Source organism: Pongo pygmaeus, chromosome 1 (assembly GCF_028885625.2).
Source record: "Pongo pygmaeus isolate AG05252 chromosome 1, NHGRI_mPonPyg2-v2.0_pri, whole genome shotgun sequence".
In the NCBI taxonomy this organism is placed as follows: domain Eukaryota; kingdom Metazoa; phylum Chordata; class Mammalia; order Primates; family Hominidae; genus Pongo; species Pongo pygmaeus.
The window spans coordinates 62,728,514-63,014,006 of NC_072373.2; the positions used below are offsets into that span (position 1 = coordinate 62,728,514).

Below are 285,493 nucleotides of genomic sequence, written 5' to 3' on the forward strand. Positions count from 1 at the left end.
CCCCAGCTGAACGCTCATGATGATAAATTCAAATGTTACATTTAGACATTCTAGGTTCAGAAATTTTCCCGAAAATATCTACCTGCTTAGAAAATTCCCATTAGCACTTTCTCCTCTCTGGGTCACTATGAAACCTTCCTCTTTCCTTTTTACCTTTTTCTTTTTTTCTTTCTTTTTTTTTTTTTTTTTTTGAGACAGAGTCTCGCTCTGTCACCCAGGCTGGAGTGCAATGGCGTGATCTCAGCTCATGGCAACCTCCACTTCCCGGGTTCAAGCGATTCTCTTGCCTCAGCCTCCCGAGTAGCTGGGACTACAGGTGCGTGCCACCATGCCCAGCTAATTTTTTGTATTTTTAGTAGAGACGGGGTTTCACCGTGTTAGCCAGGATGGTCTCGATCTCCTGACTTCGTGATCCACCCACCTCAGCCTCCCAAAGTGCTGGGATTACAGCTGTGAGCCATGAAAACTTCCTCTTTTCTTGTTGCTCTACTCTCTGCCTCAAGGTTCCCCGAAAAATGAACTAATTTGTATTTTAACATAGATGAGAATTACAATCTATTATAATTTTGAATAAATAAAAGATTACAGGCAGTAGAAAAAATGCAGTTTCGGTATTAACTTAATTTTTCTCTCTAAGAGGAGAATAAGAATGGGATAGGAGCCTACAGGGACACATTATTGCCTCTGCTTGTCTTCTGAGGGTTGTGGGTGAACTAAGAGTATGAAGCTACTAAAGGCTAAAATCCAGGAAGAAATAACCTTTTGTTAGGAGAAAAATCTTTACTTTGGCAGAGCAAATTTAGTCCTTAAATGATCTTGGTCAAATAAAGGACTAAATTTATTTGGGTAAAGAGATATGAAAGGTGTTCTACTTTGTAAAGCCGAATGGTAGGTATATGTATTCATTTTATTATTCATATATGTATATGTGTATATCTATTATATTTTGTTTTATTAAGAAATTTATTTAAAAGTAAGCCAAGTCAGTTTTCCCAAACATAAATAAATATCAGAGCAAAAAAAATTTTAATAAATCCTACATAGTTCTATTTTTAAACTGTAAACATTTAAACTGTAAACATATTGTTGGACAATAGAAAGAAAAATGGCTGCAGAAGGTAATATGGTCAGTGGGACTCTTATTTTTTCATGTTGAATGAAGCAGCTCAGGGAATGCTTCATGTGCTAGTGCACTCTGGCTTGCGTTAAGGAGTAAAAAAGGACTTGGGTTATAGTGCAGACTCAAGAAATGGTAACCTTGAGAAGGTATTTATCTAAAAATTTTGAAGCAAGATTATAATTTTTTTGATGGGTGGGAATATCCGACTTCTTGTTTTATAGGAAAAGAAATGAAGATGAATTGATTAAGGAACTTGACCAGTAACATTGATGTTCTGATTGCAAGGCCTAGGGTAGAACCCAGGTTCTAGCTTTCAATGGTCTATCCACTAAATAGTTGTGACTAGAAGCACCTGCCCTGTCTAGGGGTAAAATGTTAGTGAAATTAAGAGCGCCTAAAGGATGATCATTTTCTAGCCTAAAGTAAAGAGAGTTTTTACTTCCTGCCTAAGATTGGATTGTAATGTAGATCTACTTGTTTCTTTTTTATTTTTTTCCTTTTCTATTTTAAGAATCTAATCATTATTAACACCTGTTTGTTTCAGTGCTGCAGCGTTAGTCACGTTTTTCTGGTGAACAGTGACATCTGGTGGACACCTAAAAAAAAAACCCTGCCTTTGCTTATACAGTCATCAAAAATTCCAGGAGCACAGGAACCTTCAAGAAGCATCCCGCAGGGAGCACAGGTTAAACTTTAGAGAGACTTGATTCCTACCACGGTATGGGGGATCAGGAAAACAGAAAGAAGCCACCGAATAAGCTTCAGTAATGATCAAGAGAGCTTCCAAATGGCTAGAAGCCACCTAAGTAATTTTGTTACAGATTTGAAGCTATTTCCCTCCTAGCTCACTATTTTCAAAGATGGTATGTTTACTTTATGGAATAAATGAAAATTATATGTTCTACTTTTCCTTTACTTTTACTACAATTGAGACATACACACAGAGAAGGGACAAGACACACACACACACACACACACACACTCACAAACACATAAACACATACAGCCAGCACTTCACATTGGTAGGTTCTACATCTGTGGAATCAATCAACCTCGAATTGAAAATATTCCAAAAGAATATTGCTTCCCTACTTAACACATACGCACTTTTTCTTGTCATTATTCCCTAAACAATACAGTGTAACAATTATTTACATAGTATGTACATTGTATTAGGTATTATAAGCAAACTAGAGATGATTTAAAGTACACCAGAGGGTGTGCAGAGGTTACACGCAGTTACTCTGGCATTTTGTATCAGGAACATGAGCATCCATAGATTTTGATATTCCCAGGAGGCCTTGAAACCAATATATAATATGTAAACATATATAACACATATATAAATATGTATATATTATATATAACACATATATAAATATGTATATATTATATATAACACATATAAATATGTATATATTATATATAACACATATATAAATATGTATATATTATATATAACACATATAAATATGTATATATTATATATAACACATATAAATATGTATATATTATATATAACACATATAAATATGTATATATTATATATAACACATATATAAATATGTATATATTATATATAACATATAATATTTTAAAACATCCTATGGTTCTGCTTCTCTGGAGACTGCTAGTGCATAAATTTCCAAAGATTAGAAACAACTCAAGGTAAAGTATATTAAAGAACATATATATGTTAGGGGAAGGAGATTAACTGATAATAAAATTCAGTTACTCCTGGTGGAATGGAAGCACTGAGTAGAAAGACTTATGAAAAATTACTTTTGTGTACCTTTCAGTTTGTATGATTAGGTGCATACCTGCTACACTGGTGAGGAAGAAAAATAACAGGGTAAATACGTTTTTATGTTGAGATGAGTGAATCCAGGGCAGAACAGTCAAATCCATACTAATTTTGCTCTTCATAGCCATGGCTTGTCAAACTCATCAGCAGCATTGTTTTCAGAAAATGTCTTTGTCATTTATCATTAAAGAAAGTATATAATGCAAAACTGATATATAAATTTCTAATACTTGAACCAAAAACTGTACCCTTAAATGCATGTCAGAGTGACTACAATATATATTTTTTTCAATTTTTAAAAATTTTATTGTGCTAAGAACACTTAATAGGAAATCTAAAGTATTGCTGACCATAGGCACAGTGCTGAACAGCAGATCTCTACAACTTACCTATCTTATTTAACTGAAACTTTATGCTCATTAATTAGCACTTGATTTATCTGCCCAGCCTCTGGCAACCACTAATCCACTTTTTGATGCCATGATTTTGACTTTTTTAGATATCTCATAGAAGTGGAATCATGTAGCATCTGTTATTCTGTGACTGGCTTACTTCATACAGCATAGTGTTCTTAAGGGTCATCCATGTTTTCTTATTACAAAATTTTCTTCTTTGTTAAAAACTGAATAATATGCCTTTGTATTTATATACATTTTCTTCATCCACTTAACTTTCCATAGACATGTAGGTTGTTTCTACTTCTTGACTACTGTGAATAGTGCTGCAGTGAACATGGAAGTGCTAATATCACTGCAAGACACTGATTTCCATTCTTTTAAATAAATACCCCAAATTGAGATTACTGGATCATATTTTGAATTTTTTTAGGAAACTCCATCCTGCTTTTCATAGCAGCTGCACCATCTTGCATTCCCACCTATAGTGTACAAGGTTTCCAAATTCTCCACATCCTCACTTGTCTTTTTTATATATATAATTGGTAACCTAACAGATGTGAGATGATATCTCTTTGTGGCTTTGATTTGAATTTCCCTCATTATATTAGTGCGGTTGAACATCCTTTCATATACCTGCTGGCTACCTGTATGCCTTCTTTGGAGAAATGTCTATTTAAACCTTTAGTCCATTATTTTAATCTAGTTATTAGGTGGCTTTTTTATTTTGTTTTGTTTTGTATTTTTGCTGTTGAGTTGTAAGAGTTTTCTTATATATTTTGGGAATTAACCCCTTCTCAGTTATATGATTTGCAAATACTTTCTCCCATTCTGTAGGTTGCCTTTTCACTCTGTTAGTTGTCTCCTTTGCTGTACAAAATATTTCCAGTTTGACGTAGGCTTATTTTCCTCTCAAAATACATACCTTTAGAGTGTCTTGTTACAGATATAACCATATATATAAAGCAGTAATATGTTCATATATAGGAGGTCTGATCATTTATTGAGAGAGGTAAACTAGTTATAAGGAGTAGATTTTTAGTTCGAGGTGAAAATCTCCATTTGAGAAGTTGGTTCATTTTTTTTTTCCAATGGCTGTCAACTCATATAAGTACAAATAATATTTTAACAGAAATTCGTAATTCCTCTTCTGTGCTTTATTTTTAAATTGTGTGTTATAAAATCTTCTTGCCATCTTTTAGTTTGATTTGTTGTTATTGTTTTTCTAATTAATTAATTTTTGATGCAACTCGACTTTTTTTGCAAACTAAAATGTTTTAAATTTATATTAAAATATCCTTTCACTGATAATTCAAAGACACTCACCCTATAGCTATGCTTAATTTATATATGGGTCTTGCATTTCAGAGAAGAGCATTTATTAGCTTTTAAAACAAAAAATACCTACACCAGCAAGTATAGCCCATGAGAGATACATTGTCATTTTGATATAAGGCACTTGTTTACTGCATCTATCTGGGAATAAACCAAATGAATACATTTGGCCTGTGGAATGTTTCAGCGGTGTTACCTGAAAAAAACAAGTCAATAACAATACTCGAGCTATTGTAACAAAAGTCACAAAATGCACTAAGCGTGGTTTAAAAAGATCTCAGGGATCTCTCTGCCAGGTATGACATAATACATCTTAATACTTCAGAGAGACTGATTAAATCCTTTTGAAATAATTTACTAGAGAAAACACTGGTCATTTTTCTTTTTAATCTACTGAGAAAAATGACAAGATATTATATCATCTCTTGGGTTGAATAATAGTAAAGTTTTGAAAAAACATTTTCATATGCTTTATACTTTATGCCCATCCATCCTGATATCCAGAAGTGTGTCCCCCGAATAATAGAAAGAGTACGACCTCAACTGAAAAGAAACCAAAACTATCTATATCTATAAAAATGCTAATTTAGTTTAGACATCTATGTGACATAAGTACCTGATTAATACTCAGTGCAGCGGATCCTAGATTTCTTGTAAGTTTTAATGGTTATACTGTTTTGGGTTTTCAAAAAGCTGTGTGAGAGTTACTTTAGTTATCTTTGTGTTTATTATTTCTTGAGGCCTAGAGGATATCAAATCTATTGTTGGATCTGACACAGATCCCCAGGTGAGCAAATCCCCATCCCAGCCTGTTGCAGGGCAAAACAGATATCAAAAATCTCTCCCCACTCAGAGTTTCCTGGAAGTTACATCCTAGTGCTAGAGTCTGATGTGTGGACACCCTCCTCCCAACAATGCAAATTGTCTTCCCTTGATACCCAAAGCAAACGCAATGATCAAATCACTCTGTCTCAAATATAACCTGTGTTCTCCTATACTTTAACAGAAAGAGTGCATTTGAGAAGATACCATACCAACATAGTGAGTATCTAATAAGTGTCTGCACCCCAGTCATGTCTACTATGTCCTGTATTATTTTTCTCTCATTGGTTAAGTGCAGCCATATGAACACTCTGGGTTTGTTTTGTTGTTGTTGTTGTTGTTATTTTCCATCATCCTTGAATAAAGGCGAAGAGGAACTTGCCTAGGCCAAATCTCCGTGACCCTTTCCTGAATTTTTAATGGCAACTATTTTAGCTACACAAATATTCAGCAAAAGCCTTTAAAAATCACTACTATTTAAGACTTACTCAAATTATTTTCCAAGGATTACCTTCATCAAGAGAATAGATAACAAAGTGAAGAAAGACAAGCTTTCACTTCAAAGGAATTCATTAGGTAGCTGAAATCTTCACAGGCAAGCACAAAAAGGTAGTCTTCATCGTCACCCTTAAGAGGGGGATGGGGAGACTGTAACCATCCCAGTCTTTTTGTTCAATGACATAGCTGAGCCATTGAAGAAGAAAGAATTGGTTTAAAGGAAGTAGCATTTAGAAAGTTTCATACCTGTCTTCAAGTCTCGTTTCCATTATCCTGCTGTTACCATAACATGTTCTCTGCCCCAGGGCTTCGTGCTAAGACAAGCTTGTAGGGCTAATGGATTGGGAAGTATTCTCACTCATCTTTAACATCAGACAGAAGAGGACTCAGAAGTGTGAACGGGCAAAGGGCAAAATTCTGGCCAGCTGCTTCCCTATATCTAGACCCCGGAACTGATCCTACATTGAGAAGGAGAGTACTGAGTTGAGCATATGACTGGATTACTGAGAGGGGATGAGGGAGGAGAGCATCTCTCCAACTGATAATTGAGTTCAGCTTGTGTGATACTTGTTCAGGCATTGGTTTGAAATAAATACAATACCAGCAGACCAAATTAGCAAAGCTAAACTTCAGGAACATCAAGATGCTCACACTGAATGAACTTGCTGCAGTTTTCTAGTTGTGCTTATAAACTTGGAAATAGATCAGTGTGGCCAGTGCATTTTGACATGCTTTTATCAATGAAAATAGCTATTGTTTTTAGGAACAAAACTGTGACTTTGGGATACACACTGAAATCAGAAATTAAACAAATTAATTAGTTTCATGGTGAACACTTCAAAAAGTGAGAAGTATACAAAGAAATTGAAATAGAGATCTGTCCTTCAGAATATTAAAATTATTAAGGAAATGAGCAAGATATTTCAAAATAGGTAAATCGAATAATTTCACAACACTTCTGTGAGGCTGGGGTGAGGATACAGCTTGGGCAACAGGTGTGATTAAAAATGCAATGATACAGGAAGGAATGAACCCTTCCTAATATTGTGGAAGACATTGTAATGGTTCATATTAGGTATCAACTTGATTGGATTAAAGAATGCCTAGGTGGCTGTTAAAGCATTGTTTCTGGGTGTGTCTGTGAGGGCATTACCAGAGGAGATTGACATTTGAGTCAGTGAACTGGGAGAGGAAGACCCACCCTCAATGTGAGTGGGCACCATCCAATCGGCTGCCTCACGGCTAGACCAAAGCAGGCAGAAGAAGGCAGGATACTTTTACTTGCTGAGACTTCTTTCCTTGCTGACTGTTTATTTCTGCTCCTCCTGCTCTTGGACATCAGACTCTAGGTTCTTTGGTCTTAGACTCTGAGACCTGCAGCAGTGGCTTCCCGGGGGCTTTTGGGCCTTCAGCCACAGACTGCAGGCTGCACTCTCGGCTTCCCTGGTTTTCAGGCATTCGGACTTGCACTGAGGGAACACCAGCTTCTCTCTTTCCCCAGCTTGCAGATGGCCTATCATTTAGGGGACTTCACCTTGTAAACCTGTGAGCCAATTCTCCCTACTAAACTCCTATATATCTCTCTCCTTCTCTCTCCTATTGGTTCTGTCCCTCTGGAGAACTCTAATACAGACATTTGCAGGAAATATTCAAATTGGAAATAATCCCTTTTCCACCAAAAGGCATAAATATCCACAATTTTTTTACCTGACTCACATATCTATAACATATAAGACAGAACAATGGAAAAGAATAAGCCTTGTTTAATATTTTTCTTGTCAACCAAGACACATGTGTATCAGGTTACTCGGTGGAAAGTTAGGTCCCAGATTTTACTTTACTCCTCACTTCATTTATTCATTTTTCTAATCGTCAATTGATTTATTTATGTTAAACCTCAGTGCCATCATTTAAAATTTGCTCCCTGCTTTGGGCCTTCAGAATTGAATTTTTTGTTTTACTTTAGGGGAAAAATCTCTTTGGTGTAGAAAGGACGTTTAGAGTAGCTCTTTGTAATTAAGCTTTTGTCCTTTGTGGTGGTTTGGGGAGGGAAAATTTTGTCTTGATAGTGACCTCTGCTACCTTAGAGGATTCCTGAGGCAGATGGGGACTTGCGCTAACTTGTCCCCATAAGCTGGTTATGGCTGTGAAACCAGACTTGGGCTTAGTGCAGAGGAACCAGGCCCAGCACACAGGGCTACTTAGGGTCAGTGTTTGCAGGCGATGGTTTTGCTGGCACAGCTGAGTTCTCCTGCCATGAGGAAGCCACAGGAAGACTGATTCTTGGACCAGTGCAAGCAAACTGTGTGGGATCCTGGCAATTTGCAGTAGGAGGCCCTGTAGTATTAAATACTATATTAATTCATTAGAGTTAAAAAATTACTATAATTTTAACAATAAAGGAAATAAAGTCTTGTTCTGTACTCCAAGCTGAGAAAAGAGAACATACTGGTGATATGTTAGCATATATCAGAGTTAATTGCAAAACAATTTGGAACATGAAACAATAGCAGTAATTATTATATACGTAATGTTTGGCTAAAGGATGCCTGCCTTCTAAATACTTTGCACATGTATATATATACACATTTATACACAGATATACATACATATATGTATACTCCTATAAACACACACACATATATATGTTTAGTCCTCATGACAATACTATCAATATGAAAATCAAAATGGAATGGTGCAGAAGGGAATGTAAGATCTGTGTCTTTTGGCCATTTGTCTTTCTCATGGGACCCTAGTACCTGTCCCATGTGCTGTGGATGAAAAGGTCAAAAGGGAGTCCAGGAAATAAAGGATAGATGCAAGACCAGAAACTCATTGCCTTGAAACAGATTAAGCATATTTCCTCCTGTGACTGGCTCAGTGGCATCACCTTTAATTAGGAAGAACAAGATTCTGCTCAGGTGAAAAAAGTTAGCCCTATTATTTATGCTTTCTTTTCTCCCTCAGCTGTATAATTTAAGTTTGCAGATTTATTCAAAGTTTAGCCTTTGTCATAACCAGAGTTTTGTTTAACTAAGGAGGATAAATAATCAGATGTTGACAGAAATGAGCAATGCTCCCTTCAAAAATCTAATCTTTCTGGCCTTTGTTAAAGAACCATCAGAGGAAATTGATGACCATAAAGATTTATATTTATTAATCTAAGGGAATTTTTTTCTAGTTCTGGAATGATAATAGCTATTTGAGTTATGGTTGAATAATGGAGACTATTGAATCAGAGAGTCCCCTTACGGTTAACACGTATTAATCATTTGTATAATTAAAAATATATTTCTCAACTCAGTCTATTTTTCATATTTAAAGAATATTCATCAGACTAAAACTTTTCGGACACCCAATATGGAAAAGTTACTTTTAGAGAATGATTGAGAAAAGGAAAAGTCCAATCAACCAAACACCATCACATACCTCATATATGGATAGAAATATGTTTTATATACATGATTTTTAGTCTAACAATATTAAACATGATAAACTTATTTGTACACTTATGATGATTTTGTTTCTATTTACATAAACTGTATGTGCTCATTGAAAAATGCAAATGCAAAATCTGTTAAAGTAAAAATAGCCCTGCACCTCACCTCCAAAAGATAACTAAGTTTAATATCTTAGTGACTATCTTTCAGATATTTCCTCAGGCTTACACTCAGAAACAGATCTCGCTCACACAAACACCCACGAAGTTTACATACTATTATGATATTGTGGAAACAATCAAAGATCTCCCAAATGAGAACAAACAGAGGCTATTTATTCAGTTTGCTATAGCAAGCAACTCAGCCACTGTCACTTGCGTTTGGCAGAGACTCAAAGGGAAGGAGAGGAGTGGGAAAGCTTTGTAGTGGAAAAAAAGTTTTAGATATGCTCTGATTGAAGCTTTTTGGCATGGGGAAGCTGGAAGAGGGCTAACTAGAAGCTGGGCATATTATGTGATTAGTTAGTGAAACATATTTGACTTTCTCTGGATGGTTCAAAGCTAGGAGCACAGACAAAGATGTGTATAGAGTCAGAGAGAGAGACAGAGAGAAAAGAAGAAGAAGAAGAAGAAGAGGAGGGAGGAGGAGGAAGAAGAAGAAGAAGAGGAAGAAGAGGAAGAGGAAGAGGAAGGAGAAGGAGAAGAAGAAGAAGAAGAGGAAGAGGAAGAGGAAGAAGAAGAAGAGAAGACAGGACAAAACCCTCATTGTTTCAAATTATTTGCTGCAGAGATTGTAGTCTGTCTTCCCAGGCGGGTGGCTCATAGGTAGTGGGTCAGAATTCTATTGTCATATATGGGCTGGCCATTGTCCATTTATATGTTCAGGCTCTCATTATCCATAACTTGGATATAACTTGTATTTTTTCCTTGGATAATAGTTTCAATTAATATTCACTATAACATTATTTTTAATGGCTAAATATTTCATTTTATAGATGTGCTATACTCTCAAACTGTGTTATACATATGCTATAATACTTATCCCATTTCTAATGTCATTTGGGACATTTCAAATTGTCTGAATTTTAGCAATGATAAAATGAACTTCCTTAGAGACATTTATTTTTACACGCATCCACTTATATTTTAAAGTACATTTCTAGAGTAGAACTGCATGGCTTAATACATTTACACATATTGAAAGTAACTACAGAATGCTAAATTGTTCTTCACTTGAAACACTTAACTTCCTAAGTGAATGGAAGCATCATATTACCAATATAGTCATTTTTAAAAATTGCTAATCCTACAAATAGCAAACTTTTATTTACTTATGTTGGTGAATATCTTCTTGTGTACTTATTGACCATTTGTATTTTTTCTTTTCTCATTTGCCAGCTCATGTCTTTTGCTCATATTTTTCCTGGTATAATCCATTTTCCTTTTGATTTATGAGTCCTTTATTTTTGATGCTGCAAAATTCTCCAACTTATCATTTAATTTTTAAATAATGTTGTGCTTTATTTTTGCTATGTGAGGTGCTTCCTTTTAATGGTATTTGCAAAGTGACTAAGATGTTATTGCTATTTAAGTGTTGTGGCCAGATGGCGCTGTTTGTCTTTAGAGATCATGAGTATCACCAGATCCAAAAAGCTGACCTATACATTTTCGGTGTGATTAGAAAATAAGCTCTTATTTAAAAAGAAAATAAAAGACAAAAAAAGAAAACTTTCCAAATTACTCCATAAAAGCTAACAAAATATTTTTTATTTTATTTTAATAATAAGTATTCTAATATTCTGGCAATGGTCTATTACCTACCCACACAGGTTATATCCACTTCTCTACACTCAACTTCTGGAATTTTTTCAGTTTAACTGATAATCTTTAGCTTATTAAGTATATAAACCAGGTGGACACAAAGTCCTCAGGCTTTTCTTTTTCCACTCTTGCCCACAGGAACTTAGTTAGCTATTTGACTACTCCAAGGATAGGCAGTTGAACAGACCTCCTGTTAATGATCTCTGAGTGACCAGAACCAGCATTTCCTCCTCCCACGGAGAGGTTTCCAGCAGAACTTCTGAGTATTCTTTTTTTTTTCCCACAGTAGATCCACTCCAAAATTTCTTCAGTCTAGTGACTACTTTCTTCAAGTGTCTCAGCAGTTCTTCATATTGGCCATAAATTAGAATTATCTATGAAATCTATAACAATTTTTCTGATTTCCTCATTCCATTACCAGAAATTCTGATTTAATTGGTCTAAGTTGGGATCCCAGCATAAGTATTTTTTAAAAAGCTCTCCAGGTGATTTGAATGTGCCTCCAGAGTTAAGAATCATATGCTAATTCATTTTCCCTTACCTCTTATCAATAGGCCCTCTCTCTAGCGCGCACTCTCTCTCTCTCTCTATATATATATATGGTATCTTCTGTAATAGACATGTCAATTATAAAATTATTTTGGTATGAGTTAACTTGCTAAGTCTACTTTTAAAAATAGTTTATCTTTTAAGTAATTTTAAATATAAAATGAGACTAACATAATGAATAACCAAGCAGTCTTTCTTCAATATTCAAATCAAATCATTGGACCTGATTAACACAACACTCACAATCTCATAGATTCAGAAATATGCGTAGCTATTATATTTAAAAGGGATCCTAGAGATCATCTAATTATACTTTGTAATTTATATAAAATGAATATATTGTATATAATATTTTCATTTTTATAAAATGAATACATATAAATAAAATAGGAAAACTGAGATCCAGAAAAAAATAAGTGATTATAACAATGCTATTCAGCCATTAAGTGTTGGATTTAGTCTAAAATATCAATATGTACTTATATTAGTTTCAAATGCAGCATAGGAAATTACTCTGAAACTTAGCAACTAAAACGCACAATATGAATGTATAATCTCACACAGTTTATTCGGGTCATGAATTCAAGGATAGCATAGCTGGTTATTTCTGGCTCACTGCATTTCATGGGGTCCCAATCAAAATGCCGATCAGGGTTGCCAGCAACTGAAGGCTTGACTGAGACTGGAGGATCTGATTCCAAGATGGCCCCCTCATGCGGCTACTGTTGGGAGGTGTCAATTTCTAACCACAAGGACATTTCATAGGGCTGCTTGAATATCCTCGTGATTTGGCAGCTTACTTACTCCTATTACCTATTTTATGAAATAGCTTTGGAAGCCACACTCCATATTATTTACAATACCTTATTAGTAAAGACACAAGACATCTCTTATTATACAAGACATCTCTCTCCATGTAGGAGGGAAGTACACAAGTATATGAATATCAAACAGTAAGAATCCATCAGGAATGATCTTAAAACTACCTACCAAGTACCCATCTTGGCACTTCATCCCTCCATCATGGCTCATAAGTAAATCATAAATCATAGGTCTTTGGCAGTCTTTTAAAACTCAGTTCTATCTAAGTTTTTACCACAAATAACATGACGGTTTGTATCATCTAGTAACAAGTTGATAAAATAGAGCTTTAAACAATGTTTTAATAATTTGTGATGTTTTAATAAAATCTGTATTGATCAGCCAGGCGCAGTGGCTCCTGCCTGTAATCCTAGCACTAGGGAGGCCGAGGCAGGTGGATCACAAGGTCAGGAATTTGAGACTAGCCTGACCAACATGGTGAAACCCCATCTCTACTAAAAAAATACAAAAATTAGGTGGGTGTGGTGGCGAGCACCTGTAATTCCAGCTACTCAGGAAGCTGAGGCAGAGAATTGCTTAAACCTGGAGACGGAGGTTGCAGTAAGCTGAGATTGTGCCACTGCACTCCAGCCTGGCAGCTCGGGCAACAGAGCAAGACTCCGTCTCAAAAAAAAAAAAAAAAATCTGCATTGATCGTATTTGACATTTTGGCAATTACCTTTAAAAGGCATACTTTTTCTTCAGCAATCTGAGAAATTTTATCTTTCCATTTTTAAAGCATTTAGAAAATGTTAATCTCTTCTGATGAGCTATGTAATGTTTTCTATGCAAAATAAGTACTTTTTTCTTAAGGACCATGATATATGATCAGCGGCTTACCTGCATCCTAGTGAGAGGTGACAGCGTGCTGGCAGTACTCACAGCCCTCGTTCGCTCTCTGCGCCTCCTCTGCCTGGGCTCCCACTTCCGGCGGCACTTAAGGAGCCCTTCAGCCCACCGCTGCCCTGTGGGAGCCCCTTTCCGGGCTGGCCAAGGCCGGAGCCCTCTCCCTCAGCTTGCAGGGAGGTGTGGATGGAGGGAGAGGTGCGAGCGGGAACCCCAGCTGCGTGCAGCACTTGCGGGCCAGCTGGAGTTCCCGGGGGGCGTGGGCTTGGCGGGCCCCGCACTCGGAGCAGCCGGCCGGCGCAGCTGGCCCTGCCGGCCCGGGGCAATGAGGGACTTAGCACCCGGGCCAGCGGCTGCGGAGGTTGTACTGGGTCCCCCAGCAGTGCCAGCCCACCGAGGCTGCGCTCTATTTCTCGCCGGGCCTTAGCTGCCTTCCCGCGAGGCAGGCCTCGGGACTGCAGCCCGCCATGCCTGAGCCTTCCCCCGCCTCCGTGGGTTCCTGTGCAGCCCCAGCCTCCCCTACGAGCGCCGCCCCCTGCTCCACGGAGCCCAGTCCCATCAACCACCCAAGGGCTGAGGAGTGCGAGCCCACGGCGCGGGACTGGCAGGCAACTCCACCTGCAGCCCGGGTGCGAGATCCACTGGGTGAAGCCAGCTGGGCTCCTGAGTCTGGTGGGGACGTGGAGAATCTTTATGTCTAGCTCAGGGATTGTAAATACACCAATCAGCACTCTGTATCTAGCTCAAGGTTTGTAAACACACCAATCAGCACCCTGTGTCTAGCTCAGTGTTTGTGAGTGCACCAACCCACACTCTGCATCTAGCTGCTCTGGTGGGGCCTTGGAGAACCTTTGTGTGGATACTCTGTATCTAACTGATCTGATGAGGACATGGAGAACCTTTATGTTTAGCTCAGGGATTGTAAACGCACCAATCAGTGCCCTGTCAAAACAGACCACTCGGCTCTACCAATCAGCAGGAGGTGGGTGGGGCCAGATAAGAGAATAAAAGCAGGCTGCTCGAGCCAGCAGCGGCAACCCGCTGGGGTCACCTTTTACACTGTGGCAGCTTTGTTCTTTTGCTCTTTGCAATAAATCTTGCTACTGCTCACTCTTTGGGTCCATGCTGCTTTTATGAGCTGTAACACTCACCGCGAAAGTCTGCAGCTTCACTCCTGAGCCACCAGGACCACGAGCCTACCGGGAGGAACCAACAACTCCAGAAGCACCGCCTTAAGAGCTGTAACACTCATCACGAAGGTCTGCAGCTTCACTCCTGAGCCAGCGAGACCAGGAACCCACCAGAAGGAAGAAACTCCGAACACATCTGAACATCTGAATATCAGAAGGAACAACCTACAGACGCCGCCACCTTAAGAGCTGTAACACTCACCATGAGGGTCCACGGCTTCATTCTTGAGGTCAGTGAGACCAAGAACCCACCAATTCCGGACACACTAGGGATCAATTAGTTTTCATAGTTGAGATTGTCATGAACTTCAAAAATGGAGCAAGATATGTATTACCAATGTTTTTTTCTTTAATGTTGAAAATAATGTAAATAATTTTAAAGGGCTAGAAAAACAATATTCAGTGGTAAAATAAGTTAATTTTTACTTTTCAAAAAAATGGTATTTAAAATCAGTCCTTAAATAATGTATAAGTTTAAGAAAGGTGAAATTTATAATTATTGATATAATGATTTATTTCTCTTATCATTAAAAATACTATTCTTGAAAAAAATTCAGGAATTACACTATATAATTACTATATAAATGTTATTGCTTATATAATTATTAATACTCTATTGAAACAGGACATTAACAGTGCTCTTGCAATTTTAAGGTGTATTAAACTACTCAAGTAAGTAGCTAATAGTAATAAACAGCTATGTTATTACTAAAAGTAAGTCAGAAATAAGGAATATCCACTCCTTGAGCCAAAATATACCCTCTAATGAATTTAATATAAATTTTTAGGCAAATTCTAGGGGATGATATTTTCATATGATGTTAAAATGAAATATAGCTTTAAATGACTTTACCGGGAAAATCCTAAAAGACTCCAGGGTAGATAAGATGTTATAAGAAAGAGAGGCGCAGCTGTGTATCTGTGATATGTGTTTCAATGTATTTGGATTTCTAAGTCTCTGTCAACCTTAGTATGTCTCTCTTTATGGAATACTTAATTGCCTACTTCATTTCAAAAAGTGTCTAAAGTACTAAAGTAGGTGAGTCCTTCCGAATTCATGTGTATGGTTGTGTGCATGTGTGTTTGGAGGAGTATCTGTCCATCTGTATGTGGATGGACAGATGGACAAATACTCCTTTAATGGATATGCCTCTATTCTTCTTTGTCTAAATTTCTCTGTGCTTGTGTCTTTCTGAGTTAAACAATTTTTTATTCAACAACTTATACTTCATCTCATTGTAAAAAGTGTTTAAGGTAGCTGTTTACCCTGTATACACAATTGGTATTTTCTGTGGGTCTCTACCTCTGCACTCTGCCTTTTTTTTTTTCCCTGCCTCATTCCAGGATACCAATCACCCTGCATTTAACCATCAGTTCTTTTCTTTTTTAATTCTCTTCAGTAAACACTTTGCCTCATTATTCATCATAGAGGAACTTCTGTATAGTCTTATCATCACTTCTGCCATCTGTTTCCAAAAACTAGACTATCCTTTTATTGACTGCAGGTTACTTTAGCACCCTCACTGAGTCTCAAATATGTTACAATTAAGCTTTGCAGAAGTATGCTTTTTAAACTTCACATCACAGCCTCTGTCCCCAAGCTATTTGAAGATCTATTGCTGAAGTTGCATAATAAGTCTATTCCTAAAGCAAACCTGTCAAAGGTGGTGGTGGTTTATGAGTCATGCCCTTGCACACTGCTATTTAGTAAGTATGGGAAAAAATAGGCAGTCCTCACAAGTGCTGGCCAGCTTTCTTTTGCTTTACTTCCAAAGCTGAAACCTGCAGTTAGTGCTAACTGAAATGGTAATTGAATATAGGAACTTAGGATTATCTCTAAGGTCTTATTCAATCCTGAGATCCAAGTATCCTATAAATATTGAAATGTGAACCAAATTTTCTGATAATATATATATTTTTAAATAATTTAGAGAAGATGGTCAGATTGCTAAAAAAAAATCTCTTCCACGTGCTATAGAAAGATTTCCGAAAATAAGATGTAAAGAAAGAATAGCTAATATTTTTAAAGACATCCTGGGCTTCAGTCACCTACTTATACTGAATTACCTTTGTTTATGGGTAGCGTTATTTGGCAGATTAAAGATGGCAGTAGACATTTTCACATTTGTTTTATGGAGAAGGTGGTTCTAAATATCTTCTCCTTTAATCTGACTTGGCTTTAGTGATTAGCTTAATCAGCAGAATGCAGTGAGAGTGAGAAAAAATGAGATCTCTAAGGCTAAAATATAAAGTATTTGCATTTTTTCCTAGTTTTTCTGGAACACTGTCTCTGAGAGCCTTGATCAACCACGTAAGGAGGTAGATTGGCCTCAGACCTGAAGATGCCATGCGAAGGAGCGCTAGAAAACCATCCCAGCTGAGCCCTTTTTTCCAGCCTCCCTACCAAGGTACCAGACATGCAAATTAAGCCATACTGTGCCTTCCAGTCTAGCCCATCTGCCAGTTAAATACTCTGTGAATTGATGCACATAGTACAAAATATGTAACTATGATACTAACCCCACTAGATACACCTAATGTAACATAACTTTTTCAACACCAAGTTCTATAAAAGACTTTCTTGCTTCCACTGGGATATTTGAGAGCTACATTTAACCTACCAATCTCTCTACTGCTGTATCTCTTTATGATCAGTCATTGTTGCTTTGGCCCTATGTATTAATTGGGTTCCTTTTACTCACCAAAAAAATCTGTATTTCAGAAGCAATTTCTAAAAAAAATGTACTGAGTTTCATAGAGAGTAGACAATAAATATTTGTTTATTGATTGAAGCTTTAACCCAAAGATCTCTTTCAGTAAATCCTCCTTTCCCTGTGTCTGTGTTTCAGACGCAGAACAACAGAATAAAAGGATTGTTGTGATAATTGAGAGCAGAAGGGTTCTGTTATGTTTTAGTACCAGAGTTCACTCTGCTATGGAAACATTAGACAATTTCAGTAAAGTAATTTCCTAGATGTTAATTTACAAACACAGTGCTTAATTTTTTAAAATAACTAGCAACAGGACAAAAATAGCTGGAACCTACAGCCATGTCAGAGCACATTCTCTAAGATGAATCTCCTTACATCTAATATACACTATAGGAAAATACATGCATTTCTCCAGGAATGTATATATTTTGTTATGGAAAAAAATCCCTTCTCCCTCAGGGGATCAGATTCCCAGTACACAGGAATAGACTCCTTCAAGGGTACCATTCATATTTCTTATTCCATGGAGTTGTGCTCCAGATGGGACAATCACATAAATATTTAATGGTGCCCTTTGAATTGTGCAAACAACAAGTACTTTCTCTGCCAGATTCTTTCTCATTTGTTCCACTCCATCCTACCCTCTTCTATTTACTCCTTCTCATAACCTTTTTTTAAAAAATTATACTTTAAGTTCTAGGGTACATGTGCACAATGTGCAGGTTTGTTACATATGTGTACACGTACCATGTTGGTTTGCTGCACCCATGAACTCATCATTTACATTAAGTATTTCTCCTAATGCTATGCCTCCCCCATCCCCCTTCTCATAACCTTTTAATATAAGCTAGTAGCTCTCAACCTGTGTTCAGATAAATAACTTCCACTCTCTACTTGCAGGTGCCTGCCGTTTTAGAGTAGATTGGGTAGATTTTCTTATCAGCAGCACTGATAGGAAAAACTGGGTAACTATTTTGAGAATTGTACTTTTCAGTGTAAAACATTCCAGCTAGCATTTACCTAGTGCAAGGTAAGGGTGAGGAATTCTGGAGTTGCTTGCTTGGAGAATAACTTGAGCAGATCATGACTTCCTTTTATCCTGTCTGAAGCTTTTCCCCAACAGGAAATATTTACTCAATAGATTAAACATGTGAAGACATTTTATTTAGAGCAACAGATATAATAAAACCAACACAATTCAACTACTTTTATTGGCTGTTTTTCCTTCTCAGATTTGGGGTAAGCAAGAAAGATAAGTAATCAGGGAGCCTACTTATTATTCAAATAATGAATTATGAAATCTGTCTAGCCACTGCTGAAGTTCAGGTCACAATGAACCTAAATCCCAGTTGTATGATGCCAAAATGAAATGCTAGAAGCAACTAGATCTGTTTCAAAACTGGGAACATCCACTAACAGCAACTAGTTGACTGTTGGAGGTCTCAAAGTTATAGGACTCTGAACCCTACTTGTAAGAGTATGAGAAAATAAATAGAAGAAAGGCAACATCACACACACATGCAAACACACACACACGTGTACACACACAGAGCTAGTTCTAAGGTGGATATTATCTCATCTTCCTTTTATAACTTCCCTTTTGTGATGCTACATTACAACCAATATCAGAATTATTCATTTCTAGGTTTCTCTACGTCTGGAGAGTGGGGTTTTACATTTTCCTGTGGGGAAATATTTTAATGCTGTCAAGATAATTAAGGAGAGGCAGAATTAGTTTGGGAAAGAAAGATAAAGAAAACAAAACAGCTAATTTTTCTTTGTAGATTGATTGAAGGTCTTCAGGACTATACGTTTGAATGTGACATATGTCAGAGGTTAATATTGATTTAGCTCTGGCTAAAATTATTTTGATTTTTCCCTTTGTTGCTAGACAAAGGGCCTGTTATGGACTGAATTGTGTTCCCTATAAAATGCATATATTGAAGTTATAATCCTTATTACTACAGAATGGAGTTGTATTTGAATGTAGGGCTTTTAAAGAGTAATTACGTTATAATGAGATTATTAGGGTGAACCCTAATTCGATTTGATCGGTGTCCTGATAAGAAGAAATTAGGATACAAGAGAGCCATCTTCAATGCACTTGTGCACAGGGGAAAGGCCATGTGAGGAAACAGCTAGAAGACTTGGCTTGCCATCTGCAAGCCAGGAAGAGAGGTCTCAGGGGAAAACAACCCTGCTAACACCTCAATCTTGAACTTCCATCCTCCAAAACTGTGAGAAAGTAAATTTCTATTGTTTAACCTACCCTGTCTGTGGTATTTTGTTATGACAGCCCCAGCACAGGATTAGGAAAGTGAGTACTCTTTCCAAAGTTTAGGTCTAGTATGAAAATAAAAAGATGATAAATAATACAACAGAAGTTTTACATTTTGAGTCCTAGTCAACCACTTCCAGGAAAGGGACCAATTTTCTGATTGAGAGGACACTCTCTTCCTCTGGACATTACAACCAGGTCATGATGATAATTCATGAATTCAACATTGTTCTTTCCTTTGAATTCAAATATTCTGTTTCCTCCCCTGGAAGGATCATTTAAGTATATAGTCTCTCCCTTTATTGGAATTTACTTAAGACAGTTTATACCCCAAGCCCAACCTCACAGCAGAAGCTTTCTCCAAGGGTACAGATTCTTGAGCAGTTCTCATTCAACTTCCTACCCTAGATCCTAATAAAAATCTTAGGACAGCTTTTCAAACTCAACTGGCAGGTTTCAGGTAACAAGGTTAATTATGTAAAAAAGATGCTAAAGGTTACACTTGATTTCTGGAATACTTAATAGTCAGTCTCTCTGGAAATATAATTGAAACTTGGCTTTGTAGAGAATCTCTCTACTACAGCAAATTTTGAAAGTTTTATGAGGTTTAGATGAACCCTGAAAGACTTGTATTTTCATAATTCCATATCCCTTAGCTATTATTTTTTATTAAGTTTGTAAAAATCAATGTTCATAATGTGTACTCCATTACTGTTTTCCCTGTGACAATTTGTGCGTATTTTTCTTTGATGACTAAATCAAAAAAGAAAATACCACTTTACAACTGTTTAACTTGCCAGTTTATTCTTAGAAACCTCAAATGCATGGGCTGCTGTTATCAATTTCCTCCAGTTAAATCGATCTCCTTCTGCCAACCTCCACTAAAAATGAGCATGTAATCGTGAAACCTGTATCTGTTGAGGGGACAAAAACACTGAAATGCCTGTCCCTGGGATTATGAGCTGTTTTGGTTTTCCATTTTTAGCAGAACAAATGGTAAAGTTTGAATAATCTCAAACTCATCTCAGAGATAGGTTTTAAATTGGGTCAATATTAATTTATCTATTTGTCAGTAAAGTACATGATGAATTTAAGTTTATACAAGCTTTGATATGAAAGCCCAATGTAAAAGTAAGATATGGTGCTTATTTCCCTCATAATAACACATCAAATGCAATATTAGCTTGAAGTTTATTCCTATCTCTTGAGAATTTTACTCTTGTAATTGAATATCTTCTAATCTAAACAATACTTCTGGATATTAAATTCAGGATTAAGAGACAGGAAGAGTAGAAGGGAAAAGGGAGAACTGTACTTCAGTTGCTACCAACAAAGAGTGAATCAGGCAGGAAACTTGCAAACAATAAAAACTGGTCATCTCTATCCCACAATTGATACAGTTTGCTTTAATATTTATTTCTCTCAATCATGGAATCCCATGCTTAACATTAAGCTTAGTTTAATCAATGTATTCAGTAAACTAAAGAGAGATTTGAAAAGTCCGGTTGGTACTTTGAGCCCTTATAAGGAATGATTGTGTAGAATGGGTCACCTGTGGAATGTCATCTGGCCTGAAAGGTACCTTGAAGGCTTTAGTTACTGCTTATCTGGCAGTGTCTACAGTTTCCTTTTAGAGAATTATTACTCTAGGCATCTGCTCAGTATGAAGGAGGCCCTTGTTAAAATCACATGTTAACCACTATTGGTCATTATAGCTTCACTATCTGTTAGTTATGGAATTTTGTAGGTGGACACAGAAGGTAAGAGAAAGCTAAAGTTGTTACAAAGCCTCAAAAGCATGGGGAGACACGACGTATAGCAATCATGCGGACAGCTTAAGAGAGCAGGGTGCCTGCTGTAATGGTATCAGAGCAGAAAGAGACACAATAAAAGAAGAAATAAGAAGACACAAGTCAGTATTTGCCGAAAGTAGGCACCTATACTAAAGTTGACAGTGAAGTAATTACTCTGCTCTTTATGACATCACCTACAAATCTGCCTTTCCTGTATTACTCAATCCATTATTGTCCCATTTCCTGAATTCAGTGGTGAACTTGGCAAATGTGAGGTTTCCACAGCTTTCTTCACAAGAACATCCCATTTTTTAGGAGCTTTTAATGTCATGTAGTTATTCCTAATAAAATGGCCAGGCTATAAGCATTACTTCACTTCTCATTATTGAATTCTTTTCTACTCTATTAAATACCTTCTCTCCTGCCTCAATATTTATAGCTACAAATAATTGTAGATTGTTATGCTCTCCCAACTAGCCTAAAGTAACTGCTCAGCTCTGATCTAACAACGTTTTTCAATGGTTGAGTGTAAATTGTCTTCTTTGTCCATTAATTTTGAATGGGTTTAGAAAACTATGAACTCACGTATGACATAAAAATGAAGGAAATAGCCTGAAATACCTAATTGGCCACACATCTGTCTTTCAGTTTTAGTCTCTCTCAACTTCTGGTAAAACAGAGATTCTAGTTTTTTCAAACAATGAATTAAGACTTTGTTTCCACCACTCAACTCATTAAAGACTTGCAGGTATTGATATAACAGTAAAGTGGCCCCTCTTTGAAATGTTATATATTTTGTCTTCCCAAGGATCACACAGAACTCTACTTGCCAACAGGGCAGCTGCAGTGTCAAAGTGACACCATCCCACTTACCTTGGTCACAGCTGGGGTTCTCATAGAAACTGTCAAAGTAACAAGTCATCAAGATAGTTGTAGAAGCTTCCTGCTGCTACCATGTGTCCTTCTGCTCTGGTTTCTCAGCACAATGAAAATGTCAGCAATTCACATTACACCTGAAATAATAAACTTTAAATCATTCTTCTCTTATTTTTTATCAATATGACAAAGAGCTGATACTGTAATATAAAAATGCTAGATTAAGTCTATCTGAAAGATAAAAATGGCTACCCCTTAAAATCTATTGGCTGTTATAATTATATGTGATTCATTAAGTCTTTCAAAGGAGCGCTGCCCTCACAGATTTGCACTGGAACTGAAACAGCGGGGAGAGCAGCGAACAGTGGCAACCAATGGCTATGGTCATGCCACTGCAGGTTGCAAGAAAATGGCTGTGCCACTCAAATGTTAGTTTTAGCTTTCATCTCCTGTTTTATTAAAGGACCTTAAATCTGCATCAATTGAGCTAATAGCCTCCAAGTTCATGACCACTTTGCCTAGAAACAGCAGCGTAACTATAGCAGTCTCCCGTTATACATGGGAAATATGTTTCAAGACCCCCAGTGGATACCTGAATTGGTGGATAGTACTGAACTCTACATATACTATGTTTTCTTCTATACATACATACTTATGATAAAGTTTAATTTATAAATTAGGCACAGCAAGAGATTAACAATAACTAATACTAAAATAAAACAATTATAACAATTTGCCAGCATCACTACTGTTATGTTGTAGAACCTTTATGAAGTAAAATAACAGTAACTTGAACACATGCACTGCCATACCACAACAGTAGATCTGATAACTGAGACAGCTCTAGGGCTACTAAGTGACTAATAGGTAGGTAACATACACAGCATGGATATGGTGGACAAAGGGATGATTCATGTCCCAGGTGGGAGGGAGGGAGAGAGTTTGAGATTTCATTACACTACTCAAATTGGCATGTAATTTACAATTTATGAATTGTTCGTTTCCAAAATTTTCCATTTATTTTTTCTTGGACCACAGTTGACAGCAGGTAACTGAAACTATGAAATGGGAACTGCAAATAAGGGGGGACTCCTGTAATACCATTTAATTAAGTTGACTAAAATGGACAGTAGAAATTATTGCATCTAATCCTTTCAATTTATGAAATTAAGAAATTGGATCTAAGGAATAATTCGCTGAGATTGAATTACGAATTAATCACGGAGATCACGATAAAAGGACTACAGTTTATTTCCCCCCATAACCCAAACTTGATATTGTTTCTTAACTAAGTCATATTCTTTCACACAAAAATAGCTTTCCAGTATAGCACCGTAGAACCGTATAGCTTCTGTTTGTTGGGAGTTTTCTTCTTCTTTTTGTTTTGTTTTATAGTAGAGCCAAAAAAATACAGAAACATATTCTCAAAATACCTCTGTGGGCTCAACAAAAATAAGGTGAAGATGAGTTATTAAGAAAAACACTCATGTCTCTCAAATATATGTCTGAGGTTTAGGAGTTTGGCAGATTTTGTGGGTGTGGATGAAGAGATTAGATGGGTAGCACTTTGGCTTCTTCCAATTGCTGGAAATTCTCGTACATCTAAACAATACAGCACAAATAAAGAAAGTTGCAGGTATCATAATTTGGAAAATTGCTAAATGTATCATCATTTGCAAAACTGTTGAAGTAGATCTTATGATAATTAACCACATTTGCTTTTCCTACAGCTTATATATAAAAGAAGGAGCAATTAAAATCCCTCTCTGCTATGAAATTTAGGTTCAAGTGAATTGTGCATGAAATTAGCTTTTTAATACTTACGTGGAAAATTGAGCTCTCAACCTAGAACCAGGGAGAAAATGAGTTATTTCTTTTATCGTTGTTTTCTTTTTTGTATATAATTACTCTTTAATTGTAAACATTTCCGACTTAAAGAATAAGCAAAAGGCCAATTCAATAAAATATTCAAAGGTCAAAAATGTCCACTCTCCAAATATTTCATTTATTCTGTGATTGATTTCAAACTTTAGAGATTGTTAAAACTTCCCCTTAGAACATGTACACATTACCATTGAAAACCAATACATTTTCTTCAAGGGCTTACATTAGCAAAACAAAACAAAACAAAATGAAACAAAAAAACATTTTGAAGCTTAAGAAAAACAATATGAACTGGATCTGAAATCCAAACAACTAAAACAAATTTAACATTTTAAAAGCAGAAAAGTCCTTGTCACACTACAATTAACTAGTAAAATTGCTTCTTTTAGATGCTATCCAGTTGAAGAAGGATGAGGTTTTAAAAGAGCATGCATCAGGCATAAAACAATATAGTGAATGCTGATTGTTTTGTGTTATTCCCAACTGAATGGGTCTTTTTAAATGTATGTTTAAAGTCACCTTAACCTGTTACATAATTTCCTTGGTCTTCTTCTTACTTGTAAGCAACCAGTGGAAATCCCTGTTTTTCTGAGATTCCCATAATCTGATGTTAGAGGCAGAATTTTCTTGGCAATGGCAGGCACTTCCTATATCCTCCATGGGACTTTTGGTGGGGTCATGAAAAGTTAAACTTTGGCTTCCTGCAGTGAACTATAGCTCTAAGTATTTCATCTCATGATTTCCAAAATCTTAAAATACTCTCTTTAACCAGTATGTGTTTGACCATTTTTAATTTAAAAACTTCATACTAGCAGTATGTATGATTTACACATAACCATTACAGTATTGGAGTATTCTGGGTTTGACTATTTATCTCTACCAGTGAGTTTTATACTTTACATGTATTTATGACACTAATTATTATCCTTTTTTTTCTACCTGAAGAATTACCTTAAGCATTTCGTTTAAGACAGGTCTAGTGATAATAAATTACCTCAGCTTTTACTTGTCTCTGAAAGATTTTATTTCTCCTTCATTTCTGAAGGACAGATTTGCTGAATATAGTATTCCTGACTGACATTTTTTCCTCTCAGCACTTTGTTTTTTGTTGTTTTGAGACGGAGTTTCACTCTTGTTGCCCAGGCTGGAGTGCACTGGTGCAGTCTCGCCTCACTGTAACCTCTGCCTCCTGGGTTCAAGTGATTCTCCTGCTTCAGCCTCCCGAGTAGCTGGGACTACAGGCATGTGCCACCACGCCTGGCTACACTCTGAATATATTATCGGATTTTCTCCTGGTCTGCAAGAGTTCTGCTGAAAAGTCCACTGAGAATCTAATGGGAACTCCTTTATATGTTACTTGAAGACTTTCCCTTACTGTTTTTAAGTTTTCTCTTTGTCTTTGACTTTTGACAGTTTGATTATAATGTGCCTTTGAGAGGAACTCTGGTTGAATTTATTTGGAAATCTTTCAGTTTCATGCATCTGGATTCATTTCTCTCCCAAAACTTGGGAAATTTTCAGCAATCATTTTGTTAAATAAACTTTTTGTCCCTTTCTTTGTCTCCTCTTCTTCATGAAAGCACATAATGTGAACACTTTTGTTTCCTTAGTGGTGTCCCATAAGTCTCATAGGCTATCTTTACTCGTTTCCATTCTCTTTTTTTTTTTTCTGTCCTCTGAGTAGTTTCAAAAGACCTATCTTCAAGTTCACAGATTCTTTATTCTTTTTGATTTAGCCTACTAGTGAAGTTCTCAACTGTATTTTTTATTTCATTGATTGAATTTTTCATTTCATTGGTTGAATTTTTCACTTTCAAAATTTTTGTTTGATTCTTTTTGACGCCATCTATGTCTTTGTTAAATTTCTCATTCAGGTCATGATTTTTTTTATTCCGTGAATTATCTATTAATATTTGTATTCTCTTATATTTTGCTGAGTATACTTAAGGTCATTATTTTGAATTCCTTTTCAGGCAATTCATAAATTTTCACTTCTTTGAGACAAGTTACTAGAGAATTATTATCTTTCTTTGGTGATGTCATGTTTCCTTGCTTTTATATATTTCTTGTGTACATGTGGTGATGTCTTCCATCTTGTGTTTTGGTCACTTCTTTACAGAGTGGCCTTCATAGGACATGACTTGCACCTGCAGATGGGATTGAGGTGCCAGTTGGTTGAGGTGTGGTGGTTATGGTTTTGTGTGGGTGCAGTGGTGTAGTCTCCATGCACTTTCCTCATTTTAGTCAACATTAGTAACGAATGCAGGTACCTCAGTGGTCTAGGCAGCAGAGGTTTGTGGCAGTGACATTGACTGTGTAGTTTATTAGAGAAAGTGCTGTTCTTGACTCTAACAGTGGGGAGGCTTAGCTGAAGAGATCTATTTTGGTGTTGGGTCTGACATGGCTCTGAGGCAGCCAGAGAGACACTAAGAAGATCCAGGATATAGGTGCTTGAAACAGCTGTGGATCTGGGTTCCTGGGCTCAAGATCTTACAAAACTACTGTAGCACTTGGGAGTTGAGGTACAGGTTCAAGGTATGGGTGGATGAAGTTCTCCTGATAAGTTGAGGTCTATTGCTCCAAGGCAAACCCTGGCAGCTCAGACCCAGGAGACTAGAATATAGCTGTGGCTGTTACCCTGGGGGGAACAGGGCACAGCACTGGCATAGCTCTGGGAGGAAAATGTGGTGCTCCAGAGGTTCAGGCCATGGTGAGCAAGGCAAAGCTGCAATTCAGGACTCAGAACTGACAGAGCATGAGATACCACATAGTGGTCATTGTGGACTCTAGGATAACAGGGTCTAACAGTAGCCCAGGCACCATAAGGCCAGTGCAGCAGCAGCAAGGAGCCAGGAATGGCAAGATGCCACTGAAAGGTAGAGAGCAACACAGTGATGACTTTAATCTTCAGAGAGGCAGAGTGCATCAGCAGCTTAAACTATGAGAGACAGTCCAGTTTTAGGTATGTGGGGTACTGTGGCTGTTTGGCCAGGAGGATGGGGTGAAATAACTCAGCCAAGGCTCTGATTTCCTGGGATGTGAGATGCTGCATATGTTTGGCCCTAGAAAGTGAAGTTATAGAGGTTAGCAGTCTTCGGATCCCTAAGGGTGGGCCACTATGTTAGCTGTGATGCTGGGTGGTGCAACTGCCTCAGTGTGCCAGAATATTATAACCCCTGGGGTCTGCAGTGCTGCTTCACTTGAGGCACCAGGGCCAGGGGCAAATGTTTTGGTGTCCCAGATGCTTGAGATCCCCAGGGCCAGAGCACTACCTCAGCTGTGTCAGCAAGCGTGTGGCTACTCCAGTGTGCAGGAGGCCTGAGGTCCCTGGGAAGGTGGGGCTGAGTGTTTTCTTTGGGGTCAGAGGCATCACTGCTCTGGTAGTTCAAGGCTCCAGGTCCCTGAGGGGGTGAATCACCACTTCAGCTGAGCCCTCAGGGGAGGATGCACCAGTGACTGTGGTAGCTTGACCCTGAAAGGTAGGGTGTAATAGCAGCTGTGCTTGGGGATGGGACATTACTGGATGGGTGTGAGTGCAGTGGCAGCCAAGCCTCAGAGAATGAGGGATGCAATGACTCACCCCATAGCAGTACACACTCTAGCAGTAGCTCTTATTTTGATATAGTACAGAGAATTAACAGCATGGTCCATGGTGGAGGGGACACAGCATCGGTTCCTTATCTGAAGGTATCTTCATGTATGGAGTATGGGGAGCTCCCTCTTCTGGGCTTCAAGCCTTTGAGAACTGTGGGAATCTCCAGAAGCTGGGACTGCAGGTGTCCACAATGGCGATGGAGGATGCTGGAGTCCTCTTGCTCATCTTTTCCCCACAGGGAGAAGTTCCTCCTGATTATAATCTGATCCCAAGTGGGTGGATGGGATGGTGGAGGTGAGATGTTTCCTTCCCTTCTCTGTGTGGCCTTCCTGAGTTCCTATGCTGTATGTGATTTCTGGTACTTCTTTGCTGTGCTCTGGTGCTACCTTTTAGTAATTTTTGTTGAAATGTAGTTGTTTATTCACTGCTTTGGTTTTTTGTGGGGGGAAGAGTGTTAGGAACTTTAGTCATTTTGCTGATGTCACCTTTAAATAGTCCCTTCTTGAAACTTTTTTCAATTAACTCAGTTGTTTTGCTATCTGTCCTGCCGTGCTAACCTACACAAAATGTGAACTTTATCTCTCCTATAATTTTCAGGCAAGGTACCTTTGTTGACTTTTAAGCAGTTAAAATATATGTTGACTACATCAGTTAACTCACAAGGAAAATTTTCTTTTGCACAGCTTAGTTCATTTGTAAACATAGGACCTACAGTGCGTATATGCATTTTTCTGGAAGGAAGGACCACAGCTTCCATCAGAGCTTCAAAAGGATTCACAATCTAAATATAGTTAGAATTGACTTTCCCTAATATTGTATTTATCTTCCTAGAGTCTTACTTTTGACATGTCAATAACTGATATCTGGTGGAAAAAATATTGTAAGTAATGAAAGTATCATGACTCTTTCCCAGGAGATACTGATTTTATTTTGGAGACATCAAAGAGGCTTTGACTTTTATATGTTTTTGAGCATAATGGTTATAAAAACATAAATATTTAAGTAGTACTTATTTTATAAGAATAAATATTATCACTAAGTAAAATTTAATTTAAGCAAAATTTCAATAGATTTTATTATATCAATATTCACATGTATTTCCAAATAGTATGAGGCATATTTTCAAGTATTTTATTTTTTGTTAATAAAATATGTCTCATTTTCCAAAAGTTGATATGCCTGTAGCTTTAGAAAGATGAAGAAATTTTAATTGGACTACAATGCTTTTATGTTTAAATGACAGGTTTTTAAGTTATCACTTCATCATTTTCAATTATTTTTAAACCTACAAAAAAGATTTCAGTAGTTACATTTGAGTGTTTATAAATCATTGGCAGATTGTAACAAGTCAAAAGAAAACTACTGAAGTTATTCTCCAGAATAATTAAAGGAGCACCTTACTATTAAAAAAAGCATGAAACAAAATTCAAAACTAATGCACTAAGTCTCACAAATATACTGTTTTTAATAATTGAACAGGAAAACTGATATTCAAGATTTTCCAAATTGACTTTAGTAAAAGCTATAGAAAAGCCATTATTTCCTTTTGCAGAACTGATTTTATTTACTTCCTGTCATGCTGTACCTAATATCTGCCATAATTGTTGAAGGCAGGCAATTTACACTGAGTGATGGAGCAACTTAAATATTAGAATATAGGCCGATTCTCTCCACTTAAAGTTACAAAGCTAAGATCAAAATAGAGAAGTGAATGTTTCTAGATATGTGAGAATGAATCATTAGCTATATACAGTATCTTCATTATATTTTTTAAATTACATGTAAAAATATTTTACAATTTTAGCTGATACATCCATTATCTTTTTCAGGCTGCATTAATGCACCAGCCATGTTGCCATGGCTTTCTTGTCTTTTTTAACATAGAAATAATATTTAATTTTTATTTACTTATTTATTTTTGTTGAAGTTGACATTATATTTATTTTTTTTTATTTATCTTTCATTTTTATTTTAGGTTCAGGGGTACATGAACAAGTCGATTATATAGGTAAATTGCATGTCTTAGGGGTTTGGTGTTCAAATTATCTCATCAACCAGTAACAAGTATGGTTTATCTTAGATATTTTTTCAATCCTCAACCTCCTCCCACCCTTCACCCTCAAGCAGGCCTTAGTGTCTGTTGCTCCCTTCTTTGTGTCCATGTGTACTCAATGTATAGCTCCCACTTATAAGTGAGAACATACAGTATTTGGTTTTCTGTTCCTGCATTAGTTCACTTAGGATAATGACCTCCTGCTCCATCCATGTTGCTGCAAAGGACACGAACTCATTTTTTTCTATGACTGCAGAGTATTCCACAGTGTGTATGTACCACATTTTCTTTATCCAGTCTACTGTGGATGGGCATTTAGGTTTATCTCATGTTTTTGCTATTGTGAATAGTGCTGCAATGAACATACACGTGTGTCTTTGTGGTAGAATGATTTATATTCATTTAGGTATATACCCAGTAAAGCGATTGCTTGGTCTAATGGTAGTTCTGTTTTTTTTTCTCTTTCTTTTTTTTATTATACCTTAAGTTCTGGGGTACATGTGCAGAACGTGCCGTAGTGTTACATAGGTATACACGTGCCATGGTGATTTGCCGCACCCATCAACCCATCACCTACATTAGATATTTCTCCTAATGCTATCCCTTCCCTAGACCTCCACCCCCCGACAGGCCCTGTGTTCCCCTCCCTGTGTCCATGTGTCCTAATTGCTGAACTCCCACTTATGAATGAGAACATGTGGTGTTTGGTTTTCTGTTCTTGTGTTAGTTTGCTGAGAATGATGGTTTCCAGCTTCATCCATGTCCCTGCAAAGGACATGAACTCATCCTTTTTTATGCCTGCATAGTATTCTATGGTGTATATGTGCCACATTTTCTTTACCCAGTCTATCATTGATGGACATTTGGTTTAGTTCCAAGTCTTTGCTATTGTTAATAGTGCCACAATAAACATATGTGTGCATGTCTTTATAGTAGAATGATATATAATCCTTTGGGTATATACCCTGTAATGGCATTGCTGGGTCAAATGGTATTTCTAGTTCTAGATCCTTGAAAGATCACCACACTGTCTTCCACAATGGTTGAACTAATTTACACTCCCACCAACAGTGTAAAAGCATTCCTATTTATCCACATCCTCTCCAGTATCTGTTGTTTCCTGACTTTTTGATGATCACCAGTCTAACTGGTGTGAGATGGTATCTCATTGTTGTTTTGATTTGCATTTCTCTAATGACCAGTGATGATGAGGATTTTTTCATATGTTTGTTGGATGCATAAATGTCTTCTTTTGAGAAGTGTCTGTTCATATACTTTGCCCCTTTTTGATGGGGTTGTTTTTTTCTTGTAAATTTGTTTAAGTTCTTTGTAGATTCTGGATATTAGCCCTTTGTCAGATGAGTAGATTGCAAAAATTTTCTCCCATTGTGTAGGTTGCCTGTTCACTCTGATGATAGCTTCTTTTGTGGTGCAGAAGCTCTTTAGTTTAATTAGATCCCATTTGTCAATTTTGGCTTTTGTTGCCTTTGCTTTTGGTGTTTTAGACATGGAGTCTTTGCCCATGCCTATGTCCTGAATGGTATTGCCTAGGATTTCTTCTAGGATTTTTATGGTCTTAGGTCTTATGTTTAAGTCTTTAATCCATCTTGAGTTGATTTTTGTATAAGGTGTAAGGAAGGGGTCTAGGGTAGTTCTATCTTAAGTTCTTTGAGGAATCACCAAACTGCTTTCCACAATGGTTGATCTAATTCATATTACCACCAGCAGTGTATAAGCTTTCCTCTGTTGATTAGTGATGCTGAGCATTTTTTCATATGCTTGCTGGCCACTTGTATGTCTTCTTTTGAAAAGTGTCTATTCATGGCCTTTGCCCATTTTTTAATGGGGATTTTTTTGCTTGTATATTTAAGTTCCTTATAGATTCTGGATACTAGACTATTGTCAGATGCACAGTTTGCAAATATTTTCTCCCATTCTGTAGATTGTCTGTTTACTCTGCTGATAGCTTCTTTTGTGGTGCAGAAGTTCTTTAGCTTATTTAGGTCCCATTTGTCAATTTTTAGTTTTGTTGCAATTGTTTTTGGTGTCTTTGTCATAGAATCTTTGCCAGGGCCTGTGTCCAGTATGGTATTTCCAATGTTATCTCCCAGGGTTTTTATAGTTTTAGGTTACATATTTAAATCCTTAATCCTCTTGATTTAATTTTTTATATAGTGAAAGGAAGAGGTCTAGACTCAATCATCTGCATATGGCTAACCAATTATCCCAGCACCACTTATTGAATAGGGAGTCCTTTTCCTATCACTTGTTTTTGTCAGTTTCATCAAAAATCAAATGGTTGTAGGTGTATGGCTTTATTTCTAAGCTTCTTATTTTGTTCCATTGAGCTGTGTGAGACTGTATGACTTTTTTTTTTTTCCAGTAACGTGCTGTTTTGGTTACTGTAGCTGTGTAGTATACTTTGAAGTAAGGTAATGTGATGCCTCCGGTTTTGTTCTTTTTGCTTAGGATTGCCTTGGGTATTTTGGCTCTTTTTTGATTCCATGTGCATTTTAAGACTTTTTGTTCTAATACTTTCAAAAATTACATTGGCAGTTTGATAGGAATAACATTCAATCTGTAAATTGCTTTGGGCAGTGTGGCCATTTTAATAATATTGATTCTTCTTATCAATGAGCATGAACAGTTTTTCATTTGTTTTTGTTATCTCTCATTTCTTTGAGCAGTTTAATAAGGCTTGTTGTAGAGATCTTTTACCACCCTGGTGAGCTGTATTCCTAGGTATCTTATTGTTTGTGGCTATTATAAATGGGATTGCATTCTTGATTTGGTTCTCAGCTTGGACATTGTTAGTGTATAGACATGGTAATGATTTTTATACTTTTATTTTGTATCTTTAAATAGCTGAAGTTCTTTATCAAATCTAGGAGCTTTTCGGCAGAGACTATGGGGTTTTCTAGGTATAGAATCATATCACTGGGAAACAGATATAGTTTGACTTGCTATCTTCATATTTTGATGCCTTTTATTTCTTTGTCCTAATTGCTCTGGCTAGGACTTCAAGTACTCTTTTGAATAGGAGTGGTGAGAGTGGGCATCCTTGTCTTATTCTAGTTATCAAGTATAATGCTTCCAGATTTTATTCGTTATGATGTTGTCTGTGGGTTTGTCATATATGGCTCTTAGTATTTTGAGGTATGTTCCTTCTGTGCCTAATTTTTTGATGACTTTGAACATGAGGGGTGTTGAATTTTATTGAAAGCCTTTTCTGCATTTATTAAGATAACCATGTGGTTTTCGTCTTTAGATCTGTTTATGTGGTGAATCACACTTACTGATTTGCACCTGTTGAACCTACTTTGCATCCCAGGGATAAAGCCTACTTGATTGTAGTGGATAAGCTTTTCGATGTGCTGCTGGATTTGGTTTACATGTATTTTGTTGAGGGATTTTGCATTGATGTTCATCAAGGATATTGACCCAAAATTTTAGTATTTCTGTGTCTCTGCTAGATTTTGGTATCTGCTAGATTTTGGTATCAGGATGATACTGGCCTCATAGAATGAGGTAGGGAGGGATCCCTTCACCTCAATTTTTTGGAATAGTTTCAGTTGGACTAGTATCAGCTCTTCTTTATAATCTGGTAGAATTTGGCCATAAATTCATCTGGTCCTTGGGTTTTTCTCATTGGTAAGCTTTTTGTTACTGATTCAGTTTTGGAAACCATTACTGTTTTATGCAGGGATTCAGTTTCTTCCTAGTTTAGTCTTGGGAGGTTGTATTTCTAGGAATTTTCCCATTTGTTCTAGGTTTTCCAGTTTATGTGGCTGGAGATGTTTGTAGTAATTTCTGAGAGTTTTTTGTTTTTAGATAGGGGTCAGTGGTAATGTCCTATTTGTCATTTCTGAATGTGTTTATTTGGAACTTTTCTCTTTTTTCTTTATAAGTCTATCTAGTGGTCTAACAATCTTATTTATTTTTTCAAATAACAAATTCCTGGATTAATTGATCTTTTATCTGGTTTTTCATATCTCTGTTTCCTTCAGTTAAGCTCTGATTTTGGTTATTTCTTGTCTTCTGCTAGATTTGGAGTAGGCTTGCTCTTGTTTTTCTAGTTCTTACAGGTTTAAAGTTAGGTTGTTAATTTGAGATCTTCCTAACTTTTTGATGTGGCCATTTTGTACTATAAACTTTCCTCTTAACACTGATTTAACTGTGTCTCATAAATTCTGGTATATTGTATATTTGTTCTCATTCATTTCAAATAATGTCTTCATTTCTGCCTTAATTTCATTGTTTACCCAAAAGCCATTCAGGAGAAGGTTATTTAATTTCCATGAAATGGTATGGTTTTAAGTTATTTTCTTAGTATTGATTCTATTTTTATTGTGCTGTGATCTGAGAGTGTGGTTGGTATGATTTCAGTTCTTCTGAATTTGTTGAGAATTGTTTTATGGTCCATTGTGTGGTTGATTTTAAAGTATGTGCCATGTGTAGATGAGATGAATCTGTTGTTTTGAGGTGGAAAATTCTGAAGATATCCATTAGGTCCACTTGGTCAAGTGTCAAGTTAAGGTCCTGATTATCTTTGTTAGTTTTCTCTGCCTTTATAATCTTTCTAATACTGTCATTGGGGTGTTAAAGTCCCCCACTATTATTGTGTGGTTATCTAAATCCCTTTGTAGGTCTCTAAGAACTTGCTTTATGAATCTGGGTGCTCCTGTGTTGGATATGTATATATTTTGGATAGTTCAGTCTTGTTGAATTTAATCTTTTCCCATTATGTAATGACCTTCTTTGTATTTTTAATTGTTGCTGGTTTAAAGTCTGTTTTGTCTGAAATTAGAATGACAACCCTTGCTTTTTTTCTGTTCTCTATTTGTTTGATAGATTTTTCTTCATCCCTTTATTTTGAACCTATGGGTGTCATTGAATGCAAGATGGGTCTCTTGAAGACAGCATACTGTTGAGTCTTGCTTCTTTATACAACTTGCCTTTTAAATGGGGCATTGGGCCCATTTATGTTCAAGGTTAATATTGATGTGTTTGAATTTGATCCTGTCATCATGTTTCAGATGTCTATTATGCAGACTTGATTGTGCATTTGCTTTATAATGTCAATGGTCCGTGTACTTAAGTGTGTTTTTGTGGTAGCTGGTAGCGGTCTTTCCTTTCCATATTTAGCACTTCTTATAGGACTCCCAGATCTTGTAAGGCAGATCTGGTGGTACAGCCACCTGGGCATCACCAAGCAGAGGAGATGGAGCAGTGGAGGCAGTGGCTTTCTTGTGCCTCCCAAGATTCTATCAAGATCCAATTCCAGTACTGCTTATTCCCTGAATTGTTCCTATAGATCTCCAGTCTAGTTATTCCATCTGACCATCCGTTAAATCCATAGCCTTTGCTGTCCATACCATTCATGTGTTAACCTTGTCAAATATTTATCCTGTAATAAAATCATCACTCATGGTGATGGTGAATACATAACGAAGTAAAGATGTTAAAATAGAAAGTCTATTAGCCTAGACACTTCATTATAGAATCAGTCCCTCATTTAATAACCATATGACTTGGGCAAGTCACTGGATTTTTTTGAATCTCAATTTGCTAATTCATCAGGGAAGAGGATCACACTGAACTTCTTACCTTAGGATATTTGGAGTTGAAATGAGGCAATGAAAAAAAGGTTTAAGATTATAAAGTGCTATGTTATTTAAAGACATTTTAATCTAATGTGGGGGTAATGATAGCACATATTTAACATATGTTTTACATTAAATTTTTTATATTAATTGTCTTATGTAATCATTAGAAACCCATGAAGTAAAGATCATTATTATCTCTATTTTATAGATAAAGATTCTGAAGTATTTAGAAGTTAAACAATATACTCATGATCACACCATTAGGAAATGAGAGAACCAGGCTATGAACATACGCAGGTTGGCTCCTGAAGCCATTATATTTGGGTGAATTCTGCTATATTACTTTCCATAAAGCTAAATTAAAAAGGTCTCTTGAGGAGGCAATATCACTGGCATAACACAAGAAAATCATCCCCTTTATACTCATCATTAAAAATTATGTATTCTGGAGTGGCCTGATGAAACCCGAACAGCACTTTCAAATGATTTCCCTGGAGAGGAAACACTCCATGTAATTCTTATCTTTTCTAACTACTCCTCCCTAATAATATTTGCTATTATGATAATTGACGATTGCTCCCAGTATATAAATGCCTCATCATTTTCTTTTGATGTTATCAGGGAAATTTCATTGCAAACCTTGTAAACTGGAATCTTGTACTTCGCCACCATGGCATCATCTGCATAACAGTTTGTTTCCTTTACCCTCAAGCTTAAAACCAATTTTGTTACATTCCATAGATTCTCCTTTGTTTTTTTCCCACACCTGTCTCCCTAGGAATTAATTTAATTAGACTGTCATGTAAATCAACAAGGGAACAACATGTGTAGTTGTCATTCTAATTGGGAGCATGAATTCTTCTTAAGAGAATTATGAAAAACATAAATTTTAAGAATTTATTCCATTTGTACATATAAATATCAAATACAAATATAAGAAAAATGAAAGAAGATAGGTTCAAAATGGACTTACCCTTTACTAAATGTGTGTCATCTCTTTATTCTATGCAGATTTTTAGGATTTCTTAGTATTATCAGCATTTGAGATTTTCATAAATACTAAACATTTTTAAGGTAGACTTCTGAGCAGAGTATCACTGACAGGGTGTCTAATAGATTAAGAACTCTTTAATAAGAGTTAACATTGGACTGAAAGATGACTAAGTGTTAGATATATGCATAAAGTATGCTATGAAGGTAGTCATCATTGTTATCACTATTGTACATTGAGAAGAATGGAGCTTAGAGAAGATAAACATATCCATTAGTAGAGCTGGGATTTCGGCCCAGGCTTAAGTCCATCAACAGGATCTTTAATTCTAATCACCATGCTTCCCAAAGAAAGACTACATTACCCAACTAGATACATCATCAAGCCATTTTTTATTGTCATCTAGCTCAGCAACTCTTTTCCTGCATGAATGTCATTCCAAATCAGGAATATATCCATATTTGTTGAAGATTTATCATGGATCTAGTAGTACCCCTTTACAACACAGGAAAAAGATAACAAACTGTTATAGCTCATTCAAAATATATAAAGTTGCAAATTATATTTAGAATAATTAGGAATCATAGAACCAAAGACTATGCTGCCTTATCCTATTTCTCATTCTCAAGATCTCACTTTAAATAGAATTACCTCTTTTCAAGGAAACATAATCTCTATGAAAATTAAATTTTATCCTTAATTCTGTCTATGCAGGGAATCACATTTATTGATTTGCAGATGTAGAACCAGCCTTACATACATGGAATAAAACCCGCTCAATCATGGTCTACTATCTTTTGGTTGTGCCGCTGGATTCAGTTTGCAAAAATTCTATTAAGGATTTTTGCTTTTTTTGTTTTATTTATTTATTTATTTTAATTTTTATTTTAGGTTTGGGAGTACATGTGAAAGTTTGTTACATATGTAAACACGTGTCATGGGGGTTTGTTCTGTATATTATTACATCACCCAGGTATTAAGCTCAATACCCAACAGTTACCTTTTCTGCTCTTCTCCTTCTTCCCACTATCCCACTTCAAGTAGACCCTGGTGTCTGTCATTTCTTTCTTTGTGTTCGTAAGTTCTTATCATTTATCTCCCACTTATAAGTGAGAACATGCAGTATTTGGTTTTCTGTTCCTATGTTAGTATCAACGTTCATCAGGGACATTAATCTGTAGTTTTCTTTTTTGGTTGTGTCCTTGTCTGGTTCTTGTATCAGGGTGACACTGGCTTTGTAGAATGAGTTAGGGAGAATGTTCTCATCCTTGATTTTTTGGAACAGTTTCATGATGATTGGTACCAGTTCCTTGCACGTTTAGTAGAATTTGGCTGTGAATCCATCTGGTCCTGGGTTTTGTTGTTTTTTTTGGGAGACTATTTGTTACTGATACAGTCTCACTGCCCATTATTGGTCTATTCCGGACTTCTATTTCTTCCTGGTCTAACTTTAGGAGGTTGCATATTTTCAGGAATTTCTCAGTATCAGTCATGCTCTGCTGCAATTGCCTGTTAAAGGCAGTATTGTCATTTTCCTTCTAAACCAGGAATAGTAAGCACTGTTTGTGAGAAGTCAGATCTACTTTGTGCTGTTCCTCTGCCAATATTGAGTTGCTTATCTCTGTTAACATATGCAGCTTCTCTTTGAGCCTGGATCTAGACCTGTAAAATGTAATTAACTGTACATAAATTATCTTTTAAGAAGAGAATCAAAGATCAGATTTGTCTACAAAGTTAGGTAGAAAAATAAGTATAAGCCAGGTATGGTGGCACATACCTCTAGTCCTAGCTACTTGGGAGGCTATGATGAGAGGATCACCTGGGCCTAGGAGTTCGATGCTGCAGTGAGCTATGATCGTGCCATGCACTCCAGTCTGGGTGACAGAGTGAGACTTTGTCTCTAAAAAAGTATTATTACTACTATTATTATATAACAATTTAGAAATATAAAGAAAGTTCCATCTTAAAACCAGATGTTCAGAGCCCTAGCAGCTTTCTTATTGATGATCTGCCATTCCCACCCTGTCTTTGCCAAGAAATGAACCAAGCTTCATTTAGAAAACATCAGGTCTCGCTTACTTTTATTGTAATCACTTTTGAGCATTTTTCCTATTTTCTGTAATTTTCTATTTGCTTTTGCTAAAAGTGAAATGATTTTCTTACAACTTAAAATGTAAGCTTTAGACCACAGGGAAGAAATATAAAAGAAAATATTAAACTGTATGAAAGCAGGGATATTTTTTGCTTTTTATTTGCTGATGTATTTGTAACAATTAGAGAAATATCTGCCACATGGTAGCACAAAGACATTGCTGAATAAGCTGAACAAGTGTAATGCAATTCAGTGCTAATTTCCAAAGAAATTAAAGTATATGTATATATTGTACCACATGCTAGATATAGTGCTGGATGATTTATGTATACTACTTCATGAAAGTAGCACAAAAATGTTAAGGGGAAACTACCTTTAAGAAAAAATATGCATTATCCTATGCTATATAACTTTTAGAATCACTTTTTGATAGCTGAAATCATAAATAATTGTGATAGTTTCCACTTGTGAGAATTCCAAACAAGATAATTTTTCTAATCTCTATAATAAACATGAAAACAAGGCACCATTCTCATTTTAGAGATGAAGACACCAAGACACAGAGAATAAGAGCTTAGGGCCAATGACGATTATATCTCAATCATTCATTCCCTGGCATCACTCACATTCTCTGATGCCTCAGTCCCTGGGTCACTTCTTCCACCTGCCATCCTGAGATCTTCATTTATCTCTCTTTAAGTGCACATGGGGCCTTGAAATATTGAATATTTTTTAATGAAGAAATGGCTTTTATCTGATATGTGGGAACACAAAGACAACTAAGATTGTGATCTCTGGCATTCTAGTGGAATAAAAAGATTACTAACGAGTGTTCAGGACTTCTCCAAATATTAGGAAGTTTACCAAATACCTTATTTCATATGCAATATCACTCCTGTGAAAACATCTTAACCAGCTTTTCTCCGTATTTATTTCACTAGAGAGCCTCTTTTAAGAGTTGCTACCATTTAGGTAAGTATACTAATTTCAGTTCTCTGGTGGATGATACTATCCACTTCAGGTAGATACCAATGTCTAGGGCACACATTTGTAGTGATTTTCTAATACAAAACATTTCTTTCTCATAAAATATGTCACTGCATGATGAAACTGGAGGGAGCCATGCCACTTCTCTGATACTTTGTTACCATAGATCTAAACTTCATTGTATATCTTTAAGACGCCTCTTTTAGATAAGATTCTTTAAAAATAAGACAATGAAAAATAAACTCTTGAATTTAACACCACAGGAAATAATTGTCTGATTAGGACCAGACTATAATATCTGTAAAATATATGTCTTTATAAACACTTGTCTCATTAATAAATTTCCTACTTAAAATTTGAATTACATATATAAAACTAAGATATTCTTGCTGAAAAATAATTTCCTAATGAGCAGCAAAGTCATACAATCTATTTAGCAGAGTTATTATAGTTATTACTAATAAAATCGGCCTCCATTTGAATGTGGAGAACCTGCATTGGTTCCAATACCAATTATACATTATCCTTAAATTACATATTGAAACTTGGTGGATTTATGCCAAGATGTAATCAGAAGGAATCATGAGGTGAGCAATTTTCAGAGCTCAATTTAAATCAACATCTTTTTAACTGCATCTTCCAAGATTATAATTACATTTAACAATTGGTTTGATTGAGGGAGAAAAAAATCATACTGCTTCATTGACCACCATTTTACATACTTGTTTGAATGGAATTGCATGTGATATAATTTGTAATAAGGCCAATTATGAGAAGGGCAGGAACACCAGTATTTTTTAAATTCTGGTAGAATGTTTTAAAATTTTAATATAAAAAGTTAAAGGGCCCTGTTTCTAGAACTCAGTGTCACAGAATAGATATATTTTTCCCTATTTATCACAGCAATTGGTGCGTTAGTTGACCAGATAGAGAATGGGATGTTGAGTAGAACAAAGGGTTGAATTTTGGAATCTGTTCCTTACAATCTCAGTTAAATGAGGCAAGGCGTTTGGCTAATAATGCTTTTTTACATCTAAAACGAGAATTATAAGCTTGCTTTACATGATTTTCAGGAAAAGTAAACTATATATATGTTTATATACACCATATATATTTATATGTGCCACATGTATGTTTACATATACCATATATTTACTTATGCTATATATACACCAGTATACACATACCATATATGCATACCATATAGATATCATATATGTATGTGTGTACATGTTTGTATGTGTATATGTGTGTGTATCTCCTATGTTAGGAGAAAGTTCTCCATGAGTGTGTCACACTTTTACACATCTTGTGACAGCTTTTATTCCAGACTATCTTTCCAAGTACATTTGTAGAGCAAAGAGCCTTGAAAAATAGAGGTAATATTTCCCTCTGAGACAGAGGGCATATTTCTTTCCTTCTGAGCATAATAAAGATATAGTCTTCCTTTGAGGCAAAGGTTAGGTGGGTTTGCTGTTAGCTCCCTTATAATATTGTGGATCTCCTAAGCTTGATGCTACTCAGTGCGACACAAACTGACGGTGTGTATGTCATCCATCTGGGCATGTTCAACATTACCTTCTCCATGGGATTGCAGGGCAAGGAACATCATGTGAACACGATGTTTATGTTGCTTGCTGTGCCGTGAGTAATAAGTTCCTTTTTCTCTGACCCCAGAGTCATGTATTCTGCTGGCATCTATGAAACTGGGGTAAGCTAACTTGTTAGACTGTAGCAAGGGTAACATTTCAGTGCCACCACAGTTCTTGACAGTGAGGCACTTAACAGAGGAAGACATTATTTCTTTCCATTTTGAATCATGTGATTAAAAAAAAACTGGCATGTAAAGAAAAAGACATGAATGGCCTTACTTTATGTGTAAACTTTATATTATCACCAAGGAAGCATTCCTGAAATTACAACTGACATGTATATGTCTAATAAGCATCGCCCAACCTCTCTTATTTCCTCCTTATGTTTTTCCTTTACTTTATTTAAATCAATAGTGTTAGCAGAAAAAATTAGAGAGAAAACCCAAATGCTTGACTTAACCAGAGAACCAGGATTTGGGGGTACTTAATATTTCTGTAAACAGAGAAAACTGGGAGCTGAAACCCAGTCACGGCTCATCCCACTGGCTAAAATGGCAAAATATGCAAATCTGTCTTTAGCCATTTTGGTGGGGGAAAATATAGTCTTTTGATAGTCCTTTTTAAAAGGAAAATCTGGGTAATAATTGCCACTTGGAAACAATATATAAATGGCAGGTTAAATATTTTAATTAGGTCCTTCTTTCACTAATCTATGCAAGTGTGAGTAAAACCCTTTATTTCATGATCACATTATATTAGCCAATACCACCACTATGACTGTAAAATAAACGTAAATGAAAAATATTCCACAAATCTTTTTTTCTTCCTATTTTCTGCTTAAAAACAACAAATAGCAGAATTCTTTGTTTCTTTAGGAGATTAAAGAACCTCTATCTGTTTCATAGCACAAAGTAGAGATCAAATCAAAACACAGCAATTCTTTCATTGAAGTGTAAACTATGTCTCTCTTTTTCCATTAAATGCCTTTGGCATGAAATAAAACTGGGTTTGGCTATGTTGAGGCAAGACATTGGGAAGAGCAGCAAGCACACCCTATCACTGCCTACCTGAAATATAAAGCTGCCTCTTTAATACCTAAATTCTTACTTAGTGTAAGAATTCCAGGCAATGAGACATCCTGGTTGGCGCAAAAAAAAAAAAAAAAGTCAATTATTGATGTTTGTTCATGTTTTCCTTGCAGTAACTTTTTGAAAAACAAATGCTTGATGCTAGTGGGTAAAAACAACCATTATGAATTGATGAATCAGGGAGACATTGAGTATCCACCACATTGTCAGCACTGGATGGATGCTTATTTAAAATCCCCCTGATTGATTGACTGATGATGCTTGTTTCTATCCACTAGTACCAGTAATTGATTTTTTAGTTCCTTAATTTTTTTCTGATAAGGAAATAAATTAAAATTTGCGGAAATTTAATACAGATAGAAAATAAGATAGAGTGTTGATATTTAACATTTTATATTTCCAAATTGTCATCAAAACCGTTGTGAATAATATATCACTAGGGAGTTCATCTTTTAGATTCGTGAAATAGCTAATTGATGTATAAAGTACTTCAATAAGCTTCATGTTATTTATCTTATTTGCTTTGTGTGTTAACTGTACTATAATAGGATCAAGGTTCAACTACATTTGAATATATTTCAAAAATCCAGTTCATAAATTAAGTTCAATAGCTAAAATAGGAGCCATTATATGTGACATTGTTGACATTTAAATTTGAGGGATGGTACCAGGATCTTTTTTTTTTTCATGATTAGGGCAAACTACTGCACTGATCATTTTAAAGTACATTTTAACATTCAAGAATCACCATATTTACATATTAAAAGCTAGGAAACCAAGCCTGGTGCTGCGCCTACAGTCTCAACTACTGTGGAAGCTGAGGCAGGAGGATCACTTGAGCTCAGGAGTTTGAGTCCACTGTGGGCAACAGATCAAGACTTTATCTCTGAAAAACAAAAAAAAAACAAAAAAAAAACTAGTGAACCAGAGAGCTTATAACATTTGCCTATGATATTTAGAAGATGGGGCATTTGTAAGAATCTGTCATGTCTTAGAAACACCTAGACTAGTATCATAACAACCTATTGCACAGCCTCCAAAAAAAGTAATTAAAGAAGAAGAGGAAGAGAATGGCATGTGAATAAGCTGTACTGAGGTGGGGACTTCCTGGCATCAGGTATTATACATTCTAATGGTTGGTTCTTAGTTCTTACCATCAGGGTTGATTGTGGGTATCTGCTGATAAATGCACTAACCACATTATTAAAAATACATTTTCTCCCATACATTACAGCAGTAAATAAGTTGACAACTTTGATTTGGCCTTCAAATCATAGCCTTAGAAATTCTTAATGGAAAGAACTTTGTCATTAATGTGAAAGTGTTAAGCATATTGCAAAGAGTCATGCGATTAAATGTAGTAAACTTATGGCACATACAATGTTTTGTCAGTCTTTCCTAAAAAAATTGGAATGTTTTTACTATAAAGTTTCTGGAAGCTTTATTATTATTATTTATTATTATTGCCTGATTTTAATGATTCAAAAACAGTTTTACAAGTTTGCCCATGTGCTCAACTGCTATCTGTGTATGTTGTGATTGGTTTATTTGTAAAATGCATTTCAAGGTAAGTTCTCATTTAAAGGGATGTATATCATAATTCAAATGTGTTAAGCTACTGAGATTCTCTTTCTGGTTTGAAAGGATGATAAATACAGTACAGGTCCCATCCCCTTTAAAAAAAAAAAAGGCCCAAAGAATCACTATTAAACAACCTAAAATAAATGATTCATTTTGTCTTTATAAATTTTTGGACACAATGATATGAGCTTTATATGCCAACTTGTACTTTTTATGAAGAACTGTCACCAAGTGGACATTTAACGCAAATTTAGCTTACTGCTTAAAACTTTGATGAACAAGATATTTGAAATAGTCATTTATAACCTCCATTACCAGTTGTTACTCTAAATGGCAGCCTAGTAACCAAGTATCAAATTGAAGACAAACACAGAAGGAGAAACCCTTAAAAACTTAAAATTTGAACATAACATAATTCTGCAATCATAAATATTTACGTATTTTACATTTGGCAACAAGTTCACTGTTAACAATTCTATTGCGTGCAAAATGTCTAACTAAGCAAAATCTGTGATATGTGTCAACTTCCTTATTTGTAAAATGGAGATATCATCAATAGCATCTACCTCACAAGGCTGTTGTGAGAAATAAATGAGTCAGTGTAAGTAGAACTCTTAGAACTGCAGTTAGCTGGTATTGCTCAGGTCCTTACTAGTCCTATTACGAGGTCAGTGGTTTTTAATGAGTGAGAAAAGTCCTTTTTAGGGTCTTATCAGAATTGCTTGGGAAACTCCCAAATTGAAGCCATTTCCCCCCTGTAAAATCTCCCACAAGCTCTAATGGGTTATGCTCCCATCCCCCATTCTTCCTTCTCATATTCATTTGCTGAATCCGTTTCCCACAAACCTCTTTACTGATGACAATGAGTTAAATACCTCATGTGTACCATTGCAAACTAATTGTTCAGAAACCTCTTCTAGAAGCTAAAAAGCCAATTGTTCTAACTTGTAGGAGAATTTAAATAAAAGGAGAGACACTTTGTAAATGCTGCAAAGAAGATCCATTAGTCTCCTTTCGGTTCTGTAACAAATTACCACAAACTTAGTGTCTTTTTAAACAACATGAATTTACTTTGTTACAGACGTGGAGGTCAAAAATCTGCAATAGGTATTACAGGGTTAAAGTCACATGTTCCTGGACCAAACTGAGGGTCGGGCTGCTATTTTCTGTGGCCCAATAATGAGATGCAGATGAGCTGGGGAGGAAGAGAGTTTTTATTTCTGCAACAAGTTACAGGGAGAAGGCCTGGAAATTATCACCAGAACAAGTCAAAATTACAAAGTTTTCCAGAGCTTATATGTCTTCTAAGCTATATTTCTATGTGTAAGTGTGCATTTATGTAAAAACATAAGTGATTAACTTCTTTTAATCCATAACTAAGGTCTAAGTCCTAAAGACCTTCCTCTGGAGCTTCAGTAAACTTATTTAATCTAAATGGGTCCAGGTGCTGAGGTGATTACCCTTATCTCATCTGCTTCTAAATTACTCAGGTTTGGGGAGTTCCTTTAGACCCCCAACAAATTCGTTTGTGGAGACCTGGGGAGTTTCTTCAGATCCCCAATAAAACTTGTTGAATTCTAAATGGATCCTGTTAAGAATTCCTTTGTTATTTTATCATGCTTTAAGGTCCAGGAAAGACCTAGGCAAAACTCTTGGTGGGCTTTTGTTACATTTCAGTCTTTACAGGGCACTGGCTTCATCAGCTTTTAATATTCAACTTAACTACTCAGTTGGTGCTGAAACAGTTGTTATGGAGGCCTGCAATAGTGAGACCTGGCCTGCAACAATCCCCACTGTCAATTTGCGCATGATTTCTATCATGCTTGTAAATTTATTTACCACGATAATTGTAGGGAGTTGTCTTTGTGGCAACTTTCTGCTGAGAGAGGGTCATTGCTATGGGGCACCAAACTCAGTGCTGGAGTGGAAGAGGTCAGTTTGTTCCTGGTAGCACTCCCTGTTTCGGGGGCTTAGAGGAAGTTCCTCCTGAAGCATAATATTATGCAACAGCAGCCCATAAATAGGTTGCTGGTGGTTTCTTCTGAAGTTTAAAATGTTGTCAAGTCTTCAGTTCACAGGGCTTTAAGAAAGCACAGCTTAGGTCTCAGTTATTTCCAATTAGGAAAAATGGAGGAAAAGGAAAAGAGACAGGAAAAAATTGAAAACATTATTTTGGAGAATTGTAGCAAGAAAAACTAGAATTTAATCCAAACTGTAGAAAATAATAAAAATTGAAAAGCATCAGGCAAGCCTAGAATTTAACAACAGGTATACTATAGTTTTTGAAACATTTTTTCTCTTCAGTTTCCCATTTTTATTAAAAGACAAATCATAGTAGGACTGGTTTACTTTATTATAGTTGGCCTAATTATTTGGATACAGTGCAGCAAGAATAACTATTTTTCACATAGTCCTTTTAAACTGGCTTTGATGGACCTTTGTTCTGTAGAAGGAATCTGAGATAAGACCTTTTTAAAGCTGAGCCTTGCCATGGATTTGTACCATCAAATACCTATGAGTTGGGTGAGTTCCTTTCCTCTGAAGGTTACAAGATAACTTGATGTTCTGGCTTGTAAGAAAGTGACATTCTTTACTTACCACAGATCAGAAACCCTGTACAAGGACTGTGTATACAAAATATGAGGCCAGTTTTCCAAGGGCTTTATTGATGCCGTAAGTCAAGTTTGATTCCCTAAGAGAGAGCATAGCATTCCAATCAAAGCCTTGTTAAAATAACCAGTTTTTTTTAAACTGTGTTCTGTTACAAAATAAAACAGATTCTTATTGCACTTATGCAAATAACTATGTTGCCATAAATTAAGAATATTCACAAATAGTTTCAGATTTTTGGACGAATCAGGTAGAGAGAAACAAATACACTTCAAATTTTGTGGAGTATACTTTACTTAATTGTTAAAAGCTGTTAATAGCTCAAAAGAAAAGTTTCCTTGACTCTGAAAAGCAAAATAAAAGATTAGAAACATTTTAAGCAAAAAGTCAAAAAGATCACTTCAGTCTCCTGTTAGTTCAGTTCATGAAGTTAATTCCTGTCCTGCTTAATATTAATGAATATTTTAGCTTTTCAAGAGTCCTGAATGTTTTTCCTTTATTCTGATGCCACAATCTCCAAAGTTATCAGAAATCTGCATTTAAGAGCACCTGTTAGAGCTTTATAGCTGATTATAAAGCCACCTTCTAAAGAGGATGAAAACAGGACAACAATTGTTTATGGATGACAAAAAGTTTTAGGGTAGCCATAAAGACACAATTGACAAGGAAATCTGTTATCTCTGTGGCACAAAATAATTTAACATAAAAATTTTAATTATTAATAACATACACTAAGAGATACAGAATTATAGGAGTTTCCCACAATTTTGGAACACATACTAATGATATATTTATACAAATACAGCCCAAAGAAAGCCAAACCCCATTTTATATTTGTCAATGCTTCCTGTATGGTCTTTGGTACCAAATTTCACCTTTACATTAGTGTACTATTAATGTTAAACTCAATTCTTAATAAAGTCTTATAGACATATTTACCAAATTTTAATATTTGACCATAAGGCAAGATTTTTATAGACCTTTTATAACCTTTTACAATTACAATTTTTGTTAAAGAGCACATTAGTGCTCCTAAGAGAAACCTGTTGTGTTTTTATTTTAATGCTCAATTTACAGAAAAAGTGGATAATAGCCCTTTAACTTTAGCCAATATGTTTACACACTGAATTTCCTTTACAATCAAATTTCCACAACTTGCTTAAACTTTCGTCTTTATTTTATCCAATTTAAAACAATCCTTTAGACTTTTAATCTAGGCAGAAATCCACATTCTCATGCCTCCTTATAATCTGTTTACCAAAAGTATATTTTACTTTCCTTACACACCTTACAGGTAAACTGTTCTTTCAATAGTCTTAAATACACATTACATTGTTAACTCTTAGCAACCTTTACTTTTGTTGAAAACCTTGGTAAGTTTGGGATTTTAATTATGTACTAGGTGCGGAGCCTAGGACCTAGACAGAAGCGCAGATAAGGTTTGACTTATTCCAGCATCAAACTCCATGTGTCCCAGGCCTTATCTAGCTGTAAAGCAGGCAATTTGTACAGGTAAGAGTCATAGTGGCATTGGATAAAGCATTTAGAAGGCCTAAACACCTTTAGGTTGTACAACATTTCTTGCATAAATTCCCTCTCATAAATTATTTCATGACTTTCACAGACAAGCTATGACATGCCTTGACTTTCTGACTTGTCCTAAATGACAGCAGGAGCACCGCCATCTTGGACAAACACCACCACTTTAAGTTCCAGCTCTCTTGCTAGCCTCATACATTTCAAGGAAATCACTTCTCTTCCAGGAACAAGCAGACAGAAAGAGTAGACAGTAAAACACAGACAAGGAGAGGTGAAGCTGGCTGGGCTTCTGGGTCAGGTGGGGACTTGGAGAATTTGTCTGTCTAGCTAAAGGATTGTAAACACACCAATCAGCACTCTGTGTCTAGCTAAAGGTTTGTAAATGCACTAATCAGCACTCTGTAAAAACTGACCAATCAGCACTGTGTAAAATGGACCAATCAGCGCTCTGTAAAATGGACCAATCAGCAGTATGTGGGCAGGGCCAAATAAAGGAATAAAAGCTGGCTACCCGAACCAGCAGTGGCAACCTGCTTTGGTCCCCTTCCATGCTGTGGAAGCTTTGTTCTTTCACTCTTCACCATAAATCTTGCTGCTGCTCACTCTTTGGGTCTACACTACCTTTATGAGCTGTAACATTCACTGCAAAGGTCCTGCAGCTTCACTCCTGAAGTCAGCGAGACCACAAACCCACCGGGAGGAACAAACAACTCCAGACCAGACACGCCACCTTTAAGAACTGTAATACTCACTGCAAGGGTCAGCGGCTTCACTCTTGAAGTCAGTGAGACCAAGAACCCACAGGAAGGAACCAATTCCAGACACAATAAGACAGCTAAGGCATGGAGGTGTAGGGGAAGTCTCTGATGTAACTGCCAAACTTCACTCTCATACATTGGGCCCAGTAAAACAGTGGGCCTTAGTAAGCACATTCCTTTCCCTTCAGGTGTGCTAAGAAAGGGAAGCTAAAAGCAGACTCTATGAGGATATGCCTGCAGCTGCACAAAGATGTATGGGAACAGACACACAGCTCTCCCTTCCAGATAAGCACAACAAAGAGATGCAGAAGCAGTCCAAGCCTCTGATAAACTCACCTGCCCTGAATCCTTAAAAACTGTTACTCTATAAGAGAAAGGGCCTCTGACCTAAGTCAGCCAAAAACCCCTCTCAGATTTATTCTCTAAAATATACCTGTCTTTAACCGTTGAACCACTTTTTGTGTTTCTTTCCTCTTTTTTTAAATTCTTACACTAAACATTCTTCTTTTTAAACAACCAGTTATTTTACTTTAGGACAAGAATTTACCATGCAAGTGTTTTTCTTACATAAAATCTTTTTTCTTTAATAACTTTTTGCATAGCTAGGGGCATGGCTAGTTTTATATGTCCCCAGGACTTATCTAGAATTTAACATTCCAAAACAAATTGAACAATTTTTAAGTTAAAGAAGCAGTTTATGACCTAAAGGATTTAGCAAACCTAATATTCAACCTGCATAATTTAGACCAAATGTTTACATTTTTGAAGATATTTTGATTTTACCAATAATCTTTAAAACTCTACTTTTATAACTTTCTTTATATCTCTCTTATTTCCTGGTTTCTCTTACCTTTTTTTGTATATAAACTTTAAATAAGCTTTGAATTAGACAAAAATTAGTTACCCTTTTAAAAAGACACAGTTTTTAGAAAGAATGCTTTCATACAATATATTTTTATTGAAAAATACCCAAATACTGAGATATCTGTTTAATTTAATATAACCTTAGGTTCTAAATTATGACATTTGTTTACAAGTATTTATCCCATTACATTTATCTAATTATTTATTTTAATCGTTTACCTAGATTATTTACAAAAACTGCAATAGTCATTATTTAAAGTTATGAAACCACCATTGCAAAATTATAACTGAGACAGTGAAAATGATCTGACCTAACTTACTCCATCTTGGGTCTAACCTCCAAGCTATTCTTGTTCATTAACTTAGTTTATGGTTTAGCTTTGAAACAAAGACCATAACAGCCCTTTCCCAGAATAAACTTCCTTCATGTCTGTGGACTAGACTGCCTAAGGTCACAAGATTAGAAGTTAGGTTATTTTACTAAATTATTGAAGATGTAGCTATCTTCATTAAACCAATATTAATGTTTTATATATTACACAAGCAAAGATCAATCCGTTCGGGGCTGAGTTATAGTTTTGTAGCCTTTATGCCAAATTTTGACACCTTATAGTATTTGGCAGAAGTAAGTATGAAATTGCTAGATCAATAAATGCAAACAAAAATGTATGCTGGCAACTCTTAAGACATTTCTAATATTATTGTATCAATAATTGTTAAAGCTAGCTTACTTATTGAAGATCTTAGTTTAGTCACATAAACTTGAAAAAGCGTTCCTTTTTTATGTTAAAATATTTAAGAGCTTTTATTTTTCTTTGAGACAACCAATTAGAACTCTTTCATGTGAAACATGGTGTACACGAGACATAAATACATAGACGTATTAGGCATGACAATAGATATACATTTTATAGATTCATAAGACCTCCTTTTTCCTATCTTAGACTTGCAAACTCTTGATAACCTGGTTTATTACTCTGGTGCTTGTCAGCTGAGTAGCCTTAAATCTGCATATTAAAGGAAATAACTCTTAGGTGAAAAATCAAATGGCAAGATTTACATCTCAAGGTACACAGAGAAAAAGCCTGGTGGTGCTAGAAGGAGATTAAATATGAATGCGCCAGATCAAACATAAAATTATAGAAATTTAACGTAGGACTGTATAAGGAGATTAACTTTATTTAGATATTGACTACCTATCTTTTAACTGGATCTTTGAGCTCTGGGCGGAACCCACACTGAATCTTGGGTTTTTCAAAAAGGAAGAATTATTATGAGGTTAGACTATGTGATGTTTCTACAGTGCACTTAAATTTTTTTCCAAACAGAGACTTTTCTGTCTAAATTACGTTTTTTTCTTAAAAACCCCAGTGTAACTTCTGTTGCAATAGCTGTTAATGAAGAAAACAGAATTGAGTCAACTGAGAAGAAAAACACTTTTGCTCAAAAAGACAAGGTCCTAGGAGAGAAATAAACAAAAACAAAAACATGAAGGCCTTTTAAATACAAACATGCACACATGCACACCCACATATACACATCTTGGATGTTAACTTTTAATTAAGCTGACTTTTAACCACTGAGCTCCCAAAAAAATTTTTTTCCTTCCCAGAGGCCTCTCAGCAGGAATGGACCCAATACTTCCCATTTCCAAGTTTACATGGTATCAAAAGGAATAAGACAGATACACAAACAAGTGGAGACAAATTTTGGACAACACAAGGGGGATTGCATGCAGGCAAAACAGACTCAAAACCAACTCAAAACCTGATCTCAACCAAAATGCAAAGTGGGTGTATGAGCTCCTCCTATTGCTTCCCTTGGTGGTACCGGACAAACAGTTCAACAAGTCCAGGCTCCCGGCATACGATCCAGTTAACCAACCTTTTGAGCACATCTGCCCCGATCTCTGTTCTCCAGTAGTGAAAGGGACATGCAGTTTTGCGCATGGGACAGCCCACAGGAGGATCCCCAGGAAAATCTCACCAGCAGCTGCTGGGTTCCTCCTGCAGACTGTCTCGTCATAAGCCGCTGGCCACTGAGTGCAAGACCATCCCCGTCTCTCCTGGCTGGCTTGCCAAATTTTGTTCCCAGAACAAACTGAGGGTGGGGCTACTATTTCATGTGGCTCAATAACAAGATGCAGATGAACTGGGGAGAAAGAGTTTTTATTTATCCAACTGGTTACAGGGAGTAGGCCTGAAAATTATCGGCGGACCAATTCAAAATTACAAGTTTTCCTTAGCTTATATACCGTCTAAGCTATATGTCTACATGTAAGTGTGCATTCATCTAAGGACAAGTGACTTCTTCTACTCTATAACTAAGGTCTGAGTCCTGAAGACCTTCCTCTGGAGCCTCAGTAAATTAACTTAATCTAAACGGGTACAGGGGCTGGGGCGATTACCCTTATCTTGTCTCCTTCTAAATTATGGAGGTCCGGGGAATTCCTTTAGATCCCCAATAAACTTGTTTGTGGGGGCCTGGGGAGTTTCTTCAGACCCCCAATAAAACTTATTTATCCCAAATAGATCCTATTAGGAATACCTTCATCATTTTGTCATGCTTTAAGGCCCAGGAAAGGCCTAGGCAAAACTCTTCAGTGGGATTTTGTTACACACCAGCCTTTGTATAAGGGCACTGGCTTTTTCTGCTTTTAATATTTAACTTAACTACTCAGTCAGTATGGAAACAGTTGTCATGGAGGCCTGCATTAGTGAGACCTGGCCTGCAACAAACAGAGAAACAGGAAAGATATACATTACTTTTAGGAGGAGAATCATTTATTTGTCTATTCCAGCTTCTAGAGGTAGCCAGCATTCCTTGGCTCATGTCCTTTTCCTCCATCTTTGAAGCCACCCATTTTATCACTCTGATATCTGTTTTGTCCTCACATCTTCTCTAATCCTCCTGCCCTCTTCTTTCAATTGTAAGGACCTTTGTGATTACATTGGGCCCACCCAGATAATCCACTGAAACCTCTCCATCTCAAGAGCCTTAATTTAATCACATCTACAAAGCCTTTTTTTCCGACATCAGGTTAATATATTCACAAGATCAGAACATGGATTTCTTTGAGGGTCTATTATTCCACCTGCCATTGAGGGTAAACTCTTTGAATAAGCAACAAGAAGAGTAATGTGTTATCTGGGCTCCTGGGAAATAGAAATCAACATGAATTTTGTGAAGTGCCTAATGGAAATCATCAGTAGTTTGAAACAGACAAATCACATGCAAAAGTAGCTACATGGAAATTAGTAGGCAATGTGTAGCTCAGAATCTCATAATCAAGAGCTCATTTCAAAACTTTCTATAAGCCAGTGTGGCAAAGTAGAACCACTTCTATCATTCTCTAGCTGTGTGAGTTTGGGTAATTAGAGCCTCTTTAACCTTTGCTTTTTCTCATCAAAAAGATAAGAAAGATGGTCTAAAAATATTATACATAAAAATGATATATGCATAATGCCTATCTTACTGCCTGACACATTCACTATTATAACAGTTTAGTAACAATTAATTTAAATGATCTAAAGATTTTTGGCTGCTTTGGTAGAACACTGTATGTGTCAGAGAACTATGTGGGTTAATGTTAAAATCATCATTTTTTGGGGGTTCCTACGTGTTGTTCATATTGGTTTTTGCTTCTGTAATTGTAAGGCAATGCCGCTTAGTAGGGTGAGCCCAGAGTAATTTCTATTAGTAAGGGTAAGACTATGAATAGCTAACAAGCAGTGAGTACTTAAAATTATGCTACACACTGTTCTAAATGTTTTACAGGTTTCATCTCTTTAATCCTCACAATGACCCTATTAGCATGTGGTTTGTAATTTGTCATCATCTTGGCAGGGCTCTTCTCATGCTAAGACATGACTCACAGGTGTGTTACGCAAAACTGATTTGCTAATCAAAGGAAAAAGTTAGAGTGAAATGGAATGTAATATCACTTTAGAGAATGTCTGAAATTACTTTGTCGAAAACGTGTAGCTGAAAGATTGTGAGTTATGTAAACCCACTTGCCTGAGTAATCCACTTTCCAGTACAATCTATTTTTATAAATTGTTTAAAATTTTTGCAGGCAGAGCCCCCAAAGGCAGGAGGACAATCTAATTTCAGCCTTCAAATCAAACATATGTGTTTAGAGTAGGTCTTTGTAGTATTTCTGTCTTGTCCTGCCCTTTTCTTTTAGTCAGTGGCTGCTTCTGTTCAGTGGGTAAAAGCTCTCATGGCTGCCAGATTCGTCATTCTGCCTAAGTGCTGCTTGTCGTGAATTGAGTAAAACAGGGACCGGAATTAGATACTTTGATATCTGACAAGTAGATGAGAGTTAGGGAAAAAAAAAAAAAAAAAACCTCCAGCATAAACACCACCTATAGAGATGAACCCAAAGTGTGTCTAACACATCTTACATCATTGACTGGAAATCCACACACTTACTGCAAGTCAATGAGCAAATCAAAGATAGATAAACAAATTAAAATATATATTTTCTTATCTGTGAATGCTTAAATGAAAGTGACCTAAAAGAATATTAACATACATTTTCTAAAAGCGAATATCTATTTGTGATCATTTTTAGTAGCGAAGCCATAACCGTAAATAACCCAGCAAAGGACGCACAAAATGGCCACAGGATTACAAACTTTCTTTTTTCATTCATCTGATAAAAAGAGCTTTGAAGCATGGGGGTGCTTCAAGAACTATTATTTAGTAGGAGCCAAAATAAACCTGCATAAATTCTAAACAAAACAATTATCAAAAAGAACTTTGAGTACTTCCTATGGTTAAAAAGCGAAGATCAAGAAGAACAAGTAGAAACATCTCCTCCTCCCCTAATATTATCTACTTTGTGTTATTGCTAAAGAAAATTAGTTGGAAGAGCTGTCCATATGTACAGGCAAAGTAATTAGTAGACAAGGTGTAATTTGAGTGTGATTGACTGATTAAATGGAATAAAATTATTTGGTCCTAAGAATAGGACTGAGTATTGGAAACTGTGGCCACAAGGTTAATTCCTTCTGGAAGCAACTGCGTATTTACTGGATTCAAATTAACATTGTATGTGCAGGTGTTTACTCATTTTAACTACCTATTACCACTTGGCAGAGAGCATTCTCCAAGAAATTTGAAAACAGAAACAAGTGTGATTTGATGCGGAAAAGATCAGGGAAACTAAGGGAATAGACAGTGTGGGAAACGTATTCCCTGCCTTGGGAGACCCTGAACATTGGCTCCCAGGAGGAAAGGATCTCAGTTGAAATGTTTTAGTCATTTGCTCACCTTAATTATTTAGTACAGCATTTAAAACATAAATATGGACTCAGTAAATATTTATGGAAAAAATGATGGTGATGATGATGATGATTAACATTTGAGTTATCCACTAATGTCAGAAATTATTTCGAAGTTCTTGACACTTATTTTTATTTTGACTATTTCAAACTACCCTGCAAGGTAAGTACTGAAGTATAGAGAAGATAGATACAGAGAATTTGCCCAAGATTATGCAGCAAGAAAGTACAAATGCCAGAATTCAAAAGGAGCCTGTTGGGCTCCAGAGCCCTAGTTAGAACAAAGGCAGGCAAAAGGATGGAAAGAGAGGGAAGCAGGGGGGCGAGGGGGTCAGGAAAAGAAACATAAAAAGGGAAAAGAAGGAGAGAGAGTGGAAGCCTTGCAGACTGCTTGTCTGTGATCTCTCCTAAAGCCCAGCATCGACACTGTGATTTCTCATTCAAAAACTGATGGTTGAGCAGATGGCATTCAAAAGGTAAAGGAAGCAAATAAATAGAAAATACCCAGGCAGATACCTCATAAGCCAGAGTTGAGAAATTCAGTAACTGACTGGTACTGTACTTTGTCTTAGCCCTGGTCTGGCTCAACATCTCCCCTCTTGCCTGGAATGTAGGAACACAGAAAAGGAAACCCGAGGTGTTCACGCAGTACCTCAGGGAAAGGGTTTTCCCATTTGCCTGACAATCTAACATCCTCTACCCACAAGCACTCATCTAGCTGGTGAGCTGCGTAGTCTGGTTTTCTTATGAGCAACATTTTATATATCTCATGATACAATGGAAGGTAGTTTAACCATTCGAATTTGACTCTATTTTTCTCTTCTAACTCTTTTCAAAGGCTTTGTGATATATATTACAGCCTAAGATCATGCTGGGGTATGATTTCAAATTCATTGTGCCACCCTTGGCTCATTCATAATTTTACATATTCACCCTTGGCTCATTCATAATTTTACAAATTTAATAAAATTAAATACCCTTTCATGCAATTTCAAACACTGGAAAACCATTTACATAAACAGAGTAAAGGTTTGCTCCTGCAGTGTGATTTCAAAGTTGGAAAGTCAAGATGCCTCACCAGATGGGGAGATATGTCTCCCATCCACTTGCTTAAATCTGAAATCTCTTTAACAGAAACAAAGCCTTTTCTTTCTCTGTGAGAGATACAATATAAAACATAATTTTATTTCAGGCAAACCGTGGACTTACGATGATACTAAGTTGTAAATAACTAATATTAGTTTCTTTGGGGATTCACAGACTTTGAGGGTGATAGAACAGAGCAAAAGAGCCCCTAGGGGTTGGGCTGAGCGTGTTGGCTCACGCCTGTAATCCCAGCACTTTGGGAGGCCAAGGCAGATGGATCACCTGAGGTTAGGAGTTTGAGACCAGCCTGGCCAACCTGGTGAAACCCCATCTCTACTAAAAATACAAAAATTAGCTGAGCATGGGGGCGGGCACCTGTAATCCCAGCTACTTAGGAGGCTGAGGCAGGAGAATCACTGGAACCGGGGAGGCGGAGGTTGCGGTGAGCTGAGATGGCACCATTGTACTCCAACCTGGGTGACTCCTTCTCAAAAAAAAAGAGAAAAAAAGAAAGAGCCCCTGGGGGTTGCAGGAGGAAGATGGACAGTGAGCAACAGGGTGGAGAGGAAAAGAGCAAGACAAGAGGAAATAGGAAATGGCTGTACATCTGTGTCACCCACTTCCCAATTTTTCTTAAGCTAGGTTTGCACCAGGATAAATAATACTATTTTTCATTCATTGGATGGAAAAATATACAAAATATCACATACAGTTAAGAACTTCAACTGTGATCTAGAATACCTAGATTTCAAACTTTGTTCTGCCGTCAGCCAGGAGTGTGAGCTAGAGCAGTTTCCTCTCCTATGCTGCCACCCCTCCATCTGTAAAATAAGGTAATAATAGCAGCATTTTATAGGCTTGCCAAGAGGATTAAAATAAATAAATATGTAAAGCACCTAGAAAGCTGACTGCCATATAGTAACTGCACCATAAATGTTAACTATTATTATCATTATCAGTATCTTTTTTTTGTAAGCATGATTGACAAATAAGAGAAAGGGCTTCTCATAGGTTATATTTCTGTAGGCATTTCTTTAGGTCTCACTAAATCAGATAGCACCAGTGTTAACAGGAACAAAATAGAAAACTGTTAGAATTGTTTTTCTTTAAATATTTGTTCCACTGGCTGCCAAGGTTATGTCAACTATACTTGGAGGCTGTTTACTGATCAAAAAATGCTAATCTAATCTAATCACAGATTGCTCTGAAGCTAGAAAGTAATAATTACTCCATGTCACTAGGCATTTTTAAAGTTATTTAATAGCATTTACAAATATTGACACACAAGTCATTAAAAAATAAAACTTTTATCTTTCTTAGATAAGGTTATTTATAATGTCCTTGTATAATTTGGCTAATATAAATTATGATTCTGCAATTCAATTTTGTCCTCCTTGCATCATTCATTCTGACATTATTGAATGTTAAAAAATATGAAAATGAATTACTTGGAGATTGAATTCAGAATCATTGAATTTTCTAGCTGAAAGGGACCTTGGAAGTTCTATATTGCTCAATCCAAAGAACTTAAGTATCTTCCTAAGGTGCCACATCTTCAGGAAGAGAAAAATCATACTTCTTATGTCTGACACTGTCTTTTAACACAACTAACCCTACATGTCTGAAAAATTTCTTATAATGTATATTCCTGAGAGCCCAAGAGTCAAATAATGTCCTTCTAGATTTTTCTCTAGGGTAAACAAGAAGTCACAACAGAATCCATGGAGCTGTGTACTGTTGCTACTCAGATGTTACCTCTTTTCAAGAAGTCCTTTCTTGACATCAACACCTAAAACAGCCACTGACACCACCACTGCAATTCCACATAATTATTTACTCCATAACCTGCTTCATTTTTTCAAAGCCCATTTACAATATAAAATTATTATTATTATTATTATTATTATTATAGTAGTAGCAGTGGTATTGGAGATCATCAGTTGGCTAGTTTACTTCCCATCTTCCTCAAAAGAATGCAAACCTCAGAAGTAGAGGTTTCATTTTTCTTGCTCCCATTTTATTCCCACTGCCTAGGACGATACCTGGCAAATAGTAGGTACGAACACTAACCCCACCTTGACCCACATCCTAAGTGTGTAAATTCAACTTACACTTCAGTGTGCAGCCCTGAACATTGATATGAAGAATCTAGGAAAGAGTCTTTCTCTGGGCCCACAAGTTAAAGGAATAACATAGGAATTATGTAGTAACAGGGGACTTTTCTTTTTTAGTGGCCATATCTTTGTCAACTGTAGGGAGCTCTTGAGAAAGATTTCAAAAGAATAGAAAGGTACTGATGACATGTTTCATATTTGTGATCCAAGTAAACCTGAAACTAGACTCATTCGCAGTTGTACAAGCTCTTTTTTTTAAATTTGTTTACCTTATCTAAATCTTGGTTTTATCATTTGCAACAGAAAGGGTCTCAACAGTGGAGGCTGTCATCAAAACAATTTTGGGGCCTCAGCTCTGGTTTGTGTTCTTACTATGATATTTTGGCAGATATGGTTTTGAGATTTCTCTTGATTGTCTTTAGGTTTTTTAATTAAAAGAGGACAAAAATCAAAAGGAGTACTTATTAATCACCAGGAGGATTTATTTATTACAGAGGCAATGTCTGGAAAAATCAATTTATTGCAAATGTTTCCTGCAGGTTTGCAGATTTCAGGCAATTAACAAAAGCTGCTATAATTCACACAAAGAGAACATTCATTGTGTTGCCAATAACTCATTTTGATAAATTAGACCTTGATGATGTTGCATTTTATGAGAAGTGTAGGTTTAAAGCTGCAGAGTAGCATAGGCACTATTTGTAGTAATGACCCAATTGACATAGAAGCTGATCATGTTGGCTGACTGCATGTTGCTTCTAGAGTCTTTCATGGCTACTGTGGGGTATGTGTGCGTGTGTGTGTGTGTGTGTGTGTGTGTGTGTGTGCTGGTCATCTGTTTGATGTTGGGTTCTTGCTACTAAAAGATGATTAAGTGAATACTGGAAAACAGAAACAACACATATTGCAGGAATTGAGAAAGCTGAAAGAATCAAACAAACAAAAACAGACTCCATTAGGATTGCTCATTTACTCTCTCCACAAACTGATACCATGGCAACAGATGAGGCTAGTAGCCTCTTTGTTTCTGTCAAAAGCATGTCACTAGGCCAATTTAAAACACTTTCTGGAACTCTTCTCTCATTTAACCAACTCAAAAAGAATTATCACTGATTGCGTGCCAGATTCTATTCTAGGAATGAACTCTTCAGTCAGCCTCAGAAAGTGAGAGAGCAATGTAATAGAGAAAGTGATGTTTCCATGACTCCAGAGAAGGATATGGGTTTTATAGATTACTGGAGGCATGTTTTTAAGTCAGTGGGATGGGGATGAGAAAGGCATTGCTGATGGAGTTACCAGCAAATACAAAGGCAAGTAATTATGAGAGAGAATAAGGTAGAGTGGTGAATTGGAATATAAATTGCAAGAGGGATATGAGTTTAACGCGAGAGGGGAGGGAATTCATGATAAATGAAATAGGTAGAAACTAGATAGCAGCAGGCAATATATGTCTCTTTAGAGTTTTGACTATTTTCCTTCAGTGAATGAAGAGCCATTATGAGCTTCTGAGCAGGTAAATGACAATCCAATTTGCATTTTTGAAAGGAGACTCTGATAACAATATAGGGGCCAAATTGCAGGCTGATGAAACTTGCTTCAGTCTTCAGTGAGACCTGTAAGAACAGTCTTCTGGACTCCTGTACTCCATTCAACCTAGAATTTATTCTAATGTGGCTTCTGTTGGGGACTTGTTTCTTTTTCTAGTTTTTTTTTTCCTATGTTTAATATGTGGTTGTTCCATTAACCTCATCTCATCATGATTTTTGGAGCTGTTGAACATCATCACTGTTTCTTTATGCTTTAGTGTTTAGTATAGCATTTTGCTGCAAGTAGATGTAATGCAAATGCTAATAACTAAACCAGGAACTAATTGAATGAGAACTTAGCTGGTGAAAGTCAGAAACCAGGACTGGGATGGGTTTGTGATTGCCTCTGAAAGTATCAAGCATAATGCTGTCACTGTATAGAGACACAGTGGTTAGAGCACACTTAGAGCTAAGGGTCATGCTTAACTCTGCAGAGGGAAGCTTGAAACTTCACTAAAGAAATAATATTTGAACTAGATCTAGAAGAACAAACCAGAAGAGAAAAATTGCACAAAGGAATTGTGAAAGGGCACAATGCAGTGAATGATCAGAGCATGATGAGAGGCATAGCTGAAGTTTAGGGTAAGTGAGGAAGGGATGAAAGGAAATCAGACTAAAAGTAGACTAGGCAATGGATGTGAAGGGCCTTGTAAGCCATGGTATGTTTAAACATACTATATGTTAACCGTGGTGTGTTCATAGTGTTTTCCATACATAGTCATATTTGCCATTGTGTTTGTAGTCACTCACTGTAGAGTAAGAGGAAATTAGCTCACACTAAAACACTGGGGAAAAGGGATTATTATTAAAAACTGCTTTGTTTGCAGCAGGCAATATATTCAAGAGGATCAGACAATAATTTACATAATGAGTTTTAGCACAGCAATAGTTGAATCGTCCCTAAAATATTTCCCTCTCCAACTAGTTATCCAATTTAAAATATCACCATAGGTTTATTATCATGTATTAGCAAAAATCCTCATCTAAAATAGAAACAGAGCCACAGCTTATATACTCTGAGTAATAAAGTACCATGAAACCATCTAAACTGGCTCCTACTACTCACCAATAAATGAATCCCCCGAACTCATCTCCTGTGAATATGTGAATAATCACAGTGATAAAAATTTATTTGCAACACGGATTTTATTTCATTTTTAAACAATCTAGTTGGTAGAAACCTCTTCCTTATTTGGACTCACACAGTGTCTTATTCCTCTTCCACTAGATACCTAGTAATCGTTTTCTATTTCTGCCAATTCCAATCAATTGGTATGACTGACCTGGGGCACTCGGCTGAGCAGGAATCTAAAACTACATCCAGATTCATCAATGAAAAATACATGATTCAGTGGCTGTATTTGCCAGGAATTCTGGAAGGGAAAGTGGCAACTTGTGTGATATGTTTTTCATTCCAAGCTGAGACTATGTGAAGACAACTATAATAGCTCTACCGTCTGTGCTGTGAAATGGTTCCCATATAAACGCCTAACACCAAGCATAATCTTAATAAAAGTCTTTTGAGTGGATTTAAGATATTGTTGCTAGCCCTCTAGGAGTCATTTTTTTCTTGGACATTCTAGACAATGCCTACCTTAAAATTTTAATGTTCTACATCTTCTTTCCCTCTTTACTATTGGTGTATTGAATTCTAGTACAGGGTTCTCCATTTGTTCCTGTTAAATTTCATCTAGTTAGATTTAGCTTGTTGCAACATATATTTTTTAATTACTTTCCAAAATATTTTGAGGTTTTAAGAGTTCTTGAACATAATGTATGTCAGTGGATGGATGCCAAACAAATCCTAAAGTAATATTAAAATTCATTGAAGAATATAGAATCCATAACAAGGAGGTAGTAAGCCCACTCCAGGAGAGAAATCACCTGTCTCCTAAATCCTATTTGAATTTCTACTTATCTTTTAATACTCAGCCTAAAAGCTAATTCTCCGTGAAAACTTCCCATAATTGCCCCAGTTTTAATGACTCAGTTTGTAAACTCTTTGAAACAAGAATCAAGTCTCATGTATTTTGATATCTGTCTTAGGTCAGGTTCTATAGAAAAAGACTGAGATAAAGGTTCTCACGTAATACATTGAAGGAGTGTGCGATGATGAACCTGATGAGGAGAGAAGAAAGATAAAAGAGAGAGAAAACCTCAACAAAGAAATGGGTTTAGTTGAAGTCTTATCTCAGCCTGATCCCAGGGAAAACTCTTGAGCATGAAAAACATCACAGAATTATCCTTACTTATAATAAATACACATTACAACCATTAGAGCTCTTTGTAACCCCTCATCAGTTAGTCACTGGTTGCAGGTTTCCTCAGGAGGAAGTCAAAACCAACCATATCTCATCAGCTGAGAACAATTCTCGGAATAAGGATGCAGCTGTAGACTTTTAGCAGCCAATACTCATAGCAGCTTGGAGATGAGTGTCTGACCAGGAAAAGGGGATCTGGACAGAACAACAGCAGTACCTGCTACAGTTTTGCTCCAGAATCAAGCGTGGCATCTTACATGTATAAGACACAGTAGATACTGATCTGTAGTGTTTAGAGAATTCAACCAAAATGTAACTTTTCTATTCACCACATTTTTATTATTGGATATTGCTTGTTTTGCTCTTGTGCTTATACAGCGAAAAGTGGCATTAATTAATTGGATTTTTAATTTGGTATTACAGTAATAGAAGAAATATAAAAACCACTAGGATGTCATGAAACTCTAATCCTTAAACTATTTGGTGAAAGCAGTTCTATGGAATTTTTAGCTGATGATTTTTCTTTATTTGTTTTTATTAAATATATAAATAGTAGGATTTGCATTGATCAGCTGTAGAAAAAAGAGTTAAAAGAGTATGGATATGAAATGGGAGCCACTGATGTAAACTCCTTTAATTTGTTCAGAGAATCCTCCAACTGAAATTCTGTGGCTAATTTTAAGTAATTTTTAACAGTATGAAACACTGTGGAGCTTACAGAAAAGTTGCAAATGTGGTAGGGGAGATGTTTTTCTTCTCTGAACCATTTAGGAGTAAGTTACTAACATGAAGTTCCATCACCCTGAATAGTTTAATGTGTGCTTACTACAGATAAGGATAATCTGCTACATATCCACAATATAAGCATCAAATCAGGATATTAGCATTGATACATTACTATGACCAACTCTTCAGAGCCCATTCATATTTCACCAGTTGTTCTGCTGGCATCTTTTATCTGTCAATGGAACAGTTGGTGAAACATGAATGAAAGAATTCAGGTCAGAATCACATGTTGCTTTCAGTTGTCATGTTTCTTTAGTCTTCTTCAGTCTAGAACAGTTCTCTTACCTTGACTTGCCTAGTCTTTACAATTTTGAAGATGACAGATGGCTATACTTGACATTTCTTGCAATTTGAGTTTGCCTGTCACTGCTTTGGATTAGATTCAGGTGCTGCATCTATGGCAGGATTATCACAGAAGCAATGCTACATTCTCATTGCATTCTACCAGGTGGGGCAATTTCGGTTTGCCTCACTTTTGAGAACATCAAGTTTGATTACTTAGTCTGCCAGGTTTCTCTACTACAAAGTTACTTTTTTCCCTTTGTAATTAAGTATTTTATAAGAGGAAGCATTTAGAGATTATGTAAATATCTGATTCCTTATTAATCTATTTATTTACATCAAATGGGGTCATTGTTTCCTGTATTATTCAATGGATCATAATCTGTTGCCAACATTATTTATTTGAATGTTTAATTTTTCCCAAAAAGAGCCAGTAGGTGTCCCTTCAAGCTGGCTTATGTGTCTTTTTGACATGCCCTTATCATTCTTTGAGCACTTCTGTTCTGTGGCAAAATAAAATGGTCTAGCATCATTTTATACTTATTCTGTCTGACCTAGAATCAGCCACTTCCTTGAGGATCCTAGGTTTCTGTTGTTATATGATGGGATTTGAAAGCCAAGTGCTGTGTCCAGCTGTGCTCATTGCTATTGGGAGTATCACTGCTCCCAGATCCTCTCAATGACAGACCTACAGAATCTCTACACACACCCACTTTGATGTCTATTTATTCTATATATCTCTACTTATACTAAAACCCGTGAGTTCATACTAATACCTCCTACTTCAACCTAACACCACACAACCTTCTGTTTTTCTTCATTTTCATATTTGTAACTCCATTCCAGTGAGAAAACTGGCACTCATTATATTTATTATATTTCATATATTTAATTACTTGATTGGTTCCCCCATGTGTAAGCAAGCTGCACTGTCCGTGCCACATCTTCCTCTGCATGGATGCCCTCCCGTCTCAGGTTTTGGTGTCTGACTTTGATTCTCCATTGATTCCCATGGCTTTGGGATTAAATTGTTTACGGAGGTAAAGAGAAGGGGAAAGGAAAAAGAAAGAGGAACTACTGTTGAAACTTTTATAAAGTGTTTTCCATGTTACAACAAAGGTATTCATGAAAAGTTTAAAATTGTATACTTCAGAAGAAATGAAATTAGATATACACGTACACACACCAAGCTTTTATTTTGTTGCTTTCATTGCTTATCAAAAAAAAAAAAAACCCTGAAATTGTACAGCTTGTACATGGATGAGGAAAAGTAGCAGCCCTGTCATGGGCGTGAACAATGAACAAACTAGAACACTTGTGCTTGCGTGAAAAAGGCAAAGAGCCAAGCCGAAATTACTAGGGCACGTTGATCATTTTGGGGAAGACTAAGGGGACATCTCACTTGTCAGTCATTCTTTGGAACAAAGAAATAATGCAAAAATGAATGTACAGATTTAACTGGCCATCCAATGTATGTTTTTATAAAATCAGAATTCTAGTAAATTCATAAATGAACAAATGGCAAAGCTGAATTAGATGAAAAGCCTCTGTTATTGTAGTTAAGAAACTAAAAGCATGTGAACAAAGGGAAAGCAAGTGTCCTAGTTGGTCCCACCTTTATAATGACCGTCACTCAAGTGTTCATTTAATTTGTTTCCAGAGGGCACCATAGATGGTGATATACGGGCCATAGGGTCAATGGCATAGGGACCTGGTTCAGAATTTAGTCATCTTGGACATATTTCTTAACCTCTCTGGTCTTGTTTCTTTACAGAGGTATTTGGAAGGATAATTCAAATACAAACAATATCGCCAAGGTTTGAACAAGTAAGAGAAAATTAATTGTACACCCCCCACTCTGCCTTAGGCACATTGGTCCCTTCTCTGTTTCCGGAATATGCTTGGTGCTCTACCTCAGGGAACTTTGATTTGTTATTTCCTCTGCCGGCAATGCTTCTCCGTTGGATAGCCACAGGTCTTGCTCCCTCAGCTCTTCACCTCTTTGCTGTGTCACTTTCATATTATGGCCTTCTCCAGGACCCCATGTAAAATTACACACCTCTAACACGTCCCATCTCCTCTTTTTCCTGCTTTTTCTTCTTAGTACTTATCACTCTCTAACATTCTACATACGTCTTTGTCATGTTTATCATCTTTGGTCATCTCCACCGGAATGCAAGGTCCTTAGGCAGGCACTTTGGTCCGTTTTTTCTACTGTTGTGCCCCCAGATCCTGAGATCTTGCAACATGCTTGACAGCATGCAGTAGGCACTCATTTGCCATAGGCATAAATCAATGAACAATAGAATGAACGTTCAAGGCTTCCCTTTATTGTTTTTTGTCTTTCCTCATAGGCAGAAATGTGAAAGGTGAGAGGATAAAAAGAAAAATGAATAAAGAGCTTAAAGAAAGATAATTCAAGGAAAGAAGAATGGCAGAGAGTTAAGAAGAGGAAGACCTTAGCTTTGGAACATTCTGAACCATAACCGTTCAGCTGCAACTGCAGCCACAGTTGTGTCATACAGTGTTCCCAAGACAAATCTTGCAGATGCAAAAGGCAGGCCACTTATTATGTTTGATTGAGCCCTTACCACTTTTTTGGATTATTCTCTGAGGTCAACTACACTGGTTGTTGGATAAGCAGTCCAGGATATTAGCCAAGGGAAATGTTACATTACAAGTGGTTACATATATATTTTCTACTTAATGAATAAACATATATCATTTTCTGAAAAAATTATATATTCATCTTTTCAGAAAAAAACCCATGATTTAAAATTAAAAGTTTCGGCCAGGTGCGGTGGCTCACGCCTGTAATCCCAGCACTTTTGGAGGCTGAGGTGGGCAGATCACGAGGTCAGGAGTTCAAGACCAGCCTGGCCAACGTAGTGAAACCCCGTCTGTACTAAAAATATAAAAATTGGCTGGGTATATAAATTTTATATAAATATAAATATAAATATAAAAATATATTTAAATATATTTAAATTATAAATTATAAATTATATTTATAATTATATTTATAATTATAAATTATAATTATATTTATATTTATAATTTATATTTAAATTATAAATTATATTGGTAAATATAAAAATTGGCTGGCGGGCGCCTGTAGTCCCAGCTATTCGGGAGGCTGAGGCAGGAGAATCGTTTGAACCCAGGAGGCAGGGGTTGCAGTGAGCCAAGATCATGCCACTGCACTCCAGCCTGGGCGACAGAGCGAGACTCTGTCTCACAAAAAAATTAATTAATTAATTAATTAAATTTAATTTAATTAAAAGTTTCACACCTGAGTTTAGGATGAACACCTTTTGTGTTTGAAAGCAGTGAATATGAGAATCTTTCATAGCAATAGTCCAATATCTCATTTAAAAATTACAAAAAACTCAGTTATCTCATGCTTATTTTTATATTGATGTATTTATTTCATGTATGTATATATATGCATATATAAATAAAAATAGTGTTGTCTCATGGGATGAATAAATCTAGTAGTCAGTGAATAGCATTCATACATAATGGTAGGTCTTACTGAGATTGAACTGTTAAATATTTTAAAAGAAAAAAACATTTTTAAAAAGAACACACATAAGAAAGTTGGTGAGAAATGTTTAAAAATACAGTATATATCCCTACATTTGTATCAGGAAATTCATACTGACTGAAAATGTAGCTAAGTATATCCTTACATAATCAACATCATTTGTCAACCTAACTAACTTATAATAGTATTATTCTCATGCAGCTAAGTAACTGCAACTTTGAGTATCAGCCAGTCTCTCACGAACAGTACGACTATCTGTACTGTACTTTTAAATCCAGTTGTCATGGAATTGCAAACTGCCTCAGCATCAGAAACTGCTGCCATTTCCAGTACATGAACTATGCTTTGGGTTTACTTAGAAACTCCTTGTTGAAAAATCTTCTTGCCTCAACATTACTAAGGGAAACAGAGCAACGAGATGGATTCTGTCTTCTATATTCAATGCTTTCAACCATGGCTTCTTTTATCACCTGCGAATAGAGACAGAATTTGTATAATTAGCGTTGCTATGAACTCATTTATACATTTTTGATTAAAACAAAAATCTAATGAATCTTTTTATTTGAGTATTCTTTTTGACACATATGAATAGAAATCTACAAGTCATACATACATTTTTAAATTCAACATCCCACCACTGCACTCTTGTTAAGCTTATATTCAGCTACTGTTCCTTCCCTCACCAGGGAAAGAAGGATCCTGGAAATGTTCTAGATTTTGTGCTGATACATTTGGGAATAAAATGGTAACATGGTCAACTTATGTTGGTTCTGCTCTTTGTCAAAAGGGGGATAACAAGGAAGAAACAAGTAATTACTAAATCTATAATTTATGTTCTTTATAATTAGTGGGCAAATAGAAATGAAAGACCACCAGGAAAGTAAAAGCTTTTCCTAGTAGGGGAAGAAGGCATTGCTGGAGAATTGCCTTCCTTCCTCAACTGAACCAACATAGTTATAAAACATGAGCCTCCTCTATCTAGGAAACACCACGATGCTCTGTGATTTCATTGGTGAAAATGAATTACTACATTTTATTCAGCATACATATATCCAATATATATTCTTTACATATACCCATGTTAATGATAACCAGAAGAAAACATAGGAAACTACAACCTCTAAGAATTGCTATTTCAATTGTCATACACTGGTTTTGGTATGAAGTTAACCTAGTTAGAATTTGGGGAAAGAAGAGAACATTCAGAATTTGGTAGACGCAGTTATTGAAGAGCAATGGAAATGGGCTTTGGAAGAAGGCCTGAATAATAAATCTTGTCTCTGCTTCTGCTTCAGAACCTTGTTAAAATCAGGAAGACTCCATTTCCCAGGACAGTCCTCATTTCATCTCGATGACCAATGAGATAGATGTTTCTGGGCACCAGGAAACAGAGGCAAGTCATAGAGTTATTCCACAATTCCCTTTATTCTCTACCTCAGGGATTGTTAAGCAACATTAAGGTACAGTCCATGGGCTTTTCAGCCCCCTGCCACAGGTAGGAATACTTGGCAAGCCTGAGCAGTTTAGGACGCTATGGCCTCCTCTCACTCACAACTGCTGTGGCCCACTTGGCCTTGGAGATGCATGCTCAGAGGGATTCTCCCATTACCATGTGCAAGCTCACTGGGCAAGCGTGGCTCATTGCCTGGAGGAGATCATGTTTGCACCACTTAAACATGTGAGATCTAAATGGTGCAAATATGCAATAATTTTTCTGTGACTTTATGTCCCAGACACCCAACAAGCAAGGCTCTCTATTCTCTGATAGTAACTTTAAACAAGCAGTCAGATTTTGGAAAAAGGGAGCTATCACAGGAATGTGGTTCTTTTATATGCCGTATTTTAAAACGTAATATATGTAATTATCTTCTGGGGAAATGGGCTCAAATGTGAATGAGTCTGTTAAGGTAAAGCTGATATTTGCTGATCCCACTTTTCTTATGAATAGGGAAACATAATTCTGTGATGATAAAAGATGCTTCAGATCTATAAAGGAGACTTGGACCAAAGGCCACCAGGCACAAACACTTCTTGGCTGTGTGAGATGGAGGGGAACTAGTCTAAATACTTGAGCCTGTTTCTTCTTCTTTAAAATGGAAATAATGTACTAATTTGGGGTTTTGTGGGGATTGGAGATAATTTCTATAAAGTGCTTGGCACAATACCTGGTACATAAACATTCTACAACAGCTGTTATGCTTGTTATTTTTAAACTGACAATATGTGATGAAAATTGGGAACTCTAAATTAGAAGTGAAGCTATAAAGTTTATAAGAAATAAACACACCAGGTGTATAGCCAAGAATGAGCTTATTATATTGTGTAAGTCAGCAAATCATTTCTGCTATTCAAAGTATCCTACTACATCTTCTTTTAAAAATCTCCCTGCCTTTCTAGAGATCTGTATCAGCAAATTTATCCATTGGTTTCTCCTTCTCACAGCAATCCACAAAACATCAACCCTCATTGCATAAGTGTCCAAATAAAATAAAAACCAACTATTTGCTTTGTAAACACCTAAAAAGCTTTAAAATAAAAAAGACCATACAAAAAATTAAACTGACAGTGATTGCTGCTATCAATTCCTTCATAACGAATTCTTGAGCATAAAAAAATCAGCAATATCAACATCAGGAACTAGTGGATTTATCGTAATTGGACCTCAGCTGGTGTTCCTAGTGAGGAAGCCATTCTGATAAAGGAAAATGAACACTTCCAACTCTGAAAACCCCAAGTTAGAATGTGCAAGTTGATCCACTAGGTGGCATATTAACACCATGAAACTGTTAACCAGGTTTTTCATAATTCTGCGGAAAATACCCTGTTCTTGGGAGTTACAGTTCTGTGATAGAAAAAAACAAGCCCAGTACTAGATCAGTGTCAGTTACTAAATTCAAACCTTTCGGCATCCTACATGATACAACTACATATGTTCAAAAAGGCATTATGTTAAATTTAAACCTTTCTTTTTATTATTATACAAGAAGTCATCTTAAATGGTGTTTGTATCTCTTTCATTCTTTCCTGAAATTCATTGAGATTCCAAATCCTTCCCTTCAGTGTCATCCCAGCAAAAGCCCTCATATCTCAACCTTCTCCAGCCCCACCACCTATCTCATGTCATCTTTCACTTGTGCCATTCAATAGCCTCCTATTGTTGAACCAGATCTCTTAAATCTTTGTTAATGAAAGCAGAGAATAAGAAAAACAAGCACGTAAAATGTGATCTCCCCTTCCACATAAGAAACAAATTTGTAGAGGTGAGATTGTAAGCAATCTACAAACAAATATTGAGTTATCACAATAGAAAATAAAAAATAAGCCAAAGATAGAAAGTTAAGTATATTTTGTTAGAGAAGTAAAAATTACAAATATAGGAGAACACGAGAAGATATTTAGGTGTAAATTACTGTGAATTTGCTGGATAATGCCTGCCTTTTCAATAAGAACTGAAATGTCAGGAAGGCAGAAAGTTCATCAGGCTTGTCTTTTTTTTTTTTTATCCCAGCGCTTAGAACATGGAAGGTACATAATAAATATTTGCAAAATTAATAAATACACAGAAGGTGCTCACTAGAGGTTGACTGACACAGGGCAGCATTCAGTTCGGAGGAACAATGAGACCAGTTGAGTTAAAGGACAGGCAGGGTTTTTAAGTGGAGCAGTAGACTGGGCATTCTCTGTGGAAGAATAACCATAAGAAAAGGCTGAGGATAGGAGGCTGTGGCATGCGTCAGAGACATCTGGGAATTCATTCTGGCCAGGCTAGCTAGAATGAAGGCTGTTTGGGGAACACTAAGAAATAAGGCTGTTTGAGAGACAGGTGGTTCAAAAGTAAGGAATGAAGGAGAAAAGACATGCGGCCTCATCTCAGCTCCCCCACATCATTGTGACTTCCAGAAACTTGCCTAAGTAATCCATGACTCCATTTCCCAACTTATAAATTAAAACCCCACCTCATAGGCTAGTCTTGAGTGTTAAATATTTGGGGGAAAATATTTGGCTTATATGAAGCACTCAAAACTTTTCATTGTTCTTTCCATGCTGTACCCCTAGTTTCTAAAACAGTTTCTGGCACACTAAATAATAAATATGTGTTGAATTAATAAATACATGAGACAGAAAGAGATCATAGGCAGCATTAAAAGTAGATGAGTTCTGGACTAATATATTAGGCAATAATACATAATAGTAAGTTTATAAATTATTTTTAAAAGATAAGAACTTTTACTTGTACCTACACACCCTTATCAAGATGAAGAAATATCAATAAATTAAGAAATGAGTACTAATATTTCTGGATATGGATGTATCCTCATTTTAATTAACATTTAATGTTTAGCACTTTGTAGAATTATTTAAGAAAGAAAAAGCTCATTACTTTGCATCACTGGCATACGCTGAATAACATGACACATAACTGGTTCTAAGACTATGCCTATCAAATTAATAATTTGAATAAGTGAGACTGGGAAACCATATATTTTCCTGTGATAGCAAATTAACAGGTCCTAGAAAAGAAATCTCAGAAGACATATTCCCTCCAGATCGAAGTGGTGGTTTAAGAGTAGATAGAGTATGCAGCCATACTACGTGGGCAGGCATGTACTATATACAAATTCCCCACGGTTGGGAACTCTGCCTCCATCCCACCAAGAGCACCTTGTATCCTGACACTTGCTACCCACAGTAAGTCAATGAAATTTTAAACAGCCATCATGAAAACTGTACTGCATATTTACTTTAGGTGTCAGGCATTGTGATCAGTATGTCTACAGAATGCAAGGTAAATAAAGCAAGTCACTGTTTTTAAGGGGTTTATAATTAAAAGCCAAAAACTATGAACACTAATAATTATATTAGCTGCTTCAATTTACTGAGTGTCTATTTCATGCCAAGCCCTTAAGTTATATTATTTTACTTAATCTCCATCCTGATCCTACATGATATATACCATCATTTCCCTTTACAAAATAGGAAAGCAAAATTTAGAAAGGTTAACCAATATGCCCAATGTCACCCAGCCAAGAGGCTGCAGAGCAAGGATTTGAATACCCAATTTGGTCAGACTCCAGTGCCTCTGCATCCCGCCCCCGCCCCGCCGCCATCACATGTCTACCAGTGTAAGTCACTATACGTTAAGTTTTTGAAGGAAAAAAAAAATGAAATACTACTGTAATTGTACAAGCATTGAGACAATGTTCAGTGAAAAGGAATTTGGGAGAAATGAGTAAGAGCAGAAACCTGATGCTATGAGAAACCCAGGCTGCTGTCATGACGTGAGCAGAAACAGAGCAGAAGTCCTCTAAAGATAAACTGAAATTTAGCTTTGGCAAAGTAGGCCAGCTAGAATCTCTTGATAAAATGAAGCAATAGGAGGGTGCAGCTGGCTGACACAGCATGGCCTCTTCAGAGCAAAAATTGAGGTCAGAGTGAATTGAAGAGGAAACGTTGCCCTAAGCTACAGTGGTCACCGTTGCAAAGTTGAAAACTGTTGTCTATGAAATTGGCAGAGAGGTGACTTTGCATTGTAAGAGTTTATATTCACAATGTCCATCCACCATTTACAAAGAACTCTGATGCTCTACAGCAGTAAACATATGCTGTGTTGCTGAAGTGTGAATCGGTATCTTACTCTATTCAAATGGTGTGGGAATGAGAGAGTTAGCTAATTCAGCAGAGTTTTGTTGCTCTTTAAGTACCATCATTTACAAAGTTGTGATTCTGATAAACATGTATTTTCTTTTCTTTTTTTTTTTGAGACAGAGTCTCGCTCTGTTGCTCAGGCTAGAGTGCAATGGTGCGATCTCGGCTCACTGCAAGCTCCACCTCCCTGGTTCACACCATTCTCCTGTCTCAGCCTCCCTAGTAGCTGGGACTACAGGCACTCAACACCACGCCAGGCTAATTTTGTTTTTTTGTATTTTTAGTAGAGACGGGGTTTCACCGTGTTAGCCAGGATGGTCTCGATCTCCTGACCTGGTGATCTGCCCGCCTCAGCCTCCCAAAGTGCTGGGATTACAGGCGTGAGCCACGGCGCCCGGCCCCAAAAATATGTTTTCTTAAAGTGGAGAAGAAAGGAGTCACTGAGGAGAAATAAAATGTCAGTGAAAACTGAAAATTTTGTCTGTTTATGAAACACACACACACACACACACACACACACACACAAAGAGGAATTACTTGAACATGAGTCTCAATGTTCATATAATTCAGGAAAAAGCCTACCTTCATTTGTTCATACAGAAAATATATACTTACTGCCTAAGCTGGCATTACCTGTACAAACTTGTCTATGTTGTTAACCTGGGGCATTTGCAAAGGTCTTTGGGTGTAATCCCCATGGACCTTCAGGGGTACAAGATAAGGACATGTATAGGTAAGGTTCTCATTTATTGAGAAGCTTCTGTAATCATGCATCACCCAATTAAACATTCACTACTACAATTACTATAGATCCTACCACACCTGTTTCAGGGACGAGGAAGTGGAGGCTCAAAAAGTTTAAGCAGCTTATTCAAAGTCACATGTAAGAGATTTAAAGACGATATAACGCCCATGACCTTGTCTATACATGCTGTTTCAGAAACAGTAGTAGAAGCAATTAAAAACTGCTTAATTCTCAGAACTAAAGGACTTGGAGATACAGAAAAGATTGCCCTTTATGGCTGATGCTTTTAGCGTCAACTTTAAAGAATATTTCCCTGGGTCAAAGTCATAAAGATAGTCCCCTATGTTGTATTCTAGAAGCTTTGTTTACTTTTATACTCAGATCTACAGTCTATCTGGTATTGGCTTTGTTGATAATGTGAAAGAGGTAAATTTAATTTTTTTCTTTGTGAATACTCATCTGATCACTTTTTTTCTTATAGATAGTCACAATTTATTCAAGGATGATTTTATTTAGTGCTGCTGTCTGTCCTTGGACAATGTCATGTTTTCTTAATTATGTTATCTTTCTGTCTTTCTATTTGGTAAAGTAAGTCTTCTAACTTTGCTTTCCTTCTTCAAGATGAGTTAGCCTACTTTGGTCCTTTTCACTTTCATATTATTTTTTAACGAATTTATCAATCTTCTTATAAAAACCTGATGGTATTGTTACTAAAAATACAGGGGAAATGGGGACTTACTAGTTAATGGTTACAGAGTTTTAGTTTGGGAGGATGTAAAATGTTCTGGAGATAGATGGTGGGGATGGTTGCATGATAATGCAGTGTACTTAATGCCACTAAACTGTACACTTAAAAATGGTTAAAATGGTAAATTTTATGTTTTGTATATTTTATAACAATAAAAAGTGAAAACATATTTTTAAAACTGATAAATTAATGGTTTCTGAAGAATCAACATTTGATGAGGTGTATAAGTCGGGACAGTTGTTCTGGGATTCAGTCTATTTTTGTTCAGGCACTAACTTTTACATCTATGTGTCAAACAAACTACTTTGAAGAATGTTTGTAAAATATATAAATAAAACTATATCATTCCTTATTGCAAATTGTTTAGCAGACTTTATATAAACTAGAACAGCAAGACAAGTGTACTTGGTTGAGATACACATATGTATCTTAACCCAAGTCCAACATGGTATTTGTATATTCCTACAATCTGTTTTTTCCATCTGAGAAAGACTTATCAAATTTAATACATTTCATCCCAAGGAATGTGTAGTTTTGAGTTTATTGGCTCATACTGGAAAAATAGGGTCACTGTGATATTAATTCTTACCTCTGTTTTAGTAGCATGAGGTTTTATAAAATGCAACTAACTCTATTTTGAGAATTTCTGTTCACTCCCTACAAATCATAGATTAATCGTTTTTCTCTTAACCTTTCAATTTTTGCCATCACCATACAGATAATGTATCACGTTGATTTCAGATGTCCACTGCTTGAAATATTTTTTCTAAAAAGGAAACAAATCTATGGAGAAAATGACATATGCTATATATTTTGATAAGCATTTTTAGATGAATTATCATCTATTTGTAAATGAAGGCTGAAAAAAAGAATTTTAGAGTTGTAAGAATCAAAGCTTATTGGGGAAAATTTTACACATTTACAAAAATTAAAGATATTGATTAACAAATATATTATGGTGCAACTGTGATGATTGCATACAATTGATCATTACTAGTCTCAGGCCAAACAAAACAAGCAAGCAAACTAGATGTGTGGAGTTCTATTAGCTCACAAAATCTAATTAGAGCCCATATAAACAGAACACTCATTCACATATTCTGAGTTCCTTTGTGCCATTTACACAGTCACCAAAAAGACTGGTAAATCAGGCATGATGCCTTTCCTTCTCCATTTAATTTCTTTTTTTCTGTTTTTCTAATGTACAAAATCCAATTAGGCCACTGAACTTAAGCTTTCACAACTGATAATCATTTGTCAGACACTGATTTGGAACCACAAGTCAATGATTTCAGTTACAGAATAGTGTTCCTAAATGGTAAGTTAAAAATGAAAGAATTTCACCTAGACACATAATCTTAGCAGAAGATACACTAATGATAGGAAGGATTGATACTGAAGACAATGACTTGTTTCTAAGGCAAAGCATACTTGACATCTCAAAGGCTAAAAATAGGAAAGGCTGGCCAGGTGCGGTGGCTCACGCCTGTAATCCCAGCACTTAGGGAGGCTGAGGGGGGTGCGTAACGAGGTCAGGAGATCGAGACTAACACGGTGAAACCCTGTCTCTACTACAAACACAAAAAAATTAGCCGGGCGTGGTGGCAGGTGCCTGTAGTCCCAGCTACTCGGGAGGCTGAGGCAGGAGAATGGCGTGAACCCGGGAGGCGGAGCTTGCAGTGAGCCGACATTGCGCCACTGCACTCCAGCCTGGGCGACAGTGCGAGACACCATCTCAAAAAAAAAAAAGGAAAGGCTGTTACCTTTTGTGATACTGCTCAAATTCACAAAAAGAAAACATGTAAAATCATAAATGTATTTATTAAAATTCATGTTATATTTTTGCAGATTAACTACACTTCTGGTTCCATTCACTTTCATACTCATATTTCCTTTTCATCACTTTACTTCCTTACTTATAATTTGTTATATCATATAATAAATATATAGATACTTCAGGAAAGAAACTGAGTATTAACCAATCATTCGATAAAATAATAGCATAAAATGAGTTTCCTTATTTGTCAGTTTTGTAGGGTTCTTCTGAAGATCAGCAAAATAATTCATGAAAAGTAAAGTGGCATATTTTGGGTGGTGTCATTCATAACACTTATTTTTTATTTTTAATTAAAAAGAGGTATTGGTGTATTTATATGGTATGGAAGTCATTTGACATAGTCAATGGCCATAGGAGATACTTACATCAATGTTGTTCAGAGTATTGAAGTGCATAAGATCATGTAGTCTTTTGAATGCTTGATTTGGATATTGAAAATTGAAGGTTGAAAATGGTGATTCCGGGTCATCAAAAATATCAAAGTCAGCGATTTCTTTCTCTTCCTCGGTTTCCCTTGGAACACCTAAATACCAGAAGAGTCACAAAGGGTGCTATTTTGAAAACCACAAAATATCTCTAAAACCCAAGGAATAAAACATACAGACATAAAGACAGCAGTGGGAGCCCCCACAGAGCCAGGTACTCTGTAGCATCTCTGACTTTATCATTTCCGTGTGTTCTGACCTGATGACATCCAGCTGCCAGTATCTGACATCTCTGTGCCTGAGGGCTTTCTATCCTGCCCTGCAACTGTAGAAGCCTGCTTGGCCCACTCACAGCAGGCTGGAAATTCTGTTAAATAACACTGTTCCCCAGGCAGTGGTCAACCAAAGACTCTAGGGAGTTAGTATCTAAATACTCCATTCCCCTGCCTTTTGGTGTGCGTGCGGGAAGCATGATTGTGGGACACAGGTCTATTCCATTTCGTAGTCTTTCCCAGCGGATCAAGTTCCCATTGTGGTAGCCGGCTTGCTAATGCAACTTTGTTGTCTGCCTTCCTTCCCTTTACCACTTCCCCATTTCCTTACTAATAAACTAGAGTGTTCCCCAGCTCATCCAAATAAACTATTTGCACTTGAGTCCTTTTCTCAGAATTAGTTTCTGGGAGAACCCAAACTAAAACATTATGTGGCTGTCTTTATGCCATGGAAATCCCCTACACATGCCAACTGCTCAGTGAGCCTCTCCTTGAGAATTCACAGTGATAGAAAACTCACTGGGTTTCATGTGCTCTACTGTCTGATAACTAAAAATGTCAGATTTCCACCTTCTCCTATGCTGAACTATATGCTTCACAATAATCTTCACACCTATCGATCCTTTCTTTGTCTTCCTGAGAAATCTAGAAAAACACCATTTTTCTCAGCATATTCCCATTACTCATCCTCCCTATTTTTTGTGTCTTTCCATTTATAAAATGGAAAACACATTTTCTGGTCCTAAAATATGGTTTTTGGAGCCTTAAGCACCCTGCATGTAAATCTTTAGATCTCCTTTGGTTAATCAACATTTTCCAGGATACACAAGAGTTGAGAGACTCCTCTGGATGTGGTTGAAAAAAAATAAAACAAAACAAAAAAGACTACGTCTTAAACTTGATTCTTGTTTTCTATGAAATACAACATGGCAAACTGAAACTGCTAGCCATTGTGTACTGCTAGATTACGTTAATCTTGTAGTCAACTAAAATTCCCAGAAATTTGCATGATTTTTCTGAAATAAGAGCTTTCTTACAAGGGTGATAGTCAAAATACTTGATTAAAAATCAATCAGAACAAACGTAATTCAAAGTATTGAAGTAAAGTCCCAGAGATTTTTGCTAAACTAGTTGTTGACTTTGCAGTTTCTGAACTGTAAGCAAGTCAGAGGATCTTGGGGTAAGAAAGAGGAGACGTACTTGAGGTCTCAGAGTAGTATCTATTTATCAAGGTAAGGGAGGCATTCAATAGTGTGATAGCTGGTACAGCAGTGACGAGTGAAACAGTTTAATGTCAGTTTCGCTCCCCTACTTAATTTCTATTTTATGGAATACAGCTTACTCCCTACATACCTGGAGCCTTGTACTTTCTGAAGTTGATGTTGGCCAGAACAAAGTGGATGATGGTTGGGCAATCTTTCTCCATATCAGGATTCTTGGGTTTAAAGACATAGCACTCCTTCAGCCCTTCCCGATCAAACACATAAGGATCGATCTTTGGAAAGGGGAGCTTGTTCATTTTAGCCCACTTTTCTGCAAGTAGAAGTTCCTATGGGAAAGAGGGAAAGATGAATTTGGAAATTTTCAGTTTTCATTGATTCAGTTGGTCTGACTATAATTCAGTGTTCACTAGGTGTCTACTGTGTGCCAGCAATGTACTCCTTGCTAGGATGAATCACGACCCTGTTCTCAAGAAGCTCATTAATTTCAAAGAAATTGAAAACAAACTCACTATTGTTATGATAATTCTTGGCACAAGGCTAGCTCCACAGCAGGCATTTGAAAAATTATTGATAAACCGAACTGAGCAAAATTATGTTGAAGAAGCTGCTAGAGAAAAAAAATTATGGGTTCAGAGAATTTATAACCATGTGAATTTTTTTTAACCCTTAGGAGTAAAAAAGGAGTCTGATGATGCAGAGAAGAATCCTCTGTTACTGGATTTTTACCTGTATCATCTCCACCAAAGTGTTAAAAAGTACCAACCAAAACTTCATTCATTTTATGTATACAAAAATATTTGAGTTACTCTGAATCAGCTTTTTGTCTTCTTTTTGTGAACAGAAGTTGAACCTTTGGCCTCAGAGCATTGCTATTACATGTAATGGCCAAGAGAGGACTGTACAGATGTACCAAAAGCTTAGTTAATGGCCGTGGCAAATTGTATGATGGTTTCCACGTATTAGCTCCCTTCCTGGTAAGCTGATTACACATTCCCACCAGAATGAGAAGAGACATAGAACAGAGCCTCCACGGGTGATTTACTACTGCTGGCACGTAAGTGGCCAAGAAATACATGTTTGCAGTCAGCCACTGAGATTTGAGGTTGGTTTTTCTCTGCACCAAAGCAGGCTAACTCACTGAGGTAAGCACCCCCACAATTAAATTTAAACTGGAGAACATGAATCAATATGGAGAGATGCAGTGAAGAGACCTCATTTCCATTATGTGCATCTTCAGGGAGAGCAGAATAAATAAGAAGCAGAATATCATAGTGGGAGAAGCACAGATTCTGGGACCAGATGCCTGAGTCCAAATGCAAGCTCCATGGCCTTGGACATGTTTCTTAAGTCAATGTCTCCATCTCAGATATAAAATGTGGATGATATAAATAATACCTATCTCATAGGGTTGCTATTAGAATTAAATAAATTAATACTTTACAGTGCTTAAAACAGTGCTTACCACATATTAAGTGCTATGCAAATGTTTAATAAATAAATGCCAGTAAAGAGAAGAAAAGAGATGGAAGGAAAAAAGTAAGGAAAACAAAAGAGGATAAAGAAAGGGAAGAGAGATAGGAACATTAGAGAGGAAAATTCCTGGAGAGGGGAAGTTTTGGAGATACTGTCACTAGAATCTTAAGTTCTTCTTAACTACTCTTGTCATCTCATTGATCCATTCCACAACAATCAATAGTGGTCAACTACGTTCCATGTTAGAAGTGGGGACATAATAGTGAGTAAAACATTCATGGTTTTTGTTGTTATGGGATTTATAGCCTGTTGGGTGAGAGACAGCAATCAAATAACCCTTTGTGCTTAAAACTGTGATAAATGCCAGGAAAAAATACAAGGTGAGACTTTGCAGTACACCTGGACAATTTCCTCAGAGTATTTGTTAATTCATCCAACAATTATCAGTGAGCTATGTTCTAAGCATAAGAGATAGGCCGTCCTTGAAGATTTGGAGTTTATAAATCAACAGGAAAGATAAATAGATATTATAGTAAAGTATGATAAAGGCAGGAAGGTGCTGCACGATTGTGGGCCTGGGTTGTGCAGCGTGAAAGGCCCAGCTCAAAGACAGACACCCTAAAACTTGCTAGCTGGATGACCTGAGACAAACTAATTAGACAACACAGCCCAACAAGAAACAAATTATTTTTGGTGGCTGCAGTGTACAGTGATACTCCCCTACAAGCAACGCAGAGATAATGAGGAACAAACAAACACAGACTATTCACTATCCCTGACATAGCAGGCTCCCAATCCCATCTCATCTCTATTTCATCTGTTCCTTATTCCTCAGCAATTCATTTTTCTACCTCTGTAAAATAAAGCTAATACTATGACCTTTCTCATAGGATTGCTGAGAGGATTAAATGATAAAATGTATAAAGACCTCAGTAGTTTACATTAGAAGAAAACAAGTCCTTTATCATACGGGCTTACATTCAGAGAAAAATACACTTTTCATTGAACTTTCACTGCTCTTTTTTGCTTCTGGAATGTTATGAATTTTATGTTGATCAACTCTCTCAACACCACTTATGAATAAAAATCTAGGAGAACAAAGGATTTAATGTATATGAAAGCATTTGCTTCATAAACTATTATGCTAAATACAATTACATTTCACTGAAAATCCTATATGTATGTAAATAATTTCTTGTTTGAAACTTGAGAAAGTTTTATCACCGATCTCTTCTTTTTTTTTCTCTATTCAGCTGAATTAATCAGCTTGTTATTTCTTGTCCAGAACTGTTCACAATTATTCATTCATGATTATTCAACATCAAAATAAACCAAAAGTTCACATTGTGGAGCAATTGCATGAGGGCAAAGAAAAGAAAGAGCTTTCTAGTGTTTACAAACATGACTCAAGGGTATGACCAATGATGTGTGGATTTTGGGGTAAAATGAAAAGGGAAATACATGAGGTAACAGTGAGGCTATTTTTAGATAGTTCACTTCACGCTAGAATCAGGAAGAGATGGAAACTTTCCCTTTCCTTATGTGATCCTGATGTGGAAAAGATTAAAAACAGATGATTGCAAATACAGTGATTATAGCATGGATAAACCATTTCCTCTCTGATGTCTGGTTTCTCTCTGTAAAGGCTGAGAAACAATGACACAGACTATGAGTAAAGTGCAATAGTTTTTAGAAAGTATTTTAAAAGATTTCAGTGAACAAAAAAATTGCTGCTCCACAAATTACAGCGATATGCCAGAATTGTGTTCTATGATAACCATCCATTTTGGTTATTGTTTGACACCTCAGATACTTCACACTTCCATAGACTAACTTAAGATAAACTTACATAGTATTAACTAAAATGACTTTCTGCAGGATAAAAATTTGGCAGTATCCTTCAAAGACATACTTCGTAAGATGTCTGTGCTCATTTTGGTGTTTTGTTTTGTTTTGCTTTATTTGACAGAGTCTCGCTCTGCTGCCCAGGCTGGAGTGCTGTGGTCTGATCTTGGCTCATTGCAACCTCCGCCTCCCAGCTTCAATTGATTCTCCTGCCTCAGCCTCCTGAGTAGCTGTGACTACAGGTGTGTGCCACCACACCTGGCTAATTTTTGTATTTTTAGTAGAGAAGGGGTTTCACCATGTTGGCCAGGCTGGATGCCCTCTTTTTTGAATACTGAAACATGACTAAGAAGACTTGAAGGAGAGGAAAGACAAATAAATACCATAGAAATGAATATTATAAATAAATGTTATTTCTAAATAACAGAAATATATTCAAAACACAGTATGATATCATATATATGCCATTTCATTTATTTACATGTGAAAAAATATAAATATGTATTTTAAATATATGAAACAACACATTTATTTATAAAAATACAAACACACACATATATATACATAAAATAATAAATTGACTTGTCATTAGAGGAAGTCAGATTTCTTTTGTCTCTATGCAAACCAAGAATATGTGCTTTCTATTCTACAATGTTTCTCATTATATAAAACCTATTTTTAAGATTAGGGAGAAGATTGGGGAGAAGGATGGCATAAAAGCATGTAAGTAAACCTCCAGAATCTTGAAAAATTATTGAAGCAAGTAATATAAAATACAACAGATAGAAACTACAAGTTGGAATTAATTATTTTACAGTTATAGTCTCTCTTACTTTTAATAAAAGATATGCTAGTATTAGGCTTCAAGAGCTTTATAATGCAATAGGCATGAAAATAATTTTCTATATCTAATGTTGTATAGAGTTTACACAGCACTTTGTAATTCTGATTAGTTATTCACAGGGATGTTACCATTAACTCACAAAATATGTAAAGGGAAATTAATGCCAACTTAATGTAATATCATCACAAAACATCTGATTCTCAATATGAATGACCAATATGAGTGTAGTGGGTTGAATGGTGGCTCCGTATAAAATACCATTTCCTAATCCCTTGGACCTGTGAATACAACCTTATTTGGGGAAAGACTCTTTGCAAATGTAATTTAATTAAGGATTTTGAGATTAGATCATCTTGGATTATGTAGGTGGGTCCTAAATTCAATGCCAATTATTCTTATATGAGATAAAAGAGAAGACATGCACACAAAAGAAAAGGCCATACAAAAATGAAGGCAGAGATTGGAGAGATGCAACCACAAGGTGAGCAATGCCTGGAACCACCAAAAGCTGGAAAAGGCAAGGAAGGGGTCTACTGTGGAGGCTTTAGAGAGACGACATCCTGTTGATGCCTTAATTTCAACTTCTGCCTTCCAAAACTGTGAGAGAATATATTTCTGTTGTTGTAAGTCACCATGTTTGGGGTAATTTGTTACAGAAGCTCCAGGAAACTAGTACAAGAGATAAAACTGGAAGTACTACATTAAATGCTGTGCACTTTCCTTCACCAGCCATTGTAGATTGGTGCCCACAAAGCTAATGCTTGGACTGATTTGGCTGTGATGTGGGCCAACCTAAGCATTATAAGTGAATAATATGTGGAGATTCTAAAACAGGTCATGCCCTCGTTTCAACAAATAAATCAGGTGATTGTGGAAAAATACAGATACTTTTTCCTTTATTAGTGGGTTTAAATGGAATTCTGACCCTAAGTGAAATATAGGCAGATCAGTTTAATTTAGATACATTACTTCCATCATTGGTGAAGACTGCCTCATTTCAAATTTTCCTTTCTTCTTTCTTCCTTCTCTCCTTCCCTCATTTCCTCTTTCTCTCTTTCCTTGAATAATTTTTAAGAGAATAAACCGGTTGTTCTGGCTTCTTGTCATTAAGCATTTAAATGAACACTGAAAAACTGAGCCAGATTTATGTCCAATGTATGGCAACAAAATATAACTTAATTTATGGCATAATAACTAAAATCTATTACTCTCCCTAAAAGTTAGGAAGATAAAGGGGAAAATAATTTCAAGTAGTAAACTCTGAATTCTTCTATATTCCTTGCTTTCTTGCTCCCCAATAAAACCCAGAGTCCCTTCATTTTCCCCTAAATTCACAGCCTGTTAATTTTGCATGCTTGAGTATGAAGACTTTGGTTTATTTTCATGACCAACAATCTATCTCATTGATTGTCTTTGGATGAGCTCTAATGGTACACTAAATTTACATATTATACATCTAAGATATTAAATGGTTAACAGAAAGAAACTTGACAAAATGAAACACAAAGCTGCTTTTGTTAGATAAATTAATAGTAATAATATTTAGAATCATGAACTCTTTTTTTTATTATTATTATTATACTTTAGGTTTTAGGATACATGTGCGCAATGTGCAGGTTAGTTACATATGTATACATGTGCCATGCTGGTGCGCTGCACCCACTAACTCGTCATCTAGCATTAGGTATATCTCCCAATGCTATCCCTCGCCCCTCCCCCCACCCCACAACAGTCCCCAAAGTGTGATGTTCCCCTTCCTGTGTCCATGTGTTCTCATTGTTCAATTCCCACCTATGAGTGAGAATATGCGGTGTTTGGTTTTTTGTTCTTGCGATAGTTTACTGAGAATGATGATTTCCAATTTCATCCATGTCCCTACAAAGGACATGAACTCATCATTTTTTATGGCTGCATAGTATTCCATAGTGTATATGTGCCACATTTTCTTAATCCAGTCTATCATTGTTGGACATTTGGGTTGGTTCCAAGTCTTTGCTATTGTGAATAATGCCGCAATAAACATACGTGTGCATGTGTCTTTATAGCAGCATGATTTATAGTCCTTTGGGTATATACCCAGTAATGGGATGGCTGGGTCAAATGGAATTTCTAGTTCTAGATCCCTGAGGAATCGCCACACTGACTTCCACAAGGGTTGAACTAGTTTACAGTCCCACCAACAGTGTAAAAGTGTTCCTATTTCTCCACATGCTCTCCAGCACCTGTTGTTTCCTGACTTTTTAATGATTGCCATTCTAACTGGTGTGAGATGGTATCTCATTGTGGTTTTGATTTGCATTTCTCTGATGGCCAGTGATGGTGAGCATTTTTTCATGTGTGTTTTGGCTGCATAAATGTCTTCTTTTGAGAAGTGTCTGTTCATATCCTTCACCCACTTTTTGATGGGGTTGTTTGTTTTTTTCTTGTAAATTTGTTTGAGTTCATTGTAGATTCTGGATATTAGCCCTTTGTCAGATGAGTAGGTTGTGAAAATTTTCTCCCATTTTGTAGGTTGCCTGTTCACTCTGATGGTAGTTTCTTTTGCTGTGCAGAAGCTCTTGAGTTTAATTAGATCCCATTTGTCAATTTTGGCTTTTGTTGCCATTGCTTTTGGTGTTTTAGACATGAAGTCTTTGCCCATGCCTATGTCCTGAATGGTAATGCCTAGGTTTTCTTCTAGGGTTTTTATGGTTTTAGGTCTAACGTTTAAGTCTTTAATCCATCTTGAATTGATTTTTGTATAAGGTGTAAGGAAGGGATCCAGTTTCAGCTTTCTACATATGGCTAGCCAGTTTTCCCAGCACCATTTATTCAATAGGGAATCCTTTCCCCATTGCTTGTTTTTCTCAGGTTTGTCAAAGATCAGATACTTGTAGATATGTGGTGTTATTTCTGACGGCTCTATTCTGTTCCATTGATCTATATCTCTGTTTTGGTACCAGTACCATGCTGTTTTGGTTACTGTAGCCTTGTAGTATAGTTTGAAGTCAGGTAGTGTGATGCCTCCAGCTTTGTTCTTTTGGCTTAGGATTGACTTGGTGATGCGGGCTCTTTTTTGGTTCCATATGAACTTTAAAGTAGTTTTTTCCAATTCTGTGAAGAAAGTCATTGGTAGCTTGATGGGGATGGCATTGAATCTGTAAATTACCTTGGGCAGTATGGCCATTTTCACGATATTGATTCTTCCTACCCATGAGCATGGAATGTTCCTCCATTTGTTTGTATCCTCTTTTATTTCCTTGAGCAGTGGTTTGTAGTTCTCCTTGAAGAGGTCCTTCACATCCCTTGTGAGTTGGATTCCTAGGTATTTTATTCTCTTTGAAGCACTTGTGAATGGGAGTTCACTCATGATTTGGCTCTCTGTTTGTCTGTTATTGGTGTATAAGAATGCTTGTGATTTTTGTACATTGATTTTGTATCCTGAGACTTTGCTGAAGTTGCTTACCAGCTTAAGAGATTTTGGGCTGAGACGATGGGGTTTTCTAGATATACAATCATGTCGTCTGCAAACAGGGACAATTTGACTTCCTCTTTTCCTAATTGAATACCCTTTATTTCCTTCTCCTGCCTAATTGCCCTGGCAAGAACTTCCAACACTATGTTGAATAGAAGTGGTGAGAGAGGGCATCCCTGTCTTGTGCCAGTTTTCAAAGGGAATGCTTCCAGTTTTTGCCCATTGAGTAAGATATTGGCTGTGGGTTTGTCATAGATAGCTCTTATTATTTTGAGATACGTCCCATCAATACCTAATTTATTGAGAGTTTTTAGCATGAAGCGTTGTTGAATTTTATCAAAGGCCTTTTCTGCATCTATTGAGATAATCATGTGGTTTTTGTCTTTCGTTCTGTTTATATGCTGGATTACATTTATTGATTTGCGTATATTGAACCAGCCTTGCATCCCAGGGATGAAGCCCACTTGATCATGGTGGATAAGCTTTTCGATGTGCTGCTGGATTCTGTTTGCCAGTATTTTATTGAGGATTTTTGCATCAATGTTCATCAAGGATATTGGTCTAAAATTCTCTTTTTTGGTTGTATCTCTGCCAGGCTTTGGTATCAGGATGATGCTGGCCTCATAAAATGAGTTAGGGAGGATTCCCTCTTTTTCTATTGATTGGAATCATTTCAGAAGGAATGGTACCGGTTCCTCCTTGTACCTCTGGTAGAATTCAGCTGTGAATCCATCTGGTCCTGGACTTTTTTTGGTTGGTAAGCTATTGATTATTGCCACAATTTCAGATCCTGTTATTGGTCTATTCAGAGATTCAACTTCTTCCTGGTTTAATCTTGGGAGGGTGTATGTGTTGAGGAATTTATCCATTTCTTCTAGATTTTCTAGCTTATTTGCGTAGAGGTGTTTGTAATATTCTCTGATGGTAGTTTGTATTTCTGTGGGATCGGTGGTGATATCCCCTTTATCATTTTTTATTGCATCTATTAGATTCTTCTCTCTTTTTTTTCTTTATTAATCTTGCTAGCGGTCTATCAATTTTGTTGATCCTTTCAAAAAACCAGCTCCTGGATTCATTAATTTTTTGAAGGGTTTTTTGTGTCTCTATTTCCTTCCGTTCTGCTCTGATTTTAGTTATTTCTTGCCTTCTGCTAGCTTTTGAATGTGTTTGCTCTTGCTTTTCTAGTTCTTTTAATTGTGATGTTAGGGTGTCAATTTTGGATCTTTCCTGCTTTCTCTTATGGGCATTTAGTGCTATAAATTTCCCTCTACACACTGCTTTGAATGCATCCCAGAGATTCTGGTATGTTGTGTCTTGGTTCTCATTGGTTTCAAAGAACATCTTTATTTCTGCCTTCATTTCATTATGTACCCAGTAGTCATTCAGGAGCAGGTTGTTCAGTTTCCATGTAGTTGAGCAGTTTTGAGTGAGATTCTTAATCCTGAGTTCTAGCTTGATTGCACTGTGATCTGAGAGATAGTTTGTTATAATTTCTGTTCTTTTACATTTACTGAGGAGAGCTTTACTTCCAAGTATGTGGTCAATTTTGGAATAGGTGTGGTGTGGTGCTGAAAAAAATGTATATTCTGTTGATTTGGGGTGGAGAGTTCTGTAGATGTCTATTAGGTCAGCTTGGTGCAGACCTGAGTTCAATTCCTGGGTATCCTTGTTGACTTTCTGTCTCACTGATCTGTCTAATGTTGACAGTGGGGTGTTAAAGTCTCCCATTATTAATGTGTGGGAGTCTAAGTCTCTTTATAGGTCACTCAGGACTTGCTTTATGAATCTGGGTGCTCCTGTATTGGGTGCATATATATTTAGGATAGTTAGCTCTTCTTGTTGAATTGATCCCTTTACCATTATGTAATGGCCTTCTTTGTCTCTTTTGATCTTTGTTGGTTTAAAGTCTGTTTTATCAGAGACTAGGATTGCAACCCCTGCCTTTTTTTGTTTTCCATTGGCTTGGTAGATCTTCCTCCATCCTTTTATTTTGAGCCTATGTGTGTCTCTGCAGGTGAGATGGGTTTCCTGATTACAGCACACTGATGGGTCTTGGGTCTTTATCCAATTTGCCAGTCTATGTCTTTTAATTGGAGCATTTAGTCCATTGACATTTAAAGTTAATATTGTTATATGTGAATTTGATCCTGTCATTATGATGTTAGCTGGTTATTTTGCTCGTTAGTTGATGCAGTCTTTTCCTAGTCTCGATGGTCTTTAAATTTTGGCATGATTTTGCAGTGGCTGGTACCGGTTGTGCCTTTCCATGTTTAGTGCTTCTTTCAGGAGCTCTTTTAGGGCAGGCCCGGTGGTGACAAAATCTCTCAGCATGTGCTTGTCTGTAAAGTATTTTATTTCTCCTTCACTTATGAAGCTTAGTTTGGCTGGATATGAAATTCTGGGTTGAAAATTCTTTTCTTTAAGAATGTTGAATATTGGCCCCCACTCTCTTCTGGCTTGTAGGGTTTCTGCTGAGAGATCCGCTGTTAGTCTGATGGGCTTCCCTTTGTGGGTAACCCGACCTTTCTCTCTGGCTGCCCTTAAAATTTTTTCTTCATTTCAACTTTGGTGAATCTGACAATTATGTGTCTTGGAGTTGCTCTTCTTGAGGAGTATCTTTGTGGCATTCTCTGTATTTCCTGAATCTGAGTGTTGGCCTGCCTTGCTAGATTGGGGAAGTTCTCCTGGATAATATCCTGCAGAGTGTTTTCCAACTTGGTTCCATTCTCCCCGTCACTTTCAGGTACACCAATCAGACGTAGATTTGGTCTTTTCACATAGTCCCACATTTCTTGGAGGCTTTGCTCATTTCTTTTTATTCTTTTTTCTCTAAACTTCCCTTCTCTCTTCATTTCATTCATTTCATCTTCCATTGCTGATACCCTTTCTTCCATTTGATCGCATCGGCTCCTGAGGCTTCTGCATTCTTCACGTCGTTCTCGAGCCTTGGTTTTCAGCTCCATCAGCTCCTTTAAGCACTTCTCTGTATTGGTTATTCTAGTTATACATTCTTCTAAATTTTTTTCAAAGTTTTCAACTTCTTTGCCTTTGGTTTGAATATCCTCCCGTAGCTCGTAGTAATTTGATCGTCTGAAGCCTTCTTCTCTTAGCTCATCAAAGTCATTCTCCATCCAGCTTTGTTCCGTTGCTGGTGAGGAACTGCGTTCCTTTGTAGGAGGAGAGGCACTCTGGTTTTTAGAGTTTCCAGTTTTTCTGCACTGTTTTTTCCCCATCTTTGTGGTTTTATCTACTTTTGGTCTTTGATGATGGTGATGTACAGATGGGTTTTTGGTGTGGATGTCCTTTCTGTTTGTTAGTTTTCCTTCTAACAGACAGGACCCTCAGCTGCAGGTCTGTTGGAGTACCCGGCTGGCCGTGCGAGGTGTCAGTCTGCCCCTGCTGGGGGGTGCCTCCCAGTTAGGCTTCTCGGGGGGTCAGGGGTCAGGGACCCATTTGAGGAGGCAGCCTGCCCGTTCTCAGATTTCCAGCTGCATGCTGGGAGAAGCACTGCTCTCCTCAAAGCTGTCAGACAGGGACATTTAAGTCTGCAGAGGTTACTGCTGTCTTTTTGTTTGTCTGTGCCCTGCCCCAAGAGGTGGAGCCTACAGAGGCAGGCAGGCCTCCTTGAACTGTGGTGGGCTCCACCCAGTTCGGGCTTCCAGGCTGCTTTGTTTACCTAAGCAAGCCTGGGCAATGGCGGGCGCCCCTCCCCCAGCCTCGCTGCCGACTTGCTGTTTGATCTCAGACTGCTGTGCTAGCAATCAGCGAGACTCCGTGGGCGTAGGACCCTCTCAGCCAGGTGTGGGCTATAGTCTCCTGGTGCACTGTTTCCTAAGCCCGTTGGAAAAGCACAGTATTCGGGTGGGAGTGGCCCGATTTTCCAGGTGCCGTCTGTCACCCCTGGAAAGGGAACTTCCTGACCCCTTGCTTCCCAAGTGAGGCAATGCCTCGCCCCTGCTTCGGCTGGGGCACAGTGTGCTCACCCACTGACCTGCGCCCACTGTCTGGCACTCCCTAGTGAGATGAACATGGTACCTCAGATGGAAATGCAGAAATCACCCTTCTTCTGCATCACTCACGCTGGAAGCTGTAGACCGGAGCTGTTCCTATTCCGCCATCTTGGCTCCTCCCAGAAAATCATGAACTCTTTACATTGGACTACTACTAGGGTGTGTGCTAACTAATCTAAATAAATTAGTGTCACACTGACGTCATTAATTTTCAAGGCCAGTTACAACACAGATACAACATAAATTGTGGTTGCTTTTATCAAAAGACATGATCTCCATCTTTCTATATGTTCTTGACAAAATATGACATTTAACTATACGAAGTGCTAGAATTTTCTGCAAATGTGAAATAAAGTCAATAGTTCTACTTTTTTGCCCAGCATGTATGCTCTAATATTTTGTGAAAGGCAGTATCCATATTTCAGTCTCAAAAATAGGAAATTATTTGCTATTTAATTACCTTAAGAAAATCATATTGCATATATCCAATTATTACATTAGGGATTCTCCCCTCCTATCAAAAGAACTTTATGTAGACTCCTTGTGAATTTTCAAATTTTATTATGTTATATATAAAACAAATGTTCTACTTTTGTATTGATAGTATAACATTTTTATCAATTTAACAATTCTATTTTGGCAATCTTTTAGACTAATTTAGGAATACATATTTTGATAACAACACTTATAGGTTTAAGGTACTTTTAATATTCCAAGTCAGCCTGAAAAGATTATTTTGTTTACTTTGAACTTGCTGAAGTACATACCTAGAGACAAGAAAAACTATATTATGTGTAATATATTGCAATGTACTTTATATTAAATGTCAGGAAATATAATTCATTATTTCCAGAATGGTAGGTTTCATGTTATGCTAAATAAATAATAAAAGGAAGTATAGAAATTTGGAGAAAGGCACGGGAAGAAAAGAATTGACGAAATGATTTTAAAACACATCTAAGAGAATGCACAGGTAGAAATGCCTATATGTACTACAGAAGGAGTGATTGGAGACATGCTTTTTATTATAGTAGGCATATAATAAAGCTACAGTTATTAAAATGCAGTATGGTACTGACATAAGAACTGCAAGATTGTCAGATGGATTAATGAAACGCAACAGATTAAAAAAAATCCTTGTGCCCTATAATAATCATATAGTATATGATATAATAAGCATAACAAAATAATGCCAAAAAAGTCTATGGGGGATTGTGTTATTACAAATGCAATGTATTCAAAAAGATTAATGACTTAAATACATTTAGGAGAATAATATAAAAATTAAAATATCAATCCATATTTAACTGATATTGGTAAGAATGAATTTCAAGAATATACTGCCCAAAGCAATCTACAGATCCAATGCAATCCGTATCAAAATACCAGTGACATTCTTTATAGAAATAGAAAAAAATATGTCCTAAAATTTATATGGAACCACAAAAGACCCCAAATAACCAAAGCAATCCTGAGCAAAAAGAACAAAGCTGGAGGCATCACATTACCTGACTTTGAATTATACTACAAAGCTACAGTAACCAAAACAGCATGATACTGGCACAAAAATGGACATATAGACCAATGAAACAGAAAAGAGAACCCAGAAATAAATCCACCCATTGCAGTTCAATTCATTTGCAACAAAGTTGCCCAGAATATATACCGGGGAAGGGATAGTCTCTTCAATAAATGGTTCTGGGAAAACTGAATATCCACTTGCAGAAAAATGAAACTAGACTGCTGTCTCTTGACATATGTAAAAATCAAATCAAAATCAATTAAAGAGTAACATCTAAGTCCTAAAGCTATAAAACTACTAGAATAAAACATTGGGAAAACACTCCAGGACACTGATCTGGGCAAAGATTTCTTGAATAAGACCTCAGATGCACAGGCAACCAAAGCAAAAATGAACAAATAGGATCACATCAAAAAAAAAGCTTCTGCACAGCAAAAGAAATAATCAACAAAGAAAAGAGACGAACCGCAGAATGGGAGATAATATTTGCAGACCATCCATCTGACAAGGGATTAATACACAGAATATATAAGAAGATCAAACAATTCAATAGGAAAAACAATCAGATTTTAAAATGGGCAAAAGATCTGAATAGATATTTCTCAAAAGAAGATATACAAATGCCCAATAGGAATATGAAAAAATGTTTAACATCACTAATCCTCAAAGAAATATAAATTAAAACTACAATAAGATTCAACCTTACCCCAGTTAAAATGACTTTTATCTGAAAGATAGGAAATAACAAATGTTGATGAGGATGTGGAGAAAGGGGAACCCTCCTACATGGTTGCTTGGAATCTAAATTAGTACAGCCACCACAGAAAACAGTATGGAGGTTCCTAGAAAAACTAAAAATAGAACTACCATATGATCCAGTAATCCCATTACTGGGTATATATCCAAAAGAAAAGAAAATCAGTATGTTGAAGAGATATCTGTACTCTCATGCTGATTGCAGCACTATTCACAATAGCCAAAATATGGAATCAATGTAAGCATTGATCAACAAACGAATGAATAAAGAAAATGTGACACCTACACACTATAGAATATTATTCAGACATAAAAAATAACGAAATCCTGTCATTTGTAATAACATGACAGGAACTAGAACTAGAGGACATTATGTTAAGTTGAATAATCCAGGTGCAGAAAGACAAATATTACATGTTCTTACGTGTGGAACTAAAAACAGTTGAATTAATGGAAATAGAAAGTATAATGATGGTTACCATCTGTTGGGAAGGCTAGTGGAAAGGGGAAATAATGAGTGAATGGAAAATTGGTACAAAAATACAGTAAGATAAAAGGAATAAGATCTAGTGTTCAGTAGCACAATTGGGTAACTATAGTTAACAATAATTTATTATATATTTCAAAATAACTAAAAGAATGGAATTGGAATGTTACTAACACAAAGAGGTGATAAATGCTTGAGGGGATGGATATCCCAATTACCCTAATTGATCATTCCACATATGATTGTATCAAATTTGACATGTACATCATAAATATGTACAAGTATTCTGCATCCATAAATAATTAAAAATAAAAATTTTAAAAACTAATATGAAAAAGAGAAAATATAGTGAAAAAAATTTTTTAAATTATAAGAAAGAATAAAAACAATGGAAGAAGCTCCTACATAAATATTTGAAACAATAAAATCATCAACAACAAAAGTTCCAATACAAATGACATATTAGGTCATATTTGCAAAAATAAGACAAACTTTAATATTCTTAAGACATAAAAAGAATGTTTATTAATAGGAACATCACAAATAATCCAATTAAAAATAGTTTAAAAACATAAATATATAATAAGCATGACAAACCATTCAGTCTCACAAAGGAAGAAAAGTGAAGCATAAATGTGAGGTTTTTTATCCCCATCATATTGTATACAATTTTTTTTACTTTGTCTTTAATATTTTTTCCTGCCAGCAAGGCATGTAAAACAGAGACTCACATATATAATTAGATATAGTAATGTAAATTGGTGAAGCTTCTCTAGAAATCAATCTGAAAATATTTACTAAAAGTCATAAAATGATACACATCTAGAAACCAACCTAAACAAATAATTAAAATGTGATTAAAGATTCATGTGCAAGGATAATGACTACAGAAAAAGGTGGCAAGATAGCAATAATCTAAAAGTTGAAAATACAGCATTGTTAAATAAATTCTCATGTATCTGTATACAGAGGTAGTATATATTTTATTTTATTTTATAAACATCTTATATATCTCTTTTATATTTATCGTATTATAAGTCTTTATAATTATGTTTTTAAAAATATTTAATGGCATGAAAAAATGCTCATAATACAGTTGTAAGTAGAAAGAAACAGAATGCAAAACTACATGACCCTGGTATAGTCACACACACACACACACACACACACACAAACACACACACACACACACCCCGCAAAAAGAGACTACAAGAAAATACCAAAATACTAACAGCTGTTGCCTGGAAGTACTGCATTTATAAACCAAATGTTCACACATTTTACAAGTATATATTCTTAATCACAAATAATGAGTTGACATTTAAAAATTACTGCAAAGTGTAATGATTCTTTTTAAAGGTACAAAGTGATGTTCCAAAACCTCCTTCAACTCATTAAGGTGGTGGAGCTCTGATTCATATATAAAATGATGGCTTTGACATTTTATACCCCCATTGGTGAAATGAATAATACAGTGTCTTCCACCACTAGAACCAGCTTCTAAGCTATCATCTTAGAGTCATCCATTGAAACCCACCTCCCCACAGTTTCTCATAGGTCATCAAATTCAGTCACCCACTCTGGTGCGGTAATACTTCATTATCCTATGCTTGGATTACAGTACATTTCTCTTAATGTTAATTCCTTGCCTTCCATTCTCCAACTCATCCTACTTTCCATTGTCAGATTAATCATCCTAAAATTCCAATTTCATGAAGTCATTTGTCTGCTGAAATCCTCCACTGATTCTCCATTTCCTATTGTCCTATCTTAAACTCTCTCCTTAAGCCTTTCTAAGGGAGCTGAATATCTGTCACTTCTAATCAGATCACTCCAGCCCCTTAGATGTGCTCATTGCCATCTCTGTGCTGTCTTTACCCTATTTCATTCATTACCCTGTTCATTAACTCCAGTATGCACCAATCTATTCTTATATTTATCCCCATAATACACATACTTATATAAACGTATATTAATGACTATTTAATAGTAAGTTTCTCAATTTCCCTCCAAGTGGCTCTTGTGAATAAAAGTCTTTGCCCCAAAAAACCAAAATATTTTGGGAGATCAGGAACTGTATTTTCCCACTAACTGCTGCACACAGCACACTACACAGAAAAGAGTTCATGAACAGTGTGCACAAAGGAGGCAGCTGGTAAAGGGTAAGAAATTCTCATTCTGTAGCTTTGGAGTCTGGTCCCATCTCACCATTTCTTAACTAGCACTTCCCTAGCCAGGTCGTGGGCTGTGCTCATTCCACATATTATTTAATTTGTTGATAAGATTTTATCTCATTGATACTTGTTTCTTTGTCTGAATACCTTTACTACCCCAAAAATAGATAAAGTATGAAAGCACTTTGAACATGTAAGGTTTTCTATATAAGAGTTATTATAATAACCATTATTGGTCTTGAGAGCAGTTTAATCATCATATGATAGAGAAAAAAACAGATATGCTGTCAGAGGACCTGGGCTATCACTGATTCCACCTGGTTGGGAGATCATGAACTGTTCCATCTAATCGTTATGAATTGCCACTTCTTAATCTATAAAATCAAAATAATAACTCCATCTCTCTCATAGCATTTCATTTATTCACCTACAAAAAATCCTACATACTCTCATATTTTGGCCAGCACCTAAATGACAATTAGGACCAAATGATTAAAACAAAATAAACACAGACAGTGAACACAGTTCTACTCACAAGGAGTTCACAGACAGTGAAAGCAATATATATGTAAGCAAAAACATACAATATACTATGATAATTGCTGTAATAGAAGAATTGACTGAGTCCTATGCACTTTAGCCATATGTGTGGAAGTCAAGAAAGATAACACTTGAGCTGCGTCTAAAGAATGTTTTGAGTATTCCAGGCAGAGGGAACAAAGCGTATTTATTTGAGGGCGAGGCCAAAGTGCGGCCCAGCAATCTTTCCATATTGCCACATTCAGAAGCTTTTCTCTTTTCTTCACAGAGGCAGACTTTTATTCGCCCCACATGCCTGACTCCACTACCTCCATATTTTTTTCCTCACAAGTTAACCTTGACTCCTAATTCCTATAAAACTTCAAAGTCAGCACATGAATACTTCCTTAACTTCCTTTTTCCATAACTAATGATAAATCTTCATCTGCTGCCATTTTCCCCCAGCGTGGACATTTCAATACTGTTCCCCAGTTGTGTCCTTGATTCCTTTCCCACTTCCCAACCCTATATCCTTCCCAGAGATGTGACTTCATCCTATATCTCATCTCTTTTCTCTTCAGTAATACCTTCTTCATTAACGACTCCTAGCCATCAGTATATAAACATGCTTGTCTCTTCTATTAACAACCCACCCCCAACCACCCACCCACACAGTTTTCCTCTTCCCCACATCCTCTTACAGATACAGTCCATCTCCTTCCCTGAACAATCTACAGAAATGATGTCTCTTTTTTTTTTTTTTTAAAACTTCTACTCATCCCTCAAACCACTCTGGTCTGATTTCTGCCCTCACAGCCCTATTGAAACTGGCCTTGTCCGGTTCATCAAAAAACCCCCTTGTTGTTACATATCTTCAGTTTTCATAATACTACACACTTTCTTTGTTCTCCTCCTTTCCCCTTGATAGCATTCTTTAAAGTACTGTTTATGTCCACTTCTCTTCTCAGGGTACACCCTCTCCATTCATGGTTTTAATGATCATTTACTTGCTAACTCCCAAATCTCAGCCTCATTTCCTTTCTAAACTTCAGACACACTGTATTATTCTTGTCCTGCTCAGGACTCTGACCTTTATTGAGCTCATTAGAATCATTTAAAAGTTTCTTTAAGCAGGAGACTGATTGAATCATGTTTGCATTTTAGAACTACTACTCATAAAGATGTAGACAATACATTAAATGAATAAGAAACTGGAGTCAAAGGGACTAAGAGATCTATAAGGCAAGCAAGAGAATGTGGTAGAGAATGGAATGCTGTATTAGGTATCCTTACCTTGAACGGAGGACTAGAGTCACTTGGTCTTGCAGAAAAGTCAAAGGAGATTATGAGATCAACCCCTCTCTGAGGTCTCAGTATCAAGGGATACGGCAGGTTAAATGTGAGCCCACTGTCCACTACATGAATCTTTTTACTTTTGACATCCAGAGGCTCATATATTCGCTCAAATTCATCAGGATCTTAAAAACATAAAAGAAAAACAAGAATGAATTAAATGATCATTCATCAATATTTATCATCTAAAAATGTTGGTTTCAAATTTGAAAGAATTTCATATGATTAGGCCCTCAGGCTTTGGAGACAAATAGAGCTGGGCATGAAACCAACTTTAGCAATTGTAATTATTACCTTTAAGTCTTAGTTTCTTCATCTGTAACATCAGGATAAAAGTAATTATCAAATAAGGTTGCTGTGAGGATTTATAGGGACAATGCACAGAAAGCACTTAGCTCAGGTCCTGGTATTAACTCTAAGCTATGATCACTCTAATAGTATTATCTTACATTACGTAGGTCTTTACAGGTTTCTAAACATTTCCTCATGCATAATCTTGTTTAATTCTTATAACAGACAGGTGAGGAAGAGGACATCTGTAAATGGAGGGTGAAGCCAATGAAGAGTCATCTCAAAGGTGGCACAACTGGGAGGTGGCAGACTCTGTATGGTTCCCAGGCTGCCTCTCTTGAGGGTGAGTGTGCATTCCACCACAAGGTGGGAGTTCAAGGAAATCATCCAGCCAACACACCCAGCAAATATATGTTGGCTACTACCATTCAGATATGATTCCAGATGCTGAACAAGATAGATACATGCTCTGCTCTGATAGAGCTCATATTGCGAGTACACCACCAATAAGTAAATAAATGTATTAAGAGGGCAGTTCATAAAGTGATAAATGCAATGAAGAAAATGATCTAGAACACTATAATAAGGAGTAACTTCAGGTGGATGGTCAGGGGAGATGCCTCTGAGAAGAAAACCTTACACTGAAATAAGAATAATGATATGGAACAGGCCATCTAAAGATTGGGAGGGTGGGATCCAGAAGTTACCAGGGAGAGGGAGTAGCTACAGCAAGGGTCCCAAGGCAGAATCAGGCTGGGTGTGTTTGAGGACAGCAAGGAGCCTGCAGTCTGAGGACAGTATGGGAGGAGAACAGATGAGATGGCAAGGAGTCTGAAGAAAAAGAGGACCTAGAGATCATCAATTTTATGAAAAAATAATACTGATAACACACTACTCTTCACATTTATGTGTGGTGCTCCTAATTCACTTGCCAGGAAAATAAAACATGACCAGAATTGAACTGGTTTGAATTGAACTGGATAAAATGCCATACAGCTGTTGTGCTCTGTTCCCTTGTCCACACTCTTGTTTCCTCCTGCTGTTAGAAGAAGGCTGGCAAAGCCCAAGAGGGAGGCCTATGATAGTAGAATAAAGTGAAGATGGTCACACCAGATACGAATAAGGATCTCTGACTTAATACCTATGTACGTACATACATGCTCAGCACATAGTAGGAACCTAGTGTATGTTAGTTTCCCTTCATATGTTTCTAAGTGAGAATAAGACTATAATTCTCCTACAGTCAGTTTTACTTATTCGATTTTAAAAGCGTGAAATCAAAAAGGAAAGCAAATCTTTAAATTCTTCTTGGTCCAATTAAATCCATAATCCTCATTATAAATAAAGGTTGAAGTAAAAACACCAATGAGACAGTCATAATATTTTATTCAGTGTAAAGTGAAAAAATAAGACTTTGGTATAGTTATTAATACTTTAAAGAAACATTAATATCCTTCTAACATTCTACAGTTAACAAAGTCATCTGTTTCCTAACATCTATTAAAAATTCCCATTTCTAAAATACTGAATAACAAATAAATGTTACAAACGCTTACTAGTGATGCTTATAAATAAAGAAGAATAAATTTTATGGCTGAGGCAATTCATACGGCCCAGAATAGGTGAAGCAAAGAGGAAATTTGTGAATAAGGGTCTTGAATAAAACCAAATGTGCTAAAAATAAAGCTATTTTTAAAGACAACGATAAGGTAATATGGCTAAATAATAAAGGCTGGCTGTGCCCAAGGCTAACTTATAGGGCAATAAGGAGAGAGACGAGAAATAGTTCTTTAAATAATTATCTGTAGATCAATTCTGTTTTCTTAATAAGTATTTACAAACAGTAGTGAGAATGCACTTTGCCATCAGCCAAGATACTAGACTATCACGGAACCTAGAATGTAAAGATGTAAGACTGAACTATATAAACTGTAGAGCACAATTTTAATATTTATTCCTCTGAAATTTTTAGTTTAACAATTACATATGTGAACATCTTAAAGGTAAAAATATTCTTTGGCTTAAATTTATTTTTAAATATTTTACTAAAAAGTTATAATTCATTAGTTGGTTACTCATATTTATCCTAATGATGACTTCATTTATACTGAGTCGATTATGTGTCAGAAATTTCATATATAAGATTTATTATTCTTATATGACTCTTACAAAGGAGACAGCCATTTTAAAGTTAAGGAAACAGTCTTACAAAGGAGGTAGCCATTTTAAAGATAAGGAAACTGAGGCTCACAGAGGTAAAATAAATTGTCTATTTTGAAACAGATAGTGAGAGTCAAGATTCCAAGCCAGGTTCACAAGGTCTAAGCCCTAAGCACGGTGTCACACTATTACTTTAGAAAGTGGCATGACTAAGAGGGCTTGAAATGAATAATATAAAAAATAATAACTACAAAGTGGCCAGGCACAGTGGCTCACGCCTGTTCATCCCAGCACTTTGGGAGTCCAAGGCGGGTGGATCACGAGGTCAGGAGATCGAGACCATCCTGGCTAACATGGTGAAACCCCGTCTCTACTAAAAAATACAAAAATTTAGCTGGGCGTGGTGGCGGGCGCCTGTAGTCCCAGCTACTGTGAGGCTGAGATAGGAGAATGGCGTGAACTCGGGAGACTGAGCTTGCAGAGAGCCGAGACCACGCCGCTGCACTGCAGCCTGGGCGATAGAGCAAGACTCCGTCTCCAAAAAAAAAATAAATAAATAAATAAAAGTAAAATAACTACAAAGTATAGAGTTTATCAGCACATAATCCTATCAATTATTAAAACCACATTAATATGTGTATTTTATAGCAATTGAACCTAACATTTAAAAAACACAATAATGGGAGTATGGAAGTCCCTACTTACTTGGGGGGATATGTTCCAAGACCCCCCAGTGGATGTGTGAAACTGTGCATAGTACAAATCTCTACATATACTATGTTTTTTCTTACACATGCATACCCGTGATAAAGGTTAATCCATAAATTAGGCACAGTAAGAGATTAACAACAGTAAAAATAAAAGAGAACAATTATAACAATATGTCAGCATCACTATTCTTACACTTTGGGGCCATTATTAAGTAGGAAAAAAAAAGGTTACTTGAATACAGACATTGTGATACTGTGACAGTCAATCTGGTTAACTGAGATGGCCACTGAGTCACTAATGGGCAGGTAGCATATGCAGCCTGGACAGAGAGATGATTTGCATCTCAGGAGGAAAGGCATGAGAGTTCATCATGCCACTCAGAATGGCATATGCAATTTAAAACTCTGAATTATTTATTTCTGGAATTTTTATTTTTTTCAAACTGTGGTTGACAGCAGGTGACTGTGGGTAACTAAAACTGAGGAAACTGAAACCTTGAATAAGGGAGGAAGGATTACTGTAATTTTACATGCAATGATTTTCCCTAATCTAATGAAAGTATAATTGTAATTCATAAAATTTTTTTGGCTTCATAAACTCAGTTTTTTAAAAAAAATTTAGCTCAAAGTGTAACCAAAAACAGATAATTTCTCTCATATTCTGTTTTGTTTGCCCCTTATCATCAGTAAACTGGTAGTATCCTTTTATCCTTTCTTAAATCCAAGAGTGAGGGCATTTGAGAGGAAAATCATGTGGACCAATTCCCAGCTTTAGTTTGTAGCTAACCACCATTGTTCCCACCTTCAAGATAAACTGATGGTAAGCAGTGTTCCTTTTATTGTTTTATTTTATTTGTAAAACAATTTTTGTTTTGTAGACAAATAATAATTGTGTATATTTATGGGGTAAAATCTGATGTTTCATTACATGCATACATTGTGGAACAATCAAATCAAGCTAATTAACATATTCATAACATCAAATATTTATCACTTCTTTGTGGTAAGAACATCTAAATTCTCTCTTTCAGCTATTTTGAAATATACATTATTATTAACTGCAGGCACCATGCTGTGCAATAATACCCAGCCCTTATTCCTCCTCTCTCACTGAAACTTTCTACCCTTTGAGCAAGGCCGCCTCTTTCTCCATCTACTGCCTTCTCCCCAAATCCCCCCCAGCTTCTGGTAATCCTCATCCTATTTTCTACTTCTGAGTTAAACTTTTTTAGATTACACATAACAGTGAGATCATGTAGTGTCTGTCTCATTTCACTTAGTATAATATCCACTAAGTTCATCCATGTTGCAAAAAACAAAAAAACCAAGCCAAACCAGTAAGTAGTGTTTCCTAACTGTGTTGCAAAAAGCATAGTTATGCAAGATATAAACTGATGTCTCATATACGAAATAAGAGTGCCATGATTAAATAAGGTCATGTCTTGAGAAAGACAAAATTCAACAACTTAAAGTACTAGCCAATTACATTGCGCATTCCCTATTCTCCTTCCTATGGCTTCCACTAACAACACTTTATATGAAAATGCTAACCAATCCTCCAAATAACTCTATAACATGGGTACCATTGTTATTTTTATTTTATAAGTAAATTGAGGCTTATGCTACCTGACTGCCTAAGATTGCCTGCTAGTAAAGGGTCCAACTGAGATTCAAATATAAGCTAGACTCCTTTTAAAGTACTATCCTCAAGCAGCTTTAAGTAGGACTTAAACTCAGTAGGGTATCTCATTGTATTTGAAGAAGGAGATCGAGTTGTAAATGTTCCCAAATTTATTTGAACTTAAACCCGATTTACTGTATAACATCTACTAAAATGTCATAGAGTATTGGATAAATGCCACTATGGAAGAATATCCTCCTATAATTTAAAACATACAAGGTTTCTAAACTTGTGAATGAATTAATGCGGTTGTGGAAACATAACTCTGTTTTAGAATTATGTAACATTTCCTTCAAGCAGATCAGCTTTGGATATTTGTAATGACCATTTTATAAATACATCACACAGATTCAATGTACAAATATTTGGATGTCTGTGTTTTGAACTCTAGCCTAAATTAACTCATGTCTTTATTTCTTATTTCCAGATGGCGTGTCACAGTAAGTAGGATAAACACAAAAGTAAACAGGAAAGAAGTCATATGACTAATAAAAAGCTCTCCAAAATTTGTTTCTACAGGTACACAACTATTTTGCAGTAAACACGAGGGGAATTTTATCCTATTATAATTTCTTCTGTTTACAAAATGCAGTCTACAAGGTTAAGTAGTAGGCACAAAAATAGCGCACTTTTACTGATTTTAGCTTGAGAGATTGCTTTAATTATAAAACACCCACATTTTAATTTATATAAACAAAATCATCGTAGGTTAAACAAATGTGACATTTTTCCAACCTAATATCTAGATTAGATAAAAATCTTTTTTTTTTTGGCATGGGGGTTGCAAAATTTAAAAAGAAATATGCTTAATTAATGTTTTAAATAAGTTGTGGCTAAAAGTTTTAGTTGGCATTCTTTAAAATAGGAATTTTAAGGAAGACCTTATAAACCAAAATGATCGCAATTTGTGATAAATGTTTTAACTTTTCATTCCAAACATATGATTATTCTAAAAATTGGAAATAACCAGAGGGTGGTAAATCAGATCTATCTTTGTAAGGACTCTTTCTGAAAAAGCACTAGTTCATTCAGTAAATTCAGTCTAAAATGAAATTATTTTTAGCAATGTTGGCCTGTAAAGCACAAAGTTGAATGAATCTGTGAACTGACTGAATTAAATTTTTTAATGAAATCAATACCCCATATACATTTTTCAACTGAATACATAAAAATGAATAAAATGCAATTTAAATGAAATACACACAATGAAATAAAATGTAAAGTTCTTTCCAAACATCATCAATTTAAAATAATTTTAGCTTAGAACATTTTCAGGTATCTCAAAAAAATTGGTTTATATAATGGCATATTTGGGGATGATTGATAGTTTATATTTCCTTATGTTATTTTATGAAAACTGTCTATGACTCTTCTTTCAAAGGGCACTAAATGAAGAAAGGAGTCGACAAGGTGGTGTACAACTATTATTCTCCAAATGTGAACACCCGCAATCAACTCATATTCTTTTTTTTTTTTTTTTGAGATGGAGTCTGGCTCTCTTGCCCAGGCTGGAGTGCAGAACCAAGCACATTATAAGTACTCAGTAAACCTAAGTGAATGAAAGAATGAACAAAAGACAGAAGGAAGATGAAAATTCCTCCTCTCTCACTGAAACTTTCTAAAATAATTTAAAAGGAAGAGGCATACATCCTAAAGTTGCCAAATTTAGCTACAAAAATACAGGATGCCCGGTTTAATTTGAATTTCAGATAATCAACAAATAATTATTTAGTGTACGTCCTAAATGCTGCAAGAATTATATATAAATTATTCATATACATATTTAAAATTCAAATCTAACTGGGTATTCTGTATTTTATCTGCTAACCCCAACACCACCAAATCCACATAAAATATTGCAAAACTAACAGGAAGTTGTTAAAATGTGGAGTGTAGACCTCGTGCTGTGAAAACTACATAAGGAGCTGGTGCAATCCAAGTAATAATGTAAAACAAATAGAATAAAGTATACACAAAGAAAACTTCCATTTTTACATAAGCAAGTGGATGACTAAGAAAACCAAGGGCTAAGGGGAATGGTATGTGGCCAAGGGAAAAGCTTGGAAGCAATGTCAAGAAACCTGTGTCCCAATCTCAGCTCTGTTGAGAAATTTTAGGCAAAGATGACAGAATTATCTTCTTTGATCTTTGCTTTCTATAGAGTAAAATAACTGAAGATTCTCTATATATCGACATGCTCTATGAATTTGTAGTTTTTTTTAAGCTCATCATCATTAATCTATAAAGCATACGTTTCTAGAAGAGATATTTAATTGGTATTGTGATGGCAATAAGCATAGTTATGTGACTAAACAAGAAAAATAATGTTACTGAATGTATGGGTAAGTGTATTTTTATTTTGGATGAATTTAAAAAGAGATATTGACTTTATAACAATTAGAATTTCATTATAGTTAATATAATAGTTAATATGCTATATAACATAGTGAATCCTGTTGGGATTACCGGTATATAATCAGACATAACACAAACATAACACAAAATATAATGAGCTTGCACTAATCTTGTTTAAACAACAGGGGTCATTTTTGCTTCTGCAATACCTTTTAAGGGGTCAAGCAACAAATAGAAACAACAATACCAAAACAACAACAAAATCCAAAGCTATATCCTAAATTTCACAAGTATGTTCTAGGTATGATGCTTAAACAAAAGGCAGTAGAAAAATTTTTTGGAAATATCCCATTTAAGTTTTTACTGCATCTAATCAAAATGTCCCTAGACATAAATCATTGAGGACTGGCATTTGGACATTAAGGAAAAGATGATGGTGTGGTGAAATATAAAAATTTAAGATGACAGAATTATCACCAAAAAATTATTGCGTGTTGATTGGTCACCAAAGCAAGTTTAACTTTAAATCTACAACAGGCATGGAACTGAAGACCAAAGGGAATTATTCTTGAGGATCTGGCTAAGTGACAAACCTGAAAGTGACAAGGTTCTTGCTGGGCAGTTTTAAGAAAGTTACCTAACCTTTCTGAGAACTGGAGAGATAGTTCCAATAGCCTAGTGAACACTACAGGCTGGCTTACTCAAGCCCTGTGTTGCACTAGGGAGTCAGGCTAAGAATGTGTTTGCCAGATTCCCTTGCAGCTCCAGTTCTCCTGAGACCTGGCCTCTGCCAAAGAGAAACAGTCACATAAAATCTGAAAAAAGAAAATGAGACAGAAGCTACATTTCCACTATTTCTACTGCCAAGCACAGTTGCCAACACATTTGTGGGGATGATTCTGAAGTGGTTTTTGAACCATTCCTGAAAGCTCAGCCTAAAGCTTGCTCCCCAAAGGTTTGGAACAATTTTATAAGCACCTAATTCCCTTCTTTAAATCCCTTTCAGAAAATAGGAAATAGTTTCCAAATTTCTGCAGCTGAACTGCGACCAGTACAGAGAAGATCTAATGTCTCCCTCAATATTTTTTTTATTTTTTATTTTTTTGAGACAGAGCTTCACTTTGTTGCCCAGGCTGGAGTGCAGTGGCGCAATATTGGCTCACTGCAATGTCTGCCTCCCAGGTTCAAGCAATTCTTGTGCTTCAGCCTCCTGAGTAGCTGGGATTACTTAGTAGAGACGGGATTTCACCATGTTGCCCAGGCTGCTCTCGAACTCCTGAGCTTGGGTAATCCACCAGTCTTGGCCTCCCAAAGTGCTAGGATTACAGGAGTGAGCCACTGCTCCCCGGCCGTCCTCCTCAATATTTTTAATGAAAATTTTCTATACTGACATGTCTAGGCCATTTCCTATCCAATGTAAATTTTTCTTTAAAAAAAAATCCAGGCCAGGTACAGTGACTCACACCTGCAGTCCCAGCACTTTGGGAGGCCAAGGTAGGAGGATCACTTGAGCCCAGGAGTTTGATACCAGCTTGGGCAACACGGCAAAAACCTGTCTCTACAAAAACTACAAAAATTAGCTGGGTATGGTGGTGTGCACCTGTAGTCCCAGCTACTCAGGAAGCTGAGGCAGGAGGATTGCTGCAGCCCAGGAATTTAAGGATGCGGTGAGCCATGATTGTGCCACTGCACTGCAGCCTGGGCGAATGGGTGAGACCCTGTCTCAAAAATACAAACAAACAAACAACAAAAAAAAAATCCTAGTCATGTGAAGCCCTTCACACATTAAATGCAGGTTGTAATAACTGAGAATAAATGAGTAAGTGTTAATAATAATTAAAATGCTTCTCTCCAGAGAAGGAATAAAGATCTCCTGCATTAGCTCCCACTGATTATATTTTGTACACTTACCTGCTACAGCTGCATCCAGTTCATCATCATCAAAGGAGTCCTGTGTGGCAAAGTCACTCAAAGGAGACAGTGGATAAGATGTATTGAGATTCAAGCCCAGCATGAAGTTGTGTACCTTCCCAGCACGTCCTTCTCTGGTATTGAATAAAGCTGAATCACTCACCAAGGCCATTATCATACGATGAATCCAACTTGCTTGATTATCACTTTGATAGTCACTTCCAGCATCTTCATTTTCAGTGCCTAGGGAAAAATAAAAGGTCACTATACAACTCCAAAATGCATGTTTAAAAAGGGATCTTTGGGCCGGGCACGGTGGCTCACACCTGTAATCCTAGCACTTTGGGAGGCCGAGGCGGGCGGATCATGAGGTCAAGAGATCGAGACCATCCTGGCCAACAAGGTGAAACCCCGTCTCTCCTAAAAATATATAAAAAAAAAAATTAGCTGGGCATGGTGGCGTGCACCTGTAGTCCCAGCTACTCGGGAGGCTGAGGCAGGATAATCGCTTGAACCCGGGAGGCGGAGGTTGCAGTGAGCTGATATCTCATCACTGCACTCCAGCCTGATGACAGAGCAAGATTCTGTCTTAAAAAAAAAAGAGGATCTTCTTTGGATAATTGAATGTTAAAATTAACAATGAAGCTCTATTTGGTTTAACATGTTTATTTGCCTAAATTAATATTGCAGTTAATCATTTTTGTTCTTAAGTTGTTCTTAGTTCACCTTTTACCTATAGTGCGTGTAAAGGGTATATTCTTGACAGTGCCACTTGGTCTGTGCTCAGATTTCCAGGTAAATTTCTTTCATTTTCCCCCTTTCCTTCTTTCCTGAATTGCTTTCTTCCTTTTCTCTGGCTTCAAGTGCACACACTTGCATGCACACATATAACTTACACACAGAAAATCCACTGGTTAATTCTATCCTCTACATTTCTTAAGTTACCTTAAGAAATCTTATCCTGTTTAACAAACATTCAGGATTTCTGCAAAATGAGGAGAGAGAGCTAAAGGATTCAACATATATTTGCTACTCAATAAACACCCTTATGACCTATTGATCTTACGACCTGTCATTTCATCCTTGCTTATAAAGTTTGGGGATTTAAAAGCCTTTAATTTAAACAAACGCCTGAACATTTTAAAATTCAGCAATCATCCCAAAGAAGCAGTTTTAAATGACTTTTTCCTTAAAACCTATGCATACACTATTACTCCTGGGAAACTATATTGTATGGTCATTTATAGCACTGGCTCCAGAATGAGAATCCTTGGGTGCCAACCCTCTCTCCACTATTTTCTAGTTACTTTCCCCGTCTCTTCCTCCATTTTCTCATTGATAAACCTCCTAAAGTTGTGAGAATTAACTGTGTTTGTGCATCTATGTAATGTTCTCAGAAAAATGCCTGGCTCATATTAAATTCTTTTTTTTTTTTTTTTTTTCAGCAGAAACAGTTGTAGCAGCAGCAGCAGAAGCATCATCATCATCATCAATCTTATTTATTCATAATCAAAATCAAAGAATAATTTATGGTACTGTATAACTTCACCTGCCTAAACCCCATTATTTTCTGATTTCTGGGAACCCTGTATATAAATATTCATGCATTTATAAAACTGTGTGTGTACGTGTGTGTGATTGTGTGTGTGTGTGTGTTGAAATAAAGAGAAAAAAAGAGATTCTATAGTCAGCTTCATAATTTCCAATAAATGTAAACTAAACATACATAAAACCGTAATAAATATATATTTTATTATAGTTTAAGTTTTAGGGTACATGTGCACAACGTGCAGGTTTGATACATAGGTATACATGTGTCATGTTGGTTTGCTGCACCCATCAACTCATCATTTACATTAGGTATTTCTCCTAATGCTATCCCTCCCCCAGCCCCCCACACCCTGACAGGCCCCGGTGTGTGATGTTCCCCACCCTGTGTCCAAGTGTTCTATTGTTTAATTCCCACCTACAAGTGAGAATATGTGGTGTTTGGTTTTCTGTCTTTGTGATAGTTTGCTGAGAATGATGGTTTCCAGCTTCATGCATGTCCCTGCAAAGGACATGAACTCATCCTTTTTTATGGCTGTATAGTATTCCATGGTATATATTTGCCACATTGTCTTAATCCAGTCTATCACAATGGACATTTGGGTTGGTTCCAAGTCTTTGCTATTATGAATAGTGCCACAATAAACATACGTGTGCATGTGTCTTTATAGTAGCATGATTTATAATGCTTATCTTCACAGGTATTTGTTTAACTGAGCTGAGTAAATGAAGAGATCTTTCATTCAGTAACCAGTCCAGATGACTATATAGTCACCAAAAACAAATACACTACTTTTTACTCTTACACTTTTCTAATGCCAAACAGGACAAAAAATGTCTTTTACTAGAACAATCCAGGCTTTAAAGTGAACAGTTTCTATCTCTAGTTACACAGGATATAAATGAGATACGCAATTATTTCCAAAGATTTTGGGGCTGTCGCTTCTTACTTTTCTTCTTATTATTCAATAAGCCCTCACTTCCATACCAGGATACCTTTGATAATGGCATCACTTGTGGGACAAACCCAACAGTCAACATATAAATGATACTTATTGCTTATTAATCATAACACTAATAGTACATTTCTATTTGCATCGCCCTTTACAACTTAAAGCCCTTTTGTATGCATTTGCTAATTTAATGATTGCAACGATTCTGTGAGAGAAGGTAAATGGTTCCAGGATAGGTTTGAAGAAACTAAAGCTGAAAATGCCTAAAACTTTGCTCAAAATCATATGACTAAACATGAAAGAGCCTCAAGAGAATAAAAGGACAAGCCACAGATTGAAAGAAATTATTTGCAACAGACATATTTGATTTAAAACATGTAATACAAAACATACAAAGAACACTTTAAGCTCAATAATAAGAAAATAACCGCAATCCAAAAATGGGCCAAAGGCCTGAACTGATACCTCATCAAAAAAAAAAATACAGATGGCAAATAAGCATGTGAGAAGATGCTTCAAGTTAAATGTCATTTGAGAAATGCAAATTAAAACAATAAAAAGATACTACTACATACCTATTAGAATGACCAATATCCAAAGCATAGATAATACCAAATGTTTAAAAGATGTGGAGCAGCAAGAACTTCATTCATGGCTGGTAGGAAATGCAAAATGGTACAGCCACTTTGGAAGACCATTTGGCAGTTTCTTAGAAAACTAAATATACTCTTACCATATGATCCAGCAATTGTGCTCCATGGTATTTACCCAAATAAATTGAAAAATCTGTGTCTACACCAAAACATGAACATAGATTTTTCTAGCAGTTTTATTCATAATGTCCAAAACTTGGAAGCAAAGTTCAAGTTTTCCAAGTTCACCTTCTTCAGCAGGTGAATGAATAACTAAACTGTGGCACAACCAGACAATGCAATATTATTCAGTGCTAAAAAAAATAAGCTATGAAGCCAAGAAAAAACATAGAGGAACTTTAAATGCACGCTACTAAGTGAAAGATCTGAAAAGGCTACATTATTGTATGATTCTGACTATATGACATTCTGGAAAAGGCGAAACTATGGAGAGAGTAAAATGATTAGTGCTTGTTACGGGTTGGGGGAGCAGGGGACAGAGGCAGGAGACAGGATTTTTAGAGCAGTGAAACTAGTGTGTGTGACATGTATAATGATGAATATATGTCATTACATATTTGTCAAAACCCATAGAATATACATCAACAGTGAGTCCTACTGTAAACTATGGACTTTGACTGATAATAATGTCAATTTAAGTTCATCAGTTGTAACAAATGTACCACTCTGGTGTGGAATGTTTATAGTGGGAGAGGCAGGGGTGGTGGAAGGTGGACGGGACATATGGGAACTCTGTACTTTGCGCTTAGTTTTGCTTTGAGCCTAAAACTGCTCTAAAAACTCTATGTGAAAGAGAAAAAATAAATACTAAGAGCCGAAAAGAAAACCTTAACCACATACTAAATATCATGCTGTAAGCAAGGCTGATCCTAAAACCAAAGCAGCCATATTCAACAGTCTTTGAACTTCTCAGCCTTAAGACTCAGCTAGTACTGTAGGGGTTATCAAATGTACTGACCATCTATAGAAATACTTAATAATGGAGAAACCATTATTCTGTCTCCTCAGTAGTCCCTAAATCAATATACAAATAATTCTAAATATGCTAGGCATATGATAGCTGTCCCATTTACAATAGCTAGCTTCCTTCATTAAAAGGAAATTCAAAACAAAAAGGACTTAAACAACTAAAATATATATAAATTCTAAATTTTAAAAATGAAGGAGCCAGGATGAAGACTTGCTTCCTTCCAGGACAGGGTTCTTTTTGGGTTCCTGCGTAATGATCAAAGCTGCTGGTCATTATTTGATTAGGCAGATCATGGGCTACATAACACAGCAGGATAGGGGGGCAAATCAGGGCTGAACCCAGCTTGCACTCATCTAGCCAAGCCTCGTGCCCAGATGAAAGCATTGGCTGCCCAGGGGGAATCCTCTTTTTTAATGTTCGCAAGACACCACACACTAGCCAAGCCATGGCCCTGTGCAGCTACATTCTCCAGAGAAGGCAGCTTTTCTTTAAGTTACACAAACACATCTTCTGAGGAAATAATAGCCCAGCTATGAAAAAAGAATTTTAATTTTAGTAATAATTAAGCAAGGATAAAACAGGCTCTTCCATGCCTAGTGGAATTAATTAAGTTTTGGACCAGAAAGCATTTAATATCTTCTAAAATCTAGATGACCATATTCAAACTGTAATAGGACGGATACATCCTGTTCTTATAAAGCCTTCCCTTTGTTTTGTTTTTTTTGTTGTTGTTGTTTTTGTTTGTTGGCTTTTTTTTTAAACTATTGGGAACATTTTTATAAATGGCTATCTCAAAACACTGTGTCAAAATAATCTATTTTACCACAAAACATTTACAACAAATATGACCTTCATATTTGTTGCAAATCTGATCCTCACCTTATCTCTGCCCCAAGTCCATCACTGACTATCATGATCCACACCAAACTGAAAACTACCTTGTCAAAATGTAAAAGGGCTCATTTATACTATCAAATAATATACGCATCAAGTTCTTGATACTTTTACCCCACTTCATCACTAATCCCTTCTCAAGGAGTGGGGGGGTGTTGCCAGTGAGATAAGGGTCAGGAATGGAGTGAGAATATAATTTTTCATGTTACTTAATAACAAAATTCTGAAAGACAAAATGTTAATTTTTAAAGCCTTCTAAAAAGGTTCCCAAATCACAGTAACCATGCTGAGAAGCCTAGTGCTCTAATCAGACTTAAAATAGAATTCAGCATTTCTACCATCTTGGATCTGTTCATCTGTTCAACTTATAGTATTTTTGAGGTATTAAAACAAAATAAATTAGGGATCTATATGTGCTGCCTATTTTATTAGACATGCAATATGCAATCCTCTCTCTCAATAGAAAGCTACAATTTTATCACTTCCGTGTCTGAAGTGAAGATTACAATCAGCATCTTGAGTGAGAAAATCAGACAAAGTGTTCATATCCTTTCCTCATGGATCTCGGCCAGAAAAGTTTCCGGCTCACTCACCTTTGGGTTCATGTGATTCGTCGTCACTGTCCGAGCTATCATTACTCACAATATGCTTTGTTGTAATATTTTCTGTGAAAAGAAAACAAAAAAATGAAGCATTTCAGGTGTCAAAATTAACAATTAAATTTATTATTAAAAGGTAATCTGAGCAAAACCACAGAGTGAGATCTACTAGCTCTACTAGTATAAATTTAAATCCATTTAATAATTCTAGATTTATTAGATTTAATCATGTTTTCAGATTTCTCACTGAAAACAAAATTTCCTGGGACATGAAAAATTAGTTTATATTTATTCATTCATGATTTAAAGAGGATAATTTTATGTTTATCATAATTCTGACAAAAATAACAACTTGATTATAGGAAGCTCCTTGTTATACCAAAAAATATGGCTTTTTCTTTATTGGATATTTTTAAGTGGTGTTTATGAAGATAAAGGATAAAACCAAAATCTATAGGTGAGCTACAAGACAGTTTTCTTAAAATGAATGAAAGATACTAACATAAATTATCTTTTGACTTTCAATAATATTGAAAATTGTCAGTTGAAATTCACCTTTTGGTGTCAAGAATTTGTGCTTCCTGCAGAACATATTAAGAGAGCAGTTATAAAAACTAAAATAACAACCAGAAATCCTTAAAACAAAGACAGCAGTAAATTCTAGCATAATAACTAGTTATCTTTCTTCTTTATGTTTTTTTAAATGGTTACCCAGGCTGGCCTGCAGTGGCATGATCTCTGCTCACTTCAACCTCTGCCTCTGGGCTCGAGCAACCGTTCCACCTTAGCCTCCTGAGTAGCTGGGACTATAGGCATGGGCCATCATGCTTGGCTAATTTTTTTAATTTTTTTTTTTTTTGGCAGAAATGAAGTCTCACTCTATTGCCTAGGCTGGTCTCAAACTCCTGGACTCAAGTGATCCTCCTTCCTTGGCCTCCCAAAAAACTGGGATTACCGGTGTGAGCTACAGTGCCCAGCCTAGTTGTCTTTTTTCAAGTAAAATGTGCGTGAATGAGCAAGAGTTAGTAATGGAAGGGTTAATAAATGCTTAAGGCAATGGATTGACATTTTTTTTTAAGTTTTTACTGGCATGATTATACATAAAAAATTTGATAAAATGTTCACAAGCTAATATTATTAGTTTCATTTCATGGCTATCATCAATAGTAATTTTGTTACATGGAGGTGTGGGAGATGTTAAGAAATGATCGATCCCAGGTGCCATATACATTAGGTGTGTTTCTAGTCCTACATTTATTTTCTTTTCCTTCCTTAAGTATTTTCTTTCTTTCTATTGCCTTTCTTTCTTTCCTTATTTCTTTCTTTCTTTCCTTATTTCTTTCTTTCTTCCTTTCCTTCTTTCTTCCTTTCTTCCTTCCTTCTTTCCTTCCTTCCTTCCTTCTTTCTCTCTCTTTCTTTTTCCTTCTTTTTCTTCTTTCTTTCTTCTATCTTTCTTTCCTTTCTTTCTTTCTGTCACATATGATAGTTTAAGAAAATAGTTCACCAAAATACTGTCTTATTTGTAAGAAAGACTTCATGATATGAATAGCTAACTATTCTGAATTTACATATTTTCCATCCTAGTATAATGTACAACTCCATCCCTCAAAAGTGTAAATTTTTCACATTCATTCAAAACTCCTTAGAGAGTAAATAACTTCATTCAGAGTTACCTGATTGTAGCCCAATTTACCTTAAAGTCTTTCTTCAGAAGGAAGAAAACAAAAAAGTAAAAATCATCTCTGAACACTCCTTTAGGAGGTAGACTTCAGTCGGCCAAAGGATAGAGTAGTCACCAGGAGTCCTCAGAGTCCTCTTGGTCACCTCTCTGGTTTCATTTCTGGAAATCCTTACTTAATCTGAGGTAACATGCTTCCTGCCGACTGGCGGATCACACATACACGATATTCCCCCTCAGTCTGACACACAGTCCGAGTCAATAAGCTGCCAGACTGCCGGCCTCTAAAGAAACTTCTCAACAAAGAACCTTCTCAAAACTACCTAGTATAAACCTCCTCCTTTTCCTTGGCTTTTAGCCACTGTCTCACCCACATTCAGATCTGTTATTTCAGTCCTATTCTCTTCCTGCCTTAAGAAGAAAAAACAACAAACCCTAGGTTATCTGGATTATTCAACAGAGGGGTACAGGAAGCAAGCCTCAATATGTGATCTTCTCTTTCTTCTTCTTTTTTTTTTTTTCTAAAGTCTTCACATAATTTAGAGAAAGAGTTTGTTATTTCCACAAAGAGTTGGGAACAGGACATTAATCTGAGATGTAATGTTCATTAAAAGAAATCAAGTAAGATCATTTTATCATTATACACGTTGCCTTGCAGTTACTATTAAGAGAATGTGCCCCGTGGTAAATGTCACAGCAGGCTCATGAGTGCCACCTACCTTGTTTGCTCATTAACTGGGTGATGATCAGAGGACAGAAAATAAACAAACACAAGGTGTCTTATTTGTGTGTTTGTTTTTATTTTTATTTTAAAATCTTTGGCTCCAATGAAATTATAAGATAACTTTTCCATTATTCATTAAGAACTAACAAAAATACAAATGACACTCTTGAAAATATTATGAACTACAGGAGTTTACCACACTAAATACAAATATTAAATAAATTATCAAATAACTAAAATCAATTGTAGGAGCAGTGGAAATACTGCTTATAAGCCAACTTAATGTTCCAATTAATGTTACAATTGTATTCTCTTTTGCATGCAAACTTAATTAAATCAACTGACATTGCCTGGGATAACCAAGGACAGCTTGTTTAAAATTCCTGCAGTAAGCTTTTTGTATGCAAGCATTCTTCAAATAAATTAATTATTTAAAAAGTCATCAATATTATTCTGTCGACTTCTTTGTTCTCAGATAGATCTGTGCTACTTCCAAGATAGAGAAGAGATAGTAGGTAGTTGTGCTGATAGTTCATCAGGCACTTCTCCCAGGTCCCTGCTGTTATGGCTCCGAATTCAGATTTAGCATGCCACCATTTCTTTATGCTATCAGTCAAAACAGTCAAAACAAAAATTAATGTTGATCAAAATACAGGTGGAAAGGCTTTTGGAAGAAGCTGAATGTAAATTTTTTGTTTGCTTTAAGTCAAATTTATTAATTTAAGGAAACATGTTTCTATGGCATTCTTACAATGAATGAAAACCACTGGTCCCCAATTGAGATTGTCTACTTTCTCAGGTTTTGTAAATATTCGTAATTTATTATAGGCCAATGGGTTAGATTTAATGAAAATCATTAGTTTAAGTGTACTAGAGGTGATTTGATTTTTTTCCTTCTTTTGGGTATAGATTAGTATAAGATGCTAACAGAATTCCGGTGAGTTAATATTTAAGGGTTAAATAAACTGTGACAAGCATAAACTTCAGTGGTACATTATATTTAGCTGTTGGTGAATCTAATCTTTAAAAAGCTATTCTTATTTGATAAAAAGAGGACTTTCTAATAAAAATAGTATGTTTAGCAGTATAATGCAAAAAAGGAATAGAAATGTGTTCTATTAATAATTACTCTTAGGAATCAATGATTTTTATGAGTTTTATAACCTCAGTGTCAAAACAATACTTAAGAAGTAACTTACATATTATTTTTAGGAAATATTTAGATTGATTCAACCAAATTATTAATAAATTTAGAATAATTGAAATATTTACAAAGATTTAATATTCTCTCTATATATGTCAATAAACTTTATCAATGTAGCAAGATTTGTATCAATGTAAGCATATCTTTAGGATACCTAATTCTTCCTCCATTGTGGAGCCTCTGCTTTGTGAACCAGAAACGCCCAAAACTCTGTTGAACAATATGGAAAAGGCACTGCCCCAGACACCTAAAATAAAGCAGAAACAGAAAATAACTTAAAAGGTACCAGGTTTCAAAATAGTCAAACAAGTCAGTGATATATTTTTATTTTGATCACTTACCCATTAAGAAATGCAAGGGGTTTTCTTCATACTTCTTAACGACTGTTCCCATAAAAAATTTGCTTCCAAATAAGTCAGGAGCCATAAAAGTACCATATTTAGCCATGCCAATTTCGTATGGACTAAATTCAACCCAATCTGAAAGTATTTTAAAAACAAGGCAATCCATTAATAGGAAAATGCTACGGCATGGTGTGCACAATTAATGATCACTCTAATAATGTTATGCTTATTCTCATTCACTTATTTAAAATATCAAAATGAAAACATTAGCCAAATGCCCATTATGTATATGACATTGTGTAGAAGTTGGGGGGAAAACGCTTAGAGGTGAATAAGACAAGACAATGCAAAAAGATCCCTTCTAATTTGCAGAAATTAGATGCACTTTTCTATTTAAAATCTCAGATGTCTTTTTGAAGTCAGTTTTCTTTCTATAGAATAGGAAACTGAAAACTGCTAACTAGATATAAATTTCATGGAGCACACAGAATAAATTAAACTCTTTTAAACAATTCAAACAGTTTATTAAAATGAAATAAAATGTTTTCTAACATTTATCTTTTCTTCACCTTCACTTCAATTTTGCTCACTAACCATCTATTCTAACTCCACAAGATTGCAATACAAAGTTTTTAGGTTGAATGCCTTAGAAAAACATGGTAATAGTGCCAGAGACGTACACTGTCTAAGAGCGGGGGCTCTGGAGCTGGACTGTCTGGGATCAAATCCTATTTTGCTGCTTATGAGCTGTGCTTACTGACTTGGGTATTATTCTCTCTCTGTCTTACGTCCCTAATCTATAAAATGTGAATAAAATCACATATCACAAGTAGATAGTGTGTAGGATTGTTTTGAAGATCCACTGAGTTAAGAAATGTAAGGAGCTTAGAAGAGGACATAGCACATTTTAATTGCTCAATAAATAGTAGCCACTTTGTGTTTCATGTATTCCCATGGCTACAACTATGTCTAATAATCATCTGCATCTTGATGTCTTCAGCAAGAACTCCTGGTTTCTGATTCCCATTTTCTACATTTGCAACTCCTTCATTCTTCTCGTTGGTAAATGGTACTATTATTCATGCTACTACTCACTTTAGGATTATCCTTGATGCTCTTTCCCTTATAGCTTACACAGGAAAAATCAAGTGCTGTAGGCTCTATCACGAGGTATGTTTAGAACCTGGTCACTTATTCATTTGTCCACTGTGATCATACTGATACAAATTGCTGTATTCTCTCTCCTGGATCTCCACAATAGCCTCCTAAAATGCTTCTACTCTGTTCACCTGTTATCTTTTTGATATCCCATAGCCAGAATAAATCTTTAAAAATATAAATCACAGCACACCAGTGTCATCTGAAAGCTTCCCATTACACTGAAAATAAAAACAGGGCCTACAAGATTCCGTTCTGGCCTAGATCCCACTCCCTGTGAGATGTGACCACATCCCTCCTAACAATGTTCTATCACATTTTGTCTTGCGTATCCCACTTCACTTCAGCCGCACAGCACAGATCTTCTTGCTGTTCCTCAAAGAAGTCAAGTTCATTCCCACTTCAGCACCTTACACTTGCTATTCCCTTCTGCAGTTATAATGCTTGCTCCTACTTAATCTTTATTTTAGGGTCTTTGCTGACGGTCCATTTTAAAATCCCAACATCATCCATCCCTGCCCAACTCATAATTCTCTGTCCCACTTCATTTTTTTTCTAGTTTTTCTCTTTCTGAAATTATGATATGTCTGTAATATCTTATCCAACAATACAAAATCCAAACAATTCAAAAATTCATAAGCTTCTTTGTTATTCATTTGGTGGTAAAATCTGATCTGAATTCATTTAGTGAGAAATCAGGCTTGAATGTCAGTGGGAGCTCTTATAATTCATTTATCCCACTCAATGTGGATATTTATATATCCTATTGGAGAAATATCACTGTTTGATTATAAGAACCCACTGGGGTATTAGGTAATACACAATATGAGTATCTTTAGATCTCTAAAATCCAAACATTTTGAATTCTAAAACACATGTCACCAAAGGTTTGGAAAAGGAATTGTGGATCTATATTTATTGTTTGTTCAATGGTAGGTCACAACACCCTCCTTTCATGAAGGAAGTGATGAAATCACAATTTTGATAACATTGTAATTCATTATATGTCAAAGCCAAATGGTACATATATTCTTCATCAGAAAGTGGTATGATTTACAAATGATTTACATGGAGTTTGTGAGACATAACTAGCAATGAATCAGAGGCTGTTAGGAAAATTCCTGTATACATACAAGTAATTTCCTATCTCTCAATTTCACAGCCCTATCATGGGAACTGAGGCATAACAATTTCCTGGTTCCTACTTTTCTAGCGATCTCTTCTTGATTAGTGCCGTGGCCTGGGCACACAGTAACTATAGGCATTCTCAAAAGCTAAAATGAGCTCTGCATCCCTCACTGAAGAACTCACGGTGTTAGTTTTCAACTAATTATCTCCTGCTGGTGACTCTACCTTTTGACTCCAACCTCTCTCCTGCACCTGCATGTACTTTCAACTTCCTTTGGGGCCCTTACACTCAGATATTCTGTCATCTCCTCCCACTATACTTACGTAGATAAGAACTCATCACCCTTCTTCCCGGGCCAGCTTACCTATTTCAGTAAACCATGCTATCACTCTATCAAATCCATCATTGCATCACACCGATAACTTTTAGGCCTCTCATATCATCTATTCTTTTCTTATCAGTATGTCCCTAGTTCCAGGGCCTTATCGCAAAAGCACAGTGATATCTCTGCTCCAGTTTCATTCCTTTCCATTCTGTTTTTATTGGTCACCAAAGTGCCTTTTTCAAAAACACTACATAAATAATTTTATTGCCCTGCACAAAAGCATTAACTATTTCCCATTATCATCAAAATCAAATAAAAATATTTCTGTCTGGAATTAAAATCATTCCATAACTTGGGACTAATGGTGCCTCCAAATACAACACTTTTTCTTCACCAGTGTGTGCATAAGTCCTAGACTAGTCTTTTTTTTTTTAATAGTGATGCCCAAAACATAACTCTGGCTTCCCTTCTGAGCATTTTCTCATACTGTTCCCACACAAAGATATCTTTTTACCTGTACTTGATAGATCCTTCTACATTCGACTAAAATCCAAGTTTCATCACCCTTTCTTATGACTATACTAAATCTCTATGATATCTCACCCTTATGTCAGGTCTACACACTTATGTCAGGTCTAGGTATATTATAGGAATTTTTCAATGCTTTATTTTTGTCTCTTTCAATAGGATTATAACTTTCTTGAGGAAAAGTACTATATTTATACTTCTAAAGTGTCTGTCGAAAACTTTAGCATGATGCTAAGTTCATAACCATAAGTTGTAATCCATAAATGCAGTTGATTCACCAGTGGAAATTTTTAAATAAATGTTCTAAGTCCTTTCAGCAATGTGATGTAGTGGAGGAGTCAGGAATTTCTAACAGTTTAAACACCAATGTTTATTTGTTGAAAATTTCCAAGAAATTTCTAAATGAAAGGTGTGTTTAAAATTATTCCAAGAGGGAGGGAAAATGTTATCCGGTATTGTTGAAGCAAAATTGTTAATAAAGCTTCTGTAAGCTAATTTGATTATTTGACTTTTAAAAATATAATTCAGAGACTATCTCAACTTTTTCTTCTACACAGCCACTTTCAATCTAAGCATATATTAGAAGAATAAATTACAGACATGTCTCTATTCTTTTTTTCTCAATAACTCAAGTAAAGCTACTTGAACACTCAAGACATGTACCTTAAGATGTCTTATCTGGGTACAAGATTCATATAATTAATGTTTAATGATTTTGTCTAAATCTGTTGGAAGACACAGCTCAAACCGCCTTATGACAGAAGCTTAACAATGAAGGTTAATGGTGCACCACTCATCTCAGTAGCAGTACTGCAGTTAAGCAGATGTCAAAAGCAGACACATCCAGGTCCAAAGACTACTAACTGAATACAAAACAGCCTTTTTTCAGTCTAAAAGAACCCAAAATATCCACTCACCCAAATATTATTTATTCTTTAATTATTTTAGTTAGGTTTTCTTTGAAAATGGATATTGACTAAAAATTCAGAATAAAATATAACCACTGTGAAAAGTCCAGAACAATCATGACAATAAAAACAAACTTTTATATTTGTATGCCTCTTTATAGTTTTCAGTCTCATCTTATGCATATTTCATATTATTGTCTAAATAGCTCTGGAAGATAAATCTTAGGGTTAATATATTTTTTTAAATAAGGAGGAAAATAAGAATCAGAGATTACATGACTAGCCTGAGGTATTCAGCTTAGAAGTATTGTAAGACAAGGCTTTTAAATTAGGATGTAGTGCTCTTTTGACCATATCATAATTCTTCCTGGGTGAAGGATGATTCATTTGGCCATGCAAAAATCTGACTAGCATGCAAGTGTTATAGATCAAACAATTCCAAAAATTTCAAAGCTCCACAAGATAATAGCTATGGGGCAGGGGGAGGAATTTCATTATGGCACTTACTTTTCTATGTAATAAAGTCTCAACTCTCTACTATGAACTCCATTGTAGCCCAAGATGTGTGGTTCCTTGTTGCCATTGAGCATACCAGATTTATCCCTGACCCTACTATACGCCCCCCTCCACAATCCAATAATTAAATGTGCCTTTCATATTCAAATCCTATTAATCTTTAAGATCTAGACCTCTGACTTTTCTTATACAGCTTTCACAGAACATTCTAAATTGTTAAAATTCACTGGAAACTTATTATTAGGGCCTGCCATTGTTTACGTACTTTGTCTCATTTTTTGGCAAAACATGGTAAGAAGTCTCATCTTCACTTAACAGTTGAGAAAACTGGGTCTAACATAGGTTATATAACTTGGTCAAAATGACAGTGTATAGTAACAGTTCTGTACTCTCTTGTGCCTTAACTTCTTTAATAATTATTGTAAATTTTCCAAACAGACTATAAGGTCTTATAGGGTAGGGACAATATATTGTAGTGAGGAAAGAGGAATTCATCCTTAGCGCCTGGCAGACTGCAATCTATATAGACGGTAATCACTATGTACACATCAGAAGTTAGTATGGTAAAATAAAAAGAACAAAGGATTTTTGAAACCAATTTCAGCACTGCTAATTACTTTCTAAGCAGCAATGTGCAAATTATTTAATCTTTATGAGGTTTTGGTTTTTCTTCTGTTGAACAGAGCTAAAAATACCTACTCCCCGGTTGTAGGAAACATGGAATAAAATAGCAAATGTGATAAGTGCCTTCTGAACCATAAGCATGACAAACATTTTAGCCAATATTTTAATAAACATTCGAATGAATGGATCCCTTGTGTGCTAATTTTTGTAAACTATTCAAAATTTTTGTCTGAGAGGCAGTTGAGAGAAAAGTGAAAATTACAAAAGGATTCTGGAAATATGTGTGCTAATTACACACCATTCATGATGGTTTTTAAAGCTCATGGTGTGTCTGAAGTCACTGAGATAATTTTCCTAAAAATAGAATGAAGCCCACCAGCCACAGTCAGAAATGCCATTGTGCTGCAGACTAACACTGACAGAGGCCCTCCAAAAGTATGCTGTAGTGCACTTTTTTTTTTTTTTTGAGACGGAGTCTCGCTCTGTGGCCCAGGCTGGAGTGCAGTGGCATGATCTCAGCTCACTGGAAGCTCTGCCTCCCGAGTTCATGCCATTCTCCTGCCCCAGCCTCCCAAGTAGTGTTGTACACTTTGATAGTATCCAAGAAGCAAAGCTTGAGAAGAAACAAGTGTTCACTCCTGAGATTTTAACAAAATGAGGCATTTGTTCATCAACCACTACAAATATACACTAGAACTTTTTAGCTGCTGAATTATAAAAATCACAACAGCACTTTGAATGGCAAACATACAGTTGGCTCTATATACCCATGAGTTCAGCAAATTCTATCAACTGCAGATCAAAAATATTTTTTAAAAATTCCAGAAAATGTAACGTTGTTGACATGTACTATGTTTGATCTGTACTAAACATGTACAGACTTTTGTTCCTTGTAATTATTCCCTAAACAATATAACAACAATTTACCTAGCATTTACGCTGTATTAGGCATTGTAAATAACCTAGAGATGATTTAAAGTATACAGAAGAATGTGTGTAGGTTACCTGCAAACACTGTGCCATTTTGTATGTGGGGCTTGAGCAGCCACTGAATTTGGTATCCACAGTGGGGGCCTGGAACCAATCCCCCATGAGTACTAAGGGACGACTGTAGATCATATGACCCAATTAATGAAAAGATAACCAACAAGTAAAACAATTTGCCCTACCTAAAAGCACTAGGCATATTATTTTGTCAAAAGTTACTGAGGAATGGATAATTAATTGACTGTATTGATTGATTGTGTCCATGATTTTTATTTTACTATAGTCAATGAAAATACATTAGTTACTAGTTTCATGGAATATTCTCTACAACCAGGAAATCATCTCACTTAATATTTTCTTATATTTTCAAAGTCTTATGTTACAGAAAATACATTAAAATAAACAACTGAAATTGCTTATGACCTTCCTCTAAAGAAAACCATGGGAAACTGCAATTCAGAGGTTCCAGGAAGTGTTCTGAGAAAGGAAACAGCATACCTGCAAACATCAGCTCTGAAACGTCAGGTTTGACATGAAGACAGGTGAAAAGAGGTAAAGGGCATTGTGCAGTATTAACTTTTTCCTTCAAACTACTCAGAGTAGTATTCATTCTCTGTCCACAGAAGAAAGAAAAAGATGACTTTAAATTTATAAACAGATACAGGAAGAATGCTATTCAAAATAGTACTTCCAATCAAAATCTTATAATTTTATAATAAAAATAAGTCTTATTACTTCTAGAAATTACTAGGTCCTGAATGAACAACAAAAAATAAGCTCTATGGAAGTAACTACCTTCATTTAAAAAATAATCATAACTCTAGATGATATGTCTACATCTGAACTGGAGAATGAGTTAGCAACTGTGGAGCCTGGAAGAAACTTAGTCCCTGGACTCCCTGTCACAGGCTCTCCTCTGCTTTATCTTCAATGAAACATCAATGCAATCATGTATCAAGAGGGTCTGTTCTATGCGATCCCTTTCCTTTCTTGACTCTATTCAGGCAAACTTCCTTCTTCCTCATCTAAAAATGTTACCATTCTTGGAAGGAATGGGCAGTTGAGGGTTAAAATGTGATTTTTTTTTTTCCAGAGAAAAGGAATACAAAAGCACTTTCTCACACATTCAAAACCTTTACATCATTGAAATGAATTAGTAAGCACTAGTTTGAAAGGTAGAAGAATTACAATCTCTGGTGGGGAGAATGGGCTCAGTACACATAGTTGGACAAATAAGTAGAGTCCACTGACTTTTATAAAATGTATTACATTTTCTTTTATTTAAAATATAATATTATAATATGTCCTGTCTACTTGTTATAAAAGCAATGTAGGTTGAACTTTAACTTACATTATGAATTAGTGTTTCTCCTATTAACATCCCAAAGATATCAGTAAAGGTGACAGGTTGTCCAGAGCTTTTCTTCTTCCATAAAGACTCAACATATCTTTTAACTTTCTGTGGTGTGAGAAGTAAGAGGGGGTTGTGGCTAACATTTTTCATTAGTTCTTCATTAATCTCCTCTGGCCCTTTCTCTGGAAAATCAGGGTGAGAATACAAGGTTGACATGTACCTATACAGAAAACAAAACACAATCAGTAAAGATAAAGGGCATTACACAGCAGTCTCCAAAGAAATCAGGCACACTCTGTAAATAAAGCATGGTGGACATATTCGGTTAACTTCATTATCTGATTGCAGATATTAAAACATTTAAGAAAAGAATGTGTCAATCAGAAAGGAGCTGGTCTACCATGAAGGTAAAGAAAAAAAGAGGTGTCAGAGGAAACACTGAACTTTCATCCACAGTCCAGGAGAGAAGGTGCCCTACTAGGACTACTGTCCATTGTCTGGTGTGCAAGGAATGGAGTATCTCTATCAGACTATTAGAGATTGATGACAGAGCACATCTGAGTCATGTAAGTGAATTGACTTGTCTGGCTCCAAGACTAGTCAAGCAATCTGATCATCTAAATTTCCATGATGATTATCTACAGGTAGAAAATGTGTTGTCCCAACTATTGTAAATTCCTAATTCCCTTGACAAATGCTTTTTTTTCCTTAATTATCCATTGGCCAACTAGACAAAAATCTCAAACCTTGTCAACTGTAGGTCTCTAAATTTCTGAACATATGAATCTGAAGGCAAAATCCTAACGAGAAATAACGTCTTTAAAGTAAATGCTTTCTTATGAAGCCTCTTGTCTGCCAGCCATTTGGCCACTTCTGGTAAAACTGGAAATCACCATGAGCCTTGATATTTGATATCTAGATAATAAATATTTAGTTATGGTGCTCCTACCTGTGAACCAATACCTTTAGTATGGTAGATCTCATGCTGACTATTAATTACTCGTTTACTTATCTGTTCCCCTCAATAAATTGTGTCCTCCTCCTTCAGGAAATAAATTTTGTTTATTCATCTTTTTTAGCCTCAGTGACTAGCTAATGTCTGGCATATGACAAGCACAGCTTAGGAAACTCACAGAACAAAATAAAAATAGAATATGTAAACACTCCATCACTTCATCCAACCAAGGAGAAAATAGCACATGTCTTAATCTCTTATTTCCTTGGGATTCAAATCAAAATGTCTACTATAATGGTTATCATCCCTTCGAGGGGAGAAAACTAATTCTTCTTAGGCCCCTAATATATTCTGCGCACTGTGTTGGTTAATTCTTCATAAGCTGTTGTCTTGAAGACTCACGGTAGCTTTCAAATATTCTATTTTAATTATCAAGAAAAAGAGCATTGGGAAATTTAAATAACATGCTCATATTTCCCAGTTTATAACAGCAGAACTGGAATTCAAAATTTGTCCTCTCCCCAATAGGCTTTTTTTTTTAGTCTATTATACAAGATTTCAGTTTTTAGAGACCAAACTATTCCCATTTCACAATAAATTATAATTCCTTATTGGGTTTGAGTTCCTTGGAGACAAGCTGAGAATAATAATCAGTTAATAAATGGAGAGTAACAGACCCACAATGGAACACATGTGCAGAAATAAAAAAAACTTTAAACGATTTTTGTACAAATTGAATTTGAAACAGTTCCCTCAACATGTGGTAATGATAAATCAAATAGACTTGCTCAACTCAACTTAGTATAATCACGAAATATCTATAAAAATGCAGCTTTGAATACTTGAAAGATACACAATTCATTTATTCCTATAGTTATTCCAAAGTCTACTGTGTGATTCATCCAAATCAAAAAAGATATGATATTCTGGACCTTCTCATACTTTTAATAAATGCACAATGTGCTCTCTGAAGATTGAAGTAATCTGGTGTTCTCTCTCTCTCTCTCTTTTCCCGCCTCATGAAGCAGTTGGCTTGGAAATACAAACCCTGGTGAGAAACAGAAAAACCTAGAATACTTCAACCATTGGCATTGGGTTAATGGTCTCTGCTTGTTCAGCATTTATGACACATATTCCTTAGAATTCACAAGGAGAGTTGGATAATCTTTTCATGGTGTCCCTGCAGTTACATCTAAGTGAGTGAGATTATCTCAAAAAATAAAAAATAAAACATGAAAGTATCACCCCAGTTTTTAACTCTATAGTTAAGCCTTAATTTTCATCTCTTTACCAATAATGTTTCCCAATTATACCAATCAAATTTCAAAAAGAGAGTAGCTTAGACATAGCAGGGCCTCTATAAATTAGTTAATTAATGAGTGAAAGGGACTGAGGTTTATTTATATAAAAATCTAGAAATATTTGCCTCAAATTTTTCAACATGTTTATATGATAGGACACCTCATTCTTTTTATCTAAATGCATTTTAGATTTTGTGACATTTTAAATCTAAATCATGCCAGAGAGGAAGTGATGTTCAGTTCAATGCTTGTCTCCAAATCAAATGGTCAACGTTTTAAAATATCAGTAGCTAACCACCAGGACTTGCTGAATCCAAACCTTCAGGGGTAAACATTTAGGGTTAAACTTTTAGAATTTTTGTGCTTAAAAAACAGCAGAAGTGATTCTCATCTGCAACTAAGATTTGGAATGACTTGAGAAGACCCTCAACATCTGTTAAGGAAATATCTCAAAACCCTTTAAAAACCCCTAAATTAATTTTCCCATAAAACGCAGTCACTTAACACATTTCTTCATTCAGTGATTAAGCAACTATGACCTAAGGAAAGTCAGGCACTGTGCTAGGTAAGAGAGATTCATTAGGGAACAAGACAAACTTAGCCCTTAAACAACAAATTTTCTCTAACACATATCTTGACCTTTGATCCCGTCACACCTTATGTGACAATTTCTGTTAATATTGTTTCTTTTTTCATTGTTCTAAGAATTTTTCGTACTGTTAAACTGAAAGTTCTCGCTCTCAAATTCTGTTTTAGTTAGTTCAATAAATTGGACCATACTGTCTATAGATGCAGAGCTGCTCTGATTTCTTTTTAGATGGTAATACTGTACAAACTTGGCAGTCAACATCCAATAGCCCCTTACGATGCTATAAAAGAACAGCTGAGGAAGAAAGCTGTACTAATCCTGAGTGAAAGAACACAGGATTACTGTCCTGTTTTTTTAGTTCACTCATTTCAGGTCTCCAGGTTGGCTAATACTTATATTTAATGAATCACAACTATCATCCAAAATTAATTTCAGAAGTAATTACCATAAAGGTAGTAGCAGGTATAAGGGAAGCTTTGTCCTACCTAAAATTCTCTTTTGTGATCACAGGAAACTTTCTGGGAGGTCCAGGGCTTCTCCACATATTTCCGTATTACCTCACTTACACCAAATAATGGCCATGTATCAGCAGAATATAAAAGGTTACATAACATAGAAGCGTAATGTGTTTTTCCAAGTCTTTCCGAATTCCTTCCTTTGAACTTTTTACCTTCTCACCTGTACTTTTTAAGAAAGAACTGTGAACATGAATCATCCTGGCCACCTTTTCTCCTGGTAAGGGAGCATCTCTTCTTTCCCTGGTTAACACCTTTACCTGTGCTTTCAATCTTGTGTCGTGTCTCTGCTGGAGTCTTTTTCTATCTATGATCCTTCTATTTCTTTATCTTCCATCTATGCCTCTACATTATTTCCTACATCTCAGACATCTGCGAAAATGCTCAACTCTCTTAAATTCTGAAAAAATAAATAAAAACCCTTCCCTGGGTCCTATGTTCACTTCAAACAATGACCGAGCTCCTTCCTTCCCTTTCCAAACAAAGTACTTGAAATAATAGACGGCTTTTATGAGGTTCACATGCCTAATTTTGTACTCTCATGTTTTATTCACTTCTTATTTTTTACAATCTCATGTTCAAAAGTATCTTTTAATTACTTTTACTAGTGGTTCCTGCTAAAACCACTAACCAAACCCAGTCCTTTGCTAAGCTTTTCACAGATTTTCAATATTATTAAAACACCCACTCCTTCTTGAAGCATCCTTCCCTCTAGATACCATCTTTTACTTGATTTTCCTCTATGACAGCTTATTTGCAGTCTCCATTAGGGTTTTATTTTCTTTTTATCTATGAAGTTTTGGAGTGTTACAGGGTTCTATGAATTAAATTCTTGGTGGTAATAGCTAAAATGGCAGAAGTTGGTGGAATTACCTATGGAGGACATAGTGATATAATAAACCAAAAGAGAAGCCCTAAGGGAAAGCCCACATCAAGGAGAGAAATTGTGGAAGTGGTAGGGACAATATATGGAGGAGATACCAATCAGAGAGGATGAAATAAAACTGAAAAGGCATGATAGGAACAATTAGAAAGAAGGACAAATCAATGTGTGAAATGTCTCAATCTCCAATCCCTCCCTCCCCCACCCCACATACACTGAGAAGTCAAGGAAAATAAGAACTTTGCAAGTTAAGTGGTCTGTGGGTGAAAATTTATTACAATGAGTGAGCAGCCTTTTAAGGAAACAAAATAAAAAGGGAAAAGCTGATCTTTGTGGAAATAAGACTGTGAAAGATAGAGTAGAAGTATGCATATATGTGTGTGTGTGCACATTTAAAATCCTTTTAATTAATCTCTCTGTATATATATATCTGCACATTTAAAATCCTTTTAATTACTCTCTCTGTATATATATATATATATGTGCACATTTAAAATCCTTTTAATTATATTTTACAGGACTTGTTTACTGACAGGGGAATGTAAGAAGATTTTGCACCAAATCTATAACCAAAGCAATGACTATAGCTCTAATCAAGCACACACATACACAATTATATCCCCAAATCAGCACTCAAAGTCTAGTCTTGCTTTATTAGATGAGTTTAAGAAAGTAAGCTTCTTCCAGTTGTCAGTGATGGACAACAGGATGCAATAAATAGTGAGTACAAAGAAAGAACACCACTCAAAGAATAATAATAAAATGATTGAGTAGGCGAACTAATGTAAAGGTCCAAGATTTTCTAACACATTACTCATTAAACAGGCAGATGCCTGCTCTTTCCTTCAAGGGAAAGAATAATGATGGGCTACACCCTTCCTTCAGAAGAAATAAATCATTTTGAGGGTACATATAGAGAAGATGGCAATGATGGCTCTAAGTTTTTGTTTCATGACTAAATAATCTGATTCATAACATTTAAGAAACTGTAGATGATTTAAATGTGAAACTCTCTGTAAAATATATAGATGTCCCAGAAAAGAGTGTGGTTTAGTAGAAAGAACTCAGAATGACAGATCAAAAGCCTGAGTTTATATGCTAGCTCTACTAGTGATGTTGGACAAATCATTTGGCTTCTAAGTCAAATTTTCTTTAGCATAAAAATGAATAAATTCATACCCATCTCACAAGATAAAATGACACAGAAACTTTAAAATGCTAGACATATATAATACGATATTCTGATAGATGGGTTTGCCATGGCTGAATGACTAAAAAGGCCTTGTAAGTCCAAGACAGATCTTTAGTAATAAGATGATACTCTTATTTGAGACATGTGAGCAAGGACTTTTCATTTGATTTTCAATGTGCTTATGTGAGGTAAGCAAACCAAAAAGTATGTAATATCTTCTTTGAAAACATTTTATAAATATATTTGTGAAAGCCTACAGGGTACAAGTATTATACATACGGATGCTTTAAGTCTCCACCTAAATTTAAAAGACTAATTTCATATTTAGTTAGATGAAAATCAATGAAATATATTATATTTCTATATTCAAAAAATTGTTTTCTTTGTTCTGTATACTATGGTATCTTGCATCTTATTCTATTTGCCCTAAAGAAGAAAATGAATATGTAGTGAATCATGTAGACTTAGACGTGTTCACTGAAGGACTACAAATCAGCAAATTATAAGAAGATTAAATTAATTATGGGTGGAGTATGTTGTTCCGCTTCTATTTTTATCTAGAACTGTTTTCAATTAGTCTTTTTTATTTTATGTTTTAACTACATTTTAAGTTACAAAGTGGCTTAAAAGAAGTACATTTGCAACAAAAATCTATTATTAAGTATGGATTTGTCTTTAAAAAAATCTTTTAAAGCAGATTGTGGCATCAAACTGGAAAGTTTCAGTAATTTAAAGTTAATGATCAATTTTCTAAATCCCCTTTTCTAGTGTTTGAGTTAGATAAATCCTAAATATTTAAAGTTATAAAACTAAAATTAAAAATGCATACTAACCAGGTGGAGCCAGAAAGACCAGCAACGTAGGTAGCACAATCCAGAATTCCTGATTCGTATAATGCCTTCATCACACCAGAGAATCCCACCATGGCTCGGAAACCCCCACCTGAACCCAATATGGCTACCACAGGCACCTGAAATGATGCAACAGAGAGATTTGTACACAAAGTAAAAATCATAAAATACAGTTCCCTTTAGTCTCAATCTTTATGTTATACATTCCATATTTTGTCACAAAGAAGTGTAAGTTAACTTCATACTTTAGTAATGCCTAATTTTTTAAAGGAAGAAAATAAGGCCGGGTGCAGTGGCTCACATCTGTAATCCCAGCACTTTGGGAGGCTGAGGTGGGTGGATCACCTGAGGTCAGGAGTTCGAGACCAGCCTGACGAACATGGTGAAACCCCACCTCTACTAAAAACAAAATAGAAAGTAGCTGGGTGTGCTGGCGGGTGCCTGTAATCCGAGCTACTTGGGAGGCTGAAGCAGGAGAATTGCTTGAACCCCGGAAGCAGAGGTTGCAGTGAGCCGAGATCGTGCCATTGCACTCCAGCCTGGGCAACAGAGCAAGACTCCATCTCAAAAAGAAAAAAAAAAGAAAAAGGAAAGAATGTTTCATATAAGAAAATAAAAAAACCAATGTCTATCAGAAAAAAGATATTATTAAAATGACCAACTTACTCTATTTAATAATAACAATAATACTCTACATTTGTTCAACATTTTGCAAATTTTTGGCTTGCTTTCAGGGACATTGTCTTATTTAACTCTCTCAGAAATCACGTAAGGTGAGCAGAAGGAAAGTGTTTGCTGGTTTTGCAAATGAAAGTTATATAATGATGATGTTACTTGTGTAAGATCTATTAGCTGGTAATTCATAGTTGAGTAAGCACCTTGCCTTCAGGTTACATTTACAGAGAGCATCTTTAACATCTGGTAACCGATCTGATGTTAGCAGTAAAAGAGAGGAAGGTGGGTGGTCAGACTTAGGGTTTCTAGCTTTGCTCTTAAGCAGATGATGCTATCATTACTCAGAACAAGGATCCCAAGGCATGAAGTTAGGTGAAGGAAGAAACAGTGCACTCAGTCTTAGAAATGCTGAATATACAACACGAATGCATTGTGTTTCAAGTATTGGCACCTGATCCCTGAGAGGCCACTTACCAATATGATGTATACATATATTTATGGAATGATTATTTTACAACCAGAAGGACCAAAAAGGTTGTATAGTCATAAGTTATAGTAGTTGTAAGGAAGCCAGATAAGAATTTAGAACATAGAGGAAGGATTTGAATTAAGCCTTGAAAGGGGGTTGAGTATATAGGCAGTGTAATAATAATAATAATAATAGCAAACATTTTTGCTTTAAATTGGGAAAGATAAATCTGCAGAGGCCAAATCTTACTAGAATTAGAGCAGTGAATAGTAGAACACCTAGGACTAAATTCCTAACCCCGAGCTGTACTCTAACAAGTGGTCTCAAATCAAAAAAACACTAGGCATCAAACTACATGCAAACTTGAAACCTCATAATGAAAGCACCCTCTACAAGTGCAGTGCAATGGAAGGATCTAACTGGCTTTGAATCTGTATATGTATATATGTGTATGTGTGTGTATGTGTGTGTATCTTTATGTATCTTTATATAGATGTATATGGGTTTGTATAAACACCAAGCTCTCAAACAGATTTTAAAACTGTAAATAAAGTAAAATATGTAAGTCCTTAAAAGCTTGTCTGGAGGGGGAAATAAAGCTAAGGTAGGAAACTAAAGTAGGTCATACAGAGGATGAATAGAGTACAATAAAGTATTAGGTGCAGCAGTAGTTGTAAGGAAGCTAGATATAAAGTTAGAATGAAGAGGAGGGATTTGAATTCAGCCTTGAAAGGGGGTTGAGTTTACAGGCAGTATAATAGCAATAATGATAACAATAAAAGCAAACATTTAACATGGCTATGTGCTCAGTTCTGGGCCTAAGGTTCAGGCCAAGATAGGCATAAGCAGGAAAGGGTATGCAATTTGGGAACCAAAATACTTGGGGTCTTAGTATTGTAGCAGGTATATATTAGGGAGTTGGGAAAATAGGATTACGAAGGGCATTGAGGAAAAACAATTTCAAGAATAATACTGTAAAAGATGGAAGGTTGTTCGTATTCAAAAATTATTTGGGGGCATTTGAATCTATAGGTATGGTTAATTGTAGCATTGCATTATTAAAAATAACCAACCCAATACAAATGAGGTAGTTTAGAATAGAGAAAAAAAAGTTCTTAGTAACTTGGTAAAGAGGAAAAAAGTTCTCTTTAGAATAGAAAAAAAAAAGGTCTTATACTCCTCATTTCAACACACAGCAAACAGCCTGTGCTGTTATTTAGCAGGAGATTTAATAAGAGAAACTGGAAAAATGAACATAAGAGCTTCTCTAATCCTGAGAAAACAACTTCCCAGATGTCCTTCTCCAAATGCCAACAGCCCGACACATACTGAAGATGCTTATGGTATGTTGCTTGGAATTTTCTGGAAACAGCCTCCTATTAAACTGGAATTCAGGTGTTAGGTAACCTACTGTTCTCATTATTGCTTTGAAGTAATTCTGAAGGAGGTTTTCAGGTCAGGGTTTTAATTCAGATACTTCTGTTGTCATCAGGGGAAGGAAAATGTCAGATATTTGTACGTAAAGTTGAATAATCAAATAATTGGCTGCGCAGATTATAATTACCTTTATTTGTTAAGCAAGCATTTACATTATATCATTTAATTTTCATAACCTGTCAGTACATACTATTACTCCATTTGTTTGTTTGTTTGTTTTGTTTTTGAGACAGGGTTTCTCTCTCTCTTCTCTCTCACCCAAGCTGGAGTAACTCTCTGTTGGACTGTACTGGCATAGAGATGGGGTTTTGCCATGTTACCCAGGATGGTCTCAAACTCCTGGGCTCAAGGGATCCACCCACCTTGCCCTCCCAACATGCTGGGATTATAAGCATGGGCCACCACACTGGGCCTATAACCCCATTTTTAAAAATAAAGCAATTTAAACACAAAGAAGATTTTTTTTCCAATGTCACAAAGCTAGAAAGTGGTATTTGGAGTCAAAGTTGGGTCTGCCACATAACAAAGCTATTATTTCACTATGCTCTACTTTGTCTCTCAAATAGCCCCTGCTTTTCCCCAACTAACACTGTGTCCTAAGGCCAAGAAAATACTCTGTGGGCTCAGTTTACTTATATATAAGAATATTGATCTTGATATATTGATATATAAAAATATTGATCTTGAATCTTTTAGCAACTAGTAACATTCTAGATTCTATAACACCTACAGAAACATGAATTACAAAACTATAAAATTGTAACTATGAACTATAAAAAAGAATGGGAAATTAGATGTGTCAAGAACATATCGTATGTGCCTTGCACTCTCTTATGGACACTTTCACACAATTTATTTCATTTAATCTTCCCAACTATCAAAAGGAAGTCATTGTTTGTTTCATTTTTCAAGTGAGGAGTACGGATAATACCTTGTCCATAGATAGATAGCTAATAAGTCATACAACCAAGATTTGAACTGAGGTATGTCTGGCATCAAAATTCCTTGCTCTTCCCTTTGTCATTGCTCAGAAAGGGGTAACCTTTATGGAGAGAAACCATTAATGCTTGGTCAAACTATATTTCAAATTATGTATCACTTCAAATAATGTCAGGACAATTTTACGTAACAAACAAAGACTAAGTTTGGAGTTTTAATAGTCTTGCTCATTCTGAAATAATGTTCAAAGAAATAACACGAAAGTTATAAGGTTCAGCTGTTAGTCATGGCTCTAATTCTAAGAGAATCAAATAAGTGCTGCTGAGAATGTCTGGGGTTATATTTGGACCTAATATCACTAGTATTTAGATATAAATGATGTCAATAAATATTTCTCATACTTCCTTCATATGATTACAGGAAATGAGTTTTCATTTACCAAAAACCTTGTGTTTTGATTTAATTATCCTGGTACGTAAGCTTACTGACATTATTAATGGCCTCCCTTTCAAAAGAAAATTCTGAAGTATTCAAGAATATTTTTGTTTTTCATAGACAATTACATAAAAACATTTCTCTCCTTGGCGCCCCCATATTAGTCAGGGTTCTTCAAAGAAACAGGACAAACAGGATGAGTAGATATACAGAAAGAGATTTATTATAATGAATTGTCTCACACCATTGTGGAGACCAGCCAAGGCCAAATCTGCAAAATGGGCTGGTGAGCTTCATACCCAGGAGAGCCTATGATGCAGATGAAGGCCAAGGGAAGTCTGCTGGAGAATTCCCTCCTGCTCAGTGAGGCAGGTCTTTTTGTCATATTCAGGCCTTGAATGGATTGGATGAGGCCCAACCACATTATAATAGTAAGGATAATCTGCTTATTCAAAGTAAGCAAGAACACCGGCAGCAAATCTAGCACTTGGTCTTATATGCTTCTCCATTGCTTCTGACATGTGGATGTTTGCTTGCCTCTCCCTGACCCTGTTTCCCTCACAGCTTATATTTCTCAGCAGTCAAGAGCTTTGGGCCCCTCAGAGTGCACCACCTTGCTGAGTGCAGTCTGGGCCCCTTGGATATCTAACCTGATCTCTAGACCAGTTAGGCCAGTTTCCAGCTCTGTTTTATTCCTTGGCTGTTTATATCCCACCACTTCCTCAGATAAGAAAAATTCAGCTCCACCTCTTGATTCCTGAAACCTGACCCTTGCAAGCCCAGGCCTGCTCAGTTCATGTTCCTATACTCCACTAAAGGGAGCCCTCCACTGCCTGCCTTTCGACCTTTACCATCTGAAAGAAGAATAAAGATTGATAGTACAAAGTGCCATTGTCAGAATGAAGGTGGAAAGAGGTGGGGAAATATTCTTGATGAAGGAAACAGCAGAAACATAGGAATGGCAATGCTTACTGACAACTCAAGGTTGATTTCTCTTATCTCCTTCAGAAACTGTCTTGCTCTGCCTCTCCCTCCACGACTAGATGATCTCTCTTTCTCTAGCCTTTCACTTAACTTATATGACAAATGTAAGTACCAAGTGGCACTCGGAGAATTAACTACTTAAGGTCCATATTTTACTTCTATTTTCATCCAAAGCTGTCTATTTGTTTAAACTGAAATATGGTCCTTATAGTCTTCCTTAAGAAAAAGCATTATCTCTTTTACACTCTGATAACAAGAAGAATCTTTTCTTCTCTCATTTCTTTACTACTCTAATTCCAGATTTTACTCCCACAACCAACCTTGTTATGTTATGGCTAGTTTTTAGGGGACATAGAGACTGGATAGTAACATTTCATTTCACAGACACAATAGTAATCTGAAAACTTTATCTGACCAAAAACTATTTTAGAACAAGAAAAGTTTAAAAAGTGGCTTCTGAACTATCAAAACACACCAAAAATCCCCATACACAAAGTCATATATCTTGCTCAAAGAAAAGATCTCAGCCCTCTTCTCATAAAGAAATTATATTAATTAGAGACACTGTTCTAACAGCAAGTTTGCTTATCAGATTTGAATTCCAGAGCAACAAAGTTGAAAGAGAAAAGGGCAGTGTGAAGAAATCACTTCAAGCGGCCAACACAGGACACAGAACAATCACAGCTGAATGCAAAGGAAGCAGGCCTGAGAATGCCCAAATTGGTTCAGTCTGAGCAAGAAATTACACGTTTCAGAAAGATTTCCATCTACATAATCAAAATCAATAATTTTTTTTCAAAAATCTTAGTACTTAAAAGAATAAACGCTTAGGCTTTAAAAAACCTTAACTATTTGACTAGTTCATTATACAGGCAGGAAAACTAATTTAAAAATTAGGCCATGGTAAATTTAACAATTATTGACCACGAGTGTTATGCCACAGAATGGCAGCACCCAAGAATATGTATAATATTACTGTTTTACTGAGTAACTATTATGTGCCCCTATACATTTTGCTGGACGCTTTATGAGCATTCGTATTTATCTCCTTACCACAACAGGAAACATTATCATCATTTTACAAGTGAAGCACCAAGGTAAAACAATGTTCCCAAATATATACTGCCCAAATTCATTCAACATTTAATTCAATGTTGAGGTCTAACCTGGATACTGTCTGTATTGAGATGAATAGGACTGTTCTTGTTCATTGTACAAACTGCCACAACAGCCCACTCTTCCATACACTAAGGAGGCCAACTGGCTAGCACTGAACAGAAAGTGAAGACTTTGATAGGGGACAAAGGATGTGGAAAGTTAAGAGATCCAAGAAGTAACATAAAAATAGAAAAATGTTACTTTTGTTATGGGAATGGGTGGTACTGATAACTTCTAAGCTGATTATTTCTGCCAAGAGAAAACAGTGTGGGCTGAAACCAAAAAAAGCAACAACAAAAGTTTTAATTCTATAAATGACTTTCAAACACATGACTTTAATATTTTTTTGAAGGATAGCCCAGAGAAAAAGCATGATTATCTCATTCCCCATCTGTTGCAGAAAAGTTATTTTACTGTCATTCGTATGAACATGAAGCAAAGTTGTATTTTCCCAGGAAGACTTACTAATCCTTTCCACAAAAGGAGGAGTGACTAGAGGTGGCAGCAGAAACTTACTTTTTGAAAAGAAGAACCTAAGAACAAATGCCAACCAATGTGTCCTACATAAATTTCTAACTCAAGAGTCTAAGCCAAGATCTCATCAAAACCTTCTCCTTAACTGGTGTTTCCCTAGCAATCTGATACTGGTGTTCCTGTTTCAAAACCATGACCTCTCTCTCTAGCAAATTTACTCCATGCATGCAATGCCTAAATCTGTGCCCTCATTCACACAACAAAATATTCACCAAGGATCTACCATACTAGGAACTATGCTAGGTGGTTGAAATACAGAGATGAATAACACAGATATTGTCCTGGCCCTCATAAAACTTAAATTCTAATGGAGAAAACAGTCACAGTCTTAATTTTTTACAAGACATTTTTTTTTACAATAAATATTTTTTACAAGAATTTTTTTAAGTACAACCATGGGAAACGCTGAGAAGAGAATGTTCATATATGCCATAAGAGAGTATAACTGAGAGAACTAGCTTAGACTTAGGGGTAAAGAGAGAGGAGATGATTTGGGAGAGTCTCAGAAGAAATTACCTGTGTGCTCGTTAAAGAATGGAAGAGTGTTAGCTAAAAAGTGTTAGCTAAAAGCTAAAAGGGAGAGAAGGATTGTATAGGGGAAGTTTACTGAAGCAAGAGGGAGCACTGTACAGGAGACCTCCAACCGGGGAAAGATTCTGTAGAGACACAGAACTAAGAGGTGCTTACTGGGAGGGAGTATAGAAATTTGGGATAAACTGGCAAAAATGAAGCTAGAAAGAAGCTGTGGAGAAGAGTCTAAGAGCAGTGGAAGGATATTAAACTTGGGATGGATCGAATTAGATTTCTGTGTTGAAACATTCACTCTGAATTCATTGTAAAAAGAAAGTGGGAAGAGGGAAGACAAGTTCAAGTCCTCTCAATACACAAACATATGTAAGTCCTCTCTATACAAGGCACAGAAAGAGACAAAATTTTGTGTTCAGATTTAGATAGACTAAGTTTGAGATGCTGGCAGGAATACACATAAAGAAATCAAGTCAGTTTGTAAATATTTAGCTCTGAAGCTCAGAAGAGAGGTTGTAAGTTGTTGATATACATGTGAAAGTCCTTAGCACACAGTTGTTGGGTGACATCATAGGCTAGAGAGAAATTTCTTTTTGTTGTTGTTTGAGACAAGGTCTCACTTTGTCACCCAGGCTGGAGTGCAGTGGCACCATCTTGGCTCACTGCAGCTCTCTACTTCCTGGTTTCAAGTGATCCTCCTGCCTCAGCCTCCCAAGTAGCTAGGACTATAGGTGTGCACTACCACACCTAATTTTTTTGTATTTTTTGCAGACATGGGTTTTCACCATGTTGGCTGGGCCGGTCTTGATCCTCCCACCTTGGCCTCCCAAAATGCTGGGATTACAGGTGAGAGCCACCACACCCTGACTGAGAATCCTGGATTTAAATCCCAATTGCCTAGAAAAACATATTTCTCATGGGGCATGGTGGCATGCACCCTGTAATCCCAGCACTTTGGGACGTCGAGGCAGGAGGATCATTTGAACCCAGGAAGTCAAGGCTGCCGTGAGCCAAGTTGGTGCCATTGCACGGCAGCCTGGATGACAAAGTGAAACCCTGTCTCAAAAAAAGAAAGAAAGAAATAGAATGAGGAGAAAGAGGACCTAGGACTATGACTTGAGGAATTACTATATGTAAGGAATGCTCAGATGAAGAAGAGCTGGTAAAGAACACCAAAGAGGCATGATGAAGACCATGAAAAGGGAGTAAGTGAAGAGTAGACAATGTTTCAAAATGTTAAGGAGACATCTGTCATTTGCAGCTGCAAGGTTAGGTAAGACGGGGCAAGAACAAGATCCTGTGCATTTATTAGTACTGGTGTCTAAAGGAGGAAGAATGAGCTTGTATAGAAAATGTTGGAGACGTTTGTGAAGGTAAGGAGAGAAATAGAGCAGAAAGGAGGAGAGAATACAGAATCCAGAAAATGTTTTTTGTTCTTTATTTTCTATTTATAACTGAGTTTAGAACATGTTTACATTTTTATAGGAAATATCCACACGGAGGTAGACGTTGACAATACAGGTTGAGAGTGATCTGGGAAAATCTGAATAATAGATATATTGGGGTATTCAAGAAGAGCTTAGGATCCATATCTGATGGGTATCTGCATTTGAAAGCAAAAGGAGTATTTTCTCTATTGAACTACGAGGGAGGTTGCAAAGGACAGGCATCAGTTATGGAGTATGTCAATTTTATAGCAAGAAATGAAAGATTTGTCATCTCCTAACTTTTTATTTCTCTATCATTAGGAGACAAGTCTATCTGTTGTGAGGGGAACAGGAAGTAGTCAGCCGTTAGCAGTAAAGAAAATAATTGTTGTAAATAACTAGAAAGCAATTAGGCAGGGAAACTCTGAGATTGCAAGGCACATTCTCCCAAATAAAGTTGACAGTCATGACTTACAAGAAATATGAATTTCCTCCTGTTTCTTCTAGCAAGCTCATACCTCAAGGCATGGCCAACAGTCTTCAACTCTAAAAGAAATTTCTATCATCTCTACTGCAGAGAGTGAGTCATCCTCTTGCAATCACTTGCATCCCTCAGTTCACACCTCTTTATTAAGAACTTAACACATCATTGGTTTTGTTTGCTTAAATATCATTCTTCCAAACAAGGCTTTAAAATCACTAAGGAAAGTAACTCCTCAGGGCTAGCCATCTCAGCTTTATTCTTCTCTACTGCCTAGCACAGTATCTCAATAAATTACAAATGTTAGAAATGAAAAGAATTTGTAATATCATTTTTCTGTTTTGAGGGTATACCAATACCACATAAGGATGGCAACAAAAAGAAAAATGTTGTAGAATTGCTACTGAAAAGTTTTCTATGTTAAAAGAAACACGCATACACACACTAAAAACTTCAGAGAAGCTATAAATTTCTGAATAATGTATAGAGAAGACAGTTTTTTCAAGAACTAATTAGCCTGACATGATAAACAACTACAAGTTCTAACAAGGGTCTATTATATTGACAAGCAAGATATAGGATTTGGCCAGGCATGGTGGCTTGTGCTTGTAATCCCAGTAAGGGAGGAGACCACTCCTCATATTGTCTTATGCCCAATTTCTGCCTCCAAAGAAAGAAGTAAAAGCTAAAAGGCAGAAATGAAATCCACAAGCAGACAGCCTGGCACCACACCCTGGACCTGGTAGTTAAACATCGACCACTGACCTAATCGGTTATGTTATCTATAGATTACAGACATTGTACAGAAAAGCACTGTGAAAATCCCCGTCCTATTCTGTTCTGTTCTAATTACCGGTGCATGCAGCCCCCAGTCATGTAACCCCTGCTTGCTCAATTGATCACAACCCTCTCAAGTGGACCCCCTTAGAGTTGTGAGCCCTTAAAAGGGACAGGAATTGCTCATTCAGGGAGCTCAGCTCTTGAGACAAGAGTCTTGCCAATGTTCCTAGCTGAATAAACCCCTTCCTTCTTTAACTTGGTGTCTGAGGGGTTTTGTCTGAGGCTTGTCCTGCTACATTTCTTGGTTCCCTGACTGGGAAGTGAGGTGATTAACAGACGGTCGAGGCAGCTCCTTAGGCAGCTTAGGCCTGTCCTGTGGAGCATCCCTGCGGGGGACTCTGGCCAGCTTGAGCAACGTGGATCCTGAGAGCGCTCCTAGGTGGGGAATTGCCCCGGTGGAATGCCTCACCAGAGCAGCGCGTGGCAGGCCCCTGTGAAGGATCAATGCAGTGGCTGAACACCAGGAAGGAACTGGCACTTGGAGTCCGGACATCTGAAACTTGGTAAGACTAGTCTTTGGAACTTGCCCACTCCATGTGAGTGGAAGTGTGGCCTGATCACCCACGGCGTGCCTGTACCGGCACTTTGGTTTTTGTTTTTGACTTGACTTGGATTGCTTGATACTTTGGTTTTGGTTTTGACCTGACTTGGATTTCTTGATACTCTGATTTTGGTTTTGATTCTGGTTTGGTGTAAACTGTAAAAGTGTGTATGTGCCCTTGTTAACCATTCTTTGTTTTGTGATGTGTGTGTGGTGTGAGCATGGTGTTTTTTCTCGAGGAAACACAGGTCAGGCACAAAGTAAGCCCACCCCACTAGGAACTATGTTGAAAAATTTCAAAAAGGGATTTAATGGGAGACTATGGAATCACTATGACAACAGGAAAACTTAAAACTTTGTGTGAGATAGACTGGCCAGTATTAGAGGTGGGTTGGCCATCAGAAGGAAGCCTGGACAGGTCCCTTGTCTCAAAGGTATGGCACAGGGTAACCTGTAAGCCAGGGCACCCAGATCAGTTCCCATATGTAGACTCTTGGTTACAGCTAGTTTTGGACCCCCCACAGTGGTTAAGAGGACAGGCAGCAGCAGTACTAGTAGCAAAGGGACAGTTAGTTAAGGAAGGTTCTCGCTCCACCCGCCGAGGGAAGTCAGCACCAAAAGTCCTGTCCGACCCACACCAGAAGAATCATGGCAGGAATTGGTACCAGCAGTAACCCCTCCTTATCAAAAGGAAGGGCTCCCCACTCCTGAGCCCACAGCACCTACACAGCCACCAGATAACCACACTCCTAGACCACCTAGAGTAGACAAAAGAGGAAGTGAAGCCACAGGAGAAACTCCTCCATTGGCAGCTTGCTTATGGCCTAAGACTGGAATCCAAATGCCCCTGAGAGAGAAGCAATATACTGGGGTAGATGAGGACAGACACATGGTGGAAAGGCGTGCCTTTGTGTATCAACCTTTTACCTCTGCTGATCTCCTCAATTGGAAAAATAATACTCCATCTTACACTGAAAAGGCTCAAGCTTTAACTGACTTGCTCCAAACTATTATACAGCCTCATAATCCTACTTGGGCTGATTGCCACTAGCTGCTCATGTAACTCTTTAATACAGATGAAAGGCAAAGGGTGCTCCAGGTGGCAACTAAGTGGCTAAAGGAGCAAGTCCCAGCCAATTACCAAAATCCCCAAGAATATGTAAGAATTCAGCTGCCAGGAACAGACCCCCAATGGGACCTGAACAAGAGACCAGCCATAGAGAGGCTAAGACGGTACCATGAGGCATTAATAGAAGGTCTAAAGAAAGGGGCTCAAAAGGCTACAAATGTAAATAAGGTCTCTGAGGTCATCCAAGGAAAAGAGGAGAGTCCAGCACAACTCTATGAAAGACTGTGTGAGGCTTACCCTATGTACACTCCTTTTGATCCAAATAGCCCTGAAAATCAGCACATGATTAACATGGCCTTAGTTAGTCAAAGCGCAGAAGATATCAGGAGAAAATTGCAGAAACAGGCTGGGTTTGCGCGTATGAATACCTCACAGTTACTGGAAATAGCCAATCAAGTGTTTGTGAATAGAGATGCAACAAGCTGCAGAGAAAGCCATAAAGAAGGCGAATGCCAGGCTAGGCGAAATGCCGACTTACTGGCTGCGGCCATTAGGGGAATTCCCATGAAAGGAGAGGGAAAGGGGGGTTCCGGGAAGAATACCCAGTCTAATCGTCCACGCTTGCAACGTAACCAATGCGCCTACTGTAAGGAAATAGGACATTGGAAAGATAGTGTCCCCAACTGAAGGAAAAGCAAGGTGATTCGGAAAAAAAGACCTCAGATAAAGACGAGGGAGCTTTGTTCAATCTGGCTGAAGGGCGACTGGACTGAAGGGGACCAGGCTCAAGCGCCCCCAAGGAGCCCATGGTCAGGATTACAACTGGGGGCAAGGACATTAAGTTTTTGGTCGATACTGGTGCTGAACATTTAGTAGCGACCACCCCAGTCGCCCTGTTTGATATAATCGGAGCAACAGGAGTTTCCACTAAGCAGGCTTTCTGTCTACCATGGACCTGCTCGGTGGGGGGGATATGAGATAGTTCACCAGTTCTTGTGTATGTCTGACTGTCCCTTGCCCTTGCTGGGAAGAGACTTGCTTAGCAAGCTGAGAGCCACCATCTCCTTTACAAAACAGGGCTCTTTACAGCTAAAGTTACCAGGAACAGGAATTATCATGGCCCTTATGGTCGGTCCCCTGGGAAGAAGAATGGAGACTTTTTCTAACTGAGCCAGGCCAAGAGATAAAACCAGCTCTAGCTAAGCAATGGCCCGAGTATGGGCAGAGGATAATCCTCTGGGACTGGTGGTCAACCAAGCCCCTGTGCTCATAGAAGTTAAGCCTGAGGCCCAACCAATTAGACAAAAGCAGTATCCGGTTCCCAGAGAAGCTCTCAAAGGAATCCAGGTTCATCTCAGGTGCTTGAAAGCCTATGGAATTATAGTTCCTTGCCAGTCTCCATGGAACACCCCCCTCCTGCCTGTCCCTAAGCCAGGGACCAAGGACTACCGGCCAGTATAGGACTTGCGCTTGGTCAACCAAGCTACAGTGACTCTGCACCCAACAGTTCCTAACCCTTACACATTGTTAGGGCTACTGCTGGCTGAGGACAGCTGGTTTACCTGCCTGGACTTAAAAGATGCCTTCTTTAGCATCAGACTAGCTCCCGAGAGCCAGAAGCTGTTTGCCTTTCAGGGGGAAGATCCAGAGTCAGGTGTCACTACTCAGTACACTTGGACCCGGCTTCCCCAAGGGTTCAAGAAGTCCCCTACTATCTTCAGGGAGGCCCTGGCTTGAGACCTGCAAAAGTTTCCTGCCAAAGACCTAGGCTGCATCTTCCTCCTGTACGTGGACGACCTTCTGCTGGGACACTCCACGGCAGTCAGGTGCGCAAAAGGGACGGATGTCCTGCTTCAGCACCTGGAGGACTGTAGGTATAAGGTGTCCAAGAAGAAAGCTCATATCTGCAGACAGCAGGTACGCTACCTGGGATTCACCATTCAGAAAGCGGAGCGCAGCCTGGGGTCAGAAAGAAAGCAGGTCATCTGTAGCCTACCGGAACCTAGAACCAGAAGGCAAGTAGGGGAATTCCTAAGAGCTGTGGGTTTTGCAGATTATGGATTCGAAACTTTGCAGTTTTAGCCAAACCTTTGTACAGAGTTACAAAGAGGGGCAATTGGGAGCCTTTTGAATGGGGGCCTCTACAACGGCAAGCCTTTTGTAAGTTAAAGGAAAAACTTATGTTGGTCCCAGCCCTAGGACCATCAGATTTGACAAAGCCCTTTACACTCTATGTGTCAGAAAGAGAAAAAATGGCAGTTGGAGTTTTAACCCAGACTGTGGGGCCCTGGCCAAGGCCAGTGGCCTATCTCTCAAAACAACTAGAAGGGGTTTCCAAAGCCTGGCCACTATGTCTAAGGGCCCTGGCAGCAACAGTCCTGTTAGCACAAGAAGCAGATAAACTAACCCTTGGGCAAAACCTGAATATAAAGGCCCCTCATGCTGTGGTAACTTTGATGACTACCAAAGGACATCATTGGCTAACAAATGCTAGATTAACCGAGTACCAAACCTTGCTATGTGAAAATCCCCACATAACTATTGAAGTCTGTAATACCCTAAATCCCACCATCCTGCTCCCAGTATCAGAGAGCCCGGTTGAGCATAACTGTGTAGAGGTGTTGGATTCAGTCTATTCTAGCACACCTGACCTTCGGGACCAGCCATGGGCATCAGTAGACTGGGAGTTATACATGGACAGGAGCAGCTTCATCAACCCACAAGGAGAAAGATGTGCAGGATATGCGGTGGTAACTTTGGATGCTGTCATTAAAGCCAAACTGTGGCCACAGGGCACTTCAGCCCGGAAGGCTGAGCTCATTGCTTTAACTTGGGCTATAGAACTCAGTGAAGGTAAGACTGTAAACATCTACACTGACTCTGGATATGCCTCTCTAACCCTCCAAGTGCATGGAGCATTATATAAGGAAAAGAGCCTGTTAAACTCTGGGGGAAAGGACATAAAATATCAAAAAGAAATTCTACAATTATTAGAGGCAGTGTGGAAACCTAAGAAGGTGGCAGTCATGCACTGCAGGGGAAACCAGCGAGCCTCCACCTCAGTGGCCTTAGGAAACTCTCCAGCTGATTCAGAGGCTCGAAAAGCAGCATCTACCCCTTACTGGGCATCGACAACAGCCCCCTTACTCCCTCAAACACCTGACCTGGTACCTACCTATTCTAAGGAAGAAAAAGACTTCTTCCACCCAGAAAGGGGGCCAGTAATAAAAGGAGGATGGATCAGACTGCCAGATGGGAGGGTAGCTGTGCTGCAGTTGCTGGGAGCCACAATCGTATTGGCCATGCACGAAATCACTCATCTAGGGCAAGAGTCACTTCAAAAATTGTTAGGCTGGTACTTCTACGTCTCACACTTGCCAGCCCTTGCCAAAGCAGTAGCACAACTGTGCATTACTTGCCGACAGCACAATGTGAGGCAAAGCCCCACTGTTCTGCCCCGCATGCAAGCTTATGGAGCAGCTCCTTTTGAGGATCTTCAGGTGGATTTCACAGAAATGCCAAAATGTGGAGGTAACAAGTATTTGCTCATTCTTGTGTGTACTTACTCTGGGTGGGTGGAGGCTTATCCAACACGAACTGAAATGGCCTGCGAGGTAACCCATGTGCTTCTCCGGGATCTTATTCCTAGGTTTTGACTGCCCTTATGAATTGGCTCAGATAACGGGCCGGCATTTGTGGCTGACTTGGTACAGAAGACAGCAAAGGCATTAGGAATCACTTGGAAGCTACATACCGCCTACTGACCTCAGAGTTCCGGAAAGGTGGAGCGAATGAATCGGACTATCAAAAATAGTTTAGGGAAAGTATGTCAGGAAACAGGATTAAAGTGGATACAGTCCCTTCCTATGGTATTGTTTAAAATTAGATGCACTCCTTCTAAGAAAACAGGATACTCCCCTTAAGAAATACTGTATCATAGGCCTCCTCCTATACTAGGAGAGCTTCCAGGCACTTCCCAAGAGTTAGGTGAATTGAATTACAGCGACAGCTACAGGCTTTAGGAAAAATTACACAAACAATCTCAACTTGGGTAAATGAGAGGTGTCCCATCAGCTTATTCTCCCCAGTTCACCATTTCTCTCCAGGTGATCGCGTATGAATCAAGGACTGGAACGTAGCCCCTTTGTGGCCACGGTGGAAAGGACCTCAGACTGTCATCCTGACCACCCCCCCCAGCTGTAAAGGTAGAACGAATCCCAGTCTGGATCCACCACAGCCGTGTGAAACCTGCAGCCGCTGAAACCTGGCAGGCAAAACCGAGCCCAAACAACCCCTGCGAAGTGACTCTGAGGAGGACGACAAGCCCTGCTCCAGTCACACCCAGAAGCTGACTGGTCTACGCACGGCCGAAGCATGAGGAGAATCATCATGGGACTCATTTTCCTTGTAATTTGGGCTTGTATAGTAGACACTTCCACTGATTTTCCCTGCAGGGAGGGACTGCTCTCAGTGTATACATCAGGTTACCGAGGTAGGGCAACAAGTTAAAACAATCATTCTGTTTTATTGTTACTATGAATGCCTAGGAACTTTAAAAGGAACATGTTTATATAATGACACTCAGTACAGGTATGTAGCCCAGGAAACGACAGGTCGGATGTGTGTTATGACCCCTCTGAGCCTCCCATGTCCACAGTTTTTGAAATAAGATTAAAGACTGAAGACTGGTGGGGACTCATAAATGATACAAGTAAAGTATTAGCCAGAACAGAAGAAAAAGGGGTGCCCAAATGCATAATCTTGAAATTTGATGCCTGTGCCGTCATTAATAGCAATAAGTTAGGAAGGGGATGTGGCTCTTTTAGTTGGGAAAAAGGCTATATGACCAAAAATAAGTACATTTGTCATGAATTAGGACTGTGTGGAAATGAATGTGGATACTGGTCTTGTGTCATTTGGGCCACTTGGATAAAAAATGAAAAGGATCCAGTCCACCTTCAGAAAGGAAAGAATGACCCTTCCTGTACTAAGGGACAATGTAACCCCTTAGAGCTAGTAATAACCAATCCCCTTAATCCTCACTGGAAAAAAGGGGAGTGTGTGACCTTAGGAACTGACGGGGCTGGACTGGATCCTCGAGTAAATATCTTGGTTTGAGGAGAAGTTTACAAACGCTCTCCTGAGCCAGTGTTTCAAACTTTCTATGATGAACTAAATGTGCCAGTACCAGAAATTCCAGGAAAAGCAAGAAATTTGTTTTTGCAACTAGCCAAGTGTGTAGCCCAGTCTCTCAATGTCACTTCATGTTACGTATGTGGAGGAACTGTAATGGGAGATCAATGGCCATGGAAAGCCTGAGAATTAGTACCTACAGACCCAGTTCCTGATGAATTCCCGGCTCAAAAGAATCACCCTGATAATTTCTGGGTCCTAAAAGCCTCAATTACTGGACAATATTGCATAGCTAGAGAAGGAAAAAAATTCATTCACTCCAAAGGACGAATCAGTTGTCTGGGACAGAAACTGTATAATGGTACCACAAAAGCAGTCACTTGGTGGAGCTCAAATCACACAGAGAGGAATCCATTTAGTAAATTTCCAAAGCTGCAAATCGTGTGGACTCACCAGGAGTCCCACTGGGACTGGAAAGCCCCCACTGCATTATACTGGATATGTGGGCATACAGCTTACAATAATACAACTACCAGTGGGCAGGTAGTTGTGTTGTTGAAACTATTAAACCATCTTTCTTCCTACTGCCCATAAAAACAGGCAAACTCCTGGGCTTCCCTCTCTATGCTTCCCGCGAAAAGAGAAGCATAGCTATAAAAAATTAGAAAGATAATGAATGGCCCCCTGAGAGAATCATACAATATTATGGGCCTGCTACTTGGGCACAAGTTGGCTCGTGGGGATACCGGACCCCCATTTACCTGATCAACCGAATCATACAGTTACAAGCTGTCTTAGAAATAATCACTAATAAAACTGGCAGAGCCTTGACTATTCTGGCCTGGCAAGAAACTCAGATGAGAAATGCTATCTATCAAAATAGATTGGCTCTTGACTACTTGCTAGCAGCTGAAGAAGGGGTCTGTGGGAAATTTAACCTTACTAATTGCTGTCTATACATAGATGATCAAGGGCAAGTAGTTGAAGACATAGTTAGAGATATGACAAAACTGGCACACGTGCCCGTGCAAGTGTGGCATGGATTTGATCCTGGGGCCATGTTTGGAAAATGGTTCCCAGCACTAGGAGGATTTAAAACTCTTATAATAAGAGTTATAATAGGAATAGGAACCTGCTTACTGCTCCCTTGTTTGCTACCTGTACTTCTTCAAATGATAAAAAGCTTCATCGCTACCTTAGTTCACCAAAATGCTTCAGCACAAGTATACTATATGAATCACTATTGATCTGTCTTGCAAGAAGACATGGGTAGTAAAAATGAAAGTGAGAACTCCCACTACTGAGATTCTCAAATGGGGGGATATAAGGGAGGAGACCACCCCTCATATTGTCTTACACCCAATTTCTACCTCCAAAGAAAGAAGAAGTAAAAACTAAAAGGCAGAAATGAAATCCACAAGCAGACAGCCCAGCACCACATCCTGGGCCTGGTAGTTAAACATCAACCCCTGACCTAATCAGTTATGTTATCTATAGATTACAGATATTGCATAGAAAAGCACTGTGAAAATCCCTGTCCTATTCTGTTCTATTCTAATTACTGGTGCATGCAGCCCCCAGTCACGTACCCACTGCTTGCTCAATTGATCACGACCTTCTCAAGCTGATCCCCTTAGAGTTGTGAGCCCTTAAAAGGGATAGGAATTACTCACTCAGGGAGCTCGGTTCTTGAGACAGGAGTCTTGCCGATGCTCCTGCCAAATAAACCCCTTCCTTCTTTAACTCGGTGTCTGAGGGGTTTTGTCTGTGGCTTGTCCTGCTACATCAGCACTTTGGCAGGCAGAGATGGAAGGATTGCTTGAGCTCAGGAGTTTGAGACCAACCTGGGCAATATAGCAAGATCCCCATCTCTAGGAAAAAATATATATATATATATAAATTTTCTGGGTGTAGTGGCATGCACCCATAGTCCTGGCTACTTAGGAGACTGAGGCAAGAGGATCACTTGAGCCCAGGAGTTTGATGATGCAGTGAGCTATGATTGTGCTACTGCACTCCTGCCTGGGCAACAAAGCAAAACGCTGTCTCTAAAAAAAACAAAAAAACAAAACAAAACAAAAGATGCAGGATTGAAGAGAAGTCTCTCTTTTTAAAATAAACTTAAATGAAAGTTTCCTTAGTTTCCTTTAAGCAAAAATTCCCCTTAGGCAGCATCTCATCTTAGAGTCTGCTCCCATAACAACACAAGTCACTATAGCATCAGTAGGTTGGCTTTTGAACCCTACCCCCACCTAAAACGTATTTGCAAATCTGCAACCACATGTGGGACAGGGGTGATCATTTGGCTCCCTTACTCAGAATTTATGTCTCATTTCCAACCATATCCTGCCCTTAATTTGCAATAGTCTCAAATTCCTACAAGAATGAATTCCAAGAAATTAATTTATTTATGAAATTATTTTATGAAAAACTTAATGAAATTAATTCCTACAGGAAATAATTCAAAAGTGTACAAGACTGTGCACATATATGTTCACTTATGTATTTAATTAAAATATTATTTTTATGAAAATAAATTATATTCATTTGACATATTCAATTAACAGGAAAGCTCAACTAAATAAATAAGTAAAAAATTACCTGATACATCACTAACAAGAAGCTTCATTATCATTTGATGAGCATCATTGCAGCAATTAATCTTTGTAGGTTTCAGATAGAAAGATGGACAGATATATATAGAGAGAAATAGATAGGCAGATTAGATAGGTGACTGATAGATACATAGATGAAATAAATGAATGGATAGATAGGCAAAAAGTAGATTATAAGATATATGATTGAGTAATAAAGGATATTGCATTTTACTGGAATTTAAGGAAAGAAAAAAACTATAATTGAAGGATTTTACTTTCAATATTTGTTTAGATTTATATTCCAGTACTTCTCCATAATTAGGATTATAAATCATTTCTTCATCTTAATGATTTTTGTAATCCTAATTATAGAGAAATATAGAATACAAATATATTATAAACAAATATTGAAAGTACGATCCTTCAGTTTGGTCAATTTTAAATATCGTTTAACTCTACCACAAAATATAAAGAATTTGGAACATTTTCTTTTTTCTCCCCATCACATTTGCCTACATTTATTAATTGCATTATCATTAACAAGATTTATGGCATTTTCTTCTTGTTCTATAATGATGATTTCCACAGTTTAATTTTAGCCTACATTTAAATTAAGTAATTTTAATCCTTTTATATTTGAGACTAAACTTTTCCTGTTGATAAAATCAACACTCTTTTATGCATAAGTATGCCTTATATATATATAACATACATATATATACATATACATATATTATATACATATATGTATATAATATACGTATATACATATACGTATATTATATACATATATGTGTATATTATATATATATATATAAAAATAAATAAAATGTGGTACATCCAGACAATGGAATATTATTTAGTACTAAAATGAAATGTGCTATCCAAACCATGAAAAGACATGGAGGAAACTTAAATTCGTATTAGTAAGTGAAAGAAGCCTATCTCGAAAGGCTACATACTGTATGATTCCAACTATACTATATTGGGCAAACTGACAAAAGGCAAAGCTATGGAGACAGTAAAAGTATCAGTGGTCCAGGGGTAGGGAGGAGAGATGAATAGGTGGAGCACAGAGGATTTTTAGGACAGTGAACTACTGTGTATGATACTATGATGGTGGATGCACATCATTACACATTTGTCCAAACCCCATAAAATGTAGACCACCAACAGTGAGCCTAGCGTAAACTATGGACTTGGATGATAATGATGTGTCAATGTGGGTTCATTGATTGTAACAAATGTACCACTCTGGTGTGGGATGTTGATAGTTAGGGAGTATAATGGTTAATTTTCTTTATCAGCCTGACCAGACTAAAGGACACTCAGATCACTAGGAAAACATTCTTTCTGGGGGTGCTAATGGGTGTGTTTTCCAAAGAAAAACAACTGAATCAGCACACTGAGTAAAGACCCACCCTTGCCGATGAGTGCGCACATCATTCCATCCCTGGAGGGCCTGAGGAGAACAGAAAGGTGGAAGGCGGGCAATTGTCTCTCTGTCCTTGAGCTGAGACATCCCTTCTCTCCTGCCTTTAGACATTGTTGCTCCGGGTTCTCCTACCTTCAGATTTCAAGACTCCCACCTCCCCCTCCAACTGCCCAGCCTCTGACTGGGAGTTACTCCATTGGTGCACCTTTGTCTTGGACTAAATTGCACCATGGGCTTTCCTGGTTCTTCAGCTTGCAGACGGCATATTGTGGGACTGCTTGGCCTCCATAATCATGTGAGCCAAGCTTCATAATAAATCTCCTCATATCTACTGTGTATATCTTTTGGTTCTGTTTCTCTGAAGAACCTGACTAAACTTGGGAGGTTGTGCAGGCAGAAGAAGCATATTGGAACTCTGTGCTTTTGGCTCAATTTTATTGTGAACTTAACACTGCTCTAAAATATAAAGTAAAAATAAAAATAAAAACTATAGCTGGTAAATATTACCAACTAGGGCACCATTTGTGATGACCTTCCTCAAAGAGTTTTCATTTACAAATCACTTACCTTACCTTAAAAAACTAAAGGAATACTGCTCAATCTCAATATTGTCATATTTGGGTAAAATTATTGGGGAAATCATCCAAGCTAAATTATTATTAAAGTATAGTAACACTTGAAAAATTTTCAACTCACGTCACGTGCAGAATGCAATCCTTCACTATTCTTTGGACCCAAGAGTTTCTTCATGCTCTCCCTTATGTGTTCTTTTCTCTGTTGTCTGAAAGTCTTCTCCTGATCACACAGAGCCATACTAAATCGTAGGTCTGGGCATGAGCTGTAATACCAAACAGATAAAGTCATGAGCCAATGCTCCCAGTGGTCTGGTTTTCCATCCAGCTAGCTTTTCCAGGTCCCTAGGAGCTACACTGATACATGCTGACTGCTTCCCTCAAGCTATTTCCTAAGAAGGGACCTAAAATAAGAGGATAAAATGATTATCTTAAAGCAGCATTTTCCACAGCATGTTTTCAGAGAAAAAGGACTTTTCAATGCTTTAGACAAAATAAACAAGCAAACAGCCCCGGATAAGTTGAATATTATGACAAAGACTGGGAAGTGCTTCAGTAAAGAACCCTGTTTATATTTGTTTGGCACAGGATCTCCCAAACTTACTTGACCAAGAATTCCTTCCCTTATCTCTCCACCCTTCATTATTCCACCATCATAATTACTTTCTAACATCCCAAAGAGCCAGCATTCTGAGGAACATACTTGCAGAAATATTGTCTTAATTAATTGCGTTGTCTAATGGATGCCCCCCTCTAACAAAGAAAGGAACTTCTAATCACAGAACTTGACATAACCATATGGAGTTTACCACTAGAGGACTTTAGAACCCTTAAATTATATATACTTTATCTTGCTAATAAAGGCAGTAGCAATTTCTCTACACTATGCCAGAAGTCACATTAGGTATTACATATGAATCATTGCAAGAACGATGGGAGTATCACTACACACTATTATACAATATACTATTATATATTGCAGCTTTATAAATTAGAAAACTAATGCTCTGAGAGGTTAGGATCACAGAGTAAACATGTGATGTACTTTCACCATGCAACATATAAGACATATCTTAATACTGAAGTCTAAATACCAACTACTGAATTTGAAAATACTTTTTAAAAATCTGTCAGCCTATGTTGGAATGTGAATAAATCCAAAAGGTAGAAGTCAAGAATTATCACCAATAAAATATTTGTCTCTTTACCATTCATAAAAATCCTTACCTTAATTGTAAATCAATTTTAAATCTCATTTCTGTTAGTTCAGTATATTTTTTCCTTGTAAAATACAGAAAGAGACCAAGCCTCTGAGCCATATTCTTTATGGCTATATTTGACCATTACAAATGATAGTTTAATTACTACTTCCCAAAGGACAAATATAGGTACCTCACAAAAGAGAAAGTAGAATTAATAACAAAAAAATTTAATTTCACTAGTGAATTTAAATGATACTGTTATTAAAATAATTGATATTAAAATATTTTAAATACTTATTTTCTAGTCCTAGAAAGGTAAAATAACACTAATATTCTCATGCATCCATTTTGGGAATATAAATTTGTTAAAAGCAATTAAGCAATATTCAAATTTGGCATATTAGCAATATGGAATGTTCAAAAATAATTAGAATATAGATTCCTTTTGGCCAAATAATTCTATTTCTGGATACCTATTTTAAGGGAAGTAACCAAAAATTTTTTAAAGATCATTTAAAGAAACGGTTGTTGAACTGTATATAAAAGTATTGGGTTATATAATTATTAAATTTGATTTTGGAAATTATGTAACAAGGGGAAAAAGAGTAAGATAGTGAGTTAACTTTTTTTTTTTTTTTTGACAAAGTGTCACTCTTGTTCCTCAGGCTGAAGTGCAATGGCACCATCTCGGCTCACTGCAACCTCCACCTCCCCAGTTCAAGTGATTCTCCTACCTCAGCCTCCCGAGTAGCTGGGATTACAGGCATGCGCCAATACACCTGGCTAATTTTGTATTTTTAGTAGAGACAGGGTTTCTCCATGTTAGTCAGGCTGGTCTGGAACTCCCAACCTCAGGTAATCCACCCACCTTGGCCTCCCAAAGTGCTGGGATTACAGGCATGAGCCACCACAGCCAGCCAAGTGAACATTGTTTAAGTCTAATCTTGGGCTACACTCTTTTCTATTACTATTCTTTATAATGACATATTAGGTTAGGTATCTTCTAAACACTATAAGAAATTAAAATCTTACCTGTAGAGTTGCCTCTATGACACCTCCTCAACTTTATTTCCTTTTCTGTTCCTTAAAGGTAATCACTACTTAAATTTAATCTTCATCATTCTATATATGTTTATAATTTTACAGTATATATTTATGTCCCTAAATAAGGTATTCATTGTGCAGGTTTTTAGTTTTTTTATAAATGCTATCAGTGCAAATTATTTTTTCCAGTGAACACTTTTTTTGAGAATCATCTGTGCTTATATAAATAAAAGTAATTCAAACATTTTCACTATTATGTAGTATTTTCATTATATTGGTATACTATAATCTATTTATCCATAAACATTGAAATAATTTCCAATGTTTTGTAAACTATTACAAGCAGTACCATTATTAACATGTGGTATACGTGTATGAAAATTTCCTATTGTATACATACTCTTTAGAAAGAACACCTCATTTAATCAGAGTGATATGCTTAGAAAGTATTCTTTTCTTATTTTACCAGTGAGTAAAAAAGTGATTAGAAATCTATCAATCACTAACGTAATTAGCAAGTAGTAGATTTAAATCTAGGTCTTATTGTTCTGGAAGCCACGTTCTCTGTAATATACTGTTCCGTTATACATAATTTTTAAAAAAGAATCATGATTTTAAAAAAATTTTTGAAGAGTATAATGACCTAGATGTTTTAAGGATATCAGTTTTTAAAATCTGGATGAAAATTCAAAAAATTCTGAGTAATTTTATAAATTCAGTAGTGGAATTATGGTTAATTTACTTTTATGCATTATTTTTTTAACTTTCTCATTAATTCTTTCTTGATTTTATGTTATTTTTAATAGAAGGCATGACATGGAAAATTTTTCTTTGAATAAATTGAATTTTTCTTTGAAAACAATTTCTATTCTAGAGACGACATAAATTAACATATAAAAAAAGTTTTTAATATTATAAAAATATGATCCTAATTACCTCAGTGAAGACTATTCCCCACTAAACAAAAGCATTACTTCCATAGTCAGTCAAATAACAAGTGTTTCCAATCTCATACCAAAATACATCACTTTTAAGCAAGAATGAACTTAATACAAAATAATGCAACACAATAACTTGGACTATCCTTTAATATTTGCTGACATATATTAACAAGTCGTGGACATTTATGCCAATCATTTACTAAGTCAAATCCACATGTTCCAGGGATCAAAACACAATAAATAAATGCCTAAACCCAATGTACCTATTATCATTCATTTGCCAAATTACCAGATGTGAAAATGTTCAATTTGTTTTTGTGGCATTTGTGTAAAATATGTACTAATAACTTTGGTCAAATCAAGTTCAACAGGGAAGTTCAAAGAGATGCAGAGAGGTTAAGGGAACTCATTATTACTTCAGAGATCAGTTAGATCAAGGCAGACTTGCCTCCCCTAAAATTTGCCATTTTTTTGAAAGAGCAGTATGCTTCATGGAACATTATTAGTAGTAGTCTGGCTGGGTCACTATGAATAAAATCAGTCTCAATTTTCAGTTTTTCCTCTATAAAAATTATTATAGTTTCCTGTTTAAGTTCACTTCCATGTTTTTGAATATCTACCTGAATCAACAAAAGAAGAGGTGCTTAAATAACTGCATTCATTTCTATGGGAATAGATGTACGACTAGAGGGAGGACTCTTTCAAAAAGCACTTATTCTGACATTATTATATGACCATGAAACTATTGGAAAAATAAGCAAAGCATATTAAAATATAAGAATAATGAATATAAGAATATGTTTGTAAAGATTTTATAGCTATTAACAGATAACTAAAGAAAAGCAAAGTAAACATAATGCACTTCTATATGTTCACAGCTGCAGAATTATATATAAAAAAATTCTTTAACAGTTAAAATAAATTAGTGGATCACTCGCAATATTTCTCATCCAACTAAATAAATGCACTTACCAAACTTCAAGAGACATTTCTAGAATCATTTCAGTGACCTAAAAAAAGACATATTAATCAGATTAGGTCATAAAGTAGATATGTGTTTTATATAATGGAAACAAATTCAAAATAAATTTTGAGTGCCAGATTATTTTTAATCTAAAAAAACAAAACCCTAAAAATAAAAGTAACACAGCTCCATGAAGACCCTAAACTACAGGCACATTTCAGTAAACTAACTTTTTGGTATTTTTTTTTATAAGTCTACTTAGTAAGTCATTTTAGCAAACACAAGAATTATCTCTGCCTGGTTGTTTTCCTCCCTCAGTAAAATAAAGTAGCTCACCACAATTACTATTTACAAAACATAAAAATGTCTGAGATATAAAAACTACTGAGATGTTGTGTCTATTATTTAGGAGCTGCCTCAGGCCACAAAATCAGCAGCTGTAATGGCCCAGAGGATAGAATCAACCTGGGTGAAATTTCACACATGTATAATTGAGACAAGTGCAGGCTCTAGTAAGCTGGAAATACAACACCCATTCATGGCGGGCAGTAGGACCTGGGGTCCAGCCAACTGTAGTTGACTTGGGAAACATCTACTAATGAGATCTGGAGCCTCCGGTTTTTATTTATTTCAACACTATTTGAGCCTATCAAACATATTGAAGGATGGCATCCTGCCAGAGAGACAATTTTTGTGTAAAGGAAAAGAAAATGATTAATATCCACTTAAGATATTAAGAGCTGTCTTTCCAGAGACTGTAAATCTGTTGTACAGAATGGCCTTTTCAATATCATCTCTGGCGTTAGCTATGAAAAATGTAATTGTAGATTGTTATGAGAACCAAATGAGAAAATGCTTTGAAAGTTGCTATACAGTTGTAAATGTGTTATTTTTATTGTATCAGGTTACCATAAGAACATAGATAGAGCTAACTTGTTCAATAACTTCAAGTAGAACAGAACTAGGATATACCTCTTGAAATGTGAAGAGGAAACTTTTAGAATCAACATATAGATTTAGAATCAACATATAGATTTAGAATCAACAAAAATGCTATAGATTATTAGATTTACCCTCTTGAGTTCCAAGGAAGGGAAAAACATAGACTAGAAGGAGGTTTCTGAAAGGTTAAAGTAAGTTCATAAATGACTGATTCTCAGTGCTGAATTTTATGAGTAAGCAAAAGGTATTGAAATCATCTATACAAAAATTTGCCTCTCTCACTAAACTGTAAGCTCTGTCTTATACAGGTTCCTATTACTAGTCCATTGTATAGTATTTGGCATACAACAGATAACACATATTTGTCAAATTACTGTTCGTTTGTGTGTGTGTGTGTGTGTGTGTGTGTGTGTGTGTGGAGGAGGAGCGCATCAGGCAATCTTTTCTCATCAAGAAGTAGCTGATTACTATTGGGGACAAAATCATGGGATGGTCTGATCCAGACAGCAGTTCCTGTATATAGAATTCTATGAACATTCATTCATCAAAGAAGCATATACATATTTTTAAAGTTAATAAACTAATTGAGAATCCCAGGACAAATGGAATAATGCATGCTCAGATGAATGTAACGTCAAAGGGTGATTGGCTACCAAACAGAGAATGCAATTTAGAAGAAAGCAAGATATGGGTAAAGCATGGTCTTTTGTTTGTTTTCAAGAAATACATAAAAATTGCCCTTAATATGATACTAGATTCAATGTTTTTATCTCCAGAGGGTAAAGCCATCATGAGTGGATGGAAATAACATTAACAATATTACAACTCTATGTAGAGTTTTCTAATAAATGGAAAGATTCAAGGCCTCTTTCGTTGTGCCATCTCATGACAGAAAGCGCTCAACAAAATGCTGGCTTCCCAGCTGGCAGGTCTCCAAGCAATTTATTAATTACATATCCAATGTTTGGCTGGGTGTGGTGGCTCACACCTGTAATCCCAGCACTTTGGGAGACCAAGGCAGATGGATCACCTGATGTCAGGAGTTCGAGACCAGCCTGGCTAACATGGTGAAATCCCATCTCTACTAAAAATACAAAAATTATCCAGGCATGGTGGCGCATGCTTGTAATCTCAGCTACTCGGGAGGCTGAGTAGGAGAATCACTTGAACCCAGCAGGCAGAGGTTGCAGTGAGCCGAGATCGCGCCACTGCACTCCAGCCTAGTCAACAAGAGCGAAAATTCTGTCTCAAAAAAATATATATATACCCATGCCTGTTTGTTCTGACAGCTCCATGAATAAAAGGAAAATCAACAATGCTGCATTTATGGTCAAATTTGTCTTCGCCATTAGCACACACTTTATGTATCTACCAACATTTCTTGGCTAAGACATTCATGATCCTGGATGGACTGACAAGACTCTTTAAACAAAGGCAGGATAACGGAAGAGAAGGCACAGGATTTTTCTGCCATTTTGAATGTTACAGGCTGTGCTGCCAAGGTTCTTGTCACACGGATTAGGATCCTCACTTCCACATTGCCCAAGTGGGTCACCCGCAACCAGGAGGAAATTTAAAACCCTCTTGCTTGGTGCACTATGTTCAGACATGCTATGCATGATAAGCTTGATATTTATAATCTCTCCGCACCTTTTACCTAGAACATGTCATTCAGATAAAAACATGTACTTCCTGTGAGGCATTAAACAGTGAGTATACTCTTTAGCATTGTTAAATATAATCTGATATTCTTATTTAATAGTGATTCAGAATATTGGAGGTCACTCAAAAAGAGAAAGTTTTGCAAAAAAGAAAATACTCTTTCAGGATTTTAATTTTTAAAACTAAATTATAAATATTCAAAACATAATGTACAGAAGTTGATACCAATTCATATCCATGTATTCACAGCCTTTGAAAAAATGGGATTATTTTGCTTTAGGTTCAGTTTAGTTACAGACGCAATTGAATTCTTAAACTACAGATACAAATATAGCCTTTCTCACCTCTAATAAAAAAAAAAAAACAAAAAAAAAACACAATTACCGTAAACTTCTTCCCACACACGGCATAAAGCATCTCTGCATTACAGGCTTCCACGCTGCTTGTGTTATTAGGGCAATTAGAAAGAAGAATGATCACCTCTTCCAGGCTTCCCCCAACACCCTAATACCTAGCTAAGAGCTAGAACTAATTAGAACTCCACCTTTTTTCGGAAGAAGTTGGCTGTGTCCATTATGTATTCTTGTGAAAAGCAGCAATGTCATCTTTAAAATCCCCAGTGGAAAGCAATTTTAGCTGTTTACAATTGGAGATTTTCAGTTAAAGGAGAGTGTGGAGAACTGGAGGAGACAAACTATACAAACTAAAAGCCATTTCAGCCTTTCAAATAATTTTTAAAGGATCTAACCCACTAATTATCTTGAAAACTCTCCAGAGTCATTTTGAAATAATGAAGCTTAAAGCAACAAGCATAGTGCCTGAAAATAAGGAACTGCTTAATGTGGCACATATACACCATGGAATACTATGCAGCCATAAAAAATGATGAGTTCATGTCCTTTGTAGGGACATGGATGAAATTGGAAATCATTATTCTAAGTAAACTACCTCAAGAACAAAAAACCAAACACCACATGTTCTCACTCATAGGTGGGAATTAAACAATGAGGACACATGGACACAGGAAGGGGAACATCACACTCTGGGGACTGTTGTGGAGTGGGGGGAGGCGGGGAGGGATAGCATTAGGAGACATACCTAATGCTAAATGACGAGTTAATGGGTGCAGCACACCAGCATGGCACATGTATACATATGTAACTAACCTGCACATTGTGCACATGTACCCTAAAACTTAAAGTATAATAATAATAAAATAAAAAAAAGAGCAGTTCCCAAACTTTTTGGCACCAGGGACCAGTTTTGGGGAAGACAATTTTAACATGGACCAGGGTGGTGGGGTGGGAGCAGGGATGGTTTCATGATTCAAGTGCATTACATTTATTGTGCATTTTATTTATATTATTATTACATTGTAATATATAATGAAATAATTATACAACTCACCACAACGTAGAATCACTGGGAGCCCTGAGCTTGTTTCCTGCAACTAAGCTTTCCATGTGGGGTTGAAAGGGGACAGTGACAGATCCTCAGGCATTAGATTCTCATAAGGAGCATGAACCTAGATCCTTCACACTTGTAATTCACAATAGGGTTCACACTCCTGTGAGAATGTAATGCCACCGCTGATCTGACAGGAGGCAGAGCAGCAATGCGAGTGATGGGGAGCGACTGTAAATACAGACGAAGCTTTGCTCGTTCGTCCAACTCTCACCTCCTGCTGCGAAGCCTAGGTCCTAACTTGCCATAGACCAGAACCAGGGGTTGGGAACCCCTGCTTTAAAATGATTATTACAAAAAAGATGCACATAGCAAAATAATTTCAAACTTGAGAATCTATCCTATTAGTAAAGGGTTCTTCAAATATGCTATGACTTCCCTTATGTACTCCAATATTTACAACATTTACTTTCAATAAAACATTATTTTGAATTCTGATCCCTAATTTACTCTTTTTTTTTTCTAGGTAGAAAGAAACAGCAATTAATCATCATATTGATTCAATCATTATTCACATCTTTCAAGAGAATTAAATAATATGTTCTGCGTTATCCATATTTACTTGACTTGTGCAGGATAATAAATAAAGTCATTTTTAAAGGGTCAATTTTACTTAGAATCATGTTTCTGTACATTGTATCTCCATCGTGTAAAGAAGGAACAGGATGTGGATCTGATAAGGAGGCAATCCAAGTGCAAAGCAGAAATTACAACCCTATCAATACATGCAAACTCACATGTAATAAATTCTGCATGTTTAAAAGTTGAATGAGACACTGGTAAAATCATTTTTCTTTTTCTTTTCTTTTCTTCTTTTTTTTTTTTTTGAGCAATTAAGCTTTTTAATCACCAGGGTGTAGGCAGACTGAGTCTGAAAAAGGAGTCAGCAAGGGGAGATAGGGGTGGGGCAGTTTTATAGGATTTGGGTAGGTAGTAGGAAATTACAGTTAAAGGGGATTGTTCTCTTGTGGGCACAGGCGGGGGTCACAAGGTGCTCGGTGGGGAGCTCTGGAGACTTATTGTCCAGGAGAAGGAATGTCACAAGGTAATGTCATCAGTTAAGGCAGGAACTGGCTATTTTCACTTCTTTTGTCGTTCTTCAGTTGCCTCAGGCTACCTGGATGTATACGTGCAATTAATAAGAAAAACAAAACAAAATAGTGTTGAAGTGTTGGGGCAGCAAAATTTTTGGGGGGTGGTATGGAGAGATAATGGGCGATGTTTCTCAGGACTGCTTCAAGCGGGACTAGGGGCAGCGTGGGAACCTAGAGTGGGAGAGATTAAACTGAAGAAAGATTTTGTGGTAAGGGGTGATATTGCGGGGTTGTTAGAAGGAGCATCTGTCATATAGAATGATTGGTGATGGCCTGGATGTGGTTTTGTATCAATTGAGAATCATTTTTCAATATACAGTCATGTACTACGTAGTGATGTTTCAATGATGAAACATATTTGCAATAGTGGTCCCCATATGATTATAATGCTATATTTTTATTGTATCTTTTGTATGTTTAGATATACTTGTTTAGATATGCAAATACTTACCATTGTACTGCAAATGCCTATTGTATTCAGTGCAGTAACATGCTATACAGGCTTGCAGCTTAGGAGCAATAGGCTATACCATATAGCCTAGGTGTATAGCAGGCTGTACCATCTAGGTTTGTGTAAGCACACTTTATGATGTTCACACAATAATGAAGTCACCTAAGGATGCATTTCTCAGCATGTATTCCCATTGTTAAGCAACATATAGCTACACATAATATTTTTAGTAAAACAAATTAGCTTTTCCTACCAGGAATCATCTAATCCATTACCCAAGAATTCAGGATAATTGTGTCCAACCCCCAACCCACACACACACAAAAATTGTTCTTAACAGCCTTGAAAGACTTTTAAAAACCATTGTCTTCCCTGTGGCCATGTTCCACACTCTCATAGTTTCCTCCTTACATTTGATGATAATCTCATGTTCCTTAGTTTAAGGTCCTTTTTCCTATGTGGACATCAGTGGAAATTCTGAAGATCTGGATAAACATTAGCTTTCATACAATGAAGCCAGATTTCCTAAAGCATTACTACCAAACCACTCTATTACCTCTTTTTTCTCAGACTAACTTTTCTCTTTTAAACTTCATTACTTTCACTACTCCTGTCTGAGCACTTCCCAGGTATATAGCATCTCCTGTAAGTGCATTCATGTATTCATTCATCCAAAAATGATTCAAGTGCCTAATGTGTGCCAGGATGGGTACACAATGGTAAATAAGCTAGTCATGTTCTACTCCATGATAGAACTTACCATTCAACAGAGGAATCCCAAGAATGCAAGAGCATTCTGAAACACCCTAAAATTTAAAAGTTATAAATTGTCATAAAAGTCATGAAAGTCTCACTTGTTTCAATTGTTAGTGACCCAAAATAAAAATGCATTCCCTATTAAAGCCAGGAATTACTTGAGCCACATTTGAACCCTGTCCTGCCTCAATATCTAACAGTTTTAACATCTTAGCGAAAGGTCTCTCAACTTTCTTACAAAATTAGGTCGTTCTCTTGTTTTCCCTCCAAACTCCACTTTGTCTCAATAACACGTAAATTGCAGTCTTTGTTTTCAAACATCAATACATGGTTTTCCAATGACATCATCCTGAGACTAACAACATTCTGAATTCACCATAAAAACTCCCTTATTTTTTTCAGCTTTGTCACTATCTGTTCTATGGAACTATCTTATTCATTTTCAAGCTGCAGTCATGAATAAGCAACAATCAAAGAAAGCAATCAGCCAAAATCAGATAGATGCCACAGGAGCCATGAAGAATGGCTATTTTTAACACTAACTTCTAAACACAGATGGCAAACTAAAACACAGGGTCAACTTAGAGACAACTTTCCTCAAAGTATTGGCCAAAACAAACTAATTTCATCCAGAGAAGTAAAGAAGCATAATCTTATCTGTGTTGCTTCTAAGCCTAGGCATTTTCATGATTCTTTTGAAGTGGGCTACTTTCCTTACACGAAACACTCTAAATTCTGAAGATTCTAGACCTTCCCACTTTAAAATGGGCCACTATAACCCCAAACCACATTTGACACATTCAGTCATGAGTGACTGGCGCATTCTGAACTATCTTGAAACAAATGATCACTGCATTGATAAGCTCTACCTTTAGTATTTAAATAACAAGTTCATTTTGGTCAGTAAGTTCAAACAAATATGTATGTTTGATATCCAGTTAAATCAGCTTCATAAAGCACATGACACACATTTAGTTAAATCTGGTCAATTATAATTAGAGTGAGAATATTTAATATTTATTTAGTGCTTAATGGGCCAGGAAGTATTTTAATATGTTGTATGCATTAACCTATCTAACTATAACCACAACCTAAGAGGTAGGTACTACATGTAACCCTGTTTTACAGATGAGGATGCACGGCAAAGGCAGAAAAAATAGCATGTACACCATCACATGGTTAATAAGTAGCAGAATCATGATTCCATCTTGGGAAGTGGCCATCTGACTCTGAGTCTGAGTCAAGAGCAGCAGGTTGTGCCAGCATCTCTCAAACAACAACTCTGATGTTCTAAACTTTTGACTCCAACAAATACAATTTAACCCAGATTTTGTCAATGGCAGCCCTAAAATTGTCTTTCTCCCCCAAAAAACAAAGTTATAAAAGTTGAGTGATAATGTCACAGTCTAAGGAAGAGCTGAATTCACTGTAATTCAGCTTTCCACCTTCAGCAGATCCTCACTGCTTCTAAGCAATCATTGCATTCAATTCTACTTGACACATTAAAGCTGTGCCAAGTGTGACTTTCCTCAAGTCACCCTGCACTCCCCATTCTAGACACTTTCCACAGAAGCAGTCTGTGGTCAGCTGCACCCACCTTTTCATTTTCAGTATCAACATTCTTGATATCTCTACCTGCTAAATTTGCTTGCTAATGCTTCTGAGGAAAAAGCCAGAAGTTCCCTCTCAGTTCCCCATTACCTGGTCACGAACCTTCCATAACCCACTACTGTAAGTGAGATAACATCAGAACTCTTACATCTCACATTTCTGCTCTGCTATGGTCTCATCCCAGTGTACCTCTTCTTCCTTCATGAACGGATGATCTGTTCCCATCAAACTTGTCTAGGCACGGTTTCCCAAACATGCTCTGTCCTTTCTAGTCCAGTGCCTTCAAATGGGCTGTTCTCTTCACCAGGACTACCTTCTGCCCCTTTAGAGACCCAACCACCTCAACCACACCCTTTCTTTAAGGACATGCCTAAGCCATTGATGTCCACTGTCACCCACAATGATCCTGCTCCCCCAGCCCTGTCTTCACCTCTCTGACCTTATCTCCTCCCGGTCTCCCTCCCAGTCTTTCTTTGTGCTCCAGTCACACTCTCCTATTTGCTGTTACTCATCTTGCCAGGCAAACTCTGCTTCAGAGCCTTTCTACTTGGAGCGCCTTCTGTCCTCAGATATCCTCAGAGATGCCTTTCTTAACTAAATTTTTGGAACTGCCTTTGTGACCCCTTTACACACATATACACACTACCCCATTCTCTGTCCCTAGTTTAGTTAGCACTTGTTATTATCATCATCTGGCAGGAGTATCTTTTACATATTTACCTTGCTTTTCATCTCTCTCGCTAAGTAGAATGTAAGTTTCCTGAGGGTAGGGATTCTTGTTCATTTTGTTCACTGCTGAAATAGGCAGTGCCTAAAGAGTGTCTACCACATAGTGAGGGCTCAATAGTTATTTGTAAAATGAATGAATTAATGAATAAATAATTTCTTCTTATGACTCACTGCACACATTGCCTGCACTGTCCATTTATCATACATAAATATTAAACTCTAGTTAATGACACACTGAAGTTTGTAGGGGTAAAGTATACTGTTGTCTGCTACCTGCTTTTAAATGTATCAGAAAAGTAAGTTTTTTTGGTAAAATGGTAGTTATAGAATCTAGGTGGCAGTTATATGATGTTCACTGTATAAATCTTTCACCTTTTTCTCTGTCGAACGTTTTTATAATAAAAGTTAAAGAATAATAATGCTTTAGAGAGGTCTACTCTGACTATACAAACTTCAGTTGCCCACCAACTGTTTTCTGTTGCATACCTTTATTTTCTTCACAGTATTTCTCATTAGCTGATGGCATGTTGATCATTCTTTTGCTCATCATTGCCTGTTTATTTTCCCTATTAGAATGCAAGCTCCCTGGAGAGTTCCCAGGATACTTTCTATCACCTAGAATACTGCCTGGAACATAACAGTTGTTTAATAAATAACTTCTTAAGTAAATCAATGAATAGATACCTCGTGATACTGCTTATTATTACCTGTCAGTTTACACATGAAAGTATACTTTTCAAACAGATTCTTAGTTCCTTGAAAATTGTACTTTTGTGCAGTTTTTTGTAATATTTAGCAACATTTTAGGAGCACAATAGAGGCTTACATTCTTCTCATATTAATAACACAATCTATTGACAAGTTAGTATCTTTAAATTATAGAATACTATATAAATGATAGATTTTTATTCTTGCATTATTATCATTTAGCTTCCATATCTGTAAAATGAGAAGAACTGAAAGCTTTTGGGTGAAAAAGGCCAAATGAAAATAAGGTATTGTACTTATAAGTGCAAGCTAAACATTGGGTACACAGGAACATAATGATGAGAAAAATAGACACTGGAGACTCCAAAAGTGGGGAGAGAAGGAGAGGAGCAAGAGTTGAAAAACTATCTATTGGATACCATGTTCACTACTTGGATGACAGGATCATTAGAAGCCCAAACCTCAGTATCATGCAACATACCCATATAACAAACCTGTACATGTACCTCCTGAACCTAATGTAAAAAATAAAACAGATTGGGTGTGGTGGCTCACGCCTGTAATCCCAGCACTTTGGGAGGCTGAGGCGGGAGGATAACTTGAGGTTAGGAGTTTGAGACCAGCCTGGCCAACATGGTGAAACCCCATCTCTACTAAAAATACAAAAATTAGCCAGGCATGATGGCACGTGCCTGTAATCTCAGCTACTTGGGAGGCTGAGACATGGGAATGGCTTGAACTTGGGAGGCAGAGGTTGAAGTGAAGCAAGATTGTGCCACTGCACTCCAGCCTGGGCAACAGAGCGAGACTCTGTCTCAAAAAATAAATAAAAATAAAAATAAAATATTTTTAAAAGAAGAGAAGTATTCTTTCTAGATCATAGAATTTTACAAATTAGAAAGGAGCTTAGAAAAAATTTAATCCAACCCTTCATTTTACAGATGAAGAAAATAAGACTCAGAAAGAAAGGATAACAATTCAAACATTGTGGAGAGCTATGAATGACAGAGACAAAATGAGGGTCCATTCTCTCAATTCCCAGTTTTGACTCCAAGTGAGTAAAGCACAGCCCTGGGAATCTGTCCATCTCCATTTGGAAGCTCCTGTTTTTTCTCCAGCTGTCTCCTAGACACAGAAATCACTCTATGTTGACTCAGTATTAACGTTCAGATGACAAAACTATGAAAGTTTTTGCTAATACTATTTTGCCTTGAAGAATTTGTTTACTCTTCACCAAATCTAAGTGCTGTTTTTCCTCCACTGTGTTGCCATAACCATCTTCAAGGCTTACATATCTTCTCTCCCATTGCTCCCTCACCAACTTCTCTCTCTTACAACCTCTGTAAACACTGTAGAAAGATCATCAGGAAGACTGGGATTCCAAGTTGAGGGCAGAGGCTCGATAGCTGGGTGGCTGGCACAGGGCACTCCCACGTGATCCGAGGAACAAGCAGGGGACTCCCCCCTTAGCCATCACGCTTACTTCTCTCCCAACTACCCCTGCAGCTCAAAGGATTATCATTCAGATAAAACTACAAACAAGTCTGAAAACAGAGTAATGAAGAAAAGCCTGCTTGGACAACTATTTTCTCAGGCACACTAAAAAAAAATAGTTACATAATCTTCTTTAAATTCAGGAATGTGGAAAGTCTTTTTAGAGCCCTAGAGATTACACATCTAGCCATAGGAAATGACAGAGGAGAGGAAATGAATGTTGTCCACAGTATCTTCTCTTAAAAGCAGTCTTTGTATCATGGACTAAAGTGAAGAAAGAAAAAAAAAATGATTTCAGGAAGTCCAGTCCATGCTTCCAAAGCCCTCAACAGACATTTACTGAGAGCCTATGCTAGCAACATGCAATAGCTAAAGCCTGAAGATTTTAGCCTTTGACCACCTCTACACTCTCTTCCTATGATTCAGCAAAATGGATCTGCCAAGCCGTTTATCTTGCTGTGCCCCAGCTTGCTTTCTTCTTTCAAGACTCTGGCCTTCAGCAATCTGTTCTGCCCAGAATGCTCATAACTACTTTACTGATGAAATCCTGCTCTTTTCTTAAGGTGTAATAACAGCAACAATGACAAGTAACATTTATATAGTGCCTAATATGTACCAGAAACTGTTCTAAGCCCTGTATGTATACATGTGCACATCTACATGTTTATAGTAGCGATATATTTAATCACTTATTTTAATTACTTTATAGTGTTAACATACTTTTAATCACTTTCAATCACTCATTGAATTATATGCTTAATATATAAACTAAATAATATGTCAGTATATACTGAACCATAAAATATATCAAATTATAATTAAATGTATTCATATGTAATATACATTGTATTATATATTATCATATGCATGTATTATATATACACAAATAAAATTAACTTGCTTAATCATAATGATTCCCTTAGAAGATACTATTTCCATTTTACAGATGAGTAAACTGAGGAACAGAAGAGTTATTTTCCCAGAATAAAACAGATGGCAAGGAACAGAACTGGAATTTAAACACCAAACAGCCTGTCTTTCAATGCCAAAGTGTTAACCACAGTTCACTGTTCAACTGGTTCAAAATCAGCTACTGCTATGGAGGCATCCCTAGCCTCCTCTCACAACATAATCGTTCTTTATTCTGCCTTCCCATAGCACTCTATAGATGTCTCATTGGTACTTATCTCACTGTCTGGGGATTTCTTTTTATCACATGTATGTATCTCCCTACTTCCACTTCTCATTTCAACCCTTACTCACATCCTTCCCAGAGGGAGATAATTGAGGGAAGAACTTCCTGTACCTTATTCTCTATATTCCTTGAACAAAACACAATGGCTGGCACACAGCAGATCTTCAATAAATGTTTGTAAAAGGAATGAATGAAATAGCTTTAAAAGGGGTCGACAGAATTGTGGGGAGTGCATCTCTTGGCATGAGACAGAAGAAATGCTTTCTGCAACAGGTGGAAGCACTAAGGAGTGCATGGACCAGAGCATCCTCAAGGTACCTGGGCCATTCTGATTGCATGGACTAGTCAAGAAGCTCATTTGGGCTAAGTTGGTTTCTAAATAGGTACACATTCATTCCATAAGTGTCATCCATGTAATTAATTCTGTAGGCACATTTAATCAGTATTTCAAGTTTCCTGACTTAGAGGATTTTAGTTTACAAAAGGAAAATGAAAAATTGAACAGTATAAATAATGTAGTCCCAATGAATACCATAGATAATTATCATGGAGACTCAAAGGAGGAAGATGCATTTAGGATAGTAACAGGAAAGGCAACATGGAGAAGCTGAGAGTTAAGGGAGAGGTAGGTTGAGGTGAGTGGAGGGACTTGGAAAGTCATTCTAAAGATGTGCAGAAACACATTGTCTCTCCCAACAACAAGAAATTAGTATGGTAACCAGCCTTACACATACAGGCCCACCAGTTGTTTACATTTCTTACTACAAGCTACTAAGTTAGTTTCTTACAGAATTCAAAATCCAATGAGTTTATTCTGTACAAAATTATTTACCTAAGGTTTCATTATTCCAAAATAAACTATCAAAATTTCAGAAATGCAGAAAACCTAGAAAGTCAAAGATAACAATAACCTCCCATCATTCCTTCTGGCCTTTCACTGCTTTGTCCCTATTTACTTAAGGATTCTCTGAGACAGAAATATTCCCCCAGAGAGATTTATTACTAAACATGTGGTTTTGGAATAGTTTGAATTTCCTAACATTTTTCTTTGAGTTTGTTTACTTGCCCTCTCCCTCTCTCTCTCTCTCTCTCCCCACCACCTCTCAGATTTTACATCTCTTTTTATCCTCCCAATTTTTTTGTATTAAATTTTGCCAATAGAGTCCAAAGGCATTGCTGAATCCCAATGTCATCATTTGGAGCAACAAAGGAGATTAAAGCCTTAGTAGTGTTTGGTATAATACCTCAACCAAAGTTTATAGATGTCAGAATAATTTTTAAAATTAGGACAAAAAGTAAAAAGAAAAGCAAAATTTTCTCTTTAAAAAGCAAACATTCTATAAACAAATAAATACAGTTTTCCAAGTGTTAAACCCAACTTCCCAGAATCAATAGACTTTACCTAACATAAGGTTGGAATATAATTCTGCAGCGTTACTTACTTGGTTGAAAATAAAAGGAACTTCTTTCTTCTCTCCCACCTTCATAGAAGATACAGGAAATGTTGCTGTCCCTAGAGTTTCATCCATGACATAATTGGCATCCATTAATGTAATCTATAGAGTAAAATGTAAAGCACAAAAATAAAATTTCCCATGGATCTTTGGAAATTACATCTATAATTTCTACAACATTTAAAAAAATGAAGCTCTCAAGTGATATTTAAAAGTCCTTTGAAGATCTCAATATTTAATTGGTAACAATACTTTTATCTTTTCCTTTTTTTTTTTTTTTTTTTTTTTGAGACAGGGTCTCACTCACCAGGCTGGAGTGCAGCGGCGGGATCTCGGCTCACTGCAAACTCCACCTCCCAGATTCAAGCGAATCTCCTGCCTCAGCCTCCTGAGTAGCTGGGATTATAGGCAAGCGCCACCACATCCAGCAAATTTTTGTATTTTTAATAGAGACAGCGTCTCACCATGTTGGCCAGGCTGGTCTCGAGCTCCTGACCTCAAGTGATCTGCCTGCCTTGGTGCTCTGAAAATGCTGTAGGGTGAGCCACAGTGCCCAGCCAATATTTTTCTTCTGAGTACTGTGTTTGCTATAAGATAATAATTTTTCACATTTTCCTGATTGATTTATTCACTTTTCATGTTTTCAAAAATGAAACTTTTTCTCCTCTCTACTTTGGAATATGAGACAGATATTAATGTAGAAAATGGATACAAATATTTTGGGAAAAATTAATTTTCACTTTTTAAAAAGGCAAGTTAAAATATTTTTATTCTATTATACTGGTATTCTCTCTTCGATGGCAGAAAATATGTTTTCTCCAAAGCACGTGGGGAGGACAGCAGTTTTCCCAACCCTACCTAACTCCTGTATGTCCTGATAGACACTCATATTACTTGACAGACACCATTTAGATTCTAGTCTACCAAGTTGCCCAGTCTAACTCCAACTATAGCTAACAGGAACAAAAAGGCAGTAAAAGAACAAACTCAAGCATGTCTCTCAACATGAATCACAACCATCTAACATCATCCAAATGGTTCACTTACCTCCAAAACATTTTCCTGATTAGGATCCAAAATAAATTCAAAGGTCTCATTCCACACAGGGTTTATGTCATTATTGAAATGTCTTGTTCTCTTCCTGCTGTCAGGGGTTGTAGAGATAAAAAGTTCCACATAGGGATCTGGAGTATCAACTACAGATAGTAAACACAAACAAGAAGGAGGTAGAAATGTGATTCATAGTTCCTATTTTTTTTATTAATATATGTTGTCAGTTTATTTTCAATGAATCTGTAGTGATGTATTTAAATTTCTGAGACAAGATAATATACACGTAATAGAAAAACATCATAGGGCAGATACTTTTTACATATGTCGCTGTCCTTCATAATAGTCCTGTGAGAGGGAATTGTTTATTAAGTGATTATTCAGAATTCCTCCATCTATCTAGAGAGGACAGGTTCACGGCAGTCAACATCTCAGTCAAGCTACTACAGAATGATAACAATGTCACCCAGCTAACGCCAACATGACCTTCACCCAGGACTGTGACAGTGACAGGATCATGGGTTTAAAGCTAGAGACAAATGCACAGACCTACTGTGAACTCATTTTTGACAAAGGTGCCAAGAACATACACTGGGGAAAAAACAGTCTCTTCAATAAATGGTGCTGGGAAAACTGGATGTCCATATGCAGAAGAATGAAGCTAGACTCCTATCTCTTGCCATATACAATAATCAAATAAAAATGGATTAAAAATTTAAATGTAAGACTTCAAACTATAAAATTACAACAAGAAAACATTGGGGAAAATCTCCAGGACAACAGTCTGGGCAAAAATTTCTTGAGCAATACCACACAGGCACAGACAACCAAAGCAAAAATGGGCAAATGGGATCACATCAAACTAAAAAGCTTTTTTGCACACCAAAGAAAAAAAAATCAACAAAATGAAGAAACAACCCACAGAATGGGAGAAAATACTTGTAAATTACCCATCTGACAAGAAATTAATAAACAGAATAGATAAGGAGCTCAAAAAACTGTAGAAAAACATCTAATAATGTAACCAACAAAATGAGCAAATGATTTGAATAGACATTTCTCAAAAGAAGACATACAAATGGGAAACAAGCATATGAAAAGTGCTGAACATCATTAATCATAAGAGAAGTGCAAACCAAAATTACAATGAGATCTCATCTCACCCAGATAAAATGGCTTATATCCAGGCAATAACAAATGCTGGCAAGGATGTGGAGAAAAAGGATCTCTTGTATAATGTTGGTGGGAATGTAAATTAGCACAACCACTGTGGAGAATAATTTGGAGGTTCCTCAAAAACCTAAAAATAGAGCTACCATATGACCAAGCAATCCCACTGCTGAGTATATACTCGAAAGAAAGGAATCAGTATACTGAAGAGATATCTGTACTCCTGTGTTTATTGCAGCACTATTTACAATAGCTAAGATTTAGAAGCAACCTAAGTGTCCATTAACAGATGAATGGGTAAAGAAAACGTATTACAGATACACAATGGAGTGTTACTCAGCCATAAAGAAGAATGAGATCTCGTCATTTGCATGGATGGAACTGGAAGTCATTATCTTAAGTGAAATAAGCAAGGCACAGAAAGGCAAACAGCACATATTCTCAGTTATTTGTAGGATCTAAGAATCAAAACAGTTGAACCCATGGAGGGGGCAGAAGGATGATTACCAGAGGCTGGGAAGGGTAGCGGGGGGCTGGAGGGGAGGTGGGGATGGTTAATGGATACAAAAAAACACAATAGAAAAATGAATAAGACTTGCTATTTGATAGCACAACAGGGTGACTATAGCCAATAATAACGTAATTGTTCATTTAAAAGTAACTAAAAGAGTGTAATTGGATTATTTGCAACAAATCATAAATGCTTCAGAGGATGGATACCCTATTCTCCATGATGTGATTATTTTACACTGCATACCTATATCAAAACATTTCACGTACCCCATAAATATATACACCTACTATGTACCCATAAAAATTAAAAAGTAAAAGTAAAAAATAAAAAAGAAAAAACATTGAAAAATACTTTTTTTAAAAAAAGATTATATTTGTCAATGTTAGAAAAATCATCCTGGTTACTTTATCAGATAAAATAATGGAAGTCATTGTGAGAATATCATTTATTGTTATAGAGTTGCCTTGTATGGTTGTACAGGTTGTGCACTGAACAACTTTAAGGGGTGGCACTCATATTAAAAATCAACATGTATTTATTATGGCAATATTCAGATGGAAATGAGGTGTCTCTATGAAGTAACAAATTTTTCTTTTCCTTTTTTTATTTTTTTTTGAGACAGAGTCTTGCTTTGTTGCCAGGCTGGAGTGCAGTGGCATGATCTCGGCTCACTGCAACCTCCGCCTCCTGGTTCAAGCAATTGTCGTGCCTCAGCCTCCAGAGTAGCTGGGATTACAGGCACATGCCACTATGCCTGGCTAATTATTGTATATTCAGTAGAGACAGGGTTTCACCATGTTGGCCAGTATGGTCTCGATCTCCTGACCTCGTGATCTGCCCACCTCAGACTCCTGAAGTGCTGGGATTACAGGCATGAGCCACCATGCCCAGCCAGTAATGGTTTTTTCTATTTCACATAAATATCCACTTGAATCAGGGTATGATATGTGTGCCCACTGAAATAGAACGAAACAATTGCAAATAAAGAAAATATTTTAATTTCCTCCCATTACATCTACACTTAGCAACAAAGCGAGTGACCCAAACTGTGCAAGTATTGATCACTCCTTTTTTTTAGGATTCCACTGAATCCTTTAATGTCTTACAGCACTGGACACACTATACTTTATGGATGAAATTATACATCTATCTGTCTTTTCCTACAAGACTATAAACAACTTGAGGGCAAAGATCTTGTCTTCCTCAGCTGTACATCTTCAGAAGCTAACAACAGAAAGCAACAATTACAATATTCAAGGTTTCCTAACCTAAGGATTTGACTTTCCCGTTTAACAGGTGCTTTTCCATGTGACCATTATAATTAATAACAAAAATAACAAATGAGTAACGACTACAGGGATCTGTGTTAAGCACTTTACACACATTAGTCTCATTTAAATCTCACAATAGCGCTATAACATAAGTATTTTATTTTAGTGTTAAAGTAACAGGAACTGAGAAATGTTAAGCATTCTGTCCAATATCACATAGCTAATAAGCATCAGGTCAAGATCTTGAACCTGGGTCATTTGACTACAACAATAATTCTCTTATTACATCATGTTCCTCAGTAACAAAAATTAAATGATAAGGTATGGATTCTATGGAAAGAGGAGCTGGAATTAGAGGAAGAGAAAGAGAGGGTGAGCACAAGAGTGAGGGAGGGAAGGGGGAGAGAAGAAGTACAGAGGTCTAAGCAAAAAGATCCAACAATTGAAAATAAAGGAAAAGCAAAAATAATAGTTTGTGACCTATTGATTGGGTTTCCCCCCAAAAAAATTTCAAATAGACGTTGTCTGTCAACAACAGCTATGGTCATCAAAAAACATAATCAATGCCTTTCACTTAATTGTTCAGTATTGCTCCTGGTTCTTTATGTAGCCATCAGCTTCTTTAGATGCATGTGTATGTTTGGTGGTCGTTATTATAAAATGGGAGGATCTACAAACGAGGTATCAGCCTTTGAGACTGCCTTTAATTTTCTGGCTTGGACCTTATACATCATTGGAAAGAGCAGTGGGGCAAAAGTGAGACTGCAACACGAATGCCCAGGGTTATTGTAAAAACACAGGCCCCGACCTTCATCCCTGAAGACCAATTATCTGCGTATCTGTAGTGGAACTAAGGGCTTGCAATTTTTAACAAGTAGTCTAGCTGACAATGATGTAGATCATCTTCTGGTCACACTTTTGATATCCCATTTTAGAGAAAAGGGAATAGCCAGTCATTCTCATTTCTAACTCAGTGCTTATACCTCTCAACAGGACCATGGAATACAAATTAGAAAACAAAAAGATTGAGTGGGAAGGATGATAAGGTAAAATGGGCCAAAGAAGAAGAGAACATGTCATAGGGTAATATCACATTTTCAACTAGGAGGTAACTGCTTCTTTTCCCTAACCATGTTTCTACCATATCACCAGTGCTCAGGATTGCAAATCAGAAGTAAAACTCCATATTTAGAATAGCAGTTGGTAGAAAATTATCAAGAAAAATAAGTAATTTTAAGGAAAGTATTCAATTAATGCTTCAAAGTATGTGTTACAAAACATAGCCCTACGTTATCTCATAAGGCCAGATTTTTCTCATAGGGCCAATGCTCTTCTTTTAACCATTTTCCAAGAAGTAATAGAAAAAAAACAAAGCCAAGCAAAAACCAACGTGGAATACAAGAGTGTGTGGGAAGGGGAGGCATGTAGATGGCAAACATCATTCATTCATTCAACAAATACGTGAGTGCCTACTATATGCCAGGCATTGCTCATTCACAAGCAGTTTAGCCTTGATAGGGAGCCAAACACTAAACTGAAAATTCGGATTATGGAAGTGAGTCAAATGTTAACAGCCTAATTTTAGAGGCAAGGTAAATTCAAGATAAGCAGTTACGCTACCCCAGTGACTAGTAACTCAGTCACCCAGATTATTACACACAAATAAGGTCAAATCGTAGGTGGGGAAATTGCCTTTTCAGACTTGATCTTTACTTGAATCTTTGGGAAAGAGGAGGGTGAGGTCTTCTTGGCCCAAACAAGAAGGAGCAAGCTGCAAGCGAAGTTCCTTGGAAGGCACCAGATGGGAAAAGGAAGGGACAAATTGAAGCAACATGAGTCAAACCATTATCTGCCCATCTTCTCAGCCATTTTAGACTCTCAATGGGTCATATTTTTAACAAATTCTAATTCTGACAAAATGATAAAGAAAATACCATAAAAACAATATGCCCACACCATGTTTATATGTTAAAACATCCACAGACTTTGTTTAAAAAATCAGAATCCAGTTTAATAGCTGTCACGTTGGATTTGCATTATTTAATTTTACTTTGAAAGTAAGTCAGCTTTCTAAAATGTATGTCAAGACTGGCAGTGTTTCTAATTTCTCCTCTTGCTTCTTTAGCAAGAGACTTCAGAGTTAAGATGTCAAAGGATGCTGGACAGTGGAAAACCACCAAAACTGCACACTTTGATTTTGCAGTCTGCATCAGCTCTAATCATTGTAAGCTAAGAAACATCTATAACAGTGGTAGATAGGATAAAAATAAGTTTTAAGGGGCTAGTTTAAAGTTGGATTACAATAATCACATAGCTCAGTTTCTTTGCATAATCTATAACAATCACTGGCATGGTAGCGAACAGAATTAGAAGATTTGAAAAGGAAGGCAGCCCACTTTGACAGTAAACACAGCCCAATACTTTAGAGAAGTTTCAAGGAATGAATTAAAGAAAAAGTTAAATGTAGAATTCGTTTTTTCCTATACACTGTACTTATTTCATGGCTTTGTGAATTAACACCTATGGAGCAAGTGGGTGTTGAGTCACTAACTCAGCCTCATCTTGATTATTTTCAGCCAAACAGGTGGTGAAGCAAAGATGTCATATGTGGGCAAAAACCCCTTTTACATCTCATCCTTTTATCTAAATCTTGACAAACAAAAAATGTCGGGGGTGTGGAATACAGATCTTTTTTCTTCCCATGAAGTTGACATGAAACTACATGCACCAGAAATAGCTTCAGGGTGGTAAAACTTACTACTAAACTTCAGGAGTTTAAGGAGCGCCTGCCTGAAGTCATAACAGGCCCATTTGTCATTTCAGCTTTGTCCAAGTAATATATCATGTGATTCATGAACTCATGGCAGCTTCTAAACTCCTAGTTCTATTTTAAATATTCTCTATTTGCCTATTTCCCCTTCATCAGTAGCAACTTAAACCTCTTGTTTGAAAAACAGATTACAAGTAATTTGTTACAATTCTTGTGATAAATAGCAAAAAAAAAAAAAAAAAAAAAAAATTCCCAAAGGGGAAAGTCCTCCCAAATGTGTAGTCAAAATATTGCCATTCTGAATAGCTATGGTTCAATGACAGTGAGCTTAAAACAGTGTTTCCCCAAATGTAGTCCACTGAAATACCATGACCTTTACGGATTCATCTGCAGTGCCTGTTAAAAATGCAGAACCTTAGCACCTTCAATCACATTCTCCAGCATGGGCCTGGAAATCTGCATTTTGACAACTTGACCAGGTGATTATTATGCACACATTTGAAGAACAGGGGCTTAATGTATAATATTACAAGGAACTAAAGAACAGGAGTATAATAACACCCATAGAAAAATTACAAACATTTTGACATTGAGAAGGCAACAAAGTTACTGGTCTTCTGTCAAGGAGTTATTCTGCCCATAGACTAGATTAAGCCCAGTCCAGTCATTTACTTCTATTTCTCTCCAGACATAAAATACATTTTCAAATGGCCATGAGAAAATAAATCCAAGAATAAATTAAGTGTGGGTGTGTTAGTTGGCAATCTGTTTAAGGTGATGGACTGCTGTTCAAATGTTATGCTTCAATTATCAACAAAGTAGAAAGGACTAAACGAGAAGCAGTAAGACCAAAACTTAAATGAAAATTTGTTGAACGAAATGCCTCTGAATACTATTCTCAGATATGGTCATTCCTTTGATATATTTATGACATAATAATATTGCTAATTACACACAGAGATCTTAGAGCAGCTTTTATGATTGTCAACCTTTTCGCTACCCATGTACTAAGCTGGTTGAGGTATGAGGTAGGAGTTAAGATTCAGTATTTTTCCCTGTGTAACCAATAGACCCAGCATTATTTATTGGAAATACTGCCTTTAGCCCTTGCATTGCAGTATAAACTTTGCATTAATCAAGTGGTCACATAAAAGTGTAAGTCTGTTTCTGGACTTCCGTTTGTCTATTAGTCCATTAATCTATCATTTAAGCTTGAATCTATACCATGCCAATACCAAACCGTCTTAATAATAATATTTTTATATTAATTGTAATATCAGGTAGTCTAAGTCCTGGAACTTTGTTCAATATCTTCAGGATTATACTGGCAGTTACTTTATTTCCACACCTCAAAGATGTCAGCTAATATCTTACGGTTCCTCTCTGTTTTGTTGAGAAATCCACTCTTGGTCTTTGGCTTTTCAATATATTTTATTGGCTACAGGAAATACCCAGCCATTATATTTTCAAATATTACTTTTTCCCTATTCCCTGTCTCTTCCCAATGCTTTTTATCATACCCCAGCTTTTTATTCTATATTTTATTTCCTTATTTGTCTTTTGTGTTTCAGTCTGGATATTTTCTATAGACCTATTTTTCAGTTCAGTAATTCCCTCTTTAACTGTTTTCAAACTACAGTAAAACCATCTACTGGGTTCTTAATTTCTTATGTTTTTCAGTTTAAAATTTTCCATTTGATTATTTTGTATATATCTGGTTTCCTGGTAAAATCCTCCATCTTAGCATCTATTTTCTTGAACATATCACTCTTAGTTATTTTAAGATCCACATCCAATACTTGTGGATCTATTTGTTTCTTGATCTTATTTTTGTTACACTGATATTCTATAAGCCACTGAATATTCATGATTCAGTCAACCTTTGGCTGAATGCCAGACTTTTTTATGACAAATTATGGAAGAGCTAGATCTACCTCCACAGATGACCCACTTTATTCTCCGGCAGAGAGAGAAAGTAGGACTGATATCCTCTATTAAATTTTAAAAAATGAATTGATTTCATTCTTTGTAAGGTTAGTCTACCTCTTGTTCACTCCCACTCTAAGGCTCCCAACTTAAAGTCAAGGGTATTTGTTAGGCCCCTTTTAATTTGGTCTCTCTGATCTCCTTGTTTGTTTGTTTGTTTGTTTGTTTCCTCTTATGAGATTGCCAATATCTTTGTCCTGTTTTTCAGGTTTTTATTTTTGCTTCTCAGGCTGTTGTCCTGCATGAATCAAGAATCTGGCTAGTGCCTCATGATGAAGGTGCTGGCTGTCAGGGATACTTCTTCTCTAGGCTTTCTCTCAAGGAAACTGGCTTCTCAAAATCAACTTATTTTGTCCTAAAATCCAGTCTTTATACCCCAAGTCCTTTGAGGTTGACAAAGCTCTGCTGGATTATTGGCCTCTTCACTGCTTGGCTACTTCCCATATCTCTATCACTCCCCTCCAACCTACCTAGATGCAGCTAACTAATAGACTTAGGGAAAACGTGGCTTGCAGAATATGAACTTATTCCTTTTTTTTTCTTTTTCTTTTTTTTGAAGACAGGGTCTTACTCTGTCACCCAGGCTGGAGTGCAGTGGCACCATGCTGCCATCTCAGCTCACTGTAGCCTCAACCTCCTGGTTTCAGGTGATCCTCACACCTTAGCCCCCTTCCCCAAGTAGCTGGGACTACAAGCTCACACCATCATGCTCAGCTAATTTTTTGTATTTTTAGTAGAGATGGGGTTTTACCATGTTGTCCAGCCCTGGTCTTGAACTCCTGGGCTCAAACAGTTCATCTGCCTTGGCTTCCCAAAGTGCTGGGATTATAGGCGTGAGCCACCACGCCCGGCCTGGCTTATTTCTCTTCTGAGATCTTAGTCCCTCAAGTCCCATTTTACTCATCAGCTTTTCATTTCTTTAGACATTTAAAAAAAATAATTTAATATGTGTTTCCTACGTTGTTCTTAGGAAAAGTAAATACAATGCTATTAGTCACTTTAGCATACTTCAGTGACCATTTAGTTCCTAACTTGGCCAAACTATAATCATCCCTATCCTTCCCCTCCACACACCATTCTCCACATGGCTGCTCAAACATGTACTGTTTTTTTCAAGCCACCTACCCTACTTACTACTTCTCTTTTGAGGACACAATTCAGACTCACACTTCACTAAAAAAAACAAAAGGGGAGGATTAGATGTAGTCTTTCAATTTTACTTCCCTATATCTCATAATTTAAAAAATATATTTATAATTTAATAATGTATTCATATTTAAGTTCTTCCTCTATTATCTTAGAAGTAAAAGTATCCTTACACTCTTCTCTCAATCCCGCTTCTCTCGGATATTTCTTATTTTTTAATCCCCAGCCTCAAATTTAATCTGTAAATATTGGTTTTGCCTTAGCTACTTTCTCTCAACTTATAAATAAAAACAAATATTGGGCATCCTAAAAAAAAATGAACAAAATTTCATTGATTCTTATAATTCTTCCAGATCTTTTCTCTCCTACATCAAAGATTTTGGAAAAATATAGTCTACACTTACTGCTTCTAAATCTCATTGTTCCATAAGTTTCCAACCTACTGTCTTCTGCCTTCTTCTGTTACCCTAATCAGTTCATTCTCTCAAACCTAACTTCAATGCCAAATTCAGTGAGCTTTTTCTCACTTTACTTGACACATATGCAACATCCTTGGTGCAATTATCTTTCTTTTGTGTCTAATATATCATTATTTTGTGATTTCCTACCTACCTCTCTAAATAGCTCCTCTATATCTTTCACCAGCTTTCTCCACCTCAACTCATCACTAAACTGTGGATTTTCTTCTTGTGTCCCTTACAAATCTCTTATTAAAATTCTTCAAAAGGAAGCGAGGCCTTTAAACACTGTATCGCTCATGTAGTCAAAACCAAGTTGCAAAGGAATGATCACAGTTATTTATATAGTCTTGAAAATACTCAATATGCACCCCTCATATCATATGGCACACATTAATCGTGTAGTCTGGTTAATCTCAGATCCTTTAAAGTCGATTATCTTCAAGGTTTAAATGGCAGCTACAATGCATTCCTTCATTTCCTCAAGGCTACAAGGGGGAAGTAGTATAAACATGACAAATATGAGGTTCTTGATTATATGTTAACATATAATCTATTCTTAAGTAATATATTTTGAAATAGTTCAATCCTGTTTAGTTACTCTGAATCAATTCTGGATTTTCTTTAACCCTCCTTTAGTTCTGCCTTGCACATAAATGTCAGTGTCTCCCTAATCTACATCTGTGAGCCCTACCTCCATTCTGAGATCTTAAATCTGCTCTCAAATGCCTCAAAAATACCTTGAATACCTTAAGGATACCTCAAACTCAATACTTACAAAGCAAACTTATTTTCATCATTCTTTTCCTAAATGCAAGACAAAAATTACTACAAAACAAAAAAGCTAAAATAAAAACTTGTTATTTTTCCTCACTTTCTTTCCTATTTTATTTAATGATGTCATCTTTTCTAACTGTCTGGGCTAGAAACACGAGAGTTATTGTCTTTTCTTCATGATTCAAATATCCAACCTGTTTCTAAGTTTTAGCTTTTCACTTGTAAAATGATGTTAACATCTGACTCCTTCATTTCATTCAAAATAATTGCCCCAATTCAACTAAGCACCACCTCTCACATAGACTGTTACCATAGTCTCTTAGTTGCTTATTCTCAAGGCACCTTCTATAATGCAACCACAACTATCCTTCTGAAACACACTTTTGACCTTCACTGCCTACCAAGTCAGGCCTAAATATGGTGAGAAAGACTTAGAGGCTCCCTCCCCACCCCGCATCAAACCCAAGGTTCTCCTTCCAGTCAGTGACCCTTCTCAGCCATTCACTGGAACATCACTCTATGGCAAAGAGGCATCTTTGGAATCTACACATTTCAAACATTCCACACAGGCATACTGATGGCAGAAATATTCATTCTAATAGAACTTTGCTGTACTTTTAGTTGTACATGTTGTTATGTTTTCTTTTGACGTTTTAGCTGATAGCTAAAGTTTATTCAAGTTGTTGTTCTTGTCCTAAGAATATCCAAGATAAGAGTCCAAAGATGGTAGTTAAGAAATATGGGGAATGAGATGTTCTCTCCATTCTTTCCTTATCTAGTCCCCACTTCCCTAGTCAACTAGTTGTTTTGTTTTCCTATTGGGTGAAACTGGCAACTTCAAATCAAGTTCCCCATAGGTTTTATCTACATACATCTGCATAAAATAAAAATAATTCCACATAAAGCTTCACCCTGCTGATTAGGTATTATTATTTCCATCAGAGGTGAAGAAATTGAGACTCAGAGGCATTTAGTGAGTTGAGCAAGTTCATTCAGAGTTGGGGTTTTAACCCAGTCTTTCTGAAACCACAGTTCTTGCTCAGTCAAATATTCCAGTCCTAATAACTTCTACCTCTTTTCGTCTCTATGAAACTGTAAACTGCATGATAGCGGTGAGCACAACCTTCCTACTCACTCCTGTGTCCAAGAGTCTCACATAAAGTCTGAGATATAGGAACATGATGCACATTACTAAAAGAAAGGATGATGGACTGACCCTGACCGATACTGTGGAACAGGTCACCTTTATCATAGGCACAACAGTCTCCACTCAAACTTCATTTTACTCTTTGGTAATAGGTCTCAACCCTCCTGGTGTTTGTCCCCAGCCCGTTTATTTGGATTGTAATATAAATCAATGTCAGTCATTTCTTCCAAGTATACTTGCAATTAACCTTTATTTCTAAGTATTAATTTTATATTAAAAAAAACCCTGAACCTCAGCTTACCTCCCTTCATAATAACTCCAAGGAATAGGCAGAGTGCCGCAGGACTTGTTTACATGTAGCAGCCCCTGTTCCCTCCAGAAAGAGATCAAAATTATAATCGTTATGGCTATAGATGCTGAAAGACAATTCCAGGGAATTGCTGGGAGTGCAGAAGCTGGAAAAGTTAGTGAAGAATCCAGTGTGGTTTAGTAAACAGAACTTGGGCAGTAATTTTGTGGCGAGAAATGAGTAAAGATTTTACAACAACTTGAGCATTGTCTAGGAACTCAAATATGGAATGCCTTTCCCTCATTTGAAATTACAATGCAGTTTTATTAGCACTATGTTGAAATCCATTTATTAGGCAGTCTCCAAATTAAGTTGTACATTTCATTTCCTTTTTTCTCATAGGCTGAATATGTATAATAGTGCTTTCTAAAGTCACATTTCCTTTTGTAAGGGAGTGTAAGGGAGCATGACACTATCAGAAAGTGCCATCAGCCAAATGGATGTCAGCAAGACAGCACAATAGTATCCACTCATGATCAACTTGGTACATTTCGTACTAGCAATTGATTTAGTACATTAATGAATAGCTAACTGAGAGTTGGTATACAATAAAAATGATTTATTGCAAAGATGTTGATATTCATGGGAAAATGAGGAGAAATATATGCCAAAACAACACAAAGAAGACTAAATGTAGATCTAAAACAGAATTGAAAGTGTCGTTGTTGCCTGCAATGTCATTTTACTTAAACTTCTGTGATATCTTCTTGGAGGGAAAAAAAATATCTTTGGAATCTGTATCTATGCTTGGAATGTTTTAAATTCTTAGAATGTAAGGATGTTTCTTGGAATCTTTCTAGATTGGATAGAAAGAGTAATTCTCCAGAAATTCTTATATACCAGGATAAAACATATTAATTTATTCATATTATTCATTTTAGCTATAAGGATTTAAATATATATGAATTCCACTTACTGTAGGCAAGAAAAATTATTCTTTCTCATTAAAAAGAGATTCTTAACCTTAATGCTATTGACATTTTGGGCCAGGTAACTCTGCTCTATGGTGTTGTCCCTGACTTCTAGCTGCTAGATGCCAATAGAAATACCCAATTTTGACAAAAATGTCTCTAGAATATTGCCCAGTGTGCACCAGGAGGCAAAATTGTTTCCCAGTTTAGAACCACTGCACTAAAGCAAGACATAATTCTTGACATTTATTCACTAGCATAAATCATAAAAAATAGCTAAGTTCCCTGAATAATATATATTGGACAGATTATGTCAATCTCACTTTAAACATTTTTCTTATGATTTTTTTTCCAAAATTGAAATACACCCCCTACCCATTCCATATATTAAAAGGCTACCTAAGTTATAAAGCCCATCTCAATCTACATTCAAGCTGTAAAATCTTCTCTTATTGGCAACATTTTTCCAAAGGATTATTTAAGCCCATTTCATCTTCCCACTTACCCCACACACTGCTCACAGGCAAAGCTGCTGCACAAGTAAACATCGAAGTGAGGCAAGTTTGAGTTCCAGCCCCAAAACATAACAGCTCTGTGATTCTGGACTATGTTAACTAAACTTTAACCAAACTTCTTACACCAGGGCCTGTTGTGGGGTAGGAAGAGGAGGGAGGGATAGCATTAGGAGATACACCTAATGTAAATGACGAGTTAATGGGCACAGCACACCAACATGGCACATGTATACATATGTAACAAACCAGCACATTGTGCACAAGTACCCTAGAACTTAAAGTATAATAAAAATATATATAAATAAATAAAAATAAACAAAAATAAAAATTAAAAAATTAAAATAAAGACAGTACATATCTCATAGTATCACTGAAATGAATACATAAAGTATGTATAATGTAAAGTCCTAAGAACTTTGCTTAGAATTTTTGTTTATTTAAGAAACACTTATATTGTGCATACTATGCCATAATTTCATTTAAGCTTCATAAATAATAGTAGAATTATTACTCCCATTTAACAGTTGAAGAAACTGAGACATAAAACAGCCAAGTAACTTGTCCAAGTTCACACGGTTAATAAGTAGCAGAAGGGAGATTTGAATCCAAGCAAGCCAGTTCCAGAGTCCTTGTTTAAACCACTAAACAATGCTTCCTCTTTGTTATAAATTACACACTCCATAAAGTTATCCACAGTAGATATTATCATTATTTTTCTTGTAATTTTCAAGGTACTAAATAAGTACTAACTACATAGCACATACTCAGCAATTACTGATGTGGACATTAGTCAAGCCTTGCTGGAATACGTGCTGGGTTATATTTCTTTAATATTTCATTTCGAAGTTAAAATCTCAACATTGTCATTTCGTTTTGCATCTGGAGATTTGAATTATTCTTATACATCAACAAAAAATAGTTTTGTCTGGAATTTTATCTAAATTATTTCATTAAAATATATTGATATATTAAGTGAGGAGTGAGAATGAAAAAGTGCATCCAAGGAGCCAGTAAAATTTACAGAGACCCTCAGACCACAGCTCAGCTAAGTTTAATCCATTGTTTCAGTCTCTACGTTACCTAATTTTTATTTTTAAGAAAGATTTTATAATATTAAGATATACTAAAATAACATATAGTAAGCATTTTCACATAAATGTTTAAATTTTTAGAGCAGCAGAGGTATTCTCTTAGACATAAAAACTTTAAGAACATACTTGTCCTTGGTAATTTAAGAAACAGTTAGCCTCTGTTTAAATTTAATTCCATTAGATTTTAATCACATACTTTCTCTACAGAAGTGGCATATGGTTTTTGATCAATTGACGTTATTGAAATATCATAGAATATTATTCACTGTGTTCATCCGACCTAAAACACATGAATACACACATACACAAACAAAAAAAAATCTAATAAAGTATAGAGACGAAAAGGATTGACGGTATTCGTAAAACCACTTAACAACTTTGTAAACTATCTAACATTCTAAGCTGATGAGGAAGGCACAATAGTGCCTTACTAACACATTATATTTCTCCACTACACAGAAAAGACAAGATAAGAGATGTGAGAGAGACATGCGTTATGAAACACTTTACTCATCTTGAAATTATCTTCCACGAAAAGACCATTGGGAAATAATTTCATTATACTTAGAATTTTTAAAATCTTGGGTGGATACTCTAAAACATTCCAAAACCATTAATAAACTAAAACTCATGTTCAGTCATAACCTGAAGACTGATGCTAAGGAAATATTTATATCAGAAAAGATATATTTTACGGTTGCTGGTCTATACTTTGGCTAAAGTATAGACCAACAGCAATGCCATTTATAAAAAATAAGATTTGAAACTCCATAATTAATGTAAAAAAGATTAATTAAATTCACTCAAAGGTGTTGTAAAATTTCCTGTGCATTCAACCTTAGAAAAATTCTAGTTAGTAGTGGATAGAAGTAGGAGTCATTTATAATCTTTAAAAAGTGAAGTATAAAATTGTTTTCTAAAATTCTGTCTCACTGAAGCAAAAAAGGAAGCAATATCAAAAAATAAAGTCATCATCACACACTTTCATATATTTTACTCATTCATCCAATATTCCCTGAGATCTTACTACTATGCCAGAATCAGAATTAAGCTGCTTCTTCTTTTTTTTTTTTTTTTTTTTTTTTGGTGAGTAAGCCTCAGGCCTTAGTCTTAAAAGTGCATGATTATACTCCCATGTGACAAGTGTTACAAAGAAGTCTAGACAGCTGCTGAGGGAGCACAGGGAGTGAAATGCACCCAAGTGTTTTCGGAAAAGCGTTTAACAATGGAGATACCATTCTCCATTTTGTTCTCTCAAGCTGAGAAAGAAGGGTCCAATAATTTGCTCAACACAGAAATTCATAATGGAAATTTCTTGTCTCTAAGGTGAAAAATTGAAAATTAGTCCAATGCACAGACTACCCAAAAGAATATGCTTGGTTCATACGAAGATGACATTGAAGAAACAGATGTCTTTTCATATTTGTGTTTGAAGTAACTGTGATAATAATGGGTCACATTTATTGAGCACTTACTGTGCGTTAGGCATATAAGTACTTTGCATATGTCAACTAGTTCAATATCTCAATATCGCCCAAGACAGTGGAAGGCAGAGACAGGAGAAGTAATCTGCCCAAGGACACAAGACTCGTGAGTAGTCTGCCCTCTCTCCATCTTTCCTGGAGCTTCTGATCACCGTGAAACTCAAGAATAGCTACCAAACAGATCATTTATTTTCATATTGATTCCTACATGCTCTTATTGCTAAAGAAGGCTCTTAAAAGATTAAATACATAATGTTTCCCTAAATATTCAACACCCTTCCTCTCACCCCAACATTTACAAATAGGAAGATTGAGTTCTAAGCTCCTTTTTCCAAGGGAATGATTAACACTTTGTATTGAGAGGTGGGACCTCTGAAGAGGATTAAGCAGGTCGCCCTACAGGTGAGAGGATTGAGGCTGCAACTTTGGAGAGATAAAGCTGAAGGAAAGAGGGTTACCCTTCGGGGAAAATGTTATGCATTTGGATTTTCTTTAGTTTCTACAAGTTTTAGAAGCCCATGCTTCTTGTGCATTGTATACTGCATGGCGACTACAGGATGGCCATGGAGTCTGAACTCCAAACACCATCACCCGGAGAACAGCAGTAAGATCTCCCTGGTGTGCTGCATGATCGCTGGGGAAGACTGCTCTGAAAGGCATTTTAGTGCCTGCCAAAAAGTGGATGGCCAGAATCCATGAAGACAACATTTAACAGAAGGGTTGATGCCAGTGATGGCAAACAGCAAAGATTATGCAAGCCCTACTCCTAATTTATAGGCAATTATAAATGCCTAGAATTCCTGTAGGACCTTGGAGTGAGGGAGATCACTGACAGTTCCCCCACCTTCTCTAGGGAATAGGGCTCACAATCAAAATTAATGTGATTTGGAAAAATCATATAAGCAGAGGTTTCATGGACCTAAGCAAGAATACAGAGACTATCCACACCATTACACGGTGATGTGTTCACTTTTAGAAATTTTTCCACAGGACTGCAAAGACATAAAAAGCAACACAGCGTGATTTAAAAAGGACTGAACATTTGCACATATTTAGAATATCTACTTTATGCATGAGCATACTGTCAAAATAAACTGTTAAAAAAACTTTCATAGTTATTTCACGAATCTTATAAATGTTCAACATGCATCCCTCACATTACAAGGCCCACATCAGAACTGTTGCTGACTCATGCTAGACAACGCATCTCCACTAAAGGAGAGGCAAAGGCACAGTGGGTTCCTTCTTTCCTCAAGGCCATAAGGCAGAACAAACTCAAGTTTTCATAAGTCCCCACAAGAAAGCATGTGGTCTAAAACATTCAAAAAAACTTTTGCATTCTGTTTGGAATCACCCTGGTTTTGTGCTTACATTCTCTGACAATGTGTGAAAGGTGAAAGTTTAAACTTCCCTTTGGGAGAACAGCCATATTTTCATTAGCAGCAAGGATTTACCTAAACTTCATACAGTGGAAACATATTACACCACGAGAGTGCCGCATCGGAACCAAAGCTCTTTGCAGGAGAGAATAAAACAATATTTTACCATGCTGCAGTGGTCAAAAGCAGGGTACCTAGAGTGACGCTGCCTGGGTTCTTAGATGGATCACAAATATCACACAATCAAATATCACACAGTCAAATATCACGCAATCACCAATTAAGCTGAAAGAGAATTACATATTAAACTATTTATGGAAGGTATCTTTATATGTATGAGGGAAAGACTATATTTGTAAATGTGTGTGTGTATAGTACATTTCATGCACTAATCATTTAACATGAAGTGAGCACTGTGACTTTTGAAACAATAAAAATATATGTTCTTGTTTTCTCATGGCTTGTAATCTGGTATTTTCATGATTTTAGTATAAAATAATTTCAGAATTTAACATTGTAATTGTGGTATTAAAGTATTTGTGTTTATTTCTATCATTCTCATTGATAATGTAATGAGTCATGTAATTAAGCATCCTTTTATAACAATTTCAAAAATAAACAATATTAATGTATTCATGATTATTTCATTTTACAAAAGTAACATCAGCAAAAAACAAAAGTCTTAGAATCTTTGTTCCATCATGGATTTTTAAAGTCTTTGCTCTGCTCACAAGTCCTATAGATCTCAGGGTAAGCAAACATAAACTAGAAGAAATTGCCTAGACCTTATCTTTCAAAATGTGGTTCATGGGTCAGCAATGTCTACATCAGTTGTATGTTAGAAATTCGGAATCTACTCCCCAAACCTACAAAATCAAAATCTGCATTTTGAATAAAAACCCCCAGTGACTCATATGGACATTAAAATTTAAGAATCACTGTTTGGGGAAGATTAGGTCCAGCCTTAGAACTGTAAATAGCACAACCCTTTAAAATTAGAAACTTGATCCAAATCTTGCCAGGAAGTTATCAGAAACAGAATATCATTTACCGACAGACACAGGCTTTTTGAATATTAAGAGCTTGAGGTTATTAAGAAAATCTTAAAGAAGTATGTTAAGATATTAATACGATCTTATAAAATTGGCTTGAATACAATGAGTTCATAATTTTCCCAAGCATATGTATTTTTTATTAGAGTTTAAATGTGAGCATTAAACACTGTTGTCATCTGAATACTTAAGTAAAGTTAGATCCACCTGCAATCCTACACCTGTTCTTGGAAGCTCTAATGTTTATGATGCTAATTCTGTAAAGACAAAGAGTTTATGTGTCTAATAAAGGGACCAGACAAGGAAAGAATCCTCAGTATATATATCCATAATTAGGATAGTTCTAAAACTCTAATATTCTGTGGTATTTTATCACTTAAAAAACACTATGGCATTTCTTATCTAATCTCATCGCAGGGAGTGAAACATGGCTCTAATAGTTCTGAATTCTAAGGCTAGCCTCCATTACCATTCAGGATCTGTGTTTTCCCCAACACTTTCTAAAAGAAGCAGAAATTCAGTAAGGTAGCTATTGCATTTGTGTCAGCTATTTCATTTTGTTATAAAATGAAGTCTGTGGCCAGAGTTGTGTGTTCTGTTTCTTATAGGCACAAAGAAAATTCTATGACCAATTGAAATACTACACTCACTGCAGCCATTCTGCAAACATATCTTCTGTTAAAAGAGGAAAGGGACAATGTAGAATATAGAGTTTAACACACATTAACCCAGCGTTTAGCACCCAACATGATGCTGACATGTAGCTTGTTACATATCACATCTACAACAACTTCCTGTAGGTTTAAAAGTAAAAGTTATATTAATATTGCCAAATTAATGCAAGCTACTCATTTCAAAGATAAAAATAGAGCAATGATTTTGAGTCAGGTATAAATATGAACTTCAGACTGCCTCTTCCTATGAACTGTAAACATAAGAATGCAGAAGGGGTCATTACTAGAGCACTGGGTATAAATGCTACATTTGAGTAATACTGAAATTAGCAACCACGTCTGGGAAGGAACTGGCAGCTGTCTTATTCTTGGCTTGTCAATGCCCTCAAGTAAAAACAAGGAATGAAAGAGATGCTATAAATTAAAATGTCAGCTCTGACTCTTCAAAAGACAGTTTATTGGGTGTTGCTGATTTTATTCTGAGGTTTTAACAGTGCAGAAGCATATTTCTAAATGTAGGTAGTTAGGGTAGCATGATTTATCCAAGGACAAAATAAAAAATAGATATAATCTTAGTATTATCCTTTTTAAAAGGAGATATGAATATTTTACCAAGAATTAACTAGTTGATTTTTTGTCTTGGTACCGTTGAGAAAGCACTCAGACACACAAGCAAGGCAGAAAACTCCAATAGTAATCCATCATTCTTCTTTACCAAGATGTAGAATTTTATGGAACTCTACCTTTATAAATAAGTGCAGACACTATGAACAACAGAAGAGGATGTAGAGTTCTGTGATCCTGATCTTCACAGATCTTAGGACTTTTAAAAATAGTTCTTATAGCTCTATTCTTGTCTATGTTTAAAGAACTGCTATATACAAACACCCCAAATTCAGCTATTTGGTAATTTGTATAGATCAAGCTCTCCAAGAAATATCATCAAAATTCCTCTCAGAAAAGTGATGGCTAATACCTGTGCCTTTTCTCACTAGAGTCTCCCACAACTTTTCAAAAACAAAGTGGTTGCCACTATATATCATCTATTCACTTTTCCATAGTAACTTTATCACTATATTTATTTCACTAAAACTCCTTCATGTTCTTTTTGTCTCCTCCTGACTCCTGTGAACTCATTAAGGTGATACAAATGGTCGACAACAACTCCCTCCCCACACACACAAAAAAGTAACAATTCAAAAAAAAATCCAATTACAAATGTTGAATAAAAATTCTAACAGAATGCCATAACACTGTCCTTTCTGCCACAGCAATTAATCTTCAGTGGCCATTCCTTCCATGGGTTCTTCACTTTAAAAAGGAAGCTTCTAAAATTAAGAGTCTAATCTGTGTTATGTACACTGTGGGGATCCGAAACCTAAATGTTCCCTGTCCCAGGAGATTAATTAATATCTCAGGTTCATTCTTTTAGTAATATTATCAATATCAATTCAAAGAGATTTAAAATGAAACTTTCAGCATTAATTTTTTCCCTTTTCTAATTATAATAAATAACCATTGCCAAAGTGCCCGGGCCTACCATGAAGTTGCTAGAAAATCAGATCCACACCAGTTGAAAGAGACTCATGGAGTATAAAGTTTGAACTGCTGTTGGACTCATCTTAAGCACAATAACAACCATTGTCTCTACACAACAGAACGCTGCATTGATTAAAAAAAAGGGGTGGGGGGATTGCTGCTGCTTTATCTAAGAGATAATAACTGTATTTTTGAAAGTCAAATTAGCTCTGTCTTTTGCATGCCTGACAAGCTACTGACATAGAATTTAGTTGAATTAAGAATGGCTTTTCCAACACACAGCGTGACCTCTTTGGTTGTAAAACCCATGCCTTTTCTTAAGAGTATGGTGGGTAATAGTGTCTAAATACAGTTTCTAATGAGGCTTCTCTTTCGCAGGGGCCTTTCTTTCAGTAAATTCTCATTTAAAATGGTGAAAATGAAAAGAATTGTAAAAAGCAAAATAAGAATAACTTCAGAAAAATATTAATAAAGGGATGATTAGATGGGTTAAACTGAAGTCTGAGATAAAATTTAAAATGTAAACATCTGATCAAAGCTAGTTTTGAAGAAATTGCCATTGCTCTCCTCACCTGTCATGAAAACCACTGCTCAGCCAAAACTCTTGCTGTTAGATTCTACCTAACAATCCTCTCCTTGCTTCAGACATTTACCAACTTCCTGGACTCTCCTCATTCACTGAAGGTATGAGCCTTAAGCTCACATTCTTTCTTTTCTTAGTATCTAACTCCTCCTCTTTACTGGCATTTTCATTCCATTTCAACAGGCTGAAGTCCCTCCTGTTCTTTGAAAAAAAAGAAAAACCTATTTTCCACATTCCTTTCCAATACATTTAATATACCACAATCACAACATTTTGAAAAATGAAAATTCAGTTGTGTGACTTACTACTTAAATGCCATCAAATTCTTCCCATTGCATTAATGAAAAAATCTCAGTCCTAAGTCTTTGTCTTACCAGGACTTATCATCCTAGTCTCATCTGCCCCTCCAGCCCCCACCTCTGTTATCTATTCTCTAGTAATATTGGGTCTGTTCTAGCTCCTCACAAGCATTCTGGTCTTTTTGCCTTGGAACATGCTGTTTTCTCTGCCTAGGACTTCTTCTTGCTCTCATGACCAAGATACTTTTCCTTTAGGTACCAGTTTAAATGTCATTTGGGCTGGGAACCCTACCTGTTTCCTGGACGATACATTGCAATCTCTGTTCTTTTTCCAAAACCTGTTTTGAAAGTTAAATTATCCATTCCCATATTAACAATCTAAGATGTTAACAAATCTAAGACATTATTAAATCTAAGATGTTATCAAATTCATCATCATAATACTTTGTTGTATCCATTATTATTTGTATTCCCATTTGCATGAATTCCAAAGATTTAAATAATAAGATTATACAAGGAAAATTGCCTTTTTAAAAAACATGGAGAAAGATACTGTCAACAAGTTAATTCAGCATTATCCTCAGGCTGTGGATCGCATCATTTCAGGCTGTCCTATACCAGTTTCTATGGCTATTCCATACAAAATAAACACACTCAAAGGCATAAGAACTAGAGAAAAACTACATTTAAAAAATTCTAAATGCATAATACCTCACAGAGGCAGCTTGTTTAAAGTCTTTACTCAGTATTCTTTTAGAAGCAAAATTAAACAAAATTTCTTTGAATTCCCAAGATGTGTACGTCACAAGAAAGTCATTTTGTCTGACTCCAAGTGATCTCGGCTAATTTAAGGCCCAGGTAAAATGCTGTTCTGACAGATAGCATCAGAGAACTGTTCGAAATGTTATCATTCAAAGATCTAGACAAACACAACCACATTTGAAGAAGGCAGAACCTCTGATTTGTCAAGGAACTCAAGCAATTAAACCGTGAACCATAATTATATGTTTAACAGCAAAGAAAATAAGGGCACTTATGCATGTCACCAAAGGCCCCCTTTGTCACTTTGGCTAATTTAAGGCCCAGGTAAAATGCTAATCTGACAGATAGCATCAGAGAACTGTTCAAAATGTTATCATTCAAAGATCTAGACAAACATAACCACATCTGAAGAAGGCAGAACCTCCGATTTGTCAAGGAACTCAAGCAATTAAAGGCTGAAGCGTAATTACACGTTTAACAGCAAAGAAAAAAAGGGCACTTACGCATGTCACCAAAGGCCCCCTTTGTCACTTTGGTGGCACGTAACACCACTACCGTAAACTTGTGGGAATACTGGTGCTCCACCTGGAAATAAATGACAGTAAATTTAAAATAAGCTTCCAACATAGAACCTCATTTTGTCCTTAAGATTAATTTAAAATATTCTACTTAAAAACAAGTAGCATGCATACCAGAAACATTCTTTGATGTAAGGCTGCTTCTTTTTTGACTCTCTTCTTTCTCATCACAGAATCATTGAGTTTAGATTGTGCCTTAAAATGTCACTACAGCTTGACTATGAGCACTTCTTTGCAGTCCAGTTTACCAAGCACTTGGTAAAAAATGTAAATCAGGACTGCAGGTATTCTAGGAGCACCATCAGGCTTTGTACTTGTTGACTAGGAAGCCCTGGCTTATAAAGGTGAACTCAGAGCAAGACATTCTAGATTCATTTGTTGTTGTTGCTGTTCACTGAAGCAGTCAATCAAAAGTCTTTTCTGCATGACATTTCTAGTATAGCTTTCAAAACCCTATGGAAACAAGGCAATAACCAGCAAACAAATTGCACTAATTGTAATACATTTGTTAGAAATCATATGCAAGAATATTAAAATTTGCTATTAGCCTAACACCTTGCATAAACATAATAAACATTAACAGGTAGAGGACTTCATTAGACACTTCACCTAAATGGGAAACAGTTATCAAACAATTCTACTCAGTAAAGCAGAATGAGGAAGCACGAACTCACATAGTTCTTGGAGCAACTGAAAAGGTTACAAAGTCTTTATCTAAAACTCGAGCATTTCTTGTTTTAATCTTAGGAGAGGTCACTTCCCTTAATTTTAGTAAGCTTGCTTAACAGGTTGAAAAGTTCATAATTGATTAAAAAGAGGCTCAGATACTGACAATACTGAAAAGTTAATAGTGACAGTCTAAATGCAAGGAGGCAAAAAAAATTGTCAAAAGTGTAGACAGATGGGACATGGATGAAATTGGAAATCATCATTCTCAGTAAACTATCGCAAGGACAAAAAACCAAACACCACATGTTCTCACTCATAGATTGGAACTGAACAATGAGAACACATGGACACAGGAAGGGGAACATCACACTCTGGGGACTGTTGTGGGGTGGGGGGAGCGGGGAGGGATAGCATTAGGAGATATACCTAATGCTAAATGACGAGTTAATGGGTGCAGCGCACCAGCATGGCACATGTATACATATGTAACTAACCTGCACATTGTGCACATGTACCCTAAAACTTAAATTATAATAATAATTTTTAAAAAGTTATGAAGAGTACTGTAAAGGAAAATAAAGCAGAATAAAAATGGGTCAAAAAAAAAGTGTAGACAGATTGACAAGGACCAGCAATAGTAGAATATACGGACAAAAATTAGACAGCACTCAATAGCTTCTGTAGAAATCACTCCATCAATAGTCTAATTAATATTCCAGTTTATAATACAGCATCAAAGAGGTGAAGACATGAATAATGAGCATACCTTGTTTAAAAAGACAGGGAGGCATAAAAATCTTTCAAAGTAATGCTTATTCAACTTTATTTAAAAAAAGAAATACCTTCAACATCCAAGAGTTCTGAGTAGCCAAAATTTTATTATACATAAATGAAATGATCAATCATAAAAGTATTTGAAACTAAATGAAATTGACAGTACATCTTGTCAAAATCTGAATGATGCGTTGAAAGCAGTACTGAAGGGGAAATTTATAGTACTGAATGCATATATTAAAAAAGAAGAAAAAACTAAAATCAATAATCTAAGCTACCACCTTAGGGTACTGGAAAAAAAAAGAGCAAATTAAATCCAAGGTAAACCAAAGAAAAATAGTAAAAATTAGAACAGAAATCAATAAAATTGGAAACAGGAAATAGAGAAAATCAATGAAACCAAAATTTGGTTCTTTGAAAAAATCAATAAGATCAATGAGCCATTAGCCATGCTAAGAAAAAAAAAAAAAAAAGGATGAGAGAGAACAAAACTACTAATACCAGAAATGATAAGGGACATTATTACAGATCACATGGACACTGAAAGGATAACAGAAAAAATACTACAAACAACTCTATGCTCACGAATTTGATAACCTAGATGAAATGGATCGATTTCTTAAAAGACAGAATCTACCAAAATTTAGATAAGAAGAAATAGACAATCTAAATAGGCCCGTATCTATTAAATAAATTGAATCAATAATTAATCACCTTACAAAACAGAAAGCACCATGTTCACATGGGTTCACTGTTAAATTCTACCACACATTTAAGAGGAAGCTATATCAATTCTTGTCTCGATTATCTACAATATCTTCCAGAAGATAAAAGCAAACGGAATGCTTCTTAAATCTTTCTTGGAGGCCACCATCACCTTAATTCCAAAACCAGACAAAGTCATTACAAGAAAAGAAAACTACAAGCCAATGTTTCTCATGAACATACGTGCCAAAGTTCTTAACAAAATATTAGCAAATCAAGTCCAACAACATATAAAAAGAATTAGACACCGGGCCGGGCCCAATGGCTCACTCCTGTAATCCCAGCACTTTGGGAGGCGGAGGCGGGCAGATCATCTGAGGTCAGGAGTTTGAGACCAGCCTGGCTAACATGGTGAAACCCCGTCTCTACTAAAAACACAAAAAAATTAGCCGGGCATGGTGGTGTGTGCCTGTAATCCCAGCTACTCGGGAGGCTGAAGCAAGAGAATTGCTTGAACCCTGGCAGCAGTGGTTGCAGCGAGCAAGATAGCACCATTGCACTCCAGCCTGGGACTCCAGCGGGACTCTGTCTCAAAAAAAAAAAAAAAAAAAAAAAAAAAAAAGAATTATACACCATGACCAAGCGGGGTTTATTTCAGATACACAAGGCTGGTTCAGCATTCAAAAGACTATTAATTTAATCCATCATATAAACAAGCTAAACAAGAAAAATTACATGATCATGTCAACAGATGAATAAAAAGCATTTGACAAAATTTAACATCCATCCATAATAATAAAAAATTTCAGCAAGCTAGAAATAGAAGGGAGCTTTATCAACTTGATAAAGGACGTCTACAAAAAACCTATAATTAATGTTATATTTAATGATGACAAAATGGAAGCTTCCCCGAAAAGATCAGGAGCAAGGCAAGGAGGTTCCCTGTCATCACCCTTTTCAACATTGTACTGGAAGTCCTATTTAATGCAATAAGATAAGAAAAGGAAATAAAAGGCATATAGATTGAGAATGAAGAAATAAAACTTTGTTTACAGATAACATGAATGTCTATGTAGAAAACCCAATATAATCAATTAAAAAAAAACTCCTGGAACTAATTATGTGACTATAACAAGGTTGCAGGAGATAAGATTAATACACAAATGTCAATTGCTTTTCTACATACCAGAAATGAACAAGTAGACTTTGAAATTAAAAACACAATACTACTTATATTAGCACTCCCCAAAATGAAATAGTTATAAATCTAACAATGTATGTAGAAGATCTATATGAGGAAGAATACAAAATTCATATGAAGTAAATCAAGGAAGAACTAAATAAATGGAGAGATATTCCATATTCATGAATGGGAAGACTCAATAATGTAAAGATGTCATTTCTTTCCAACGTGATCTATAGATTCAACAAAGTCCCAATAAAAATCACAAAATATTCTGTGAAAACGAGAAACTGATTCTAAAATTCATATGAAGAGGCAAAAGACCCAGAATAGTAAACACAAATTTGAAGGAGAAGAAAAAAGTTAGAGGACTGACCCTATGCAACTTCAAGACTTACTATAAAGCTACAGTAATCAAGACAGTGTGATACTGGCAATAAAAAAAATACAAGCAAACAAACAAACCAGATCAGTGGAACAGAACAGAGACGCACATAAATAAAGTCAACTGATCTTTGACAAAGGAGAAAGACAATAAAATGAAGCAAAGATAGTCTTTTCAACAAATGATGCTGGAACAACTGGACATCTACATGCAGAAAATGAATCTACACAGATGATAACTGGGCCTGAAATACAATGAGAAAATGCTCTTCAAAATCTAACTTAAAAATTAGCTTTCTTCGCAAAAGGAACCATCTCAATAATAATTATTGTACATAATGATGCTCCCCTCTCAAAATCATCTATGCTTTTTTTGCATATCTAAGAACTTCTAATATTACCATGGGTTTTCAAATACCTAGAAACCTTTCTTGTATCATAAAAACTATGAGCAATATTTTTATCCATTATTTAATATTTGATTTTTGAAGTTTGCTGCAAATATATTCATATACTAAATGTTATTAATAACATGTACAAAAAGATTGGTTTTATTATAAGGACTCATTGAATGTGAACCATATGTCATATATTCTACTAGACACCAACTGTCATTTAATATTCCAAACAACCCTAAAGAATAGGTGTGATTATACTTATAAATGAGTAAAATGAGATTCTGAGAGGCTCAGTAATTTCCCAGTTACTCATAGATACTAAATGGTTACCTTTTACTAGAATTCAGCCTTGCTGTTCTGTGTCTGTGCCCATCTCTTTCTAAGAGCTTTAAGGATTAATAAGAGAGTAACTATAATAAAGTAAGCACATATTCTTGGAGAAAGATGTTCAGTTTCAATCAATGATTATCCAAACAGTCTTTTGAGAATCGCTTACCATGTTTCCTGGGGCCACTATCACATGAAATTTCAAACTAGTCCAGACTGCGCTAGGTTTCAACTTGGATAGGAGATGTTTGGTTATATCTCAGGGATAGTGCCAGAGGAAATTATATTACTGAATTCACAACCAATATTCTCCAAGGGAAACTAATGACTCAGGACAATGGTGGCTGGTAGTTGGCAGAGAGAGATGTCATTTTTCAATTGAGATGTCAAATCTAAGCTCAATCCACCGACTTAGTCACAAAGATTAAGCTTTGCCTTCAGGTCTTGGATTACTTTGAGTGTCTTTCTGCATTCAAAATCATTTCCATAGTAAAAACCAAGACACTTTTTCTTTTCAAAATTACAATTTCCTATTCATTAGGAAAACAGCTACTGTATTAAATTCATTCTGGATAAGTATATTGATATATGTAACTATGATTGGCATTGAAAAAAAGAACCAATTTATACCAAATCAATTTGATGATCTTCCTAATCTGTTTAAAACTCTATTGTTATAAGACAAGAACCAAAGAAACAATCATAAAATAAAGTTGATGGAAAATAAAGTAGATTCTGAATGCAAATATTGTTTTTCTCTATTCAACCTAACTTTGCCTAATTTTTAAAACTAAAAACTGTTAGTGTGACAAAGACTATGATATGTTATTACTGAACTCAGAGATTACGGTCACCACAACTGGCAATAGGCACCTTCTCAGAAATTTTTTTTAGTGGTTGCATTGATGTCATTAATAAATCAAGAGGATTTTTGGTAAGATACTTATTTTCAGTTTCACTTTCAGGTGTGGAGTTTCATTCTAATATAACTATGAAGCACAGGCATTTTACTATTATTCACCTACACTTTTTAAAGAATGATCAGCATATCTATTTTTAGTCTAACAATACTATCTAATCTTGTTTTAAAAATTCTCATACACGGGTTGGCCATGTGCAGAAATTATCTCAATGCTCAAAACACCTAATTTGGAACATAATTTGTTAGCTCTAGAAGACATCGCTGAAAGAAAATCAAAATCAGAAATATGACTTGAGATTCTTCTCCCCTTGAACAAGAAATTTATCACCTGCAAAAGTATATACATTAAGTTTGGCAATATATTATATTTTATATATCTATGCATTTTTTTTATTTTATTTAGACAGAGTCTCATTCTACCACCCAGGCTAGAGTTCAGTGGATCAGACAATCTTCCCACCTCAGCCTCCCAAGTAGCTTGGATTAAAAGCACACACCACCACACCCAGCTAATTTTAGGTTTTTGTTTTTGTTTTTGTAGAGATGGGATTTTGCCATGTTGCTCAGGCTAGTGTCAAACTCCTAGGCTCAAGCAATCTGCCCACCTCAGCCTCTCAAAGTGCTGGGATTACAGGCATGAGCTACCACGCCTGGCCTATAGTTGTATATATTTTTAAAAATAAAAGCAAATATAGAGTGCATTCTTATTGCAGTAAGAAGATTTTAAGTCCTCTTTTAATCACAAGTATAGGGACTGGTATCCAGAATATATAAGGAACTCAACTCAATAAGAAAATAATAATAATAATAATAATAATAATGATAATCTGATTTTTAAAAGAAGTAAAAGACTTAAATAGACATTTCTCAAAAGAAGACACTCAAATGGCCAACAAGTATATGAAAAAATGCTCAACATCACTTATCCTCAGGGAAATGCAAATCAAAATCACAGTGAGATGTTAACTCATCCCAACTAGAATCGCTATTAAAAAAACCACAAAAATAACAAATGCTGGCATAGATGTAGAGAAAGAGAAACATTTATACACTGTTGGTGGAAAACTAAATTTGTATAGCCATTGTGTAAAACAGTATGGAGGTTTTTCAAAAAAATTAAAAATGGTACTACCATATGGTCCAGCAATCCTACTATTGGGCATATATCTAAAGGAAATGAAAGCAGTGTGTCAAAGACAAATCTGCACTCCCATGTTTATTGCAACATCATTCTAATAACCAAGATGTGGAATCAACCTAAGTGCCCATCAATGGATGAATGGATAAATAAAAGTGGTACATATACACAATGGAATACTATTCAACCATAAGAAAGAAGGAAATCCTGTCATTTGTTCCAACAGGGATGAACCTGGAGGACATTATGCTAAATAGTTACGTATTTGCGGTCGGGAGTGGTGGCTCACGCCTATAATCCCAGCACTTTGGGAGGGAGGCCGAGAAAGGTGAATCACCTGAGGTCAGGAGGTCGAGACCAGCCTGGTCAATATGGTGAAACCCCATCTCTACTAAAAATGTAAAAAATTAGCCGGGCATGGTGGCAGGCACCTGTAATCCCAGCTTTTCAGGAGGCTGAGACAGGATAATGGCTTGAACCCGGGAGGCGGAGGTTACAGTGAACTGAGATCACACCACTGCCCTCCAGCCTGGGAAACAGAGCGAGACTCTGTGTCAAAAAAAAAAAATAGTTATATATTTGCACGGAAAGACAAATAGCACAACATCTACCCACATGTGGAATCTAAAGAAGTTGATGCCATAGAAGTAGAGAGTAAGATAGTGGTTACTAGAGGCTAGGGAAGATAGGAGGAAGGAGAAAATGGGGACAGAATGGTAAATGGGTAAAAAGTTAGGTAGGAGAAATAAGTACTGGTGTTCTATAGCACAGCAGAATGACTATGGTTAATAGTAACATGCTGCATATTTCAAAATAGAAGAGAAGATTTTTAATGTGCTCACCACAAAGATGTGATAAATGTGTGAGATGATGAATATGCTACAAATCTTGATTTAATTATTACACAATGTATAATACAATGGAACATCATACTGTACCCCATAAATATATACAATTACTATGTGTCAATTGAAAACAGAATTTTAAAAAGTGAAGTGTCAAACAAAAAAGGAAAAAGATTGCAGGGTTTGCTCTAGCAGTGAAAACCAGTACAAGAAAATATTAATGTGAACAGCTTGGTTCTAAAATTCTAATTTAACTGGGTGCCGTGGTGCACACCTGTAGTTACAGCTACCTGAGAGGCTCAGACAGAAAGATCGCTTGAGCCCAGGAGTTTGAGGCCAGCCTAGGCAATATAGCAGACCCTGTCTTTAAAAAAGAAAATGGTAAAATATTTACTTAATGATATATTCATCATGAGTTTATAGTGACTATAATATCCTTAAAACATTGAAATGAAATAACTGCCCAAATATCTAGCACCTAAATTGTAAGTGTAATATAGATTCTAGTCCAATGGTAACTAAATATCTATAGCATCACAAAAAAAAAGGTGTGAACATCAGCCTTTCCCTACCTCAATACTTATGAGGAAATCTACACTCTCCTGGAGTAACAGTGACTGAGCGGACTGTGAAGAACAGGTGCACTTTCACCTTTCTAGAGGAGCTCATTAGAACACATGAAGTAGCATGTGCATTTGAAAAGTTTTTCTCACACATCCTTGGCGCTTTGGGGAAGTCATATTTATTTGGTTTAGAATTACTGCCCTAGATGATATGTCATGTTCATTCAGATCTAAGATGTCTTTGCACTGATGGTTTTCAAATGTGAACCTTAAGGCTAATAGATCCAATACACTTGAAAATATGGATATGCTAACAAATACTATGTTAGATATTTTATCCCTAATTTGAGGAACTTCTTAAAAACCTCCCTGCTTTACTTGTTCTTTTCATTAAGCAACAAATAAAAGGTTCAGGCCAGGCGCGGTGGCTCAGGCCTGTAATCTCAGCACTTTGGAAAACTGAGGAGGGTGGATTACTTAAGGTCAGGAGTTTCAGACCAGCCTGGCCAACATGGTGAAACCCCATCGCTATTAAAAATACAAGAAATTAGCTGGGCGTGGTAGCCCACGCCTGTAATCCCAGCTACTTGGGAGGCTGAGGCAAGAGAATCGCTTGAACCCGGGAGGCAGAGGTTGCAATGAGCCAAGATCTCACCACTGCACTCCAGCCTGGGTGACAGAGTGAGACTCTGTCTCCAAAAAAAAAAAAAAAGTTCATAACTAAAAGACACAGACATAAGTCAGAAAGGCATTTACAATAAAGTCTCTTATATTTTCTGTTTTTATTTCCTCGTATATAAAATGGCAATCAGAAAACCAACTTCATATGATTTTTCTGAGAATTAAATGACTATATATAAAAATAACTGAAAATAGAAAAGTAAAGGTTTCAATATTTTTATTATTTCTACACTCATGTTAATAATATATTACATTGGTATATAATTATATATAAATTAAATATATTATTTGACTTAATATTATACACTAAGTAAAATGATATCATGGGTAAAATGAGGTTTTCTTACTCTCAGCACACAGCCTTCAATGGGGAGGAGTCCTTCCTTTACTTATCTCATGTTACTGAGCAGTGAAGATCCTTAATCTAGATGTAGAAAATAACTGTCATATGGTGAGAAACCAACAGTCTGGCCAATAACACAGCATTTTCTCAAGGGTTTCCTGGCACAAATCCAGACTCCAACATTAGAATTTCACATAGGCCAGTGTTGAATGTCAAGTTTGGGGGATGACTTTAGCATCTGTGGAACTCCTTTGAAATAGGATGATTATCCAACTTTTTGGGATTGGCTGGAGGCACTACTGACTGACTGTGAAAGAAGTAATAAAGGAATTCCACTCATGATAACAGCAGATTAAGTAATCTGGGTGACCATTGCCCACTAAAAGTAACTATAAACAGGACAAAGTTTTTTAAAAATAAACATTTTCCTAAAAGTAGGAAAGAACTAACTAGACAGGAAAGCATTAACTACCAGGACAGAGAGCAAAGGTGAAAAAGAGCACAAAAACCCAGAAAGGTGAGCTCAGTTTTGCCATAGGGGCATTTGCTGATCCAGAAGAGGAGAGAACTGAGAGACTGCACAGCCTTGAGAGACTCAACAGCGTTCTAAGGATAAGGACCCTGGTAAACCACACTCCTGTTTCAAAGTAAAATCTCCATAGACTGTGACATAGGACTAAGCACGAACATCCTTTCCATGTACTGGCAACCCATTTTAATGTAATACAAGCTGCCCAGAAAACCAATCTGGAACTGGGATTACATTTGTCCCAAACTGCTAGTATCCCCAGGGGCCTGACAGAAGCAAATAAGTTATCTCTAAAGGATTACTTTTATTTTTCACCATAATGTTCAACACAAAATCAAAGATAACTGGGAATATAACGAGTCATGTCACCAAGACTACAAACTAGCATAATTAATCAACAGACACAGAAATAAACCCATCCATTAATCAGCTATACTATACTTACGATGTTCAAGGAAAAGAAAGTCAAATTGAAACATGACTATATGGAACTGGGAGTATAAAAAAATGGCTGAGAAGATTTTAAAAAGAACTAAAAAGAAATTTGAGAACGGAAAGATAAACCCGGTGACTTTCTAGGAATTTCTGATCTATGTTGTGTGGTAAAGAAGCAGAAACACGGACATTACTTTGAATTAGTGCACTTTTGCCTCCTAAGGGAGGCTTGTGGCAGGGCATGGCTGATATCAAGGAAAAGTTAGAAGTTCACCATTAGCTGTGATGATTAATTTTACACATCAATTTCGGTAGGCCACGTGTTGTCCAGATTAAACATTGTTTTTAGGTGTGCCTGTGAGGGTATTTCTAAACGACATTACCATTTGAATCAGTGGGCTGAGTAAAGTAGATTGCCCTCCCGGATGCAGTTGGGCATCACCCAATTTGTTGAGAGCCCAAACAGAACAGAGGCAGAGGAAGGAAGAATTCACCCCTATTTATTCTCGCCTCACTGAGCTGAGACAGCTCCTTGCATTTTGTCCTGCCCTCAGATTGGGATTTACGTTATCAGCTCCCCTGGTTCTCAGGCCTTCAGACTAAGACCAAAATACACCCCAGCTTTACAGCATTTCCAGCTTGAGATGGCGGATCGTAGGACTGCTCAGCCTTCATAATTGTGTGAGCCAATCATTAATCAATTAATTATCAATTAATTAATGTCTCATAATAAATAAATAAATTAATCAATATCTCCTAATTGTCATAATAAATTAATTAATACCACATACTTAATAAATTAATTTCTCCTATTGGTCCTGATCCTCTAGAGAACCCTAATACACTAGTTTTCTTCTTCCTCATTTTTCTAGATTTTTAGTGCTCACAGAAATTCTATTTGCCAAAAAACTCATTATTAACTCATTTACAGTCCTGTGCTTTTGTAGTAATAGTTCTACCACTTTCATATTTGTGATTTTCTAGTAGCAACATCTCATTGTCTAACTTTTCTGAAAATATCTTATTTCATTATTTCAAAGGAATAATTTTGTGCACATAACAATTTACTATTTATAAAAGCTCTGTGAAGCAGACACAGCAGATCCTATTCATACCCTGTTTTCCAGATGAGGCAGGTAAAAGTCAGAGTCTACGTGTTCATGATCGTGTAACTGGTAAGACTAGAACTCCTACCAGAACACTAGTTCTTTGATTACTTATTCAGTGGTGGTTTTCTTTCCTGTGTTACTGTAATAATCTGAATAATAGCTTTCTATATTTTTGGTAAAATTTCCAGTCATCCTACAATTATATTTTTTGAAAGCCCTTGTATTTTACTATGCAATCATGCTGCCATATCCACATGGTTTACTGTCCCTAATGTGAAGACAACCTTAGTTTCTGTGGGATGTAGGGCAGTGCCCCTCTGTTGTTAATAGGTGGTAGAAAGAGGTGTGAATTTTTTCACTTCAGGGATATGACTCATATTTTCAGAGTAAAAAGATGGAAAATGTTATAAATATTTTATACTTGACCTCTTCTTGTAAAATTCATGGCTCCTGGTCAAAAAAACAAAAAACTTCAATAAATTCTGAAGGCACAAAAATCCTTGAGGTTAGAAGTCACCTTGTAATGATTCTAAACATAAGGAAACTAAATTCTGTCATGTATTTGTCACTCTGTTTTCCTACCAGCTTCTTAAAATCCAAGCACCATTGGAAGCAAGAGAGCTTGCTGGCTGCAAATTGCTGCATCAGCCCACAGGATTCTCCAACATGTCCCTGCATCACAGGAATGGTGAAAATGAGCCCAGTCTTCTGGCCTTGAGGCAGCCAAAGCTGTGTTAGCCTGTTTGGCACCAAGAGCTCATTACTATTAATAGTAAGCTGGCTTGATTCACTCAACTTTCCCTTTTACTAATATCATTCAGTGTTGAGTGTGCTTGCTCATTTATATATTTTGAAAAATATCTTTCTGTGAAAACCAGAGCAGGAAATTTTTTTAAAACAATTTACACACACACACACACACACACACACATGCACACACCCACAGTTGGTTTTTTTTTCCATATACACATAGCAAGAATAAGAAGAATAAAGAAAACTGTAAAGCTCACAGATCTCTTCATTTAAAAGGGCATGGCATATGTATACATATGTAACTAACCTGCACATTGTGCACATGTACCCTAAAACTTAAAGTATAATAATAATAATAATAATAAATAAAAATAAAAATAAATTTAAAAAAAGGGCTATAAATTAGAATGCTAGTTGCTGTCTAAGCCCGATGTTGGAGAAAGTAATGAAAAACATGATACCAATATATGGTTTATTCATGTTTTGTAATATGGTATAATATAATATTACCACATAGGTAATTACTATAGCCTAAATATGTTGCTATAGTTAACAAAATTTTCAAGAAAAGGTCCTAGTGCTGAACCTTAGATGTCCAGATGCAGTTTGATTTTTAAATATACTCTGCCATTCAAAAGAAACTACCATCAGAGTGAACAGGCAACATACAGAATGGGAGAAAATTTTTGCAGTCTACCCATCTGACAAACGGCTAATATACAGAATCTACAAAGAACTCAAACAAATTTACAAGAAAAAAACAACCCCATCAAAAAGTGGGCAAAGGATATGAACAGACGCTTCTCAAAAGAAGACATCTATGCAGCCAACAGACACATGAAAAAATGCTCATCATCACTGGTCATCAGAGAAATACAAATCAAAACCACAATGAGATACCATCTCACGCCAGTTAGAATGACAATCATAAAAAAGTCAGGAAACAACAGATTCTGGAGAGGATGTGGAGAAATAGGAATGTTTTACACTGTTGGTGGAACTGTAAACTAGTTCAACCATTGTGGAAGACAGTGTGGCAATTCCTCAGAGATCTAGAACTAGAATTACCATTTGACCCAGCAATCCCATTACTGAGTATAAACCCAAAGGATTATAAATCATGCTACTATAAAGACACATGCACACGTATGTTTATTGTGGCACTATTCACAATAGCAAACACTTGGAACCAACCCAAATGTTCACCAATGATAGACTGGATTAAGAAACTGTGGCACATATTCGCCATGGAATACTATGCAGCCACAAAAAAGGATGAGTTCATGTCCTTTGCAGGGACATGGATGAAGCTGGAAACCATCATTCTCAGCCAACTAACACAGGAACAGAAAACCAAACACCAAGTGTTCTCACTCATAGGTGGGAACTGAACAACGAGATCACTTGGACACAGGGCGGGGAACATCACACACCAGGGCCTGTGGGGGGGGTGGGGGGCTGGGGAAGGGATAGCATTAGGAGAAATACCTAATGTAAATGATGAGTTAATAGGTGCAGCAAACCACCATGGCAAATGTATACCTATGTAGAAAACCTGCACGTTGTGCACAAGTACCCTAGAACTTAAAGTTTAATTTTAAAAAATGTAAAAACTAAATATATATATTTTATATTTATATTATAATTTATATTTTATATTTATATTATATTTTATATTTATATTATATTATATATTTATATTATATATTATATATAGTATATTATATTATATATTATCTATGTTATATGTTATATATTATATATTATATATTATATATGTTATATATTATATATTATAATATATTATATATGTTTTATATTACATTATATATAATATTCATATATAATATATATTATATATTATATATTATATATTATATATATAATATTTATATATAATATATAATATATTATATAATATAATATATGTAAAATATAATATAATATATATTATAATATATTATACATATATACTCTGCCATGTTAAAAGAAGAAACTGAATGGTCAGTTCACCAGATCATCTGGCAAGACATGTGTGGGGGCTGCATGGCAGTCAGTAATAAGGCCTGGTCAGATCAAGCAGAAGAGTGAAAGTCATTCAAAGTAATCATATTCTTTGAAATGTTTTGTGTTCCAACCATACCGAACTTCTTTCATCTCCTTGAATTGTGTACTATTATATCCCGCCTTCGGACTACTTCACATATGCTTATTTTTTCCAATTCAGAAAAGTCATTTTCTCTCTCTTTAACTGACAAACTTCTGCTAACCTTCAAGTCTGTGCTGACATGTTACTTCCCCTAGAAATCCTTTCCAAAAGGATTCCTGTTATTAATTCTTCCTGTTATGTACTCCAGAGTCATCTTCATTGTCTCTTATCAGAGCCCTTACATTGTGGGCTTACATTATCTATGGTTATTATAAATATTTTTTTCATATTTTTCTGCTAAACATAAACAACCAGGAGTTCAAGACCAGCCTGGCCAACATGGCAAAACTCCATCTCTATTAAAAATACAAAAAAATTAGCCAGGCATGGTAGTGGACGCCTGTAATCCCAGCTACAGGGGAGGCTGAGTCACGCAAATTGCTTGAACCCGAGAGATGGTGGTTGCAGTGAGCTGTGATTGCACTACAGCATTCCAACTTGGGCAACAGAGTGAGACTCCATCTCAAAAAAAAAAAAAAAAAGAAAAAGCAACAACTAATTGGAAAATAAAGTTTGCAAATACTTTTACAATTACATTAAAACATCAAATATCAAAAAATACATCTCAAATATGTATATATATATATATATATACAAGATTTCTTAAAGAAAACTATAATACATTACTGAGATAATTAAAGATAAAATTAAGTAACGTTTAGTTGTCGATGAGATTCATGGTTTGTTAACAGATTGGAAGACTCAATATTGTTATCATATTATCTCTCCTCTGTAGAATCATTACAGTCCTAACCAAAATCCCAGCAATTTTGTGTGCATGTGCGCGTACATGCATGCATGAGTGTGTGTGTGTGTGTGTGTGTGTGTGTGTGAATTGGCAAAATAAATCCGAAAATTATATGGAAATGCAAAGAACTAAAACTAGACAGGATATTCTTGAAGAAGAAAAAATTGGAGGATTTACATTGCCATATGTAAAGACACATTTTAAAGCTACAGAAATTAGGATAGATTAGTATTGGGGCAAACTACAGAAATTAGGATAGATTGGTATTGGGGCAAACACAGACTATCTGACTAATAAAACAGAAAAGAAATGAAGCCACACATATATGGTTGCCTGATTTATAGGAAATCACCATTGCCATTCAAAAAGAATATGATGGTTATCAGTAGACTAAATAAATAGCTTGTGACATTCAAATAATAAAAAACCACATGGCAATGTAAAAGTGTGGAAGTGTGCTACTCACAACAACATGAATGAATCTCATAAACACAATGTTGAATGCACAAATGTATATGAAGGTCAAAAATAAGCAGAACTTACCCATGATAATAGAGGTAAAATATTGGCTGCCTTTGAGGCAAGTTATTGACTAGAAGGTATATGAGCAAGTCTTCCTGGGTACTTATAATCTGAGTGATTGTTTCATGGGTGGAATACATTTGTAAAAATCCGTCAAGCTTAACAATTAAGATTTATGCACTTTACATACATTATACCTCAATTTATTAAAAAAAGAGAGTCAGACAGAAAGAAGAGCTTGCATAAGAAAACTGAGAAGTAACCAACAGCAAGGAAACAGAAGAAACAAAACCAGAAAAATCTGAGAAGAGTTTCAGGAAAATAGTAATGAGCAGCAGAGTTGGGTAGGAGTGAGGGGACTGAAGAGTTTATTGGATTTAACACCAAAGAAGCCAATTAATTAGACCTTTTTGTGAAGTGGAAGGGCTGAGTCCAGGTCAATGACTCAAGTTATGAATGGAGAGGAAGAAGGCATTACAAATAATTATCATATATTAAACTTTTCATCCAAGGAGGGCAAGAAAGAGGATGATATCTAGAAATGGATGCAGAGTAAGAAAACAGCATTTTATTTCAAGTAAAAATGAGGCTATGGATTACTCCTTAAATATCCATAAAACCTATATCTACTTCATATAAACCTGAGTCTCAAATGTTGAATTCAGTAAGGAAATCTCCCTTCTGTTTATTGACCAGAAGAGAGCATGTATACTTCCACTGGAGTTCGGAAAATTACGTAGTAAAATTTGAATTACTTAACTCTTTACTAAAACTAACCACCCATAGAAGAATTTATTTAAACATATCTAACTAAGGGAAAGTTTATAGAATTAATTGCCCTGAAAATGCAAACCAAAATATAGCCCTAAACTCAGAAATTCTTTTACTTTTATTGTTCTTTCTACCAACTCATGTGAAGGGTGTAAACTACACAGGCTGATGATTGCTAAGTGATAACAACATTTTTTATTGTTCCGTTATTATTACGGATGTTTGGGTATTTTTTTCCTTTCAAGTTCCTCTTTTCTGGAAACTTACAGTAATAAAATGAAGAGATAAATTATTTTTATTATGTTCCATAGCCTCTTTGTACCATATTAAGTTCATATGAGTTTAATAACAAATGCAGAAGTTGTCACAGTTTTACTTTACTAGCAACACCCGCAATATTCACAGAAACATATCAGTCCCCCTCCAAGAAAGAATTCATAAACAGTGAATGACTTACTATAATGTGCTGGTAAGGATCTATAAATGACATTTTCGTTTCAATTACAGGAAATGTTTTCACACTTCAAAGTCTTCTTTGGCACTCTAGCGTCTTTAAAACCTACAAAATAAACAATCATTATTGTTAAGCTTCCTCTTGGATGCAGTTCTAAGATTTAAACAATTATGAGTATGCGTCTTAGGAAGAAAAAGTCTACCCAAGGACATTAGATAGGTTGAGTTCCCTCCTGTGTATACAAATGGGTATCACACATCACTTAGAGAAAAGGTAAACATGTTTGGATGATACTGTTTATTTTCCATATTTACTTGTTCAAATTTATACTGTGAATAATTATTAGGAAACTACAGGACTTGTGTTGCTTTTCATTTGCCAAGTATTTTATGAGAAATATGTTGAAATTAGGGAAACTTAAAATTATTTTTGTACTGTTTATATTATAATTAAGCCACATGTCATTGTTTTCTCAGTAGGGTCAGCAATATACAAATTCACAATAAAAAAGAAAGACATTTTCACCTTAGCTATTTGTTAGGAATTATAAAAGTACATTCATGTTGAATTTGAACTTTAGTAATGACATTTTTAAAGAAATGTTTGTTCGTTTGAAGATACCAGTTTAATTTGGAAGCAGTTAAATAAAAATATTTTAATGGAAAACTACTCTCTATACTTTCCTTTTTTCTTCTACACTTACTCTGTTATTTAAAATCAAATAAAAAAACTATTCAATGAATGAACATCTTTGCTATTCCATTATACCAAGTCCTTGAGATTTCATAAAACAACATACACTTGTATTTCAGCATTTTATAAGTTACATCTAATTTGGAATACCTTTTCAAATATCTTTATTATTTATCTTTAATATGTAAATTCTAAAATGTTTTCATTTCAAAATAAATCAAATTCGTTTTAAATTTTTAATGATCTTTCTTTTTAAACATCAACTTTAAAAAATATATAAAAATGATTAATGCTCATTGTCACAAACAAAAACTGCTGAAGTGAGCAAAGAATAAAGTATAATCACCATTTTCATTATGATGTGTATCTTTCCAGGCCTTTTCACTGCTTTTTCTTAAGACTTAAAGCAATAGGAAAAGAGAGGATTTAAATTTTTTTTAAAAAAATGGGATCTTCTAATACACCCTTGAGTTTTTAAACTCACTTTCTTCACTATATTTGGTTGTAAAAAATATGAAGCAAATTATATTAATGGTAAAAATCACCCATAGTTCTCTATTTAAGAATTATAAAAAATAAGGATTCCCCCTGTTCTTCATTCTGGTGCATCAACCATCATTATTTGTACCAACAAGAAAAAAAATGTTTTTAAAGTAAAACATCTATTTACTTTCATCACTTACTTCTTAAGCTCCTAAAGTACAAATAATTTTATCTTATCATGCATATTAATCAGGCTCAAAATGTATACAGCATTTTAAATCAACTTTTTAAATAAAGATGAGGCCAAACTATGGGTCTAATTTATCATGATAAATTACTATAATCTTTGTTTTGCATTTTCTTATTTTAAACCTAACAGAAAAGTTTCCTGATAACATTAACCAATTGTAAACTACTTTAGTGCTATAGTTTTATTATTACCTCCAAAACTCATGTTGAAATTTAATTGCCAATGTAATGGTATTGGGAGGTGGGGCCTTTGAGAGGTGATTAGATGATGAGGGTTTCACCTTCATGGGTGGGTTTAATGCCTTTTTAAAGGGGCTCATGGAATGGGCTCTCTCTCAGCCCTTTTGCCTTCTGCCATATTTTAGATCCAGCCTTCCTCTCCTCTGGACGATGGCTATCTTGAAAGAAAAGAATAGCCTCACCAGGCACCAAAACTGCTGGCTCCTTGGCCTTGGACTTCCCAGCTTCCAAAATTGTAAGCCAATAAATTTATTCACTTTATTAATTACCCAGTAGGTCACATTCTGTTATAGCAGCACAAAACAGACTAAGGCACTCAGCTTTCACATTTCTGTTATTTTGATTGGACCTGGCTGCTATTGCTAGTAACTTTCAGGATTTTATTCCAATATCATCTTTCCAGTGAAGTCTTCCCTGACCATATTATTTAAAATTGGCAAACGCCCTGCTTTCTTGCTTTATGACCATCTAACATCCACTTATGTAGTTTTTGTTGTGTTACTATCTCTTCTCCCTTCTTCATTAGAATATAAATTCTATGAAGGCAGGTTTTTTGTGTGTTTCATTCATTGTGAAATTCCCAGTCCCTGTGTATGCACATGTGGGCCCTTAATAAATATTTGTTAAATAATGAATGAATGATAGGATATATATACACAGGTAAGAGGGATAATTTTCAAGCCCAGTTATACTAAAGCATTTTGCTCAAGTCAAGGGATGTTCATTTTCTATATATCTTTAAGTTGTATTACCCTCATCCCTCATCCTCTATTCTACTATACTGTCTTACACTGTTAATCAATATTGATATGAGTTTTGCTTTTATCTCTTATTATTTTTCCCTAATTAACTACAGATTACACACATCGTACAAACATGATTATCCACTTACTACTATACTGTACTGTGTCTTTGATTAGGCTCTAAGTATTTTTGAAACTACATTTTATATTTATTGGATGACATTATAAAACAATATAGGCAAAACTACAATAGAGTAATTTTTACTCTGTTATTTATAGTTAAATTTCTAATACAAGAAATATATACTTATATTGAGTGATATGATCCTTACGATTCAGCACTTCCCATTATCAGCATTTTCTGTGCTATTTCTATTACAACATTTTTAAAGTGATCAGCAATGACTTTCTACCAGTATGGCTGATGTTTTCATGCCAACTAAATTCAAAGTATGAGAACTACATCCGTTCCCAAGTCAGAATCCAGCTAATACTCTAGAGCTGTGGGTGGAATATATTTTTATGGATGATATAACATAAAATCACCTTCCTCATTTTCATCTTTACCATCCATATTTCCCTCATATCATTTCCCCTCAGAAGTGATTTATTAATATGAAGCGTTCTATGCATATGATGGTCCACGTAAAGCTCCTAGGCCCAAGAGCATGAGGCCTTTAGATTGCTGCAGTAGTGGTAATTCCTGAGAGCTTATGTCCTCACTCTCCAGAAGCTGAAATGTCTATGTAGGACAATGCCAGGACAGTACTATCAGGGATTCAAAGGATGAAGGAAAGCCAATTATTTTCTTTATTGAAGCAGCATAATTTGGTGAAAACACCATTGGATATGGGATCTAGAAAGACCTTAATTCAAGCTCCAGTTTCATATTCTAAGACCCAGTTTACTTGCTTGTAATGTGAATAACACTACTTTGAAAGGTTCCCAGCCCATAATAAATATTCAATGCATATGATTTGCTTTTAAGATAAACATTACATAGACTTATCACTAATAACATTATATATTTACTTGAAAGATGTACTATCTGTTGTAATTATTGTTGTGACAGTAGAAATTAAGAATTTTTTTATATATTTGCCACTTAAAAATAAATACCTACAACATACCTTGTGCTATGCAAGGTGCTTGGGAGCAAAAAAATGGTGAATCAGACAGGTGTATACCATGAAACTTTGCGGCCCTGTAGACTTTATACTTGACACTCTCCATAGTGGAACCTCAAGAAGTAAACAAGATTCTGCTAATTCTCACCAAAGTTTTCTGTGTTAAAAACTGTAATAATGAGAATGGCATAGCAGAAGAGCATCTGCTGGGACTTACGGCCATTCCATTCACAAACAGCAGCTTCATAGGAGATACTTTGTTCATTCAACAAATACATCTTTACTATCTACCTAGTCTATAGTAGGCACTGGGGAAACAACAGTGAATAACGCATAGCTCTTACCTTGTAGAAACAAAATAAGGCAATCTAGGGGTAGCAATAAATTCAGGCTAGCCTGATTTTTCATGCATACAAGTTGCTGAAAGTAGTAACACTGTTTATTATGATTAATGTCTCCAATTGGAAGGAAATCTTAAAACCTACTCTTCTGGGAAAATATCATCAATGAGTTTCTATTCCCTTAGTAGAAAAATCAAAAATCCTTAACATGGTCTACAATGGTGGCTTTTATATCTATTTACTGCAAACCAAAACAAAGAAATCTTTGCATATCACAATACAATACATAAATATATACACAGACAAATATTTAAAATATAGAAGTAAGTTTCATGTGATACTTTTACGAAGTACAACGTATTCTGATTTTACTCTATTACTTTTGTTTAAATGCTGGTTAACAGCCCACTGAACTGATTTCATGACTCACTAATAGCAATTTGAAGAATACTAGTGCAAAAGATTGCAAAATTGAATTTCTATCTACTTCCTCAGTCCCATACCACTACTTTCCCTTTTGCTTTCTATGCTAAAGCCATACTGGTTTTCTTTCCTTCAAATGTGTCAAGCTCTTTCCCACTCAGGGCTGTAACTTACCTCTTCTATTCATTCATTTAGTCAACAAACATTTAAGGCATAACTACCATGTGTCAAACATTGTTAAAGGGACTGGAGAGGCAAAAGTGAGGAGCTAGATACATTCCCTTCCCTCTTGGAGATTCCATCTCTAGAAAGCAATCAGAAAACAAGGAATCCAAAAAATAAAAGAAACAATTGGAAATAGAGTTGTATAAAATGATGGAAACAGGTAAAAGGCAGAAACAAAGAATAATTGAGGCTGAGCACTAAAAAGGAGCTAGCCATACAGAGTGAGGAGAGAGTGGGTTTAGAATATAATGTTCCAGGCAGGCAGTATGAGGAACTGAGAGAAGACAAGTGGCTGGCGAATGGTGAGCTAACGTGAAAGTGGCTTATGATGAGGTTGGAAATATAGGCAGTGGCAGATCATGTTGAACCTCTTAGACAACTACTGTTTACCTAGCTAAATCTGACCCATTCTCCAGGATTCAGTTTCAACATCACTTCCACAGAGAACCCTTCCGTGACCTTCAAAGTATATTTGGTTTGCCTGTTACTGATTCCATGTGTTCTCTAGACTCCTCCTTCAAGCCTTTCATTCCACTGATGCAATGTCTGCCTTTCCTGGGAGAACTAAAGATGCATTAAGTCAGTGTCCATATTTATCTTATTAATAGAGACATCCCTAGTGCCTAATACAATGACTCAAATATAGTAGGTTCAGAATAAAGATTTGTCCAATGGATGGATGGATATTCAAAGTAGTGCCAGGTTGATGCATGAAGAATCCACAGAATAGTGCCACACCCTCTTTTCTTATTCCTAACAATTCTTAATGTCAAATGATGTTAAATTAGCTCTCTACTTATTTAAAAAAAGCAGAACAAGTGAGATTCCAGAGGGGGTGAAATTAATACTCAAAATGTTTAGAGGAAATCTGTTGCTGGGATCCAAAGTTTAATGTCAGCAATTTTATTTCCTCTTCTCATTTCCAGCAACTTCATTCATAACCACTTTGTTCACCACCTATTATCCACTACTGTATCCTACATAGAGACTCTCCTGATATTAAATCCAAAGCAAGAAATATGCTTAAGATAGCTAACTGTCCAAGTCTAGTTTCTCTCTCTCCCTTCTCTGCCCCCTTTCTGTGTGTATGTGTATGTGTGTGTGTGTGTGTGTGTGTGTAAAATCACTAGGTTAAGAACTACAAGATAACTAGAGAGTAAACAAACATGACTCATGGCATTTAATCTCAAAGCAACTTTCGCTTGTTCTTTGATTCTATTCAGGGCTAACTCTACTTCTACCCTGATGAAATCTCAGGCAGCCTCAGAACTTTTCTGTTAACTTGGATATGAAAAGAAGAAAAGAAAAAGGAAAAGAGAAAAAGAATTAACCCAGACACTGCAGACATTGAAATGCCAGGTTCGTTGAGTTAAAGTCTCTCCTGCTCAAAGTAGAGCTTGTTGCAGGAGAAAGGGGATGAAGTCATTGACTTCTCCCCTCCCCTGCCTACGATCAAACCCTCCCAAGCTTGATAACTCTGGTTTTTAAGCCCTTATAGTTGGAAAAGGATGCAGAGAGCAAGAATAGGGGCAAGAAAAATATTACTTCAGCAGTGCTTTTATAAGCTGGTTTTGTGATCTCTTGGCTTGGTACATGTTAAAGCTGAGTCTTTCTTTCATAGATGCTTTTTGTGGATTCTTCTGAGATTCTCTGTTTTTGAGATTTCTTCCTTGTGCTCCCTGACATGCACAAACACATCTCTACTCCAGCTGGGGGCTTGTGTTTTTTTCCACAGCCCCAGTGCGTCTTGTGGTCCACTTCCAGTTTTTGTTTTCTGAGGTTCTTTCACGTTACCAGGCAAACGCCTTGTATAGGATTTAAGACTCTTCCCAGGGTTCTCTTTAGTCCATGGACAATACTCATACCTGTTTTCTTTCTTCCAACAAACCCTGAGAATGCAATTACTTCCTAAATGAAACTCTCTATTCTGCTACTTGTGTCCTTTATATTTCGCAAGCATGACTAGACACCAGCCTACTGCAGAAGACAAATGTTAAACCCTCTGATGAGCGTTCTCAGTGGTCTCTTTAAAGCCCCTCTCTTGATTGGGAATTAGTAGGCATATTCCTCTCCAGATCGCCACCCCAAGGGAAGAGGGGCTGTACTCACAGCAGTGCTCTCCAAAACAAAACAACAACAAAACTCTTCTGAAGCTCTTCCCACATCTCTACTATTTCAATGCTTTTATAACTGTGAAGCGAGTAAGTTTTATATATTACATAAATGTCCTTGTCCATCTGCTTTCTTTAAAACATAAAGAGTAGGCTGTTTCACTATCCATTTTAGTAGTGCATATCTTAAATCTTATGGCTTAAGGTCTTGGCCAAAGCTTCTACTTTAAAGTCCAATACATAGGTGAACCAGCTTACAAAATGGCAGAACGAGGAACGTGGGAAATCCTCTCCCAGAAAAACAAACACATTGACAAAACTGGGCAGAATTATTGCAAACAACTATAGACACACACACACACACACACACACATATGAAATAATAGCACGAAAGAAGGGAGATGGAATGGAGGTATACTGGACCAAGGAAATGACACCAGATCATAATTGAACCTACAGAAAGAAATAGAGGGTACCAGTAAATAAGCTCTTTCACAGTTTCAAATAGCAGACCAGTTATTTACCATTTCTCTGAAGCCTTTTCTATTTAACTGTAACAGTAAATATGTAGGTTAATATAAAATATTCTATAAATATTATATTGTTCAAATATAAATATATATGTAGATTAATATAAAATATTCTATAAACATTTCCTTTTCTTCTCTCAACTTCTTTAAAAGACATAGCATTTACATAGCAATAAATTATAATCCTATCTAATGTATACAACAATAATAGCAAAAAGGAGGAGTGGTCAGGGACTAGAACTATACTGCAGAAAAGTTTTTATATTTTACTGGAATTAAGATAGTATTGATATGAAGTAGACTATAACAAATTAAGACATAGAGTTTAATTCCTAGAGCAACCACTAAGCAAATAACTCAAAAATATAGTTAAAATATCAATGAAGGAATTAAAATGTGCCACGACAAAATAGCTATTTAATATAAGGAACAGAAGAATTAAAAAAAAGAGACATGGAAAACAGCAAAATGGAAGATGAACATCCAACCATGCTTCCAATAACATTAAATGTGAGTGATGTAATATTCCAATAAAAAAGTAGAGGTTGTCACACTGGATAAAATTGAATGTATATAAAAGACTAATGGAATCCAAATAAGGTTTGTAGTTTAATTAATAGCATTGTACCAATGTCAGTTTCCTGGTGTTGATAATGTACCATGGTTGTCAGATGTCACACTAGGGAAAGCTAAATGAAGGGTGCATGAGAGTCCTGTAATATTTTTGTAATTTCTTATCTTAAATTATTTCAAAATAAAGTTTATTTTAAAAATTTAATACATATGAACAGATTTAATTTATATTTATAAATTTTATTCCACAGTTATGTTCAAGGGAAGAAACAAAGACCTCCTATAAAGAAATTACTGAAATAGAATCACTTCCTTCAGGATAAAATCACTAGCCATTATTGTCAGGCAGTGGCTGCATTTTCAATTTCAGTTAGGAATAGGCAGCCATCCTTTCTTTTTTCTCTCTATAACTGTTAATAGTAGCAGCAGATATTTTAGGTTTCTGCAAAATTAAGGCATTTCTGTCCAACTAACCACATGAAACAGTAGGAAAATTTTTTTTGTCCCAGAATTAGCTCAGTTCTGGAAACCTTATTGCAACTAGTTTGCACAACCACTCTCATGAATACTCATAAAATAGCAGGGTTTCTGTTCCTTTGTTTCTTATAACTAAGCTAAATAACCAGTCTTGGTGAGTGTACAAAGTCTCTTAAGTCTGAAGTAAGAGATATGAAACTCACAGCGTTTTTTCTTTCCTTCTTTTTTTGCTTTCCCTGCCCTGTAATTAGAAACTTCCAGAACATGAATGAGAAGGAAATTTGGATAGATTTTTCAACAGATACTTCCCGATGCAATGTAACTGTTGGCATTCAATGAAAGTTTAATAGTGTGTGGTCTTTCCAAAACGTTTAGTCATGTTGTCAAGGCAAGATGGACTTCTCAGGAAAAGTGAACAGAAACAAAAACCCAGACTAGAGTGTTTTGTCACTTCTCTCTCTGCGTACAGTGATATGACAAGGGGAAAAGGAGGGGATATTATTAGAGTTGTGGCATCTGGAGGAAAGAGGGATAGGAATGCAAAAGATTCTTTTCTCTTTCCATCCAATTCATTGTATAGACACGTGGAAATATTAAAAGGTTCAGCATTTAAGTGGCAGCAACTTCTCGACTGCAGCCAGAATGACCCAAGTTCTAGCCTGTCTCCTCCTTTCTCTATCTGTGGGATCCTGACCCTCAGTTTCCTTGTCTGTAAGTGGGGAAAATCGCCCCTAATCCTCACAGAGACAGTGGGAGGATGAAATAAGAAAATATATGTAAATCACCAAGCACAGTACCTAGAAGGCCATAAATGTACAAAATAATCATTATTATTATTATTGTTTATGAAACTGGTGATGATTCCCCTCAAACTGCCTCAACTCATGTAAGTCACAAGTAATTTAATTCTATAGAGAGTTTTTGTTTTGTTTTGTGTTTTTGATGGAGTCTCACTCTGTCGCCCAGGATGAAGTGTAGTGCAATCTTGGCTCACTGCAACCTCTGCCTCCTGGGTTCAAGCAATTCTCGTGCCTCAGCCTCCTGAGTAGCATGGACTACAGGCACCCACCATCATGCTCAGCTAATTTTTGTATTTTTAGTAGACATGGGTTTTCACCATGTTGGCCAGGCTGATCTCAAACTCCTGACCTCAAGTGATCCACCCACCTTGGCCTCCCAAAGTGAGGGGATTACAGTGTGATCAGGTGTGGCCTTGGCCTCCCAAAGTGAGGGGATTACAGGTGTAAGCCATTGCGCCCGGCCTCTATAGAGATTTCTAAGAAATTCAAGTAGGCAAATTTATTGAGCACCTTTTATAAAGACCAAGTACATTTTCATATACAACAATAAATTTTTTTATTATACTTTAAGTTTTAGGGTACATGTGCACAACGTGCAGGTTTGTTACATATGTATACATGTGCCATGTTGGTGTGCTGCACCCATTAACTCATCATTTAACATTAGGTATATCTCCTAATGCTATCCCTCCCCCCTCCACCATCAGGGATCTAGAACTAGAAATACAATTTGACCCAGCCATCCCATTACTGGGTATATACCCAAAGGGTAACAATAAATTTTTAATAGAAACACTGATGTTTTGATCCATTAACATTTTTAAAAGTAGAACACATTTGGACACTAACTTGTCTGCTGCCAAATTCAAAGATTTCTCCACTATACTGGATATGGAAACATATTCTAAAAGCAAAGAGGGCATTATATGACTATGTTTCCATCATCATCATTCTTATAATGATATATAGTTACTAAGGCATCACTAAAGTTTTAAGCTTTTAAATGAATTTGGTGGTGCTTTTTTTGTAAACCAAGGCTATACAAAGGGTTTGATATTGCCAACCGGCACAAAGGAATAAAGAAACAACAGGAATTCAAATGGGTAAATAAGATGCTTTATATTAAAAATGTCTCTCAAACCATACTCTCAGTTCACGACAGGAACACCTCCCTGTTCCCAAGGAAATGTAAAAACATGCCTCCAGACACAAAGGCACAGAATAATTAAGTATGTCTGTTTCTTGAACCCGGAACCCAATGGTTTGGAACCTGCCACTAAGTCCCACAGTAGTAACAGGTGGTGCCATATGGCTGATATCCATACTGTTCCTTTTAAGATTTCCCTCTCCATCTGTATTCCTAAGTCACAGCTTCTTAATCTATCAAATTTGAATTCTTCAAAGCTCATTATAATTACATAGACAAGTATATATGAAATACCTACTAGAGTTTCAGAGAAGGGAGAGATTCCAGTGGTTTAAAGTAGAAACGGCTTCAGAGAAAATGGTAAGTAAATAATCTGACATTTGAAAACGTGAAAGAGCTTAGATCTATAGTAAGACGAAGTGGAAACATTTCTTCTAGGAAAAGGCCATGATGTTGGAGATACTCCATCCACCTCAGGCTCTCAGCTGGTGGTGTCCTTACCCACACCTTCTCTGCAGGGTCATGTCTGCCTGTCATTCAGGGTTCTGCATAAATTCACTCTCTAAAGTTAGTCATCTCTTAATTTATCTACCAGATTAGGACCCTTGTATCTTTCCTTGAAATCCCTTATCGCAATATTGTATATTAGACTACCATTATACATGTATCGGTCTCCCACAGCTGTGAGCAGCACAAAGGAAGTTCTTTCTTCTCCTTGTATTCCTGTTGGGCCCAGAGTGATAATTCAATTACTATTGACTGAAGGATGAATAAGCAAACTGGGAGATTTGCATGATGTACTGGAGAAAACTGTCTAGATCATAAATGTGCTCTTGTGTTAAGAAACAATCAAAAGGAAGTAGATTACATTTATAGAATCTAGAATGTGAAACTGGAATATATCTTAGCAGTTGCTAATATGAATACTTAATTTTGAAAATCCACACTTGTTAAACATTTCCCAAGTACTAGGTACTTTAAGTGATTTATATATACCACCTCATTTAATTTGTATAACAAGATAGGGATTATTATCACTAATTTTGAGATTAAAAAAAACAGATTTGGAAAGGTAAGTAATTTGTTTAACTGACAACGCAAACTAAGGTAGACTCCCACAACCAGTCTCTACAAAAGAATAACTGTCTCAAGAAGAATAAGAAACTTTCCAGGTCATCTGGGTTAACATGGGCTGAGCTGGCCCTAGAATCCTCTTTCTATGTCATTTTTTCACTCTACAAAAGACCCTGAAGCACATGCAGAGTTTCTGAGAAATTATACAATAAGCAATAGAGTTATTTGAGTCTTAGCAGGGAGGTGGCATGATGAAAGTGGCACTTCGTGTTAGTTTATGAGGGTTGCCATAACAAAGTATCGAAGACCGAGTGGCTTAAACAATGGGAATTTATTTTCTCACAGTTCTCGAGGTTGGAAGTCCAAGATCAAAGTTTGGCAACTTTGGTTTCTCCTGAGACCTCTCTCCTGGGCTTGCAGATAGCTGCTTTTCGCTGTGTCCTCACATGCTCTTTCCCCTGTGCACAGAGGCCCCTGGTGTCTCTGTGTGTGTTCAAATTCCCTCTTCTTTTAAGGACACTAGTCAAATTGGATTAGGACATGCCCTACCAGCCTCATTTCAATTTAATGAGGCCTTATCCCCAAATACCTTTACATTCTGAGGTACTGGGATTTGGGTCCAATGTATGCATTTGGAGGGGGCATATTTCAGCCCATAACATGCTTTAATTACATAAACATAGCAGTTAAACAAAGCAGCATACAATTGTTAGTGGAGAAAAGTGGTGCTGGAGGAGGGAGGGAGAAAATCGGCCAGGGAAGTCCAGATGTGATATAAGACATGACATGCTGCCGGGCGCAGTGGCTCACACCTGTAATCCTAGCACTTTGGGAGGCCAAAGTGGGTGGATTGTCTGAGCTCAGGAGTTTGAGACCAGCCTGGGCAACGCTGTGAAACCCTGTCTCTACCAAAATACAAAAAACTAGCCGGGCTTGGTGATGGGCGCCTGTAATCCCAGCTACTCAGGAGGCTGAGGCAGGACAATTGCTTAAACCTGGGAGGCGGAGGTTGCAGTGAGCCGAGATCGCACCACTGCCCTTCAGCTTGGGCAACAGAGCAAGACTCCATCTCAAAAAAAAAAAAAAAAAAAAGATATGATATGCATCTCAACTAGGATGGTGAAGATTATAAAGGAGAGAGCATAGCTCCTTTAAGATGGAGCAGCTACCCTCATCTGATTATTTAAAAACTCCCTGCAACCCCTCACCAACATATACGTACACACATTCTACATAAACGAAGCACAAGGATAACGTCTAACCACTTCACATTTGGGAAGTACTAATCCAGATAAACCTGTCCATCTTAAGGATCAGGAAACTGGCCAGCCCAGTTTCACATAGTGCATTACAAACAAAGCAAGAATGTCTCCTCACTCCCAAGCCAGTGTTCTGGTTTTCATTCCTTGACCACTCTGGTTTGCTGTTATTTTCCATTCTTTCACCTCTTGGTGAAAACAAGTGGCCATTCTGGCCATATTTTAAGGTCAAGAAATTTTGGAGAAGGAGGAAATATTCATAATCACCACCTAGAAAGTACTTCATTGTACAAGTTTGTAAGCTGAGGCCTTAAGATATAAATAAACCTCAGCAAGTTACCCAGTAAGGGGAACAGCTGAAACTGAACATACCTCTTCACTTTCAACCAGGTACTCTTTCTTTACACCCTACTGGCATCCTCCCTGCCCCATCCCGCCCCCCACATGCACTGGGGCTAAAAAGGAAATATAGCCAAAATTAAAATAATATATATATAATTTTAGTTTGGCTAAAATCTTAAGTTACCAAGTTACTGTTTGGAAGGACAGAATAGATCCAAGATATGGATGTGAGGAAAACAAATAACTGAATTTCTCCTTGGGATTGGTCCAATAAAGCTGAAAAAGAATCACTTTCATCTTCTTTAATTTTCTAGGTTTGAATTATAAATTGTTTACTTTCAAATTAGATTGTTTAAAAAATTCCTCTTCCCACACAGACCATTATGAAATAATATCACATTGATAGGTGTTAAATATATGATGTGCATTTTCAGAAAATATAGAAGAATAATGTTCTGACTTCTACTTGAAAGAAACTGACAATGGTGATGTACTTATTGTTAACAGGTTATAAATACATGCAACAATGTGGCACAAAATGCTAGGAAAAGAAGTGTGTTTTGACAACAGCATTACTTCTACAGTTTTTCTCTCTAGACTGGACATTTTGCAAATATGCTCCCCGAGGTAGTATTTGTGTTTTGTTGAGGGCTCCACTCCCTCTTTAATTGCTGCTATTGCTGCCTTTTTTAAGTGACAGAGTCAGTCAAGTTTTCCACAGCAAGGAAAACCATATCTTTTTTCTAAGGTAAACAGTTCAGGGAAAACACCCAGGAAAACCGTCAAACTGGCTTAAATGTTTAATGAGAGCCATTTTATTACTGGATAAAATTATCAGCATTCATGGCTTGCTTTGATTTTCAATGAAAGCAATGATGATTTCAGGCAGCTGGTGAGATTGATCTGACAGTTTAGAGTATGGAATTACTATGATCTTTAAGAGGAATAAATTGATGATAAACTATATCATCAGGAGTTGCGGAAGCACAGAAGGGTGTACACCTGCTTCCAGGTGATACTGTAAAGTTCGGCCACTAAATACGAGACCAGCATTCTACAGTTCCTGAACTGGGTAACATGTAATAGGAATTCAGGGTTACCATTTTCTTCTCAGATCATAAGAAGTTTTGGAAATGTTATTTTAGACACTGTGATGGCAATTCATTTTTGAAAACAACAAGAAACCTAGTCTTTTGCAGGATTAAGAACTCTGTAAATGGAGTGTATGCACTTGAAGGGAGTAGACTTGGGGGCTCTTAATCTTTTTTTGTGCCATGGACCCCTTTGACAATCTAGTGAAGGCTAGGGACCCCTTTATAGAGTATAACATTTTAAAATATATGAAATAAAATATTGGTTTATAAAGAAAGCTAATTATTGCCCAGGCATGGTGGTGGGCACCCGTAATCCCACTTACTCAGGGGATTACAGGAGAGGCAGGAGAATTGTTTGAACTTGGGAGGCAGAGGTTGCAGTGAGCCAAGATTGTACCACTGTGCTCCAGCCTGGGCAACAGAATGAGACTCCATCTCAAAAAAAGAAAAAAGCCAATTATGTTGAAATACATGTAGCCATGGCAGTCTGCAGACCCTTTAAATAATATTTATGTGTGCATTGGAGCGTTGCAGCACATTTTTCCCCTTCTACTTCTGTGGGGTACTCCAACATAGTTCCAAAGTTTCATGTAAAATTTTTGAGGAGAGAGGAACTTACATCACTATAAAAAGTAAAATGATGACAGAAAATCTTAAGTTCTTTTTGTACTACCTACTTCTGCTAGCACCATAATGAACATGTAGCACATCCTGAATATTTAGGGGTTACATACAATAAACTCAGGTTAAAATGAACTGAAAGCGCTATCATTTGCTTCAAAATGAAATTTATATTGCCTCTACCTTTGAGTAACAAGCTGGAGAACTATGCCAAAAATACATTAGTAAAATCAATAAGCAGGTTTCAGTTGAGCTTCTGCAGATGAGATATAATGCCTCAGTGGGTTCTTTGGAAAATATGAAATTAACAAAAAGAATGTTATACTCTCCCCTTCATTTTGCCAATGAGAAATTGGACAGGAGGATGTTAGACAACTGCAGCTAAACCATAGCCTGACAAATATGGGCAGGACCAGGAATAAAGTGCAGAATGACTTTCCACTTCATGACATGTCTCCGGGAGGTAGGGAGAAAAGGAGGAAAAAGAAGCAGCTACTTAGTATCAGGCAGAGAAGTAGATGAAGGGCACAGCCAGAAGCAAACTGAAGTCCATCTGACCACAAAAAAACACTCTCTCTTCTCACCATGCTGCCTGACTTGACCCGCATAGACTCGCTGCTTCCATCCATGGAGGAGCCTGGCCTTCATTTGTGTAAAACTAAGTCATTTTTATGTGAAGAGGATTTATGAGACATGGCTAATGGATTTTTAAATTTTAAAATGGTTTTTTTAACTTTGAGGAAATATGAGTCAATAGTTCAATAACATTATTTTGGTTGTTGAAAAGATATTTTGATTATGGTAACCAGCTGTTCTCTAAAACTCTAAGAATTGGAAAAGAAAAGGAAGTGACTTTTAGATGCAAAATGAAAGATTTATGTCAGAGTGAAGAAATACATCCTGAGAGCAGGGCTGTGAAAGATCCTTTTTTTGGATGGTCTATTATTATCACAAAATGTTTTACACATCTTTACATTGTGGAATTCTAATGATTCAAAGTCTATAAACCCTTATCTTAGGGAGCACAAAGACCAAGGAGTATGCTACAATTCAGAAACAAGTACTTAGCTAGGAGTCCAATAAAAGCAGGGAGGCAAACAGTTAATCATTCAGAACTTCAAAGGACAACAGCAACAAGTCTACCAACTAGAACATGAAGAAAAAAAGTTTCCAGAATCATGGCTCCTGGAACAGGTAACTGGGCTTCACTGAAGTGTACAATCAGGCCTAGCAACTGGCTAGGTAATGAATCCAAGAGTTTGGAAAGAACAAAGGCTAAATTCCCACCTACTAGAGCTGGAAATCAGGCAATTTTGGACTACTTCCTAGTAGTCACTAATTACCTTAGATAAAGGAACTCTGTTCTACAGACTCATTCATTTTTATGAATTTTTGTTTAGGTTTGGTTTTGGTTTGGGTTGCTTTTTATTTTGTTTTGCTTAGTGCACTGGTTATCCATTTTATGGATTTTTCTTTCTGTCTTTAAAAACAATTTTTCTTTCTGTCTTTGAAAACTCCTACTCTAGAGGAACCATCTAGCTTCTTTGCTCTTAGCATTTAAACATGTTGCAGAAAAACAACATACCCTGGAAGGCTAGTTTTAATTTAAGTCCATATTCTCAAAACCCACAGAGGCTCTCTATACTACAAGGCATCTTTCTAAGTTTCTTTGGTGGACTTGTATTCCCTCCGGAAAAAGTCACTTTATTCCCTTCTCTCACTCAAGTTTCTCATCCCACCCCAACTCCCACTCTTAGGAGGCGACCTCATCTTCCTTCACTGAGAAAGCAGAAAGCACCAGAGGGAAGTTTCTCATCTTCCCACCATCAAATCTGCATATTTCCCTGCAGGTGCACTTGGGTTCCCCTTCTCCCTGCCACACAGGAGGCAATGTTCCTCCTACTGTTACAGACTTGGCACCACCATGGCTCTCTGGATGCAAAATCCCTCTCCTCAAGGACTTTATTCTGATGGTCACGTCTCTCTTTCCTGAATCATCAAATTTTACTTTCTTTTTTTTCTTTTTTTTTTTTTTTGAGACGGAGTCTCTCTCTGTCGCCCAGGCTGAAGTGCAGTGGCGGATTCTCGGCTCACCGCAAGCTCCGCCTCCTGGGTTCACGCCATTCTCCTGCCTCAGCCTCCCAAGTAGCTGGGGCTACAGGCGCCCGCCACTACGCCGGCTAATTTTTTGTATTTTTAGTAGAGACGGGGGTTTCACCTTGTTAGCCAGGATGGTCTCGATCTCCTGACCTCGTGATTCGCCCGCCTCGGCCTCCCAAAGTGCTGTGATTACAGGCGTGAGCCACCGCTCCCGGCCCAAATTTTACTTTCAACTGGATAATCTAATTGGCAAACTTGTTACAGTCTCTCTGTCGACTCCATATTCCTTTTCCCTGCTATGTCTCCATTTGGATGCTGTGTTTCACTGACAGACTTCTCTGAAGGGTTATTTGCTTACCCTGTATCCAGGAGCCAGCTATCCTCATCACGCATTCCTCCCATCCCATTTACACTTCCTTCTTCTGTCTACCCCCACCACTCCACTGAACCTGCACTAATCAAGACCATTCATTATCTCCAAATTTCCAAATGTAGTGATCACTTTTGCGTCGTCATCTTATTCAACCTCTTTGTTTCCTCTAGAACCACTTTCCCTCCTTTGCTCCCACAACATCACCCTAATCCCTGGTTTTCCATCTAATTTCCTAGTTGCATCTTTGCAGGCTCATTAACAAATGCCACTCTCTTCCTGGAACTCTAGCGTGAGCCATGCCATTCTCACTCCACTTACTGCCTCCTGTAGATGGCTTTTTATCCGTCACATCTGTGCTTCAATTCTATGCCTCAGAGAGCCCTTCCCATTCTCCGCCTTCCCATGATTTTCTCTATCATTGAAGCCCATTTGCTTCCTTTTTATAATTTATTATCTGTTTGTTTGTATACTTATTATCTGTCTCTACTAAGACAGAATGAACTATACCTGCTTTATTCACCCAGGTATGCCCTAAATGTAGCACAGTACCTAGCGTGTAGCTGTTATTAATTAAAACTGACTGAATTAGCAAAGGAATAAATGCATACTACTCAGTGATCAGCAATTCCTGATTGACATTAACATCTGCATTTCTTGACATAGGAGGCAAAATTGGTAAGTGAAAAAGAAGAGTAGATACTATCTAAATAGCTTCATACAATACCTGTTCTTTTTCTAAGTATTAAAAAAATGCATTTTCCTACTCCTACTACTTTTCTAAGTATACTATATGTATTAATAAAATGGTATATAGAAATTATTTTTTCACAGAAACTTAAAATTTATATGAGAGCATTCTTTTCACTGTGATGATAAAAAGTGCTTGAAGATTCTGTTATCTGTTTAAATTACATCTTAGATTGACAAATTGGCTTGGTTGATTAATATCTTATGTATATATTAATATATAATAACAATTAATCAATATTAATTAAGGTATATTAGATGTAATATATGGTGTATTGAATAATTAATGATTTACCTGAATTAATTCATATTGATTATTAATTATATTAATGCATAGGCTATATATTAATACTGTGGTATTAATTCATATAAATAGCTTATTAATGCTTATTAATACATAATATATTGATCAACCAAATCAAGTTTGTCCACCTAAAACATATTTATACAGATTGTAAGAATTTCTGCAAATCGTGAATGAGTCTCACAAATTTGATTCTTTCTTTTATTGCTTTTCATTGACAACAAAGGCATCATTACAGACAGTAATAAAGATGAGAGGGAAAAAATGCATGTAAATATTGTGAAGCTTTATATATATTAAATGTAAATCTCTGGTTGTCACCAGCTCAAAAAGTAAGTACCAAGCGATAGATTATAAGTAAGCATCAAACAGATTTGCAATTAAATCTTTAATTTACCAATAAGCCTCTTTTAAATTAGAATTGTTGCTGTGACAAATCTTCCTAAAATGGGTTAGTGGCATCGTCTTCTAAGAATCAAGGATATAACAGTATTTTAAAGTTATTACCTGAACATGTATTACCATTGATTATTGAAAGTGAACTACAGAAATTTCCTAGTGTTATCTCTTTGAGATCTAAGTTCATGACCTCAGCAAATTTTAAATTCATCCATCTCTTTTTCACGGCAGTTGAATGAAAAGGAAGTTGATAACCTGTTTGAGGTTTGTGGTAGACACAACAGTGGCTTATGGATATTAAGAAATCATAATTATAGATGCAGCAGTCTATACAGAATGGTCCCATAACTGTGTGCATCTTTAGACACTTTTCCCTGATTGCTTTTCAATAAATTCTTACATAATTGCTCCAAATTACTTTTTTCAATACTTTCATAATATTGCATCAAATACTTGTTTTAAAAAGTCCACAAAATGAATTGCCTTTTTGTTTCAAAACTTAAAACACCATTTATCTGCCTCGAGACTATCCTAGGCAGACACTGTCTCTTCTTATAGATCCAAGAATTCTGCAAATATGCTTTTTTCCATAAGGGGTGAACATCCCAGTTTACTGCCTGTGTACTGCATTTAACTTGCTTATCTTGTCAAAACTGTGGGCATAAAAGTACGGGGCAAATAAGAAGTGTGTCAATTTACTGACTGAAATTCAGAAGCCATGTGCTGACCTAATGTTTCTAGTGGCACAGTTGCATCCAGCAGTAAAACCTGACCCAGTATGCATTATTTATTACCACATCATAGTACGTATACTAAGTCAAGTGTATAACTAATGTTGGATTTTACCCCTGAGAAGGAGTATCTGCTTTATCATAAGCTACTGAATTATTTGGAAAGGTAAAATTATATATTTTTTTGTCCAAATGATAAATCCAAGGTCAGAGTAACCATTTTGATACAAATGCTTTATGCCAACTGCCAGGTTTAATAAGAGCCAGAAAGAGCCATAGGTTCTGTGGGTTATACTTAGAAAATTCTAAGAAAAATCTCTACTACCAACCTGAAAGCAAAACATTTGGTAAAATCGGTACTTTTTACATAACTCATGAAATGTGTTTATTTTGTATTTTTAGATAAAATGTAATATATTTTATTTTTTTAAAGTAGTATACATACTACTGTACAAAATACTATATAGTTCCAAAATTGCACAACCTCCTCTATTATGTCAATCAGTAATCAAGTTATAAGGGCAGAACAATTGAGTTATTATGGAAACATGCACCAGGAGAGTGGACTTCCTGGGCCTTCTCTAATAATTTTTCTGATGTTAACTCCAATAGAAAGAGTGTGACAACCTCAAATAATACACATTAAAACTAAAAATATAAACCAATATATTTAAACACTTAAATACATCAAAATGGAAATCATAAGGCAGACATTAAAAAAAAGAAAAAAACATTTCAACAGCTCTTTTTCACATCTGTAAAAATGTGGATAGTAATACCTGTACTGCTAACTTATACAGTTATTGTGGAAATAAAGTTTATAACCATCTCTTTATCAACCACAAAGCCTGTGAAAATAAAAAAATACTGGGCCTCTGATTTTTTTTTCAAACTAGATAATGAGAAAACAGCTTGTAAATTAAATAACAAAACAAAAACCTAAGCAAGTATAAGCTGAGTATCATAAATACATGAGTTTTCTGTACTGTAGAAGAATACATATTATGGACATTTGTTTACTAATTCAAAGCACACTGTTACCTAAAATACCGATTTTTTTTCTGAAGACTCCAGAAGTCAAGCAAATGAAGAGGAAGACTGGGGAAAAGGAAGCAGTTGATTCATAACTGCATATGCCAAAAAGGAGTGGGAAGAAAAATGAGAGCCAATTTGGTCTATTATCTTCAATGGAGAGTGATGGCTAAACCCTGATGCTGATAACTTTCAGCGTCAGGTGTCTGCAGAGTTTCTCTAAGCTCATTTGAATTCATTTAATAAGTGATTAGACTGGTAGGGTAGCTTTACAAATCTGCTTATGGTGAGCATTGAGTTGTTTATGCTTATTTCATTTTTTGTATAAGGAAAGGTAAACTGTACTTTCAAGGTATGTTGTAAGATTTGCACTAAGAATCACAAAAAGAATCAAAAAACTTAGAATCACATAGCAAGAGTAGCAAATATATAATGCATCCTTTATTAACAGGCAAGTAATGGTATCAGAGGACCAGAATGACCTCTGCTCTATTTACTGTCTTCTTTGGAAAGAACTCCAGAACCAACCTTTAGGTTCCCCCAACTATTTATTGCCCTAATAGTCAAGGGGTAGAAGACAGAGTTGGCCAGAACTGAAGTTCATTTTCTCTAAATTGGTTGTTCACAACTAAGAATATTATTTTCCTCACAAAACTTTTTTTTTTTTTTAATAAGAAACAAAGTCTTGCTCTATCACCCAGGCATGAGTGCAGTGTGTGGTCATAGCTCACTGCAGCCTCAAACTCCTGTGTTCAAATGATCCCCCTGCCTCAGCCTCCCAAATTGCTGGATTACAGATGCATGCCACCATATCCAGCTGATTTTTTCAAAATTTTAAATAAAATTTTAATTAATCTTGCTATGTTGACCAGGCTGGTCTCAAACTCTTGGGCTCAAGCCTGCCAAAGTGTTGGGATTACAGGTGTAAGCCACTGCACCCAGCCTTACAAAACTTAAACAGTCATCATACCCCTCTTAGTCCTAACTATATCTTCTTTACATTATTCAGGCCAGGATGTCTCTGGGGCTGGGTTTTGGCCATTATCTCTGAGCCCTCCAGTTTTCCCATCGTTTGTAAACTATTAGTCTATGAGAATAAAAAAATAATTTGCTCTTATTTTTCTACGTATTCTCACCCATTTTTAAGGGAAAGGTTTCAGGAAACACTAAAAATAACCCTCCAAAAATGAGAAAAACAATGTTTATAGAAGTTCTACTTCCAGTTCCAAATTTCATCTATATTGTTAAGACTTTTAATATTCTTCAGAATTACTGAGGACCCCAAAAGGGCTATGATTATGTAAGTTATATCCATTAATATCTATCATATTTGAAATTGAAACAGAAAAATTTTAAAAATCACATTGAAAGAGGCAATTCACAAACGTAGACATATAAGTGGCCACTATGAAAGCTGCTCAACTTTGTTCAAGAAAGAAATGTAAATTTAAACAAGATACCATTTTCATATATCAATTATCCAAGTTGTTGGATTTGTTGTCATTTGCTCTGTTTGATGATGGCACCCAGTATTGACATAGAAAACTCTACTCTCTTATATTTCTCATAAATGGATACCATATTCCTCAAGAGCAAAATGTCAAAAATAATCACTAGCATTCCATGAGATTTTGCTATATATTTTAAAGAATCCTCAAAATACCCAACTATTATCATTTCTATTTTACAGTTGAGAAGACAACATTTTAAGGAGATAAAGTAATTGGATTATCGTCTCACAACTTGTAAGTAGTAAAATCTTGGTTAGAACCTAGAAAATAAACTTTTAAGAATCTACCATAAGGAAATAAACAAAAATTTATACAAACATCTATATAAAAGGTCCTAGATGAAATATTATTTATAATAGTGGAAAATTGTTATCAATCTAAATATCCAACAATTATTTATAATAGTGGAAAACTATCTAAATATCCAACAAGATATAATTGGCCAAAACAACCTATATACAGACTAAAAATTTCATAAAGTAAGAACCATACTCTTTTGCTCATGGATAGATTGCCATTACTTGCATTACACACAGTAGGGACTTAATAATATTTGTTAAATATGTGAATACAAAATAATTCATGATTATTAAAAAATCATGTTTTAATAATGTATTTCATGAATGAGGGAGAAGCACGTTACAAAACAGCATGAACAGTGTGATCACAATTTTGTAAAACTACATGTACATATTGAAACATATCTAGATGTATAAACATGTATATACATGAACTTCTTGTCTGTCTCTTTGCTGATGCATACTGGGTACTCAATAGATATTTGTTGATTGAATCAATGATAGAATTACATTTTAAAAGTAACTTGGGGGAAATAATAGGTAATATTTTCTTTTTCTTCCTTGCAATTTTCTATATTTAATGAAATTTTGAACAGTGAGTGTGATTTATCTTTATAATAAACAATAGTATTATAAAAACTAATCATTCTGGGAAATGTCATTAGGAATTTTGGAATAAAAGTAGTAAATATAGACACCCCACAATCCAATAAAAAATAACTTGCATCTGATTTTCTTACTATGTTTCACTTACTGCATTCAGCAATAAAAACAATGGAGTTACAGAAAAATGTCAAGCGTAATATTGTACAGTTAATTATTATTGGGGTTGAGTCTAGAACCTAGGTCACTTGGTTTCAGGCAAGCAGTTTTTTCCATTACACCAAGTTGCTTGGAGTTCTAGAATACCAATGAATAAATGACTATGTGGGTGCTGCAATATCCACTGTTAGTTCCTTACTTATAAGTAAAATGATTTTCTAATTAATCATTTTATATTATCAGAAAATTCCAAAGTTCTAAGAAATACTGCATTTTCATGTAATATGAATTGTCTTTGGGGATTTGGGAACTTCTTAAAGGTGTTTTTAAATTTGTGTGTGTTGGAATGGCATAATGTGCATTATTCTAGGGAGGGGTCCATACCGGTCACAAGATTATAAAAATGTCTTTGATGGAACAAAAAAAAAAGAAAGAAAAAGAAAAGAAAGAAAAAATGAAAAAGAAAGAAAGAAAGAGAAAGAGAGAAAGAAAGAAAGAAAGAGAGAGAAAGAAAGAAAGAGAGAAAGAAAGAAAGAAAGAAAGAAAGAAAGAAAGAAAGAAAGAAAGAAAGAAAGAAAGAAAGAAAGAAAAAAGAAAAAGAAAGAAAGGAAGGAAGGAAGGAAGGAAGGAAGAAGGAAAGAAAGAAAGAAAGAAAGAGAAAGAAAGAAAGAAAGAAAGAAAGAAAGAAAGAAACAAAGAAAGAAAGAAAGAAAGAAACAAAGAAAGAAAGAAAGAAAGAAAAAGAAAGTTAAAAATAACTAAAGCTATACAATCTGGAGCAAGGAGGAAAAAACTGATGGTAAATAAAACCAAACGAGAGGAAAGGGAAACACAACTAATTCTGTCTTCCTCTTTTTTATTCCTGGAACGTAATTTTAATACGTAGATGATTCGATTTTATGACTGCTTTCTAAGTACCAGCACTAGAAAAGATAATGGGTTAAAAACATAAGCCAAATAACCTCTATGGAATGAACATTTTCAGTTGCTAAAAATCTATTTAATAATTTTTCTTTTCCTAATTATATGTAAATGCAAAACACTTCAGAATAGCTTACCTTTTTTTTTTTTTTTTTTTTTTTTTTGAGACAGAGCTTCGCTGTTTTCACCCAAGCAGGAGTGCAATGGTGCAATCTTGGCTCACTGCAACCTCCACCTCCCGGGTTCAAGCGATTCTCATGCCTCAGCCTCCCAAGTAGCTGGGATTACAGGCACCTGCCACCATGTCCAGCTAGTTTTTCTATTTTTAGTAGAGATGGGGTTTCACCACGTTGGCCAGGCTGTTCTCGAACTCCTGCCCTCAAGTGATCCACCCGCCTCGGCCTCCCAAAGTGCTGGTATTACAGGCATGAGCCACTGCACCCAGCCAGAATAACTTACTTTTTAAAAATACGTTAAAAAGATGCAATGTCTTATCTCAAAAAATATGCTTCCCCTAAGGGAAGTTTGTAAAACTCCTTTGAGCAAATGCACATTAAACACTTCTCTATGCATTTCACAATTATTGCTTAATTTAAAATTTAACTCTTCCGGAGCTAATGAAAGAAGTAAATACCTGTTTCTTATCCCAACCTCTAATTTGATTGGCAAGGTGTAGGAACCTGTAGAATGCAACTTTAAAATTCTTAACAGAGCTTGTTTCACTACAATCCTCTACAAATATCCCTTGAGCCACAATTCCAAATTTAAACAAAGAGAAACAAAAATACAAATCTTCTTTGAACCCAAATTATATTGGCAAATATAACTTTAGCATTGACATCCATTCAAACAGTATGCCTCTAATACTCTCCATCTGCCTTAGCTAAATAAATGCTGACATCACCGACCCATATGAGGAGTATTTCTTGTTCTGGTTTTGGAGGTGAATTTATTTTTAAGACTAAAATGATTATAAATTGTAGGAGACAGATACATTCATCCACTGATACTTCAAAGTCAAATACCTTTTTTTTTCTGTTTTTTTTTTTTTGGAAACAAAATTACTAAAATATCCACACTCAAAATTTATGTAATTTGATCAAATCTTTTCAAGTATCTAGTTTTGAGCTTTTTTTTTTTCTCCTGGCAAGCCAAGTAACTTAGGGGAAGGGTGGATCATCAGAACACCAGTCCGTTTTCAGTTAATTTTTCAATAATCCTTTCTTTCGCATAATTCTGCAAAATATTGACTAGCCAGGAAAGCGTCCCATAAGTAACCAAAATGACCAATTTTTTAGAAATTAAAAGTTAAATGAGTCAACAAAGTCGCTAAAGATCGCTAGGGCTGTCAAACAGCACAGCATGCTGCTGCTCAAGTTTGGGGATCAGTAACCATTGGGTGTTATCACGTGGAACGCTAATAAGCGCCACCTCACCGCCGTTTTGAATGCTAACTTTCTGGGACTCCAACCCAAAGAAACACCTTAATCTTTGACTCCACAGTGCATTTAGATCCAGGAAGGCAAATCTTCGTGGGTTAGAAGAAAATTGAGGTCCCTAATCTGTGTTTCATTTCAAAACGCAGAGGACATGCTGACTTTTTAAAGCAGCGAGGTTTCCCCTCTGTCCTTTCTTCCTTCCAAGTAAACTACCAAGTAAAAGCTAAGGAGGGCGGGAGAGAGAAGTGGAGCAGAGGAAGAATAAATATATTGCTTACAGTTCCCAGGGTTACCTGAGAATCTTCAGGCTCCTCAATGCCTCTAGCTTTCAGTCAGGATCCTTTTTCAGCTCCGGATTTAGAGAAAGTCTTATCCTGGGTAGGAGGGGCTAAAATGTGGGCTGGTCTCCTTGCGCTTTTGCAGATGTTTTAAGGTGGAATTAAAGGGGAAGAGGGAGAACGCTCTCTTCTCATAGAAGCTAATATTGTAAATGTAAATGCTTAGTTATTAGAACCAAGAGTTTGAAGTCAGAAAATATGTTTAAATAATATGTAAATTAACCAGTCCTAAATTCCATGAGTGCTGTTGTGGATTTCTGCGTGTGTGATATGTGTGTGTGTGTGTGTGTGTGTGTGTGCGCGCGCGTCTGAAATTGCTACTTGTCCTTAAGTAGTAACTACTTCCTCCTTTTTTTCCAAAGGAGAACAAAATTGAGAAGACAGTGAATAACCTAGAGCATTTTTGCATTATTTAAAAAGGCAAAGTTTATAACAAACCCCAAATATAAAAATGTACATTTTTTTAAAATGAGTAACAGACCACTTTAAAAATCAAATCTGTTCAAATATTTCCACTCCACACTCAGAACACCTGTGTTGATAATAATTTCTTTGTAAATTTAAGATTAAAGGCATACCAAATAATGTAATATATATGTTGAGATTTAGGGAAGAAAATGAAATCAGGTTGAATTCCAGATTTGCAATGTAAATCCAAATACCTTATAGCACTGTAATGAAGAAGGTGCACTGTTTAAATGTACCCAAATTCCATGAGAATCAATTCATGTCTTTAAAGATTGACATGTTCATTTAGTATATCTTGTTTTTCAAACACAGGATCTTCTTTTTGCCTTTAATTAAATACTGAACTCACTCTCCTAACTCTCTTACAACATTTTCAAAGAATATAATTTCATTAAATCTTCTGGAATATCTGCTTTCTGTAGCCCAACATTCAACTCTTATTTGTTTTTATTTTTTTCCCCTAAATTCAACCTGACATATTATAAATCTCTCCTTGAAAAAAAAAAAAGCCAGTAATGTCTTTTTTAGGAAGGATAGATTTACAATAAAAATTTTTCGGGCCGGGCACGGTGGCTCACGCCTGTAATCCCAGCACTTTGGGAGGCCAAGGCGGGCAGATCACGAGGTCAGGAGATCGAGACCATCCTGGCTAACAGGGTGAAACTCCGTCTCTACCAAAAATACAAAAAATTAGCCGGGTGTGGTGGCGGGCGCCTGTAGTCCCAGCCACTTGGGAGGCTGAGGCAGGAGAATGGCGTGAACCCGGGAGGCGGAGCTTGCAGTGAGCCAAGATTGCGCCACTGCACTCCAGCCTGGGCGACAGAGTGAGACTCCGTCTCAAAAAAAAAAAAAAAAAAAAAAAAAAATTCTCTTTCCAAAGAAATCCTTGAATTTCTAGAAAGGAGGTGTACGTTAAATAGAGGAGCAGAGAGCACACTGGTAGTTTTCATCTCTTTCCCCCAGACACAACTGGTGAAAGAAAGAATCTATACTGCAGGGCATGTTCATTCTAAGACTCTGATAAAAAAGACTCCCTGGAAAAGCAGCTTCACAGTGCTTATAGAGCACAAAAAAAGTGCTCTAGTGCTTTTTTGATAACAAAAATTATAGCTCTCAATATTTCCAGATGATATCCAATAGTGTGTCATGCATTAAAGATAAAAAAATATTTAAACGCTTTTAAAGAAAATGTCATTATATGTCATGGTTAGGGTTAAAATACACGGGCAGAAGTTTGTCTCTTTCCCGCCTTACTAAACGAGGCTGATTTATCTCCACCTTTATAATGAATAAAGGCTGCTGCAGGTATGTCTTCTCCTCTCTGGAATCAGTGCAGACCAAATCCCATTTACCGATTTTGTGGTTCTATGGCCTCCTTATCTCATCTATTTTGGCTCACTACTTGTGATCTCATTGTTCACACAGACCCCTAGGTGGACAGTACAAGTTCAGATTTGCCATCTTCACTTTGTCCAATTTCCTCCAAAAATATTTTCAGCATTGACTTGCTGGCTTCAAAAACCTCTGCTTCCACCTTAGGTAAGATAGGCCCTGACTTCCATAGCATGCTTCAGTCTGTAGGATCAATTCGGTCTGAAGACCCCTCTTCACTTGATTTGTCCATCAACAAAGATTAGTCATCTGGGATCCATCTGAAACTGAGCAATATCATAGCAGCTTCTCTGAATCCAGTTCTACCATTTGCACTATTTCCAGCTAATAAGTTTCATGCAGTTTGCTAGTAATTTTCCACATCTTTAAAATTTTAGAAAGAGAATAATAAACTAAGAACTAGATAAGTAATCAAAAGGAACAACCCCAAAACTGGCCAAATTAACTAACAAAGAACACCTACTTGTCAAAAGCCATGGCTCAAAAACCCCAGGGGGGTTGGGAGGGGGAACCCTGATGTTTGTATGATTGATTTTTCTTTCTTTCTTTTTTTTAATTTTACTTTAAGTTCTAGGGTACATGTGCACAACGTGCAGGTTTGTTACATAGGTATACATGTGCCATGTTGGTTTCCTGCACCCATTAACTCGTCATTTACATTAGGTATTTCTCCTAATGCTATCCCTCCCCCTGCCCCTCATCCCACGACAGGCCCCCGTGTGTGATGTTCCCCTTCCTGTGTCCATGTGTTCTCATTGTTTAATTCCCACCTGTGAGTGAGAACATGTGGTGTTTGGTTTTCTGTACTTGTGATAGTTTGTTCAGAATGATGGTTTCCAGGTTCATCCATGTCCCTGCAAAGGACATGAACTCATCCTTTTTTATGGCTGCATAGTATTCCATGGTGTATATGTGCCACATTTTCTTAATTCAGTCTATCATTGATGGACATTTGGGTTGGTTCCAAGTTTTTGCTATTGTGAATAGTGCCACAATAAACATATGTGTGCATGTGCCTTTATAGTAGCACAATTTATAATCCTTTGGGTATATACCCAGTAATGGGATGGCTGGGTCAAGTGGTATTTCTAGTTCTAGGTCCTTGAGGAATCGCCACACTGTCTTCCACAATAGTTGAACTAGTTTACATTCCCACCAACACTGTAAAAACGTTCCTATTTCTCCACATCCTCTCCAGCATCTGTTGTTTCCTGACTTTTTAATGATCGCCATTCTAACCGGTGTGAGATGGTATCTCATTGTGGTTTTGATTTGCATTTCTCTGATGACCAGTGATGATGTGCATTTTTTCATGTGTCTGTTGGCTGCATAAATGTCTTCTTTTGAATGATTTTTCTTTCTTTATGCAGAGCTGTTTTCTGTTATCTTTTTTACTATTTCCAATTCACCTATCTTGTGCTCTAACTATATGAAACTGCTTTGTTTCCAATAAACTTGAGCAAGGGTAATGAGATAGTATATGAGAGTTAAATCTGGATAGAAAATGAAGATGATTAGCCAGCATAGGGTACTAAGAGAGAGTTGAATAGGGAATCTAATCCAGATTGCAGGTAAAATCAGAAAATGGCTACCAATCAACTAATTTACTTATGATAATGTATCCTTCTATTCCACAGGCTATGCTTGAGTCTTCTGGTCCAAATGTATTTACAATAAAATAATAAGTTGATATTTTTGCTACTTATTTGTATCTGTGAATATAATTAACATGAATCATTTCTCTTTTTAGGTATTAACAAAATCAATCAGGTTAGTAAAATAGCAAGTCACAGAAAATGATTTTCTCACCTTGTCAAGTTTTCTGGCATCCCACTAATTGACCTCTACCTTTCATTCAAACTAACACAGAGACTATTCTCCTTGCACATCGTTTCCCTAAATTCCACTAGAATAATCCTACTCAACCTGCAAGGCTTAGCTCAAGTACTATCTTGTCTAGAAAATTTCCCTACTCTTTTTTCCCTGTCCAGCAGAATTCATTATTCTACTTGTATGAGAATGCTCATTAGAGCACTGACCATGTATTATACTTGGCTATACAAGAAAAAAAAATTTTATATTCCATCAGGGCACGAAGCAAGTCTTTTTCATTTTAAGAAACCATCTTTTCACCTGAAGTTTATAACACATTAGGAGCTCAATGGATGTTTGTTGAATATGTTTTCCATGACATCAGGGTCAAAGATATCTTAAACCTGACACCCTAAATAGCACTCTACCTGCCACTGCCATCTCCATCATTACTAAAGAATAGACATTTTATTTTTTTAATACCCTCCAATCCACACTCACACTGATAAATTACTGACAATATAAAACTAACAAGAAGTAAGGGTGAAATGGACCCTAATTAAAATGTATTTACCATGAATTTAAAAATCAGATGATACGATGAAACTACAGTTCTCAGGAGAGTGTATCTGTGAACAATAAGACCTATATTTTATAGCTAAATATCTACTAGTAGTTACACCTACATTTGCAAAGATCTTTTGACCTAAACAACGGAAGCAATACTTTTCTCTTACTTTGAATTGAATTCATTAAACAAATTATTACTGCTTAACTAAACTTTTCCCTCCTTTTTTAATACATTAGGAAAACTATGACAAATAAAGTACTACTAATATTGACTGTTACTCTTTATATAGAGCCTATAATGGACCAGGTACTTGTGTTAGTACTACATTTGTTGTATCACTAACCATTATATTCATGAAATGAGACATTATTATCTTTATTTAGAATCTCGACATTCAGTAAGCATATAAAATTTGTAGTGAGGCTGGGATTTTAGTCAAGTCTCTCCAACTCCAAAGCCCACAATTTTTCTAGTATATCACACTGTCTCATAGCAAGTTTTGTTTGGCCATCTTTTCAGCCTTGTCCCAAGTCAACCAAATCTCTGACTGTTAGGGAACAGTGGTAGTGGAGTTACTAATAGGTAATTAAAGCCTCCATTATCCTAAGCGCCCAGGCTAGGAACCTTCTACTATTCTCTTCCACATCAGCAATGGTCACAGTCTTGCCCCTTTTCTTCCTTCAACCCACCCAACTCCTTGATTTATCTTCTGGTTTCTATCTTCACATTTTTATATCTGCATTTTCCTGTCCATTTTACTATCAAAATATTAACTTGTACTCTTGCTTTACTATTACTTACATACACTCCATAAGATCTTTACTCCTGCATCTCCTTTTCAGTCTTAAAATCATCTTAGGCTTCACTAACAGATAGACATTCCTACAATTCAGGTCATTTCACTATCCTACCCATACCATCCACTTCTCTGTACTACGTATTGATTTATATTACTACAGTTTAAAAATACCTCTTTTCCTTTTGCAGATGAAGTAGAAGTAAAAATTAAATCAGAATACTCTCAGATTTTATCACAAATTACAAATAGTCATACCGTCAACAGTAAATGTGACTTAACACACACTAGAAAATTTTGGCTACAGACAACCATGTTCAGGACCTTTTGATAAAACTGAGTTGTCCTAATTCATTTTACCTACTTGTGGCAATAATTTTACACATCATTTTCTGCTCTCTAAGAGTCCTCTAAATTTGGTAAAGCAAATGCATGTCTAGTTTTAGTAATTCTGTAGGAATGGGCACGAGCTCAATTACTCACCTCAGAAACTGACTGGCAGGCACTTTGCAGGGTTTTAAAAATACTTGTGCTCTTGGAATTTAAATGTACTGACGACAGTGAGAAAGGCAGAGCCTGTGTCCTTTGCTTTGAGGTAATCCTGAGTAGGAAGAATTACTGCTAAGTGAATTTCCAGTGCCTCCCTTGTAGCTGAGCTCTGATAGATGTCAGTAGAGAATTTTTATAGAACATTTGGTTGTCTAGGGCTAAGATAATAAAACTATTCCTATACTTATATTTATAAAACCAATGACTGAGCAGCTTCAAAAGCTCTTTGCTACTTGATTCCCATAATAAATCTCCTCTTATATGTGTGTGTGTGTATGTATATGTGTGTGTATATGTACATATATATTCTATTGGTTATGATAGAATGTGTGTGTATGTGTATGTGTATGTGTATATATATATTCTATTGGTTATGAATATATATATTCTATCGGTTATGATTCCCTAGAAAACCCTAATACACCTATTGAGATATTCTTACATCCCAGAAAACAGTAAGATAGTCCAAGAACTGAATTTAAAATAAAAGATGAATATCCTAAAGAGTTGCCTATTCATTTTTGCTTAAACTTGCTACAGTTAAGGAAAGCACTGTAATGTCAGATAATATTGTGATTTATCACTAAGACATTAAAAAGAGGTTATGATTCTTTTCCTCTAAATCAGTCTAAAATGACAAACTCCCTTTCCCTTGGCTCTCTAAATAGTTCCATTTTCCTTAATAGCCATTCTGATATTTGTATTAAACATGGGTAGCAAGGTTTAGGTTATGTACAATCATTTATTTTGGAATGTTCCACCAACTCTCACACAGTATTCTCTTTGGATATGATATTTGCTTAATAAATATTACCCATTCACCCAATAAATGATTTGTTTATTTGATCATTTATTCACAGTGATGTTTAAAAGCCTGTGATAGGAAAACCTTTAGAATTTTGTAATGTGTCCTCTGCTTCTACGTCCTCAAAGAGTCAGATGTGAGTGCTTAGGGAAGTCCTCCTAGTATATAAGTGACATATACTGGAACTGTATGTGACCTCTGGGATAAGCTAGGGTTATAGGTCAGGTCCTGGCAGCATGGCCACAGCCTACAGTGTTACCATTCCACTATAAAAAAATAGGAAACCATTGGCTCTAAGAAGGTAGGTGATTTATCCAAAATTAAACATCAGAGGAGGACAAACCAAGCCTTTGACTTCAATTTACTTATCTCTTTCTATAGCCATTTCCCATTGCCTACTCACAAATAAATTAATTGAACATTAGAAGTCAAAGCTTCCAAGCAAATAGGAAATGGAAAATAAAAGCTAGGAGTTTTTATCTACACGTACTTTGTTTTGTTTCCTGATAAGGTTTTTTAAAATTTATATTAGAAATGTAACAAACTCATTGCTAAACATTTTGAAAATGAATGTACCAATTTTGTGTTTCATTCTTGTGTCTATGTGTATTTTTTTCTTTCTCCATTCCAAATCATGACTTTATGTTCCATTGTCAAGGAATCTTTTTAGTTTGTACAACTACTGCAGCGCCCTGTACAAAACATGGAGATTATTACACTCTCCTTCCAACTTCCCACCATCGTCCTTCCCAATTATGTTTGCATAGCCCAAATTCTTATGGAGAATTATGAGAAGAAGCAAAACACTCAGGCAAGGTAGGAAGGATTCAGGCGATTCCTGTATTTAGACTCAGTATCAGCAACCCTTATTCCTCACATTAACAGCAGGTAGCAAGACTTCTGAGGAATGGCTACCTGGCCACATGGTAGAAGATAATTTGTATAAGATTGATGAAACAGATACTTGATTTAGAATTAGGAATTTAGTGCTTTATACATGGTAATGCAAAATATTACATAGTAGTATGTAATATATAGGAGTATATAATGTATAGTAATACATAATACATAGTAATGCATAAGTATAACATAGCAATACATATTAAGTATGTATTTAGTAAGATTTATAAATACTTAATCTTCAAATTGCCACTTACCTTATAAAATAATGCCTTACTAGGAAAGTCAGTTTATTCTTACTGGGAAACAATTTTACCACATGAAAATTTGAAGAACTATTTGAGGAGAAATGAAGAGATTTTGGATTACAAAATGTATGGTGTCCATGGTAACATTGGACTATATTTGCAGGAGTTCCCAAGACTCATGCTTGGTGCAGAGGTAGGAGAATAGTTCTTAAATTTCAAGGCATGATATGGCTTGAGCATGGATCTACCATTAGTAACCAGCGTATTACCAAACCAGAAGATTCGATTCAAATGTTTGAGGCTTTACAAGATCCACAAGACACTTGCACAGCTTGGGGAAATTGAAGGGGAAAGAAGTTTCAATAATGCCTGAAATTAAACTTCCTAGCCAGATGGGGGTTAGGAGCAGTTTAACTTTGACTTATCAAAAGAAATGTGGCATTTCTTCATCTTGTGCTAGAATAGAAGTCATACCCATTGTATCTAGTTACATAAGAGAAAGATAATTTTAAAAATCACATATCCCACCACCCAAATATAACAACAGTTAGCGTTTTGTTGTCTATAATTTTTTTTTTAAAATTTATGCTGGTAGATATAATTTTGATAGGAGTATACACTATTTTGTCATCTTTGTTTTTCTCTATTCACAGTATGTTGGAAACATCTCCAAGACCATCAAATATTGTTAATGGTTGTATAATATTACAGTGTGTGGACACACAATAATTTATTAAAGACTCACTTATTTTAAGGTGTTATACTGTTTTCAACCTTTTCACTTTTGCAAACAAAACTTTGATAAACATTTTTTAACAATCTCAGCTCAAGTCCACAATGAAGTGAAAAGGCAAGGCCGGGCGTGGTGACTCATGCCTATAATCCCAACACTTTGGGAGGCCGAGACAGGCGGATCACAAGATTGGGAGTTCGAGACTAGCCTGACCGCCATGGTGAAACCCCATCTCTACTAAAAACACAAAAATTAGCTGGGCATGGTGGTGTGTGCCTGTAACCCCAACTACTCAGGAGGCTGAGGCAGGAGGATGGCGTGAACCCGGGAGGCGGAGCTTGCAGTGAGCCAAGATCACGCCACCGCACTCCAGCCTGGGTGACAGAGCGAGACTCCATCAGAAAAAAGAAAAAAAAAAAAAGGAAAGAAAGAAAGAAAAGAAAAGGCAAGCTTCAATGTGAGAAGTCATTAGAACATTAACATTTTTACGTCTCCTTGTAGAAAGCAGCCTGGATCATGCAAATGGAAGAAGATTCTGGACATCCAAAGGAACCTGGGTAGAAAGGGAGGATTGGATGCAAGAACAGGGAGAATGAACATAGAGGAGAATAGCAACCATTTATTAATGGTCTGGAAAACATATTTATTCTCATTTAATTTTCAATTGCACTGCAGCAAGTTATTATCTACATTTTACAAATGAGGCCTAAAATGATCAAATTGCCTAAGTTAATTTACAAAGTGTTAAAACAGAGATCTAAACTCAAGTTTTCCTGGTTTCAAAGCCCATGATGTTTGTTTGCTTGTTTCCATCACCATTTTGAGTTAAGCAGGACTTAACTCAATAATAACAGTGTTCATGCAGTTTTAAAATATGTAACGAATGATGAACGAAGCAAGAAGTTTAAGCTTCTGAAAAAAACTGTTCTTGGTATACTAGTAAGAGATGTGCTTGTCTTACTCTTCTACAGGTTAATATTAAATTCACAAACCCTCTTAAACCTGCTTTATGCAGAGATGGCATTACATTTTCCTGTTACCAAAGCTCTCTTCCACCAGAGGAACGAACGAGGAACAAAGTTAAAAGGGAATCATTACTCATCAACTTTTCTTATAACCTATTCTCTTCACTTCTATTTGTAAAGACAAAAATATAATGCCTACTAAATGAAACAAACATGTTTTCAGAAATGTTCACTTGATCATTATTTTCTAAATAGTTTCAATCTAAATGAATATATACGCAGTCATTTTATTTTATGTGTATGTTCTTTAGAAAAATTACAAGTCAGGGAAGTCTTAAAATAGGAGGTTTTCAGTTTCTGTTCCTATTCTGAGGCCACGTTCAGCATCTTTTTATGAAAACATAATGACTCATGAGAGTGGTCATCAAGGCATTCTGCTGGGATATATTTCCAAAGCTAACAGCCATCATGCAAAGGAATACTCGCTGAGAAACATCTGCCCTCTTTTAATGAATAAGCAACTATTAATAATATGGCTTCTTCATGAATAGGGAGGTTAAGCCTCCTTCTAGTCTATCCTAAACAGCTCAGCTGTGGAATTAAGGCATATTTCAAGCTCTTTAAGTGACTTTGGGGATGCTTGGTTCACAGGTGAAGGCTGTACCAATTTTCATCCCATCTCTGCTATAGTTAGAGCTGGGACTACAAAATTTAGTAACTGTGACATTATTTATGTGACAAAATGTTATAAGTTTGTGGACAAACTAGAAAAATGAGAAAAATCATATATGCAATAATAATATTAACTGTCCTTTCAGAGGAATTCTAAGGTTTACCATTTATTGTGAGATTATGGACTTAAACATTGGTGTTAAAATAGCATTCCAAATTTGTATATTAATTATTTTGTTTTTGTTTATTAGTGGGTGAAGGAGGGAAGAGATCTCCTGATCCCTGATATCCAAAAGTCTGGGAGTCATGGCTTAAAACCTTTTTTCAGAAGAGCTAGGAAACTTTTACTCTCTTAAAACTCTTTTTGCAGTACAAATGTTTTCAACCTCTTAAGGAGTGTGATCATCAAGAAGGAAGACTTCGTTAGATTGCATAATAATGTGATAAATCATTATCCCAAACTTCCATTTGCTGTCTCTTCTGTTAATACAATCTGCCAGACAGCATTCCCTTACTGCCCAGATTTAGAGCAATCCGACATATTTTTCATCACACACACACACACACACACACACACACAGACACACACACACACAGGCTCCCCTCTTTTCCTCATTTTCCCTCCATATCTTTTTCTAACAGTAGGCAATATGGTCACCATCACTTTAGTACACAAATATCTTGTCACTTTCCTTCCATGACTCGCCAATTCCTTTAACATGGTCTCAAAATATCTGGGCCCATCCTGATTCAAGTCAGCCTCACCTGTTTCTCCTTACTCCAAGGCAATACTGTACTTCTTTCAATTTCAAAAGCATCTCATACTCTTTCCTGTCTAATTACTTTCACACATAGCCCATTCCTTTCCCACCATCTCTGCCTTGCTGATACCTGCTTGACTTTCAATTTTCAATTTAAAAGTCACTTCCTCCTGAAAGGTCTTAACATGTCAACATCCCCCTTTCCTCTGCCCAAAGTCTAGCTTCTGTCCTTTTGTTCCATTTCACCTGTAATTCTCCATCTTAAAACTTCCTATCACTTATGCAACACTTACATTTCCTACCAGTTTTATAGACTAGACAATAAGCTCTGGGAGGGAAGGGACTATTTTGTGCTCTGTTATATAAGCAATTCCCAACATGATGTCTGCACATGTTAATAATTGATATTCAATAAATATTTTCAAATGAATGAATCCCCTCTACTTAGTATTGTAAGTCCTTTTTTCCTCTGTGGTTTTAAAATTCTGGATAGTAGACTCAATAGTTCATCTCAATTAATTCAAAAGGCAATATGATGAATTGACACCACAATTTCCAAAGCTGTATTCTGTATTTAATATATGATAATGTGCTTTCCTGTAATGCTTCTCCTTTGTGTTACCCAGCATGCTCCCTAATTCTGGTTGAACTTTTTTTTAATATAGGCATGATGCTTGAATTCTGGGTCATAATTAACATCAACTGTTATGCTGCTATTTATCATATCAATTTTAAGAATGAACTTTGAAGACTCTGTAACATACTTGAACTTGATGATTGAGGACAGCAGGGTTTCTTGGCCATTTATGAAGGGTGTGACATACTGAAATCATTAAAATTAGGGTAAACAGATGAATTTTATCAAATGATTGCTATAGAGGAAGCCACAACAGAAAACTGATCAGCCCCATCCTAAGCAATTTAAAAAATATCAGGTGGTTATGTTGAGCAATGCTTACTGAAACTAAAAAGCAAAGTCACAAACATGTCCAGGCCTTGAAAACAACAAAAAAAGGGCACTTTATATGTACAAAATCTGAAAAAGATTTCTAATTATATACTTGTATACATATACATACATTTATGTGTATATGTACACATTTGTGCATCCAGAAATGGTCTGTTTCAGGGCCAATTTTGAAATAAGAAGACGAAAGGAAAGAGAGGGTTAGATAGAGGAAAGAAGTGGCTCTAATTCAAAGAATTTTACGAATTTAGAGAGGACAATGATCCTTGAGATCACCTAAGAAAACTCTTACCAGTTTACTGGTAAGGTGAGGAACTGAGACATGGATTGTGCACTGATCTGCATTCACCCATTTCACGATTTTTAAATGGACATTAGAATGTTTAAAATTTGTAATGAACGTTAAGCAGCGTTTAGCCCTTCCTCAAGTTAGATGTTATACCAAATTCCCTAATGCTCTTGAAATCCATTCATATTCCTGAAGCTATATTTGAATGAACTCTCTCCTTGTAATTTCACATCTAATGAGATTTTAAGTTCCGTTATTTTATCCCACTCAATACCACTTAAATTATTTTTTTTTCTATTTCCAGGGCCCCCACTCTATTCTTCATAACTCCACAACTGGGGGATGTCATAAACTCCTCACTGGTCTCTCTGTAATTCAGCCTGTAAAAAGTAGCCCGAGTAGTAAGAATAACTATCTCAGGATTCATTTTCATCATAATATATTACAGTTATCCTACCACTCAAAAGCTTACATGGCTCTTCATTGCCTACAAAATCAAAAAAAGTTCATAGCAATCAAGAACTGTCTGCCCTGCAGCAGGAAATTTTCCTTTCTTCACACACATTAATGTGCGCAACCTCATCCACTCTGTGCACTGGCAAATTGGATAGAATATGTAGGTAGTGGGAAGACCTCAACATTGTTTCCCATCCTTGCCTATCATCAGATGTATGACCTTGCTACTACCTTTTATCCATTCTGAGCTCAAGTTTATTCATATCTAAAGGGTATATGTGTTTATTTTCTACTACATGGACTAACTGTGAAAATTAATAGACATAATTTAAGTAAAGCACCTGCCATATATTATATATATTTGTACATTTTAACTATTACTATTTTATATATTTGCTCTGCCTAATTTCACAAAGGATTTGAGTAAACTATTACGTATGCTTTCATTCATTTATGCAATCAATAAACATACACTGAGTACTTTTTTCATTTTGGACACTATGTTAGTTAATGGGGATACAAAGAAGAATACGACATAGGCCCTCACCCTGAGAAACCTTACATAGGCACAACATATAAAAATACAAACATAAAGCAATGTGAGTATCTAGGAAAAGCAATATACTGTGTATTAGAGGACTGGTGAGTAAAGACTCCTAAACTGCCAAGATTTGGGAGCTGGGTCAAGGAAGATGGGACACAATTTCAATCACTGGGCAAAGATGAGTAAAAGCTATGAAGGCAAAGAAAGAAAACAGAAGGCTATCACAAGTAGATGAATAGAATACTATAATAGTCATTATTATCATTATTAATTATTAAAGGCCTACATCAGAAAACATTGCTCAGTTCCAAGCTAACTTCTGGTTACCTTACTTACAGCAAATTGTGTATTAAATTCTAACTTTGCCCCAATTTATCTGTGACAGAGTCCTTACAACTATGCCCACACCTTGGTCCCTGGTGCTCTCTCTCTGAGCTAGTTCTCAGCTTCTACATACCTCAGAATTGCATTTTAAGTTCCTGAAGTCCTTCCTTCTTGGGTTCCTTATTCATCTTGCTTGCTTACCCATTTTGTTTCTTGTCTTCTTGACCACACTGGCCTCCCAGGGTTTTGAATTTAGCCTGTCTTCTGGGAATAGTTCCACCAGACTAGGATCTTCCCAACCACACACCCCTGTGTGTATGACTTCAGGTCTCAGTTTAAATGCCACCTCTTCAAAGAGCATTTCCCTACCCACTTCCTTTCCTCACCCCCAAATTTTAAAGAACAAGTCAGTCTCTTTCTTCCATTATTATTCACTTTCATTTTTTGCATTGCAATTGTTATATGGTGATTTTCTCATTTGTTTCTTTGTTCTCTGTTTATTTTCTCATTCCTTCTGCTAGGATACAAGTTATATACGGTTTGGGGCCTCACCTCTTGTGCCTAGAACACTTCTTGGAACATAGTAAATGATCAATAAACATTAGATTAATGAATGAATAATTGAATCACTACCTCTACGCTGGCAGCTGACTCCTAAATTTCTGCCTTTCAGACTCTCATAGCCACTAGATTTCTGTTTCACTAGACTCTTAGTTTTAAAATCTCAAGACATGCCCATTGGTTGTCACACAAGTCCCTACATCCACACGAGCCTAAATTCAACCTTCTCCACCCCAACTCTTAACTCATATTTTATTGATCAGCAATTTGACCCTCTTTTTACTTTAGCTAACAACGTTTAATTGTCATCCTTCAACCAAATTTACTAATAGCATGAACTATTACCTAGACTTAGCTATAGGAGTATAATTTATTTCTATTATTACCTTAAGGTTCTGGTTTAAAACTCCACTATTCTCAACATTTTTCTCTAATCACCTTCTAAGAACAGTTTCTTATCATTAGGCCCTATATCAGTTTATTCAAGCTGAACCAAATTGTAATTATTACAGTGTTGATTTTATTTTTTTAATGTCACCGAACATAGATATTTCTTTTCCCTAGCTATACTGTAAGAGTTTTAAATTAGAGATTACTATTTTTTTAATCCTTATATTTATCTTCCATCACAGTTTCATGATTTCTTCTCAGGAGATAAAAAGTTAACACTTTCAAATAAAACTGTATTCCAATTATGACTGACATTATACAGCCTTGTTGTGACTAATCAGAGTGGCTGAATTTCACCAAATCCCAAAGCTCGTCACCTCTTCACTGCAATAATTATGTATTAGCATGTATTTCTTATGTAAAGAACTTCCTTTTATTCTCCTCAACCAAGACAGTGGGCTCCTTGAAGGCAAAAGCCACCTCAATAATTATATATTAGCATAACTCCTTCTGTTCTCCTCAACCAAGAAAGTGAGCTCCTTGAAGGCAAAAATCACAGCTCATTCATCTATGACTCTCTAATAGCTAACACATTGGTTGGCATATTGCAAGGGTTTAACAAAACTCTATTGAAGACCTAAGTAAATTAATCGTGTTTCCAAAGGTATTGTGGAGCACAGTAGATCTTTCACTCCACCAGTAGTCTGGAATGTGACGCTGAAGTGCTGGCTCAATGGCCAGGTGCAGATGGGTTTGCTGTGGACCCTGTGCTTCAGTACCGAGGTGTAAAGGGTGCAACGTTCTTCTTAACTTTCTTTCACTTGTTCTTGCAGAATGTCCATTCTTTCCTCAATGGAAAGAAAATTTGATTTGTAATATTTTAAGTGCTTTTTCAATTTACATGGTTCAAAGCCTTATAATCTATTTTTCTATATTTGGTAGCAAAGCAAAAGGAAGAATTGGTTGTGTGTTTAGACTTAGAAGAATTGATTGTATGTTGTAGCAAAGAAGGAAAGGGGTGAAAATGATATGTTCCTGAGCAGGGTGCTAAAGCAGCCAGGTCTTAGGAACAAAAGAATCAGAAAACAAAGGAGGGACTGACTCACTTCCATCATTTAAGAGGCAGAGGATGAGAATTAGGTAAGGCTCAAAGTCAGAGAGGAATTAGTAACAGCTTTTACTTGAGGTTGGACCAGCGAACTCTTAACTTAGGGCTCATTACCTTTCCTTGATTTGGTTCCAGCATCTGAAACAAAGCCAAGTACTGTACACAGGGTCAAGTAGGTCCAGGTGTAAAGATTGGAGAAAAACAATAACAAGGAGACAGGCAGGACATCATCTTCTTGGGTGCACTCATAGATTTCATCATACCCATTTGAGTCCTCTGTTTATCAGGCTTATTTACTGTATTTCTCTCTTCCCACATATGTGCATACGTGTGGTGCTATATTTCTTTTCTTGCCAGTTTATTTCAGCCTATTTTTAACCATATACATTTTCATTGGATAAGAATTTATTATAGTATATGTTGATTTGCATCAGCATTTTATTATTGGAAATTTAATAGCATTTCTTATTCTGGCAATGTATTAATCTCATTGTGGTTTCTATGTAGTACCACAATCTTTTTTTATAAACTGCTAATCCTTCAGTTGATTGAATATTAACAGTTTATATAGATTACATCACTGAATGTTAGTAACTGAACTATGTAGATGACTTCGGCTTTAATCTCTTCAATGAGGTTTTGTGTGTGTGTGTGTGAGAGAGGCAAGGTACCTTCCCAGAATTTAGCCAAACTTATTTTCTAATACAGTTTCATTTTTCATGTTGATTCATACTTACGTCTTCTCTTTTTTGGTTCATTCCTTCCCTGCGGAATTTTGGCCTCATTCTTAATTCAAGACATAAGAATTATTTATCTTGGAAACTTTTAAAAATTATTGTGGTTTAAAAGATTTCAGTAACGAGACGTTTTCGTCACTGTGAGACAACCCCTCAGTTAGAGCAGCATTAGTCTCCGCATTGCTAACTCGCCATCCTGTATGTTTTTCCCTTAACAAAACAAGTGAAAATCACTTATGGGTTACCACAGCCCTCCTCGTTTTTCTTTCTGTGAAAATTCACTTCTACATCCAATAAACCTTATTCAACTCTATTACACAGTAATTACTCAGCAGTATTCAAAATAAAGAATGACTTAACACTCCCCTTCCAATAGTTCATAAACAAATTGAGGACATAAAAATACACAGGCACGCATGCACACACACACACACACACACACAAATCTATGAAACAAAAACAGTTGTAATAATAAATATAATAATAAAATAACACACTTTTTTTGAGACAGGGTCTCGCTCTGTCACCCAGGCTTGAAGTCCTAAGCTCAAATGATCTGCCCACCTCAACCTCTCAAGCAGCTGGGACTACCATGGGCCATTGCGACCAACTTTTTTTTTTTTTTTTGGAGAGAGGGGATCTTGCTTGTTGCCCAGGATGGTCTTGAATTCTTGAGCTCAAGTAATCCTACCGTCTCAGCCTCCTAAAGTGCTGGGAATACAGGCTTGAGCCACTGCCCCTGGCCAGTAACAAACACTCTTATGGAGTATGATAAAAAATTTTATATGATTTTGACTTTGTGAAATTATACCCACATAGGTAATAAAACATTATATCTGGGTGTGTCTGTAGGGTGTTTCTGGGAAAGATTAGCATTTGAATCAAAGCACCCAGTAAGAAGATCTGCCCTCACTTATGCGGGCAGGGATCAGCCAATCCATAAAGGGCCCAAACAGAACAAAAAAGTGGAGGAAGAGTGAATTTGCTCTCTCTTCCAGAGCTGGGACATCCACTTTCTTCTACTTTGGGACCTCAGCGATCCAGGTTCTAGGGCCTTTGGACTCTGGAACTTACACTAGCAGCCCCTCAGCTCTCAGGCCTTGAGTCTTGGAGTGGGAGTTATACCACAGGCCCCTCAGGTACTAAGCCCTTTGGTCTTGGACTGAATTGCACTACTGGCTTTCCTAGTTCTCCAGCTTGTAGATGGCATATTGTGGGACTTCCTGGCCTCCATAATCATGTGAACCAATTCTCATAATAAATCTCTTCCTATATATCTATATACAGTCATCCCTCACTGATCCATAGGGGATCGGTTTCAGGACTTCCCACAGATACCAAAATCTGCAGATGCTGTAGTCACTGATATAAAATGGTGTCGTGTTTGCATACAACCTACACATATCCTCTTGTAACCTCTAGATTACCTGTAATACTTAATACAATGTAAATGCAATATAAATTGTTGTTGTATTGTTTAGGGAATAATGACAAGAAAAAAGTCTGTATATCCTCAGTACAGACACTGTAGTGAAACTACTCTGGTTTGTAGAGTGAAGAAGGAAATCTAAGAAATTACTCTTATGAAGCTAGCATCATAGATATAATCTCAAACATATTTTTTTTAATTTCAAACATATTGAAATGCATGTATATTCCTAAATCTCACCATGGATATCTCCACTGATAACTACCCTTACACTGACAAGACAGTAAACAATAACTTCACAATTCTCCAGCTGAAACTAAATCATAACTAGCCTCTTAAAAAATTTCATTAATTAGTATATGCCTCTAGTCACAACCAATTGTTTCTTTCTCCTTAATTCAAAGCAAATGATTTTTATAACAAATTTCCCATTATCATATTGTTGCTATGTTCCAGTTGATTTTCTGCACACAATTATAGTCCTCATCCTATTTTCTAGAGTCCTAAACTGAGGAGATAATATGTTCTAAACAATTACACAATAGATATTTACTGAAACTCTGTGGTCTCAAAATCATTGACACTCTTAAAAATTATTAAGACCTTAAAAGACTTTTTGATTATATGGGTTAAAGCTATTGTCTACTATGTTGATATCAAGACAGAAAGATTTAAAACAATTGTCTATATATTTGTTTTTAAATAGCAATAATGAATCCATCGTGTGTTAAACTTAATACACTTTTATGAAAAGTAACTATATTTTCCAAACAAAAAAGACTTAGGGAAAAGAATGATATTATTGGACATTTTTGCAAATCTCTTTCCTGCGTGGCTGAGTAGAAGAGAGTTGGATTCTTATACTGCTTCTGTATTCAGTCAATTGCAATATACTGTTGTGGTTGAAGTATATGATTCAGAAAATCCAAACTCACAGATATGCTATTGAAAAAAGAGAAGTATTTAACAGCCTTTTTAGAAAATTACCAGTACTCTTCTTTGATACCAATCAAAACTTGACAAGTGGCAGTTTTTTAAAGGTGAGCTGAAATGTGGAATCTTAAACCAAACAGCAATTAACTTTTTGTGCTTTTTTACATTAGAATCCATTAGTCTATCTTGTACTTGGAATAGATCTTTTAACTATGCATGACTTTGTAGCATAATGTGTTCATCATTTGAAAAATATTATATCTACAACTATCTGATCTTTGACAAACCTGACAAAAACAAGAAATGGGGAAAGGATTCCCTATTTAATAAATGGTGCTGGGAAAACTGGCTAGCCATATGTAGGAAACTGAAACTGGATCCCTTCCTTACACCTTGTACAAAAATTAATTCAAGATGGATTAAAGACTTACATGTTAGACCTAAAACCATAAAAATTCTAGAAGAAAACTTAGGCAATACCATTCAGGACATAGGCATGGGCAAGGACTTCATGTCTAAAACACCAAAAGCAATGGCAACAAAAGCCAAAATTGACAAATGGGATCTAATTACACTAAAGAGCTTCTGCACAGCAAAAGAAACTACCATCAGAGTGAACAGGCAACCTACAGAATGGGAGAAAATTTTTGCAACCTACTTATCTGACAAAGGGCTAATATCCAGAGTCTACAATGAACTCAAACAAATTTACAAGAAACAAACAAACAACCCCATCAAAAAGTGGGCAAAGGATATGAACAGATACTTCTAAAAATAAGACATTTATGCAGCCAAAAAAACACATGAAAAAATGCTCATTATCACTGGCCATCAGAGAAATGCAAATCAAAACCACAATGAGATACCATCTCACACCAGTTAGAATGACGATCATTAAAAGTCAGGAAACAACAGGTGCTGGAGAGGATATGGAGAAATAGGAACACTTTTACACTGTTGGTGGGACTGTAAACTAGTTCAACCATTGTGGAAGTCAGTGTGGCGATTCCTCAGGGATCTAGAACTAGAAATACCATTTGACCCAGCCATCCCATTACTGGGTATATACCCAAAGGATTATAAATCATGCTGCTATAAAGACACATGTACATGTATGTTTATTGTGGCACTATTCACAATAGCAAAGACTTGGAACCAACCCAAATGTCCAACAATGATAGACTGGATTAAGAAAATGTGGCATATATACACTATGGAATACTATGCAGCCATAAAAAATGATGAGTTCATGTCCTTTGCAGGGACATGGATGAAGCTGGAAACCATCATTCTCAGTAAACTATCGCAAGGACAAAAAACCAAACACCACATGTTCTCACTCATAGGTGGGAATTGAACAATGAGAACACATGGACACAGGAAGGGGAACATCACACACCAGGGTCTGTTGTGGAGTGGGGGGAGGGGGGAGGGATAGCATTAGGAAATATACCTAATGCTAAATGACGAGTTAATGGGTGCACCACACCAACATGGCACATGTATACATATGTAACAAATCTGCACGTTGTGCACATGTACCCTAAAACTTAAAGTATAATAATAATAAAATTTTTAAAAAAGAAAAATATTGGTTCGTTTAGTTATGTAACTCTTTAAAATATTGACATATTTCATTTATTTCAGGTTTTTTTGTTTGTTTTCTGTCTCTGCTGCTTGAATAAGAGAAATGACACATTTTATTACAGAAAATGAAACATCATGTTTGATAATATCACTACTAATTTCATCAGGAAAGTCTTTAAGTATTTAGAAACTATCAAGACCATAGGGAAGATATTGGAATATTGGAAGTTTCTCAATATTCTAACTTTCATATGAAACCTCAAATGTTATTATTGGCAACAAATCCTGTTAGTTGTTTCCTTGAGGTGACAACAGACTCATTCCATTAATTTTTGAGAAAATGTCTGCCAAATACTAAAGTCTAAATAACCATAGTTTGTCTGTCAGTTGATCTTTCAAAATGGTATTTCATAAAAGATGGCTCACAGCTCAATTACATACATGCTTTTCCTAAAAACAGCACCATGCTTTAGTGTGACGCAAGTGTTTTATGCATTCTTCCCTTCCATCACATAGAATATTAAAAAGATATGTACTCAACAGTTGAGATTTAATAATGTTACTAATTTTTAGTAGTTCTCAAGGGCATTTTTTTTTCTTTCTTTCGTTTTTTATGTTTGTTTGTTTTGTTTTGTTTCAGACAGGGTCTTGCTTTGTTGCCCAGGCTGGCTTCTGGACTGCAGTGTCACAATCAGCTCACTGCAGCCCTCAAATTCCTGGGCTATGGGTGCACACTACCAGGCCCAGCTAAATTAAAATATATATATATAGATATAAGGTCTCACTATGTTGCTCAGGCTGTTTTCAATCTCCTGGGCTCAAGCGATCCTCCCACCTCAGCCTCCCCAAAGTGCTGGGATTACAGGATTGAGCCACCATGCCTGGCTCTCACGGGCATTCTATTCTTTTCTTTTAATTGATATTATGTGGTGGTAAATATGCAATGACTACTAAAACTGGCACCGGTACTTCTAACAAAGAGTACAGTGACTACTAGCGATGGTAAATAATGATGGCAAGGCAAATAATACCTAAATATTATGAAGATATTTTACCTTATGAACCCCCTGATAAGATTTTGCAGACTGCCCAGGTATCCATGTGTCACCTTCTTAGAACTACTGTTTTGGAGCCTTCTGATGATAGCTAATGTTTATGGTCCCTTCCCATGTACCAGCTGCTACTCCAAGTGCTGAGTTACTTTATCTGAGTAAGTGCTGAGATACTTAATCTGAATTTAGCATCTTTTTTTCTTTGATAAGAAACATGAATGTGTCCCAAATGAAGGAAGAGAGAATAGAGGAGGGACTATAATATTAAAATATTTTTCAACAGAATACATCGAATAAATGGCTTTCAGTAACTTGAGATCTAAAATATATACTTTTAAATGATATGCACTGGCAAGCTATAATAAAGTCAACATTTTTGTGGGACTTTAACACAAATTCCTCAATTGGCAAAGAAATTTACCAAAAATTTTAGCAAAAATTATTCCTACTTGGCAATATAGCACTTTTAGGAAGATCTAGTTCCTATTCTCAAGTTTATGTAAACTTAGAATCAAATTGTAGCTCCAGCTTTGCCACTTTCTTTAAGTGTTGCATAATGCAAATCACTAAGTTTTGGGAGCTTTAGAGAATTAACGCAAGAATTTAAAAGGACAGAAAATGATCTCACATCTCTGTCCATTAGAAGAAAACCCAAAGCTGGATCAAATTCTAAACCAACAATTATCAGAAACGCTATTGGGTCTGACGTTCCCTTCTGGAAGTGGCCAGAAAGAGACCACTTTTGGTCTTTGGTCACTACTTATAGGCATTGGAAAAATAGAAAAGGCTCTTAGATTCTCTAGAGATGTGAGTGTATACCAACCCCACTAATCTGACTGTCAAAACAATAAACAAAAACCCAACAAATAAAAAACGAATTTCACTGTATTTAGCAAATATCATTTCATCTATCTTGTTTACTAAACTTAGTTTCTGTGTCTGTAAAATTGATCTAATATAATTGGCCTAAATAATTTAGTATAATCCAAGACTGACGACATAATTCCAAGACAACACACTCATTACTAGAATTGCTTTGATGTTATAAAAGCTAAGAGTAAAAGATAAGAATGGGCCAACTTCTCAAACCAACTTCTAAGCTTTCCTGAAATTACCAATTTTCCTTGTAATCCGAGATGAAGAAACATAATATATCATCAATCATAGTAACTGACGGAAAAGGCCTGGAGACTTGGGAGTAAATGCTCAAAGATAACGACATAGCATTCTCCCGCAGGTCAGCAGGGGGTGTCACATCACAGCCTTTGTGTTGTCATCCAATAAGCTCCTATAGCTGTAGAAGAGATCTTTAAACAAAGCATTCAAATGAAACATCCACAGCAGCTCTTCTCACTAGTTTCCTCCATTCATTTAATGTGTTATTTTGACTTTCAGGCTTCCCTTCCTAGAAGTCTGTAGAAAAGTAATATATTACTACATACACATTTCAAATTCTCAGCTTATATTTTATGAACATGTTTTTATCACTACCAAAATAAATCAACCCATTTTGAAATAGGATTGAATCAGATTTCTCATGCTTTTCAAAAGAAACAGAAAACTATCTGCTCAAAAACAAACAAAACTATAGAATTTTTCACATGACAAGGAACATATAGGCTAAATGCAGTGGCTCACAACTGTAATCCCAGCACTTTGGGAGGCTGAAGCAGGAGGATTGCTTGAGCCCAGGATTTCTCAGCTGCAATGAGCCATAATGCACCATTGAACTCCAGCCTGGGTGACATACAATTATATATTTGTCCATAATGCAACTACTTTTAAAAGTAGTTCACACTGCTGCCTCTTGATTACCTACCTACACAGCCAAACCCCTTGTAGTATTTTAAAATCCAGTATGCACATGGAACACACATAGCAGTGGAGATTTTTAGTGTCCTTGCATGCCCTTGAGAAAATACTGCGTAATAACCATGTCCTACCTTGAAACTGAAGTTTCAGTAGTATTTGCAGCATAGTTCATTAGGTTTCTGAATACCCTATTCAGTTATTTCAAAGCTTGTCCATGGTTAAAGAATAACAACTTGACTATTTCCCTTTCCCCAAGGGAATTGTTTAAATTGCAATATCCTGTTTGGGGGATCTAGGACATTGACACCCATACTGAATAGCAAGCTTGTCCAACCAGCAGCCTGTCAACTTTGAATGTGGCCCTACACAAATTCGTAAACTTTCTTAAAACATTCTGAGATTTTTTTGTGTGTGTGATTTTTTTTTAGCTCATCAGCTATCATTAGTATTAGTGTATTTTATGTGTGGCCCAACACAATTCTTCCTCTTCTAATGCAATCCAGGGAAGCCAAAAGATTTGACATCCCTGCTGAAAAGTAAAACCTCACTTTCTCAAAGTTGTAGTCTGGCTCTATTATTCTAAATGGGGTCTCCTATGAGCTTTCAAAAATACTCCGATTTATAGACTGTTTTAAAATATATATATATATATATATATATATGGCGTATTAGTTTCCAGTACATCTGGCTTATTAGTTTCCAGCATCAAGATGCCAGTAAGTTCTTATACTCATAGTTTATACCATGGTTTAAGCAGTATTATCTCAGAAGAACCAGACACAAACCAATTTTTTCTTTAGAAAATAATGACAATCAGTTTGAATCAAAATAATCGAATTTGAAGTTTGGATGTTTGTCTTCAGGATCTCCAACTTCTTCGTTATTATCCCTTCTCCTTCAGTAGCACCTGTTCTTCCTTCTAGTGCTCACTAGGAAAACATTTTCTAATTCTATCCCTCCCTAAAGAAAGAATTGGCTTAAAAATAAGTGAATATGGACAGATACTCATTTACAGCAACCTTTTAACTTCTATGAGTTACCAATTTAACATACAGATAGTCTCTTCTTTGAAAAGTAATTATGGGCCATAAAAAGCAGAATGTAAACGGAGTAGGACGAAATAAGTCAAATACTGCTACAAAAGTTATGTCTAGGCCAATGCTTTCCTCCTCTCTATCTGCCCCTGCTACCTCTTCTTTTCCAAGAACTTCAGATAGCTGGGATCCAAAGTCTGCTCTCATTAAAAACACTCCCATGTCTGATCTGTGCTTCCTCCTTGAAGTGTCATATACTCTGATTTACTATACTATTGTATAGTATTCTGTTTGGTAAGTGGAGAGGAGCTGGACCAGTTGGTGTTAGTAGGAATAAAGAAAAAGGGAACGTAATCTAATACAATTAAGGAAGTAAAACCCATGAGACTGGGAAACTGAATATGGAAGGTAGGAAGAAGAGGGAACTCTGGAAAAAATGTCTGAGTTTCCAGGTATATTTGCTTTCTGGGTAAATTTCTGCATATTTTTGTACCTGAGTTATACCAAGTATTCAATATGTACTTTGATTAAAGGATGAGTAGATGAATGGATGGATGGATGAATGAATGGATGGATGGATGGATGGATGGATGGATGGATGGATATATTAATAGCGGTTGATTATGACACCTTACACAGAGACATTAGACTTCAAATCAGAGGGAATGTACACAGATTTATTGCGCAGATAAGATACCATCATTTGGTTCATCTAATTTTCATTCACACTCTCTAGCTACCCTCCACACTGGTTTAGGAAATTCTGATGTCCATATTCCTGGATTCATACATTTTACTCTAAGCCGACAGCCTGAAAATGTTATCACACTTATTGGTATATTTTTAAAATTATCTCTCATGTTTCTCTTGCTCCTGGCAGACAAGATTTTATTTAGTTGATGACTTTTAACTTGTACTTTTTTAGCTGATGGTATGTTGATGGGAGAGATATAAGTTCACAGCTTTAATGTGAAATTTGTACAAGATATTATATCTTGACTTCCTCATTTCAAATAAAGGAAACAGGACACAATTTGGTGACAAATGTGGCAATGAAAATTTTTAATATACAACGAGCCTCTATTGTCTTATACAAGCCTATACAAAACTATAAAAACCCTTAACACACAATATTGAATCTAAACACAGCCTGTCAAACCCTGAAAGCATTTTGAAATCATTGATTTCAAGGCTAAAAAAGAAATATGATGTTAATCATCATTTCCATTACTTAGAAAATACTACAATAATTAATAAAATCTTGTGGTATTTTAAATTAATTATATACGAGGTATAGGGAATGTCATTTGTTCTACCTCCTTTCTGGAGTTCAGACCAAGAGATGATACATATTTGTACACATTTGCATCACTAGCTAAGTAAGAAACAAAGCAGCAGTTTTACCAATCTGTACAGTTACTGAGCATGGCTTCTAAGAGCCCACAACTGAGGCCCAAATTGGAACTCTTTCTCCCCTAAACTACGAACACCATGCCTACAGCCACTTGGTCACAGATAGGTGGAGCACAGTGAAAATGACTGCCTATTCTGCATAATAGGGGTCAGGGCTGGAAGTAGGGAAGGATTTGTCATGCATGTCTAGTGCATGAAATTCACAAGCAAAAGAAGCAAGTGATGTCAAACACCAGGCAAATATCCTTTGCACCCTGATGTCACTCACTGGGAAAATGCAATCCAATCAGTGCATGTTAGACACTCAGAGTAGACCCTTCTTCCTAACAGAAGAGAGAGTACAGAGGGATGCAAGTGTTCTTTGAAAACTTCCTTAAATGAGGGTAGCTCAACCCAATGTGGAAACCAAACAGGAGGTATTTCCTCAACGTTAGCAACCAGGAATATCTAGTTTCTTTCTACATTTCTGGATTGGGGGATACTACCAAAGATCCTTAGAAAATCCTATGTAGCAGGTCAAGCCTCTTGGTCATTTGCTAAATGACAATTCTTTTATCACATGGACAAACAGGATATTATAAATTGCCACCGATTGCTCTTTTGTAACATTTCTTTTAGAGAAGACAAGAAGCCCTGACTCTCAGAACCCCAAATGAGAAAGAAACAGGTTTCATAAGAGTAACATAAAAGTAACAGGTTTCATAAGAATGAACCTCTCCAACAGAGACAGCAGCCTCACAGGCAGAGAGCTAAGGAATCAGACTGGGTTACATTTGATCATTAGTCTCAATTTTATCTTGAGTAAAATATAAAAGTAACAGGTTTCATAAGAATGAACCTCTCCAACAGAGACAGCAGCCTCATAGGCAGAGAGCTAAGGAATCAGACTGGGTTACATTTGATCATTAGTCTCAATTTTATCTTGAGTAAAATGTAAAAGAAACAATAGTAAAAAAAATTTTTGTTTGATTATTTTTTTCCTTGGAGTTCTTAATATTTTGATATCCAAAATGCAAATAAATTCTTTTGAGGTTCAGTAAAGAGAAGGGAGTTTCTTGGTCTGTGAACAATATTCCTTTAAAAAAGAGGTTTGCCATAAATACATCACAAGGTAAGTATTTTTTTTTTTTTTTTTTTTTTGGTTTACTGGGCCAAGTAAAGAATGAAAAGAGAATTCATATCAGTGTCTTTTGGTATTTTGCAATTAAGCTCACTTCTATTTCAACATTTCTTGCATGTGTTTTGCTTGCAATGTCTTCCTCTCCACCCAAGTTTTTATTAGTAAAAGAGTAAAAAGAAGAAAAAAATTATATACTATGTGGATTCAACTCATTGGTCACTGATCACCGATATGTTTGTATTTAACTTTAAGACTGGACATTTAAAAATTATTTTTTGTTGCACCAGGCATATTTCATAAGTTTTACATTTATTAATATTTCTTTTTATTTTATTATTCAACACTGGACTTGTTCTGACTCTAGCAGGGCATCCAAGAAACAAATTACAATAAATAATTTTAATGTTTTATGGTATATTAATTTTATATTAAAATATAACATTTGGTATTTTTGCCCAAAATTTTGTTTTAGTTATCTGAGATGCAAGATGAAAGTGTGTGTGTATCATATATATATATAGAGAGAGAGAGAGATTACATCTCTCTTGTTTTTCTTGCTCCTTATTTAAGTAGTATTTGTTAAACATATTGCTCTTTTTTTCTCCTTATTTAAAATAATTTCATAGTCTTCAAGTCTGAAGTATTCAGGACACTACTTTACTTCAAGAATCAGATCTCTTTCCAGATCCCTAAAAGACCAAAGTCAATGCAATAATACTCTAAGGAATTCATTCTTTGCTCAGTTTCTAATCCTACCTTGAAACAGATAGTCTCTGCTTTGAACCAGAGTTAATGAGAAAGGGGGTTTGAAATGAGGAAGGTAAGATATAATTCCTTGTCCAAATTTCACATTTCACATTCATTAACTTTTAACTTGTAATTTTTTGGCGGATGGTATGTTGATCTTGTCTGCCAGGAGCAAGAAAAACATGAGAGATAATTTTTTAAAATACTTCAAATTGAATTAAAAAAGTGTGATAACATTTTCAGACTGTCAGCTTGGAGTGAAAGGTGTGAATCCAGGAATGAGGACATGAGAAATTCTAAAACCAGTTTGAAAGAGGGCTGGAGGATATGAATGAGAATTAGGTGAACAAAATGATGGCATCTTATCTACACAAAAAAATCTGTGCACATTTGTTCTAATTTTAGGTAAAATTGTACTCATAGCAGTAACTAACAGTAACAGTGGCAGCAACTGCAGTGAACCAGCCTTTGTCATGCTTTGATACACAGCAAAGATCTGCAGAGATGTTGATCAAAGCCTCTCCTAACAATATACATTGCTATGCTTTGAATATCATGCAAGATTTCATATCACAATCACACTTTTCCTGTAAAATAAAAAAAATTTTCTATCAATCACATTATACTTGTAGAGTACCTGTATATATTGGTTGTGCCAAAGTATTGTAAACTCATTAGATGATTACACTCTTGCTTACATTGTAAGACGCAAATTTATCAAATTAGAATAATTGTGTTTTACAAAAGGAAAAGCTGGAATACAGATCAAAAGTTCTCTCTTTATTAATGTCTTTCACGTAGGATTTTTTTCTAAGTATGAGAAGGGGAAATGTGCGCGAAAAAGTAAGGTTCTACGAGTAGACAAATAATTTGACTTATACTGTGATTGTAAGAGTAAAGTTAGCTCAGGAAGGGAGAAAAGAGGGCAGACATGGGAAAGGAAGGGAGAGAGAAGAAAAAATGGTATAGGACAACCCAGAGATGAACAACAGTGATCTTTTTAAAAACAGGGCCCTAACTTTATTCAACCTTATAATACTATGAATAAATAAAAATGTATTGTTTACTGAGTGGCTATTGTGGACTTTCAGCATTGAAAAGGGATTAGGTGATCCCTGAATTTCCCAGCTCAGTAATCACTGGCATCATTTGGCATTATTTTAATAATTTAACAGCAATATAATCAACCACTCCAGATTAATATCTTTTATTTACTCCACTTCTTATTCTATTTAATCACTCTTCTAACAGAAGAACATGTTTTTCATGTCATCGATGCAGAATTAAATCAACAGCCAAAATGCACAACATCTCATTAGCTTACAAGACATTTCCATCCCTATCAAATCAATTGGGAAAAAAGAATCAATGGTTAGGAACTCTAGTTATTTGACTGCGATTTCCTCTTATAGTAAACCATCTACTCAAAATGTCCTGCATTTTTAAAATGGGAAACTTGTTTCACCCCAAAGTATCTACAAGGTTATACTTAAGAAGTGTTTGTACAGAGTGTGTCTGCGTTTGTTTTATCAATTGAGTTAACAATAAGACTGATATTAAATTGAAAGTTCTGGAGTATTGAGATATTTAAATGACAAAATGGTTAAAACACCTGTGGGAAGTCATCTGTATAAGAAACGTAAAGCCCTGGTTTGAGGCAAGCTTACCTGCAAAGTTTGCCTCCATTCTCCTGAGCCTCTCCTTACTTTTCCTCATCTATTATGCTGTCTTCTCTGATCCAGCTTGCTCATCATCACAATATATATATCTTTACCCTATTGTGGTCAGACACTTCTGTTAGGAAATTTGATTCATATAGTCACACTAAGGTATATTTCAAGGATTAGGTTTTTATTAATCACCATTCCTAGAAGTATTTGCATCAAGAAATATAAGCTTTAGTATAAGGAAATTTGAAGCATTGTAGGTGAAAGGGTTGAGGAACTGGGTAGAGGCAGTGACAGAGAAGGAGAAACACTAAGTGGTGGCTCTAGGTGCATTTCACAGAGGTGATGACTAGAACATGTATGCAAAGACTTTAGAGGTTTCAGAGCTGTTTTTAAAAAACATCTAGAAATTGAGGTAGTGTGTACAGTATAAAGACGCCTTCCAAAATAGCAAATATGACAGCTCAAAGTCATACTGCACTAGTGTCTCCTGCCTAAATCAAAGTTTGGCTTCTGAGACTGATAACATTTCCTACTGCCAGACACTGTCAAGAGTTTCCTTTATGTATCTAAATGTCATCATTTAAAATGAGCTATGATTTCCTACTCAAACTCCCACAGAGGCTTTGGCCTTGATAAATAACCATTTGAAAGAGACCAGTTTTCTTCTCAAGAGATTTAAAAGCTAACAAAGATGAATAAGGTAAGTAAATATTTACTGATGTTTTGGAAACCAGAAAGCAAGCTGAGCCTATTGAGTGGGTAGATAACACGAGCGTGATAATAATATGACATTAAGGTTTTTTAGTTACATGAGCTATTGGATTTTCTGTTGGCTTGATTTACTGTGTTTGAGAAATTCTAATTTTTTCACTCAAGGGTCTGCTTCCTATTTATGATTATACAATCTCTTTAATAAATAACACCACCTTTGCTACTCCAGGAAAAATTCGTAATATAATGGAAAAAAATGTAGAAAACCACAAATGCAAAGAAACACACCTGACCCACACAAGAACTCGTAAATGACCAAAGCTCTAGAGTGCTTCACAGAAATATTTGATGAGCAGAAAGGGAAAGAATTAGAAGGTTGGCAATAGAAGCCAAAGGAATTGTTTACTGCAGTGACTGACGTGAATGGGAAAAGAAAGACAACTTTGACCAGGAATCATGAAAGAGTGGAGTACTAATTGGGGAATTTTTATTTTATTCTTCCACCTTAACATGAAAGTCCAGAAAATTTATTATAATTTTGTAAATGGCTACAGTTAGTTTTGTATTTACTTTTGACACAGTAATAAATCATTGTAATAAACAGGGATTTTTTTCCCGTTTATGAGATTTAGTACGTTAAAAGTCTTTCTCCCTTATTGACTTTTGAAGGTATCTAAAATTCCAAGCTTCAGGCCTATGCACTTACTTCTCTACTTGACATCTCCACTTAAATATCTTTAGGTAGATGATGGACAGATAATAGATAGATAGATAGGTAGATAGATAGACAGATAAATGAAGAGAAGATTTATTGTGGGAATTGGCTCACATGCCATTCACTGAGAAAGGTGACACCAGGAGAGAATCAGCTATGAGACAAAAGTTATAGCTTTAAGGACCGGTCATATTGAATTTGACTCAATATGAGTCTCAAATTCAAGTGTCATTCCACTTACTGTTTCTTCTGCTAGGATATCTCTTACATGCTCTTACACCATATTGAATTCATCAAATTCAATGCATATGCCATATCAAATGCGTATGCCATTCACTGAGAGGTAACACCAGGAGATGACCAGGTATGAGATAAAAGTTAGTTTTAAGTGCTGGTCATATTGAATATGACAAGCACAAAATCAATTCGAATTTGATTATGACCAGTACTTAAAACTGTAACTTTTATCTCATACCCGGTGCTCTCCTGGTGTCATCTCTCTCAGTAAATGGCACGTGCATTTGATTGTCGTCCTTGACATCTCATCCCTTGACACTCTCCATCACCAAGCCATTGATATTACCTCTAAAGTACATTTTTAAATCTATGTACATCTCTCTCTCTCTTTCTCCCCACTGTCACCACCTTAATTCAAATAACAAGGTATCCTACAGTAGCCTTCTGATCAATTTCCAAGACTAGCCCTGCTCACTACAATTGATTCTCCCATAAAGCAGTCTTTGTGAGCTACCTCAAATACAAATCTCATCAAATTATCTCTCCTCTTAAAACTCTTAAAAGGTAATGCATTGCTCTTGAGATAAAGAACAGACTCCTCAACATGCCCTCTGAAGCTCTGAGTGAGGCAGCCCTGGATCACCTCTGCCCTAGCCTACTTGCCTGCTACTTTCTTCCTCACATTCTTTATTCAAATGTACTGGCTTCCTTCAGATTTCGAATATATTGTGATACTTTCACTGTAGGGCCATTCCACTTACTGTTTCCTCTGCCTAGGACATCTCTTACCTGTTCTTTCACCTAATAACTTATAATTTTCCCTCAAATTGTTCCAACAGCTATTCCTCAAGAAATGTTACTCCTCTTGACAAATTGGACCATATTCCTATGTCTTTAGTGACACTTAAAACTATTTTTAATCTATGTACTTTCTTGGGTATTGTCTACCTACCACACAATAAGTTTCATGAGGGCAAGGACTATTTCTGTTTTTGCCAGTTCTTCTCTTGAACATTCAGTTCAATGATTAGCAAATACTGGGTACTCAAATGTATTGTGGAATGAATCAAGAGTGTATGAATAAATGGATGGATGGATAATTGAAAGAAAGAACACTGTCTTCAGATGTCAAATATCTAAAGTCATTAAACCAATCATTTCCCAGGAAGAAAGAAAGATCCTGAGAGAATGGAATTTATTGCAATGGTATAGAGAATATAAGTGAATAACACAGAGAATATTTGCAGTTACTCTTGCTATTCCAAATGTATTCACCTTTTCTGAGAGCATCCTCTTTTTTGGGGAATTTATCTTTTCTTTACTGTGTGTGATTATATGTGACTATATGTCTGGGAGGCTTTCTCTCATTATGGGAGTTGAGGAGTCTGTATCTTTTCCCCCAACTCCATGGTATAGCCAGGGAGTGAGAATATAGCCTAAGCTTGAGAAATTCGAGTCTTGAGATTTTTGACTTAAGCAAGAGTGATTTGAAGGTTAATTTTAGTGACAACTTGGATAAGCTAAGGGATGAACAGATACAGCTCATAGAACGTTATTTCTGGGTACGTCTGTGAGGGTGTTTCTGGAAGAGATTAGCATTTGAATCAGTAGGCTGAGTAAAGAAATTCTGCTCTCACCAATGTGGTGTATTGACACCATCTGATCGGTTGAGGGCCCAAATAGAATAGAAAAAAAGGCAGAAGAAGGATGAATTCTCTCTCTTTGTACTAGGATATCCATTTTCTCTTGCCCTTGAACTTCAGGGTTCCTACTTATAGGACCCTGGGGATCTGGTACTCACACCAGTGGATGACAGGCCTTTGACCTCAGACTGGGAGTTACACTATTGGCTTTTCTGGTTCTCAGGCTGTAGAACTCAGACTGTATTATACCACCTACTTTCCCGGTTCTCCAGCCTGCAGATGACTATTGTGAAATTTCTCAGCCTCCATAATCATGTGAACCAATTCCTACAATAAATCCCCCATTCTATTCTATTCTATTCTATTCTATTCTATTCTATTCTATTATCAATCAATCATCAATAATCTGTCAGTCTGTCAATCTATCCATCCATCTATCTATCCTGTTGGCTCCCTTTCTGTGGAGAGCACTGTCTAATCCAAGCCACAAAGGCAAAGAGAATGGCTGATCATTCATCTGGATAGCAGTGTTAGAGTGTCACCCTGAAAACACTATTCCGACTGCAAGATTGCAGCTTTGTTTCCTGTTCATCTGTTTGACGGATCTCCTTTGCTCCTATACATTGCCAAAGCCAAATGTCCATCACTGATTGATTCTGGGGATGTTGCCTGTTTTTGCAATAAGTTTCTCCTTACTTAATTTACCAGAGTCTGTTTCTGTTGCTCACAACCAAGAACTCTAATGCAGACAGGAAAACAGGATGCTTTGAAAGTCTGGGAAAGAGTATGACGGCACCCGATAAGCATCTATGAAATTTCCACTATTGTTGAGAATATAAAGGAAAAAAAAATGATTCCTACTCTTGAGAGACAGATTTTGAAGGAAAACAAATACAGCACCTACAGATATCTGCCATCCTAGGGATGAGAGAATCAGAGTAAAAATAGAGTGACACCAGGGAAGCAACTATTAAGTAACCATTGCCTGAGGGGTATTAAACGTGTCATCACAGAGGTAGAAAAGCAGAAAGATGTAAGTTCAGTGGATGATAAAGTAACAATATACATAATTTACCTAAACTTTTCAATTGTATTTAGAGCAACTGTCTTTTAGGAGTTATGCATATTTCATAACAGTTGTTTATCACATATATATGGAAAAAGTGGGGGAAATAAAAAAAATCATTTCTTTCACCCAGGAGGTCATAATTATGACTGATGAGAATATTTAAAATACAATGTGTTTATTCATAAACTATATATCTATAAGGGACTTGCACCCAGAATACATAAAGAACTCATAAAATTTGATAATAAAAGTCAAACAACCCAATTTAAAAATGGACAAAGGATTTGAATGAACATGTCTCCAAAGAAGATATGCAAATGGCCAATAAACTCATGAAAAAACACTCAAAATAATTAGTTATTAGGGAAACGCACATCAAAATGACAATGAGATACCACTTCATATTCAACAGGATGACTCATCAAAATGATGACAATAGCAAATGTTGGCAAGGAGGTGGAGAAATTGGTACTTTTATGTACTGTTGGTGAGAATGTAAAATGGTGCAGTCACTTTGGAAAACAGTTTGGCAATTCTTCATAATGTTACACATAGAGTTATTATATGACTCAGAAATTTCACTCCTAGATATCTAACCCAAGAGAAAGGAAAAGGTGTTCACAAAAAGGATTTGCACATAATGTAAATAGCAGCATTCTTCATAATAGCCAAAAAACAGAAACAACCCAAATTCCCATCAACTGATAACAAATTGTGGTATATCAATACAATAGAATATTATCTGGCAATAAAAAGAAATAAAGTACTGATACATACTACAACATGAATTAATCTTGAAAATATTATGTTAAGTGAAACAAAGCTGGCCACAAAAGACCACATGTTGTCTGATTCCATTTACATGAAATGTCCAGAATAGGCAAATCCATAAAGACCAAAATTAGATTAGTAGTTATCAGGGGCTGGGGAGAGGATAAAAATTGAAAGTGACAACTAATGGGTATGGGATTTCTTTTGAGTGCTTAAAATGTTCTAACGTTAGATTGTGGCGGTTGCATATTTCTAGGAATATATTAAAAACCACTGAAGTGTACACTTTGAAGGAGTGAATTTCATGGTACATGAATTATATCTCAATAAAACTACTGTAAAAAACAAATGAAAGGTACTAATAAGTGCAAAGCTATTAATATGTACAACATGCTGGAGAGGCATGGACTGGGAAAGGGCTGGGACAGGTAACATCTTCATGGGAGAGATGTTAAATCATGAATGACTTGTCTTTCACCCAACCTTACCTGTCAACATGTAGAGAGTCAGTTCTATCAGGCTTTGGCTGCCCAGATACATAAATATTAAACAATAATTACTGTATTGAGTTTTGAATGGAAAATATGTTCCAGAACTCTCAAGCATATCAATCTCAAGAGATTAAGCTTCAGGCAAATCCAATCTCCACAGCCAGATCTCTAATAAAGGTCACTAGTGCAGTTTAACTACACCTGAGTTTATTCAAGGACGTATTTTTTTCTCTATTCAGACTCACAAGCACAAGAATTGCCAAAAGACAAGAACCCCTCAAACAACATTTTATTCTCACAGGATGTTGAATAAGTAGATGTTAGAATCCACTTCACTTATCTTGTTGTTCACTGTGTAACCAAAATAATCCGGGTCTCCAAATGCTTGTTCACTTAGTCGAAACCTAAACAATATTAAACAGCACACTAAAGACAGGAAGTGCCTTCTGAAAATTGTTGCAGTTTTCAGCACTTTGCTACCACATTCAAACTTTCATAGAAAAAAAAAGTACCTCTTTTATCAATTCATATATCCAGAAATCATACCAAGAAATTTGCAGATTCCTTGTCTTCCCTTTATAGAATATTTCTGTATAAAGTGAAAAAATGTTTTAGAGTTCATACACACCACTAGCCTAGGAAACAGTTTCTATGGTACTACTGGTTACTTATTAGTACTATTCAGGCAATGAGTAAATAACATGGAAAACAATGCAAAACACAATAGGATACTATAGTGGAATTTTTGTTGTAACCTAGGAAACTGAAAGCTTGCCAGTCATTTCTCCTTGTGTGCAACTAAATCAAAGAGAACATGACAAAAATGTACTGAGGGGAAAAAAAACCCTTCACCACAGATTATATCTAAGTCTTATGACCTTAGCATTTACGGCAAAAGATACATCGTGTCGAAGACCATTTTGACCTGACCACAAAAGAGGAGTAAACTACAGAACAGGAAGAAATGTACCTTAGCAATAAAGACTCAGTGACCAATCCCTGAATGATATCTGGAAATCCTATGTTGTAATTGCATACAAGTGTGCTGAATCAGAGTTGAGGTTAGCCTATAATGATACACTAGCACAAAGGAGGTGATCCCCACTTTTCCACTGACTTACTAAGGTAGACTGTGTATGAACCTTTACCATCGGTATCAGTCATTCTCTGCTCTATATGAATCTCCCACAGCATGCGAAGAGTAGAAAAACAAGATCCTGAAGGGTTTGGGGTGGTAAGGGGCAAGAAAAAGCCTTTATGACAGTCTGCTAGCCTGGTAGAATATCTAATATTAATTTCCCATTAATATTTGCTTTGTATTATTTTTAAAAATTATTGGGGGTTATTTTACTTTGGTGAATTAAATACATCTTAAGGGTACAGTATCATCAGTTTTGACAGATGGATACACTCATATAACTTGCATCCTATCAAAATATAGTACATTGTCATGACCGGAAAAAATCATTTTCTAGGAACCTCTTTCTGCCCAGGAGCAACTTTGTTCTAATCTCTATCACCATAATAGATTAATTTTTCCTGTTCTATGACTTCATATGAATATAGTTTTTACTATAAGAATTCCTTCACTCTGTATAATTTTGTTGTATGTCTATAATTTATTCCTTTTGATAGCTATTATTCCATTATATATTTGTTTATTCATTATTTTGTGGATGGCAGTTTAGGCTATTTCTAGGTTTAGACTATTATAAATAAAGCCACTGTGAATGTTCTTGTACACATTTTCATAAACATATTTTTATTTTTATTGAATAAAAACCAAAGAAGGAACGTGGGTCACAGGGGAGAAGTATGTTTAAATATTTCAGAAACTGCCAGTTTTTCAAAATGTTAGTATCATTTTACACTCCCACCCAGAAATATATGAGAGTTCTATTCACCTTACACTTTGTCAACATTAGATTGTGATTGTCAGTGTTGTTTCATTTTAGACATTTTTTCATTTTATCCATCCATTTTGTAGATGTGTAGTGGTCTCACATGGCAGTTTTAATTTGAATTTTTCTAATGATTAAGGACATTGAACACGTTTTCATGCATGTATTGGGCATTTGTATATCTTTCTTTGAGAAGTATCTGTTCAAGTCTTTTATTCATATTTTCACTCAGTTGATTGTCTTTTAATCATTGAAATGTGTAAATTTGTTGTATATTCTAAATATCATCCTTTTTTTTTTTTTTTTTGAGACGGAGTCTTGCTCTGTCGCCCAGGCTGGAGTGCAGTAGCGCAATCTCGGCTCACTGCAAGCTCCGCCTCCCGGGTTCACGCTATTCTCCTGCCTCAGCCTCCCGAGTAGCTGGGACTACAGGCGCCCACCACCACACTCGGCTAATTTTTTGTATTGTTAGTAGTGACGGGGTTTCACCGTGTTAGCCAGGATGGTCTCGATCTCCTAACCTCGTGATCCACCCGCCTCGGCCTCCCAAAGTGCTGGGATTACAGGCGTAAGCCACAGTGCCTGGCCCCCTTTTTTTCAAATATATGTGTTGAAAATATTTTTCTCCCAGTCTGTGACTTTCCTATTCATTTTCTCAATAATGCCTCTTGATGAGCAGAAGCTTTAAATGTTGATACTAAATTTTTTATTATTTTAAGTATAGCTTTACTTCTGTGTCAACTCTAAGAAATGTTTTCCCAGCATAAAGTTGCAAATATATTATCCTGGTTTCTTCTAGAAGCTTCATAGTTTTGGCTTTTGCATTTATGCCTGTTATTCATTTCTAACATATGTGTATGACTTGAAGCAGAAATAAAGTTCTTTTATTTTTTCCATGTATATGTTCACTGGTTCCAGCACCATTTATTGAAAACTAAAACTTCTTTTAAAAATTTGTTTTGTTTCTTCAAGGTTTCCTGAATTTCTATAGAAATTTTATAATTACATTCTCAAATTCTGCTTTTAAAAAATTGACTAAGATTATGATTGCAGAGAATCAATAGACAAATTTGGGCAATGTGAAGGCAATTGAGCATTATAACAATATTGAGTCTTACAATTCATGAACATGGTATGTCGCTCCATATATTAGCACTTTCTTTAATTTCTGTCATCAATATTTTATAGTTTTTAATAGAAAGATTTTACACAACCCATTAAATTTATTTCTAAGTATTTTGTGTTTTTTGATGTTATTGGAATGCTATTTTTTATCTAATGTTTGAATTTTGGGAATGTAGAAATACAATTTATTTTTGTATTTTGACTTTTATACTAAAAATTGCTAAATATATTTATTAGTTCTAGTATATTTTTTATACATTACTCAGGAGTTTCTACATGTACAATTATGTTATCAACAAAAGAAAGCAACTTTATTGTTTTCTTTTTAATTTGTAAGTCTTTTATTTGTTTTTCTTGCCAATGGTACTAGATAAGACCTCTAGCACAATTTTGAATAAAATTTGTAAAAGTGCAAACCCTTTAGAAGAATGACAAAACAAACCATATACTGAAGAAAAGATTTGCAAAAGACATATCTGACAAAGGACTGTTACTCAACATACACAAAGAATTCTTAAAATTCAATAATAAGAAAACACACAACCCAATTTAAAAAATGAGCAAAATACCTGAACAGACACTTCACCAAAGAAAATGAGCACATAAAAAGGTGCTCCACATCGTGTCATTAGGAAAAGGCAAATTAAAACGACAGTGAGATACTACTACAAACCTATTAGAATGGCCAAAATCTAAAACAGTTACATCATCAAATGCTGGCAAGGCTGTGGAACAAGAAGAATGCTAATAGAGAATGCAAAATGCTACAACTACTTTGGAGGAGAGTTGGCAGTTTCTTACAAAACTAAACATACTCCTACCATACAATCAAGTAGTCACACTTCCTGGTATTTACCCAAATGAATTGAAATTTATGTCTACACAAAAATATGCACAGGAATGTCTACAGCAGCTTTATTCACAATTGCCAAAACTTGGAAGCAACCAAGATATCCTGCAGTAGGTAAATGTATAAATAAATTAGTACATACAGGCAACAGAATATTACTCAGTGATAAAAAGAAATATCCTATCAAGCCATGAAAAGACGTGAAGGAAATTTAAATGCATATTACTAAGTGAAAGAAGCCAATCTGAAAAGACTACATACTACATTACTTCAACTATATGACATTCGTTGAAATGTAGAACTATGGAAACAGCAAAAGGATCAATTGTTGCCATGGATTGAGGGAAAGGGATGAATAGGCAATAGAACCATTCTGTGTAATAATTGATAATTTAATGGTGGATACATGACATACATTTGTCAAAATTGATAGAATGTACAACAGTAAATTGTAAACTATGGACTTTGAGTCATAGTGATGCGTCAATATAGATTCCAAAGTCATAACAAATGTACCACTGGTGATGGATTTTGATCATGGGGGAGGCTGTGTATGTGTGAGGACAGAGGGTATATGGGAAATCTCTGTAGCTTTTTTTTTTTTTTTTCTCACTGCAAGCTCCGCCTCCCAGGTTCACGCCATTCTCCTGCCTCAGCCTCCCGAGTAGCTGGGACTACAGGCGCCCGTCACCAACGCCCGGCTAACTTTTTGTATTTTTAGTAGAGAGGAGGTTTCATAGTGTTAGCCAGGATGGTCTCGATCTCCTGACCTCGTGATCTGCCCGCCTCGGCCTCCCAAAGTGCTGGCATTACAGGCGTGAGCCACCTGGTCCGGCCATCTCTGTAGCTTTCTTTCCATTTTTCTATTAAGCTACAACTACTCTAAAAAATAAAGTATATTTTTAAAAAGTGGACAACCATGCCTGTTTCTTCTCTTTGAGGAAGTGCGTTTGGCATTTCACAATTAAGAATGATATTAGCTCTAGAATTTTTGTACATGCCTTTTATTAGACTGAGAATTTTTCCTTCTTTTTATTTTGCAGAGTTCCTATCATGAAATGAAGATGAATTTTGATAAACGCTTCTTCTGCACCTGTTGAATTATCATACAATTTTTTCTCCTTAAATTAATATGTAAATCATGTTGTTTGATTTTAATGTTAAAGCAAAAATGTATTATTCTTTTTCTACATTGCTATGTTTGATATGTTTATAATTTGTTGAGAATTGTGTATATGTTTATAAGAAATATTAATTTTGTAATTTTTCTTTTGTTGTAATGTAGTTCTTTTGGTATCAGAGTTATACAAACTTTATAAAATTTGGTGGAAAACATTACTTCTATTATTCTTTGTCTTCTTTTTTTACTTTTAGTTAGAACTTTACAAAAAGCCTCCTACCTTTGCAACCAGGAACTCTAGTTCTGGGTAATGGTGATGAGTGTATGAGTTATAAGAAGTAACAGTCTTGCCATATATGTTTTTAAAAAGTATATTCCTCTTTCATTTGGGGGGTGTGTCTTTCATGTTTAGTTGAAATTCTAAATTCTGCTACACATTTAAGATCAGTATGACACACGCACACACACATGCATACACACAACACACACATTATTTAAGCACCTTGCTTTCAAAGTTTATCTCTGCTGGTATAATAAATGTCACTGTTTGGTTTAACATAGCTTCTTCCTGAAAAGTATTTTAATTATACAAGTCCTAAAGATACATTAAAGTCACTCAGAAAAAATTTGTCACCAATTACAAAAAAATAGACCAGACAGTTGCTGTTTACACACATTAGAAATTAATATTGCATTGAAACTTATTGTAACATTGGCATTTCTAAGTTTTCTACACAATTCAATGTCAAACAAAATTATTGTTTAAAGAAATGAAAGAGATCTCATAAACTAGACACATTATCTTACATTTAAGTAGCAATTTTTCAAAGCACTCTGTCTCTGAGAGGCACTTTCTTAGCTAAGTTCACACAGCAGACCTGCAATTCAAACTCAGAAATTCCAACTTTACACCCAGTGTTTTTTCATATGCAATATATTCCTATTTTGAATTATTCATAAAGTGTTTAAAGCTTTCAGTTGCTAGAAGACTTTGTCTATTGTATGCTATACTTTCCAACATCATACATAAGTTTTGGCGTATCATGCACTGATAGTCTTAATCTGCTTTTCAAATGCTGCATTTGTTTCTCACACCACCTTAGGAAACCATGTAGAAACAGGGGTACTTAAAATTGTATGTCAAAAATATCAATGACAGGCCAGGCGCGTGGTGACTCACACCTGTAATCCCAGCACTTTGGGAGGCCAAGGTGGGCAGATCACTTGAGGTCAGGAGTTTGAGACCAGCCTGGCCAACATGATGAAATCCCATCTCAACTAAAAAAAGGAATATTAGCCAGGTGTGGTGGCATGCACCTGTAATCCCAGCTACTCAGGAGGCTGAGACAGGAGAATCACTTGAACCCAGGAGGCGGAGGGTGCAGTGAGCCGAGATCGAGCCACTGCACTCCAACCTAGGCAACAGAGTGAGACTCTGTCTCAAAAAAAAAAAAATCAGTGATAAACTGAAACATGATTACAACATACAGTGTGAAAGATTCCTGTCATTAATATGTAGAGAACTCATTTAACAATGTAAAAACACTCAACAGAAATATGGGTAAAAGTTATTCATGAAAATTTTTTTCAGAAGATAGGCAAATCATCAATAATCATAAGATTGAAAACTTTATCCTCACTTGTAATCAAAATAATGCAAACTGAAAAGCTAGATAATAATTTCTTACCTATAGTTTGAAAAAATGTTAAAAGAATACTAGGAGTTGATGAGGACGTATTTATGAAATTGCTATTTTAAAGTAAAAGTTCATACAACTTTACTAGAAAAAAATTTGTAATTGATAAAAAAATTTTGGAAGCTGTATGTCTTTGACCCAAAACTTCTACTTCGAAGAATCCAATCTAAGATAATCAGACATGTTTACTCACATACACATGTATACGCACACAGAAATACGTGGACAAACATGAGAAATAGTCTAAAATATTTAGAAATAAGTTATTGATTAAATGTATTCTGGTAGAACCTTGATGATAAAAAGTTATGCCCACTTGGTTATAATGTATTATTCCATTTATATAATGCCAAATTTGATTTGATAATGTTTGTTTAGAATATTTGCATCTATACTTACAATTGAGATTGGCCTATAATTTTCTCTTCTCTTTTTTTTTTTTTTTTTTTTTGATTTTGCTATCAGGTCACACTTGCTCCAAAAAATGAGCTAAACTGTTTTCCACATTGTTTTTCTTCTATGGAAAAGTTTTTGTTAAACTGGAATTATTTTTTACTTGACTGTTTGATATAAATCTCCAGAAAGCAAACTGAATATTAAAATGTCATTTTTAGATTTTGACTAGTGATTCATTTTAGTATTGGGTTTCTATTTCTTCATGAGTCAATTTCAATTTTTTTTTAGGAATGGGCCCATCTCATCTAAATTTATTAATTGTTCACAATATCTTATTTATTTAAAATGTCTGCAGCATCTTTTCATTTTTTTAATTTGTTATTTGTTCTTTAACTCTTTTCTTGATCAATTATCGAAAGATTTGTAAAATTTAGTACTACTTTCATAGAAGCAATGTAACTACTTTCATCTTTTTAGTTTATTTTCTCCTCCATTAATTCTGAATATTATCTTTATTATTTCCTTTATTTTACTTTTATATTTTTTGTAATTTGTTGAGATGAATATGAAAGATTAGATGAGGTAATTACAGGTAATTATTAAGATAAATATGAAAGACAACTATCGCTGTCTTTTATCACTATTATGTGCATCCAAAGATGTAAATTTCCCTCAAAATGTGGCTTTAGCCATATTCCACAAGTTTTAATTTATAATTTTTTATTATCATTCAGTTTAGTTGTTTCTATATTTTCCATTGTCTTTTCTTCTTTGACTCATGGTTTATTGAGAAGTTAACTTCCAAATGCATGGAGAGTCTGTAGTCATCATTGATATTTGCAAATATATGAAGATTTTCATTTATATTTTTGAAAATATATGGCTTTATTACTAATATTTCCAAATATATTTCTAAATATATACAGTTTCTATAACTATCATTTGTTTTTGATAATAAGAAAATATGGTTAATATTAGGTCAGAGGATATAAGTTAGTATTTCATATTGTTAGAGACTCCTTTTATGGCCCATTGTAAAGTAAACTTTTTGTAGATGTTTTATGTGTACTTGAAAAGCATGTACTATTCCACAGTTGCTGTGCATAGCGTTCCATATTTGTACATCAGGTAACTTTTAACTTTACCATTAAAACTTTCTATATCCTTACTGATTCTCTGTTTTCCCTCTTGGGTTTACCATTTACTGAAAGGGGTGTTTTGAAATCTCCCACTATGGTTGTGAAATTTTCTCTTTCTCCTTGTAGTTCTGGCAGCATTGTCTTATCTATTTTGAGGTTATAATTTTACTTGCAGGCAAATTAAACATTGTTTTTCCGGTGAGTTCAACCAGGAAATTCATTGTGATCATTATAAAATGAACTTATTTAATTTCTAGCTATGTTTTTGCTTAAAATAGTATTTGACATGATATTGATATAGCTACATGAGCTTTCTTTTGCTTGTTGTTTGCATGATATAAAATTGCCTAGAAAAGATTTGTAAGATATACATCTAAGGGTTATTTAGTTTATTTAAAAATAACTTCTGGGCCAACCATAGTGGCTCACGCCTGTAATTCTAACACTTTAGGAGGCCAAGGCAGGAGGATTGCTTCAGCCCAGGAGTTGGAGACCAGCCTGGGCAAACAGTGAGACCCCGCCTCTACGAACGTTTTTCTTTAATTAACTGAGCATGGTAGCATGTACCTGCAGTTCCAGTTTGTCTGACAGAATAAGACCTTGTCTCTAAAATAAATAAAAATAAAATAAAATAAACACTTCTGAAATGCTGACAAAAGTACAATTATTCCTTTTGACATGGAACAATGTTCATAATACATTATTGAACCAACAGGTTATGAAATACAATAAATAGCATACTCTCATGTGTGAGAGGGAGACTGTGAGTGTATGTACGAGGAAATATGCTCATAATGAGAACATGTGTTAGTGTAAAGATACACACTCAACTGTTTTCAGTAGTTCATCCTAGGTACTTTTCTGTACTTTCTAATTCTCTAAAATGAGATTCTACTTTTTGTTTTAAAAAAATGTGTTTTAAAAAAATTAAGCAATGCGGAACAGTATCAAATGCATAAAGAGAAACTAAGTATTTTTCTGAACTGGAAAGAATCATTGACTTTGGCAATAGTAATGTCTCTGACATCTTTTAATAAGAATAGTTTTCATGGAGGGTTTGAAGCTGAGGTCAGCTTCAGAGTAGGAAAAACCAATATTTTTATGGCTGTGAAGGACATGAAAGAGATAAGTATGAATGATAAGTGAATGAAAAAGAAAGTGCAAATTTTATTTTTGCTTAGTTTGAGAGAAACACTAACATGTTTCTAGACAAAGTGGAAGAAAGAAAATGAAAACAGAAGGGCCAATTTATTGAACAAAGAAAAGGAAGGCCTCAAGAAGACAGGCAGTGAATTGGTCTCTTAACAAGCAGAAACTGCACAGAAAAAAGTAAGGCTTAAATTCTGCAAGTTCATTTCAAACTATAAAATAAGAAGACCAGTAGGCTATATTTATAGAAAAGAGGCAGACAAAACTGGTTCCAACTTGCTAATTTTTTTCTGAGAACAAAAGCAAGGTCTCCCCAAGACATGAGCTTATTGATGAAATTAGAGAAATCTAGGCTATATTTTGTTTTCTTATCTGAGTAATCGCACCAGTTCAGTTATTGTTTGTAACTAGACTCTGGGTCACTAATGCTAAAATCTCCAGTAAAATATAAAGTATGGATGCTTTCTTTCAGCCTAGCCTAAAATGGAAATGAGCATTAATTGTTACATGTGCATTTTATGTAAGTTCCCTTAATTTGCACCCAAAAGCAGACATTAAAAAAGCAATTCATAATAATATTTAGCTGATTTTTGTGTGTTTTTGTTATAAAGAAGTTGTAACTAGAGACATGAAACTTTGTGAAGAGAAACAAAGGGAAGGGAAGAAATAAAAAATATTTCATATTCAGTAATAGGCATAAATACTATCTGAGTTTTTATATATGATTTATATTATATATGTATATGTTTTTATGGGGAGAAGTTTATTTACCAAAGCTCACAAGCTAGTAAGTACAAGTGCTCAGATTTTACTATGGAATCTATACAGTTCCAGCTCTGCCAGTCTGGCTACTAATCTGATTTTCCAATGAATAAAACTAGTTGCTGATTTTAGAGCTCAGTCTTTTAGAATTGTGAAGCCAGCTGATAAATCTTTATGGAAAAATGGGTAAAGAAAAATGGCAAAGTGAGAGACATATTTGTTTTCCAGTAAAGAAAGCAGGCCTGTCTCCTCAGGTTTGCCATAACTTTCAATGGGACCTTGAGCAACTCAAACTTCCCCAGACCTCAGTTTTCTCATCTAAAAAACAGGGGATTTTAACCAAATGACTTCTAAGATTCCTTTCTAGCTCCTAAATGCAGAGCCTCACCACAGCTACTTTCTGCATTGAAGGCGCAGCCTGTTTCTAGCACTTTATGTAGTTCCTAAGATTCCTCAAGATAGAGGGCTTACCCACAGCATCTAGAAAGCAAGACAGGGCAAGATACAGCCTGGCAGGTCAGAGTTCTGGCTGCGACCAGTCTTAAGCAAAACATGTCTGACAACCAATCCAAGTTAGGAACTGCATTTATTAGTATGTGCTCCTTTTTTGTGCAAAGGGTTTTTTCACTGCATAACCCTATCCTATTTTTGGGTATGCATTCTGTTGAAATTATCTTATGAGGTTGTAATGTAAATAACATAATTTTTAATTTGTACAGCAGTAATGAGATATATATTACAGTAAATTTTCCATTCTAAAACACAGTAAGAAGCTTTAAAAAAAACACATATTGTGGACTTAAGATGAGCACATGCACATACACTGAATCATAGACATTGTGTCAGGATGTGGCAATGGATCATCCAGTCCACACCTCTCCCATGTCAAGGGAACCCACTCATGCTCACACACCAGAGCACTTCCAGATGACTGGCAGTACAAGAGGCCTTCTCCCAGAATCTCTACCTGTGACTTGCAGTGGGGGCCTGCCTCTCACTGCAGAGAAGGCAAAGCAGGAAGAAATCACACAAAAGAGCAAGGGCTGTAAGGAGAGCATCCCTTCTTCTGAGTCAGCAGCAGGTCCAAAGAGTGTTTTAAAAGTGCCCAGGACATAGTGAGAGTACAATCAACTCCCTATACAGAGTATCATTGTATTGGTTCTCCTAAGATGGAATCTTTCCATCCTCTTTTCCAAATATGCTGCCCAAATAGTTCCCCTAAATATTTTTAGTTCCGGTTTCATTGTACTCTAATAATAATGTAATATTCAACCACTATATTTTCTATTGATATTGAATAATGTAATGAATGGTTTTCAAGTAAGAAGATCTTGTGGATGGAGTCTATATCAGGCCCTGTATTACACAAATGAGCAAAATTGAGTCTTTTCCTCATTCTTAAGTTTGGCTTAGCTATTGCTACGTGTGATAAACAAATTGATGACATGTTTGGCTGCTTAAGTTTACAAATTCATGTAATAAACTCTGATAGGACAGAAAAAGACTGCAAATAACATAGTCTATTCTGATGTTTTTTAAGATGTAAAGATTAGATAACTCATATCTCGACGTGTAGCCAGGTACACTGTGGATAATTATAGCAAGATGCAGCACTCTTTGAATGGCTGAAAGCTGTAATTCTCCCCATGTACTAGAGTGAGGCAAGTAGGAAGTCTACCTGGGAGGTAAAATAACAAAACAAAACAAAACTAAAATAGATGGCAAAAGAAAAATAGGAGATAGTTCAAAGGTAAGCAGTAAAAAGACAGAATCGACTGTGGAAGAAACGGCTGTTATTCCCATGTCTGACATAGCACACAGAACTAGATACCTACAGGATGAGGTGCAACTTGGAAGTTCAGCAAGGAAGACTGATGCACTACATTCACTTTGTCAGATTCAGGCAGAGGGAACTGGGAGGACCCAGAGAGGGAAACTGGGAGGACCAAAGGAAGTTCTCAGCCAAAGTGACTTCAGCACTTGGAAGTTGCCAGAATTTGGAAATGCAGTGGGGCTGGATCACAGCAGAAGACTATTACAGAGAATGGGAACAAGGGCGAGAGTAACACCAGCAGAAAGCGATAGATGAGTGGGCTATTTCTTTTGTCCCTTTTGATGACAACGAGGATGAAATGAGGGTCTACGTAGTTTCAACTCTATGGAGAAGAGATCTGGCAAACTAGAAAACAAAGGGAGTAAAACTGAGGCACAGAAAGCTACAGAGCAAGTTATCAAGATAAATAAAGCAGCAAAAGAAATAACTTGTGCCCAGACTCCATCTCTAATCATTTTTTTAACATCACCAAGCTTTCACTTGATTTATAAATAAATTTTTTTACTTTGGAAGGTAACTATCTCTTTTATTATTCTAACTAACAATATCAAATTTGATGAAGATTTTTTCTGCATATTTACTGTTTAAAAAGGCAACAGTTTGAGGATTGATTTTAGCTACATCTGGCCTGAAAAGGAACAATAATTCATTTAAGAGAAGTACAGTGCTTTTACACAATTCATTTGTGAACACAGAGAAGCATATTTGTTCAATTTTGGCTAGACTAGCAGAAAGCTACTTGCTCTTTATATGTTTTATTCTGCCGATTTATTCAAGAAAAACTTACCAAGAGCTTACTATGAGCTGGATGCTTGGGGTAAGGCAGTGAGCAAAACAGAGATTCCTGCTGTCATGCAACTTTCATTTGAATAGGAAAAGATGGTCAATAACCATAGATATAACAAGTATTTATTTAGTATGTATAAGATGTAGGAGTGAAAAGGTGTGCTAACCTTTCCATGACTGACACACCTATAACAAGAGACACCTTAACGAGAGAAAAGCAAAACAAATTTATTTAATCAAAATTTATGTGTCATGAGATCCGTTAGAATGAAGACCCAAGGAAACTTTTTTTTTTTTTTTTGAGATGGAATTTTGCTCTTGTTGCCCAGGCTGGAGTGCAATGGCTCGATCTCCGCTCACCACAACCTCTGCCTCCCAGGTTCAAGCCATTCTCCTGCCTCAGCCTCCTGAGTAGCTAGGATTACAGGTATGAGCCACCACACCTGGCTAATTTTGTATTTTTAGTAGAGACAGGATTTCTCCATGTTGGTCAGGCTGGTCTCGAACTCCATACCTCAGGTGATCCGCCCACCTCAGCCTCCCAAAGTGCTGGGATTACAGGCATGAGCCACCATGCCTGGCCAAGGATACATTTTTATGTGTTGGTTCAATGAAGAACAGAGGACCTTATAAAAATATGGACAGAAAAGGATATGGTCTAATACTAGTAGACTGAGTAGAGAAACCCAGCAAGGCTTGTCTGTTCAGATTCTTTTTGGCCTATTTGTTGTAGCATCTCTTCCTCCCAGCTATGGGTAAGACCCCTTTGAAATGAGGTCTTATGACCTCCTATCTGACATGGTACATCAGCGAACCTTTTTACGGCCAATTTCTACACAGAAAGGTAGAGAAAGAGTACACAATAATTTCAATTTTTATAGCTTGTTTTGGGGAAAAGAGGTTCTCATTTCTACCCTGCCTTGGGGAAGAATAATTCTGGTTTCTATGACTCACGTTGGGGGAAAATGAGGGGCCAGAGACAGATGGTCAGGAAAAGATCAGATAGAGCTTTGTTCTGATGCTGTTTCTGAAGCCTTCGGACTGCCTTTAGTTAAAAGACCTCAACATGCCAAAGTATGTCACTTTATCTTTGTTGGAGCTCAGAAAATGATATGCCAAAGTATGTCACATCATTTTCTGAGCCCCAGCAAAGATAATTAGTGCTATAGGAAAAAAATTAGAACTGAATGGGGTAAGGGTGATCATGAGTGTGATGTGGGGGGTAGGTAATTTTTAAGAGAATCCCCAGAGTAATCTCAAGTAAACTCAATGATAAAAATTGAGCCAAGGTTTAAAAGAGGTAAGGGAGTTTGCCAGTAGACATCTAAGGTGGCAGGTGTGGTTTGTTCAAGGAACAGAAAGGAGGCCTGTGTGACTGGAGTGGAGGGAGCAAAGAAGAAGGAGAGAGGAATAATAACAGAAAAGAAGATCTAATTTCAAAAGTAATTCACACGATGAAAATGTAATTTACATTGACCTAAATCCCTGGAGGAATCACTCTCTAAAAGCAATCATTGCACCTAAACAGACATGTATTGTGGAAAGCAATACTTCAGATCAACATAGCATTCGCTGAAATCTTAAATTTATGTAAGTTGGAAAGCTATTTGGGAATGCGGAAAGAGGGAGTTCATTCAATCATCACAAGTAGCTTAACAGAGCTGAAAATATTTTTGATCTGTCTACCAATCATCTCTCTGTTATGAGATGAATAGTTATGTCTCCCCAAAATTCATATGATAAGACCCTAACCCCCAATGTGATGGTATTTGCAGGTAGAACATGTGGGAGATAATTAAGTCTAGAGTAGGCCATGAAAGTGGGACCCTAATGATGAGATTTGTACCCTCATAAAGACAGAAAGAGACAGAGAGCTTTCTCTGCCTGTACACAAAGAAGAGGTCATGAAAGCTCACAGCGTGGTGGTGGCCATCTGCGCGCCAGGAGGCAAGCCCTCACTAAGAAACAAATCTGTCAGTACCTTGATCTTGCATGTTCCACCCTCCAGAATTGTGAGAAATAAATGTCTATTGTTTAAACCACACATCGTAAGGGATTCCCTTATAGCAGCCCAAGTGGAGTAAGGCATTACTATTTATTTCCTTCTAATACCCCAAAGCAGCAGATATCTGTTCACCTACCTGTCACAATGGAAGAGATTGTAAAAGAACAAAGGCACCGGATCTGCAACATGTTAAATGAAACTGGGTTGTACTAATCTGCATCTATTTGATGACTCAAAGACTCAAATAGCAATTTCAAGAACAGGAAAATAGAAAAGTATCATTCCCTAGAAACAAAGATACACCTACTAGTGCTTGGGCAAGTAGCGATGTCTGCTAATGCCTGTTTAGAGGTTAGATGGTTTCCTTCTGCTGCTTCTTTTTGCTTGGAGCAAGCATAGTAAGTTTAAATTAAATTTAATAAATGTCAACAATAAAAATAATGAATGTATTTGGAAACATGAGTGTTTATATAAATACACAGGTGCTGACTTGCCAACTTAAAGAACACAACAAAATTAACCAGACTTAACTACATTGAGAATTCAACATCGGAAAAAATCGTGAGGGTCTCCCCTAACAGAAAGGAATTTTCAATTAACGACTTTACTGAGCATGTTCCAGGCATTAGCTCATGCATTCTTCATCACAACTCTATGAGGTGGGTACTATTGTTGCCTCAATTTTAATAGAGGAGGAAACTACAGCACAGAGAATTTACGTTAACTTGCCCAAGATCACACAGGCAATGTAAAGACTGTGATACAAATTCTACTGTCATGGGTCCAGAGGTGGGCTCTGTGCCAATATCCTCTGCAGCCTCTACAGCAGGTATTGTGTGATTACTATGCAACTTGCACTATATTAAGAATTTTTTTTCACATATTATGCTCTAATCCTTTCCACAAACTTGGAAACTCTAAGGTATCTAAAGATCTAAAGTAGGTACCGTTATTAGATCTTTATTTTTTTTTTATTTTTTTTTGAGATGGAGTCTCGCCCAGGCTGGAGTGCAGTGGTACAGTCTCGGCTCACTGCAACCTCTACCCTCCCTGGGTTCAAGCAATTCTCCAGCCTCAGCCTCCCAAGTAGCTGGGGTTACAGGCATGCACCACCACGCCTGGCTAATTTTTATATTTTTAGTAGAAATAGTTTCACTGTGTTGGCCAGGCTGATCTCCAATTCCTGACCTCCAGTGATCCACCCGCCTCAGCCTCCCAAAGTGCTGGGATTACAGGCATGAGCCACCACGCCAGCCAATTATATCAATTTTTATGGATGCATTAATATCTTAAAGCACTTCAGCTAAGAAATTAATAAACTTCAACTTGATCCTAGGTAGTCTGGCTTCAGCACTCACCCTTGTTGCCACCACCCTATGCTGCCTCCTTACCATATTCCATCTTTTCTTGAACACAGTTGCTTTTGCTACAAGGAGAACTGTCACTAAAAGCTACATGAAACAGTGATATGGATGTGGGATTTTATTAACAAATATATATTAGTCAAAAATAAATTACTAACTTTGAGTTTGGGGAGAATAACAGTGGGAAAATGCTTTGGGAAAAATGCCAGTTCCATCCCTATCTAGCTTATGGAATCATAAGGAAAAAATGCATTAAGTCATGTAAAACCACTTTATAATCTCCAATATACTCGATTACAATTATCTACTACGCTAAATTCTAGTAATAATATCCATTTTTTACAAGACAATTTTGAGAATCAAAGTAATTAATGTATGCAAAAGCACCTTGCAAACTTAGTTACAGAGAGCTACAGAATAGCAAGGACACAAAGCTTTACTATGGAATCAAACAGTGGACATAATGTAGGCTATTTATGATGCCACAACCAGATAAGGTAGGTTATCAAGCACTAAGTCAGGAAAATGAAGGATCAATTTTTCCCTCTGCTTAGATACTTAGACATCATGAGATAGCTTTTAGAACAATGAAAGATGCACCAGTCTTCACCAGTATAAGAACTCTCTAGGTTAGCAATTGTTAACAATATATTCACAGTAGAATAAAATGTCATAATGCTTTTTGGCCATTTATAGATTTGTCGAATAATTGTAGAGTACTCACTCTGCTTAGATTATGTAAGATTTCACATTAGGACCTGTAGGACACATAAAGTAGTTGAAGATTTACTGTAGTTCTTGCCCTTGTAGAAAGAAGGTACAGAAAATACTTACATGTCAATGTTGTCTATGGCAGGTATCATATTGGAAGAAAAATAACTGAATACTATCTTGCAACATAAAAGTGGGAGACACCACTGAGGATTAGGAGAAAGAAAAGTTCTCTTGAAGAGAGACCAAATAAGATAAAGGTCAAAACTTGATAATTGGCTGCAATCCTGAAAATCATATCATATTTCTTTTTCCAGGTCTTTCCTGAGCTAATTTCATGATTCCTTCTGGAGTCCATAAGATGAAATCCTGTTAGTTATAGCTAGTGTCATTTACAATCAAAAGATTCTAACAGTAGTAGGAAGAAACAGGGGATAGGAAGACAAGTCAGGAGGCTACTGAGTGTTTCAAGATGATGACAGCCTAGACAAATATGGATACATTGGGAAGGAGAAGAAGCTGGATTAGTCAATGATATCTGAGGCAGAATTGATAACTCTTACTGGTTGATTTGACAGGACAATATGGCAGAGATAATTTCTATATGTTCACTAAGCTGTTACATTGTTTTGAGTATGCTGACAGACCAAACTATTCAGCCCCATATATGCAGGTGGAGTCATTTGATTAATTATCACCAGTGAAATGTGAGTGAAAGTTATGTGTCACTCCCAGTCTATGGCAACTAAGAGCAGGTATACTTTCTCCATTCTTACTCCTGTCTACAAAGTTGGAAGAAAGGGCTCCAAGATGGCAGTGTTCTAAGATAGATGAAGCTTGAATCCCGAGCCACCAATTTGTGGTTTGTGTCTTTTATTGTGAAATCATCTTCAGAAGAGATTTTTTTTTTCTAAGGAGTCCAGCGTACCCCAAGTGTTTTAAACGTTGCAATCTTTTCCTGATTGATTGTTCTAGAACCAGTTTTCACTTGTTTTATACAGCTAAGGTTTTACTGCACAATTTGTGTTCCATAAATATGAAGGCAGAGCCTTCAAGTATTGATTTCCCATGTTTGTTTGTTTTTTCTCCATTCAGGGCTTTATCTCTCCTCATTGAGGAAGTGGCCTTTTTGATGGTCTGCTTATCTGCAGCCATCTCAATTTTAACTGCTTGCCTTCTGCATGCCCAGGCCATGTCTGCTTTCTTCACATAGACATGAAAACCACAACCACTTAGACATTAAAGCAAATATTCAGGTTCAAGAGCCTCTGAAGCCAGAGGGAGGAGGGATACACTTGTTACTACCAACTCTAACTGCCCTCTTCATTTCTGGCACTTTTTAAAAAATTGTTTTGAGCACAGTTGTGCATGTATGTACATACATGTC

General features: G+C 36.2%; 1 protein-coding gene and 1 long non-coding RNA gene across 5 annotated transcripts; one reads left to right on the forward strand and one right to left on the reverse strand.

Annotated features, from left to right (window-relative positions):
* The first annotated feature begins 14,576 nt into the window (after positions 1-14,576).
* Positions 14,577-101,395, forward strand: LOC134737713 (uncharacterized). Of its 2 annotated transcripts, none has more exons than XR_010122884.1 (3): positions 14,577-14,910; positions 96,375-96,492; positions 101,128-101,395. It is a non-coding gene; the product is annotated as an uncharacterized LOC134737713 (long non-coding RNA). The 2 variants fall into 2 exon arrangements; XR_010122885.1 differs by lacking the exon at positions 14,577-14,910 and adding an exon at positions 81,421-81,462.
* Positions 66,386-232,844, reverse strand: PLA2G4A (phospholipase A2 group IVA). 3 transcript variants are annotated; one of them, XM_054450808.2, is made up of 18 exons: positions 232,741-232,844; positions 207,281-207,382; positions 190,741-190,822; positions 168,358-168,506; positions 167,299-167,412; positions 153,759-153,796; positions 149,724-149,865; positions 128,331-128,467; positions 122,060-122,282; positions 121,207-121,321; positions 114,531-114,668; positions 114,344-114,436; positions 110,578-110,649; positions 104,967-105,209; positions 95,799-95,983; positions 77,552-77,747; positions 75,867-76,024; positions 66,386-66,995 (listed from the first exon to the last, which is right to left on the reverse strand). In XM_054450808.2, the coding sequence occupies exons 2-18, from the start codon at positions 207,311-207,313 to the stop codon at positions 66,864-66,866; spliced, it is 2,250 nt and encodes a 749-aa protein (XP_054306783.1). In that variant the 5' UTR covers positions 207,314-207,382; positions 232,741-232,844; the 3' UTR covers positions 66,386-66,863. The 3 variants fall into 3 exon arrangements, with proteins under 3 accessions (XP_054306783.1, XP_054306793.1, XP_054306802.1); XM_054450818.2 differs by having other exon boundaries at positions 232,726-232,823; XM_054450827.2 differs by lacking the exons at positions 190,741-190,822; positions 207,281-207,382; positions 232,741-232,844 and adding an exon at positions 190,513-190,538.
* Between the last annotated feature and the right edge of the window lie 52,649 nt (positions 232,845-285,493).

What these genes read in the sequence shown, in the direction of transcription:
- PLA2G4A (XM_054450808.2), bottom strand. Translation starts at nt 207,313, where the DNA reads ATGTCATTTATAGATCCTTACCAGCACATTATA. An exon ending in GAAATGTCTCTTGAAGTTTG is followed by an intron (nt 149,866 to 153,758) that starts GTAAGTGCATTT and finishes TTGGTATTACAG; the next exon opens with CTCATGCCCAGACCTACGAT. An exon ending in CCCCTTGCATTTCTTAATGG is followed by an intron (nt 114,437 to 114,530) that starts GTAAGTGATCAA and finishes GCTTTATTTTAG; the next exon opens with GTGTCTGGGGCAGTGCCTTT.